The 249,180-nt window shown below is 37.7% G+C and overlaps 11 protein-coding genes, 8 non-coding genes and 2 pseudogenes across 25 annotated transcripts in view; 16 read left to right on the forward strand and 5 right to left on the reverse strand.

Moving 5' to 3' along the window:
• Nucleotides 1–11,836: 11,836 nt before the first annotated feature.
• LOC113061450 (snRNA-activating protein complex subunit 5-like) lies at nucleotides 11,837–14,243 on the forward strand. The gene is made up of 4 exons (XM_026230571.1): nucleotides 11,837–11,968; nucleotides 12,455–12,570; nucleotides 12,649–12,723; nucleotides 13,259–14,243. The coding sequence occupies exons 2-4, from the start codon at nucleotides 12,481–12,483 to the stop codon at nucleotides 13,436–13,438; spliced, it is 345 nt and encodes a 114-aa protein (XP_026086356.1). The 5' UTR covers nucleotides 11,837–11,968; nucleotides 12,455–12,480; the 3' UTR covers nucleotides 13,439–14,243.
• A 689-nt stretch (nucleotides 14,244–14,932) lies between these two features.
• On the forward strand, nucleotides 14,933–22,144 carry LOC113061252 (lactase-like protein; annotated as a pseudogene).
• Nucleotides 22,145–22,286: 142 nt separating this feature from the next.
• On the reverse strand, nucleotides 22,287–25,198 carry LOC113061213 (protein zwilch homolog; annotated as a pseudogene).
• A 413-nt stretch (nucleotides 25,199–25,611) lies between these two features.
• LOC113061452 (60S ribosomal protein L4-B-like) lies at nucleotides 25,612–31,226 on the forward strand. The gene is made up of 10 exons (XM_026230574.1): nucleotides 25,612–25,764; nucleotides 26,551–26,722; nucleotides 26,906–27,012; nucleotides 27,596–27,734; nucleotides 29,183–29,307; nucleotides 29,403–29,532; nucleotides 30,249–30,405; nucleotides 30,598–30,681; nucleotides 30,868–30,988; nucleotides 31,068–31,226. Exons 1-10 carry the CDS (start codon nucleotides 25,762–25,764, stop codon nucleotides 31,161–31,163), a joined length of 1,134 nt encoding a protein of 377 aa, XP_026086359.1. The 5' UTR covers nucleotides 25,612–25,761; the 3' UTR covers nucleotides 31,164–31,226.
• On the forward strand, nucleotides 26,373–26,471 carry LOC113061917 (small nucleolar RNA SNORD16). The gene has a single exon (XR_003278469.1). It is a non-coding gene; the product is annotated as a small nucleolar RNA SNORD16 (small nucleolar RNA).
• LOC113061913 (small nucleolar RNA SNORD18) lies at nucleotides 26,760–26,828 on the forward strand. The gene has a single exon (XR_003278465.1). It is a non-coding gene; the product is annotated as a small nucleolar RNA SNORD18 (small nucleolar RNA).
• On the forward strand, nucleotides 27,076–27,173 carry LOC113061918 (small nucleolar RNA SNORD16). Its single transcript, XR_003278470.1, has one exon. It is a non-coding gene; the product is annotated as a small nucleolar RNA SNORD16 (small nucleolar RNA).
• Nucleotides 27,826–27,956, forward strand: LOC113061919 (small nucleolar RNA SNORA35). The gene has a single exon (XR_003278471.1). It is a non-coding gene; the product is annotated as a small nucleolar RNA SNORA35 (small nucleolar RNA).
• Nucleotides 29,549–29,616, forward strand: LOC113061914 (small nucleolar RNA SNORD18). The gene has a single exon (XR_003278466.1). It is a non-coding gene; the product is annotated as a small nucleolar RNA SNORD18 (small nucleolar RNA).
• Nucleotides 30,455–30,522, forward strand: LOC113061916 (small nucleolar RNA SNORD18). Its single transcript, XR_003278468.1, has one exon. It is a non-coding gene; the product is annotated as a small nucleolar RNA SNORD18 (small nucleolar RNA).
• LOC113061915 (small nucleolar RNA SNORD18) lies at nucleotides 30,723–30,791 on the forward strand. Its single transcript, XR_003278467.1, has one exon. It is a non-coding gene; the product is annotated as a small nucleolar RNA SNORD18 (small nucleolar RNA).
• On the reverse strand, nucleotides 31,223–42,262 carry LOC113061451 (dual specificity mitogen-activated protein kinase kinase 1-like). Its single transcript, XM_026230572.1, has 11 exons — nucleotides 41,857–42,262; nucleotides 36,374–36,584; nucleotides 35,437–35,583; nucleotides 34,865–34,942; nucleotides 34,689–34,740; nucleotides 34,475–34,599; nucleotides 32,949–33,156; nucleotides 32,753–32,817; nucleotides 32,577–32,635; nucleotides 32,044–32,089; nucleotides 31,223–31,966 (listed from the first exon to the last, which is right to left on the reverse strand). Exons 1-11 carry the CDS (start codon nucleotides 41,937–41,939, stop codon nucleotides 31,853–31,855), a joined length of 1,188 nt encoding a protein of 395 aa, XP_026086357.1. The 5' UTR covers nucleotides 41,940–42,262; the 3' UTR covers nucleotides 31,223–31,852.
• A 2,471-nt stretch (nucleotides 42,263–44,733) lies between these two features.
• Nucleotides 44,734–155,213, forward strand: LOC113061453 (multiple epidermal growth factor-like domains protein 11). Of its 3 annotated transcripts, XM_026230575.1 has the most exons (26): nucleotides 44,734–44,956; nucleotides 64,704–64,836; nucleotides 67,331–67,454; nucleotides 69,920–70,021; nucleotides 70,541–70,641; nucleotides 77,490–77,582; nucleotides 106,223–106,469; nucleotides 107,293–107,413; nucleotides 108,666–108,802; nucleotides 109,772–109,984; nucleotides 111,459–111,633; nucleotides 119,067–119,187; nucleotides 120,231–120,394; nucleotides 120,529–120,631; nucleotides 129,761–129,907; nucleotides 131,786–131,920; nucleotides 135,625–135,753; nucleotides 136,354–136,482; nucleotides 137,217–137,345; nucleotides 137,593–137,721; nucleotides 148,561–148,794; nucleotides 149,261–149,379; nucleotides 150,270–150,324; nucleotides 151,868–151,927; nucleotides 152,522–152,731; nucleotides 153,951–155,213. In XM_026230575.1, exons 3-26 carry the CDS (start codon nucleotides 67,339–67,341, stop codon nucleotides 154,124–154,126), a joined length of 3,345 nt encoding a protein of 1,114 aa, XP_026086360.1. In that variant the 5' UTR covers nucleotides 44,734–44,956; nucleotides 64,704–64,836; nucleotides 67,331–67,338; the 3' UTR covers nucleotides 154,127–155,213. The 3 variants fall into 3 exon arrangements, with proteins under 3 accessions (XP_026086360.1, XP_026086362.1, XP_026086361.1); XM_026230577.1 differs by lacking the exon at nucleotides 137,217–137,345; XM_026230576.1 differs by lacking the exon at nucleotides 136,354–136,482.
• Nucleotides 155,214–156,352: 1,139 nt separating this feature from the next.
• Nucleotides 156,353–162,474, reverse strand: LOC113061454 (ras-related protein Rab-11A). Its single transcript, XM_026230578.1, has 5 exons — nucleotides 162,302–162,474; nucleotides 160,529–160,724; nucleotides 159,701–159,894; nucleotides 159,473–159,553; nucleotides 156,353–159,016 (listed from the first exon to the last, which is right to left on the reverse strand). The coding sequence occupies exons 1-5, from the start codon at nucleotides 162,339–162,341 to the stop codon at nucleotides 158,880–158,882; spliced, it is 648 nt and encodes a 215-aa protein (XP_026086363.1). The 5' UTR covers nucleotides 162,342–162,474; the 3' UTR covers nucleotides 156,353–158,879.
• A 486-nt stretch (nucleotides 162,475–162,960) lies between these two features.
• On the forward strand, nucleotides 162,961–163,032 carry trnaq-cug (transfer RNA glutamine (anticodon CUG)). The gene has a single exon. It is a non-coding gene; the product is annotated as a tRNA-Gln (tRNA).
• A 3,869-nt stretch (nucleotides 163,033–166,901) lies between these two features.
• LOC113061455 (C-myc promoter-binding protein-like) lies at nucleotides 166,902–195,184 on the forward strand. Of its 3 annotated transcripts, XM_026230580.1 has the most exons (32): nucleotides 166,902–167,151; nucleotides 168,202–168,347; nucleotides 171,485–171,829; nucleotides 172,073–172,319; nucleotides 172,748–172,817; nucleotides 173,172–173,341; nucleotides 174,025–174,263; nucleotides 174,361–174,427; nucleotides 174,571–174,629; nucleotides 174,951–175,095; nucleotides 175,230–175,405; nucleotides 175,868–175,968; nucleotides 176,907–177,128; nucleotides 177,716–177,861; nucleotides 178,293–178,319; nucleotides 180,619–180,752; nucleotides 181,195–181,327; nucleotides 181,439–181,645; nucleotides 181,760–181,888; nucleotides 183,154–183,298; nucleotides 184,974–185,096; nucleotides 187,000–187,119; nucleotides 188,047–188,954; nucleotides 189,032–189,251; nucleotides 190,681–190,757; nucleotides 190,851–191,026; nucleotides 191,110–191,215; nucleotides 191,397–191,615; nucleotides 191,750–191,867; nucleotides 192,541–192,694; nucleotides 192,802–192,866; nucleotides 193,246–195,184. In XM_026230580.1, the coding sequence occupies exons 3-32, from the start codon at nucleotides 171,519–171,521 to the stop codon at nucleotides 193,380–193,382; spliced, it is 5,151 nt and encodes a 1,716-aa protein (XP_026086365.1). In that variant the 5' UTR covers nucleotides 166,902–167,151; nucleotides 168,202–168,347; nucleotides 171,485–171,518; the 3' UTR covers nucleotides 193,383–195,184. The 3 variants fall into 3 exon arrangements, with proteins under 3 accessions (XP_026086365.1, XP_026086364.1, XP_026086366.1); XM_026230579.1 differs by lacking the exon at nucleotides 168,202–168,347; XM_026230581.1 differs by lacking the exons at nucleotides 168,202–168,347; nucleotides 178,293–178,319.
• A 338-nt stretch (nucleotides 195,185–195,522) lies between these two features.
• LOC113061457 (sodium/potassium/calcium exchanger 1-like) lies at nucleotides 195,523–212,137 on the reverse strand. The gene is made up of 10 exons (XM_026230582.1): nucleotides 211,923–212,137; nucleotides 209,894–211,085; nucleotides 202,857–202,919; nucleotides 201,109–201,217; nucleotides 199,473–199,556; nucleotides 198,866–198,957; nucleotides 197,964–198,227; nucleotides 197,772–197,861; nucleotides 197,493–197,659; nucleotides 195,523–196,456 (listed from the first exon to the last, which is right to left on the reverse strand). Exons 2-10 carry the CDS (start codon nucleotides 210,926–210,928, stop codon nucleotides 196,207–196,209), a joined length of 2,154 nt encoding a protein of 717 aa, XP_026086367.1. The 5' UTR covers nucleotides 210,929–211,085; nucleotides 211,923–212,137; the 3' UTR covers nucleotides 195,523–196,206.
• A 361-nt stretch (nucleotides 212,138–212,498) lies between these two features.
• LOC113061458 (integrator complex subunit 14-like) lies at nucleotides 212,499–223,355 on the forward strand. Of its 2 annotated transcripts, none has more exons than XM_026230583.1 (12): nucleotides 212,499–212,576; nucleotides 213,060–213,336; nucleotides 213,421–213,528; nucleotides 213,890–214,045; nucleotides 214,748–214,866; nucleotides 214,994–215,136; nucleotides 215,460–215,552; nucleotides 215,860–216,004; nucleotides 216,194–216,327; nucleotides 216,701–216,819; nucleotides 216,912–216,977; nucleotides 222,783–223,355. In XM_026230583.1, the coding sequence occupies exons 2-12, from the start codon at nucleotides 213,115–213,117 to the stop codon at nucleotides 223,035–223,037; spliced, it is 1,560 nt and encodes a 519-aa protein (XP_026086368.1). In that variant the 5' UTR covers nucleotides 212,499–212,576; nucleotides 213,060–213,114; the 3' UTR covers nucleotides 223,038–223,355. The 2 variants fall into 2 exon arrangements, with proteins under 2 accessions (XP_026086368.1, XP_026086369.1); XM_026230584.1 differs by lacking the exon at nucleotides 212,499–212,576 and adding an exon at nucleotides 212,820–212,967 and having other exon boundaries at nucleotides 222,783–223,037.
• On the reverse strand, nucleotides 223,155–229,397 carry LOC113061459 (very-long-chain (3R)-3-hydroxyacyl-CoA dehydratase). Its single transcript, XM_026230585.1, has 11 exons — nucleotides 229,151–229,397; nucleotides 227,944–227,986; nucleotides 227,793–227,866; nucleotides 227,453–227,617; nucleotides 227,301–227,349; nucleotides 227,083–227,193; nucleotides 226,091–226,218; nucleotides 225,889–226,001; nucleotides 224,563–224,669; nucleotides 224,276–224,407; nucleotides 223,155–224,024 (listed from the first exon to the last, which is right to left on the reverse strand). The coding sequence occupies exons 1-11, from the start codon at nucleotides 229,229–229,231 to the stop codon at nucleotides 223,948–223,950; spliced, it is 1,080 nt and encodes a 359-aa protein (XP_026086370.1). The 5' UTR covers nucleotides 229,232–229,397; the 3' UTR covers nucleotides 223,155–223,947.
• Nucleotides 229,398–232,806: 3,409 nt separating this feature from the next.
• On the forward strand, nucleotides 232,807–234,893 carry LOC113061460 (phosphopantothenoylcysteine decarboxylase-like). 2 transcript variants are annotated; one of them, XM_026230587.1, is made up of 5 exons: nucleotides 232,807–233,210; nucleotides 233,824–233,919; nucleotides 234,085–234,213; nucleotides 234,311–234,479; nucleotides 234,768–234,893. In XM_026230587.1, the coding sequence occupies exons 1-5, from the start codon at nucleotides 233,067–233,069 to the stop codon at nucleotides 234,839–234,841; spliced, it is 612 nt and encodes a 203-aa protein (XP_026086372.1). In that variant the 5' UTR covers nucleotides 232,807–233,066; the 3' UTR covers nucleotides 234,842–234,893. The 2 variants fall into 2 exon arrangements, with proteins under 2 accessions (XP_026086372.1, XP_026086373.1); XM_026230588.1 differs by having other exon boundaries at nucleotides 233,180–233,210; nucleotides 234,129–234,213.
• A 10,362-nt stretch (nucleotides 234,894–245,255) lies between these two features.
• The window catches only part of LOC113061461 (uncharacterized), a 9,676-nt gene continuing 5,751 nt past the window's right edge, over nucleotides 245,256–249,180 (forward strand). Inside the window, exons 1-2 of the mRNA XM_026230589.1 lie at nucleotides 245,256–245,437; nucleotides 247,053–249,180. The exon at nucleotides 247,053–249,180 is cut by the window's right edge and continues 776 nt beyond it. Coding sequence (XP_026086374.1) covers nucleotides 247,094–249,180 — 2,087 coding nt within the window. The 5' untranslated portion in view covers nucleotides 245,256–245,437; nucleotides 247,053–247,093. The remainder of the gene's footprint in view (nucleotides 245,438–247,052) is intronic.

A 249,180-nucleotide genomic window follows, 5' to 3' on the forward strand; every position in this document is an offset into this window, starting at 1 on the left:
ACATCCAGTTTTGTTTGAGTGAAATGAAAAGAGACAGAGTACACCCACGGCTCCAGAAATACCTCGGAACTCATTGGAGAGAGGCAGCTGCTGGTTTTGGGATGACTACATGTCATCCGCTGCGCAGCCAGGCATATGAACTTAATTTCTTTTTCCATATTTTTATATTAAATCAATCCATTAGAAAAATCAAAGTCACACAAGTACCAGGGAGGTATGGAGGAAGGGCCACAGCGGATGATGCTGATGAAAATGTCATGAGTGAATGGAAGTTTGCAAATGAGCTGTAAAAGACTCAATCATTTAGAAATCTCATTTGACTTCAGCATGGCTTAGGAAAGTGGTATTTAGTGGCATCCAGCCCAGGCAGGGAAATGGCAGGAAATGACATCAGCTGTTGAGCTGCGCAGGGCTGCGTATGTTTAACGGACTTTGGAAATAAATGGATATTTTACAGGCTTCACACCTACAGTGTATGACTATGCTGCTCACTGGGGCATTTAATGTATGTTGACATTATTGCATACCGTACAACGGTTTTATGGTGCTGTATTTAGGTTTTAAGATGCAAGCATTCCAATAGTGATGACAGATTGGAGTGAAAATGTATTGCATATTGAATTCTGAATGCATCAATGCATAACCACCAGAAAGTAATCATCTGTAACTTATAATGATCTTTCTCTTCGCTATGTCTGCAAGTTTGAAGCTGATCTTGTTTAGTTGTTTAGCAGCTTATCCTCTCATATTGATAGGGTGAATTGGCAAACCAGAATCAGAATTTGCTTTTTAAATGCATGTTTAGTCTTATTGTAAACTGGGGTTTGGTAAAAGTCCAGCAATGACGTGCCTTTTCCATTCCCACTTTCCACTGTCCAATCAAAACAAAACAAGATTTCCTTGCTGAATATCTTACTTCACTCATAAGTATGTCACATTAAAGAAGTTAAAAGGAAATTGGTTGCAAAAAGCAATTTGCACTGATTTTAACTGTGGTCTGTAACTGAGTCAGTTAGATGTTGTCTCTTGGACTTGCTAAAGGTCAGTGTTAACTCAGCACCCCACCCCTCGGGGCTTAACATTAATATTCCAAACTGGATTCCTGTAGCTTCAGAGCTGAGTTCTTCATTGGATCAGTGTTTGCGGTTTGGGAGGAATCCACACGGAACCCAAACGGACCTGCTATAACATACACACCCTGTCGTATGGCAACGGACCCACTGGAATTCCCCTGGCTGATCATTTGTCATGGGTTGAGTTTCGCACGGCTGGAATTTCACAGTTTGTACATGCAGAATATTAGACAAGATGTGTGATGTTTCTGCAGCTCAGGGCTGCCTGTGTGCCGTGCCGATCAAAGTGCGCACACACAGCTGTGTGTTCATCGGGGTTGTACTTGGGCTGCAGGTGCTAGACCTCAGTGTGGAAGTGTTTGTAAATGAATGGTTTTGTCAATGTGTTCACACATTCCCCCTGGGATCTAATGTAAACCATCACCCCTATAGTTACAGTGTACAGACTCAAACCACACAACCAACGCAGGTCTTCTGTCCCTGATACGGAATCTCATTCTATCAGGACGTTAATCAGGTATGACGCACAACACTCAGTAACTCTTTTCCACCTTCAGTAGTTTCCCTCAACCACATCATTTCATTACACAAATCAGTCAGCACTGTAGAATTCACACCTTTCTGTTCTCCTGATTATTTGTCCCTCTGGTCCTAACTTCAATAATGCTTTCCGTTTTACTAGTTCATGACATTGCTGAAGCTTTCATCAATCCTGTGGAACTCTACCGTGAGAAAAGTTCTTTATTTTATCAAATGATTTTTGTCATGAGTCTCAATTACTGATTCAGGATTGAGGCCATGGCCCAGCAAGGAGATGTAACAGATAACAATGGGAAGAGAGAAATAACTAATGGTCCACTCTAAAAAACGTCCATAAAAATAGGGTTCAATATATTGTGTTAATATGATGGAATTTTTTGTATTGATTTTTTTTACATTACCCATTTTGAATTAGGCATTGCATTTAGTTTATGTCTGGAAACTTAAAGGTTAATGTCTTGCCAGAAAAATACTAATATCTTTTCTGTTGTTCTTTAGATTTATTCCTCTCTTTTAATATTTGATTTACTGTAGATTAGAAGTTAAGAGCAGCTATCATTTATAATTGTCAGAGGAAGCAAGATTTTATACACTATTCATTCATTCATTATACAACTAATCGTCATTGCATCAAATCTTTTAAATGAATTATTGGATCTAGTTCCTAAAACTGGTCTGAAGGATTCTTTTACTAAATGGAATGATTTGGTTCTTTAAAACAACTTGGTAACTCAATGATTTGGTTAAAGTGGTTAACAGCAAAAGGAAATGTACTTTTATGCTTAATGGAATAAATAATATCATAACGGTTTCGAGAAACATGAAGATGAACAATGACTCAAAGATTATTATTTTATTTGGACTATTGCTTTTAACAATGCAATGAAAAATCAGTTGTGGAAAAAATCAGCAGTGTTTTTTTTTTTTTTTTTTTTACTATAGATTTGTACATTCTATAGAAAACCTGCAAAGGACCTTTGACTGCCATCTGACATTTAGCTAAATAGACCCTTTCTCACCATTTCCCAAGCTGGGTGGATTTATTTTTTCATAGTTTCCTAATTCCTCCTTTCCACTTATTTGACGTCCAGAAGAAAGAAGAAAAAAATACAGTTAAAATTTCCCTCCAAAAATCTTTCAGTGCTCCACTCAGCCGTGCATAATGCTATCTGGAATTAAAAGGCCTTCACATGAATAGGGGAAGGACTTGTAATGAATTATTGATGTGAGGGAGAAGGAAGAAAGAAAAGAATGACAAAACAGCAAGAATTATGGCTCGTGTGCCATGCGCCGCTGACACTGCCGAGCTATTTAACACGAAATGCCACTGAAGGTGAACTGGTCTGAAACATGTAAACAAGCAGGCAGATGAGGGGAAATGGGCCTGAATGACTGTGCAAGTTAACCACATCAGAGCTCCACAGGGCAAAAGCCACAGAGCCAGTCTGAGAGGAGCTTGGGATTTCACTCACCCCAGCTCCTTTCACCAAACAGGACTCCAAGAGCAAGATTTCTGCATACGGGTGGTCATTTAGTTTAAAAGTTTCAGCTGTGAGCAGAGCAGTACTCCAGTAACTGGAGGCTAGTTTAGGCTCTCTCTCCCTCTAGAACCACATCACATCAACAGCAATCCAAACTTGCACACAAACCACATGCGTGATCTGAGGCATTCCCTTGTCTCTAACATAAAGAATCTCTTTCCATTTAGTCCAGCCTAAATCAACGGACCTTTTTACTGTGGTAGCTCATAGGGACTTATTTCCAGAATATGACCATGCATCATTTGCGCTGCTTTGATTAGTGCTCTCCTCCACGCTAAGTTTGTTTAGTGTAACAGTTTGTCATTGACTTACATTTGAGTGATGCCATCAGAACTCAAAGCTTGTATCAACATCCAATCACATCAAGCCTTTGTTCTCTCATCAATGCCAGCATGCATTCCATTGTAAACGATCACATTTCAAGGGTTGGGAGCATCACTTTATTTCGCTTCCTGAATGTAGAACTCTTATAAGCAGGTGGTTCTTAGTAAATCTCAAACTTACAGCACAGCCAGTGTAGTAAATAGTTTTTTTTTTTTTTTTTTTTGTGAGAGAGTGGAAGCGTCTGCAGATTAATCCAACACACTTACTGAATTTCAAGATATTTCATAATATGACAACATGCATACATAGAAAGATTAAATTGCATTTATGTAACTTCTAAAAACATTAAGGACACATTTTGCCAGAATTCTATTAGATTTATTTCTAGTATGTTGACATGATATGTTGAGGGAAGTGAATTGGATAAGTCATTGATTGATTGATTGATTGATTGATTGATTGAAAATAAGTAATAATTGTTAATGGAACTATTGTGGAACTGGAATTGTTCAGAGGCATTTAAGTGAATTCCTATCCTTACTACTTCCCAAATAAAAGCAATGCATTCCAACATATATTTCTGAAGAAGCTGTCTGTTTATCTTAAGTCATTTGGAGAAAGTAAGCTTGTCTCATCCGCTGGACTCCTGATTTGTACGTACCCTGTCCGAACCCAGTGATGACAGACACAGACCACTCTGTTGGCCAAGTCGCATTTCTGCGGTTGTTCTGATGATGGTCTGAGGCTCTTTTATTAATCATGATCTTTGATGTCATAATAACCCTTTGCGGGAACTCAAAGCAGGTAATTCATTTGGTGTGAAAATTGCAGCGTGCATAAAGAAGCCCACTGTGTTCACACATCCACACTCTGCCAAGTCTGCCGTGGACTGCAGGCAGACACGGACTGCAGCCTTGAGTCTGTGAACTGTGTTTGAACACGGCCGCAGAGGGAACGCAAGAACACACCTTGAAAGTGAAACTGAAAATTGGGGATTTTTTTTATTCCCTCCTAAAAACAGAGATTACTTTGTGGTTTAAAGTAAGCAGTGTTTATTCTGAATTAATGCTCCAATTCAGAACAGCGGCCAATATATGGAGTCTTTTGAGGACAGTTTTGTTCCCATAGTTGTATACGTGCAGAAGTGTATACAGCCGAGACTTGAGATGTGTGCGTGTCTGTATGCACATGAGTCGATATGTGTAAAAGGAAGAGTGAACGGATGGGAAAGGTGAAGGTTGAGACAAAGCTTTGAAAACAAAGAGTCTGAAGTCTTCCCACACACACTTTTCCTTTTCCTTGGAGCACAGGGCTCCTTCCACCATTATGGGCTCAAGGGGTAACATCCTGGACATTATGGTTTTGTTTGTTGGTGCATTTTCATTTATAGAATAGATTTTGTGATAAAAATGTACTCCGGTTATGGTAAACAGCATGTGCAGTCTGATTTTGTATAACAGCATTGTATATATCGTCGGTTCTTCCATACAAATAAACATCTTTTGAATGAGAGAGTATGAAAATGGATTGTTTGACAAGAGTGAGCACATTCTTTGGCACGCTTACCAATTTGATATAAAGAACAATGAAAAGAATGTTAAACTGCTGGAGCCTGGGATACTCAAAAATGCATTTTTTCCCCACTCATTCCTTCTCCTTAATACTTTACCTTCTTATCGTATCGATGTATATATTTCTTAATTCATTGCTTTTTTTCAGCCCTCCATTACTGTTGCTTCGTGAAATTGAGTCATAACTTCCTGACTTGACTGTCCACATGTCAATCCCACTGGTTCAATCTGGCTCCCTTTCCCTTTTGTGAGGCCCCTCAAACAGCACGCCCAGCTCCACATACCTCAGCCATTCAGCACCTTCAAACAGAGCAGCGCTGGGCTCGTAGCGGCCCCCACAGAACTCATCCAGCCTCCTCGAGGACAGGTCTCACTGCAAGAAAATGAAGGCCAGCAGCAACCTGGCCCCTATGATGACAGGGAGAAGGCAACTGGGGGCCCTTAGGGGCAATGATTTGGTATATTCATCACATTAGTCGCCTGAGCCAGAGTCCACAGTTAAGCTCACCATGAGAATGTCCTGAATATCTCACAAAGCCTATCATGAACTGAACTGAACAGAATCTGAGTTACATATTATATTTATCCAATAATCATAAGAAAAAATATATAAATACAAATTTAAATCATTATGATATTTTACAGTGTGACATTATTTTAAGGATAATTAACCATATTTTACATATACACTTCTCAATATAGTATAGTCTTTTCTCTCTATATATATATTTTATCTCATATCTTGTATATATATATATATATAATGATTCTCATTTTCATCATTACCATACATTTTTTTATTATTATATTTTTGAAATATATACTATTTATTGAAAGTTGTACAATACCTTTATATTAAATAAAATAAAAATATCAAATAACAATCGTCATGCTCTGAAATGTAATCTTAATCTTATCATTTTATTTTTGTTTATGCTATTATATATTATATATAAATTATTCTGGTTTGGACATAAAAATAATTTTTTTCAAAATAATGTCTTAATAGGACAATTATTTTTCAGTGTAGAATAATAAGACATGAAAAATAATTGTCCTATAAGACATTATTTTAAAAATGTCATTATTTTGTATTTGATTTTAGATTATTAGATTAAACAATCTTTAAATTAAAGTGCTCTTTAAATGTCATCTTAATGTTCTTTTATTTCTATTTATAAAATGAATACTATATAAGATTTATATATTATATTGATTTTATATATTTAAAAACTAATGCTCTTAAATATAATCTTGCATTTTTTATTTTACAATTATTTTAAAAAATATTTAATATTGTATGTTATTTTATATTACTGTAAATGTAATTGTATATATTACTGTTTATACTGTTGTATATTTATATTATTTAAATATATATATATATATATATATATATATATATATATATATATATATATATATATATATATATTACACATGTATTTATTTAAGCAAAGTGGTTTAAGCAAAATAAAACTTATTTATTTACTTTGATTTTAGAGTGAAATATTTTTCTCATCATGTTCCGTGAGAATCACCCACTCACTCGCTGAGTCTCTCTCATGTCTGTAGTTGGAACTGGCAGCTGTGCAAGTCCTGTGCCATTTCCCCTGACCCCAAAAGAGGCAGGCAGCAGCACTATGGGCTCCCCCTGCACTGACGGAGCACTCCAGTTACATCCTTCTGAGCAGTCTGGCATACACACACGAATACAGCATGCAAGCACTAAGCCCTCATTGGAGGTCTGACTGAGAAGAGAGGAGACATGACATTAGAGGTGGGTGAAGTTGGCCAGGTTTGTGTTATAAGAGTCTCAGATGTCTCCAGTGACCATCATCCAAGTGGTGTGCACTCACTGAACCCATTGACCTCACCTGTGGATGGCAGCACCAGGCTGTCTCTCAGCCATAGTCACTGCCTTGGCTTTTGCTTGACCAGAAACAAGTCTATCTGGACATGCTATATCTGCCACAGCATGTCTGCTGGTGCCATGCTCACGTGAGATATATGGAGATTGAAAGCAATGATTCAGGAGCTGATAAAAATCAGGATCAGGGTTTTGCACGAATGAGCTTCACGCAAGCACCTTTTTTGGCAATAACAGTATATACTCATATATCATGTATGAAATAATGTCAGTGATGTAATGAAAAACATTTTGAAATGGAAAAAGCCTTACTTTCTTAAAATGGAGTAATGTTGTAATGCCAGTCTTTGGTGCAGTGCCAACTATATACATTTAAATAATTAAAAAATAGATTTAAAAAAAAAACTTTAAAAATAATCAAAATAAAAAACAATTATGTCTACTCGCATATGCATCAGTGGATGGGTTTATATAATCCAAATAAATAAAATAAATGATAAAAATTTGGAGAATCCCCCCTAAAAATAATAATAATAATAATAATAACACAAACAAACAAACAAACAAACAAAACATGATATGACCATTTTAGCATGATTTAAGTATAAAACACACTGTTCTCTACAGTGTCCAGTGGTTCTGGATGGGTTAAATTATTTACAGAAAAAATGAATATAAATAACTATATTTTAAATCCTTATATAATAATCAGAATGAAAAAATTGAAATATGACAAATTTGCATTATTTATGCCTGAAAGACACAGATATATGTTGCAGACCGGCTTGTTCTCTACAATGTCCAGTGGGGCTCACATGCTGTGTATCAGTGTACACATCTGGATGGGTTTACTCAAGGAATCCTATAAAAGACCCTAATGGGCTCTCCTAACATTTTGAAAGACTGATTAAGAGAGCTTTAAGATGTGCTCCACATTAATGAGTTCCATATGTGATTTATGTGAGTTTACTTTAAATGTTTGGGCACGTGCAAAACCCATACATGTCTTCTAACAGGTTGATGTTTTGAGGTGGTACCTGCAAGTAGCTTTAATACCCAAAAAAGTTTGGATGAGTTTTAGGGCAGACAAATAAGACTTTGAGTTTGTGTTTATATTACAGAGTTTCCTTTTATGTCCTGTAAGTAATTCCAGTCATCTTGACAAAGCATACATTAGAACAGTGCACAATATGTTTTGTATGTGATGCATAAAACAGTCCCAATAAATAATATTCCCGAGAAATATTCTTGGATACCCTTCTGAGCATTCATTGCTTTCAAGCTGACGCTGATGGTTTTATTAGATCAGTCAGTTCTATAAAAGAACAAGAACAATGCCCTCTAATGGTACCATAGACTCTGACAAATGCAGACAATGATAGGATAATGTCAGCTTAGATGTTTAATGTTGTGCAAATCATCTGAGAAGCAGGGTTTATGTTTTGAGTGCTGGACTTGAAACATGCATTACATTTGCAATGAATTAGGCTTCCTGGTGCTGTAAAGTTGACACCTGCCAGTTCAAACATCACCATATGCAGGTGAAGACAGTATAGCACAGCAGGTGATTGGGGGACAGATGTAATCTTTTAACTTTTGCTCTCTCTCTCTCTCTCTCTCTCGCTCTCTTTCTCGATAGGGGTCATCTATCTATAATTTGAAGGCATGAATATGAATAGCATGAATACTGCTTAATATTCCTTAGACTTTGATGGGTCTCCAAACGTTCTTTTATGGTCATGCATTTCCTTGATTTCACCACATGGTGTTGCTACTGCGCTCCGTGCAGAATGTCGTAATCTGTTTTGTGTTTGATTTGCTTATTAAAACCAATTTACAATAATAATAATAATAAACAAATGTAGACATGTAAAATATGAAAATAAAATATATAAAAAATAAAACTATAAAATAATATTTAAAACAATACTAAAAACAGTATATCAAAAATACATTAAAGCTATAACTAAATATAAAACCATAATAATTACTATAACTAGAAAAAAAATATGAAGCAAATAATTAATTAAATACATAATCAATGTTGTTCGTTTAAAAAGCTAACATAATTATAAAAATGCACTTACTTCATTCGTATATTTGTTATATTAGAACTAAATGTAGCTAAACAAAAGGTAACATAAAATTATATATATAGAATATTTATTATTTAAAATAAAAAAATAAAAATGATTTAAAAAACTAGAACTATGTTGTATGTGTGTGTGTGTGTGATATAAAATCTTGTTCTAAATATAAACCTGTTTAGAGTGTAAGAAAGAAAAAAAAGAAAAATTACATTTTTGAAAAATTATATATGCTTATTTTAGGTTATACAACTTCTCCTGTATATATATATATATATATATATTAATGTGTTCTTGGGGCAACATGTAATTAAAAAAATAAGTATAATAATAAGCCAAATTTATATAATAATATCTAATTTTGCGTAGGAATATTGAAATTAATTTCCCTGTTCATTTGTTGTGTCTCCCAAAATGCGTAATAAACATGCTTTTAGTCCTAGTCTCCTCTACAGTGGACATGTATGAAATCGATGTCCTGTTTCGAAACATAACATGGCCGCGGGAAGTGGGGGTGCTGGGGGTGCTGCAGCACCCCCTAGTGACGAGAGGGAGATAAAAAAAATGTGGGCCTATTAAACTATTTTGCACAATTTATAAATTCCTTATGAATATTTTAGAAAATGATTTTGACACACGCAGTCTATTACGTATATTTTGGATTTTAATTTCATATTTTGAGGCCTAATCAACACAGGTTCGGAAGTTACGTTGTCAACGTCAGGCTGGCAGGTTTGGTCGCCGAGTAACGAGGTTTCCCGCTCGTTCCATGCAGAATACATTCATCTTTATTTAATACAGCGCACCTCGTCATTTGTACACCTGTAACCAGGGCACCCCGCCTGCATGTAGCTCAGGTAAGAGCATTGTGCTGCCGCGCTTGTAACATTTATTTTTTTGGCAACGAGTGTGTGATCCGCTTTGACTAGCCAAGCAATTGTAAGTAGTATACTATAGTATTTTTGGAAGGTGGTGGGAATGGAGAGTATTATTTCGTTCGTGTGTTCTTTGCGTAATGGTTGTGGAGAACTGTTAAATAACGTTTAAATAGTTGGAGATTATTTCCTTGTGGTTTGTGTAAAAAGGTTGGAGATGGAGACCAGGGGCGGAGCCAGAAGATGTAAACATTCGGGGCTTAGCCCCATTAGCCACCCCCCGCTCCGCCCCTGTATTGGAGTAGTTTTATTTTGAGTAACTTTTACTTTTACTTCACTACATTCCAAAGCATAAGATCGTACTTTTAACTTCACTACATTTCATAAAACATATCGTTACCTATAATATATCACGTGCTCCGACACGCAGAAGCGGTGTCTGATTCATCATGAACGAACTGAGTCTTTTCAAAATAAACTTTAATCGGATCGCGAATCGCACCAAACGATTCGTTTACGAATTAGAATGATCCGATTGCAGCTGTTCTGCAGTCGACCACTCACTGATTCAAATGAACCGTTAAGTGCGAGTCTACAGAAGTAAGAACCGGCAGATCTTGTGAGCGCGCGTGCGTCTGAAACAAGCGAAGTGATGCGTGATGCTTTACCGTCCGCCACAACGCACAGTAATAGAGCTTTTGTTTCTTTTTTTTGCCGCTCCAGTCTGAGAGACTGAGAGGAAATGAAACAAAGTTTAAGTTATTTTAAAAAAGCTAAAAGATTCGGGGCTTTTGACAAAACATTCGGGGCTTAAGCCCCATTAGCCACCCCCCCGCTCCGCCCCTGAGAGACAGAAAGCTTTATACTGTGCGTGTTTTTTGCGTAATGGATGTGGAGAACGGTTCAATAAACAAATTGCTTAAATAGTCAGAGATTATTTCCTTGTGGTGTGCGTAAAAAGATTTTGGAGTTAATAGAGTTGCGTGTGACATAAACGTGCAGTGACTCAAGCCAGCTGACCAAATCGATTGCATTGTTTTAGCATTATTGTGAAGTTTGATTAATATTATATTTTTTTGTAATATTATTTGTTGTCTCTAAATAAGTTGCATGTATGTATAGGCTATCTGAAATTGTAATGAAAGTAATTATTTCGTTTTCTTTCGATTATTAAACTATTATTTCTGATTCTGCTTCTGCTTCAGATTAATAAGGCATTGCGCATATCTGAGAACTGATGTCTGTGTGTTTCAGACCCTGTGCATTGAAGTGTATATGACAATAAAGTAGTAAATCTCAATGTATTTATTTTTTAAATGTATTTTAAATGGGCCTATAGGCTCATAGGTTTTTTGTCCAAAAAAAAATAAATAAAAAAATTCACAGCACCCCCTGTTCAAAATTACTTCCCGCGGCCCTGAAACATAACGTCATATTTTGATTTTAAACCCCATTAAATTTTACAGAGATGTTGTTTATGACTCACAGTTTTAAAAAAAAATGTCAGATTTAAATGATAATTACAAAATATTGCCATATTTCCAAAACAGTGTTACATTTGATCACTAAATTAATATCAGCTATTTTTAAAGACCAAGTCGAGGTGAAAAGCCCTGAATGTGCTCTGTACATGACATCCAGACTTAAAACTGTGACATGCAAGTTCTCAGAGAAATTCACTAAAATATAATGTCCACAACAGAGGACAAAGTCTATTCGTCCCAAGAGGTTAACATAAAATTATATAGGCTCAAATAAAAATTACATTTATAATATAAAATACATTAAAATAAAATGATTTAAAAAAATTATCTAGAACTGTAGTAAACTATATTAAGAAATATATTATTAATAAATTACTATGTATTATTGTATTTTTATTCATATGATGTAATATAGAAGGAACTATAGCAGAATGATTCTGGACAGTTCAGATCTGCGGCACTTTTCACGAGCTTTAAGCGCATGCGCGCTGAAGTGAGCGTGACTTGTTCTTCAGAATGCTACAACTGTGGATTTGAGAGGAAAATAAATTAACAGGTTATTCGAAATTATGCACTTTCCTCAGTGCGTGTTGAACCAGTAAAGTAAGTCAAGTCCTTTGGTTTATGACGCTAAAAAATAAATGATTGACGCTAAACGAAATAAACTGCTTCTAACTGTATTTATTTCCGCTAGCATGCTTGCTAAAGGAGCTGAGTCTACACAGTAACGTTACATTATTGTAAGATGTGTTCCGACACGGTTTTACATTATGTCAGTAAAATAATCGTTTAGAAGATGCATTATTTATATATCAATCAAAGGTCTGAATAAAACTCGATAACTCATTTAATGTCAACGAAATACAAAAGCAACCTTTAAACTACAGGAGATCTGAAACATGATGTAGGCTACTCATAAACTAAACATCTTCGATTTGATCTTTCTTACTGTAGCCTACAGTTAATTTCCACATTATTTAAAAAGAATTCGCAGTTCATATAAAGCAATAAGTGTTTGTTTCTTAATCCTGAGGCCATGCCATGTAATAGAGTAAACTAAAGACATTTTTTTTCTGTTTTGGTGTGCAGTAATGCTGTAGAAATACTCATCCACTATGCTGAGTCGCCTTCAGGAACTCAAAAAGGAAGAGGAGACTCTTCTGAAAGTTAAAATCATGCTACAAGATCAGCTCAACAGACTTAAGGTAAGAACAATCATATGTAAATATTAAATTGTGGTCTCTATCAATAAAACTGACTAAAACAGTCTTTATGTTCATCAGTTTGAGGAAGGGACTCTGAAGTCAATGATAAATGCTCAGTCTGAAGAAAGCCCAAATGAAGTATCTGCCCCTGAGGTAAATAAACAAAAGGACAACACAAAAACAAGCTATAAAAACCACTATTTTAAACACTGGTGATGCTTATTAAGGAGTAGTACACTTGCAATATTTAATATTACTAATAAGTATATAATATTTTGTGCTCCTATTTTCTGTTAGCATTTCTGTTAACCTGATATTTTTGTTTAATGTATTTTATTTCTTTCATGAAACACTAGGCAGAATTTCCAAGCTTGCCTTTCATACAACAAATGTGATTAGTGATTTATATAGCAAGACTCCATAATGGAAAAAAGCATCATAAATTCACATTTGTGGTCAAGCACGTTAAAACTCGCTGCATCATGACACAATCAGGTCAGAACAAAACAAAATTAAATTATGATAAAGTTTTCTGATTTACTGTACACTACCATTCAAAACTTTGAGATCAGTTAGGTTCAGTTATGGTTCTTTAACACCCAGTTACAAGACAATTAAGATGACAAATGACCAATTATGAAATAATTTATGTGTAATATATATATATATATATATTTGTTGTGCACAGGTGGAAGTCAACCTAGACGATGAGACTGAGATCAACCAGACCAAACTAATATTAGGTGCGCAAACAGACTATGACATGGAAGAAGAAGAGGAGGAGGAAGAGGATGATGACGAGGACGAGGATGCAGATGGCGACCTCGATATGGTGCTAGAAGATGAGGAAGACGACGATGACTACTGACTGTGCCTGCAAAGACAGCGTTATCATTTACTCCTTGTTTAAGTGTGTAGTCTGCACATTTGGCATGCTGATAGAGACTACAACTGTCTATCTGTCTTAGATTGGTGTTGCTTTAGATAAACTGTTGGTTCACCCATCTGTAAAATACTCCAGAAGTATGTGTAGCACAAATACAACTCCTTCTATTACTGTGCTGTTGGCCAAGCCTGCACTTTATGTATTTTTTAAATACATATAAATGAAAGATTGCACCAATTCTATTTCATGGTGTTCACCGAGAGATGCTGTACCATATAGGCTTTATTTAATATTCTATTGTATTGCTTTCATATTGAATTCATTATTATTATGATGCTGATGATAAGTATTGTGTAAGTTCATTTTGTGAAGTAGCAGAGGTATTTTTTCCTATTTGGATGAGTGTGTGGAATAGGTTGTGTATGTATGGGCATGACAATTGTTCTAGCTGAGCCAGTGTTATAACTTTTTGTACTTCAGGTTCAGCGTTGTTAATGTACAGAGAGTTAGAGAAAAGCATCTTTTCTGCTGATTTTGAAAGAAGGTGCTTAGCGTAATTGCATTTAAAAACACTTAAACTTAGCACTGTTTCTTTAACAGAGTGATGTGGTTTGTTTGGTTGGTTGGGTGTTTTGGTGTTGCCTTGATGTAAGTGTATGACGTGTGAATGATTTTTTACATTACACCTAATAAAGGTACATGCTAATAAAGGCAAGTGTGATGATCAGGCAGCCGCATTTCCTCTGTTGGCCAGTATTATTAATATAATAAAGTACAGTTTCTGTGACAGTAGACTTCTTCCCCCTTCGCATACATAACATGAACCTGCAATGCAGTAAAAACACTTACAGCATTCGCCATTTTCTAATAAGAGGTTAACAATGTACTACACTTAACAAAAAGACTAGAAAAATGAAGCCACAATAATAGATACAAATATATGTAAATTCTTATAACCGTCAGAATGTTTAATATTTGTATATTCTTAAGGTGCAGAATGGATTGTTTTAGAAATATGTGTGTGTGTGTGTGTGTATATATATATATACATATATATATATATATAATTAATGTGCCACAACAGTAGATACATATATATTATTATAGCTTTAAGAATGTTTAATAATTAAAATTTATATATTCTTAATTAATTAATATATGTGCAAAAGAGTGCTAAAATATTTTAGAACTAATTAAATATGTATGTATATGCTCTTATATATAATGCAAAATAAATGTACAAAGATTTTTATATGTATTTTTTATTATTATTGAATATTACTATATTATATAAAGTTAGCATAGTTTGTGGACACATCTCTTTTTTTATTATTTGTAATTCAACTTTAACAATGTTTAACAAAGGAATCAATCCAAATTCTGTGAGACGTATCTTCAAATCAAAAGTATGAGTGCAAATTTTTTATTTTTTTTCGGATGTTGGAAAATTATGTTTTGGTAATTCATTACTGGGCAGATGGCATTGTTTCAGCAACTGAAGAATTGAATCATGTCTAGTGATTGAGTAACTCTCAGATCAGAAGAGCGTGGTGCTGATGAGAGTCACTGAACTGGAGCTGAGATCTGGAATATGATGCTGTCACACCGTGTTGGACGAGCATGTCATGTGCTTGTGCTGGTGTTGTGTCTGTCTGAGGCTGAGGATTTCGACTGGTCAGCAAACAGCCACGACTCCTTCTATTATGCCACTTTTCCAAATGGTATGAGCCCACCATTACCACACGGATTCTTTTCTCAGCCACTATGGCCTTTGGGATATTAATTGATCTGCATGGATATCAATGATAAAAGTTAAATAATAATACTTCAATTTAGACTTCACATGAAATAATTTTTAAAAGGGTCATAATCTGCCTTTTTTATTATTATTTTGTACTGTTCTCTGAGGTCCACTCATAATGTTATAAGCATTTTGTATTTGGCAGATTGGTTTTAATATAAACTGTTTTTAGACTAATAAGAAGGTTTTGAGTTCTGAGACTAACCGGATGTTTTTATAGTACAATGACCTTTTATTTGTCGAAAGATCAAGGGAATTTTGATTTCTCAGTTCCTCACCCCCTTTCACTGGTCAGGATTTTCGTGGGGCGCCGGTAGTTCAGCCTATCGAGCAGAAGGAGCCTGGGACAAAAATGCTTCATTTTCTTGTATAGGATAATATTTCATTGATGAAAGAGCTGAATCTGAATCACTATCGGTTCTCCATCTCCTGGCCCAGGATCATGCCAACTGGAATCAGGTGTAAGTGTCTGTACTGCTGGCTCTACATCAGACATCTGTAATTAATAATTCCCATTATATTTGAACTCCACTTCTGTGCATTTACAGCTGACCATGTGAATGAAAAAGGAGTAAATTACTATGGACTAAATTACTTATTGATGAGCTGCTTGAACACAATATCACTCCCATTGCGACCCTTTATCATTGGGACCTGCCACAGGTGTGTATTCCTGCATACATCCAATAGGCCTATTAATAGCTTTATTTAATATGTTCTGATTAATTAAACCTCTCTTAGAAGGTTTTAATGAATAGATCTAAAATGTCATATTTAACTTGAATTAAAACAAGGATGTGAGGCAGCAGACTCTTCAGTTGGGCTCTGTTTTATTTGTTTAGATAACGCAACGTTGAGTAATAATAATAATAATAATTCCACGTTACAAAAACAGGTGAAAAACAAGACATTTTTTGTTTTATCCAGCTGTATTATACTAGTTGCACTGAGTAGAATATTGAGTTTAAAATATTGCTTATTACTTATAAAGCCCTGAATGGTTTAGCACCTCAGTATTTGAATGAGCTCCTTTTACATTATACTCCTCTACGTCCGCTACATTCTCAAAACTCAGGCAATTTGATAATACCTAGAATATCAAAATCAACTGCGGGCGGCAGATCCTTTTCCTATTTGGCGCCTAAACTCTGGAATAACCTACCTAACATTGTTCGGGAGGCAGACACACTCTTGCAGTTTAAATCTAGATTAAAGACCCATCTCTTTAACCTGGCATACACATAACATACTAATATGCTTTTAATATCCAAATCCGTTAAAGGATTTTTAGGCTGCATTAATTAGGTAAACCGGAACCGGAAACACTTCACATAACACCGTACTTTCTACATCATTAGAAGAATGGCATCTACGCTAATATTTGTCTGTTTCTCTCTTGTTCCGAGGTCACCGTGGCAACGAGATCCAGTCTGTGTCCAGATCAGAGGGTCACTGCAGTCACCCGGATCCAGTACGTATCCAGACCAGATGGTGGATCAGCACCTAGAAAGGACCTCTACTGCCCTGAAAGACAGCGGAGACCAGGACAACTAGAGCCCAGATACAGATCCCCTGTAAAGACCTTGTCTCAGAGGAGCACCAGGACAAGACCACAGGAAACAGATGATTCTTCTGCACAATCTGACTTTGCTGCCGCCTGGAATTGAACTACTGGTTTCGTCTGGTCAGAGGAGAACTGGCCCCCCAACTGAGCCTGGTTTCTCCCAAGGTTTTTTTCTCCATTCTGTCACCGATGGAGTTTCGGTTCCTTGCCGCTGTTGCCTCTGGCTTGCTTAGTTGGGGTCACTTCATCTACAGCGATATCATTGACTTGATTGCAAATAAAAACAGACACTATTTCAACTTAACAGAGATGACATAACTGAATTCAATGATGAACTGCCTTTAACTATCATTTTGCATTATTGAGACACTGTTTTCCAAATGAATGTTGTTCAGTGCTTTGACGCAATGTATTTTGTTTAAAGCACTATATAAATAAAGGTGATTGATTGATTGAGTAGATACAGCTGGATAAAACAAAAACTGCAAAGCAACAAAGCGCAAATAATTTTAAAGGAGGATGATTCTTTTCTATACTCAATGTATCTCTCTACATCTAATAGATCCCAACATACCAACAATAATAGTTTTGCTAATGCGACTCTTAGAATAAAGAACAGACTGCTTGTCCGTCCCGTGTCCCTCACAGCCTCCTTTTCATTTTCTAGGTAAAGAAAGCCAATTCGATTCATTTTACATTTACTTGACCCTCTCTTAACAATGACTTTCAACAATATCTGTCAAGATTTGACAAGTAGAAAGATGAATACACATTTAATTCATCCACTGTATTAACTGCAGTAATAATGGATTAGTCTGTAACCTTTTTAGGAAAGTTTTATCCTTTATCATCATGTCTGTACATTCTGGAGAGGTTTTACTAGAGAAATGTGGTGGATGGCAGAACATCAGCATGATTATTTCAATGACTTTGCCAGTCTTTGCTTTGAACACTATGGGTACCGTGTCAAATACTGGATAACTTTTAACAACCCTTGGGTATGCTCACTCTATTCATCTCTAGCTAATATCAGCAAAATTGTGTGTCAGTCAGTGGCAGTGGAAGGATATGAAACTGGAGAACATGCTCCAGGACTCAAGCTCAAGGGCACTGGGGCCTACAGAGCAGTTCACCACATCATTAAGGTGATATATCACTGCCTTGACACAATATTGTACCATGGTATTTCAGAATGGAGTTATTATAAAACACTGTTTCTGTTGGTTTACTAACAAGCACATGCTAAGGTTTGGCACACTTACGATACTCAGTGGCGAAACAAGCCTAGAGGTATGAGCTTACCAATATCGTTAAAGTTTATTAACAATGACACACTCTGAACCCTCTGGCTGCTTTCTTCTCTAGGTATGGTGGGCATTTCACTGTCCGGGGACTAGGGAGAGCCTGTGGACATCACTAACCAGAAGGAAATTGAGGCTGCAGAGAGATATGTCCAGTTTTACATAGGCTGGTTTGCTACACCCATCTTTCATGGAGATTATCCTCGAGTGATGAAGGACTTCATAGGTACTGTTGCATTGCAAGTAAATGTTGAGTATGTGAGGTCAAGAATGGCACAATCCAGCATATTAATGAGAATTTTGTATCCAAGGGAGATACAAAAAAGCGCACAGCAGGGTTTGGGAACGTCTCACCTTCCCACCTTTTCTTCTCAAGAGAAGAGTTTCATCAAAGGCACCTCTGATTTCCTAGGTGTGGGGCACTACACCACACGCTGCATCACCCAAAAGAGCTTCTCTTCCAACCGTGGCTCCACCTACTTCTCAGATCGGGACATAGCAGAGTTGGTTGACCCACGTTGGCCTGATCCTGGGTCGGAGTGGCTCTACTCGGTTCCTTGGGGCTTCCGCCGTCTGCTCAGCTTTATAAAGGTGCACAAATGCTTTTATTGTCTAAAAGGCACATATTTTTCATATAATTTCCTCACGCTGAATGTTTCATTAATTATATATATCTTTATTAGTAATTTCTTTGCATCATGTCAGGAATTGACAACTCTTGAATTATGCTCTTTGACCTTCTAAAGACTCATTATGGGAACCCCATGAGCTACATCATTGAGAACGGGGTCTCAGAGAAGATGATGTGCACAGAACTGTGTGATGACTGGAGGATTCATGACAGTATTACAAGGCTTACATCAACGAGTACATTGACCAAAAATTTGTCAAGGGATGGGTCACCCAAAAAATGGAAAACCTGTCATCATTTACTCGTGACTTTCTTTCTTCTGAGGAACACGAAAGAAGATCTTTTGAAGAATGTGTAAACTGTTTTTGTCCATATAATGGAATTCAATGGGGTACAAAAAAATATTGGACCCCATTAATCATTGTATGGACAAGAAAAATAAAAGAGAAATTTTTCAAAACATCTTTTGTGATCTACAGAAGAAAGTCATACAAATTTGGGATGGAACGGCATAATGATGGTGATTAAATGATGACAGAATTGTCATAAATGATGATGTATTTTATGTGTAGTCTTCCTGCAGCTATCAGGAATGGAGTGAATGTGAAGGGCTACACTGCTTGGTCCCTTCTGGACAAGTCTGAGTGGGACGAGGGCTATTCAGGGAGGTTCAGCCTGTATTATGTGGACTTCAGGAACAAAAATAAGCCTTGCTACCCCAAGGCCTCTGTTCAGTTCTACAAACGCATCATTAAGTCCAATGGATTTCCCAATCAGAGAGAGGTATCTATTTTGTTGCATAGTCATAATCACCTAGTCCTAGAGATATATAAAAAAGTAGCAGTTTAATTTACTTATGTTTTCTGTTTTATATATTACAAGGACTCAAGCTAAATCATAAGTCAATCTCATAATTCAATCTGTATAATATACATCTATGTATAAATACAATACTCAATAGACTACAAACCTGTGGAGGGAACCAAAACAATTACATAATAAAGAGCTTTTATTTTTATTTTTTTAGGAAAGTGCCGTTTGCTCGCTGATTAACATTTTGAATGAACCGATTCTGCTCCAGATTGTTTGACAGCCGTCTTGTGGTATTATTTGGATTAGAGCATCTGTTTTGTTGTTGAAACATGCTACAGTGTATAAAGTCAATGAAACGTTTGCGGAGAACATTTCCATTAAATGTAAATACACCATTTGGTTATCTACCAACGAAACGTCTTGGAGAACCCCCAAGATTAGGATGTAATTAACATATAAATGGTATTTTCTCATTATTTTTCTGTCGTCTTATATTGAACAAACTCCAATTGCCTTGGACATGTTCCAAATGTTTATTTTCAAATGATACAAAACCATTTTATATATAACTGTTTATATAAACTATGTATTAAAAGGTGGCGTAATTAACTGAATTCAAGTTAAATACCACATAAAAAGTGCGATTACGGAATAGAATCCTGAACGGAGTGTCCATCTGTGCAAGCCTCTATCTGTAAGAGAACATTGTGTATAAATGAGACAATGACTGTATGCTTTGAATCATCATCATCGGCAGGTTGAGAACTGGAAAAGGAAAGCTACAGAGACTTGCTTTACCAGCAATCAGCTCCTGGCTGCAGGTCAGTGGATCATTGAGTCGAACCTAGTTGAAGAACTGGGCCAAACAAGGAAAAATTCCATTTGTTGATCATAGACTAAAATAAACAATCGTATAGCCTTTAATCAAGAACAAATTCAATGGGAACAAATTCCTCTTGAACAGTGCATGAGAACATTCCTTGTCTTCATCTGGATCTCTGTTGTTTTATAATGCTAACCGCATTTGTGGTTTGACTAGGTTTCTACTTCGCCATTAGTGTCCATTGGGACTCGGTATGCTTACCATGAGAATGGATTGACAGTACTGTTGGGGAGGTCTGAAACAGAGACATTTTTCTTTGTTTACCCCTCCAGCTAGGAGAACATCCAAGGAAAATAAAGATCGTGTAGAGATGCCAATGTTTAGACGGTGCATTAAGCGAGTTTAGTTAGATAACTAGGGTACATATAGAAGTAAGTCGTTCTTTTTGGCTTGGCAAACTTCCAACAAAATCTTCAAAACATCAAAACGATTGTGTGGTGTAGGAGAAAAAAAGAACATTAAGCCAGTTAACTCCAGTTCTGGCCTACTCTGATCCTAGGAAGCTGTCTTCAGAGGCCATATTCTACAAGCTTCAGTGAATGATGTTAAAATGGCTCTGTGGTACATATATTATTTCATCAGGACGAACTATAACAGAGTGCAACAGTGCTCGCTAACTTTTTAATGGCATTGCTTCTGGAAGAATGTTTCCCATTTATTATTTTTTCCCCTTTTTTGCAGAGTCATAGGTAATGTAATTTTCACCAGAAAGGATTAGTTAACATAATAATAATAATAATAATAATAATAATAATAATAATAATAATAATAATAATAATAATAATAATAATGTGGGCTGATGGCTTCAACAAAAGAATATATCATCACTGAATTTGTTTCTTTTTTTTAAATCAATGGGAGTTTGGTACTTGTGCAACCCTACTGTTGCACTCTATTATTATTATAAATTACATACTATGTTGTCAAGTATTCATCACAAGCAAATGCATAAGCCACAATGACATATTGCTTATGGAATGGCGAGCAGAAATTCAGTCAACATAAACTTGTTGAACTATCTGCCTCTTTAATGACAGCTTGCTTTGCTGAAGTTTTGATTATCAGCAAATAATCATCTGATTCTTTCAAAATCTTCTCAACCCTAACCTGAAAATGTTGCTATTGCTAATACTCTAATAGAATTTTTAATGAATCACACTGAAATGTTTTCCATCAAAAAGAACAGCTTTATATTGTATGTGCTGTATAATACTCAAACAAACAATGGAAGTGTATAAACAACAACAACAACAAAAAAAAACTTGATGTGGATGGCATGCTGCCCTTTTGTTTATAACCCAGTTAACTGAATTGTGCTGCTTTATTGTGAGCTTGCACGGTGGCCCTCAAAGGGTTAATGTGTCCTGCTGCTGTCCTAAGATTATTTCGCTCTTCATTAGAGAAACAGCGGAATACAGCTGCCAATATTCAAAGGCTTATTCATGGTAAGCCATCACACCCACACACAACAGCTGGAAGAGAACTATAGTAACCCTTTGAGTTCTCTGTTATCCAAAAGCAGTTTGAAACTGGGCTATGCTGTAATGTTTCGGCTGATAATCACGTTTGTGTGTGTACATTTCAGATCCTTTAACCAGCCACATGGAGATGGTGACTGAGGTTGTGGTTCCCACTGTGTAAACCTTCTGCATTTTGATCAGTGCTGTCTTTCTCGTGTTCCTACTCCGCAAATGAAACTAACTCACAATTTTAAAGGAAACAAACAACACAAAAACTGGATTTGGCACTGTTGTTTCTTGGTTAATACTATTTTTTGCATAGGTTAAAGATACTATGCTGAAATCATATAGGCAAATAGTCATCTGGTTTTGGAAATTTATATGTGGACTAAACTAGCTGCCTTAAACCCAGTTGAAACCTTAGACATCTGCCAACTGAAGTGGCTATCCAGTACAAAACTGACGTGGTCTACTAGGGCCCTGTCATTGAGATACAGTGCTGTCTTAACTTCCTTTGACCCCTGTCCACTCGACACCTCCATTGCCCAAAGAGAATGGCTGCTCCCTGAGAGAATAACATAAAACAATATTAATTCACACTTATAGATGTAATTCGCTGTTTAGTACATCTTACATCAACTGGAAAAATTATAGATCGAATATAGCAGCTTATGAAAAAATGTAGCCCCTTCTCACTTCTCATAAAATTAGCTAATGAATGCAGGCTTAATTTGCAGCAGGAAGACATGGCTCTCATCATAGTTGGATGTTTTGTAGTATTGCAAACAGGACCTGATATTACAATTAGGACACGTTATTCTCTTGCAATGCAGCATTAAGGGATATGCAGTGCTCTCTGATAAAAAAAAAAGCCCTCTAAATCATAAATCACAATTTTTTTTTTTTTTTTTTTTTTTTTTTTGTGTGTTAAAAAAAATATAACTTACTGAGTGAACAGGAAGAGGCGATCATGAGGAAGACTGAGGAAAGTGCTGCAGGTCCCCATGATCTCCAGCAGGTGGTGCAGTTTCCTCACTCTTATCACCTGCTCCTGCAGGTCCACCTCTGTGTCCAAGCAGTAAATTACAGATAAAATGTATAAACCACCCCAGTACATGCTAGTATTCACCTAAATAAAAAATAAAATTAAAAAATAAGTGTTTCCAACCAAATAGTTGAGAGTTGTAAGTTCCTTTCCTAGAAAAATAATAAGGAGAATTAACTCTTAATTCGTTATTTAGTAGATTACTCAAATAAAAAGCTTAAAAAATACCGGATCAGACATCAGCTCCTTGTTCTGTTCTATTCCGCTATCATCGAGTCCATCATTACATCATCAATAACAGTATGGTATGGTAGCACAGACAGCCAAACAAAGCATCCAAGATCATGGGGAAACCACAGCCTTCAGTCGATTCCCTCTATACATATCGGACTGTAAAGCGGGCAAAGAAAATCATCTCTGACCCCTCACATCCAGCGAACCACCTTTTTCAGCTCCTTCCCTCGGGGAGGCGCTACAAGGTCACTCTCTACCAAGACCAAACAGCTTTTTCCCCATAGTCATCAGGACAATATAATATAGTGTTAAACATTTCTCTATCTAGAATAAATGTATTGTTTTATAATAGGAGTCAATTATTTGTTTATTACAGGAAAACCATTGTTATTGTTAACTATTTAAAATACAATTCATTCATTGAAATAAAGCTGAAACAACATAACATATACTTATTAGATGACAGACTTAAACTTAAAATGCTTGAATGAAGAGACTTCAAATAAGCTGAAATACTAAAATGACAACAACTAAAATTATTAACAAATAACAAAATTACTAAAACCTTAAACTAAAATTAAAAGACACCTAAAAATATAAAAACAAAATCTAATTCACATAAATTGTATTAGAACACTGAAATTGCACTGTATAGGAAACACAATTTATTTCAAACACTCACCAGAAGGAACTCCATCTCTCTGTAGGTCTGATACAATAGACTCCTTACGCCTCCAACTGTTACTTTAATATTCTGTAAATAGCATTAGCAAAAAAAAAAAAAAAAAAAAAAAAAGCAGACAAGGGAGGACACTCCAAGACTTTCTACACATTGTTCCACGTGAGACTCGCTATCACACTGCTCTGGGACTCAAACATAATGCTCACCTCTTTTAAGGGGCAAAACAGGTTGTACTGTGCATAGCCTTTGGTTGCCACCTGAAAGAAAAAAATATATAAGTATCTTAACAGACACTTAACATTGAGAAACCTATAGGAGCTAAATGACAAAAAATGATTACTGTAGAAGGACGATGTCTTTTCTCGTGCTCTTGTTTTAGCTCATCCAATGTGGACCTGAAATGCATAGTCTCTGTTTACAAAGAGTAATCTTTTTATGGGTACTTATCTCTTTAAGTAATGAATTAGTAAGAAATGAGGACTGCTACCTTTGCAGCTGACTGTATACAGTTTGACACCGCTGGTTTTGCTCCCACTTTAGACAGTTTTAGCAGAGTCCCTGGGGCTTCTACCCAGAGCATGTTGGGGTTATGAGCCATGGTGTACCACGACAACAGCTGCCTAGTTAAAGAAAGGGAGTAAAAATAATTATTTATTATTGTGCTCAGCCTTCGTAAGGGAAAAATAATTCTCCAATCATACTAAGAAGCAGCTTCTTTCAGATTGCTTTCATGACAGAGAGAGGCTGAGGTCCTAAATATTGCTCCACTTTAAAGAGTTTCAGCTGTAGTTTATGTAGCTTCAGGTTCACACTTCGGCTGCTTTTCATTGAATAGGTTCACAAGTTATGTAATGTTTATTGTTAATAAGAATAGCACATGATGGAGGGCATCACAAATTGACTTACTGCTTTCTCACAGACAAAGATAGGCTGGTTTCCACTGACTATGTCTTGCAAAAGCTTTTCCTTCTCCACCAGTAGTACTGAAATATCATCCTGAAATAAATAAATACATTTTAACACGCATGACTAAACATATTTTCTATTAATGTTCTATTAATCTTTTATATTGCTTCCATATTAGTTTTACCATATACGTGCAGTTATCTTTATTTTCATCTTGACGCAACCTAAACAAGCAAGGGAAGAAAACTTAATAATAACATATCAATTACACATTCGTGTACACATATATACTGTAAGCAGCAAAACATGAAAGATCTGCTAGTTATTCGAGTTCAGTCAATCGTTATAGAAAATAAAGTTTCAATAACTCACTTCAGAAATTTAACAAATGCGTTGGTGTCCGAAACTATTTTGGATCCCATTCCCCCCATTTAAAAAAAAAAAAAGGATGTAAGTAATAAATTATTTCCGTTTGAATTAAAACCTGACAGGATTTGCGCCTACAGTGAGCCTAATGTAAGTTACGTCATGAGGGTTATCTCGCAAACGTCCTTTTGTCACACATTTCTTTAAAAAAACATCTAAACTTTATTACAGTATAATTTAAAATAATTATTAATTTAATGAAATGCTGAAAAAAATATTTGAATAAATTACTTGAAAGTAGATCCATATGACCCATCCGCCAGCTTCCACTGCTTAAATAGTGCCTAAACATGCTGCCACGTGTATTATTTAATCGCATGTCTCTTGTTGCAATTCATTGTCATTAAAATAATAAATGATGCAAACTAATCTTATAACTTAATCAAGATCATATTTATAAAAGTAAGATTTTGACTTAAATAAAGCACAGACTTGGGCGGAAATGACATATGTCGGATGGATATGCAAGTGACGGTGGAGTGTTTTATTCTTCCTTTTCTTCCGTGGCCGCCATCGAGTTAGGAGCGTGGTTCCTGGCGAGCCGTGAAAATTTATTATAATGGTGAGCGCAGTGAATGTTTTTTTCACCGCCTTAGGTGCGTTTTTAATAAAGCTTTTTCGTTACATTGTTTTACGTTCATGTTAGTCATCACTTGGTAGTTTTTCGATGAAAATATCACCGCTTAGCCACTATGCTCGCACTATAGCGGCTACAGGAGCCATTTTGAGAACGGAGTGTATACACGTGTAGTCATGATTTGGCAGATAACTCCGTTTAGGGGTTATTACCTCGAAATTCAGTTGCTTTTGTAAATTATTACTACCGTATTCAGTTATTTTATAAAACCTGATGTGTTACCTAAACAGAAATTAACAGCTTTGCGATTATATGTAAGGACATGTCAGCTTATGTCTTATGGCCTAGTTATACGAATGAACGGAGGCCCTTCAGTTTAGGTGTGCAATAGACAAGGTTTGAAGTGATTTTAGTCTTTAATTCATTTTCATGAAAGTAAAAAGAAAATTTAGAAACAAAGGAAGACATAAAAGTTACAGCAACCATAGGATAAGTAAATGATATCACAGTTAAAAAAATTTCACTAATGGGCAGCAGTGTCCTACTTCTAGCTAAATTATTTACATTTTTTATTTATTTTTATCTGGTACTCTTGCTATGATGGTGTAATTTGCGTCCTACTCTGTGTTCAGTGACAGTTGCCTGCTGTCTCATGCTGGCACAGATGGTTGAAGAAAAACAGAGACTGAGCAAGATTAAGTGTTGTAATTGATGAATAAACTAAGTAAGTGTAGATATGAGTAATTCATATTTCTGTTTCTGTTGTTTTAGGCTTGTGCCCGACCATTAATCTCGGTGTACTCTGAGAAAGGGGAGACATCCGGCAAAAATGTGGTTCTGCCTGCAGTGTTCAGGGCTCCCATCCGCCCTGATGTTGTGAACTTTGTGCATACCAACATGCGCAAGAACAAGCGCCAGCCCTACGCTGTCAGTGAACTGGCTGGTGAGTGTTGATTGAAATCCCCATTGTTGAAATGTAATTTCAGTGATGATATTCCACTTCGAGGTCCGTGTTTCTGACAACTGATTATGCTGGAAGTTCTGAGAGGCATTTGTCTGTCCGTCATATATTTTATACTATGGTATGACATGATCAAATATAACTTGAAGATATGTGTTGTTTCAGGTCACCAGACCAGTGCCGAGTCGTGGGGCACAGGAAGAGCCGTTGCCCGTATCCCTCGTGTGCGCGGTGGTGGCACCCATCGCTCCGGACAGGGTGCTTTCGGAAATGTATCCTGAACTATCGCAATATTTACTTGAAAAACTTGTCAAATCTTCATTATACGCATCCTTTGCCATGATGGTGTAATTTGCGTCCTACTCTACGCACAGCGACAGTTGCCTGCTGTCTCATGCTGGTGTGGAAGGCTGACGAAAATCAAGTCTGAGCCGGTTCACAGATGTGTACTTAAAAATTAAGTCCTGTTCACACAAACAGAAATGTTCAGTATAAAAACTTTTTTTTTTTTTTTTTTTAGTAAACATCAATAGGTAAATACAGTGCTTATCTCAGTTACTACGTTAAGATACTACCTGTTTTCAAACAGCTGCTCAGAATTTTTTTTTCCGCTATGGTATTCATCAAATATCTCCTAAAAGAAGAGCACAGAGACATGAGGCATGTGACGGAGCAAATCAATGGCTAGTTTTCTTTGCAGTGTATTGGAAAAGAGATTAGAACCCCTTTCTATGAAGAGAAAGTCAGTTGCTGATTCAAATCAAGATGCTTATTGCATCAAGATTTTTGCACTGAATATTTACCTTTGTGTGAACAGGCCTTTCGTGTGAAATATTAACCTTGACTCCACAGTAGATGTGTCGTGGTGGCCGCATGTTTGCCCCCACAAAGACCTGGCGCCGTTGGCACCGCAGGGTTAACGTTAACCAGAAGCGTTATGCCATCTGCTCTGCCCTGGCTGCCTCTGCTCTGCCCGCTCTCGTCATGGCCAAAGGTGAGTGAATACATTGTGTCCAGAGCTTCATAATCCTTTCATTTTCTACTAGTTGGGGTCTCCCTGGAGCCCTTATAAGGACAGTGCCTGTCTGCACTGTATATATGATGTGGGTTGCCACCTATTGGCATTCTGCTGTCAATTCAGTGCAAAAGAAACCTCAGTTTGCAGAAGGGGTGAACCAAACAGTTGGTTTTTCCCTTTCGAAGGCTGGGCACAGCATTAAATATAGAATATTTGAGGTTACATTTAAAAAAAATTGTTGTCTTCCTGACTTGTAACTAGGGTTGGGTACTGACCGAATTGAGTAAGTACTACAGAGTGCCATTTCACATTAAATCAATCAGTGTTCGATTTCGGTACCTGAGAAGGCGTCTGGGCGCATGCGCTGCAGAGAGAGAGAGAGACATGTCACCCCGCTACTCGTTTAAACAGCACACAGGGCATGCCCAAATGTTCTGAAGTGTGGTTCCATTTCTAGGACCGAATGGTGGTTTCTGCAAAAATGTGGACAGGATCATGGAGTCAATTTTTTTTAAATGGAATTTACTCATAATTCTTATGGACGAAAGAAAGGTCTTCCACTTAAAAAAATAGTCTGTTAAAATTAAAATGTAAAAAGATGGTTTAAATATGAATCCTGCGTGTTCTGCTTGCCTCTGTATGTATGAATGGCAGAAACGCGGTTTTGTTTGCTAGACAAATACTCAAGCACGTGTGATGCTCGTGATAATTTTCAGCTTCTGCGTCTCACTTTATAACGGCATGAACACAAACTTAATCTCCAGAGCTGCTGTGAGCGTCACTTTGAGAATTTGAACGCTTTGAGAAAAATAGCATCATCATATTGTGTACACACAGAAACTTTCTGGAAACCTGTCAAAATAAAAGTACAGTTTAACTTGAAACAGAAATGTATTACTCTTGTATTACTCGTTACATTACATTACTAAGTAAGGACATGTCAGCTTGCATGTTATGACCTAGTTTTACGAATGAACATAGGCCATTCAGTTTAGTGTGTGATAGACAAGGTTTGAAGTGATTTTAGTCTTTAATTCATTCTCATGAAAGTAAAAAGAAATTAGAAACAAAGGAAGTCATAAAAGTTAGAGCAACCAAAGGATAAGAAATTTATTACTCTTGTAGTACTTTTGTACTGTAATGTATATCTTTTAAATATTTCATTTTCTATCAAATTTAAATACAATTAAATTTTAAAAAAGTATAAATTAACACCATTATTATGTTTTATTAATCACTTAATTGTAGGGGGGGGTTGTAGAGCCCTATAATTCAAAATGTTGAAATTGAGTCTTTTGGACTTATTTTTTCACTGAAATGGTTTTGTAATTACACCGAGTAAAGTACCGAAAAAAGGTACTGTGTGGGCACCAAAATTCAGGTATCGATTAAAATGTAAACCGTACCCAACCCTACTGTTTCAGGTCACCGCATTGAGGAGATTCCTGAGGTCCCACTTGTTGTTGATGATAAAGTTGAGGGATACAAGAAGACTAAGGAGGCTGTGCTTTTGTTGAAGAAGCTTAAGGCATGGAACGACATCAAAAAGGTGAGCTACTGTCAAACTGACTGAAAATGTTTTTACGTCTTTTACATCAAAAGTTTTACCAACAAAACTCTTTGATGCATATTTCTGGTCTCTAGGTTTATGCTTCTCAGCGTATGCGTGCTGGTAAAGGTAAGATGAGGAACCGAAGGCGTATCCAGCGTAAGGGACCATGCATCATCTACAACGAAGACAACGGTGTGACACGAGCTTTCAGAAATATCCCTGGTACGAGCTTCGCATGAACACATGATGATATCCACTTCTGGTCCGTGTTAATGAATCCTGTGTTTCAGTGGAAGTTCTGATCCCTAACTGTAGGGATGTAACGATTAACCTTGAGCAGGTTGGAAATAATTGAAAGTGTATGTTTTCATATCGGTTGGGATGCCAAACAAATCACAATACAATTGGAGTAGGAGTTTATATGAATGTATCTCTTTTGAGGGGAACTGATTGTCTTTAGAAAAGTTTACATGGTATTTTTTCATCTTACCTCTGAACAGTGCATATTAAAGTATTGTTCCTAAGCACAGCTCTGCTTTGTTTACAGCGTTAACCCAGGAAACACTATCATTGCTGTTCATAAGTGACACCTGTTGTCAGAGAGTGAATTTGCGTCTCATTCTGCTCGTCTGCCGTTTCGTTCCTAAAACTAATGCAAGATGATTGTTTTTGCTTCAGATTTCAAAATTATACAATCTAATTTAGATTAAAAGCTGCTCATGCTGCATGTATGCAGCATCTTTGTTTGGATCCTGATTAAAATGCAGTGGTTGCCCCTTTATTTTAAATGGAAAGGGCACAGACAAAAATTGTGAGAAAATGGAATAGTGAAATCAAAATCATGAGTTGAGTGTAAATCGTTACATCCCTACCTGATAAAACAAAAATTGTTAATCTAGGTGGTTGCAAAATTATTAACCACATGTTCTCTTTTCCAGGCATCACACTGCAGTCCGTGAGCAGACTGGACCTGTTGAAGATTGCTCCAGGTGGACACCTTGGACGATTTTGCATTTGGACTGAGGGTGCATTCCGCAAACTGGATGACCTCTATGGCACTTGGCGCAAAGCCTCCTCCCTTAAAGTTGACTACAAGTAAGTTCCCTTACCCTTCGTTCTTGAGTTTGTCTGCTTGTGCTTTAAACAACAGTGATGAGCTTATACTTTGTCCGTGTTTATGAACACAATGATAATATAAGAAGTTCTGAGGGCAAAATAGTGTTCTGAAACCCCACTTGTTCAGATGCACACAAATATTGACCATTAACTTACTGCCTTATGTTTCAGCTTGCCCATGCACAAAATGAACAATACAGATCTGCACAGAATCCTGAAGAGCGAGGAGGTCCAGAAGGCACTTCGTCCTGCTAAGTAAGTTTTTGTTACTTTGATCTCCTATATTGCCATCATAATTGAAGTGATGAGATTCCTACTTCAGGTCCGTGTTTCTGACTAATGATTGTAATGGAAGTTCTGAGCCGTCTTGCTTAAAAATTCCAACTTATTTTTTAGTCTACAGTACAAGTAGAGTAACAAGATTTGATTATACAATTGCAGACACAAGATTCATCGCAGAGTGCTCAAGAAGAACCCTCTGAAGAACCTGAGAGTGATGATAAAGCTCAACCCCTATGCCAAGACAGCCCGTCGCCGTGCTATCCTGGCACACAACCCTGAAGTAAGTACCCTCCTGACCCACAAGTGTCATAAGTGGGATTACATGCTAAGCAATTTCTAAATCTTTGCATTTTGTGCAGATCAAGGCCAAGATGCTGAAATCCAAGAAGAAAAGGGTTGTGAAGAAAACCAAGGCCAAGAAGCCTGCAGCTGCACCTGCTCCAGCTCAAGCTTAGAGCTACTGAACAGACTATGGAGTTCACAAATAATTTTCAAATAAAACAGCTGTTGAAAATTCAGATAAATCTGTCCTTTTTAATCAACTGAATAACACTGCCACATTCAATCAGTTGTCATGTTAAATAAATCTTTTATTATAATATACAAGTTTGTATAAGTTATGACAGAGTTTCTCTCACTGAGTGAAAAGCTGTAAATTCACCATTAAAATAAAGCAAAATATTACAATGAAATATAACCACTTCAGGGGTAGCTGAGTGCAGTCATAAACCTTTAAATTAAGAGTTTAGAAAGTATAATAACATCATGATCATCGCAAGTTGGCATTTAGGAGGATCCCTAGCATTTAAGTTTTTGCGGTGTTATTTCAGCCTTTGATAACTTTTGCAATCAACATTAAAATTAGATTTTGTAGTACAAAAAAGTTTTTTTTTAATAGGTCTTATGGATGTTATCAAATCATTAACCACCAATATTTGGCAGAACAGATTTCAAGCGACCCCCGGAGGTGTGATGCATCGTTAATTACAGCAGTGTTCTTAATACTCAAAACAACATCTAAAATAAGAAGGGGTGTATTCTGGAGGCAATGGTTTGCTGTTGTCCTCTGGACTGACAGGCAGGGTGGATCTGGAGATGGTGAAGATGAAGCACTAATGGTTGGCTTAAAAAAAGATGGCTGCTCTCACACTCCCACACTGTGAGTTGGAGTGGCTGGCTGGTTTAGCCCAATGGTGCTACATAACCAACTAGCAAAGTCAACTTCCTCTGCCTCTGAGTTCTTTATGAAGGGATGGACCTGAAAAAATTACAAGATATATGAAGTGTTTTCGTAGGAAAAATATATTTATAAGGACAGAACATAATTTTTCCTACCGTCAGTTGCTTGAGGTCTGCTCTTTCTGCTGGATTTTTGATTAAACTGTGCAAAACACGGACAATCAGTGAGCCACAGAATTAAAAATGTCAATATAATGGTCTGTCTAGAATAGAGACACTAAGAGGACACGGTGATGAAAAAAAATATTAGATGAGACTACTTTTTTTTTTTTTTTAATCTCTTGCAGTTTTGCATTTCACTGAGAAACCGAATTCTCTTGCAAAAGTTATATGAGCAAATGCAAAGTTTCCCCAAGAAAGCATCACAAAATGTAATTTTTGAGAAAATTTTGGAGCAACCATTAACTCTTTCAGAGGAATGTGATACTTTTGTGAGAAAACAGCCATCACAATGTCCAATTAGGGTCTCTACAGTACAGCAACAGTTTTCAAACTGGTTTTAGTTCAACCACAAGATGGGGCAGCAAGCACCACTGCAGAAGAATCTGTCCAAAGTTTCTTTAACTTCACTCTGCATTTTTATCAGTATGCCTCTTGCCTAGGTGAAATACAGTGCAGTTTTTGCTTACCATTTGTTAACAAAGTCTTGAAATTCTGCACCAAATATGCTTGGTAGCTTGGGAGGTGGCTAAAAAAGAGAAACGGTTCCATTACGTTTAAATGAAGCAGCCAATAAATCCTCACTTTAATTAATTCACTGCCATAAAATAGTTCAGTAATCCTTTAAGTACCACAGAAAGCTTACTTCATTGACAATATAGTCAAGCAGCTCAAATATAGCCATGGGTGGTCTGCTGTCTGGACCGTTTGCTGATAAGACAAACACAAAAAAACTATTATGTAATGGTTATTATATATTTTCAGAAACAACTCTAAAATAACGTCATTAGTTTCTCCAAGCGTTCCCACGTTCTTGCCCACAGGATAACAAAGACACTCACAGCTGCCGGGTCGACCAGGGGGCCTGGGTTTAGGAGAGGCGTCGCTGGCCGAGGGGTCACCCTCAAGGGGCTGACCAAAAATTTGCTCCAGCTCTTTGGCATCAGGTGGTGGGATAGGGAAGCGTCCGATGGCCATCTCCACCAGAGAGAGACCCATGCTCCATATGTCAGACTGGACAGAGTAGTGAGTCCCTTGAAGGCGTTCGGGCTAGGACGAGGATCATAGAAAGAGGAAATTAACATTTTATACAGGAAACAATGTGATGAAAAACAGGAGCCTGAACAAACAAGTAACCGCCCAGAGATACTCCAAATCAAACATCCAAGGAATCAAGAACTGGCTGAAAAGGTCCTGGACACCTTGTTCAGATATATGGCATTGTGGATTCTATCAAATACCAATATATATATATCGTCACTGAGCACAAAATGAAGCTTCTGCCATGGCAATCCCAGTTCTCAGACCTGAACCCTGTAGAAAAAGAACTGGGTGAAATGAAGAGGAGAGGCACCTCTGCATTTGAAAGATCAGCAGTGATTCTGTATGAAGGAATGGTCTCTGATCTCTTGTCAGGTTTTCTCCAACCTCATCATGCATTATAGGAGTAGACTCAAAGCTGTTATCTTGCCAAATTGGAGGGTGCAAAATGTATTAAATAAAAGGGGGCCAATAATTGTGGCAAGCGTGTATTGGAGAAAAACATTTATTTTATAATGAGATTTTCCAGTTTTCAATTGTTTCACTTTAATGGAAGGTTAGCCATTTGTGATAAAAAATAAAAAAAAATGAAACATCAAAAGGATGAACAATGCAGATTTATTTTCACAGCCAATAATCTAATAATTCTGATTATAAAACTGTGTATGTCGTTAAAGCTGCAGTTGGTAATTTTTGACGCTCTAGCGGTTAATACACAGAACTGCTTGCGTCTTGCGGAAGAACATCGTAGCCGGAACTACTTCTCTCTGTTTATGTCTATGAAGAATCACAAAGGTACTGGGTTACTCCGCGGCGGTATCCCCGAAGCAATTTAAAATAGTCCGAATATAAACACTTATTATAGGTGCACCCTAGTGATTCAGGACAAGCTAAAAACACGGTTTGGAAAATGGATTCATGGTGTACTCGCTTATTATATACATTTTTCTACATTTTGAACACAAACAAAGTTACGGACCGCAGCTCTGATTGGTTGTTTCTTAACGGGAGCGATGGAGTTTCTGCAAATGGCAATAGGACCACTGGGAGGAGCCAGAGGAGCTTGATTTCTTCACAGATTATCTGTCTCATATTCTACTGTCAGGACATAATGACAATTTTAACAAATATGTAAAAAATATATTTTTACAAAAGTTACCTACTGCAGCTTTAATTATATATATTATATGAATTTAACATGGATCATTTTCAAATATATTAACAAATATATTATATTACAATGGTTCACTTTTTAAAAGATAATTTAATGGGATTTCAGTGAGACGATTTGCTAGTACTGGTATTTTTGTTGGGAATGTAAACTTACAGACATGTAGGACCTGGTGCCCACGAATGAATTGGCCATGGAGTCAATGAGCTGTCCACTCACACCAAAGTCACACAGCTTGATCTCACCACGCGAGTTCACCAGTATATTAGATGGCTTTACATCTGCAAGACAAGGACAAGGTCTTCCCTTCAGTAAATACAGTGTCAACAGAACAAGTAAAAGAGTTTGCGATAACATGCACACCATTCACCTCTGTGCATAATCTTGTGCTTCTCCCGCAGGTAGGACAGGCCTTTTATCACCTGCATGAATGGAAAGGAAACAGGTCCATAAACATTAAGCGCTGTGCTTTACCATCGCCTTCTAGAAACTGTCTATTAAAGACCATTGGGGATATTGTTGTGAAAGTTTTGCAGAGATACCAACCGCAATGCTAACTTTGCCCAGTATTTGTTCTGGGATCTTGCCTGCTTTTTTCAGGCACTGGTCCAGGGAGCCACCATCCTACAGTAAAAGATTTTGATGGAGAAATATTCAGCAATACCTATATAGCACTTATAAAAGCAAAGTCAAGTGTTTTTAAGGATACTGGAATGCTAAAATGAAATACATACATATTTTTGAAAGAAGTATCTTATGTTCACCAATGCTGTATTTATTTGATTAAAAATAAATTAGTTTTTTTTTTTTTTTTTTTACTTTTTCATGATTATTTGATGAATAGAAAGTTCAAAAGAACAGCATTAATTTTACATAGAAATCTAAACATTTTACATACCCTTACTGTCAATTTAATTAATCCTTGCTGATTCATTTATTTAAAAACAAAATGACTGACCTCAAATTATCAAACAGTAGTGTAGAATATATTATATATGTATGTATATAAATACCAGTACATAAACAATATATATATATATATATATAGAGAGAGAGAGAGAAATAGGTAAACACACATTTTCTTCTGTTTTATGTTTGACCCTTAGAGAGGACAGTACCATGTTCTCCATACAGATGCTGATCTCTCCATCACTGTAGAAAGCGCCGTAGAAGCCCACTATGTAGGGAGAGTTACACTCATGCAGCACCTGCAGCTCTCTGATGATCTGATTCCTTATCGCTGGCTTGATCTCTAGGTGGATCAACTGCATGAAAATAAGAAAAATAGGACTATATTACAAGAAGAAAAAAGTGGAAATCTATTACTTTTAATTAAAAAAAATTATACAATTAAGAAACTTCTGCTTATTTTTCTTCATATTGATGTTTTTACATTCAAACTTATGTTTACCTTGTTTTGATTTTGTCTTTATAAGTGCAGTGCAAAGCATAATGCTAAAGCCTTCATCTGGTTCTCTCGGTACCAGGCAGCGCTTCTCTCTGTAATTGCCAGGGTGGCTGCATTTTATAGTTAACTGACAAGGAGTTGCTTCTCTGCATGCAAACTATCAATTCTTTGTTGCATGTATGCTGTAAATGAGCTGTTTGGAGCTTGTGTGTTGATCTTGGATCTTAGGTGGTCTTGTATAAAAGGATAATATGTTTCATCGCCCTATAGTGAACTAGTGATATTTTTGGCTCAAAAGAAGATTTCTTTCTTGTGCAAGGTTGCCAGGAAAAGTGTCATTTGACTCTAAAGGAAGAACTATTGAGTCAAGTGCAATTAGCCTCAATACAAGTATTACATGTGCAATAAATGTCACAGGATCCATTCTGCATGCTAAGAACAGAATGGCATGCCTTATTGCTGTAATGTCTAACTTCTTCCGATCTATATTGTAGAGGCAGTACTAGATCTGAGGCAGCTCTAAAACTGCATCTGATTGATTGAAGGCTTGTAATGACAATAAATGGACTTCAATGACCTTTCTTGCAAGCTTGAAGCTGAAACTAACATCATCCCTGGATGTAGCACATTGCTTTATCATAACTTACCTTCCTGGCCATGATGAAGCCTGAGGGTCTGTGTAAGACCTTGAAGACCACTCCTCCATTGCCTGCACCCAACTCACAAATCTTCTCAAAGTCATCATCTTTTAACTCTCCGACCTTCTGCTTCTGGGTGAGGAAAGCCTCCAGGCGTTTCTTCTGCTGCTCATCCAGCTCCAGTTCTTCCAGTTTCTTTTGCAGAGCTTCCAGATTGGTTCTAACACAAACACAGACAGAAAATTAATACATTTTGTGAAACTAAACGGATCGATCTATACTTCAACACAGCCAAGACGGTCTACAGGGCTCCTCTCTGTTTTAATAATCAGTGAAGCAATTTTTTAAATATATATTTTTTCTTAAGAGATAATTATGCTAAATGATCAAAAAGTCTTATAAAAGGCATTTTTAAATAGGACAAAAATACAGTCACTATCACTTTGTCATTTTTGAAACTACAGTCCTGTGTTGTTATTGTTTTGTTAACTGAAATTCTTTGAAAAGCTGAAATGAAAAGTAAGTGGTGGGAAGGTTTTATAACACCTTCTTCCTAAAGCTCTGTCTGAGGAAACAGGGAGTTCCTCTAAGCATACGAGCCTTTCCCATGGCCCTGGTGTCATGGTGATGTATTTCCTTAGCTTTCCGCTGGAAGAGCAAACTTCCATGATCCTCGGCTCTCCATCCTCTCTGCATCTCCTCCAACACTCCTCCGTTCTTTACTGTTGCATAACTGCATTTACCAAGTGGAATCTTCTTCAGGAATCAAATGAATCTTCTTGTGTGCTCGAATGAACCTATTAAAAGCTTTATGATTCAGATACTGATACTATTTAGGAATTATTTATCCCTGATGTTGGGTTTTTCTGCAGCTTGTGTTCCAGCCGAAAGAAATACCCAAAGCTTTGGTGTCACACTTGCTGCAAACATCTCATGCTGTATCTCCAAATGAATGTTTCAGGATGATCGGACACCATGAGCCTCAAGGGCTTTTAAACACTGAGCCAATTCAGATGTAAAACAGGTTGTCCTGCTCTTGAACAATGTTTCAGTCCACGACGAGTGAGACTCACACATAAATGAACATCTAAGCTTGCTGATCAGTCTGCAAAATATCACAACATGTTTAGCTCCAGGACTGATGCCACGATGCCACGTGGATGAGAAAAGCACTCCAAGATGTCTTTGTGTTATCTATATGCAGAACGAGGAGAAGTGTTTTCATTTTTGACAGCAAGGCCAGATATAACCATGGTTACGAGGCTGCTGTGTGGGTGGAAGTGGGTGGAGTGGGCACGCTGTGGTGGAGACGTGATAATAGTGAAGGACGCAGAAGATGCCAGAGTGGATAAAAATGCTTCACAACTCAAACCTTGTGTTGCATGTAGGAGGCCATATCCAGAGTGATTTCAGTCAGTGTGAAGAGCCACAGTCACAGAGGATATTAAGCTCACAAAAGAGCTCTACTGTTAGCCTGGCCAAACCATTAGTTCAAACCAAAATGATATAATGCAGAACATAAATTACTGATTTATAAATTGCATAACAGCAAACTGGTTTATGAATTTGTAACAGAATGCTGCATTTGAACAAAAATACAGTAAAATCAGAAATACTGTTAGTCACATGATCCTTCAATAACAATCAATTCATCAAAAAATAATTGTAAAAATATTTAAAATATTAAGTTTGCAAGACAAGTATGTTTTTTTCTGATGTTTCCCCCCAAAAAATGTGTCATTACCATAGATAGATTGTATAAAAACAGGTTTTAGCCCATTTTAATTGTTCTGAAATCTGTGTTTTAAAATTAAAATTCAACATCAAGAAGAGCATCTAATAAAATCAATTCATAACATTTTTAAAATGTATTGAAATCTTAATCATTAATTATATATTTTGTAAAATACATATAAACAATAATGCATTATTTTTTTTACAGATCCTAAAAAATGCAAAACAGTGTTCATTCCAAGGGTGTTTTTCGCAACACAGTAATCACAGGGCCTCCAAAAAAAAAAACAACCACAACATATACTCCATCTATTAATGTAGGATGTAATGACAACGCAGCATGCTATGCTACAACAACTTGTATGAAAGTAATAAATAGTTTAATGCTTCTACTACACAGTAAATGATTTAGTCTAAACTTTGATCCACCATTATGTTTACATAAAAAGAGCACATTCTTTCTGAAGAAAGATACAAAAAGTTCATACAAGTGAAAAGTAAAGCTGTTCATAGATTTAGATTCAAACCCAGAAAAGCCTTTGAGGGCCCAAGAACAGTGCCGTATTTTCCGGACTATGAGTTGCACTTTTTTCATTGTTTGGCTGGTCCTGCGACTTATAGTTTGAACCCATAGACAGTAAAAGAAATGGACACAGCGACCCCATTGGAACTCAATTGAGACAAGTGAAGCCCTTGATGACGTCAGCAACCTGTCTGACAGATGTAAATCTGTAATGTAAAGTTATTCGCTGTCAAAGTGACGCCAAAATGAATGGGAGTCAATGGGAATGCTAACGCAAGTGAAGTTCTGCTACAAGATGGCGGCACGCGTCCGATTTCAACTTCCGGTCGACTTCCTTGCCGCCTGTTTGAACCGAGAGAAATGAACCAAGAGAAAACATTACCATCTACAGCCACGAGAGGGCGCTCTATGCTGCTCATTGCTCCTGTAGTCTACCACTGAGCAGCATTAGAACGCCCTCTCGCGGCTGTAGACGGTCATGTTTTCTCTTGGCGCTTGGTTCTAAATAAATGCGACTTATAGTCCAGTGCGACTTATATATGTTTTTTTCCTCGTCATGATGTATTTTTAGACTGATGCGACTTATACTCAGGTGCAACTTATAGTCCGAAAAATACGGTACTTAAAAAAATGACTTCTCTAACTTTTTTTTTTTGTTTGTTTGAAATGTGTGGATACAGTATGATCAAGCACAGGAATTAGGTGATCAGCTTCACATATCATGCACTGAAATGTGGATGTAAACACCAGGGAACACCAGGATCAGCTGAGTTCAGACAGAAGCAAACCATTTTTCTCTGGGGAGGAACACAAAACCAGAGATTATGTTCTGTGGTCAATATTTAACTTCATTTCATAAATCATTCCTGTGAATGATATACATCTGTGTTGTCATCCTGTAAATCCTCAATTTAAACAGATCTCAGACACAAACATATTACAGGCAGAGAATTAGGGAACAGGTATAGGGAATGTCAGGGAATTATCAAGTTCTTCTTGATGCACTCTAGCAGCATTCATACACCCAACAGCACTCTTACGTTAAATGGAGAGCAGCAGATGGTGCCATGGTGTGTGTGTGGTGCGATTGTGTAACACAGTAACACTGTGTGGTTTCCTACTGATAATCTTGAAAAGTGCAGCACAGAGCTCGTGGGAAACAATAATGGCAGATGTACCGCTGCCAACAGAGAGAGATGAAACAATACTGGCAGGTTACAAAATTAGCATTGTCAAGTGCCAAATGCAAGGAAAACTGGCTTTGGTAGGTAAATAAAACAAGGTTACTATTAGTCCTTTGGAGAGCAACCTTTTTATCATCAAAACTTTATAGTTATCGTTCTTGGTGTGAATGGACCTGTAAGCCACCAAAACAAAAATATGAACAAGAAACTCACATCTGGTCTTAAAAAGCTTTTCGTTCATTGCTGTTAAAATAATATTTATGACTTCTGAATCAATACACTCTCTACTGGAGGCAGATAATCTTCCTGCATTACTCCTAATTTTCAAATCGCAAATGCATTAAAGAGGTGATACGTGTGTTTTCCAAGCGGTTAGCAAAAACTTTATATTAACTGCACTATTTGAAACAGGCTTGCCATGACAGATTTAAAGCAATGGCTTCTGGGAATAAAAAAAAAGTGTTGTCACAGTATTTAACATTCCACTGAGCCACTCTCAATAGCACTGACTTCCACAGGATTGAATCACCGCTATACAAACACACACACACACACACACACAACTCACACACACACATTCCAAAGCGAGCTCACCACAGCCTGTCCTGTTTTCTGTTTTACTGTCATTCTCCCAAATACCTCTTCTATCGTACTATAGCACAGCTAATTCTCACTATTTATGACCAAATAATAGCCAGATTCTATATACAAAGCTGCAACTTTATCCTAAACAATTAATAGTTTTTTAATGCCAAATGGAGAGATTAAAAAAGTGACTAAACTCTCAAGTGCCCTCGATTAAACAAGAGGCAATGACATGCACCACTGGCTCGGGCTGTGAGGACTGTCACTGGCCTGCCAAATGTGAAGCAGACAAACAAATTGATACTTTGCCGTCAATGGCATCTATATTTGGTGTTCAGTTAAAGTCTGTAATAATCACATATTGTGGTAAACTGGATGATTATACTTGGGCTCAGCGAATGATAACACATTTATTTACATTTCTGTTTTAGTTTAGGGACAACAAACTCTACCTGGATTCCTGGCCTCTACAAATTGTAAATACACAGACAACTCCAGATACTTTATCTCTCCTGTTCTGCTCCTGTAATACTTTATCCTGGGCCTTTATTTCTGAACAACATACTACAGAGAACAGCAGTGTTGTATTGGCAGCTCTGTCCATATGCAATAAGGCATTCTCTTTTTTCTTATTGGCGGGCACAAACAGCATGCACTTTTACTGTGTCAATTAGATATTTTTAAAAGCACAACCACTTATCACTAATACACACCACTTATTGTTGTGAATTCAATAATACACAATACAATATGGTGAAATATTTTAATAATTTAAAAGATCCATTTTCTATTTTAATATATTTTAAAATGTAATTAATTCTTGTGATGACAAAGTTGAATTTGCAATAGTAATTATTTCAGTCTTTAGTGTCACATGATCCTTCAGAAATCATTCTACTATGCTGATTTGGTGCTCATTTCTTGTTACAATGAAGGTGTTTTGACACACACACACACACACACACATATATACAGGCACAATGGCTTAAACAGATCTCATAGCCATAATCTAACGCATACTACAAGTATACTACATCTTCAGATGGCACAATACAGTTTAATAACACTCAAAGAGATTATTTGATAGGATGTTTAAAATCTGAAGGATATTTACTTTAAAATCACTTTACAAACTTAAAAAGGCACCCATTTCGCACAATGACCAATTTTTGCCATTATGTAAGTCAACTAATAATAATCACCTTCAGCTTACAGTTCATTTGTGGCCTTTATTATTCTGTTGACACTTAGAATCAACACACCCTCAACATGTTTTAAATATCCACACTAATAACAATTTAATGCCCACTCCAAGCAGATCTAGCACTGCCACAAGCAGCCCTGTTAGAGTCAATCCATAATCTGAATGAGCCAAACAATCCGTGAATGAAACGGCTCTGGTTTCATGAAGTCCTCTAACAGCTTGTTTGACATGAAATGACATCGTAAGACTCAAGCCCACTCACTCTGTGGCCCCGGTTCCGTTCACAGCGTTCCCGTCTGGAATTGGGTTCAGCTGAATCGGCTCTGGCTTCCTCCTTTTTTGCATGATGAATCCTAAAAGCTGGCTTCTCCGCAGTAAAAAGTAAAATTCAAACAGGAGCAATCTGATCCGCAGATCACACCAACGCACTCGCCGACAGAGCAGTGATGAATAAGCTATGAATAGCCTATCACACCCTACCAGTCGCTGTTTGCTTTACAATAAATAAATAAATAAAGACAGAATACCGTTAACGACAACCTCGCATGGCCTTCTGACATGTAGAATGAAGGCTGTTTCGAAGGATATAGGTTATTCAGTTGAGAAATTGAGTGTTTCTAGAGGTGGACGACAAGTAGAAGATGGGTACAGAGATTGTCTCTTACGTCATGAAAATATTTACATCTGTCTTCCGGACAGCATGAGCGCTTACGAACAATGACCCCATCTGCTGGTGGAAGTGCGCAATTGCGCAATTGCGCCGCATTGTTTTTATTAGGAAAGAAATATTAAGACATTACAACAATAATTGATCAGCATCCAGCCTTTTTATGTCTTTATGTATTAGAATACAGAACTTCTGTATATTACATTGCACGTTTTCAATTTCTATAGAGCCAGACCACCGATATAAAAAGCTTGTGTTGTTTTAATAGAAATGTAGTTGCCTGTGCTTGTGGTGAAGCGTGGTGATAGTAATCACATAACCAACACAATGTATTCTGCATTAGGCTATATATTGGTCAATCGTCTTACATCATTATCTCCTTAAAATAATGGTTGACTTGCTTTTTGTAGCTATAAGGAACATATGATTTCACATAAAACTTGTAACATACAATTTAACCAGTTTAGAATTATATAGATAACACATCATATCTGTTTAGAAAAGTTGTAAACATGTTCACATTGCAATCTCAGTGTCTTGGGTCATTTTATTATGCAAGATGGACCAGTAACCCAATGATGCCATTAATACAATACAATACTATCCCGACGAGGAAAAATAAATATCTATTACAAAAAGTACACTTATTTAGACCACATTTCGCAGGAAGGGCAACCAGCCCCATTTGGAGATTAAACATAAATTTATACAAATCTTCTCTACACTCCTCAAGGACATAAATCTGTCTGCAGCTTAGTAAACAGATGCATCTCCTATTCTCCTTCCAAATGGTTTCTTTCTCAGCATTTATCTATGTTTATGCCGGAACCAGACCAGTTATTGTGCTTTGTGGATTTAGCCTAATTACTTATCTCTGCTCATGCCATCCTTTCATCTGCTGTTTTTAGTGCCATTGTGGTTGATTTTATTCCTATATATCTTTTCCTATACTAATAATTACCATCTGTCCTCTGATGGAGAATGTCAGATGGAGAATTAATTACTCTAAGCTCAATCGTGCATTAGATAGGCCTAGAAAAATGTTTAGCCAACATTTCTGAATAAGACTGTAACTTCATCTATCTTGACTCTCAACAAATCGGCCTTGACAGAGAGATTGTGATGCAGTGTAAAGAGTCAACTATAGCCTTTTCTAACTGTATAATCATAATTTATCAGTAACTTACTCAACAATTTAGTGCAACAGGCAGATTTGCTCTGTCAGCTATTCTGATAGGCTCCCCTCTGTGATTTTATAAAAAGCAGATATGGATAATTACAGAATTTGCATTATGCAAGAAATCATGTCCTCTTAGGAACATCAGATAGGCTACTATTAAAATTGAAGAGCTGTCAAATTAATGATGCATAACAGTAAAAAACAGTAAGCAAAAACAGAAAATGATATTTATTAGCTGAAACTGATTCACTGTAATGAATTGTCTTGTAAGCAATTTTTATTCAAGACATGTTTGGGATCTTTGAATGACTTTATTTCCACAGAAAATCTAAGATATTTTATTGTCTGCATTATCCTGTCTTGTGGAGTTAGTAATGGCATATTATAAAGTTATCATGAAGGATCTGTTAAAGCATGGACCTAGAATACAGGCTAGCACTCTGCTCCTAAATTTTGGCTTTTATTTACTCACTGCAAACAGATGGATGATTGAAAAGAATCAATAAACGTAATAAAAAGTGCTAATATTATGTTAAAAGGATGGTGAAAAATGACCAGCCTAATCAACTCAATAACCTTAGTAAACTAGATTTATTTGATCATTTTATGCCACATTAAAGATATTGTGTAAAATAAAATTCATTGTAAAAAATAATTAAATGATCAAATGTTAAATTGATAAAAAACTGAGATTTTGTTATATTAATTAACATCTTTTTACCCACAGCTGTTTCTCTGCATTCAGTGTGAATTAAAAGTCAGTATAACACACTAATTTGCATCCCATATTTACTTCTGTAATATGTCAGGTTTTACACCATGGGGAATTGATTGGATGGCTAAAATGCACCACTCACATTGCAGAAATACCACAGAATGGCATATAATAGTCAATAAGTACGCAAATTGGGACGCACCTTATGTGACAGCTGGGTAAATGGGAGGGGTTGCGAAAAAAGAAGTGGATTTCGTAACTTCGGTCGGTTCAAAGGCTGCAAAAGATATTCAAAAATAAATACTGATGAAAAATCCAGACGAGAACAACAGGGGTTTGTAAACAGTGAGATTTGATTTTATGTTAACTTTTTATTATTATTATTTTTCATTGTATTTACTAACATTGTGGTTTTGCTTTAAGTGTGACACTGAAGTAAAAGTTCACCGAGAATTGTATTTTCTCCAAATAAAGGTAAATGTGTTCGCTAAGCGCTTGCAGCTTCAGCACCGTGCTCTCTGACGTCACGTGAGTTTTAAATGAGGCCGCGCGAGAGGCAGAAGCATTCGGCAACAGTGTCGGTTACAGAGGATGAGCCGCTGCGCAACGCTCTGACAGCACTAGCCTGAAAAGGCGAATGTTACAGTGAATTTTATCAAATACTCTCCCGGATTCTTCTTCAAGTAGTCTGCCATAAATTACCTACGAGAATGTGGAGAATTTTATTCTAGAGACGAAGACTATGGACGGACAGCAATCAGCGATTTCAGATCAGGGATAGTAAAACAGATAAGGAAAAGGTAACGTTATGTATTTTGTATTTCGCTCTTATAGCCTATAGTAATAACGTTACACTATAATCTGTAATAAAAATTTATTCAAAATATTGATATAGGCTACGCATTGTGTGGCTGAATCATACAAGCTGTTCAGTTAACTGAATGAGTATATATAGGCTAGCTGAATTTCTATTGCTGGATATAACGTTAGCTTTATTTACAAATGTTAACCTCAGACTGCTTTAAATGCAGTCTTTGAATATTATTATTCGAGAATAATTTCAGGTGATAGTTAAACCGGTCAATAAAGGTTCATATGGACATACAGGTTTCATTAACGATGTCTTAATACTCTTTTGCACTCTATAGCCTACATATAATAAATGTACAGCTGTTTTCATTCTGTAAACTCGCTTATGAAATTAAATGTTTTGGGGATAAAATTAAGTTGTAATTTTTTAATCGATCACTATTCATAGTTTATCATAGGCGATATCATTTTAGCTCAGTTTGGGCTACAAGATCGATTGCGTGAGCTGTCAATACATTGCTGCAGTCTATATTTATTTATACGCGTGATAGATTTTCTGCTATAAAGTTGACATATCGTTTCCAGTAAAATTCTTTAGTCAGAGTCTTCTTTCAGACGAGCTTTTTCTGCCTCTAATCATTTTAGCTAGTTAATGACGTTATGAATAAAACTAAATGCGTTGTCGTAGGCTAGGTTATATGTCAATAAAATTAAATATGCTGTACATAGCCTATTTTATAGAATCTTGCTAACTGAATCTCTTTCTAACGTATTATTATATAATTAATAGTATATAAAATTACGTTATCAACGCACTCGTAATGTTTTGATCTCTGTGAAACTGAGTGGGTCATATATATAGGATATATATATATACATATATATATCAGAGACATAAAGCATTTGAGAGGATACGACGCACTTGTCGCCCGGGATCGTCTTCTTTCCATTCATTACTTTTGATTTAAAGTTTTGGGGCCGCTAGATGGCTATGTTGAGCAATTTGACAGCCTTATTGAGACGTCCAGAGCCCCTGTGCACATAACCAAACAGATGCGGTCCTGTAAATATAGAAATATAGTAGGTTTAGATGATATAGTTGTGTCATTTGTTTTCCAGACAATACAATATCAGGGACAATATTCCTTCATATAGACAAAAAAAGCTCTAAATAACATATAATTGGTTGATTGTACAGTGTTTATTATCATTCATAAGACTGATTACATTGGTCTGTGCTATTTTGTTGGACAACATTTGTTTGGACAGTGTTTATTTTGTAGATTTATTTTTGGATATGTCTTAGCTTTTCAGGTTGTGAATGAGGGAGTTTCTCTTGCTGTTAATAACCAAGTTAATTGTAACATCAGCACTAATGTCTAATAGACGACTGACCAATACCCTTTATGATGTAAGATTGATGAGATTCATATTCCTGTTATTGACATGAAAATCAGACATTATTTGTTCGTGCTCATCTTCAATGTGTGCATGACCTGCATTAAGTTGAGAATATGGAGAAACACGGGTCTTGTTGCATGTGCAGCAAATGTGTCCACAGTTTTGTCTGACTCACATTTGTTTCTCCGTCTGTCTGGCGTATTTAGGGCTGTGTTTGCCTGCGTGTTGGTTAGTTGACTTGCCTAGACTGCATTACAGCCATCTGTCAAAAAGTCATAAATGTACTTTGCCAATACAGTAATGCAGCTTTTGTTTCCAGTCTTCAGCTTTTAGCCTAATTAAACAGCAGCCTTGTTGAGAAGATATTCATTATTTGGCAGCTATTTATTCTGCCCAATTATTCCTTCAAGACAATCTAAAAAAGGCATTGTTATGTTCACTTGTTTTCCCCATGAACATATTTTAATATGTATATTGTAAAATAATGCACAAATAAATTTAAATGCAGCTCAGTTTAGAGTCAATTTATTTGAGCGGCTTCATTTGCTGATAAGTTTAAAAAACTTCGTTCCACCCAATATAATATTTAGTTATTATGTTAATACAGACATATTTGACCAGAGAGTCATTAATAATACAATATTACTGCAACAAAATTATAATTGATGCATGAGATTTATCATTTAGAGCAAATATTAAAATAATGAGAATGTTTGATGATGTTGACTTCTTGTACCTATTACCTCTAGTTTAATATGACCATGGTGTGTTATGTTTTGAGTCCTGGGACGTTGTTGTCAAGCCTAACCTTCTGTGTGACTGAGCATGTGTGAGAGAGAGACAGGAGGCTTAACAATGAGAGACTGAGCGCTGCTTTGTGCAGCACCACTGGCCTGTGAGATCTGATTCGTCCTGACAGCTCTTAATGACAGGGAAGCAGGGGCATTTTTGGTTTAATTTTCTGAGCTGGTTTGCATAGTGAAGCTTGAACCAAGGGCAAAGGCAAATCTTTTGGATCTTTTCCTTGCCATTTCATCACCGGCGAGATTCCAGTTTACAGTCTAGTAAACCCTTTCAGCTGGAAATCCTGATGTTTGCTTCAATCGATAATCTTAATTAGTGCTGATTAATGAAGAAACACTGGTTGTGCATTGCTAATAGTTGAATGAATTCCCAAGGACGATGTGCTTCAGCCTTCTGCTTTGCCTGGCATTTTAAATTTAGAATCAAATTAAAATTTATGACATGCTTTTGTACATTTCTGAAATATTTAGGCCTGATGATTTTCAGATTGCAGATGAGATTGGTTTTAATTTGTTAGGTATTGGTGCTGGTGAAGTGAGGCATATAGGAGTGGTTTCAAATTAAGATTTCATTAGTATTCGGTGGCTATACTCTGACTCCGATCAATGCAGAAAATGAGCTGCATCCTTTTGTTTTAGTATTCAGATTTGAAAGGATTATTTATTTTTATTAAGTCTGGTTAAATGCAATCACAACAACATAAATTTAACATAGTATCACAAGCTGTTTCTCATTTGTATATTTTTTGTCTGTTTCAGCCATTGCATTGTTAGAGTATTTAGATGCTAATATAATGAATCATGGCAAATCCATTTTGAGTTTTAAAGAGTGATGTTTTATGCGTGTGTAAAGGTAATCATCAGTGTTTAGTGAAACTGGATGAAATGCCCTTGTTGTGACCCTCATCGGAGTATCAGTTTAGGTGCCATTATCTTTATATGTGCACCAGTTTGCTCATTTCCATGTCAATTTTTTTTTACCTTAATTATTATAACTGACTCAAACAGGGATATGGAGACTTGAATAGATGAAGTGGCTCAGGCTGTTGGATTGTAGATGTATTACGTATTAGGATGCTCTGATCATGGAAGACTTGAGATTGAATGTTTATGGTTCTGTGTTTGTTTGGATGGGACGTCTCAAATTAAATAAAATCTGCTCTTCAGGTTCATAACTTTCTGTCCTATCATTGCTGATGGGCTCACTTTACAAGAACGATTTGATGGAGCTACATACGACTTTTCCCCAAGAAAATGTTTTACCTTTGCTTAAACAGGATTAACAACTGAAGTAACAGATGTAGAAAACAGGTGCTTTCTAGTTTTCTATTACTGTTACTTATTCTGGTGTATGTTTAAAAAAAAAAAAATTTCCATGATAGATTTCAGTTTGATATTAATTTTAATGCTTTGAAATTGTTTTAAAATCTCATAATCACATATATTAGTATCTTAAACTATTTATACCCTTTGGTAAAATGCTTTTAAAATGGCAAGCCTTATATAAAATTAATAGAAAAAAAGCGGCTCATATAATATTTACTTTTACCATTTGAGGCTGAACATAATTTGGAAGTTAAGCAACTCCTTTCACTTATATTACCATAAAATATGACTTTCAGGTCCTATTTCACCCTATTTGTGAAAAAAGAGATTGTATATGTATGTAAGTGTACCATTAAACAGACTCTCTTTGTAAATCATACAATTATGGGTGAAAAAGCAGCAAATTAGAATGAGAACTAATCATTTTCTAAATTGGAATGGACATATAAAATTGACATATAAAAAAAGTTCACTTGATTATACATTTCTGGTAATATTTTCACAACTATTTTATTTGCTGGTTGTTGTTGTTGTTTTTAAGGGGTCGAAATTAGGAGGAAATCAGTCATCTCTTTTGTAACATGTCATTCAGTATTTCATGTAGTATTCAGTATCTGATTTGATGTGAACAGCTGTTTATTGGTCCGTCAAACTTTGTAACAGAGGACTGACAGTTACAGCGATAGTTTTACTGTGCATAATATAGTAACATTGGATGCTGCAATGGCAATGAAGACTGAACAAAGTGCTCAGTAGAGGAAATCTTTGATGGAATAGTAAGACCTGACCTTTATTCTGCAAATCAAGCTGATTTCTTAATGACCTCCCCAATAGATGTTATTTTATCCGAAGCGTAATGAACATTATACACTGAACAAATACCCTGGGGTCATAGTGGGAGCATTAAGAAATGTTAATGAAAAATATAAAGCCATTAGCTGAACCTTCTTGGGTCAGCTTTTGCTCTGTAACTGAAAACGTTGATGTATGTTTCGCGTTTCCTCTGATGGCATATACAGAAGGTTTCAGATCAGAGGACAGCCAGAGTTTTCTTGATGGGATGGATCTTTCCTCTCCTTTCCTTATCATTGTCTTCTGACCTTAGTCTGTATGTTTTCACTGTGTCTCTCAGTATGGCAAATTATGTTCTTTCAATTAAGATCTTGGTGTCAGTACTTGGTCTCAGTCTCACAGATGTTTTTCTCCATGTTACCCAGAGGTTAGTGTTTACATTTCCACTGGGAGGAAAAATCCCAAATCTAATTTGAAAGAGGCATGCCAAACATGTCTCTAATTACAGAAAAGTATAAAGATAGAGTGCTTGGTAAGCTTTAAGGTTCTATCTAGGGCTGGGCTATATGGCTATATTGATTTTTTCAGAACGATTCTCAATTTTTATGATTTTTAACTAGTCAACTTGAAAATTTAACTACAAAATGATTCAAGTAGCTGCTTGAAAATCTGTGCACCACAAATGAAGTTGTCAACATGATGTAAATGTTGAACAAATCACTTGTTAGGTAAATATCTTTGCAAAAAAAGATGTATGAACTACAACTACATCTTGTACAAACTTGTTTTATACATGCTATGTGTTCAGAAATAATACAAGGAAAATTGTATTGGCACCTAGAGATATTTTTTTACTTAGAGTCTTTCACAGAGCGTGTCACAAGGGAACGGTAAAATTGTGCGCCAACGTGTGGTTGGATCATTCTTTTCTCTTTACTGTTTACATTGGCATATTTTCAAAGTGTCTAATTCTAACATAATAATTCTATTCAAAATCAAGAAATAAACACATTAAATTACAATTAATAAATAACATCTGAAAAATCACCCAGCCCTAATGCTTTCACAAAAAATCCACAGATGAATCATGCACAATAAGACCAACAAAGCTTTTTTGTTAATGACTGGAACAGATTCTTTTCAATAAAGTGGTGTTGTAGTTTTACTTTATTTAACAATGTAAGGGCTTAAGTTGAAACAGAGTAAAAACTTCTTTAGGAAACAGAGCAGCTTGTATTTGTTGTGTTGATTACTCATTAATAATCAAACAATTATTTTGTGCTGTATTTGTCCAACAGAACATTTGAAAGAGGAAGATTGTTTAGACAACTCTCTGAGGACTTTTTTCTGTCCAAAGACATTAGTTACAAATAAAGTCAGCCATTTGCAGTGAGACTATGTGTTACATAGAAGTGGGGGATAGAGGGGCAAACTAACTTCTAAATTATCAAATACTTTATCATTTAAAAATAAATGTAACCAGGCAAAACATGAAAAAGCTTTTGTTTTGAGGATCTGAAAATGATCTTATGAGTCTAGAGTCTGGTGAATGTAGGATTAGAACCTAAAATTTTACAAAATGTGCAAATAAAATGGCAAGCAAGTTAGAGGTTGGTAAAAACTTTTTTAAAAAAATAATAAATAATAAATTAAGACTTGTATTCAACAAGGATGCATTAAAGCAACAGTGAAGACAACTATAATGTTACAAAAAGTGTACATTTAATAAATGCTGTTCTTTTGAACTTCGTATACATCAAAGAATCCTAAAAACATGTATCAAGCTTTGCACCAAAATATTAAAGGCCGTGTTGCAGGGTTAATTTTTCAACGAATTTGTGCAATTTGCTTGTTGGCAATAAACATTTAAACTGTTATCCATTGTATTTTATGTTGTTGGGTATCACAAAACGGAATATAATACGAAAAAGTACGTACTATCTTACAGCGGTCTCCTTTCCCCCACAATGCATTGCATTACGTCACGTTGGGGAGAGAATTTCCCAAAGCCCGCCTTGAGAGCATTGAGAGTGACTAGAGAGAGATGAGTAGTAGACGAGAGTATTCAGATAGCGCAGATTAAAGATAAATAAATAAATACAGAGATATATATAGATAGATAGACTAGATATATAGATAGACAGACAGACAGATAGATATCGACCGACAGCAACCAAAACGCACTACCATGGGACGACACCACCCACATAAGCACCTGCCAAACAGCGACAGACACGCGGTTACGTTTGCAACAACATTTTCAGAGATTAAAGAGATAAACGCTTAGAAACGTTCATATAGCTAGCATGATGCCTTCTATTTCTAGATGACAAAGACAAAGTTTACCAGTACTACGACACAGTGACAAAGGTTACCGGTACTTATCTGAACTAACATCATGATCACTGCCACTAGATGTAAAGAAAACATAGATTTTTCACTCGGTGCTATTCAATGACAGTAAAAAATATATGTGTTGTTATTGTGCACTGCTGCTCGTAGACTAGCTCCAGTGCTCATTGCTGCGTTGCTAAATGATAGCAACTTCACGAGGACACTTCACCAACTCTCCACTCATTCTCCTCGGACCATGCATTTAATTTGATTTGACGCACATCAGTTCTTGGCAATTGATCATTTGCCCTCTTACGTCTGGCTAGTTCGAAATTACACGGCTGCGGGCCATCATACATGTTGGCTCTTGCCCCCTCTTCCTCATCCCAGTCAGTTCTGATGCTGCGTTCCTGGCAGGTTTTTGAGCTCGTAATCACTATTTCATACCACGAATAATGACTTTGTACCATTCTAGTAAAAGTTCACGGGTGGGAAGTCATGGGTTTGACTGCCGTTCCAGTGCACTTTCACGGGTTTAAGATTGGAAAAACATGGGTTACGGGTTGCCCCCAACTTGATGTCATCACCGAGTTTAGTAAAAACTTTTATACCAAAAACGTAAAAAACTGGTCTTTAAGACCATTTTTGAGACATTTTAAAAATGATATACATATCTTGAGTGATTTATGTACCCATTAATCGAATGGCCTTTAAGCAGCATAATTATTTTCAACAAGTTTCTTAAGCACCAAATCAGGATATTAGAATTATTTCTGAAGGATCATGTGACTTTGAAGACTGGAGAAATGGCTGCTGAAAATAGACTTTTTTTCAAAAACATAAAAAAGTCTTTTTAACTGTAGTGTATGTATTTGGCTTTAACAGGCCACCCTCACTGAAAAGTTCCAGTGCTTTAATGTCCAGCCAATCCAAGGTCCTCCACTGACTAGAGAAAATGTCTATTCTTAATATGATGAATGCTAAAGTTTTCACCAGCTAGTAAGGAAACAATTTTTCATATCATACTGAGGTTTTCAGTGCAGATGGCGAATGACAAGTTACACAATTGTAAGTTCAGAGGCAACAAGAATAGAATCAAATAAAGCCGTGAGCATCTTTAAGCAAAGCTAATTAACAAGCACTGATGTGAGCTTGTAGCACGGCTCAATACAACTCATGTCTGATGCCAACTCCACACCTCTTAGCTTCGAATCTGCCGGGTCTTGAATAATGCACTCATCAGGTCTTTTCCTGGCGGTTGTAATGACAAGCAGTTCTCCCTCGAGAATCCTCTGACTTTTTACAAATACTGCTGATGGTCCTGCTTACATCTGCCACTTATCTTAAAGTATTACAATAAAGACCAGCTCTCAAAGATGCACAGCCACCCTGACTTGCTCTTGGAAGATGTCTTCACACCGAACAATCGTCACAATCATGGAAACTTAAACGGCTCTGTTTTGTAATTGAACTGGGTAAGGGTCATCGTTTTTAATGGCGCATATAAATCTTTCCTTATATTGAAAGGTTACATTAATGCAAAATTGAGTAGCTCACAGAAATGGGGCCATCTGCTTGTTGGCTCCACTGGAGCTTTGGAGTTATAGCATCATTTTGGATCTGGATTGAGTTGGTTATTCATTAACATTACGGGCTTTCAGTTACGGCACCCATTATGAGCATTATAGCCCAAGGACTTCATCCAGCCTTTACTGTAAACCAAGAGTGCCCCTGAATTGTATATTATGGGAGTCATAATTTACCAATGCAATCCCAGAGAGTGTGTCCCCCATTAACTTTATGCTTTTTTGCTTCGAGCTATCCCTGTCCCAGCACTCACAATAGAGAGACCTAAACAAGCTCAGTGTGCCATGGACCCGTCTTGTATTGTGAGACATCTTAATGGATGTACAGAGGGTGGTGCTTGGTCTGTTCCTCTCTGTACTTTGTGTTCTGTTCTTTCTAGTCCTCTCACTGATTGTAGCTTGCAGTTAGTTTTTTGAGAGGATTGTGTATAGCCTTTTTTAACCACATTGATAGGTAAGCCTCATGACTGTGTCTGAACTTATCATAATGTTATTTTTTTATCCAGTGTGCTCTCTGCTCAAGTATGGACAGCATGATTGGTAAATTACTATTCGCTGCACAGGCTGTTGAACTTGCAGACATCTCCATCACTCAGGAGAGAGGACATTAGCCATTCTGCGTGAGCCGCTTCACTCCACACCCTGCAGGAAACCTCTTTCTTTATTCTGCTAATATTTTCTCTGTGAAGTAGTAAAAGACTGCACATTGGCTGTTCATTTGACTGGAGTTCTCAAGCAGCGGGACCAGTGTTGAGTTTAATTTCCTCGTCTAAACCCTGCTGGGGCCCTGGGGTGGGATCACCTGGGTGGAAATTGCTTTTGGTGTTTCCTTCTGTCCTGTGCTCAGGAACATCTCAACTGAACTTGTAGCATAGAACAGCTCAGTGTGTTTGATGACATCCAAAGGTCTGAGCAAAAAGGAAAACAGTTCTCCATTATCTCTAATACTGGTGGTGCAACTATCTTTCTTCAACTTTTAATGAAACAAGAGCTTGTTACAAAGGACTGGTGCTAGCTTTAAATATTTCACATACATTATAATGAGCATTCGATACACACAACAAATGTGCATTTGCTGCCAATTAAATCAGCTTTAATGAAAATCTCACATCTGTACTTACACAGTACATACATCCAGGGAAACGCTTTACATTCTTTTCACATGGAAAAAGGTCTCCATGTAAAAGCCTGCACAGCACATTTATGTCTTTATATTTTGAAATGTCAGAGGCAGTTGATTCTGAGAAATGACCTACTGTGACCTTTTATGGTATGTAGTGCCATGGGCATTTTTACTGCTTAGTTTTTTCTTCCCTGCATTGCAATATGTGTATGTATGCATGTGAGTTGACATATCCATTCCCCTACCAATCTCCAGAACATATGACACTGGCATACAAAACCATCTTAAAGGAATATTCCACCCAAAAACGTACATATTGTCATCATTTCCTCGTTCCAAACCTGTATTAAGCTATATTTTAAGTGTTTTTCTGTCAATAAAATGAAAGTCATTGCAGTCTAAAACAAAATTGGACACCTCTGACATTCATTGCATGAAAAACAAAAGAAAGAAAGTTATATAGGTTTGGAACAACACGAGTGATGATAGAAGCATTTTTTTGAGTGAACTCTCCCTTAAGCAGCAAAACATGAGTGTGATGCAGTTCTTTAAATGTGAGGTTTAAAGAAAAGTAATTCTCTCAAGTTTTGGGAAACATTTAGTTCAGAGCCACATTATTATGCATGACTCCAGAGAGTCCAGATGTTTTTTTTTTTATTGAAGCTTTGTATTGTACTCAAATCTGTGCCTCCCGAGTCAGCGGTCATCAGAGGCATGCTGGGATATTAGATTAGCTTCAATCATGCTGAACAGTCCTGTTTAAATGTCATTTATTCTTTGCTCTGTCTTTAACTCTAAACCCAGAGGTACTGTAGGATGCCCCTCCTCCCGACAAGGGGTCTCATGGGCTGTGATGGATCTATAGTGTTATTGGTGTGATGCACCATGTGCCTCTGGTTATTCAGCAGCAGGGTCTTTAGCCTGCAATCAATGGAAGCTGTAGGCAGGACTGTGAACATAGAGCTGTTAAAATCACACATGGGCTTTGGTAATGCAGAAGAGCGGCTGTATCAACAACACCTGCCAGTCATATGAATAATTCAGTGATCTCTGACCAGGCCACTTTTACTCCTATCAGTAGTGCTTATTAGAATGGAGGTGTTGATGAGAGCTACTCATCTGGTAACTGTGGATTGTCCCATCTGTTTATTTGGAGTTAGTGAAGAAGAACAGATTGAGTGAAAGAGTTACTGGGAAGTTATTTGAAGAGAGAATGCATGTGAAACTTGCTTTGAAAAACTTTTTTGGGACTTATCTTTAAATGTAGTGTTTTTAAGGGCCACTTCATGAGGTCCAGTGTTCAGGTATTAAAGTAGGAGTTAATCATTAGCTTTTAAATATTTAACACTACTGCTTTTGTTTCTACTGCAAATTACACCTAGACAAGACACATTTACCCCACATCTAATAATTGCACTTTACCTTGAAATGTTCTTTGTGAGTTTTGACTTTAAACCTTTGAAAATATGTGATTTAATTCACATGAAGGCGCAGAATGGCTTACCTAGGGCAGAGCACATTTAATTATTAATTTTGAACATTATTGTAAATTAATTTTAGAGAGGAAACTAAGAAAGTTCTATCACATTCATGTAATTAGTGTTGTTGGAATTCACACAGTTGGGCTTTAATTGGCAGTGATTGTGAGGAGCAGGGGCTGCATGGGTTGTTTAATTGGAGGCTGAGTGATGGCGGTAATGGCTCATTTGTTTGCCTGTGTGTGGTGAGAGACCCCTTGTAATGACCTGTGCGGATGAAGCCACGGTGGTGGAAGAGGTGCGGGATTAATCGCCCTACCTCACTCTGCATAAGACTGCAATAATGTTCATCAGATGATTCTTCTAAGATGTTCCTTTCTCTGGACTACATTTGTTCCTGATGAATTCTCAAATTTATGTCACTCAGCTACGTTTTTAAGAAGCATTTGTGATAATGCATTCTTGAATTTGTTTGTGTGTGTGTGTGTGTGTGTGTTGTACTCTATTGGCAGAGGTGTCTTCATGTTTAATGGTCAAGGACAGTGTTGGGGGAAAATATGAACAAAATGTTGTGTTATTCATAACAGATGTTGCTAATGTTGCATTGCTACTTTTAATAATGCACTGAGGTACGTTTGTGGCACTTTTTTCACATTGTCAAGTGACAAAGTTGAGACTCTTCGCTGTACTGTAATTTTTTTGTAGATGTAAATAATACAATGTTAATAGAGTGCATTTTCTGAGAAAATATCAATTGCATTTATTCTACTTAAAGGTATATTTTCCAAAAATGAGCCCGTGATTTACTCACCCTCAAGCCATTCTAGATGTATATGACCTTATTCTTTTAGATAAATCCAATCTGAGTTATATATATAAAAAAAAAATGATCCCGGCACTTCCAAGTTTTATAATGGAGGGGCCGGTGGTTCTGTTCAACAGTCCAAAAGAAGTCCAATGAAGCGCATCCATCCATAATAAAAAGTGGCTCACACAGCTCTGGGGGGTTAATAAAGTCCTCCTGTAGCAAATCAATGTGCTTTTGTAAAAAACATATCCATATTTAAAACATTTTTTCTTTACGAATCATCATTTGTACTTCTAATTCGTGAACAGTGTTTTGTTCTGTCCTCTCTGCTTCTGCATTCATCACCTCTCACCAGCGCATGCGCTATGCCTACGTCATCTGCCCAGTGCAGCTTTCACGTAGGACAGTTAGCGCAAGCTACAGAAAAGTGGTTATAATGTTATATTATTTTATATAAAACAAATTTCTGAGTGGAATGAAAGAACCAATCACTAGTAAGCATGTATGTATGACACTTTCTAAAACGGCTGTATCCAATATGGATTATGTAACGTCAATTAATATAAACGTTAGCCCCCCAACGCTGCTCAAGGACTTTAAGGAGGACTTTGCAATGAATTGAGCATGTATATTTAATAATGTGGGTACAGTAGACTGATTGAATATGTCACCTCTCTAAAGCCAGGGCACATCAAGCTTATTCTTAGTCTTTTAAGTACCCCAATCATACTGTCATATTTCACACACTCATATCACGATCATGGGTTTTTACTTCCCTGTCGATGGTGCAGTTTAATAATCCATTTACTCACAGCTTTGACCTTGACATAGTCAAAATTTAAGGAGGTAAGCAATGTAGCAAGCTATTTTTACACAGTAGCTTGTTTTGTAGAATTCATGATGTTTCCAGAAATCCTAGCATTTAAGTCAAATTTTTTATGTTCGGCCTCCATGCTGAGGGACACCATAGATCGCCACCCCTGTTTGTTATTTCTGCTGGACATTTCGATTTAGACCGAATGGATTTATCAGATTTACCTGCGAGGACTAAGTGAAGATGGACAGGGTGGGTTAATTCACCCAAAAATGAAAATTCATTTTTGGGTGAACTAACCCTTTAAATCAAGTTTGAAGCAAATGTGCTGAGGCTGATCTGGGTGTGTATTTTGTGTTCCAAGCTCATTAATAATGATTCGCCGAATGTAGAAGAGAGTCAACCGTAGCCTGGTCTCAGGAAGCTTAATAATGCCTTTTTTCCTCCTCTCTCTGCTCTCTTGTCGGTTTCACACAACACTTATCCAGAGACATTTGGGATGGGCTCCCGATCCATGCCAAGCCATCCTTGGATGTTGACACCAAATAAATGAAGACGCAGAATGGAGTTGGATGTTCAGAGTTGGAAGGCCGACTGCTGAAGTGTGAACCCACTGAGCTGTAAAATTGCCCTGGCAGCCATGCTGTTGTTTCAGCATTTCATGGAGAGCCACTCAGCCTGCTTCCTTACTTCTCTGTATCTTTTCTTTTCACCTTTTCTCTCCACCCATCTCTATACCTTGCCCTACTGTGCTTGTGCGTTTGTATGCACCACTGAAAGGCACTACAACCAGAACCTAAGAGCTTTAATATTACACTATCATTTCTGTCTAAAGGCTGCACCTGAAAATATGAAGGCATTTCGTATACAAACTTAGCGCCGCCTCCTTTGCTGACACGGTGCTAATTTGTTGTAATTTTCTTGATGACATGCACCAGATGCATGTGATCCTATTATTATGTGAGAAGTCACAGGGGAAGTAATTGACTGGGCTGTGGTGAGCTTGTGGAACCTGCTGGGGGTTGGTGAGGAGACAAGGGACCCCTGTTGCTGCCCTCTGACTGGGGCAGCAGGATGCCGGTGTCATGGGTTGAGTGGGTGGGAAGTTTGTGACAGTATGAAGACCGATCAGTAACTTATGTGTTTTTCAGTTTTACAGTATTATCAAACAAACAAATGCATTTGATTGCAGAGAGGCTGTAATTCAATCTAATTGACTTTTTATTCTGCTTAATTAATTTTTTTTCCAGTTTCTTTCAGGCTCATGTAGACATTATGAATCATAACTGTGGAGCCGCACTGAGTTCAGAAAGAAGGGTCTCAGTCACTTGCTCAAAATAAATCTAATTAAGACTGTAAGACTTGGTGTGTTTGACACAAGATAGGGTGTGACAAACTGAAATTGCAAATAATCACAAGGTACATTAACAGGAAGAGAGCTGTTAAATATATCCCTCATTAGTGTTGATCTTCTCTGTTTTTTTTCTTTTTGCCTTCTTTGTTAATACTTCAGCAATGATTATAATCATTGCTTTCTTTCTACACATACTCAAGTGTTGTTGATCTGTTGTTACAGTATATTCTTAGCAGCCTTTCGTTATAATGATGCCCCACTGTTGTCTATTGAAAAAGTAATTTTTTCCACAGGACATTTAAGGCCGAGTTCACACTCAATAAAAATTAGGGATGCACCATTATTAGAAATCTGTCTCATACCAGCAAGCTGATTTTTTTTTAAAATGCTATTCAGATATTCACAAGAATATATATATATATATATATATATATATATATATATATATAGCTATAGCTATATATATGTATGGGATAAAAATGAACTTTTTGTCATTATTTACTCGCACTCATGTCGTTCCAAACCTGTATTACTTCTTTAATTATGGAAAATAAAAAAAACTCTACCTTAAAATTACTCTACCTAGAGTTAGGTGAACTCTACCTTTAAATTAGTCATGTTTATTTTAAATTAAAAATTAAAATGTACATTTTTATTTGATCATTAGATCACAGAAAAGGTCAAATAAATGTAAAAAGGGAGTAAATGAGTATACAACATAAGATATCCAATAAGAGCATATATATATCCAACATGACTGGAGTCCAAAAGCTTTTGTGATGTTTACTTTTTTTAATGTTATTCAATATGCAAAATCAGAGACCGTCCAATCACAAGTGTTCACTGAAGGTCCTTTTTTTAGCTGCATAATAGTCTCAGTTGATGGCTTGAGTTTGGATAGATATTAATACAAAAGATATACATGGTTTAAATTATATTTAGTCTCCTTTAAGCCTGCGGCATCCAATGTGCTGCAACCAGGTGTCCTGAGTTAGAAGGCTGGAGGCCTTTGATAGCCTATGCAGGAGAATAGCACACAGCATGACAGAAGAGATCAAGTTTGCATTGTCCTGTGCATAAACAGGTAAAATAAGATCAGTGTGAAAGACCTGTCCCCTCAAACTCAGTTCTGTCTTGGGATGCAGGCTGCGGATAAGAAAAGGTTGTAGTGATGAAGGATGGCGTTGAGATTAGCAGACTGTAACCAGGCTCAGTGGCGGTGTGAGATGCCACATTTTTTGATTTATGAGGGTCATGATGATCAGTGGTTGCCACATGAATTATCCATGTCCCTAGAATTAAGTGACCTAGAGCATTCACTAAATTTCCCTGCTGTGTTTTTCAGTTCCATGCTGTCGTATCCACACTTACTTCATTCAGGACAGAGTGCTGCTGATCTAGAGATTGGGTAATCTATTGATTCTGTTTGTTTTCCCTTTGCAAAATATTGTATTTTTTGTATGAAAATATTTGCCAGATACAGACCATTGCTTAGAGGTAAAGGAAGCATGAGCAATTAGATCCAAGCAATCACACTGATCATTCAGACAGAAGAAGGAATTACTTGGCTGCTGCAATTTAACAGTCCATGGCATTCTTAATGGTCCATGCTACTAAATTAGACAAGACGAGGCTATCTCAACAGTTAGATCCTTCAGGTCAATCACATGGCTCATGTGAACAAGTCTGTGGCCTTTTGGCTGAAAACAGTCATAAACAGAGTATTGTACTTTATTACTTTGCTTGCCTTGAATTACCAATAATTACAGCGATATGATTGTGAATCCACATTGTTCTTCAGTAGATATTTTTACATGCAGGGCTGAGATGAAATGAAAAGCATAAAAGCACCTCAATTATTATATTTTCTATTTACTCCTTAAATAATCCTTTAGATAAATCATTAATTGGCATGCAGAACTTTGAATCTGACTGGTTTCTACAACTGGATAAAAAAGACCTTATTTTCAGATTATTATGGTTTAAGCAAGATAGAATTTGAGAGAAGCTGCTTCTAAATCCTACATTTGTTAAGTAAAGTAAAAAAAAATGAGGAGAAAGCTTTCTTGGCATAATTTAAGGCAAAGCAGCCAATTATGCACTAGGGTGCCATGCTGAGTTGCCAAAATTCTTTAATCAGCTGAAGCTGTTGCTTTGTGACCGGAACACTGACAGGTCTCACAAGCTTCACAATGCTGTGGTAACACTGACACTAAATATTGCTCTTCATATGTGCAGAAAATTGTGGATGATGCAAATGGATGTAAATATTTTCAGTGGGTCTGCAGGTAGATATAAACAGTATTCAAAATCTGTAATCAGTCTGAATTTAGATTAATTTGGCTTTACAAAATGTAAACGAAGTCAGTGATATAAAAACAAATTATAAATAGTATTGTTCAAAAGACGTTCAGTAAGATTATGCGTATTTTTTAATAAATAAATACTTCTGTTCAGTAAAATATGACGGTAAATAAATTAATGTTGCAATCAGAAGATTGCTATATTTTAAATAAATGCTGTTTTTATGAATAAAATTTCTGTTTTTGAGGACCTTGAAAATAATCTATGACGATTTCCACAAAAATATTAAGCGACAAAATTGTTTTCTACACTTATAATAATAATCTTGAGCATCAAATTAGCATATTATACTTTTTTCTGATCATGTGACACTGAATATTATCTTAAAAGCAGTTTTTAATGAGATATTTGTAATATTACTGTTTTTACATAAGAGAAACTCTGATCTGTTTCTTTATAAAAAAATAATAAAAAAAAAAACAAAATCCAGCACAAACTACATGGAATCTGATCTTTTCAATTCAATCTTGTCTACTTCCATATGTGGTCCTAATTCAAAAACAGCTCTAATGCGACCTCAGTCTGAAAATCATTTCGAGATTCATTCAACTTTCATGTCACTTTAGATTAACATTCATCACAATTCGTAGCAGATGGGAATCAATTCAAATATTTTACATATTGGTAGTTCTTTGGTCACTTGGTTAATATATAAAACAGCTGTGAAGGTATCTTTGGATGAACAATGAGGTGTTACAGCTCAAGTATTACGGTGACCATGTACAAAACCTGAGAAAAAAAAAACTATCTGAGAAAAACATTGCTCTCTTTATCCTCATCCTCCTCTTTGTCCTTCTTATCATCTGTGCACAGATTGACTGGCTTCCACGGCACATCACCTTATAAAAGAACGCGTAAGCAGACTTCAGTGGCCTCCGTGTTTACTTCTACTTGACAGCCTGTTGTGTGCCATCTTTGTTATTGTTCTTTTGCAAATGCGGGTCAGTTGAGGACTGCGACCGGTTCACACACATATCTGATATTGGCGACATTTTGAAAAAAAACTAGAAAATTGAGAATCAGGCTTGGAGTGTAACTGGTGAATTGAGTGTTAACAAAACTAATCTAGTTTTGCATGAAGACAGAAATCACGTGATAGCTGGAAATGTGTAGTACATTAGAACATTGTGCTGTAAATGAAATTAATCATTACTGAAATTCTCACGGAAGTTATCATGTCAGCGGTTCTAATCTGCATCTTCACTCCAACGTCAGCAACCTCTTCAGTTTCTAAATGATTATATGTATATGGTCAGTAGCTTCTCCTAAATGAGGACAGAAATAAATAACCATAGCATGGTGACATGCTGACATAAACTTAAGATGTGGTCGTGACTCCTGTCTGAGTAGATGGGTTGATTTTTCTTTATCGTTGAGAGAGCTGCCAGCAGACCCATAACATTACTCACAGAGGGACTCAGAGGCAGGGGGATCAGGGAATTGGTCGGTTAATTGCATTGAGCTCTAATACGTGCATGTCCTGAATCATGTCAATGTCTTTGGTTGACAAGGTGGGAATACAGAGTTGGTTTGAGTATTTTAAAGGACCCTTTTTCTCTCAAGAGTCTGGACACAGAGCAGTATCGCCTGGCAATTTTCAATATTTACAACCCACAATGTCTATGACGAATACTCCATTGTTGTATCCCAAAGCCAAGAATAATTGCAACAGGATAAATTAAGAAAAAAGCGAGTTTTAGTTTTATGAAAAGGATCTTTAGTGTGTAGAAAAATGTAGAAATGGAGACAATGAAACATGTTGTTCTTATTGTGAATGCCAGGCAGACAACAAATACACATCGTGTCCCATCATATTGATCTGAGTTTTAGTTATTGTTCTATGTGCACACACAGATTCAATAATGAGAAGTAAAATGGCATGCCTTCATATTTCAGTATTACCGTCTTTGGTGAAAAATTTTTAGTTACCCATTTGTCTCATGGATGTCATTACGACCATTGAAATACATGACAGCAGAACAGAGCCTAATGCATTTTGTCATTTCAATAACACTTGTCTGTCTGTCTGAGAGGTTTTATTCAAAGATTCATCTTGAAGTGTGATGTAATGTTTTCAAGAAATACTACCTCACTTATAATAGAGATGCTTGATATAAAAACTTCAGTATCATTCAGCCGATTAATTGTTTTCATGTTATGGCTGATTATGATAAATGGCTGATATGAAAATTTGATACAGTTAAAAATTAAATACTAAAAACTACAAGGCACCAGAACATCAAAATCGAATGTGGGCTGATACGATAAATGAAAAACTTTATCTAATATTGGCTGATATCCTATCATTCAGAAATTTTGGATCATTTAAAAATCAAATCCAGCCATTACACTTATTTAACACTGTGATGCTAAAAATGTAAATCTATGTGAGTGGCTGTTTTCTGATAGCAAGATACAGTCATACTACAATGTTCAGTTTTTCTCTGTTCAATTATTTACAGAGTTGGCTTCTTTCAAATGGAAAATTCCACTTTCAGTTCAATCTAACTCACCTTTCATTCAGTTAGCTTTCAATTACACACTTCATTATGTTCTGTAATGAGTCCGGTGATGTGCCTATACATTCCACCCTGAGGGCCCTATTTTGCACCCTTAGGCTTGTTGCCACTAATAAACAGAAGAATTCAGAGCATCATTTGTTCATAGAAATTCCCCTTAGGATTCTAAGGAATACGTCTTATGTAAATCCAACAGGACATGAGCAGCGATACAGAGTCATGGATAACTGCACCTCCATCACATCTTAGTGATCTGAGTGATGCTCCACAGACTACTTAGACAGACAAACAAGACCCAGTAGCTTTAGAGGCAGACTGCTGAACTTTTCAGCATGTAGACAGAACAGTGGTGGAAGAGGTCACTTCCAGACAGCCTGTCCCCTCCAGTGTGCTTCCAGCTCATCTTTCTGCTCTTGTTCCACTCCGTGTCCTCGCCTGCGGCTTTCTGCCCGGCCTCTTCTGAGTCTGAAGGAGAAAAAGGATAAATAATGAATCTCGATGACAGCGAGGAAGCGGAATCTTTTGTTTGCACCCGCAGTGTTATTTTCCTCATTTTTTCCTGAAGCCGACATAGATGACCCACGGCCCGATGCAGACATAATGAAGATCGGCGTAATGAGGCAGAGGAAAACGAGGCCCCCAGATAGACCCGAGCTGTTGGCACGGCGGTACTTGTCATTGTGTCATTAATGGCCATGAAGAGCTTGTTCTCCTTTGCTATGGTTGAGAATGCTCTTGTGGCACTTGTAGAGCGTTGAGAGGCTTTGACACTCCATGCTCTTAAGGTAATGTAAGCTCTCACCCTTATGTGTTAGCAGGAGGTGGATAAGCTGGAACTGGAGATGCGGTTTAGATTTAATATCGGGGATTTAGCAGCTGTTGCATTGGGGAGCTCCTAATGCTTGAGTCCTTTTCCTGAGTGTCCCTTTTTCCTTTTTTCTCTTTTGTCAATTAGACCTTTTCCCTGCTCTCTTGTGCTCTCTTGTTCTAAAGTTCAACTTTAACTGTTTCTTCTCTCTTTTTCTCAATACCCAGGTGCCCTCTGTTTGCTTTGAGTCTGATTATCGGTTTGTCTGGTCTCCAGCTCTTCTGTGTCTGGTTGTCTGGTTCAGGCAAGCAGTGATCTTCCACAGCAGCCATCTCCAGGGATTGTAGCTCGTGGTCTGAGGTGAGTCCTACCAGGATCCATCGCCTTTGCTCCTGTCTATCCTTGTTCACAGTCACCATTATAGCAGTCGGATCCACAAAGCTTTAATTCTTAGAAATCAGTGTTCATTAGAGTCACCTGCACTTCAAGAGGAAGCACAGAATAATTTGATGTCAGATGCCTCATTATGGTACTCCTACTTTAAAGCCATGACAAAAGTACAATCTTTTTCATGCTCGAAAACCACCGCAAGTCTTTGGGGATAACAGAGAACCGCAGATGCATTTTGATTAAAGGCTAAGTGATCTTGTGGTGCAAATCAGTGATTTATAATACATGGAATTCATTACAGAAAAAGTGATTTGATCATGCCATAAAAATGATTGCTTTTGCCTTCTATGTATGTTTATAGCAGACATTCTACATTTACTTGTCACTTACTGTCAATAACTGTCATGCTTTAAATTTGTCCTGTGTTAAAACGATAGCAGGACAAATCGACAGCTACTCACTGTAAAAATGGTTACCTGCAATTGTTTTTTGCTCCTACTTTAAAGAGCTGTTTCTACCTGATCTTTCCTTTAAATTTAGTTTCCACATACTACTGCTCAAAAGTTTGAGGTCGGTGAGATATTTCATGCAAGTCTCTTTGTGCTCGCAGATGCTGGATTTATCAAAACTACAGTAAAAACAACTATAATATTGTGAAATATTATTGCACTTATAATAAGTGCTTTCTGTTTTAATATATTTAAAATTGTATTTAATTCTTGTAATGGCAATGCAGAATGCACATTTTAAGCAGTCATTACCAGTCTTCAGTGTCAAACATTCCTTCAAATATTCTTCTAATATGCTAATTTGGTGTTTAAAAAAAACATGTCTTATTATTATCACAGTTGAAAACTGCTTAGTATTTTTTTAATGGAAACCATAATAATTTTTTTTTTCAAGATTCATAGATGAACAGAAATGTCAAAAGACCAGAATTTATTATATATATATATATATATATATATATATATATATATATATATATATATGAATTAAATTGACTTTTGATTAATATATATATATATATATACAGACATTTTTTTAGACTTTCCAGAACCAGTGTAACATAGGAGAATAAAAGAATAAATTGCTAATAAAGAGGTCTTAGTTCCTAAAGTTGAAATCAGTTCTGCGGTACCGTTGTAAAGCTTCTATCAATTGTGGTTCTGACCAGTCATCAGAAGATTCATAAAGATTTTACATCTTATACATTATTGTACATTTCAAAGTCTATATAAGCATTCATAAACATCCACCTACCTAGGAATACAAATGAAACCAGTGTGCATCATTTAACTTCCAAACTGTCGTTTTAGTGATTCACTATAGGGAGCATCTGTTTGTACAGCTGAGCAGAACATCATAACAGCTTTACTCTAATAGAGATATATTACAGCTTTAAGGAATGATACGAAGTGTGGAATGATACGTAGCCTTCAAAGGGTGACTGTGTAAATTAACCTTTTTACAGAAATGAACATGACTTCAGTCTCTGCCTCTGAATGGACAATTATATAGTGGAAGTGAAATCAATATTGATTTTCTCTCACGCGAGAATGACCTGTGAAGACTTTTCAAATTGGCAAGTGAGTGAAGCCAGTTTTATATCATGCAAATCATTAACAGCGTTAACAGATCAGCTATAGAGTCCAAACAATGTCACAAACACACTCCCTTACATCTCAATAGGACGTTAGTGGTTGTAATAGTGCTTCTTTTCTGATCGGATACATAAGAGTTTCCTAGAATCAAGCAAATTTGTGTTCTTGTGTCCTTCTGTGATACCCCCTGCCGTTTAACATAATCAGTGCTTTCACGCTTCGCTGGGCCATGCTTGAGCAGTGTGTCATTCACTTGCCCTTCTACATCTGTCTCTGTCATGTCAATTCATCACACACATGCTCATCTCCCATCACGTGTCTAATAAAATAGCTTGACAGTTTAAACAAACAGTTTAACCTGTGTGGTCTTAAAGAGTCTTTCATCACTGTCATGGGACTAATATCCTGTGCTGAGTGTTGCAGAACATACACAGGAACACAAGTATGCTTGAATGTATAGTGCATAAATACCTGTGCATTGACAAGACGAATGAATCACACAATATTTTGTCATTTTGAGATTAATGAGTAAATATTGTGTTAAAAAAAATTGTTTGTGTATATCTCGTTTGTTTTAATAAAATAGTATCAGTCTGTATCACACCATTATCAGCCATCTGCCACCACACTTTGGGTATTCACCCATTTCGATCAACTGATAACAGAGACACACACACACACACACACACACATTGAATTCCTGTTACATTTCTTGATAATTATTCTTAAAAAGTAATCTCTTTTCACTGCACTTCCAAGAATGTTCCAAGGGCTCCAATTTAGAAGAATGATAAAGGACAAAAAGTGTCCTTGTCTCTTTCTCTCTCACTCTCTCTCTCTTTCTCACTCTTTTCTCTCAGGAGGAGTCATGGGGCCGGTTCGGGCCTACCCATTAGCCCTGCCTGTGCTGGCTGTTCTGGGCCTCATTATCAGCGCATGGAGCCTCAACCCGGATGACCCCAATGTCTGCAGTCACTGGGAGAGGTGAGAGAGGGGCGCTCCCGTGTTAAACTCCTTCCGGATTTACCTTCCATTTATCAATTGCAGGATTCACACAGTGTAGTTATTCCTCTCTGACATGCCAGAAGGATGTTTTGGTCAAAAGAGGAATGTACTGTAATTGAATGGGGATCTGGTTTATGTCTGTGTGATTGTTTGCGTTATAATGGGTAGTGCTGTGTTCACAATAAAAATAATAAATGAATTCAATAATTTAGTTATTTATCATACATAAATTGTACATTGTATGGATACTAAATAACAATATTCTTAATATAAAAAGATTTTATCAGATATAAAATGTATATTCTTATAGTCTTAATATAACAACATTCATAAATAATAAAATAATAATATTCCAATTAATTAACAATACCTCAACTTTTACTAATTATAGTAAGTGTTATTAGTATTGTTATAAACCAAAAATGTATAATACAATTTAATAATAATAATCATTATTTTATTTGAATATTTTTTTTTTTTTTTTACAATAGTGCTGTCATTATAACATTATGTATATGACAGTAGTTATTAATGTTCTGCATTTCAATGATCAATAATTAGTGAGATTTAACACAGTTTGTTTGCATGCTTTGTTAAATATTCAAATTCAAAAGCATCGATGTTTTACTATAGAATATGTGATACATTGATCATAATGAATTAATTTATCAGGACTCAAAATTAATCACACAGAAATAAATGTATTTATATTTTATTTATTCATTTTTAACGCTTATGAAAATAGCCTGCTTATTCAGTCGAGTCTGTTTCTGTTTATTTGTAATCACATTTAGAATGAATGATAATATCTCTATTTTTATAAAAGCTCCCGAACATAAAACATTATTATATTTTTATGATAGGCTACGTGGAGCTAAACTCTCAAGACAAGACTTATGACAGATAATATAAGATACTAAATAATTACACGATTTTCATAGAGAATAAGAAGCTGACATCTGATTTCTTCAAGTGGTCTTATTTACCTAGTCTTTAGTCTTTTGCATCATTTATAAATATTTCTGCCTTGTATGGTGATTATAATTCACATCATTTCAAGTTATTGCAAAGACTCCTGCTGACTGAAAGTGAGTTTTGTGCTCAAGTTATATATTAAAAAAAAAGTGTTTATTGCTGGTGTAGTAGCTGTTATCTTTCTGAAATGATCCCCAGCGCAGACTCTTTATTTTTATAAAACCTCCCTAACAAACATTATTAGGATATTATGCTACGTGATAGGCTATGCTACGTGGAGCTAAACTCTCAGACATGACGACAGATAAAATATGTTACTATATAAATACACAATTGTGATAGAGAATAAGTGGTTGCATTTACCATGTTTACTGTGGTAATGTTAATGTTTAGCGTGCATAGTCTTTTACATCAACCTTTTACAAGGTTTTCGTCGGGCCAAAAAACCCTGGCAAGGCACGATCAAGCCGCGGAAGTGACAGTGCAAATACTAGCACGCCCACTTTAAGCCTGACAGGGGAAACACGGCTACTTATGACAAATATGAAGGAGCAATTGCCTCTGCAGAGAGGAGGACAGAGGGCTGCAGAGATGACTCAGTTTTAGCATTGCTTCCCTGAGAGAGAATACTTCTGAGCTTTAATGTCATTTTGTTGGCAACAGTTTGGTAATGTTTTTTCAAGGAAGTTAGAACAAGACATCTTGTTTTTCTAGATTTGCTGGCACTTTGGAAGGGAAATAGTCTTGTTATTATTAGAGATAACAAGTTGTTTTGAACTTCAAGGAAAATAGATGGATACTTTAAGAAAATAGATGAATATTACATTTAAGTATGTTATGGTTTTGTTTCTTGGGATACAGTACCTTCGCGGTAGAGTTAATTACAAGCAGTACCAGCAAATTCTTTGTTTGTCTGCAGCATAATCATGTTTGGGCAATTTCAGGTAGGGGTCCCACACGGCAAGTTGTCACTTTTTACTCTAGTGACTATTTCTTGGGGTAAGTTTATTGCTGCATATGCAAATACGCAAATGGCCTGACTACAAAAAAGCTCAAACTTTGCACCCTTAATGCTCAGGACCAAATATACAGTTCCTTTAACACATTTTGATCAATAGCAGAGAATGTTGCCATGCTATATGGGCTACGTTGTCATAATGGATGCCATTAAACAGGCAATTATAAGTTTTTTTTTCAGCAGTAAAACAATTATGTACTGTATGCATTTAATGCAAGATATCAAGTCATATATTGACATAGTTGAGCTTCTGGGGAGCCTTAGCAAAGTTCCAAGGGGTCCACAGGCTCCCGTATCAATATTTTAATACTGTATTGGACAGTGGGGCCTAAAGTCTAAAGGGTTAAGAACCTATATGTATTTCAGCAAAGTGTAAAAATATATATATAAAAATTATTATTATTATCACTAAGAGAGATTTAAATTTATCCTTGGTCTTTCTCTCTCTCAGCTATGCAGTGACTGTTCAGGAGTCCTATGCTCATCCCTTTGACCAGATCTACTACACCAGGTGCACCGACATCCTCAATTGGTTTAAATGCACCAGACACAGGTGAGCATGACCCTGACCTTTGAACTAAAGTTGTCACGATTCCACTTCATGGCAGCAAGCACCACTCTCCCACTAGACATAAAAACCAAGGTGCCGGTGTGCCATTGTCTTTATTACCAAGTGTTAATGTTACCAGCCATGATTGTAGTGGCCAGAGTCGGGATGGAAATGGCCGTTTAACTGTCATCCGACATTATTACATTGGTTTTAATTGCTGCATTAAAGACTTTATCATCAGTGTCCCGCCTAAAAAGCTGTGGGCTCAATGAGTGCTGCAATGTTGTATTCAGAGGTGAGATGTCCTTCACTGAACACGGAAACTTTCCCTCAACTCACTTTAATTATGTTTATTTCTCCCCTTTCCACCTGTAGGGTGTAGCTTGGATTAGACACAAACAGAAAAGCTAACGGTAGCCAGGTGCATAATGTCCTTGTGTCTCTGCCCTTGTGGAGTTCACCTTCCAGGTTATTGATGTTCATGCTTTCGCTCATGTGTATGTGTTTGTGTTTCCATCTCAGGACCAGCTACAAGACAGCTTATCGGCGTGGGGTGAGGACCATGTACCGTCGACGTTCTCAATGCTGCCCTGGCTACTTCGAGAGCGGAGACTTGTGTGTCCGTGAGTGGTTTTCATATTTCACTTGCCTATTTCCCCTTAAATCAGCACAGTTCAATTTCTCTTTCTTGCAAGTGGTTATGAGCACAATACAAGCATTCATCTGCTTGAGTGATGTCCTCTTAAGCCTTGGACCCCGCTCCTTTATCTGGAGGCATTCATCAAAATCTCAGCCATCTTTGAGGCATTTTTGCAACTGCATATTTCAGGCATAATTTGTGCCTTTCATTACTAGTCGTGCTCATATTGGGTTTGCTCATATTTTCAGTTTTACACTGCCAGTACGCCATTACAATGGCGTTAATAGCATTCTTTTATCGCTCATTTTTAGAAAAAAGAATCTTGAGTGATTCACTGCAAATACATTGTCCCAATTCCTCCCTTTTTAGAGATAATATGCTAATTAAAGAAATAACAACTTTCCCTTGCTGTGGTCTGAATGATAGATTTTAGTGATTATTTCATGAGCAATAAATGTCAAAAATTTAATTTGCCAAGACTGTTAATGTGTGTTTTGTTTCTCAGGATTGGTTATTGTGTAGGCCAGACTGATTATTCTTCAGTGTGATTTTAATCAAGAGTGAGCGAATCCTGTCAGTCAGCTCAGACCTTTGGCTCGCACAGTTCAGCAGTTATTTGACAATATGCAAAACTCTCTGCGTGAGAGGACCTCACACAGGACCATGTCAAGGTGATGAGGTAAATGACAGTCTTACCGAGCTCCAGGGAGAGGATAAAAATCAGCACACGTAGCTTAAGAGCAAATGGGATTTGATGCCCTCACAGCTACTCGACACTATTAACAAGAAGGAAGGACGGGATTTCTGATGGATGGCTAACTATGGAAAACTATGTCGCCATAAGAGCTAATTAAATTAATAATGGTGGTCATGTTTTTAGACATTGCATATGTAAGGTTATGATAAATGTCTTATGTCCCAACTCAGTATCCACTCCTAAAGCATCTAGATGTTAATAAGCATAATGTTATGTCATTCTTCAGCCTGTGCGTTTTAAATGGACTCCTGTGAGAATGAAAGAAATTAACAGCCTAAATTAATTCATGATATGGGCCACTGTGCTGTTCAGCTCTGCAGGAATCATAAAACTTGACTTCAGTTCAGTGTTATGAAAAGATGAGGATAAGCCGTGTGGATGATAGAAATGCTGATTGCTAACCTGCGATGCTGTTAAATGAAGTCACACCAATTCATAATTAATCTTCATTTTAATTTCACCATATCAAAGAGAATTTTACACTTTACCATGGAACAAGCCATGAGACCCAGCAGATGTTTTGCTGTCATTGTGTCACAGGGACCTAACCAGCATTATCAGTCTTCGTAGTTTGATTTAAAAGCCTAGTAATTTCCATATGCCACAGAAAACTGTTTTTATGATCCAAGGACATTTTTAATTTTATGGTTTCACACCTTGCTCTCATGACAGCAGGCACTGGGAAATTTAATATTTCAAGCAGCTATTTAATTGATATATTTGCTCATGCTGTTTCTCCTTATAGATTTAAAAAAGGATTAATTAATCCAAAAATTAAAAACTATTTATTTTAAACCTGTTTATTTCTTTGATGGAACATATTCAATGTCCAACTATGAAAGTTGAAACTTTTTTTCTTTTTTCCATACTATTTGTTTTTCTACCATTATTTTTCTACCTTTAGAACATAACATGTTTTAAATGTTAGATGCCCCATCCACTTAAATTGTATGGAATTGCATGATTAAATGTTGATGTACTTTTTATTTTGGGGTTACCTATTCCTCTTACAATTAAACTAATTTACCAATTGACCAAATCATCTTGAATTTCTTTTGGTTCCCATCGAATGAAATTTAGAATATTGTACAATAGGAGACAAAAGAGAGAAATACATGGATTGCAACCCTCTTGTAAATCAACAGCTTGTTCACCAGATGTTGTTCTTTTGTTACTAAAGGTCATTTGTAGAAAGGAGAAGGTTTCAACAATGACCTTAGTAACAGGATTTTTTTATGGCTGGATGCGAGTGACCATGTTCTGTTGAAGATAAAGTTGATCTCATGTTTCTGTCCTTATTGAGTGGGATTGTGTCCAGCTCTGTAGCCCGAAGGCACGGCTAACAACCACGGGATTAGGTGCAGCTGGGATAGGGATCAGTTTTGACATTGTCTGGTGGTCCGAGTGAAAGAAGGAAATGACAATAATCAATAATGTTCCCATTACCACACAATAGCTGCGACAATTTCATGTGAACAGTTGCTGCTGTAATGGAGCCACACCATCTGTGAAGAAGATTGTGGGCATAATTCTTTTTTTTTTTTCTCAGTGACATCATGGTATGTTTATTGCCTCTGTGCTCATAGAGGTGACAAAATATGCTTTATAAAATGAGTAGTTCTAACTCTGATTGGTAAAATAGGTAAAATCAGTTGTTTGTGCACTAAGATGCTACCAAGCATGCAACCATGAGCAGTCTATTGTAGATTAAGCTTAGTTATGTGGCGGAAGAATTTTCATTGTGAATATTAATAAAAGCATTTATTCAATGAGCATTTTCTTGTTGCTCTACTTTGCATTTTATAAAGGCTGTATGTAACAGCTATTTTATTCCCCTTAACCACAGTTTGCTGTTTTTAATAGATTTTGCCAACCTGATTTTGGCATTGATTTAATTAACATAATTAATTAATTTATTGAATGTATTTGTGGACTTTTGCCTATTTGTTAGATGTTTAGTAAATAGAGCACAGGCCAGACTGGGTGGCAAACCTGTGTTACCTGCACAACCTAAAGAGACACCAACTTCACAAACCAAGTCTCCAACAAATGTGAATTGTTAAAAGTATTTTTTGTTCAGACTTCATTTGATTTCCAGGTATAATTTGACCATTGCATGTTAGGTGCCAGCAAGAAGTCGTCTAATAAGGATTTTTTTGTGCTATGGTGTGGTCACCTTAGAGAGGTCTGTGGGGTTTCAGAGTTTTTTTCTTTTCTTTTTTTTTTTGTATCTGCTCTTTGAATAATCCTACTGCTCTCAATGGCAGGATTAAGAGCTTTGTAGAACTACAGTAGCTATGTTCACTTCTTCGGGATGAGAAGGCATTAAAGCCATTTTCATTACATATGTGTGGATCTTATCTTTTCTTCTCAATCTGAACACCTCAGGGTTTAACCTCTCATATGTGCCTTGTATGAGCTGCTTTCCTAGAATCAAACCTTTGCACATTAGCTGAAAAGTGAAATGTCTGTGGGTGTCCACAGGGAAGTCAATCAATTTTTTCTGTTGTATGTTCCCAAATCATGTGACATTAACCTACATGCAATATTACTATAAATCCCAAACTATCAGTGGCTCTTCTGTAGTAACTGTAGGTTGTGATTCTATTCCTATCATAACACCAGCACTGTTTTTCCAAGTGTGGATTGTACATTTAATGTGGGGAAGGCAATCTTTCTCATACTGAGCTAAAATGACTTTTTGGAGCCAAAGCAGTTTTAAACCATCTGGTCAGAAGAGTCTCAAATAGTTAGTGATGAAGTATTAATGATGCTATGTGCATGCTGCAGCTTCTTGCTGGAGAATTCGATGATCTAATAAATGCACCATCGCAAAGTAGATTTTACATCTTAGTTTTAATGATGGATTAGGTGTGATCTTTTTTTTTTGTCTATGTTTGATTCAAAATCCTGTTTTAGGTTTGTTATTAAAAAGTTAATGCATATTACTGGAATATATAACAGATCATTTATGGTAGATGCATAAAGTAACAACCTTGGATTATTTAATAAGTTGATTGACTGACTGATTGTCAAACTGTATGTTTAAATCTTTGGCCTGATGAGTATTCGGTGTAATAATGCATGACAATTACAATTAGCTCTATTGTTACACAGTATGATAACGCCAGTGTGTAATGAGATTATCCTTAGCCTTTTATCGAAATGAAAGATGTAATTTTTCACCACAGTCTGCAGACATAGACCTGTTCTGTGTAGAAGGAAGACGATTCATTGAATTTTAATTAAAATGCAGGACTTATTTTCTGAAGTATTATAGACACGTAGATCAAGTCAGCTCTCAGGAGAAGGGGTGATTTATCCTTTCACCTGCATTACATAAATTCCTTTTAATTTGCTGAAAAGATGTGACAAATAAAAATTTTGTCTCTGTTGTCTGATCAGAAATTGCTGATTGTAACAAAAATCAATCATTTCATCATCAGAGTTTTTTTAAACCTCGCTTGTGAGCACGTTGTTTGGCTTCATTGATTTCAGGAAGTCAAATTGATGTCTTTGTCAGCACAAAATGCTAAGGGTTTTTCTTTTTCTTAAGCTGGGGGAGAACTGGCATGTTTGAATATCAGGTTTTCAGTGCTGTGTAAATCCATACTGCATTATTTGCCAGTGGCAGGCTTAGCATTTTCTGTGTGTGGAGCATTTCTGCTCCAAGCACCATCCTCTGGGTATTTGGGATTCTCCCTCTCACCCATCCCCTTCCTGTGCTTATGTCCAATACTGAGGGCCCAGGTGAAGGCTGCAAGAGCGATAATCTATAGCCATGCTGGCCAGGAACGAGGGCAAGTCCTGCCTCATCCTTTACCTTTATGCAGCCAGCTTTAGTGTGTGCCAGCATCAAAACCTGCACACACATTAATTCACTCTTATGACCGTGATTTATTTACATGCACAAAAATGTTTATATTCATTCTGAGAGGCTCGTCTCAAAAGGCAATTTACTATGTCTGCATAAAAACAGCTTCTGGAACTTTTATGGAGTTGACTCTTCTTTCTTTTTGATATGTGAAGGTCACATGTACTGTGAGGTATAGACTTTTTTATACCAGAATCGAATTTTTATTGCATATTTTATCTGTGATTCCCATCCACTTACATTATAAGAGTGATAGACTGCAACGGTTTGACTTAAAAATCTTTGTTTGTATTGTGCTGAAGAAACTAAGTCACCTACATCTTGGATGCTCTGGGGGTAAGCAGATCAACATCAAATTTCAATTTTTGGGTGAAAAAAATTCCCTATCCCTTTAACCAGCAAGGCATTAAAGCACATGCAAATAATGTACTTTTGTGATTTTGAAGGGCGGTGTCCGTGAGTCTAACTTTACAGCTGAGTTAACCTTTGATGTGAATTTATGTCTTGCTGTACAATATAGAGAGAGAGGCGCCAGCACCGCAACTGATAGGCTGTGCACTGTACCACAATACTAAATTTTTTCAAAAAAGATGGTGATATCGCATAACTCAAAAAATTAATAAATAAATATATTATATATATATAATATATATATATATCATTAAGTCATTTTTTGTTACTTAATGATATAAGAAATCTGCAGCCCTTCCCCTTTGTATAAAAATGTATAGTTATATTTCAAACCATTTCAGTGGTAAAAAGCAGATTATCATAAGAACCACAAAATGTGTGGGCAGCTTTTGCCAAAATAATTCACTATTCCCAAAGTGTTGACATTTAAGATTTGTGTCATACTTCGGGGCTCCTGTGAACGTGACAAAACTTGAAATATAGCTCCTCACTGAGTGGCTCTTGTGTGGGTTGAAGGAACACATTGGAGTAGAAGGGGGGAAAGCAGCCCCAGTACCAATCCCTTAGTTTACTATGAATTGATTTATTAAGATTAACACCTAACCCACTGTATTGCAATATAACACTTCATGAGAACATGAATTCATTATCTTTGAGTTCATGTTTAGGTAAGAGAAGGTTAAGAAAGACTTCTTTGTATCATAATATGCGTATTAAACGGACAAGATAAATGCCGGTCATCACATTGTTTATCAGGTTTCTTTCAAGGAAATGCATGACCGGCTACATTAACTTTACGTTATTTATAGAACCAACCTTCACATTTTTCATGGTCAAAGATAAGAACATATCATAGCACCTGACACTTTTTTGTTACCTTCTTCATGCTAAAATCTCTAGAAGCACGTGCTCTCTTCTGCCTTTACTTGGAGAGTCACTGCTGATTCCAGTCAAAGTGGATTGTTCCAGAAGCTTTGGGGGTTGACTGTTTCCTGGCTCTGATAAGAGCCTGTCGGTCTGAGTCTTGCTAACCAGGTGACCTTCACACCCTTAAGCATTATTCATGCTTAATGCCCATATATATAGGTCATTTTATTACTTGTCCGAATCCAGATATCTGACCGAATTTGAGTGCCCGGGCAGGAATACTAATGCAAGAGACAATCAATTCGATGCTGTTTTGTTCAATGGGAATGATCAAGAAAACTCCACACTTCGTAAACAGCATGAAGGCAGGCTGGCGCAGCATTAGAGTATTGTGGCAAAGTGCAGGCTGATCAAATTTGGAGGGATTTACAGCTTTTTTTCTTGCGGCTGTGGCTGCTTACGTTGGCTCGTTTTGCATGGAACAACTGGTTCATGTGATAAACAGACATGTTGACCAATGACTCGGTCTCTTAAGAAATCGTTTAGCATGTGGTCACAGTGAGCATTTTAAACATGCGACAGTAAGAAGGGCTTTGCGATGTGTTCGACAGCTCTAGCGAGGAGGCATCAGTGCAGCCATCTTTGGAAAATGGCCAGTGTAGTCATTATCCTCCATATCGGCACATCAGCAGACATTTGCGGGCAGCTAAATTATGTCTTGCGGGAGGCTCAGACCTAGAATGTCTAGATAGCATTCTGTGCTAATTCACATTCCTGTCTTATGCATGATACATCCAAAAACTTATTTGTGTTTGGATCTCAAACTCCAGTTATTATCTGCAAAGAGTTTAACAGAATATTTGTTATATTTCTGGTATGTTTAAAGTGTTTATTTGTCTTCCTGTTCTTCTTTCTCTGATAGCACAATGTACCGAGGAGTGTGCCCATGGCCGGTGTGTGTCTCCTGATACATGTCAGTGTGAGCCAGGCTGGGGAGGACTGGACTGCTCTAGTGGTGAGTTCACTCTCTCATTAACTCTGAGAGCACAGTTCACTTCATTAAGGCCCTCTCACTCTCACATAGTTAATGGCTGCACCAGTCCCCAGACGCCACTGCAAAGCTACCATGTTTCTCACTTACTCGCTCCCCTCTCTTCTTTTGCCAGCTGTATTAAAAAGTAAAGCTGGAAATCACAGAGGACGAATGAGTTGTGTAATCATGCAGTTGCATTAACAAGTTACTTTTTTATGCTAAAGCTCTGGGAGGAAAAAACACTATGATTATGGAATATTTTTCAGTTTAGCCATGTTTTGCCAATTTCTAATTGTAACCAAAACACTGTGCCCAAAAAAATGTGTACAACATATAATGCAGATGTGTAAATAAATAATTCAGAATTTTTAAATCACACACACACACACACACACACACATACACACAATCTAATTTTAATATGTAAGGGATAATGTACTTCCAGCCGGTTGTTATCTCAGAAGTATCTTGCATCACCCTGAATAGGTTTGTGTGTGATGTACGCTATCCTGCTTGTAATACGGTTACTTGCCAGATAATTAATTAGACACAAAATGTTCATTTGAGTTGAAATATTTCATTAGCTTTTTAATCACAAAGACTTCACAAAGATAAATGATTCCTACCAAATGACTTTGAGCCTAGAAAGTTTAGACAATATGTAAATTTATGGCATGATATACATTCGTATCACTAAATACACAGCTCTTCAACACATAAAAAAGATGAGGACTTAAATTGTTATTTGAGAAAAATTGTATATATAATTAATTAATTAAAATAAAATAAATAAATTGTATATATAATATGGGTATTTATGCCCATTAAAATAATATATTTTTTTATTTCTAAAAGTTGTTATTTATTAATTTATATTTTTATTTGAATAATTAAATCCATCAACTTATCAATCCAGCAATCAACCCATCTATTCATCCATCCATCCATCCATCCACCCATCCACCCATCCAAAGTGCACACACACAGAGCAGTGAACACACACACACACTGTAAACACACACCCGGAGCAGTGGGCATCCATTTTTTATGCTGCAGCGCCCGAGGAGCAGTTGGGGGTTCAATGCCTTGCTCAAGGGCACCTAAGTCGTGGTATTGAGGGTGGAGAGAGCACTGTACATGCACTCCCCCCACCCACAATTCCTGCCGGCCCGAGACTTGAACTCACAACCCTTTGATTGCGAGTCCGACTCTTTAACCATTAGGTCATGACTTCCCTCTAGGCAGGGTGATTGATGATGGACAAATGAATGGAAGAGTCGATGGATGGATGGATGGATGGATAGATAGATGGGTTGATTGCTGGATTGATAAGTTGATAGATGTAGGATGGATGGATGGGATGGGTGGATAGGTGAATTGATAGATGAATTAGACAAAGCTGGCTTGTTTTATTGCCCCAGTACTTGGCGAAATGGTCTTCATCATAATTAAAATGATAAGTAGTGCACAGGGTGGAATCAATCTGCATGTGAAAAACAAACAGACTGTCATTGGATCCTCAAGATTAATTGGTTAACAGGCCTTTACCTCTATGGCTGAAACATTGCAGGACAAAATAGGAAGCCATCGACATTCACTCTCTAATCAGCTAAATGATGAAAAAGCAGGTGGTAGGAGAGATTAGAGGTTGAGATATATAGAGATATTGACTTAAGTATTTAGACTTTATGTGTTGAAAGAAAGGAGGGACAACAAACTGAAGCTCTTTCATGTTAAGAACAGCAGGGCCGCAAACTTCTTGACCTTGGTGACCTGTGCTGAAGTAGGTATGTCCTTAGTACTTTCTGTCCAACATCATTAACTGATGTACAGCTCTCATCAATGTACATGACGCCAGATTTGCTAATTTTCTCATTCAAGACGCATTTTGACCTGATTCGTTAATTTCGGCTTGGTTGTGGCTCACTTACTGCCCACATTTACCAATAAATGATGGTTACACAAGGCTCTGTATGGATCTATGGGCATTTTCATTAACAAAGGAGCCATTTCATGATTACCAACAGTCTGTAAATCATCAGCTTTCTTTCCGAGGCACTGGCCACAGCGAAGGAGGTAAAGACACGAGCGGCACTAATGACCTAGACCGTTTTTCTAAATCATAATTCACTTGTGGGTTTTAACAGAGGAAAGGAACCCACCTCTGAAGCTCAAGATCATCCCCTGGGTATATGTTTCTGAGGACCACGCATTCTTCTGAGCATGTGCTGTTCTGTCATAATCCACCTTATTAAAACAGACCTGGCGATTCAGACAGAAGCATTATTCATAACTTTTATATTTCCATACTGGGCGTTAGGCCAGGCTTTTTCATTTATGAGCTTTCATCTGTAGAAATGAGGAATGCGAGCCAATTTTTTAATTAGATCTAACCTCTTTTTTCACTCGTACATAAATGGTGCATCTTTTTTTGATATTCAAGGTAAAGGTCTCTTCTCCCTTTCTCTCTCATGTGTGGATGAGTGCTGGGAACCTCACCTTTCCCAGGGTGGATTCTGTCATCATATTTGAGGATCCTGCGAGAGAACAGAGACAAATAGTCATAGATCGTCGTTAATCACAACCAGGGCTTTGGGTCACCAGCAGAAATGCCTGCTGGTGGAGTCAATGAGAAGGTATGAGAGCGATAAAGCTGAGTATTATGTGCATGCTGAATGAATGGAGGATAATGCTAAGCAATAGGGATGATATGGTTATGAAAAACAGAGCTGCTTTTGGGCAACTGGAGAGCCTGAGAGTAGAAGTGACTAGCTTTGCGCTAATGCTCTGGAGCAGCATCAAAGAGGCTGGCCAGCAATACTGGAGCAGCACCCACTAGGAGCCTTCTATTTGGGTCAGAAATGAAAACTGAAAGGTGGAGCTTATCAACAGGATGAAGGGATAAAAATGAAATTTAATGAAAGAGATGAGAAAGAGCGGGAGGTCGGTGAATAGAAGGGGACTGCCATTTCTCTCCTGCTGAGGTCAATCTGCCATTGCCTAAAGACAATGAAGCTGTTATGTTTGTCAGACTGCAAATGCGAGCTATAACCTTGGACTGTCCCTGAAAGCTTCAGGTGCTTAAAGTCACTGTAAAGTCATCAGTGACATAAAGGCTTTTACACAAATATGAATTATGCTCTTACAGTGAAATACTCATCTCGTGGAGTCTATTTAAGATTCTTGTCTTAAATTTATTTCTGCTGCTTTGGCAACAGGGTTTCATTCTATTTGATAACTTGTTCAAAGTGTAAGAATTAGTGGTGGATTGGAGGACCAAAGAGAATGCTGAGTTTGGGGAGTTTTTCCAGAATGCATCTACAGTTTCTCTATTTCATATTGATTAGCCAGGGGGGAGGATGGAGGTTGTGTAACACCGTATCTACACCAGACGCGAGCGATGCGACTCGACACAACAAAATACTATACAACCCATTATAATCAGTGATGCTGTCTACACTGGATGTAGTGCAGCGCGACATGAGATGACACAACGAAACCCAGACAGTAAACTGATTCCTTGTTCTGTTTATGATGTACTAACACAAATTTCTAATGATTTTCAAAGGTTGCTTGTCGTGTCTAGTGTAGACAGCCTCAAGCATATGCGGCACAATGCAACAACTGTAGACATGGTGTAATAGATTTTGATACAGTATCTCAGCAGCTGTGGTCTTAATGATGGCTACATCTTCAGCAGTCTCTGGATTGTCATTATGGCCTGAAACACGCATGCCAGTTTGGCGCAAAGGTTTTATCAAATATGATTTAACATGAAAATATGTGCTACGCCCACATCAACATACATACAGTATATAATTTATTGCTTAGCTGTTTGTTGATTCTGGTTTTGCTCAGTCAATTAAATCGGTCTGTTCAGGACATGGGACAGCGTTTTGTAGCAGTGTCATGCAGTGAAAGTCTGAAATGGCTCTATACTTTACAGTAGGTGTTTGTTTTCCAATATAGTTGTATGTTCCAGTGATACTTGATGTTTGCAGTCTCCTGGTCAATGGGACTGTCAACAAGCAACCGACACTATAATATTTTGTTTAACTGTGGACAGCCAAAGCTGCATTTATTTGATAAAAATACAGTAAAAATAGTAATAATGTGCAATATTATTAGAATTAGAAAAAAAATCTAAATTTTATATATTTCAAAATGTAATTTATTTATGTGATGCCAAAACTGAATTTAGCAACCATTACTTCAGTCTTCGGTCCCATAGGATTCTTCAGAAATGATTCCAATGTTCAGATTTTCTCACATTTGTAGATATTTGGCATCAAAAGGTTTGAAAAAACATGTTGCAGGCTGTTTATTTTTTCATTTCACTTTATGTTCACTTTAAAAAAAAATGACAAATGTATTTTGATTTTATATATCGCTTGCTTAATTTTTTAATGTATATATATATATATATATATATATATATATATATATATATATATATATATATCAGGGCTCCAGACTAACTTTTTACACTAGGAGCACAGTGGCCCCCAACTGAAAATTTTAGGGGCACAACCAGAAAATTTAGGGGCGCACACCGTAAATCAACATGCTAACCAAATCTACTAATTTCCACTGTATTACTAATAAATACTTTAATAATAGATGCAGAAATTACAATGTGCCGTTTCAAATTCAGTGTCACATTTTATTCTGCACTTTTGAAGATGCAACAAGGTAAACTGACAGCACCATCGCTGTCATGACAGTACAAATAGTAAACAAAATTCCATACACTCAGAATAAAAAATGTGCATAGTAAAAAAGTTTGTGTGCATGCTTTATCGTTGTTGTATGTTTCGTTAAGTTTTAAGCCATTCTTCCTTTGAAGGTCGAGCTGGCTTTTGTATTCGGTGAAAAGTAGTTCTAATAATTATAGTACCTCAGCCATCTGAATTCTTACAGCCAGTCTTCTCGAAAATGGTGAGTGTGGACCAGGGCCGGCCCTGACCAATTTGCAAGATTTTACCTGGCGCCTCATGCATATATATATATATATATATATATATATATATATATATACACACACACACACACACACACATTACAGCAGAACTGTTTCCAACACTCATAATAAATCATCATATTAGAATGATTTCTAAAGGATCATGTGATAGACTGGATGTCACATGTGACACTGAAGAATGGAGTAATGATGCTGAAAATTCAGCTTTGCATCACAGAAATAAATGATAATTTAAAGTATAATAAATTGAAAACAAATTATTTTAAGTTGTAATAATATAACACAATATTACATTTTATCTGTATTTTTGATCAAATAAATGCAGGCTTGATGAGCAGAAGAAACTTCTTTCAAAAACATTAAAAATAGTAATGTTTCCAAACTTTTCGCCTGTACTGTATCCCCCCAAAACTGCACAACTGTAGAGTAAAAAAAAAAAAAAAACAAAACAAAAAGTGATAATAAAAAATGCGTCTTAAAACTGATTGTACAAAATCACAGTCTGGGGACTCAGATCTCAGAACAACTGCTAACATTAAGTTTAAGGTAAAAATAACTGCCATGAAATTATAGTATCTTCTTACTCCTATGCAATAAATTGCTATTTCACTACATCTCTTTACCTCTGTCTTTATCCTCTTCTCTTCTTTTTGGCACTGTATCTATCGCAGACTATGCTCATTTATAATGTGTCATGTAAATTCGGCCTTCCGTCACAATCAGGAAACTTTCACCGTGTCTAGAACTGGCGCGAGCTGCCAGGCCCGTTTCTACGAGCTGTGTGTTAACAAAAGCAGTGCTGTATACATTGGATGCGGCGTCGGGCACGCTACACAACAAATTACCAACAACTGATCGTGCGCGCACTCTGTTTCTGACACACTTCAAGCACTCGATGGGCGGGGGAAGATTGAAGAGCCGGATTTTTTTTTTTTTTTTTTGCTTTATTTGGAAGTGTTTTGAATTAATGGTTTTTAAATAGTAGCCTATTATAAAAAAAAATATGTAAAAAAAAAAAAAAAAAAAATCACTCGTTCACTCATTCTGGCGCCCCATGGATGAGTGGCGCCCTTAGCATTTGCCTATACCACGGGCCGGCCCTGGTGCGGACTTTTTTAGCCACACCAACCTCTGACTCTGAATCATCATCTGACGGTGACACTGTAGACTCTGGCACTGGTACACTAGCCGCAGGTCGGAAGAACGAATCAATAGTTCGCTTGCTCATAGCTCAGACGCACGCACATATCAGGTTGTGATGATATTTGTCTCGGTTTCCTTCCCACAGATGTTTACGCCCGCTCAATTATCTCTAGGCCCCTCCCCCTCCACACATTTTAGCCACTAACAGTGGCCATTCCCTATTCTTCTCACACGCATTTGCCGCCTCACAGACAGGCATCACTCAATGAGACGCGAGTGTGTGCAAGTGTGTGTGTGTGTTTGCGTGCGTGCGTGTGCAAATCTACTGGTCGCACATGTGCGACTGGATGTAAAATTCAGTCGCACACTCTCAAAATTTGGTCGCAAAATGCGACCATTTGGTCGCAGTCTGGAGCCCTGTATATATATATATATATATATATATATACATATATACATATATATATAATATTTTTTTCCATTTGTTTCATCCTCATCTGACAGAATGCTCAGATTCAAGGTCCTTTCCAGTAAAATTAATTCTGTCAAATGCTAATTATTACATTTGTTTGTAGATTAAATGCTTGTAAATGTTATCTTAGATTTTTTTTTTTTGAAGTTCTAATGAGATTCTCTGTGAAGTTGCACAATATATCATGAAATTATTTTTTCCCCCAAATTGCCCAGTCAGGGTGTAGAGTGGGACACGGATACATTTGCATTGCAGAATATTATTTTCAGGTTCTGTGGCAGCTTGACTGCTATGGCAACAAACAGCAGGACCTGTTGGCAACTAAGAAAACATTATTTCATTTTAGGTGAAAATAAGTGTTTTAAGAGGGACAGATCACGTTTGATCAGTGTTCATGTACGAATCATAGCAACCAGTCCTTATTTTTAACTCTACAGTTCTCTTTTTGTCATCTATAATTTTAATCAGATTATTCATTTCAGATGAGAATGTACCTACTGTGATGCAGCCCCTTGGATTGACTGTTTGGCTGAGCCCGATTGTGATGGTATAGTTATGCAGCACACTCTCAGACTTCTAATGGCAGTTGTCTTGGGAAGTGTTTAGAAGCCAGTTTTTCCACATTAGTTCAGGTTGTGACGATGTGAAAAAAAATGGTTTAAAGCAAGGAGAAATAGAAGGGAAGGGGTCGCAGGGGGCCTTGGGGCTCACCTGCTCAAGACACCTCATTTATCAACAGAGGCCCTCAAACAGATGGTGCCATTCCAGATCCGCACAAGTATGTTGACATGATACGCCGTCAAAGGAGAGAGAGCGAATTGAACGTACCTGAACTGAACTTTGAATTTAACTGAATTGAATTAAAAGCGACAGATGGATGGTCTGATTAGAGTGGGGGGGGGGGGGATGAAATTTACATAAAAGGAGCAAACGCCACAAAGAAATGGAAGACCTATTCAATGTTCAAGAGAGGGAAAGTTGGCAGGAAAGAAGGACGCGCTCTCTCCGACTCTCGTCTGTCATCTACAAAGCAGTTAAATAAATCATTCTCTCATTCCCTATTCTCTCATCCCTCTCTTTGCCTCCTTTAATCTCGCAGCAGTGCTGCTGCTGTGCTCTCAAAATCTCCAAATACAGATACTCCGCACCAGGAAGTGCTCTCAGCTGACATTCATAAGAGCTTTATTGGCTTTGTTTTATGTATACCGGTGAGGCTCTATGTATGTAAGAGAGTAAGGAAAGGAGACGTGAAGCTATTTTATGTTTGATGTAAATATGTATGTGTGTGTGCAACTCTGTGTGTTTTCATATACATTAAATGGTGGCCAAAAAGTATGTGTAATCCTGCTTCTAATTAAGGTTTTTTTTTTTTTTTTTTTGCCATTTGCTATTAGTAGAGTACCTTTCTTTTCCAGCATGACTGGCAGTTCCCCTTGCACAAAATAAGGTGCAAAAATAAATGGTTCACAGAGTGTGGTGTGAAAGAACTTGACTGGTGACCTGAACCTTACTGTACACCTTTGGGATAATTGAAAAAGGTAACTGCAGTGCACCTGACACAGCCATTTATTGATATCCCCCTGCTAAATTAATTGTTGTTGTTATATATATATATATATTTATAGATGTTATGATTTTATTATGAATTAATGGATTGATGAGTTTTATTTTGGTATCAGCTGTATATCAGCTTGTTTTTTTATACCTTTTCAACCTCATTCAAAGGTTTTTTTTACATTTTACACTTATTTAAATAAGCATATTTTAGTTTTGCTTACTACAGCTTTTGTTTTGTGGATAATTTTTGGAGTTTGTATGTGGAGTGAAAAATCTAAATCTTTTGCACCTACTTGGTAGTTTAATTTGAATTTAAATTCAATTTAAAGGCATAATTTAAAAAAAAACATCAGTAACATTCAATAACATAGTAGGCATTTTGGAAATGCATTGATCTTACTGTGAATGATTTATCCCAAGTATGTTTTTTTTTTTTTTTTTTTTTTTTTTTTATGTTTTGACCTTGTAATGTGTAACGAACCTTATGATGAAATGGCAGACTTCACTCTGGTCACATATGTATGGACGTCTCCTCACAATTCAAAAGAAAAGATCTTTTGCTGCTTCTTTCGTTTCATCATTCCATGTCATAGCTAATCTTCCATTGACATATTCTGTACTTCTCAGAAGATTTAGTCAACTTAAATCCTGCACCCTTTTTACATAATAAAACATAATTAAGTAGAAATAGGCTATTTTCTATCCTGTTTTTCACCCTCTCTTTGAAACATGCTGTTTTGCATATTAAAGTAATAGGTAGATTCTGCTGTGATGTACGTTCATATTAAACAATTTGTCAAAGCAATAGTGGCACAATCTGTCAAAACAAAGCATTAGTGACACATGGTAAAAACGTTACTCAGACTTGTGTATTTTGAAATTACTGTCAGATCCAATCTAGTCAGTACTGCATCTCTTTTAGTTTCAGCTTTCTGAAAAGTGTGCTTTGGAATGTGTCTTGTTTAAAAACGACCACAGTACAATGAACAAATATCAGTGACTTACTGACAGTCTGGAATGTATTTACTCCTACTACATGCGTGAATCGGTGAGTGAGCTAAAGAGGTAATGATCTAGAAGTAGGCGTTAATCTTCCTCTGCAGAGACCCTCTTTTATCGTACTATGACGTCATATTGAGATTAAATATGAAACTGGTCATTTGGAAGCTTGGTTTCAATGAAAGCTGCTTTTGGACAAACAAGGAAGTTTTGAGTTCTGAAACATGCAGGACTAACTGATGGAAATTAGATTTTGCAATTCATGAGCCCTTTACATTCAAATAATTGTCACAGACTTTTTTTTAACACATGTTTTTGTTTTGTACTTGCTTAAAATGAAAACATTTTTACCCCAAAAAATCTTCTGAAATGCACCATTAAAAGAAAAGCCCCTTCAGCCATGTTCTTAAATCTATTGGAAAGCTTCCAAGATGAGTGGAATCTAGCTTAAAAGGCAATACCAACTCTATTAATTCTCATGCTTTTGAAATTAAATGCCCACCGATCATATACTGTACATACAGGTTTGTTGTTCAGATGTCCACACACTTTTGGCCTTTCAGTGTGTGTCCTTATCCGGGTCTAGTGGCATGCATGCAAAGTGAAAAAAAAAAGGTGACAGAAAAGTCCAGAACCTGATCACTCACAGTAATTGTGCATTCCAAACCCTGTGACAACTCATCTGTCTCATCTGTAAGCAGAAATCATTTATACTGTGCTGGAGGAAAAACAAAACTTAATCAGTGGGATACCTCATTATATAGCTGAATGAATGTGATCACTCGCTACGCACAGGGTTTCCTTAAAAAGCCCAACAGCATCTCTTTCTCATGATCCAGACCTGCAGCTTTTGGAGAATTATCACAGATACAGATTTTTCTCTGACTTTGAAGAATCAAAGCATGCTGTGAGAGGTGGCGAGGGTAGCGAGTTTCACTCTGTGACCTCCCTCCCTCCCTCCGTCATTGGATCAACACTGCCCAGGTGTTTGTGTGTGTGTATATGTGTCTGCAGTCACAAAGTACAGCCCCTCGGGCCTCGCAGCCTGCTCAGTTATGAGCCGGTGCTGCATCTCTGTTGTCAAAAGCGAGAGACTGGGGGATGCTGTTTGTGACTGACCCCAAAACATTCTGGATGAGGATGGAATAATTTATTATTTGTACTTTAAATCAGACCGAGAAACGGTTGAAACTCATTGAAAAGAGTCTGCTTCAATCCTTCAGGGTGTGTGAGAGTGTGTGTGATTAGAGCATTAATAGATAATGTTTTTATATAAATTGGTTGTATAAAACACTTTAGTAGTGTTTTTAATGGCTATCGGTGGATCTAAGAGAGCCATGTGACTGTTCCCTAAAGTTCGCACTTATTAATTGACCAGCTGTAATGGGCCAAACCCTGTGCCCTCTTTATAGGCCACTATCTCTCATACACACAGAAACTCCCAAAACTTGCCCAATGGTATTGTTTAGCTCAGCCCTAAATGCATTTTTGCTATCCCGCCAAGAAAGTAGTTCTTTCATCAGCCTTTTGTTGTATTCAAGCACAATTAATTTGAGAGTAATGTCCCATACGGCCTATTGTAGCTCTCATATTTCTCTGCCGTGATTATTTCCTTATTGTGTGTTGTTGATAACACAAATATCATCTCTGAACAAAGCAGGCGGCTTTCTCGAATGAAGGATTTTTAGAAAAGGTCCAGCTATTTTGATGAGTGTCAGAGATGATAGCAGTGCCTGTGATTGCGCAGGCATCATTTATGCCTCCCTTCACTAAGTATAACCATCAAATAGATGTCCACAAAGGTTGTTAAGCCAGATTCTAGAATGTTGTCTGTAGTCTAAACAGCCTTTAGGTTGCATAATTGAAAAAGGACAATATAAAGCTCTATCACTTCTTTGTGGGGTCTAAAATAGCTAAAATGTTGTGATGACAGTGCAACCACAAGCTGCTGGCAGCATACTAATGCAGAACCAGGCTCAGTTGTGGTCATTTCATAGTCTGAATCACACTTGATTTTGGGGTTGATTTACATGTTTATGAAGTTTAGCGCTACAGGATTCAATTTATTTCATTGATCATTACATTTGATGATCTCTTTACTCGTCGTGATGTTAATTCTCCAGCCTCTGAGCAGAAATTGCTCTTGGCATTAGAGGTCATGTCGTGATGAGGTGAAGGCAGGAAAAGGGAACTGGATTCTCTCACAAACTACTTGATGGAGCTATGGAGTGCATGCCACCGCACAAAACTCGAAGGCCTTGATTTGAAGTGTACCGGGAGTCATCTTAGGTATTCTTTATGTGTATTATTGTTGTCTCATTCCTGGAGTAAAATGGTTTACCAGATTTTCAGAAATATGTTCTTAATTAGCTTCAGGCACTTTTTTATTTATTCCACAATGTGGAACCTAACAGGATGCAAATAAAGAGCTACTGTAAAGTTCCCCCCATTTGTCCTTGATTTGTCAACTTGAAGTTCATTTTGATATTTTTGGTAATATATGGAATTCTCTAAATTCATCAAACATAATGGGTTGGTTTTAAATTAAACAAACCAATTCATCAGAATTGGTTTCCTACCCAAATTTCCTTTATATATTTCTATTTAACTTTTTTTGTTTTAGTAATTTAAGTACATAAACATTTCATTTAGTTTACGATGGAAAATTTGTCTTATTTTTTCATCTAATAATTTTAACGATTTTTATTAGTTGTAGTTTTATTTTTGGTAACAATAGTTAACAATAACAACAATATACAGTATAATTTTTTTTTTTATGAACAAAAGACAGAAGTCATGGTCTTTAGTGGTAGTGGCACTTCTGTGACCCCGTTGGTTGATCTGGGTTCATTAGCACAGTATCACAAGCAAATTAATACTAATCTAGGGTTAAAGGTGGACACTGACCTTAAATTTGACAACCAGATTAAAGCCGTAGGGAAGTCCAGCTTTTTCCAGTTAAGGCAGCTGGCAAAAAAAAAAAAAAAATTAAACCAGTCTTTGAGAAACAGCACTTTGAGACAGTAATTCATGCCTTTGTGACCACTCGGCTGGACTACTGCAATGCACTTTATTTGGGGGTTTATGGGTCCTCCATTGCCCGTCTGCAACTGGTTCAAAATGCTGCTGCTCGTCTTTTAACTGGCACAAGAAAGTATGAGCACATTTCACCTCTTTTAGCTTCACTCCACTGGCTGCCTGTGCATTTTAGGATTCAATTTAAACTACTCTTTGCTTTTAAACCTTGATTGGCTTTGCCCCACCGTATCTCGCCGAGTTGCTGCACCCCTACATTCCCAGCCGCTCTCTCAGGTCAGCTGACCGGCTGCTCCTGACAGTGCCTAGAACTACTGTAGGCTAAAACTCAGAGGAGAAAGAGCTTTTGCTGTTGCAGCTCCAAAACTATAGGATGTATTGCCATTACACATCAGACAAGTCTCCTCACTGTTTCATTTTAAATCTCTGCTTAAAAGCCATCTCTTTACTCTGGCTTTTAACACCAGGTGATCACGATTAATGTGATTTAAATGTGTTGTGTGTGAAGTGCATTTTATTTATTTATTTGATTTTATTGTATTTCTATAATTTCATGTTTTTTTATCTTATTCGATTACTTTAATTTTATTGTGTTTATCTTTTATACTATTGTGTCTTTTATTGTTGTGGTGTACAGCACTTTGGAAACCTTGTGTTATTTAAATTGTGCTATATAAATAAAGCGGATTGGATTGGATTGGATATACTTGTATTTTATTTATAAATTTGACCAATATTTTGCATTTACATCAAGGGAAGTGTCAGAATTATGGATCTGTCTAGTGTCTATGTGTGTTTATGCTTCACATAAAATTCACATACTACACATATACTACGAGAGTCTTGATATGTTAGACTGTTCATAGTAGTGTGAAGTACAATAAATGGCGATATTGCTTGTTTCTTCTTGGGGCAGTACCCCATGATGTTTTGCCTCTGCAGTGTCCTTGAGTGTGCTTGGCTGATTATGTTGTTGAGGTATTGGTGGGAATGGGGGTTATAGTATTAGTGGTAGGCCTCAGATCCTCCTGCACCTGCAGTCTCCTGATGTTTAACCCTGCACTCCATGGTAGTGTTGCACTGATTACTGGCCGTCCTGTGGGACATTGATTGTCCTGTTCCTCTCTGGCAAACCCCACACAATGCTGACGAATGAACTCCTGGCCCTGCCAAGTCCAATTAAATGTCAGTGCTGCATCGACGCGCCCCCTCGTAACTAAGGAGAGGGAAGAAAAACAAACTTTTAATCAAATTGTGCTTCGGGCCCCAAGGTAACTGGGGTTTTATTCTGAATTCTGCTCCATTCTTCTTTGTCGGCTGTTACACACTTTTCTCGAGAAGGTTGTTGAGAGAACAGTTTGTTTTTGCATGATTAGGGACAAGGAACAACAGCCTTCACATTTTAATGATAGTTTCCAACTAGCTGTAATATATAAGCTATATATTTAACATACGTATCTGTTTAGCTTCCCGAAACCTAGTTGGCTCCCGATGGAGACAGCTTTTTAAAGCATAAGCAGGCTTCTGACATGAAGGCTGATTTAAACGATAAACAAATTTGGTTTCCTCTAAAATACTTGGTGTTTGCCAAACTGTAAAGTAGAGTCACATCCCAGAATGCATTGCAAGATATTTAATGAAAAAAATATAATTAAACAGTTTTTTTAACACTAAAAAAATATGGACACAAAATCATTCAGTTTAATTAAAAACAGATTATTAAGCAGTATTTCTGTGCTCTGAACATTTATGCTTCTTCAGTTATCACAAAGTTAGCTTGTTAACATCTTTTGAACCATCTGTCTTCTAGGTTATGGATAAAAGCTGTAATTTTCAGTTAGTAGAAAACTTGCAACACCTTTGAGAAGACTTGATATGTTTTTAATGTTTACTGTGGCATTATAACCTTGAAGTAACAGATGCTCTATTTATGTTTTCTTTTTTTTTCTTTTTTTCTGTTTTTTACATAACCCTTCAGTTTAGAAACAGAATCTTTGCTTGAGGAAAGATGTGGACCAAAATTTCTTCATTATGACTTCTGATTGACTGAGTTTCAAAATCTCACATCCCTATGCAATACTTTTTGGGTTGTGCTTTTTTTTAAGCACAGGAATGAACTTGGCCTCCCAAGGTCACGATAAACAACTCCAGACTGGCTTGCTTTGATTATCCTGATGCAGACATTAAAAGCTCTGAAATTCAATTAAATTCCTTCCTTTTGCCTCAGAGCAAAAGGGAAGAGGCATAGGGAAAGAGAAAGGCCGGTGTGCATTGGCAAGGCTTAATAAGAGGAGCAAAGGGATGGGGTTTGTGATCTGTGTGTCTGTGAAATGACATCTAGACGTAGACGATAAGGTTCAAAGAAGAGTTTTAAAGAACATTTAGTTTCTTCAGTAATTTCACATTTGTGCTCCTCTTTTGAATTCAAGGTTACTGTCAGGGTTGTAATAAAATTGCTACGGACTGCCTCAAATTCATTGGTTTTGAATGAAAGTTAGAATAACTGAAGACTACATGGAAACTATTTGCTATTAATAAAGAAATCACTGGAAAAAAAACCCCTCTTAATCAGTTTTGTCTTGTCTTCTGGTAATTCATAATTATATATATATAAAATCATATTTATTATATATTTTTAAATATATTTAAAAAATGTCAAATCTATTCTACTGTACGCTATGTTGTTTCCAGAATAAATTAGTTTTAAGGATGTCTAGATATTTTTAATAGAAAAGTAGACATAAATACTGACTAATAAATTATTTTTTCACAGTATTGATGTTGACTACTTAGTTGAGAAATGTTGTACAGTAGGAAGATTATTTTGAAATATCTTAAGCAGCATTGATTCTTTTTTTCTCCAGTTGCACATCCTCAAGAGTAAATACCAGCTATTGAGAGCCTAATATTAAGAGAGACTTATATTAAGTCTGATTTAGAAAATATCATTTGCTTTTGTTCTTCAGGGGAATAAAAAGGATTTTTCCTTCAACAGATCAATACGGCAGCCTGTCTCTAGTAAACTTAAACAAAGAATGAATGAATCAGGGGTTTTTTACATTCTATTTGTCTTCTCATCAGACATCTGCAACTCTGTCATGAGAAAAGTAACAAATAACTGCATTGGGAGTCTTGTGATTGCCAGTTTTATTTCCATTCAAGAGATCATGACTAATAATCCATTAACTCGCACTAAAACTCCCCAGCAACAAATCTATTTTTGACTGTCAGTTAGAGAAAGAGAAACACAATTGATTTCTCAGGGAGTCACTGATGTGTACCTTTGACTTCACTGTGACTTTGAGAATCCACAGGAATAATTGATGGGCCCCGGTGAGATCCCAAAGATGAAAAGAAGAAAACTGCATTCAGAAATCTAGTCGCTCATTCCAGATAATTCTGCGCCTCTGAACCTGCCAACTTTTTCCGGAGAGGCAGATACTCTCCTGAGGGTTCTTCATGTGACTGCTAAGTGGATGAGAGAGGAGAGGGACAGCTGTGATTGACACACATTGGCCACTTCACAGGACCCTCAGACCCTCAGAGCCCCAACCACAGAAGCAGTCTCTTCATTCCAAAGCCTTCTTCGTCCACTAAGGCTGTTCCCTTACCTCCACTTTCGCTGCTGCAGTCACTCTGCTAATGAAGCTTTAATGTGGTCCTTGCAGAAGTGGGCAGCGCTCTGATGGAGCTCAAGTGGCAATTTCCTATAAACCCAGTATTTCTCAAAACACCTCAGTTCTCAGCATTTAAAGTTTAAATGGCTGTTTGCATAGGTTATGGATGAATTAAAACAACCCACTTGTGTAATCCAACGATGACAACATTTCATGTTTACAAATGCAACAGAAACGTCTCTTCTAATTTCAGTCTATAATGCTGATGATGTAAACACATGAAGTCATTGTTGCAAAGATGATCTGCTTTCCCACGCAAACTGATTCCCACTGCAAATGATGCACTCTGACCCTCGATGATGGAGCACATCATTGTTGTTCTCCTGAGTCTGTCCTCCATGTTTAATCTCTATGGCTCTGGTGGGCAGGCGGCCACCTGCCGAGAATCGTAAACCCCTTGCAAAGATTTATCTCCTTACAATGAACATTAGCATAATGTCAGATCATTAAAAGCCAATTATACTGATCTGTGTGTGTGTGTGTACGTGTGGTGAAAAGTGTTGAGAAAGTTTCTTGGAAGGAAAATGTTCACGTTTTTTTCACTGTAGCTTTGCTGTACTGATGTGGTGGTATATCCATGGGCACTCGCTGGATCTTAATTCATGGTGCGGAGAAGAATGCCCCCAAAGACCACCCATCATTTCCAGCGTATTCACACAAGCTTAATGGTTATGAGAAACAATGAATCGTGCACTTGCATGTTGATTGTTGAATTGGTGTAGGAGGTGGAGATGTTTTTCTGGTAAAGAGATATTTCAAATAGATTTCTCATCTCAAAGAGACATTCCATGAAAACCATCAAGTTGCAGGTCATACTGTCCACTGTACACCGTTCACAACACAAACCACACCCTCTACACAAATGATGTATCATTACAGGATTTAATAATAATATAAATTATTATAATTAATATAATTTTAGAAAATCAAAACAAGGCTTATTTTTAATAATTATTTATTAAAAAAATGTATTTATTTGTTTTCGTTTCGTCCACACACCAACTTGAAAGCTAGGGTAGAACCCAGTTCCACAATGACATTCTGGATTCTGAAATGTAATTTCAGTGCAGGTTGGTTTAGTTTTGAATTGATTGACATGGCAGTTGGATAATTATTTAAATGTGGATAAGGATGTAATGAATTTTTTATTTTTTTTTAACTACATAATGAAATATTACATCCTAATATTCCTAATTCAATTAGTATTCTTCATATGACACCTTACTCTTTATTTTTTTTTATAAATATTTTAGAAGTTTTTTTTTATTGTGCATGCAGTCAGCTTTTCCCATTCCTCTTGTAGTTCTGCTTAGTGAAGGTCCTAGAACATTCCCACAGCTGCAATCGGAAGCAGCAGGCAGTGGATTGAGAGAGATAATTCCACCATGAATTGTCTATCACTAGCACTTGTATTTGCCTGTAGGCATATGCGAAAGTGAAGTGACATTCAGCCAAGTATGGTGACCCATACTCAGAATTTGTGCTCTGCATTTAACCCATCCGAAATATATATATATATATATATATACATACACACATACACACACACACACACACACACACAGCCCGAGACTAGAACTCACAACCCTTCGATTGGGAGTCCAACCCTCTAACCATTAGGCCACAACTTCCCCTTAAATATACATGCACAAAAATGCTTGCGGTCATGGGAAGGCTTTGCTGTAGCCTTACACGCCATCCATTTATGAAAATATTTGCTCTTTCGCACACTGCATAGTTCAATTAAAGTTTATATGCATAGTGATTTTCACAATACATACAGTATTTTTTAAAGAAGCTTGGCAGAAAATGCATGTTTAAATGCTACAGTCGAGTATTGTATTATCAGTCAGAGATGAGTGTTTCAAAAGTAATGCCCATATGGCAGTACTAACCTAGTAGTAAGTAAATATCATATTTTCAGTTAAACAGACACAATGAACATGGTAGGACGTTACAGCTATAACTACCATCCTTCTCAACATGCCAGTGCATTGTTATTCTGAATCGGTTTAAAAGGAAGCACCAGCATGTTTTGCAGTGATAGCTTGCTATTTCAACTCACTCTTCTGTGCATGCTCTATATAAGGCTTTTGTATGAGATACTTTCTTTTCACACAATATGCAGTATACTGTTGCCAGCACCTGCAGAATGACTTCATGCTCAATAAACTAGCAGCAAACCCGAGGAAAGATATATAACATAACCTCATTTCTGTCCTCCCCCCTTACCAGTTTTCAGCAGGTGCAGATGCCATGGAAACCCGTAATGCATTGGCAGTGTAGGTCAGGAGAGATCTTCATGCTACATTACTCTGTCATTGTCCCTGTCCACACATGAGTTTTAATTGCCTTATTCTGGGTCTTCATTTCTGTTTATTTGCTTTGGCATAATGGTCAAGTGGTTCTAGTAATGGATTCATAACGAGCAGTCTTCTGATTTACAAAACCAACTGAAAATTTCCCAGTATTAGAAGGCATGGCGGTTTGCTTCTTGCTGCTGCATAACAACCAGCATAACAAAAAATGTTTTTGAACCAAATCACCTACCCTGCCTTTAATGAAATATATGGTTCTAAGTTGTAAAATATACACACATCCTGTAAAATTGGAAACACTGTCACAGTATTTTAAGGTGACCCGTTTTTTACCATCAATTTAATTGGATATTTTTTATCAACTATGCAAGTCTGGTGCAATGGGCGGCCATGTTTTTGATGAATGCATTGTGGATTATTGATAATGCATCATGGCTGTTGTTTAGTTTTTAACACTAGCTGGAGGAGCGGGGGTAACCGTCCCCACATTGTAGCAACTTCATAATTAAACAAACATTCTGTACGTCAGACAATTGGCGGGCAAACAACCTTCTCTGCATATTGACCTGTGCTTGAACTATGTGGTATACTTCCACCCGGTGAAAGAGTTTCACGCTTTTAGAGGCTCAGATCAGGATATATGATCATATAAAATAATGATGTTTGTTGGGTTAAATCACTAAATCTATGTATATCATTATCAAAAATCCAGCACTGTCATAGTCATAGTCTGTCCTGTATGTGGATCACTCGCCTACATCTGCCGTGCCTCTCCATCATCGACCCTCGGCCACGGCCCGTGGCACCATCTACTTCATCCTAATTAGAATTAATAATTGAAAATAGGAAATCGATGGGTGCAAATTAAGCTCAGCACGAGTGGGCTTTATTGGGTTGACATTGTCTCAAGAGTAAGCGGTTGTTGGTCACTGCTGATCTCACATTTGTCTCATGCATCTCATATTTATTACGAGTCAATCCTTTCTTGGTAGAACATTGTAAAAGATCCTCTTTTCGTTCTTGTTGGCCTTGTGGCTTAGAGAATAGCTTGTGTTTTTCCCAAGGGAGGAGACGAGAATAGAATTATTAATTTGGTAAATCAACGGCCTGTGTAACAATCTGCTGAGGAGGACACTTCTGACTTTTGTTGAATAAGCTACTGGTTTGCTGCACTAGGTCATGGCTTTTCTAGAATTATTCAGGAGCACAATAATGACCCGACTTGTGCCTGCATGATTCACTTCAAAGATCTCCTCACCCTCCACAAAAGATGCTGCAATTGGATAGTTCTCTGTGAAAAATAGAAGGTGACTTCTCAAGGCTAATATTGATGTGAGTTCATATCCTAGATATATCTTGAACAAATGACCTTGTTGTATCCACAGGGGAATATCTTTTCTAGACAGTGAATAGTCAGTGTTTGATTTGAGATGTCTCTAAACAACCTTCTGTGAATACAAGGTGTTCAAGCAAGAGAAAGAGTTTAGCGGCCACTAGGTTAGGTGATATGTCTTGGGTTTGAAAACATAATTCAAAGTTAACAATGGTTGTAGCAAGAATAACATTTCTTAAAATCTAAATGTTACTTTATACATACATTTAAATATTCAATCCAGAACTAAAATTCATGTGGCACAGGACAACATTTATTATAGGTACTTTAATCAGTTTCTAATGTTGATTTAATGCCAAGAAATTATATATATATATAGATATATATATATATATCTATATATATATATCTATATATATATATTAAAACCTTGATGAATTAATTCAAAGAATAGTATTTAGTCAAACAAATAAAAATAAATCGTGTAACATTATAAATGTTTTTACCGTCACTTTTGTTTAATTTGATCAATGTTTTCTTGCTGTTAAAGTAAAGTTAATAATGTAAGAACTGCCCCCCCCAGACATTTTTGTTGTATTTTATAAACCAATGTTATTGTTATTTATTTTTTATATACATTTTTTTTTTTTGACAATTCTATGGGCAACCATATATGTGCACTCAGTATTTCCATGTTCAACTGAAGAGCAATCAAAGTCCAAATGTAAATCACTCTCATGGTCTACAAACATTTTGCATCTGAGAAGATTTTGCATGAAGGGTAATGAATCAAAATATGTGTAGTGATCATTCATTGTGTCTGTTGTTGAAAGTAGCTGCTGGAATCTGTTCTTAAGGTGATTCAGGAGGATTTCTTTTTAGTTTTTCTGGCATGCAAACTGATCCCATTGTTTATTTAAATGTCTGCCATCATTCAAGATGGAAAAGTTTACCACCTTTAGTGTCTTTCCTTGATGGCAGCCCTGTCACTGCTAAACCAGAAATTAAATCTGTTAACACACAAGTTTGTTGACAGAATGTTAATTTACTGCAGATACTGTAATACATCAAAACAGTACAGTAAAAGTCTTTATATGTGAACCATGACACAGCATGAGTCATAGCTTGAAAAGATACAACATCAGCACATCCTTATGCTACGAGTCTCCCCTGAGGCTTTGGCTGACAGGTCCCATGCTGTTATTCTCTTCTGGGGAAAAGGAAACATGTAGCAGGGGCTTGTCTGAGATAAATTAGAGTAGGAGGGACGCCCTGGTCCGTCGATTCTGCCTGGCAGATGCAGTGCAAGCGCTCCCCCCTCTGTTATTACAACTCAGCACTATCCACCCCACATGACTATTGGCAGTTCCTTCTGTATCTTTAGAGTAGCATCCATCAGCTCTCCACCCCCTCATGATATATCCCAAATTCCCTAATGTATCCCTAATTCATTCTTTAGCAGTCGGCTCTTTCAGCGCACAAATAAATAACATAGTGATAAGTGTCAGTGGAGCTCTAGACGGCCCAGTGGGCCATTTCACAGTGAGAGTATTGGCAGCTTTTACAACTATACGTTTAACAGCATGTCCAGGAGACATTTATCATCCTAGTGTACAATACAATCGGCACTTTTGTCCAAAAAAGAGCTGTATTTGTAAATGTAAATCAAAGCACTATAGGCAACTACAGGACCAAGACAAATGTGGGAAATTTAAATGAAGAATGATAGCTAGGTAAAGACAAAAGAGTATGTTTGTTTTTAATTTGAGCTGTAAAGTCAATGAAAGTGATGTTCGCCCCTTTTGAACTTCTGCCAGTGGAACTGAGCTTTTGGTTCCATCAGTGGGGCTCATTTGGCAGATGTGGATGAAATATTGCACTAAAATACTTACAGAGTTTGATGCACCATGGTTTAAATGTGTGTCAACACGACTACTGAATCTAGAGCAGGAAACATGCTATCAGAGAAGTTTGATTACTGAACAATTGGTTCTTGAACTATGAACTATGAACCGGTTCTTTTTAGTCAATTAAAAACATGCACTATATGTGCTTGTTTCACAAAACGGCAGTGCAGTCCAATGATCCTTATGAGCCCATTTATTTTCGTGAATCAGAAACATAAAGGACCATTGTGGTCCAAAATCTTGAATGAATTACATGTAAGAGCCAGTTTATTGAAGTGAATCAGAAACATACTGTACAGTGCAAGCTGTTTATTCTAATTCCCAAACAAATGACTTTAAGTGCAAATGAGCTGCATATTCCCGGCCCGTCTTCAGAAGAGGGCGTAGTGTATACATCTCTGCTTTGCACACCTACATCAACACAACAGCCGGTAGAAGCAGCATACTTGTAGAGTTTTCATAGAGTTTTCAATGATGGATGAGAAACACACAAAAACACAAATAGCCTACTTCGATAACGTTTGCTATGCACTTTAATAAAATGACACAGGCACACAAATATGATTAAAATGTTAGCTAAGCACAATAACGACATGATTTTGAGGCACATGACCTTCAAAATAAAAATAATCCACTGCGTCCTCAGTGGCTCAGATGCTGGGAGAAAATGAAAATTCTCATGTTCAGTCTTACAACTAAACACAGAACACTGGGATTGCTTACGAGACATTGTTGATGTTACAAATGCTAGTGCACAGAGAAAATGGAGGGCACCATACAACCAAACCCAACTCGCTGAGGGAAAAAACTATGGTTATGCAAGACTGTCAGTCAGTGGACGTGGACAGGGCCTAAACAATGTGATGGCACATTGCTCAAAGAATCAAAACGGCATGCCTAATGAGACTGATTTAGTTTAATGGGCATTCAAAAATAAGGAGTGGGTGGATTTTTATCATTGTAAGGTGGTTGTGTTCACACACTGCCAACACATTTATCTCTAAACACCATTTCAAAATATTTGCATAGTAGGTGCCCTTTAATACACATAATGAGTTTTTGGTAGCACTTTATTTTACAGTCCTGTTCCTCATGTACATACTATGTACTTATTATAGTAGTTACAATAACTATGTAATAACTAGATACTAACCCTGAACCTACCCCTAAACCTAACACTACCCCATGTAGTTACTTCGTATTACCAGAACTTTCCTAGATAAATACACTGTAAGTACACTATAAGTACATGTTAGTACACGTACTGTAAAATAAAGTGCAACCGAGTTTTTAATAAATGAATGAGTGAAATATGTTACCAGATTTGCTAATTTAATGTTGTTGTAACTTGTAATGAAGACAATGGATAGCATTTATTGAATCTCTAAAAAGTCTGTTGATAAAAGATCTGTGTGAACAAGAAGTTTAAAAAATCATGTATTATTGAAATTATCTAATTTGGCGATCCTTCTTCTCCCTCCTCCCTAATTAGGACCTTTAATTGTTTCCAATTCTAATCCTAAATCTAATCAGCCAAGGTTTCCGAGTGTATAAATCTTAACTTATTTCTCGCAGGATAGTTTCTTTTATCAGATCACGTTTGGATCTCCTGTTTGCTGTATATTTTTATGGCACTTTGCCCATAAACTTCCATTTACTTTTCCCTTCTTTGAAGCTGCACACTGTTTAACATTCAGTGTAACCTGTGCTCTGAAGGACACACTCACCTGGCACAAAACAGATCTCAATCTAAAAGTCATTGGGTGCCAAGTCGGACTCGAGTCACTTGGCACACGGTGCTGTGACATTGCTCAGTAATTAAGACTCTGTCATGTAGACACAAACTCCCATACTGTATTCATCATGGCATAGCAGAGATGAACCCAAACACAAGAGTTCAGCTGCCAAGCTTTGGGATCTTCATTTATCTGCAGATTTAATTGTCTGGATGCACTTCCTCCAGTCATTAACCACAAAAGCTAAAACTTGGGTGTAAGGGGTTGACTGGAGTCTTCCTCTCCACTGCTGGACCTTTAATTAAAGGAGTGGAATGAATGGGCTGGAGTGGGAGCAAGAATATAGTAATTGGCCCTGGAGGCATTGTGTGCTGTGATAGAGACAGTGTAATCACACATTTGTACACTGCTTCCTATTACACTATCTGATTCAGAAACCCTTGGCCCTGTTAAAAACAACTACTGTAGATGGCTGCTGTCCATCTATTGGATGATAAAAGGACAAATGGAAGATTGGCAAAAGATTGATATATTCATTTAAAACTAGTCACAAAGTGGTATATGCAAAATGTCATACTAGACCTACGCATGTTCTTTTATTGAAAAATCTGATAGTGATTTGTTTTTCAGAATGTTCTGTAAAGAATGTGTTTAGAAGTACACAAAAATATTAAATAGGTTTTATCTTTCTGTAAATACATTCATATTTGTTATAAAATATATTTTTGGGGCATTTTGACTTTAAAAATGTCATGTTGAGGACAGAAAGGGAATGCTAGAAGAGGAGAAATGCAAAGTTTATTAAATTTACCCCTTTTTTAATGGATTTTACTCTGATTTTGCCATTAAAATATTGCCTTACATGCTGACTTGGCATAAAATAAACAAGTAATAAAATAAACAAAATAGTTTACTTTAAAATATTAGATTTTATTATTATATGGAGATATCTCGGACAGATATCGCCCCCCTCCCGGAAGGCGTATACCTAACATCGGGGAGGGGAAGGTGGGCACCCTGGAGGCTGGTGGAGAACAGGAACAGGGTGGAGACAAGGAGAGCCTCCAGGGCAGATCATGGAGCTCTGGGAGCCATGAAGGAGCAGGCCGTTCATCTTGCCATGGTGGAGCTGGAGACTCAGGAGGCCACGGCAGATCAACAACAACAACAACAATTGGGGAAAATCTATGAATCCTGGGGGGGAGGGGTCACTCAGGAGGAGCGGGCTCTGGTGGGCACTCTGGAGGAGCAGGGCTGGCTAACACAGGGTGCTCATGAGACGAAGGAGGGCTGGACAGAACCAGCGGAGGGGAAGGAGACTCAAGAGATGAAGGAGGCTCTGGAAAGTGTCCTAGAGTGGATTCTGGGGTGAGGATGGGTGCCGAGAACCCTGGGGGTAGAGTCTTGTCCATTATTGCCAAGAGACACGCTGGAACAGACTTTGAAGTGAGCTCTCAGGACTGGAGCTGACACAGGGCTTAACTGGGGATCAGGAGCCCATCCTGGGCTTAATTTGGGAATGGCTGGCGGGCGAGCTGGTTCTGGATCGGGACTGTACACTCTCCAGACACTGGAGGATTTCTTCCCTTCAGCTCAAAACTATGGTGACTGGGAGGTCCACGGAGTGATGGCAGTTGGCCCGATCCTGAACAACAAGTTGAGCATTGCATCGTCAAGCCCCGTCCACACGGTGAGCCCACAGAACTCTCGCACAAACTCCACTAGTTACTGGGAGATCTCAGCAGGCCAGATCGGCGATGCGTGCAGCGATTTCCTTTAATCTGTTGCGGTCCGATCTTCTGATACGGAATGTGACTCACACAGAGGTTTAGAAAAACACAAGTGTAGTTAGTTAACAGTAAGTGAAGCAAATGGTACTGGCAGATGAGTATTCAAGTCAATATATCAGTCTTTAAGGAAGGTGAGGGCAGTAATAACATAGTGGGTATTCATGAGATTGTGGAAGGGAGACAGAAGACTGCACACACCTCAGACAATGAACCAACTGGGAATCCACGGGGCTGATGAATAGGACAGACACAGGAAAACACAATGGCGAAAACACAGGAGGTAAGTTCAGTAGTAAGGAAAGCCTTTCAACGAATCTCACAGATAGCACAGAGAGAGAGTACACTGGACCCTGGAGTGGTGTAAGGTGTGTGCTTCTGAACAGGAGTTGGGAGTGAATAATGATCCGTGACAGGTGCATGTGATCAGATCTCAGGTGCAGGTGCTCTATGATTGGGAGGTAATTGAGCCTGACCGATCCTTGTTACTGTTTTTGAAAATTAGTATAGATTTGTTTTTAATCTTTTACTTTTTTACTGATTTCAACCTGACTTTTGTCACAATTGTTTTTCAATGAAAATCACCTTAGATTTTGATTTGGCATAAAACAAATGATAAAATAAAAATATTTGTATTTTTATTTTAAATTGATTTTATTATTTAATTTTTTTAGGTAATATTTTAAAGGCAATATTTGCCTTTCATTTGACAGTTTGAGAAGAAATAGGCAGTGATAGAAGAGGAGAGATATGACATGCAGTTGCGCAATATGTAGGTGCTCTACCCTGAAGGCTATGACTCCGACACAAAACATATTTTTAATAAAAACAGACAGCGTACGCAGGGCTTCTATGTTCCACTGGCCTGAGATATTTTGTCTTTATAGAAAATACAACAGTTTAAACTCTGGAATTCTCCCTAATTATCCTTTTATGATGTTCATGTTTATTTAGCTGTGCACACATCTCTAGGCAAAACGTAGCACCAAAATACATACAGTATTTTTCTTGTCAGCCTTAATAATTTTTACATCAGGCCTGCAGCTTAAAGGATTTCACTTGTTTTGTAATAAGGCTTGCCACGCTTATGAGAGAACTTCAAGTCGCTGCATTAGGGATTGGATTTTCACAGGATTGTGTTTGCCTGCCCCGCACTGAGACTTTCTCAACTATTTGATCAAATCAGGCTGTTACATTTTTCTGCTAATCAAAGTACAGTACACAAACGCACGCTCACTACTCAGTACTGATGCCTCAAGGTGCAAGTTTGTTGTGCAGAGGAGCATCGGTTGTCTTCCCAAACGCACCCTTTGATCAGCTGTTTGTTCAGTGCGGAGCGCTTTTAATAGGGGTTGCGTTGCAGGTCGGCCATTTGGTGTACTTTCCATTGAATCTCTGCCGACACTGCCCACTATATCCATTGCCCCAACGGGCCCCTCATCCACTCTTCCTTCATCTCTTCTCCAATTAGACTCATCCTTATGGAAGCTTTCCTTTAGATACTTTAAGCACAGAGAAATAGGAATAAGACTGTGTGTTTTACAGCCTTGCCCATGGCACCAAATGATCTCTGACTCTTTAATCACAGCTAAATGCTGTCAGAGGGCCTGCAGTGAGAGACTGTCTGCGGTGAATCTGAAACGAAACGCAGAAGGGACGGGCTGAGATAATGGGCTTTAGGAGGAAATGTGCTGAGGCGTCTTGCTGTGGGGGGAAAAGAGGCTTTGAGTCTTCAATGGCAACATTTTGTGCTGCTTCTGAGCACCAGAGAAAAAGACTTCTGCAAATTAAGCTCTGTCTAGATTTCCACTTTATTTTTCCTCCTCCGCAATGATTCAGAATGGCTGCAGATGAAGAGGCCGGCGGACTCGAAGCCAACGGCGAGTGGATTTGCCGTGCTGAATGGGAGAGAAATGGTTTGCGTCCCAGTATGAGGCTTCTTTGAGAGTGAAGTGCTCATTTTGGGGCTGATGGGGAGATGACGAGATCCGGGGGCCAGTGAAGTGAGGCAAACGGTGCATGTGTTGTGTTTTTCTGCTCTTTTTCTCTCATCAGCGTGGGAGAGCTGAGAGATGTGTGATGAGTGCTGATTGACTGCGAGTGGAGCAGACGATGAGCGGCTCATCCATCTTCGCTGACCTCCCGCAGGTTTCCTGCCTTTAATGTGCCGTGGTCATTTGTGTGGTGTGAGAGCTCAACCGACAGGAGAACTCATCCGCAGCAGATTTACTCAAATCAATAACGTGCCTCCTGCCCTCCTTGAGCTACTTAACGCGGCCTACGTCGCACCTCCTGGGAAAGACTCGATCCAGCATCAGGATGTTCCTTGACCCCCCTCTATGCCAAGCTGTCTTCATCCAAGTGCTGATCGTCCACCTTGTGTTTGTCTGGTGTCTAGCAGCATGCAGTCTAAATTAGGGCTTTATCCACTTTCAAAAAAGCCCTTCTGAGCTTACTCGAGCATCTGGCACTTTAGTGGTTAAATAGTTTCTGTGGTTGTTTAAATCATACAAAAAGTTTAACATGTGTTGTATGTCGCTTTAGATGAATCTTAATGACAGACTGATGAAATACATGTACATTCAAAAGCATGGGATCTATAAGAATTTGAAATAATGTTGTTGAAAAAAGTCATTTATGCTCACTAAGACTGCATTCATTTGATTAAAAATTATATTAAAAATATTATTATTATTAATATTAAAAGTTGTTTTCTATTTAAAATTTTAATTTATTCATTTGATGGCAAAGCTGAATTTTTTGCAGCAGCCATTATTCCATGCTTAGTCACATGATCCTTCAGAAATCATTATAATATGACGATTTTGTGACCAAGAAACATGATATTTGAATTATTACAATATTAAATATGATTTTGTTTCCTTTGACGAAAAGAACAGTTACATATTTAGTAATATTTTAAACGTCTTGATTGTAGTTTTGATGACTGTATTGCATCCTTGCTGAATAAAAGCATTCTTTTTTACTGACTCCAAACATTTGAGCAGTAGTGTACAGAATATCAGAAATGATGCAGAAATATCCACTAAGTTTGCATGAGTTATGAGGTGAGGGAAACCACAATTGCTCTTAGAATCAAATCAAATATCCCTTGATGCATGCTATAAAATGCAAGCATGTTAACAAATGTAAAAGAAAAAATTTACAAAATGTCTGTCTATGGTGGTTATGGGACTATTTATGCAAGCTAATACCAGGTAAACACAAGAATGACTGTCAGACTTTTATAGCATCTTTGGACCACTTTAGTTGCATTTGCAAGATTAGCTCCTTGCAGTTTCACCCATTTTATTGACAGCATTTGCTTTCAGCATGGTATTAACCTGTGGATAATTTAAAGAGAATATATGAGAGGTTGTAAATAATCTATGCTTCAGCTAATCCCCACTCACTGTGGGATTCACTTGTATTGACTAAACACTGTACAAACTTGTATATGTCAGCATATGTTCTGTCATAAAATTCTATGACTTCACAAATCGTGTGTCTTGGCAATTTCTGGATACCAGGACACCGTTCTACAACCTTTTGCTTGCAGTGTAATACAACCGAGTCATACTAATATGCAAGAGTTTTTGTCCTCAGCTCTGAATAGAATTTGGCATTTTATTTGGCTGGTGTAGAAAAGCATCCTTTCTTCTTCTCTGTGTATCAGGTTGTGAAAGTGGCCACTGGGGACCCCACTGCAGCAACCGCTGTCAGTGCAAGAATGGGGCCCTGTGTAACCCTATCACAGGAGCCTGTGTCTGCACAGACGGCTACCAAGGATGGCGCTGTGAAGATCAATGTGAGCCAGGCTACTATGGCAAGGGCTGCCAGCTGCAATGTCAGTGCCTCAACGGGGCCACCTGCCACCACGAGACGGGGGGATGCATATGTGCACCAGGATACATGGGCCCCATGTGAGTACCAGAGATGAAACTGGTTTGCAATATAGAGATATATTAATATGTCTTTGCTGAAATATATTCTTTATATAGAGGAGAAAGTGAAAAGGGTAGGTTTATTTGTGAAAGACAATTTCTGTATAGGCACACGCCTCTTGACTACAAAAAAGCTACTCAACCTTTCCACCACCTTTGCAAAGGAGCCACATACACCTTTTGTGACCTTCTGTGTTGTCACAATGAGAACCTGTCATGAAATAGTAAAAAAAAAAATTCAGTTAAATTAAAAAAGTAATGTTTTGTGCTTGATGAAATATAGGAAAATTCGTTCAAAAATTTGGGGTCAATATGATTTTAGTTCTTTGAATATTAAAAAATTATAAATTATGATATTATTTATATCTTTAAAAAAAAAAAGTTTTCTTGGGCCAGAAATTTTATTTGAGATTTATTTTAATTATTACATAAAAAAAACATGAGAGCATGCTTCAATAAATGATGTAAAAAATAACAGCAATCCCTTGCTAGAATGTATGCTACTGTAGTTACTGTAGAATGCCATTCGAACAATGTGTTTGAAAACAAAAAGGGAAATCAGTGTCGCAGATTTTTATCCTAGCCCCAGTCTCCCATACTAGTCTACATACTATGTACTTACTCTTTGTCTATGTTAGCATAGTGAAACACTCTGAAGTTCTTGTGAGGGTACTTAAAAATATATAGTTGTATTTTTTTTTTAACCATTTGTTCCAAAGTCTTTGAACGTTCTTATGTTTTATGTTGCAATCATTTGCAATGTCTGCCTGAGTTTCAAGTGTTTGCTCTTGTGATTCGGCAGCTGTGGAGAGCGATGTCCCTCTGGAAGTCATGGGCCACAGTGTGAGCAGCGCTGCCCCTGTCAGAACGGAGGAACCTGCCATCACATCACTGGAGAATGCTCATGCCCTGCTGGATGGACGGTAAGAAGCTGCACACAGGGGGAGCAAAGTGGAGAAGTTGGGGGAAAAATGGGAAGTGACAGAGAGAATAAAGGACAGAAAAGAAACTGAGAGGAATAAAGATGAGGAGACAGGATTGAGGGGCAGAAAGTGAAGGAGAGTTAAAGAGCAAGATACTGAAACGACAGAAGAGGTGAGTCATGCTTAAAAGGAAGTAAGGAAGGAAAAGAGAGTTATTAAAAGGAGGAAGAGAGAGTTAAGGAATTGAGGGAAGGTGAAAGAGTTTGAGAGGTAAATGAAGGAAGGGTGGAGGAGAATCTGAATGTAGATACTTACACAGAAACCTAAGTGGGGAAGAAATTACACTGATCTGAGTCTAGCAGAGCAGCTGAAGTTATTTTTTGGAAGCAAATTGTGTGAAGTTTGCTGAGCCTCATTATTACTCCTTTTGCATCATCTCAAACTTGTAAAGAGGACATATCAAAAACACAAATTTCCTTTCTTTTCCGAAAAGAGCTTAATGTGCTACAATGTGTAGACATACTCTAATATCCACAAAGCAATGCTCCAATTTCCGTTCACCGTTTATTAAAACTAAACTGCAAAAATGGGTCACTTAGATATTGTAATAGTATTGACCTCATAACTGTGAGTACTGTACTGAATCATATGAGCTGTATACATTCAAGGCCTATCCGGTGATCTTCTTTGTACTGTATGTTCACCTAAAATCATTTATTCCCTCATGTTGTTTCAAACTTTTATTATTACTTTTATTCATTATTCAGTGAAAAATTCCCATTAATTGTCTCTGTCTTTTTATATTGCATCTGTTTAACATCACAGGACTGATCACACATAGTGAATTTTAATGTGCGGCAAAGAGAATAAGAGTTCACACCAAGGATGATGACTATAACTATAATGTTTTAATAATTGTTCTAATTCTGTGATAATAAGATGTCCACACCTCAGCTACAACAAAAACCACTGATAGCTAATCAGAATCTACCCTACTTTAAAAAGCTGGAGCATTTGAAGTGGCAAACAACATCACTGTGGCACACTTGTTATAACATAAAGCCAATATAGTTATTGCTATACAGTAGTTGTGAACAGGCCTTTAGAGTGTTCATATGGGTTTAAAATGGGGAGTAAATGCTGACAGAATTTTTTTTTTTTAAGGGAATTGTTCTATAAATCAGTGGAGCTTTAATGATTGTGAATGACTTTCATTTGATTTTCAAATTTTCTCTGCCCTCTTTCTGGACAGGGGTCTGTGTGTGCCCAGCCATGCCCATTCGGCAAATATGGGATCAATTGCAGCAAGGAATGCTCGTGCCGCAATGGAGGACTGTGTGACCACATTACAGGACAGTGTCAGTGTATTGCAGGATACAGTGGCCACAGGTATAATAAATACCCAGTTCTGAACTTATTTAGGTTATTGTTCCTCTGTGTCTTTAAAGAACTACCACAAAGGCAGTTTGTTAACAAGCCTGCAAAATTGGTTGCTGAATAATTGATTATGTTTTTTTTTTTTTTTTTACTGCTCTGTTTACATTCCTTGTGTCCACTGATCCCACTCCAAGAACCGTACTGCTCTGTTAAGTTTCTGCCCATTAATTACCAGTAATGGAGTTTTATTAGGATCTGATTGAAATTGCTCAGTGCCTATATTTCCCCGTGTCTTCTGCAGCAGGTTAGGGTTTATTAGCGCAGTAAAGTGATTGTCTGCAGAATGAAAAAACTTTCAGGACAGACACTTCTTATCCTCTAATATATAATAGAATTGCACTCATTTATTTGGTCTGTGACAGGTGAATTAGCCCAGTAGGAATAATCTCAGATTGCGTTAGTACCCGCTCCTCCCTTCTTCTAAGTTCCTCTCACACCCGTCTCAACTGATACAAACGATGCTGGTGTAATTTCAACATGAAACATACCTAGTCCATTTTATAATTTAATTGAGCTATTTATCTGTCTCTTAATGGCTTCTTTGGACAGTCAAGATTGATGTTCTGCCAGGATTGTATATTGAAGATCTTGTAGAAGTCGTCGTTCTTTAAGCCACTTTGCTATTCAACAGAGAGAATGAGCCTGGCTTTAATTGTATTCACAGTAATTAATGACTGCAGTCTTAGTTTGCTGTCGCCCCAGGTGAAGCCAAGTGGCTGATGAACCTAAGGTACCAAAGAAGTTGCCCAGAGCATTGACCCTTGACCCTTAGATTAGAATAACACTGTAGTCTACTAATTCTGCTTGTGTTATTCTGACAGGCTCCTTTTTCTTGCAGAGCTGCTCTGAATAATGAATAATCTATACAAAATGTTGCTTTGGGGTTTTCTTCCTTCTGTAAACTGTTTGAAATGTCCCCAGGTGCCAGGAAGAGTGTCCGGTCGGTACATACGGACCACATTGTGCCCTTCACTGTGACTGTCAGAACGGGGCCAAGTGTTACCACATCAACGGAGCGTGTTTGTGTGATACAGGATTCAAAGGGCCTCACTGCCAGGACAGGTTCTGTCCACCAGGCCTCTACGGCCTCATCTGTGACAAATACTGCCCATGTAACGCCACCAACACATTTAGGTAAGACATGCTACCACATGCAAATGCACCAACTAGAATGATAACCTTGGAATTGACAAGAATCAATAGACTAGGAATGCATATTGGTAGCTTAATGTTTACCAGATAGTATTACAGATTTTTTTTTATTTTTTTTATGATTAGCAAACATTGGATATTTAATTCTGCATGCCCATATGTCATATTTTTACAGTTAGATCATCTTTATTATCATTTAATGCTCAATATAATTTAACAATTTAATATTTAATACTATTAAATGTAATCTTCAGCAATCTAAAAATTAATATCCATTTTTCCATGTCATCCATGTTGTATGTAAAAATGTAGTGAACTTTAAATTGATTTGTAGCATTTAAATCAATTGTAGTATTTTTTTTATTTAGTTATTTAATTCGTTTATTAGTTTAGTTTAAAGAAAATAGTAAATCATTTTAATGTTGGCCATAATGTGAAAATAATTTTGTGTTAGAATTATGCAGTAATTTAATTACTGCAATATCAGTGCATTTCTACAATGCACTTTATTTCCTTGCAAAGGAATTTATATGTCTAAAACTAGTATAAACCAGTTTTCTAAAACCAGTATATTACTGGATGCATTGTATCTACGGCTGTCAATTGACTAAACATTAATTGAATTATTACATCAATTACATAATATTCTTATTAATCAAATTAACTGTATATATATTAATATTTGCTGAGAAAAGCCACCAAATTAAGACAACATTATGGCAGACAAATAAATCATGTAATAAACAGTGCAAAAAAATACTTTACCAGTCAAATTACTGTTTGTTTTGTTTTGTTTCCATATCATTTGTTCTTTTCTGTATATACAATGCAAAGGTATGACTCGTGAAGAAATGGTTCAATGTCATTAATTATACTAAATTACAACACCAATTAGGTCATAATTGAATAACTTCACACTTTGAAGATAACAATTCAGCGAAGTTATTTCAATCAAACAATAAATCTTTGTGGAGTCCCCTATGATTAATCTGAACTTTCAGTCCTACAATCATCACTTTTCTAGCCAATTCTTCTCGAGTTAACCTCTGGAGCCATGGGTGAGTAAAGAGCTCCATTTGAGTCCATTTGACTTCATTTGACTTGCAAGTAAAAATTTGAACACCTTTCAACAGTAGCATAGCACTTGCTCTTTATCGTGACCTGTGCTTCATTCATTATTTCTTAGCCACATTCCTGGCTAATGCAATGTTAATGCCTGGTGTGGGTAGATTAGGCCCTGAGACACTTGGGCTCATTACTACGAAGGAGAGAAAGGACACCCCATTTATCTGAGTTGAGCTCACAGACACAAGGATGGATGGACTCAAATGGTTTTAGACCTCAGATTTGGCTCCCTCGTTCTGGAAGCCAAAGTATTTCTGTTCTGTTTGTCATATACACAACGTATCTTTAGGCATATTTGTATCTAAATGTCAATATGTCTTCTCTTTTTCAGCTGCCACCCGCTGACAGGCGAATGCTTGTGTACAGCAGGATGGACGGGTCTATACTGCAATGAGACCTGTCCCCCTGGTTACTATGGAGAAGGATGTAGTGTGCCGTGCCAGTGTACTAATGGAGCAGACTGCCACAGTCTCACTGGGGCCTGTATCTGTGCCCCAGGCTACACTGTGAGTCCATGTTTACCATTTATCATTGTCTACATTCATTAAATACTAGTTAATCCTGCCATTCTGAAATACTGCCACATGAAATTGACTGCTGAGCATTGATGATTATAGCTGCTAATGTTCAGATCTAAAGGTTGGTCTTTTTTCATATGCCCTGACATATAGGCCCCCTATACACCTGGCATTAACATCACTCAAACCTCTCATTTGTAGCGTAAACACAGATACATCCTAGACAACAGTTATAGACCCCCTACCAACCAGTCTATAAAGCACTGCATCAAGAAAAAGGATTGTAATTGTCGACTACATATGGCTTTACAATATCAGCCAGATCTGAAAATGTTTGTACCTATACATTTTTGGGCTGTTAATAATTTAAACTGCTTAATCAAATTAATTCAATTATATACTAGGTGATGGTGCATGAAAATCCCAGTAGATCAGCAGTTTTTGAAATACTGAGACCCTTTCTTCCCAATTCTGATGCTCCGTTTATACTTCAGCAAGTCATCTTCAGCACATCTAGATGCCTAAATGCATTGAGTTGCTGCCATGCAATTGGCTGATTAGCAATTTGTGTTACCAATCAATTGAACAGGTGCACCTTATGTATGTCAATGTAAAATATGTTTATGTATTTTATTTTGCACTTTTAACACCATGTATTAACATGCAGTTGTCACACGTTTGGCTGTAGTAAGGAATTGCATGAAGGAATGCATAAAGGAATCAACTTTTATAGACACCTCACGTGAAACTGTATAGAAATAACCAAACAGAAAATGTCAACTTAAGCAAGGCTCACATTACAGGAGTTTTAAAATCCTAACCACACACATAAGATTTGAAAATCATGGCGCATCACACACCAGAAGATATAATTAAGATTGTCATGCCAGAGGGAGCTCCTCACGTGATCTCATGCATCAGATCATCACCAATACTTCAGTGATGTTTCCATATGTTCACTAGTGTGCTAGCAGCACTCAGTGCTTCTCTTTCTCCTTGAGGTTGTGATACATTTTCGACACACTATACAAACTAAAAAACTTCAAGAAGCAGTTTCTTCCATCTCCACTGTCCAGCGGAGCCATACAGCAGCTTTTTTGCGGTCATGCATTGGCTATTGTGAAAGTACTGACATAATCATATACTGTAGCCTTCATCATCCCGATTTAACACACAACACACCGACAAACAAGTTTGATATTAATCGGGGCAGCCTTGATTAGTGTGCGAGCAGATCAGGAGTCAAGCTTTAGACTAGATCAGGACTTGAAGGAACTAAGGATATTTAAAAACTGGGATTATTAAGATAAATAACAAGATAACAGGTGAGCAGAATTAACTAATCAGAACATGTTATAGGCTTTATGACATTAGTCAGACTGTGCTTTAGCAACACGCATTGCAGATGAGCAGCTGAGCATCTCTTCAGCAAGCCCATTCACTGAAACTAAAGGTGGGCATACACTGTGCGACTTCTGTGCGATTTCGCCAAGGTACCAACTCACACTGTACGGTCAGATCGCATGCGATGTAAAGCCAAAGTTCACGATTTTTGTGCGCTCACTGTACGGTCCGATTGCCGAGTTGCGATTTGACTGCTCACACTATATGTGGGGAATCAACCGAATCAACATGTAGGATCCCTCAGAACCCGGATGTTTGTGGCTGTTTCAGAATAAACATGCTTTCCCGGGATAAACGCACTGCTTTGGTGATGTGCGCAATTCTGTGTGCTGAAACGTCCAAAAAAAAAAAAAAAAGGCGTTGGTGTATCTAGACGCGCAGGTGGCTGCATGGGAAGACGTGGCCAATATGGTCAATCCATTTTGCAACGCGAACAGGAGGTAAGTAGGCATTTTTTCCCCTCTTTTATTTTTCTTTGCCATAACCCCTCAAGTTTTCCCTCCATCACTTCAGTCCACACTACACGCCGTATCACCATGGTTTCGTTTCAACTACTGAAACCATGGTTTCGTTTCAAGCATGCGCAGTGAGGGAAACGCGGAAAATGGGTTCGTAGCCCTGCTTCAATAGTGCGATACCTCACGAGAGGCGACCAAAATTTCTGACATGTCAGAAATCCATCCAACCAATCGATTGCCGGTCGGGAGAGGCTTATCGCCCCTCGTTACCCCTTGTACACTGCACGAACACTGCACGACAAAACGACGCACGAAAATGCTGAAATTTGGCCCGACCCGAAAAAGAGTCGCACAAGTCAGAATTCGTCTCAAAATCGGATGAAAATCGCACAGTGTATGCCCAGCTTAACTGAAAGTAAGACGCAGATGTTCAACACACAATCATCTTCTTTAAAAGTAGTAAGACTTATCCCTCCAGTGCTGATGTCGCAAGCTCTACTATTGCAGTCTTGAATCTTGAAATGAGCTGATAATTAATACAATGCAGTTTATGAAATGACCAGGTATAAACAGGCCCAAAAAGACCATAGATGCTCCAGCAGTAAGTGAGAAATGTAGTAAGTTTATACTCACTGAATTAGTAACCCTCCCATCAAAATTTGATCACAGTTGGTCACAGGAGGCACATTTGTGACACAGGTGCAAACAGCAACCTTGTCTAACTGTTTGTGGTCGGATGACCTTAGATAGAAAATGCCTAGTCTAAACAGGGCCATTGATGGGACATATGAAGGTGGCAGAATTCATAATTACATAATAAAGGTGTAAAATTTTGGATTTTAATTGAAAACTGAAAGCATCTTTCAAAGAACATTTCTAGTCAGCACTTCCCTTGATCTTTCTGTGAAAAGTTTTTGTGTCCTCTACTTAAAGCAGAAGTGTCAGCGAATACTGTTTTTTGCTTTGAAAATGATCTCTATAGTGCTTTGACACACACACACACACACACATAAACACATCACCTCCTGCATGGAGGCTGGGAACAAGGTGAGAGTTTCTTCAGTGAGTTCAGTAATGCTGCTTTCACAATGCTTGTGTCTTTACACAGCAGGTTTAGACTTAACACAAATACCCTGCCAAACAGAAAAAAAACCTAGATACAAAGACTCCAAAATAGATTGTGATTTCAAGACTCTATGACATTAATAACAAATTAACATGAAAAATGACATAAAAACGTTTTGCTATCCAGTTGGTTACCCATGGCACACAGTCTACCTGGCTTCTTGTTCTGTGAATGAACAAAGGGGATGTTAAAATGAAAGTGATAAGATGCAAGGAAAGAGCATTAGAAAGACAGAGAGATGATAATATCAGTAATCAGGATTTATTTTAGAGAGATGTTAAAAAAGATGGATGACTCGTTCTTTTGCTCCACTGAATGCGTCATAGTTTCGCTTACAGTCCTGTTCATCTTGTTCGTCCTCAGAAACAAATATACTTTCCTTTAGAGCTAGTAGACTGAAAATTGGAAAACTAAGAGAACCTAAAATAATTGTTTGGGAGTAACTAAAATTAAAAGTGGCACTAGCAACTTTACTCAGTTAAAGGAATAGTGATTTCACTCCTGCATTAAGTAACAGCGGAAATATCGCAAAGCATATAAAATAAGAAGGGCCGCAGGTAAAGACTAGAACGGCAGTGATGATTAAGACAAGTCCAGTATCAGAAGCTATAGCCAACTCCTGTCTTGGCTGTAAATGTCCTGTGGCAGAGCTACTACAGCAATTTGAACTAGCAGGTGGAGGCACAGACTGTCTTAATTTTCGCCACCTGCTCTTTGTGTTGGCTTTGAGGAGCCTGCTGCCAGTTCTTTTAAAGACTGTTCGAGGAGCTATGGCCAAGGAGTCTGACCGAGATGCAATGGAACTGGGGCACAATGCTCGATTTCCAGGCTAGCTCTTTCATTTGGACCTACAGAACAACAAAGGTTAACAATTTGACCACAGTCTGGTCGAAAATAAGAGGGGTAATGGCCACCCAAACTCTCATCTGTAGAGTTCTGAGAGAAAGGATATTTATAGGGGTGTGAAAGGAACAAATACAATATATGCTTGTGCTGCTGGTACTGGAGAGAGCACAGGTGGTTAGATGAGGGATGTGCTGGTAGTACCACGTTGAAAGCACACATGCCACATTCATGTGTGCTTTCATGACAATTCACTTTGATACACAGATGTAGTAGTAGGAATTTCAATGCTTTAAAATAAGGTTAATTACCAAAACACTTGTAGATACTGTATGAATGACCACAAAAGAATGACCACTAATTCAGCATTTTTCTAAATTATAAAAATTTAATATTATTATGGTAACACTTCACAATAAGGTTTCATTAATGTTAGTTAATGGAAATACAGTAATTCATCGTCGGTCCATGTTAATTCACAGTGCATTAACTAATGTTAACAAGCACAACTTTTGATTTTAACAATACATTAATAAATGCTGAAATTAACATTAACTAAGATTAATAAATTCTGTAGAAGTATTGTTCATTCTTATTTCATGTTACTTAAAGTAGTTAACTAATATTAACTAATCAACCTTATTGTAAAGTTTTACCATTATTATAATATTTAGTATTATTTATTTCAACTTTTTTTTTTCAACAGTAAAAAATTACTGGAATATAAGAATGTTTTGTCATGTTGTTTCCAGTATGATTTAAGAATTATCCATAGAGCATCTTGTGCTTCAGTGGCCAGGAAAACTTCACGATTAGTGTATTAAATTTGCTTATTAATATTAATTATAGTATTTTTTTCTTGTTGTTATTGTTTTCTCCTGAAACTATTTTAAACCTATTAAAATAAATTGAATAAATTTATGCATTTAGCAGACGCTTTTATCCAAAGCGACTTACAGTGCATTCAGGCTATCAGTTTTTATCTTTTTTCATATTTATTTTACTGAATCCCAGATTTTCAATGTTTGTTTTTTTGTACCTTACTTTATGTGAAATGTACTATTCAAAGCTTGAAGACATTTCTAGCTCTTTGAATGTACTAAACATTTGTGTTAATGTTATTAAAAAGTGAATATTTAAGGATATTAATTTGTTTCCAGCATGCTGTGAGAATTATCCACAGGGCATTTTGTGCTTCAATAGAAAATAAAATGGAATTTTTGTACAAAGAAGCTTACATGATCCATGTAATAAATTAGCTTATCAATATTAATTAGAATAAAAAAAAAATTGTGTTTCTTTTTTGTTTCTTTTTATTCCTACAACTGATTATTTTAAGAGTTAAAAACAAATTCTGAATCCCATATTTAAATTTTTCAGACCTCACTGAATATGAAAATGTCATTTGACGCTTGAAAACATTTCAAAGTTGTTGAATGTACTAATGATTTGTGCTAATTTTATAATGAAGCAAATCTTTAAGAAAATTTAGCCTCTAAACATAAGTCTTACTTTAACCTGCTTTTAAAAGAGTTTAGTCACCCAGTTGAATGAGTGCTCTCAGGCCCGTGTCAGTGTAATCTGGAGCATTCACGTGTCTCACTAAATCCCTGTGGTCATTTGTGAGCCAGAGACTCTTTTACCTCCTCCAACCCATTCACCAGTAAATTGCAGGTCTTCTGAAAAGTCGAACAAACTAACTTTCTTGCCCCATATTCGGCTGCCTGCACCGATAGTATTAAGTATTTTTCCGTAGAACAGAACTGCCATTGTTAGCAGTCTGCTTGCTGTCACTTTTGAGTGGAACAAAGATAACTGCACGATGAAAAATTAATCCACAGATGGAAGTTTATCATGTGAGTAGTGGATGGACGAGCAAAGCAGATGGAGAGTTAGAATATTTGAAATGGGGAATACAATGGGGAAATGTGGGAGAGAGAGAATGAAAAGAAAGAGAGCATAAAATAAAGAAAAGAGTGGGAGTAAGATTTTTCTTAGTTGATTGTATCAAAGTGAGCGAGCAAGATAAATGATGGCAGATTGAAAGAAGGAAATATAGGGGTGAAACAAAAAATATATAGCGAGAGAGCGAGAATCTCAGTGCCCATGGCATCCTGACTTCCACTCAGACCTAGTTCCAGATGATAATTAGAGAGCGGGTCCTTTGCTGCTCAATCCCAGCAGCGGGAGACGGAGGCAGGAGGCATGCAGCACACTGCCATTACCCCACTAATTGGGAGTCTAAATCATTTTGTCAGCTGTCAGTCAGAGCCAGAGATGAGGCAAAAAGACACCAGTGGCCGGCTCTGGGATACAGGTTGTTTGGCTGGGGAACAGGGTTTAAGAACACAGTGTCTGTCAGTCATCAGCTATGGTTTTCTGGGGGAAGGACGGAAGTACCGAAGGCCAGGGGTTGTCAAATCATTAATGCAGCTGGGGAAAGCGGGCATTTAGTTTTGAGTATCCACTACCACACTTGGTGTGATTGCAACAAGGACACAAGCTACACACGGACTTCAGGTTTGTTGCTTTGCAGATGTGCTCTCCACCACTCTACTTGCTTGAAACTGTTTCTAACTCATGTGCTGCCCTGTTGCAGAGAATATTTTGACGGAAATTTCCTGTTGAAGTTTCACAGAATCCTCAGATGGGATTTAGAGTCACACTTCACAGCACAGTGCTCATTTTACAGTGTGAAATTATATAAGTAAGTAGAGAAAAATTCTGATAACTTAAATCTTATATTTTCTGAAAGAATTGTGTGCCTGCCTGAGCAAATCCATGCTCCTACAATGCTAGAGTGTTGTCAGTGGGTGCCATGGTGTGGCTAAAATGTTCTGGGTTGTTTTGCATAATGCTGTAGGCTGTCGAGTGATTTAGGTGGTTGCTAAGGTGCTATTCTATTGCTAAGCTATTTTGGGTGGTTGCTGGGGTGTTGCCATGCAGTTGCTAAAATATGGTTGCGAGGATTTTTTGGGTAGGTTTAAGCATAATGCTGTTCTGTTGCTAGGTTATGCTGGGTGCGGTTACCAGGGTTTTGCTATGTGGCTACTGGATATAAGTTGCTCTGGATGATTTAACAAATTGCTCTGTAATTGCTATATTGTTGTAGGTGGTTGCCAGGAAGTAGAGAAAAATTCTAATAAGTAAAATCTTTTATTTTCTGGAAGAAATGTGTGTCTGCTTGAGTAAAACTCACTCCTACCATACTACGGTGTTGCATTGTTATAGGGTGTTTTGGGTGGTTGATGAGGTGTTATGGGTGGTTTTAGCACATTTTTAGGGTGTAGGGTGTTTTAGATGGTTGCCATTCTATTGCGAGGCTATCATGGGTGGTTGCCAGAGTGTTGCTATGTAGTTGTTCAAATGTTCTGGGTGGTTTAGCACAGTGTTATATGGTTGCTGAATTGTTCTGTCTGGTTGCCAAGGTGTTATGTGTGGTTTTATTACATTGCTATACTTTTGCTATGCTACTGTGTGTGGTTGCCAGTGTGTTGCTACAGTTGATAACAGTTGATATATTGTTGTAGGTAGTTGCCAGGGAAAAATTGGTTCAATGTATATTCTCAGTTAATCTGTGTGTTTTTCAGAGTGACGACTGTTCCCAAACCTGCAAACCTGGACTATACGGTACTAACTGCACTTCCACCTGCCACTGCCACAACCAGGCATCCTGCTCACCAATCGATGGCTCCTGCATCTGTAAAGAAGGTACGGCATAATGTGGTCTCCTTATTCTTTTTATCTTTATTCCCCCATTTTCCTTATAGACATGAATAGTGAGCGAGCCATGAGAGACTGAAGGTTTACAGCCCACAAAATTATAGCTTGTCTTGTACAAATAAATCAACAAGCAATCAATGCATGCAATAATATTCTAAGGAAACATCATAATCTTTACAATCAATTACTCAGCGACTAATTAATCATTTTCTAATTCCCTTTAAAACAGAAGTCAATGTTTAGAGAATTAACCCTGTCTTTAAATTGAAATTCGGAATGCCTAACAAGACACTACACAATAAAAACACTTTCTGGACATCAGAAAATAGTATATAATATCCCCATCTGTTCTCCATATATCCATTTCTGTCATTATGAGAAAACTGGTGTTTCAATATCAAAGGATCCAAAGTCTCTTCAGGTCACTTTCAAAGGATACATAACCACTTAGTACTTACATGCACATATGGCCTTTTTAGGCTGTAAAAGCATTAAAAAAATGCAGCATGAATCCACAAGAGCCCTGTGAGTGCTCAGCTTTGGCTGACCGCAGCTAACCATACCTGTGGGATGGCCCTTATTGTTGCATAAACATGGACTCGTCCTTAAAGGCCTGCACCAGCAGAGTATTCATTCAGGTCCCATCAGTTTGGAAGGAAGCTCATTAGAGACAGTACCTTTAAAATCCTCATCCCATTCATAATGCAGAACCCCAGTGTGCTACACAACTTCTCTGCCTATCCCACTCTGCTCTTATGTTGACCTCAAACCATGCATATATTCAACTCATTGGCTGCTTTGCGGTATGAGCTGAGGGAGACCAGAATCCTCTGGCTTCTGTCAAGATATGACCTCACTTCCCCCTCTTCCCACTCTATTAATTGAACACTGTTATGAACTAGAGAAGGTTTGGCTAGAACTCAAAAAGAGAATGTTAAACCCTCAGTTTTTTAACAGATAAACAACTGAAGGAACCAGTGGTCAAGTAGACAGATATATTAAAGTCTGTACCATCTCCTTGTGCTTTACAGGTTGGCAGGGAGTAGACTGCTCAATCCTGTGCTCCAGTGGGACTTGGGGATTGAGCTGTAACCAGACTTGTTTATGTGCCAATAGTGCGGCTTGTGACCCAATCGACGGCTCTTGTACCTGTACCTCAGGCTGGAGAGGGGAACGCTGCCAGCAGCCCTGCCTCGTGAGTATCTTTCTGGGACTGGCTCCATTGTCTCTTTGCTAGAGGCTAACAGGATTGGCCATTTGATTTATTAATATTTATCATGACAGGGCAGTTTAAGCTTAGCATGATGGTTTGTGTATGTGGTTATTTAGGATGGCACATATGGGCTGGAGTGTCATGAGCGTTGTGACTGTAACCATGCTGATGGATGCGACCCTGTGAGTGGATTCTGTCGCTGTTTGCCAGGATGGACAGGTGAGTGTAAGACCAGTGACATAATCACATCAATATCTTCAAACAGGATTTTATGAAGCAACGTAAATACTGGAGCGAATTGCTCACCCATTGTTGAAAGAAAAATCAATGCAATTAAAACACGCAGTGACAGGCACGTAGAATGCATTAAATTGATCAAAATTGACAGTAAAGACTTTACACATTGTATTAATTCATCAAAGAATCTAAATTATCAAAAGTATCAAGGTTTCCAAAACAAATTTTGCAGCACGTCTGTTTTTAACATTCATAATAATAATACATGTTTCCTGAGCACCAAACCAGCATTTTAGAATGATTTCTGAAGAATCATGTGACACTGACGACAGGAGCAATGACTGCTGAAAATTCAGCTTTGCCCTCACAGGAATATATTACATTTTAAAATATATTAAATTAGTAAACCATTATTTTGAATTATAATAATATTTCACCATTTTTACTATATTTTTTAATTCATTTATTGAATTAATGCAGGCTTAGTGGTTAGTGTAAAGTGCTGATTTCAAACATTAAAAATATTACCAACCCCAAACATTGAATTTTTAGAAGCGCTGCTACACCTCAGCGTCAGGGGCGAGTCAAACGAGCACGGAAAAGCTACAGCAGCCAAATGAGCTTCAGTAGAACAACTGTGAACTGCAGTCTGATGAGATATTGTTAGACTATTTGTCAGTAAAACACACTTCCCTGTCTTATCAGCCATTTTACTGTGCTCACTGCGCACACTCTTCAACAGTACGCAGATATGTGGTGCACGCTCTATATCACTTCATCATAATAAATAAGCCACACAAGAAACTTTTAGCATAGGCTATATACCTCGTTCTGTCATCAGCTAAGTCATGAAATCACCAAAAAGGTGTTTAAAACTGCAATCTGCATGTACACAGCGCACAAGAACAACTCTCAAATACATGTACTAAAATATATTCTGTAATTCGAGATTACCATATAAAGCACCAGATGATATGTATTTTTTATTTGTAATTTAATACACAAATAAATGTGAGCACAGTGCACTTATACTAGAAAATTAAATATGTGAAAATGAAAACATTTAAATGCATAAAATAACTCATTTTGTATTCTGGCATTTATGACTGTTGACTCTGGCCTTTTTCAAATTTTTATCACTACGCATTCCTCATCCAGGAGTATGCAATGTTGGAGAGCAAGCATTTAGGAGTTTCTACAAGCTGAATAAACAATGAAGCTATAGTGAGCCCCTTTATTAAAATACCTGGAGGTAAGAAATAATAAAAAAAAACTGTCATATTCAGTATTACTTGATCTAATTTATAAATATCTCAATAACAGTTAAATAGAAATAAATTGTACTCAGTTGTGTTTTAGGCACTAAAACAGTCCAGTACATTATAATCAAACATATTTTTATATTGAAATAATGAAGATAATGGTACCACCCCAGACTGGTTGCTGGCCCCTCCCTAGCCACCCCTATGAAAAACATCCTGGCTCTGCTGTGTTAAACATCATAAACACGTCTTTTTTGGCAAGAACCAGACATGGGTGTCATGTAGGGTAAATCTTTTTTTTTTTTTTATGGGACATAATTTGTATTTAACAAATTACAGTTTAATAATAATGTCAGAAATGTATAATTATATCATGTTTCCTTTCCACGATTATTCAAACAGTGATTAAAGCTGCAGTAGGTAACTTTTGTAAAAATTTATTTTTTACATATTTGTTAAACCTGTCATTATGTCCTGACAGTAGAATATGAGACAGATAATCTGTGAAAAAAATCAAGCTCCTCTGGCTCCTCCCAGTGGTCCTATTGCCATTTGCAGGAATACATCGCTCCCTGTAAGAAACAACCAATCAGAGCTGCGGTCTGTAACTTTTTTTTATTTGTTCAAAATTTACAAAATGTATATAATAAGTGAGTACACCATGAATCCATTTTCCAAACCATGTTTTTAGCCTGTCCTGAATCACTAGGGTACACCTATAATAAGTGTTTATATTCAGACTATTTTAGTCGCGGCGGAGTAACCCAGTACCTTTGTGATTCTTCATAGACATAAACAGAGAGAAGTAGCTCCGGCTACAATGTTCTTCCGCAAGACGCAAGCAGTTCTGTTTGTTAACTGCTAGAGCGTCAAAAGTTCCCGACTGCAGCTTTAAATTATATATAGAGACTGACATTTTCACTAACATTGATCTATCGCAAGTTTAAGCACTCTCAAGATTCAAGTTATTCCTATAGTTATATATAAAAAAAAAACTATCGTTATAATCACTAAAGCTGTATAAACTGTGAAATGAATCTCTTACTTTGTACATACATCTGCGCTTTGTTGTTTAAGATGAGGTAATTCTCAAGAGCCCGGTATTCAGTCAACGAACGCACACACGCTCACCAAAACAGATGAGTTTCAGCAAGGACTCATCTGAACGCTTCTGTATTGCAATTGCATTCTTAAACTCGACAGATTTGTGTTTGATTGGTTAAAATGCACAACACTGTAAAAACGGCTAAAATAAAATACGGTGCAAATTGAGAAGATCTTAATTTAACAACGCATTCGACACTGTCTATTCATATTCACTTTGTTAGCAACAGACGTAATAGTCCCCATACTCTCCGCCTATCCACTCAGTATACTAACGTTTTGTTGCTTCGCAAGTAGCTTCCCATTTAATGGTGTCCCACAATTGTGTGTGAAACTCGTTATACTTTTTTGTAACTGGTGCATTATCGGAGCTGCATCCGAAAACTCAAAAAATTTGCCTTCAGACGCAACATTCCAAGGCAGGAAAGCATCAAGGCACATTCGAATCCAAATTCTGCTTTACTTCCTGTCTCCGGAGGTACCTTCTTCTGATCGAAATTTTGAAGGCAGCATAGATGTATACTTAGCTGCTTTTGATAAATTAGTATTATAGTAATTAAATATTATTTTTGGTTATCACAAAAACTCGTTCTATTTTGTTGTAGATCATTAAACTGTTATTCTGCCACAGAAATCTGTCCGAAACGTTTCTGCGGGTTGAAGCGAACCCAATAATGTGATATTTAGCCACGGAAATGTGAATTTTACTGGAGGATACCCGGCGAAAAATGTGTATTTTACACACTGGAATTACATTTTTACTGGGGAACCCCCCTCAAAACGCGATTGGGCTAGTTTTGAATAGCAATTGGGCAGGTTTTGTTGTGAAAACCTGGCAACCCCGACATACCAGGATATTCTAACCGGACCCATCGATCGTACAAGTCAGGCAGACCTCCCCCACGCAGTTTTTAAATTACAGCAAACTGCTAAAAGCAATACTCCAAAAGTGTGAAGCCGTGCTACGCAATGCATCCGAACAGCACTGATGAATGTGCTCTCGGCTTCCGCCACATTTAAAGTGTTAAACAGAGCAAATCGCTTGATTATTCTTTTTTAAAGGGATAGTTTACCCAAAAAAATTACAATTCAAACCTCTAGCTATGAATTTCTGGTAACACTTTAGAATAAGGTTCCATTAGTTAATGTTAGTTAACTACTTTCGTTAACATGAACTAAGCAAGAACAATCCTTCTACAGCATTTATAAGTCTTTGTTCATGTTAATTTCAAAATTTACTAATGCAATATTTAAATCAAAAGTTGTGCTTGTTAACATTAGTTAATGCACTGTGAATTACCATGAATTAACAATGAATAACTGTATTTTCATTAACTAACATTAACAAAGATTAATAAATACAGTAATAAATGTATTATTAATTGTTTGTTCATGTTAATTAATACATTAACTAACATTAACTAATGGAACCTTATTCTAAAGTGTTACCGAATTTCTTTCTATTGTGAAGCATAAAAAAGAAATAATTTGAGAAATTCAATACAATAATTTTTTTGTTCATGCAGTAGACATTGGTAACATTCTACAAAATATATTTTGTTCCACAGAAGAAAGTCATACGGATTTGGAACGACATGAGGTTGAGAAAATAATGACAGAATTTATTAGCAGTAAATTTTCTGCATTCTTGCTCAGAATCATTGTTTCACTGTACAGTGCATTTCTATGTGACAAAAATGCATTAAGTTTGTTGCATTCAGCAATTCTGAATTCAGCAATATCTGTCAATATTTGTTTCTGTCCTGTTTTATTTATTCATTTATTTACTCCAATTGAAGGCCTTAGAACCCAGCAAAACATTCATCGGGGAACTCGTGGGCCGGATACGTCTAGGGCCAAATTTTAACCCAGTCCAACCCTGCCTACACACAATGCAAAATATTCTTGTAGGAAGTATAATTCACAAATATTAAAATCAGCTATGTTTTTACATGTATAAAATTCCACTAATGCTGTGAGATGGAATCATAAGTATAAATATTAATTATTTTTTAAGTTAATTTAATTAATTTAATTAAATTACTGAAGCCAAAGCAAATTTAAGAAAAATATGTGTATATGGAAACAAATATAAATTTCATATTAAGTAATTTTTTCTACCCACTTGCATAAAATAAAACATTAAATTCAGATGCTGCTGGCTCAAGCTGTGTGAAACAGACTTACTGCTAGTAGTAATATTACTTCTAATCATTATAAGAATCAGCTGGTGGAATTTTGAAGATTTTGTGGTATCGCAAGACAGTTCTCTTCATGAGACATAATATACAGTATAATATCCACCCAGAAGCATCTGCTGTGGTTTATTGTTAGAATGTAATGGATTTTCCAATAAAATATTGCAGTATTAATTTTTAAAGTAATCCCGAAATAATAAAACCAGTGTTTGTTAATCTTTTGGCTGCCTTCATCTAGAAGGAAAATTCATTATTTATTATAATAATTATGAAATATTATTATGAAAACATATGAAATCATATTTTATTTCAATAGCGAAGCAATAACACATTTTTATTGCAGATCCTGCTTATGTTGTATGTTAAATTAAACTGATTCTACATTCGTGTGTTTACATTGTTCAGATTATTCTACACGGGACGACCATGCCTCTAAAAGATGTTATCATAGGACACATAGCCGGCAGGCAGATTAATATGAGATCTCTGAAAGCATGAAGCATTTATAATAACTGTTGCTGAACATGTTACCTAATTAAACTGCACTGACCCCGAATGAATCAATCGTTCTGCAGTTTGCATATATGGCTTTCACACTGCGCTAACACCTTCTGTTGCAGCAGTCCCAGCACTGTGTGTCCAAGAAAGAGATATGAGAGGCAGTGGACATGTTTGAATATCACAGAAGGGCTGTGTTTACAAGTTCTTCAGCATTTGAACATGTTATACAAGAAGCGAAATGGAGCAGGTTGAGAAGGAAGATGTGGCTTTGCCTGCAGGCCCTCCATAACTCTCTCCATTCAGGTCTTTAAATTCTGACCATGTGTACTGGAAAATGATGTGGCTTTCATTATCTGCAAGAAGGAGCCAACTACGCAGAAATCTCACGCTCTGTATCCTGCCCAGGTCTCCGCCATCTGCCAGGCCTAATGGAGTCACTAGGGTGCAAATAGGCCTCCAAGACTGCGAGCATCTGAACAAAGAGACTATGCGGAGCAGTGATTTATTGAAGCTACTGAGAGAGCTAGACGTACATAGTGCACGTGTGAGAAAATAGTGTCTGGTCTAAGACTAGAGAATGAGCTAGACATGACATGGAGAGAAAGATTGCATAAGAATGTATGATAAGGAAACTCACGTGGCATATACAGAAGGCTTAATAGAAAAGCAGCAAAAATAAATAAGATAATTCCCATGTTCATAATTATGAACTCAGTAACGTAAGAAAGCAAACGGACTTTCTTTGAAGAGCAATAGTGGGACGATTTCTGTGATAAAAATGAAAAGTGTTAATAAAGAACACAGGAGTACAACACACAAAAAGATATTCCCATGGACATACAAGCTGAGAGTGTGTTTTATCAAAAGAGAAAAAGAGAGGGATGTGTGAGATGGGAATTAAACGATCACTTTTAATAAAACTATGCATACATGTCTAATTGTGGGAGGAAGAGAAAGACAAAATAACTGACAGACTACCTGTCCTCCAACCAATACGCTTGTATAGGTCATTTGTCCAAATCCCTGAAATACGACCCATCAGAGCGTATACTACAATTGCGCCCCTAACGGCAAAAGGTCGTTTTCATATTAATGTTTTGTACTCTTTTATTTGCCCTCTGGTTTGCGTTTCGTGTAGCTCAGTTAGTAGATTATTGCGTTATACCTTGATATGTAATCATGCTATCATGGGTTCGATCCCAGGGAACAGATGTGCACGAAAATGTATATGCTCAATAAATCATAATTTAGCATGATTTCTGTGAGGGTTAGGTTTAGGGGTGGGGTTAGGTGTGGTCATTCGAACGAATAAGCCACCTAGTAAAATATGTAGGAAATACTGTGAGATCGGTGTAAAACGCCCACACATTGCATTTAAATAAACGTGCGTTTTGATTGGTAATGACGTTATGCGTCAATTCATGACCACAGACGCAACACGACGCTGTCATTATTTTTACGCCCGCTAGAGTGCGCTTAACTTTAAAATGTAAATATAGGTCGTAATAAATGCTTGCACAAATGACCTATATGCTCGTGTTTTGTTGGAGGACAGGCTCCCGAGAGAGTGAGTGAGAAAGCAAAGAAATGGACGTGCGATATTAGGTGCTCCATGGGCTCTAAACTGAAGGATCATGGGTATAACAGAGAGTGTCCTGCAGAGACCTTTGCATTACGTGTGCAGGCATGTGCGCTTCTGTGTCCACTTAACGTGTAAAGTGCAATGGAAAGTGATGGTGTATGATGGTTCACTCTTCACTCATTAATTGGCTGCCGGTCCCTCTGGCAGTTTGCTTCTAGAAAAGTCTCATATGCAGACAGTCACTTCTCCTCTTTCTTCACCCTCAAAAGCCCCTCTGTTTGTCACCATTAGGCTTTCAGGGCACTCTTCTATTCTCATTCATTGCTGACAATAAAGGAAGTGCAGGACTTTTTTTCTGCCCAGCCCAGCAGAAGCTCAAACAGGCTCGCCTCTGCTTTGATATACGGTGGCTGGGCTTGTCTTAACTGCACATCGCTGTTGCTTCACCATCCTGTCTGTTTTGCCACAGAGGTGAAACAGGTATGATGCCTGTCCCTGAAGTTTAGACCCGGTCTAATTCAAAGCCCTGGGACTAATGCCATTTTAATGGGTCGTACCACTCGCTCAGAAAGTCTCTGTCAAAGGAAATTGTAAATGAAGTTCCTGAGCTGCAGCTTGAAAGGATGTGTGTGAGAATATGTTTGCACATCATTTCTCCCTTCTATGCCATCTTGCTTATGGAGTGTGAAATATATAGATGATCATTTATTTAAGTTGTATTATAAAAGCAGTAAGCACTCGAGGATGAATATTACACTGGTTTTTCCAAAGGTAAATGGTGTACTTAGGCATAACTGTGGTCAGTTCACTGTATTTCATAGCTCCAAGTATTTTTTTTCTTGCCAGTTAAACCTTCACTAAGCCTCTAATGAGATACTATTCTTACATGAGCAGAAATAAATTGTGACATTGTTGAAATACATTGTAAAATGATTAAAAACTGTGGCAATTTGACACTTACACTTACCTGCATAAATATGCAAATGAAATTCATATTCATAATGTATAGAATATATATATAGAATGTGTGTGTGTGTGTGTGTGTGTGTGTGTGTACATAAACACACACACACACACACACACACAAACTCACACACTGATGTTCAGTCAATAGATTCATATTACAAACACATACAGTATATAAAATCATCTATCTAATATAATATATCTATCTATCATGGTAGAAATTCCTACGCACCTGACTTAAGTTAAACTGGGTATTTCCAGACACCAAAAATTTTCCTCAGATTACTTTTCTGATCGCTAATCATGATATCTCTGACCACTGGGTAACCAGGCCTAAGAAAATTCAGTTAACAATTACAGCCACCCAACAACATCACACCCTTTATGAACACTATCACTTGGGACTAAGATCTTTAGTTTTCCACTACACCTGCTGTACAGCAGAAACCAGACAAATCCAGACAATGCCTTTGAATATGCTTTAATCACAGCTGAGTGGAACTCATACCAATCAAAGAGAATCCCTCCGACAAAAAGAATACAACAGTTTATAAAACATAGGTGCATGGCAACGATGACGTGATTTCTGTAATTTTTCTCAAATGTAATTGTTTCTTCATAAGTGAAATAACTCTGTTGCTGACAAAACAAATTTGCTTTTAGATTACTTCAGCTCATTACTCAAGTCATGGGTTGTTATGGTTATTTTTATATTCACACAGGCATCTAGCCATCTTATTCATATGCATCTGTTATCGCAGCACACTAACTAAAAATGTTGGTACATTTTGTTCTCAAAAGTATTCAAACGTTAGGACTACAAGGAAAAGACTACTGTTAAGCCCACAAGGAAGAGGAATGTTAGTTATGATTAATTTAAAATGATTAATTAAAAAATTCCCTATCTTTCTATCTATATTTTTATCTGTCTGTCAATCTACATGATATGATAGACACTTTAAAACAATATAGTAGGTCTCTTCCTTATATATTTTGTGTATGTGTGGGTACTTGAGCTTGCCCCTAGTGTCCCTAGTCTACACACAAACCATCTGAAAGAGAATGGGAGAGGAGGCTCAAGCACTCGAGGGACTTGGCCCTGTTAATCAACACTCTGCACTGGCAGGGAGGCCCAGTCTGATCAAAAATACATACAGAGCACAGCACAGAGCGGCCCAGTGCTGCGGCCAAGAGATGCATGAACCTACACACACCCCACGCTTTTGAAACCAGGACTTGTGCTTTCAGAGAAGGCTGCTTGGTACTCTGCTACTATCCCAACAGAAAATGTGATACTAGCTTACTATAAAAGCCATGCCCTTAAGGTTCAGGCATCACCCACCGCACATTTCTCTTTTCCAAGCAAGCATCTGATTTATTTTGCTTTTGTTTGTTTCGCTTTCCTGCATCTATTCCCACTTCTGTTTTCTGCTATAGTAGTAAATATGGATGCACATGGAGAACATACAGTGATGCTTCCCTCATTTGTTTTTAACAGGCATTCACTGTGACAGTATCTGCCCTCAAGGCTTCTGGGGGCCTAACTGCTCCATGACCTGCTCATGCATGAACGGAGGCTCCTGCTCTCCTGAAGACGGGACCTGCGTGTGCGCTCCCGGCTACCGCGGGACTTCCTGCAAGAGAAGTATGCTTCCTGTCAACTTCCTTTCTCCTTCCAGTGACACTCTTTACACAATGTCACCTTCTCAAAGCCTGTCACATAAGTGGTTTATTTGAACACACTTCAACCAAGATGATAAACAGCTGGTGGGAATGAGAGGGGGGGTGGGTCATGACTGTTACATAATAAGAATAATACAAAATAACAGAAATAATAGTATTATTGCACTTTATTTAGTTGTTTAAATAAATAATAAACAAAATAAAGTTTGATAATAATATTATAATTGAAAATAAAATGTGAGTATTAAATAAAAAATAGCCTACGTTTTATTTTTTCAAAGCTATAGTCAGCAAGCTTTTTTCTTTTCTTTTTGGTGGGTTGCCGGCAAGTATATGCGCTGTCGATTTTAGCATGTCAATAAATGAAATGTCACAGTTTTATGCTTTGCTCTGAAACCTGCAACACATAGCATGGATTTATGCTTTTAGTTTTAATGGAAATCTTATATAGTATTACAGTTAGTCGATCTAAAAGAGTGACTCTACATTAACACCTGTCAACCATCATTTTTATTTTAGTGTTAAGTTTAACTGTATTACTATAACTGTATAACTGTTTTACTGTATTATTATAAAGGCAGTACAGTATGTACTCAATGCACAGTGTAAATACTTCTAAATAGCTAAATACAATTGAAATGATGTATTATTTTTCTTTTGTTTTCACTTTACAGTAATGAGAAATGGGATTTTGAGCATTAAAGTGTATAGAATTTTGGGTGTCACGATTTCTTTAAGCAAAATATAATTATTTATTCATCTTTTTTCGCTTAAAATATGTTCCGGACATGTGTCATGAGATTCACCCGATAAGGAGACATGTGTGCAGACGTGTGTTCAAAGAGAAGCGACAGCGAGAGAGGAAAGGAAAGGGAATGTGATTAATCTTCACCACACTGTTCGTTGTTGTACAATTATCTTAATTACAAAGGCCCACCACCCATGGTGGAAAGGTCAGCACACGCTACTCTCCTGCATTACACAAAGCTACAGCAATTAAAGCGAATTAAGTCTTTAATGAAGAAAAATGACCCACAGAATCTCCTGTCTCAGACAGAGCTGAGTGACAGAGACACACTGGGCTCTCATGCACTGTGAAACAATGAGCCTGACCATGAAGATGACAAAACCCCCTCATTATTTCTGCCTATATTAGTTGAACAGGTGACAGTGGCTCCGTGGTTTATAGGGTTAGTTAAATGCTAGTTTCTGGAAGAATGTTTCAAACCTCAAGTGGCCATAGATTGTTCCATTACTGTAATGGGTTCAGAACTGTTAAAGTGTTAAAGTATTTTTATATTCATTGGCATTCAAAACGTTGGAGTCGGAAAGATTTCCTAATGTTTTTGAAAGACGGCTCATAAAGGCTGTATTAGAATTTAAAATAACAGTTTTCTATTTTAATATATTTAAAAATTAAACTTATTCCCATGATTAAAAAAAAGCTGAATTTGAAAAATAAATATTTTGTAACATTATAAACTACTGTCACTTATTATAAGTTGAATGCCTCCTTTCTGAATAAAAGTTTATAGTAATTAATTAAAAATATTTTAAGATTTCATTTTACTGAATAACAGGACAAAAATATTGATGTTTCTAAATGTTATGCATGAATGTGAACTGCTTTGTACAAACATTTTATAACCATAGTTGCCTGTATGTTTTCTAAATCATTCTATGGAATAATACAAATTTGTATTAATATTTTCCATTTATTAATTGTCTTAACTCTAATTTGTCATTCCTTGCTTTCCCACTTTATTTTTTCCTTCCATATTTCTGTTGTACTTTCTGTTTTGTTCTTCTTCTCTCCTTGGTGACCTTTGCCCCGGGACAGTTTGCCCTCCTGGTTTCTATGGGCACCGCTGCAGCCAGTCATGCCCACGGTGTGTGCACAGCACAGGGCCGTGCCACCATGTCACGGGTCACTGCGAGTGCCTGGCCGGCTTCTTCGGCTCACTTTGCAACCAAGGCAAGTAGCTCTGTTTCTCCGCTTTCTACCCCACAGATCCTTGGAGGCTAGTTCTGCTTGGAGGGAGAGACGAGAGAAGTATGGTCACATCACTGTCCAAGTACCTTTACTATAATTACAGTATTTTTCAAATGGAAACACACTATGGCTGAATCAATTCACTAAGGCATCCATTTCTCATGATAATGTGCCAGAAATACGCAGTTTTTGCCAAACTGTTGACACATTCTTGTTGGTAACCCACAATTTGCAGTTCTGGTGAACTTTTTTGCTTTTTGCACAACTCTCAGGGGCCCGTGTGAAAATGTTTCGGGCCAGCTGATGGAAATGTTGCTGTCATAATTATAATGCCTTGAAAACTTTTGTTGTGTTGAACAATGTTGTTGCAAATTCTGCTCGTTTAAACTTTGTCTAACTGGCTGACATAGATTAACACAAGTTTTGTCGAGACTTATAGTGGTAGTCTTGGAAGCAGCAGTAAAAAGTCTACAAACAACAAAACTACAAACTAGTTATTGTTTTGCAGCAACAGTGTGATAACAAATAATAGCTGTTGTGGCGTTTCCTTTTAGCTGTGTAATATTTACCTTTTTTTATAATAATAATATTTTTTTACTGAAATTTCTAAACTGAAAACATTATATTTATAATTTTTCATTTTTCAATATTTAGCATTATTAAAAGAAAACATACTGGCAAATTAAAAAATGTATATAAAAATAAATGTCCTTTAGTATCATTGTGTGGTTTGGGCTTTTTTTCCCTTACATTCTAAAAACCCATAGAAGCAGGTAACACTAAGACTGGAAGCAATTCACACAAACTGTGATGACATTAAAGGTCTTTCCTTCTAATTGCTACTTCCCCTCCTGATGCACCAGAGTGAACTAGAGTCAATTGTTATGTAGATGAAAATTATGAAATTATGCGGCTGGATTGTGCACTCTTTAGGAGGCATAAATAGATAGACACTGCCATTTATTATTGACATCTATTTTGATTCGTTATGTAATAATGATATTGCGGTTCAGTTGGAGATTATATACATAACTCATGCACATAAATAGCAGTTTATCCCTCTCAACCTACTCGTCACTAAAATGAGCTGTACTCGACCCGCATGGCATGTAATTCTGTGTGTGTGTGTGCGTGCTCTCCTGGCAACATGCCCATCCGCAGAACGCCACGCTGACTCTGCGGCCCTGTCGCACTGAAATAATTGGCATTATTACTGACACTCTGACAAATAACCTTCAGAGGAAATCTGAATATTGCTGAGCTCATTCTTCCAAGCGAGACGAACACTGAAGAGTCAGGTCGATATCACCGCTTTCCATTTTTGTTGAGCCTCCTGTGGAAAACCAGAGACAATAATTTGTTAATTTCCACTAATATACTTCATGCTTCAAGATTTACGTCTAGGGGGTCTATAATACCAGGAGAGCGCTATCTGTTAACATTCCCATTCATCATTCCCATTCAGCTGTGCTGCTTATGGATAACCCCCTCCCTGAGAAGAGCGCAGTTTGAAATCTGCAATCTTTGGCTGATGGCAAAACATCTACTGTAATATAATGACATATATGTTGCTTGAAAAACTAATTTATTTCGTCAGAAAGCATGGCAACTTTCGAATGGCTGTTAATGAAGAAATATGCAATGAAAGTGTCATAGTTATGACTTTCTACAAGCAGGTTTTGACCAGAATAAACCATGCATCCCTGATATACTTTATTTTTTTAAGGGATTGCTTCTCTACTGTGTTTTTCACTTTTTTAAAATTTATTCAAATGAAGCTCCTCAATGCCCAAAAGGAGCACTGTCAATATTGACTCCATGTTAGCTGTTATAAGTTTCAGGTCAATGAGGCAGATTTTCAACTCAAACTAATAAACCCTAACACCCACTTTCCACTCCACAGCACCCAACTGAGAGGTCCAGATGAAATATAGATAGACCATCTCATAATAATTAACCAGTCTTTTCATGAATTAAGGAACGGCAGCATGAATATATAGAATTCACTTTCATTGCTTTCAGAGCTGTCGCGTGAATAAATATTTAATATGTTAGGAGAAGGTTCGAGAAAAGGCTTGTTTTAATTTGTCCAGATCATAATTACTGGAAGAAAGGCAGGCCTCGAGGGGATCGTGGCTAGCCCACATACCTACTTTTTTGTAGTTCGGTCTATGTTGGCATCCTCCGATGTCTTGAGCCCGCGTTCACCCATCTCAGATCGAGCTAATGAACTTCAGCTAGTCACAGCTGGAATGAAACAGAGCCCGTGACATGCGGAGGCCACTAGCTAATAAGAGGAAGATTTGAGTTAGTTCAAAGAGTTTCCACAAAATGAGAAGAGTGTGGAAATATAATTATAAAAATGCAGTGCCACAAAGATTTAGCTTCAGCTTCTCCTCAATGGACGAACCATCTGATTGGAACATATGACTCTGTTGTATGGCATGTGTTTCAACTCTCATGAGAAGCTGAAGACATTTATGTTATCTTCCACAAGGGTGATAATGGGGAAGCATGTCATTTTATGTACCTTGCTGTAAACTCACCGAAACTAGAAGAGAGAGGGGTGGAAAACATGATAGGCTTTAAACTAAACCCAAATTTCTAAATGAGGCAAGTGTCAGAGCATGGTGAAATATTAATTTTATTAAAAATGTACACAAGGTCTATTTTTAATTTCGTAGTACATCAGTCGACCCTATTCTTGACGGTGCTGAGCGAAGCTGGAAAAGATGGATAATTGGACAGTGTGACAGAAGCACATGTTTGAAGGGGGATTCAGCTTTGACTTAAAATCACTCCTGCAAGTGGCACACTGGTTTATTATCAGTTACTACTCCTGCAGAACTATCAGAGAACTTACTGTCACACATTATGATCTATAAAAAGTTTTAAAGGTGAATTGCAAGATGTTACAATAAAGTTCAGAAACTATAATTACATTATTACATTAACCTAAAATTGCTTCATATGGTTATATCTAAATTATTTAAGTCAGAAATATTATCTACCATCACTGCATCAACAGTTCAAAAGTCTGTGGTCAGTAAGATTTTTTTTATTTTATTTTTTTGAAAGACATCAATACTTTGATATTCAGCAAGGACGCATTCAGTGACAGTAAAGTCATTTATAATTTTACGAAAGTTTTAGTTTTTTTTTATAAATAGTGTTCTTTCAAACTTTTTCTTCAATCAAAAAAATCCTGAAAGAAATGTTGGTGACACTGTTGATAATAAGAAATGTTCCTTAAACACCAGAATCTGAAAATGATTTCTGAAGGATCGTTTAAAGACTGGGGCAATGACAGTTGAAAATCAAGCTTTTTTGCTTTTCACAGGTATAAATTTATGAAATATATCAAATATGTGAAATGTATTTAAAAAAATATTAAATTAAATAGAAAACAGTTCAAGTTGCAACAATAATTTACATTATTACTGTTTGCACTGTATTGTTTAGTGCCAATGCTGACACACTTCACCTTCATTTCACTGAAAGCCAAAGCTATTTCAGAAGGATATTTAATTAAAAACACAATAACTTTACAGTGAAGTAAGATTAGTGCTAGAAGTAAATTCATTGTTCGCATCCTACACATATGCTGTGATTACCATTCAAATAATGACTCACAGGATTAAATGCTGTGCTTTGTGTCTGTGTTATGTCTGTTTTTGTCCCGTCAGTGTGTCCCAGTGGCAAATATGGGAAAGCCTGTGCTGAGATCTGCGTGTGCACTAACAATGGCACCTGCAACCCCATTGATGGCTCTTGCCAATGTTTCCCAGGTTGGACAGGAGACGACTGTTCGCAGAGTATGAACCAATTTGTCCTCTTTGTCTACGTTTTCAATTTCTCCTTCTTTTATTTTTCCCACTCTTAGTGTTTTATCCTACTACTCTTTCCCATCCATTTTCACCCCATTTCTTTCATGGACATCTCATGTCATAGTCCCGTGTAAATCATGACCATGTCCATTTTTCTTTAGCTGATGGGAGACCAAAAATTTCTTTGACAAATTACTTGATAGCATACTCTCAGTAATTTACACCGCACAAGAGAGAGACAATGTGAAATAGAGATGAGAGTAACAATGTCCCAGACAATTACATCCCCCTCCGCTCTCACGCTGTTAATCTAATTATTAATTCCTAACAGTGACATTTTCGGCTTAAATTTGACTAAATTAAAACATTTATACTGTAGCTATGGCCCTCATTTCAATGTGATTTCCTCTTTATTTTGGCTGTACCACATTTCATTTGCAAAACATGCTAATTTTACATCAAATTCAACATTTTGTGTACATGTTATGTCAATCAGGGGCCTGTAAATGTCCGTTTAGATGCGTGTTTTATATTAAAACACAATACATGTGTATTAGTCTTCATTTGACGGTGTCTCTGGCTCCGCAGTTTGTCCCATAGGCCAGTGGGGACCTGACTGCTTGAACTCATGTAACTGTCACAATGGAGCCCAATGTAGTGCCTACGACGGAGAGTGCAGGTGCAGCCTGGGCTGGACCGGCCTCTACTGCACACAGCGTGAGTCTCTCTCACACACAAATACACACACACACACACACACTCACAGTTATTAAATGTACAAACAAGCCTCTATTATACACATGCAAACACTCTCATCCACACACACATAATAACAGTAAAGTGACACAGTGACATCTGTTGGCAGTTTTTCAGAACTGCACCAGGGAGTTGTGATGTGTTGTGGTCCTTATTAATAAATGCACGTTTTTTTCATGTCATTTAACTCATCATATGACCTTGCACAAGGCTGAAATCAAAAGCCATCAGCATCACGCCTGCAAAAAATCTGAATCCATCTTTCATTCATTACGTCAATCATTTCTTGATCCCTCCTCTGCTGCCACTCTCTTTGAAACTTTTTTTTTATGTTGGCAGTGATATAAACTCTTCCTTGATGAGTGATGAAATCAGTTTGTGTTTTGGTGCAATGTTTGCTCCAGTAGGCTTGTTATCTTTAGTGACCAGACTGTCTTTGCGTGTTTGTGAATTTTAGATACTGTGTATGTGTTTGTCTATGATTTGCTTTTAGTGTACAAGGCTGTCGTGAAGGGGCAACAACGCCATTCTAATATAGTTCAATAGGTAGATGTTACAAGAAATTCTAGTAATTTGTTGAATTCGAATGTTGCGGCCTCTCTTTCACTCTGGGTTTCCTGTTCCTGGGGTCATCAGCGTACAGCAACTGTGTGTTGTAGGTTAATGTTATGCAGCAGAATATCTCTTTCCTTCAGGCTGTCCCTCAGGGTTTTATGGGCGAGACTGTGCAGAGGTGTGCCACTGTCAAAATGGAGCTGACTGTGATCATATCACTGGCCAGTGTGCCTGTCGGACTGGCTTTATTGGGACCAACTGTGAACAGAGTGAGTGTTGTAGCCTCTTTAATGTGTTCTTGTGTTAGGGGGTTGTGAGAATGTCAATTTGAAAGGGACGTTTAGCAGCCCTGATCATGATGATGATGATGGTGGTGACTGATGATCTGTGTCTGTGACTGTGTTCCCCATCCACCATCCCAGGCAGTCGATCATAATGTGTGTTTAAGTGTTTGTTTTACATGGTGTGGATCTAGAATGTTTGGTTAATTGTGTATGTGTATGTGTTTTTATACAGAGTGTCCTCCTGGGACATTTGGCTATGGCTGTCAGCAGCTGTGTGAATGTATGAACAATGCCACCTGCGACTACGTGACCGGAACGTGCTACTGCAGCCCAGGATACAAAGGAATCCGCTGTGACCAGGGTAACACTCTCTTTCTTTATGTCCTTTTTCATCTGGTGTGAAAAAAACTATGGAAAAATCCCATAGCCTTAGCAACTACAAAGCAACACATTATAACCTTATAAACCCTTGGCAACTATATAGCAGCACATTAACAACCACTTAGACTCTTAGGAACCAAATAGCAGCACACTAACAATCACTCAGACTCTTGCCAACCAAAAAACAAGACACGCTAACAATCACTCAGACTCTTAGCAACCAAAAAGCAGCACACTAACAACCACTCAGACTCTTGGCAACCAAAAAGCAGAACACTAACAATCACTCAGACTCTTGGCAACCAAAAAGCAGCACACTAACAATCACTCAGACTCTTGGCAACCAAATAGCAGCAAACTAACAATCACTCAGACTCTTAGCAACCAAATAGCAGCACACTAACAATCACTCAGACTCTAGGCAACCAAATAGCAGCTCACTAACAACCACTCAGACTCTTGGCAACCAAAAAGCAGCACACTAACAATCACTCAGACTCTTAGCAACCATATAGCAGCTCACTAACAATCACTCAGACTCTTGGCAACCAAATAGCAGCAAACTAACAATCACTCAGACTCTTAGCAACCATATAGCAGCTCACTAACAATCACTCAGACTCTAGGCAACCAAATAGCAGCTCACTAACAACCACTCAGACTCTTGGCAACCAAAAAGCAGCACACTAACAATCACTCAGACTCTTAGCAACCATATAGCAGCTCACTAACAATCACTCAGACTCTAGGCAACCAAATAGCAGCTCACTAACAACCACTCAGACTCTTGGCAACCAAATAGCAGCTCACTAACAATCACTCAGACTCTAGGCAACCAAATAGCAGCTCACTAACAATCACTCAGACTCTAGGCAACCAAATAGCAGCTCACTAACAACCACTCAGACTCTTGGCAACCAAAAAGCAGTACACTAACAATCACTCAGACTCTAGGCAACCAAATAGCAGCTCACTAACAATCACTCAGACTCTTGGCAACCAAATAGCAGCTCACTAACAATCACTCAGACTCTTAGCAACCAAATAGCAGCTCACTAACAATCACTCAGACTCTAGGCAACCAAATAGCAGCTCACTAACAATCACTCAGACTCTAGGCAACCAAATAGCAGCACACTAACAATCACTCAGACTCTTAGCAACCATATAGCAGCACACTAACAATCACTCAGAGTCTTAGCAACCAAATAGCAGCACACTAACAATTACTCAAAGCAGCACACTAACAACCACTCAGACACTTGGCAACCAAAAAGCAGCACACTAACAACCACTCAGACTCTTAGCAACCAAAAACGGCACACTAACAACCACTCAGACTCGTAGCAAACCCTAGCAACTAGATACCAACACCCAAACAACTGCTCAGAACCTTTGCAACTACAAAGGAACACATTAACAGCCATATGGAACCATAGTAACTACATAGCAATACATTAATAACTGTTCAGACCCTTAGCAACTACAAAGCAACACATTTAACAACCTTATAAACGCTTGGCAACTATATAGCAGCACATTAAAAAACGTCTAAGGTTACGTATGTAACCCTGGTTCCTCGAAGGAACGAGACGCTGCGTCGAGAACGATTGGGGAACGCGTCCAGCGTGACGTCTCTGAATAATATGTATAATCAGTCCAAAGGAAGGGCGAGACGTCATAGGCGGGTGATGTCAGAGACCAGGAAGCATAAAAGCAGGAGAGGCACAGCCGGCCCCAGCCTCAAAGGATGAAGCAAGCGCCAGCCAGAGATGCCGGAAGTGTGGCACTGCGACGCAGCGTCTCGTTCCTTCGAGGAACCAGGGTTACATACGTAACCTTAGACGTTCCTCTTCAGGAACTCGAGCTGCGTCGAGAACGATTGGGGAACGAGAATGCCCACGCCGCCAGACTTACAAATCTCTGCCAGTGTGGGAAACTGCACAGCTAGGACGAGAGAACAGAGGGGCCTGGAGCGGCTCGTAAATCTAGTCCGTAAAATCTTACGAAGGTCAAGGGCGTGGACCACCCCGAAGCCTCGCAGATGTCACGCATAGAGACACCTGCTAGGAAGGCCTTGGAGGCCGCCACACTTCTAGTGGAGTGAGCCTTGACCCCCAGGAGAGGGGAGATCAGAGGACTCGAGGCTTAGGACAGCATCCTGATCACAGCTTAGCATAAGCTTCTTCTGGTCGGAGGCCTCAGCCTCAGCGCACCATGGAGGAAACATGTAACCAGAGGGTTTCTGCTCACTGATTGGCCACCGAGAGAGGCGTGGTAGGCCACCATGGCCGCCACGTAGACCTTCAAGGTGGAGTGGGTCAACCCTGCGGAGAGCCTGCAGGAACTCCAGCACTGTGCCATCCGGGCAGTTAACTGGGTCGAGCTGGCGGTCTCCGCACCAAGAAGTGAAAAGCTTCCACTTCAAGGCATACAGTTTCCTCATTGAGGGAGCTCTGGATTGGAGAACGGTCATACAACCTTGGTTGCGAGACCGGAAGCTAAGAGTCGTGCTTCCTCAGAGACAACACCTACAGCCTCTAAGCTCCATGCGGGGGCGCACCCTCCGCCTGCGAGAGGAGATCTCTCCTGACGGGAACCTCCCATGGAGTGCCATCAAAAAGAGAAATCAGGCCCAGGAACCATACCCGGCCCGTCCAGAACGGGGCTACTAACAGCAGCCGGACTCCGTCCCGGCACACTCTCTCCAGAACTCCCGAGAGCAGAGCAATCGGGGGAAAATGTACAGATGAAGCCTCGGCCATGTCGTGTACCATGGCGTCCAGCCCCAGTGGAGCTGGATGAGTCAGAGGAAGCCAGAGGGGACAGTGCGATGTCTCTCGAGTCGCAAACAGATCCACCCGAGTCTGGCCAACATTTCCAACTCTGCTTCATCACCTCAGTGTGAAGCCGCCATTCCCCGGGCCTCGGCCCCTGCTCAACAGGATGTCTGCTCCCATATTAAGATGCCCAGGAATGTGAACTGCTCTGAGCAAGAGGAATTCGTCCTGGGCCCACACAAGGATCTGGTACACTAGTTGTATAAACGGGGTGAGTGCAGACCTCCTTGGTGGTTGATGTAAGAGACCATTGCTGTGTGGTCGGTGCGCACCAACACATGGTGATCTCTTAGGTCTGGGAGAAATTAACGAAGTGCACGAAGCACGGCCAGCATCTCCAGGCAGTTGATGTGCCATGTCAGATGGCGACCACTCCACAGACCACGGGCAGGGTGGCCACTCATGACCACACCCCAGCGGGTGAGGGACGCATCCGTCGCTAGCATCACGCGGCGACAAGGAGCTCCCAGCACCAGGCCCTGGGACAAGAACCAAGGATTCCTCCACATTTCCAAGGCACGTAGGCAGCGCCGCGTGACCTTTAGCATGCGAAGTTGGTTTCCCCTCAGGGAGAACCCCTTGGTCTTGAGCCACCACTGTAGGGGTCTCATGTACAGCAGGCCAATAGTATTCAAGTTGGACGCAGCTGCCATCAGACCCAGCAATCTCTGTGACTGCTTGACAGTGAGTGACCGGCCTTCTCACACTCTCGCGACTGCAGTGAGGATCGACTCGATCCGAGCAGGTGACATACGTGCCTGCATCGTGGTCAAATCCCACACCATGCCAAGATAAGTGGTTCTCTGAACTGGAGAAAGCACACTTTCCTTGGCGTTAAGTTTTAACCCCAGCTCTTTCATGTGTGCGAGAACGACACCTCGGTGCCGAACCGTCATCTGCTCAAATTGAGCTGATATCAACCAATCGTCAATGTGGTTGAGTCGTGAAAGTGTGGGGTGAGAGTGCAAGGCCAGTGGAAGATCCTTATTGGTAGGCTTTTGCCCCCAAAAGCAAACCTCAGGAACTTCCGATGAAGAAGGATGGAGATAAGTGCATCTTTGATAGATCGTGACACACGAGTCCTCGGACTTGGCCTGTGCAGGCGTGCTAAACTTCAGTCCCCTGACTGAGAGGTTCAAAGCACAGATCTAGAAAAGGACACAACACCTCATCCTTCCTCGGAACAGTGAAGTACCGGCTGTAGGATCCGGACTCTGCAACCCAAGGAGGGACCACCTTGATGGTCTCCATCCTCAGAGAGAGTCTACTTCTGTTCCATTACCAGAGCCTGCTTGGGGCCCACCAGAACTGGATTCTGTGGCCTCTCACTACAGTGTGCAGGACCCACTGAGACACATTTGGCAGTAGTTTTCACACTGCAATATAGTCTACTAAGGGAATCAGCCTCTCAAGACTGATCTCTGGTTGCATCAGAGCAATTAGCTCGGTGCCCTGAAGCGGCGCACCGGCAGGAGACGGCCGAACTAGCTGCTCTGGAAACCTCCCAGGAGGTCGCAAGCCTCTTAGCACCGCTACGTTTCCGGGCGGTAACTGAGAGAAGCGCTCGCTGGAGACCGCTGCGCCCTGGAACACCGGCAGGGTTGGCAGATCGATCTCCCGAGGGCACTGAGGAGAGACGGGCACCGTGTAATGCGGTGTACACCGCTCTTCCCCAGAGGGGCCTGCCCTCCGAGGTCCTGAGCTACAGCATCAGGACTATCATAGCTGAAGTCTCCTAAAAACGACGGTCCTCAGACTCATATCGTCTGTCAGGAAGACTAGACCAGAGCCTGCTCGGGGCAGGACCCCGTGAAGTACACTTGGCAGGGGCTCCCACACCGCCATGTGACCTCCTAAGGGAACCAGTCTCGCGAGACTGGCCTCTGGTGCGCCTAGAGCCACTAGCTCGGTGCCTTGAAGCCGTGGACCGGCAGGGGATGACCGTACTAGCTGCTCTAGAGACCTCCGTAGAGGTAGCGAGCCTCTCAGCACCGCTACGTTTCCGGGCGGTAACTGAGAGAAGCGCTCGCCGGAGATCGCTGCGCCCTGGAACAACGGCAGGGTTGGCAGAATGATCTCCTGAGGGCACTGAGGAGAGACGGGCACCGTGTAATGCGGTGTACACCACTCTTCCCCAGAGGGAGCTGGCCCTCAAAACGTCCTAGGCGTCAGGACGTTATGATGAAGGCTATCCAGCGAAAACAACAGTCCGTAGAACTGCTTTCCACTAGAAGCCTTCGGCCTGGGAGCGCCACTTTGACTCTAGCGTCTGCGGAGTACAAAAGTGACACCCCCGGCACGTGGGGCTGGAACACTTTGGGACTGCTCTGCCCAGCAGCCCCTGACCGCCTCAACCTCCTCAGAGGGAGAGCGGTACACACGTGTTCTCACAAAAGAAATCACATCCCTAGAGCCCCTGTACATCTAACTTCACATAGTCAGATAAATATGTCATTTTATTCCTTAGAATTAAATGTAGTCAGCAACCAGACTAGTCAACGCGATCTGGTGTAGAAAAAATCACATAAAAATGAAACCATGTCTTTTTTTTTTATATATATATATATATATATATATATATATATATATATATATATATATATATATATATATATATATATATTAGGGGTGTAACGGTTCACAAAATTCACGGTTCGGTTCGATACGATACACTGATGTCACGGTTCGGTTCGGTTCGATACGTTTTAGATACAGCAAAATGTAAAAACATCTCAACTTTTCAGAATGCCGCAAGCGCACCGCGGGTCATGTGACAAGAACTAACCAATCAGCTTCATCCTTTCCCGTAACAACGTTGAGAGCTCAGCCAAGATGAAGGATCAGCTGATCATAGTTGTATATGGATTGCAATTTTGAAATAAATTTAGTAGCAGAGCTACTGCAAGCGATTTTTAGAGCTGCAAATCCATTAATCCTTCGCTGAAATTTCCGCGTCTCATGGAGAGAGCACGTCATTGTTGCTTAGCAAAGACAGACGCCTCATGAGCGCTTCTGCCCAAGCGCTTTGGAAAGGAGGAGAAAGACGCGCTTAGCGTTTTCCATGCGTTTTTAGGCACGATATGTGAACGGCCCCTAAGGCGCTCGCTCACTCAGCACGCGCTGAAGGCTCGTTGCAAAATGTCGAATGCCTTTAACAGACCAGAAATATAAGATCCTAAAATAACCAACAGGTCTGGTGTTTGGGTTGGATTCCCTGTAAGCTATAGTTTCTAAATGCTGCAGGGATAGTTTGCTGCGTGCATGTTTCTCCTTTTTTTCGTCTTTTCCCAGATAGTACTGACGCATATATCCCAGATATTCCCGCTGGTGTTTTTTTTTTTTTTTTTTTATTCCCGCTGGTGTACCCTGTCATGTTGCAGATGCGACATACCGTTGTTTTTTTATACACCACTCTCTTGCCATCACCATTATAGCTTAAAGGGAATCCAAAGTGCACCCAAACACCAGACCTGTTGGTTATTGGAGGATCTTCTCATTTCTAGTCTGTTAAACGCATTGGCTATTTTGCAACGAGCCTTCAGCGCGTACTGAGTGAGCGAGCGCCTGCTGAGTAGCCTAACATAAACATATAAGATGGTGTTTTTTTCTTCTTCGGGAGTGTCAGGGGCGTTGCCTGTTACGTTGTTTGGGTTATTGGGCTACCTTGTTGAACGCATATCATTATATTTCTCTCTCTCTCTTTTATTTTTTTTTTCAAATATAATTAATTACTCCAACGAACCGTTCGGTATACATAATGCGTACCGCGTACCGAACCGAAAGCGTCGTACCGAACGGTTCAATACGAATACGCGTATCGTTACACCCCTAATATATATATATATATATATATATATATATATATATATATATATATATATTATTTTATGCTACTCAGTCACACAAATAACATAAATCTCCTCAGAGAAATATGGATGCTGCAGCGAGCTGTCTCAGAGGGTGAAGAAACTGCAGCGCTGGTTTCCAAGCCTCGAGAATGAGCTCTAGATCTAGTGAACACGGGTGGAAATAGGACGAGCCGTCTCCAACCCGTTCGCCAGATCATTTGCGATTCCTGCTATCGCGGTCGCCGCCGTGCATCAGCCACAGCGAGACTGCGACCGCAAGATCGCATGCATGGACACACTCCTCAGAGCGTGTCCGGCGAGAGAGCATGCAGCAGCAGCAGCGAGCTGTCTCAGAGGGCGAAAGAACCGCAGCGCTGGTTTCCAGGCCTCGAGCACGAGCTCTAGATCTAGTGAACACGGGCGGAGATAGGACGAACCGTCTCCAACCCGTTCGCCAGATCATGTGCGATTCCTGCTATTGCGGTAGCCGGTCCTCAGAGCGTGCCCGACGAGAGCGGAGCGCTTAACAGTGAGAAAAAGCCCCCCGAGAGCTGACTGCGCGAGCTCCACTCTTCATTAAGGCTGCTTATGTTAATATTAGGCATAACATGCTTGTGTAACTGGTGCTTGTGTGACTGGCGAGCTCATCGGCGCCTATCCACATCAATCTCCTCAGAGAAAGACAGGCAGCGCCGTCGCGCCCTCTCGGGGAGAAGTACCGCAAACGCGGGCTTCCGACCACCGAGAGCGGGCGCCGGATCTGGTGGCTAAGAAAGAAGATAGGGGCTTGCCCGTCTTACATTCCTTCAAGCAGATCCGAAAGCGAGTCCCGCGAGCACAACCACCGTTTTGCCTCGGCGAAAACGGGACTGGGACCGCGAGAAACGCCAGTGAAAGCTCTCTCCTCAAAGAGAGCCTTCTGAGAGTAAAGCAAAGGCTCGCATCGCAGCCGTCAACTCCCTCGAGAGCTGACACTGCACGCTTCACTCTCAAGCAGACAACACACGAGCTGCGTGTGTCCCTACCCTTTTTTTTTTTTTTTTTGGCAGGGAAAAACACACAGCCTGAGCGCTGCCTGCTCTCGCCCAAAACTTCTCTTGATTGAAGCTTTGACAATGGAGTTTATCAGTGGACAAACGACACTAAATAAGACTCACAAACAAATAGCGGCTGACACACACACAGAGCGCTTGCTGAAGACACAAGGCTGGGGCCGGCTGTGCCTCTCCTGCTTTTATGCTTCCTGGTCCCTGACGTCACCCGCCTATGACGTCTCGCCCTTCCTTTGGACTGATTATACATATTATTCAGCAGAGATGGGACCAAGTCACACATGTGCAAGTCTCAAGTAAGTCTCAAGTCTTAACCTTCAAGTCTCAAGTAAGTCCCAAGTATTTTTTTCTTGGGCAAGTCAAGTCAAGTCAAGTCACAAGCTATGTCAAGTCAAGTCCAAGTCAAGTCACCTTAATATTGTTATTTTACCTGCAGAATCTGATCTTAATAAAGTTAAAAGACAAGATATAAGTAACTGTCAGTAAATTTAAATAATTTGGATTTGCATTGTAAATACTCATGTTCAGTAAAATACATCATGGAATCAAACAAAATTGTAAGTTCCTAAAATTATTTATTTTTCACTTCTGCCAACAGTGTTTGAAATGTTTTTCATTTTCAACATTGAGTCCATAAAACTAAACATCCAACAGACTCCTCTCTGAACACCTCTCTCTCTCTCTCTCTCTCTCTCTCTCTCTCTCTCAAACACAGTTTACATACAACATTAAACTGTTACATTTCTCCTCTCTCTCTCTCTCTCTCTCTCTCACACACACACACACACACACACACTCTCTCTCTCTCTCAGAGTATAGAATATAAATATGACGTATTTTCAGTTGTTTCATACTTTTTTGTTATGTACAGTACAGACCAAAAGTTTGGACACACCTTCTCATTCAAAGAGTTTTTTTTATTTTCATGACTATGAAAATTGTAGATTCACACTGAAGGCATCAAAACTATGAATTAACAAATGTGGAATTATATATGGAATTATATACATAACAAAAAAGTGTGAAACAACCGAAAATATGTAATATTCTTGGTTCTTCAAAGTAGCCACTTTTTGTTTTGATTACTTCTTTGCACACTCTTGGCATTCTCTTGATGAGCTTCAAGAGGTCGTCACCTGAAATGCTCTTCCAACAGTCTTGAAGGAGTTCCCCGAGAGATGCTTAGCACTTGTTGGATCTTTTGCCTTCTGTCTGCGGTCCAGCTTACCCCTAAACCATCTGGATTGGGTTCAGGTCCGGTGACTGTGGAGGCCAGATCATCTGGAGCAGCACCCCATCACTCTCCTTCTTGGTCAAATAGCCCTTGATTCCTTCAGTGTGACTCTACAATTTTCATAGTCATGAAAATAAAGAAAACTCTTTGAATGAGAAGGTGTGTCCAAACTTTTGGTCTGTACTGTACATAACAAAAAAATGTAATATGCACTTGTCATGATTGGGTAATCGCGGCAGCTACATTTGTTTTTCTGATTAATTGTTTTGCTCTATGAGAAAGACAAGGTAACAAAATATTCGGGGCTTATGCCCCCTTAGCCCAACCCTAGCGCCGTCCCTGGAATGCGTTTTTTTGACAGCCTGCTAGCGGATCATTAGGGGCTGTTCACATCACGTCTTTTGTGCGCGCAAGTTCGTTATTTCCAATGTGGAAGCAACGCCCTCAACATCTAAACTTTTCAGAATGCCGCAAGCGCACCGCAGGTCATGTGACAATAACTAACCAATCAGCTTCATCCTTTCTCGTATCAACGTTGAAAGCTCAGCTAAGATGAAGGAACAGCTGTTCATAGCTGTATATGGATTGCCATTTTGAAATGAATTTAGTAGCAGAGCTACTGCGAGCGATTTTTAGTGCTGCAAATCCATTTATCCTTTGCTGAAATTTCCGCGTTTTCATTGAGAGAGAGTGTGTCATGGATGCTTAGCAACGACAGACGCCCCAGGAGCACTTCTGCCCGAGCGCTTTGGAAAGAAGTAGAAAGCGGCGCGACTAGCGTTTTCCACGCGTTTTTAGTCGCGAACTATTGAAGACAATAGCGATGACCCTCGGTACCTCTCAGGCTGACATGTTGATGTGGTGTGATATCTGATTTAAGTGGGCGTGGTGTGTGTAAGGTAGAGAGGACATGACTGATGATAGTGTCCTGATCCAGTCACGACGCTATTCTCAGCCTGCGCTCCAGCTGAGTAATCAACTTTATTTTAAAAAATAATTTATATATTTTATATTCAAACTGAAAACATGATGTAATTAACACTCAAGTCATTCAAGTCATCGTGTCTCAAGTCAAGTCAAGTCCCGAGTCTTTAACTTCCAAGTCCGAGTCAAGTCTCAAGTCCTAAAAATAGCGACTCGAGTCGACTCGAGTCCAAGTCACCAAGTCACAAGTCCCCATGTCTGTTATTCAGAGACGTCACGCTGGACGCGTTCCCCAATCGTTCTCGACGCAGCTCGAGTTCCTGAAGAGGAACACTCAGACTCTAAGCAACCAAATAGCAGCACACTAACAGCCAATCAGACTCTTACCAACTTATAGCACCTAAATAAAAGCTCGCTAACAACCACTCACACCCTTAGCAACCCAAATACTGTAGTAGCACACTAACAACTGCTTAGACCCTTAGCAGCACACTGACAACCGCTCAAATCCTTACCAACACACTAACAAACACTCAGACCCTTAGCAACTACATGGCAACATGGTAACAACCAGTCAGACCCTTAGCAACCAAATAGTAGCACATAGAATTCACATTAACAACCACTTAGACCCTTGGCAACCACATAGAAGACTCTAGGAACTACATAGCTACACATTATGAACTACTCAGACCCTTAGAAACTGCATAGTAATGCCCTGGCAACCATCCAGGCTACTACATGATGTGCCACTCACATTTTCTTCATAAGTCTTGATTATTTTGGAGTTTTTGTTTCTGTTATCATACATGCAACAAGAGATTAGCATTCATAAGAGTTCTATTGTACCTGTACTTTTGTGAATTAAGTTGCCTGATCTACTCCACGTTGATTTCAGTATAATCATATTCTGTGTCTCAGCGGCTCTAGTGATGGAGGAGCTGAACCCCTACACTAAGATCAGTCCTTCTCTGGGTTCAGAGCGCCAGTCCGCAGGTGCTGTCATGGGCATCATCTTCCTGCTACTGATCATCATGGCCATGCTCAGCTTGTTTATTTGGTTCAGGCAGAGACAGAGAGACAAAGGCCAGGAAATGCCCAGTGTCTCATACACCCCAGCCCTGCGTGTCAACAACACTGACTACTCCCTCTCTGGTGAGAACCTCCTTTGAGACTAATCAGCAAACATTGAATAAGCTGTTATCAACAAATTCAGATTCTCCATGAATGTTTTTAGGTATTTTGAACGGTGTGTAGCGACATTTTAGTCCGTTCAGTAAAAGCAACAGTTTTAGCACTATATTATGGTTATCACAGTGCTACCACCCTTTCATAAACTGATAACCTTCACTTAAGTGTTCAATTAATATTTTAATTATGTGAAAATACGCATATTCATGGTCATTTTTTATGCCAGCTGCATGGGCTAGTTTTGATGATGTGGCTATAAATTGCTTGACCAATTCCATTAAGTATCATGAATTTCGGTCCATTAAACTGCCCTCTTCTACTCTGTTATTGCAGGAACAGGATGCCATGCATTATCAGACAGGAGTTTTATAAACTTGTACACTGGGGTTTGTAGAAGTTTTTAACACTTCTCTCTTGTTCTCTCCCTTAGAAACATCTCAGAGCAGCAGCGGTGGCCAGTGCTTCTCCAATCCCAGCTACCACACTGTGGCACAGTGCAACATCTCATCCTCCACCACAGACAACCTGAATGGCACTATCGCTCTTAAGGTGAGGACATAATGTAGACACATTTGATTACAGCAAAAGTTCGCATCCTACTTCATGATGGTTCAACAGACCATGCTTATGCTTAGAATATTACATAAAAACATGCTACGACATGGCCCCTTTTTTAATTAATTAATTGCTTTTTCAACAGGGATGCATTAAATTCAGTTTCACATGGTAATTTTTAAATATATTAAAATAGAAAACAGCTATTTAAAATTGTTATAATATTTCACAATATTATTGTTGCTGTTTTGTTTATTAATGCCACCTTGGTGAGCATAAAAGACTTTCAAAAACATAAAAAATTCTTACTGAACACAAATTTTCAAACAGTAGTGTACATTAGACAGGATTAGTACCAATAAAGGCTGACCAAACAATGTGTGGTAGCACTTTATTTTACAGTCCTGTTCCTCATGTACATACTATGTACTTATTATAGTAATTACAATAACTATGTAATAACTAGGTACTAACCCTGAACCTAACCCTAAACCTTACCCTACCCCATGTAGTTACCTTGTATTACCAGAACTTTCTTAGATAAATACACTGTAAGTATACCATAAGTACATGTTAGTACACGTACTGTAAAATAAAGTGCAACCCAATGTGTTATAGTTACGACAGTGTCAATAACAGTAAAATTGACTTATAAAATATGTTGTTCTTTAAAAAAGTATTTTCTAGTTAGGTAATTATGCTTGTGAGATAGATTTTATAGCTTAATTCGGACTTGATTCAATTGGAGTGTGACATTGCAAGAACTTTAGAACATAAAAAAATGGATCGTGGACCAAAAAAGGTCAAGAATCCCTTACACTGTTTCATCAAGATTATCAGGGCAATGATCTTTTACACTCTTTGATGTCTTTTTTCCCTTTTAGAAAGGAGACAGGAACAGTTCAGAATGGAGAGCATACTGCAATCTCAATGACCTGGGTCAGTGTCCTCACTTAATTTCTTATCTCACCCCTATTTAAACCATCTTCTATCTGTTCCAGTCAGACAATGCCTGAAAAGTACTCATGCGATTTGAAATGGATGAGATATATCATTCTTTTCTCTGCTCAACCTATTCCGCTGAACAAATAGGACATTTGTTTTTCATTGAATCACCAGAGAATTAAACTACTTACTCATTCCTGGGGGTTTCGACGAACACCAGACGGTGCTTCTGGCACCGGAGCAAGACTGCTGCGTTTCTAATAAGCCCGTACTTTAGGTGGCACTATGCCTGTATTATCCAAGGTCACTCAGACTAGTGGGGAGAGAGTCCATTACCTCTCTGGCTTCCCACCCCAAGCCACCTCACCCCATTATGTCTACCTGCAGGTCTGCTGATAAGGCTTCAGCAGAGCATACAAGGCCTCTGAGACTCTGGTTGGAGGGTGGGTGTTTTAATCATGTTCTGTTGCAAGCCAATAGAGGAAGTGAAATAGGGCCAGTGGCCACAAGTTCAAAGTGGGACAGTGATTTCATCTTTTTATAGGAAGTTTTCCTGATTTCTGATTGCATTGTTGTATGTTAACTTGTAGATGACAACCTGTTTATAAATGGAAAGTTATTTTAAAGCCTGGGCCAGACGTTGTTACATTCTGATGAAGATTACAAAGACATTGTCTTCTTGGTGAATCCTTCACTATAGGAATCTGTGTTAAATGCGTGAAAGAGAACCATCAAGTTGAAACAAGTGAAAGTACAAACTGTCCTGTTCTTTAACAGACTAAACTACATAACATTTGTATCGAGGAAACCCCCAGCTGAACACTGTAACTCTACAGCTGTCATGCCACCATGGAGACTATTCACAGAGACAATCCAAATTAATATCGCACTGGCTTTATCAGTGTGGGGTGGGTGTTCTGTTTAAGCATTTTCATTTATAGATCTTGACGTCACCCTAAAGGCATGTCAGTATCTCTGGGTAGTCAGCTGAGAAACGTGATTTAGAGATGTGATTTGGTTAAAGGTTAACTCAGAATACTCATTAGTGTTAAAGTTGGGTATTGCCTAAGAAACTGACTTTGCTTTTATATGTATATGTGCAGGCCTTCCTGTGTTGTTCTTTTTACCTTGCTTACCTGCCTTTCTATCTGTGTTTTTTGTTAGTGATAATTTTGTTGGTGCTTTAGATTAACCATTAAGCCTAAAAATCCATCCATTCGATACCAGTAAAGTGTCGTCCACAGAGTTGTTCATAGTAGACTCTAATTTTAGTTGGAGACAACATGAGGAAATGTTGGCATTTGTTCTTGAAAATTTACTATCAGTATATTGAAAAATATATATATTAAAATTACATTTATCAAGAGACTATATACTGCATATAGTATAGTATTTTACAACATGCTAGCTATGTGATCAATACATCATTATAATGACGTTTCTCTGGAGATTTCCCATAAGTGATTTCTATCATTGGCTATTTATACTGTTGTTGAATCATGAATTACTCAGAATGTGTGTTCACGTGCCTCATTAGGAGTATCAAGAGGAGGTACACTTACACTGAGGGACAACAAAACCACTCGAATGGCCAAAGGTAATAATTATGATGGACATTTGCTCTTGTAATAAGAATATACCAAACTATACACCCCTCTTCCTCTTCCTTTTCCATCTTTTTCTATTGTGCCTAAACAAGGATCACTGCATTCTCTAAGTAAATAAAAAATGACTTTTGAAGACATATAGTGATCATACTGATCATACTTTACATTTCAACCGTGTAACTGGTTTGTAAATAGTCTGTTGTGTCATCACTTTTAATTTCTTCCTCTATATTTCCGGATGATGTATAAAAGTAATACATCCCGCAAATCTTTTAATCTCTCTCTCCACAATCTCTTCTTCAGCTACATTAGATCTTAGCTTCGTAACGAGATTTTCCAGTGCCGTCTAACTGAATTTCACTACCCTGGGATGCTCTTCCTAAACTGTAAATCATGGAAAAGTGCTAATTTAGCACCTTTGCATAGAGATTGTCTGGAACGTAACTTAATTTTTTCATATAGTTCTTTGTACAAATAATAACATTTATTACATTTTTGTCTCCCCCGTGTCTGTTCTCTCCCAGAAGGTGATGTGAAATGAATATGTGAATATGTGAGTAATATCTCTTCTGTAATGTGTGTAGATTACATAAAGGCCACCATGTGTAGCTCCAGCTCGTGCTCCCTAAATAGTGAGAACCCGTACGCCACCATCCGAGATCCGCCCAGCCTGGCCTGCAAGCACACTGAGAGCAGCTATGTGGAGATGAAGTCACCTGCTCACAGAGACCTGAGCTTCTGCTCCAGCACTAGCACAACCCTGACCACTGCCAGCAGGAACGTCTATGACGTGGGTGAGTCATGTATGCAGATGGATACTTACTATTTCCATGAAGTTTGCATCTCTCTCGCTTTTGTCTTTTTAACATTGTTATTGAAACAGTGTTGTTAGTATGATGTTTCTCTCTAATGAGAAAAATATTGCTTTGTAATCCCTAAAGTAAAAGACATATTGTGGGATTTTGCTTTTTTTTTTTTTTTTTTGCACAATTTTTAATAAGTACAATATATATGATGCCATGTGTCACTCATAAATTAATTAAAAAAGAGAAATTAGATTTATTTATTCATAGATTATGCTTTTTATTTCTTGATATAATTAGGAATTCAATATTCAGGTGTGTTTCATTGTTATTTGATTTATAAATACATTTTGTTTGCATGTAAATATGTTTTAGATGGATGCTATTATATTATTTTAAAATCGTTTATTTGAAGTGGAATGAACAAAAGAAAGAAAGTATACATTTTACCATATTCCATATATAGAACAAATAAAATAATGAATACATAAATGTATTTATATATCTATTCTTATTTTTACATGTTTATATTTATATATGAGTGTTATTATGTATTATTTAGATGTTATAATAGTATTTATTAATATTCTGAATTAGCCTTCATTTTTATATTTTAAGTTTTCATATTTTTGAATTTCCAGTTTTATTTATTTTATTTTAGATTTAATTTTTTCGATATAGCTTTTATTTATTTTTATTACAATTTTAGTTTTTGTAATATTATAACTTCGATTTATTTATTTCAGGTAGTTGCCAAGGCAACATTTATAATTTTCATTTAAGTTTATGTTTTTATTCTAATATTTTAATTTTATTTCAGCTTTATTTCAATTGCCAAAAGTTTTAATTACTTTAGTTTTAGTTAACAACAACGATACTGCTGTATATATGAAATAACATAAATACATACTTTTTTAATAGCTTTTGTATGGTTTATATTTATATAATTGTTTGTGCATTTTTGATTATACTACAAGTTTGCAGTATTGTGTTACAATATGGCAATATTCAATTTCACTATTTTACCCAAAATTTGTAAAAAATATCAAATGGAAAAATATTTAAATATTCATTACGTTCTAAAGATTCTTTATAAAATCTTTAGAACAAAATGTACTGTATACCTCAGAGAGAGCTACAGTACGTGTTGAAGGTTCAGAGAGAGTTTGAGAAATTGAGCTACTCACCCCTCTCCACCTTTCTTCCTCAGAACCGACAGTGAGTGTTCTTCAGGGACCCAACGGCCTAGCAACCGGATTCTCCCAGAGTCCTTATGACCTCCCGCGGAACAGCCACATTCCCAGCCACTACGACATCCTGCCAATGCGCCACAGCCCAACACACACCCCACCCCCTCCCGAAAGCCCCCCGAGCTCCCTGCTGTAGAGCCCAGTCCGGATACACAGACGCAAGACCGGGCGGCTCCGGGACCTCGTTTTTTAAAATCTCAGTCTGTCTCACTCCTCATCTCTCTTTCTCTCCAACACTCATTCAAGTACAGATGCATGACACTGGAGGAGATCGTATTCCTCTTTGTGTCGAGTAAATGAGGATTGTGGGAAATGGAAACACACTCAACGATATGTTGATTCTTAAAAACTAGAGCTCCACACACTGGAACACATAATCAATGCGACTCGATGATCCAGAACTTTTCATTTGGAGTCGGCATCATTTCATTCGGATCTTGCAGCCGAGAGCCAAGGGGGACCATGAGGGAGAAATCCTCTTTTTTTTCACCCTTCCCCAATAATAAGACTTGTTAATGTGTAAAGATGGTTACCATGATAGTATGAGATGAGTGAGAACCGATCAGAACTTTATAATACTGTACATTTATCTACCACTTATAAACCTACACAGAAATATTTCTAAAAGTTTATGAGGAGAGCCTGGGTCAACATGAGTGACGCTGCTCATTTGTGTAACAACCTGGTGCTTTCTACTGTATATAGGAGTTCATGACTGTTGCTATCATTTATGAACGTGGGAATAAGTTGGGTGACACTTTTCAAAGCTATCATGTTTCTTCTTCTTATGTTTACATTTTTAAAAACGTCTGTTAGCAGGGTTTTTAATTTGTGGTTATGTATTTATGATGTTTATTTATACCTCGTCTGTGCAAGTGATGTTTTTCTTTATAGTGTTAAAGGTAAACATATTTAAAAGGGAAAAAAGTAGCATGTACAAATGATGATACCCATATTGACCAATTATTTTCATGTGATTGTGCTATTTGTGCACAGTATTAATATATAAAGTCAACATTATATGTTAGCTCTTATGTCATGATAGACTCCATGACAGGACGAGACCTCATACATGTCTTAAAAAGTACAGTATAAATAGATTTGGGAGTGTGCCATTCCTTGTTTCGGTTGGTTTGATGACTACAGCTTTGCGGCTTTGATTTGAGTTTTGTTCTGTGGCTGCATTACCATAACATAGTGACAATCGTTCATAAATAAAAGGAAAAAATGCATTTCATCAATCCTACTACTTTTCAGGATTGTCCCAGAATGTTTTTTTTTTTTTTTTTTTTTTTACCGTTTAATTGCTGCTTGATTTTTTTCTGTTAAAAATATATTTAGTCCCAAGGGGTGTAGCCGTAAGTACCTCGGTTTTGACTTCATCATTGGGTAAGGTTTCGGTACAGTAGGAGAAAAACTAAACAAAATTGCTTTTTTATTCTTAAAACGGGATTACTTTACAAATAAATTCAATTATTAATTACAATTTTCTGGATAAAAAAATCTACCTCAGCTTATGCTCTAAATAGGGAGTGCTTTTATATTACTATAAAGTTACAATTAACAAGAGAGTCCACATTTATATGAAAAACTATTAAATAAACTATGCAAACATGTAAATTGCACATGATGCATTTTTTAAATTAACTTCTAAATATATAACTTATATATTCAAATATATTCATTTCCACAGTGGCTGTCATCACTTGTTTCATAAGATTTATTTAAACATACATCACAAACAGGTAAAGTAAAATATGAGTAAGTATAAATAAGTATATTAGTCTAATATAATATACTTTTTCTTTACGAATACATTTACTGTTACACCCCTAATAGTCCTAATATATATATATATATATATATATATATATATATATATCCTAATTTTAAGCTTACAATAAGGACATTACACATACTTCAACCGCTAACCATTATGATAATAGTCATCGCTTATCTGTTACATTATATAACTGCTTCCTTCTGAATAAACCAAACAATTTTTCTAACTTAAAAAAAATTTGGATATAGTAGCCATGCCTCAAAGAACTTAAATAAAATATTTAAAAAACAACAAATAATGTAACAACACATGACAGCAGTAGTTAATGAGGTTAAAACGAAAATCTAAAATTAAAGGAATAGTTCACCCTCATTTTATTTTATTAAAACATATTTGAAGAAATTTAGCATTACATCACTTGTTCACCAATGGATCCTCTGCAGTGAATGGGTGCCGTCAGAATGAGAGTCCAGACAGCTGATGAAAACATCACAATAACCCACACACACTCAAGTTTATCAATTAATATATTGTGAAGTGAAAAGTTGCTTGTCTATAAGAAACAAATCCATCAAAACATTTTCACCTTCAAAACCATTTATTTCAGCTGAAATATGAGACATCTATAATATTGCTTTCTCCAGTGATATCTCTCATCTCATCTGAATCAGAAGAGAAATATTCACAGATCTAGCATGTGTTATGAGCTCAAACAGTCCAAAACAGTTCTAAACTAGTATGTTGGTGGCTTTTGATGTGAGAGGACAACAGGGAATTAACTTTTTCATTGGAGGAAGCATCATTATGGATTATGGACGTTATTATGTATTTCGGCCAGATGAGATTTAATGCTAAGTAACAAACTCATCTACTTCTTGGATGGCCTGAGGGTACGTTTTCGTCTTTGTGTAAACTATTACTTTAAACACAAAGAACAGTAGAAGCCCAAATTTGAATTAACTACATATTTTATTTGCTCTTTTTAATTGGAATTACAGTGGACAGAGTAATAGTATAATCATAACAATACAAAATAAAATCACAGTACAGTGCAGACAAAAGAAACAAAAAGAAAGTAAATTCTCGAGGCAATCCATGAAAGATCTGACAGTCAGAAAAGTAATATCCGGGTAATCTTACTAGGACACACCAGCTATATGCAGTGCATGGGCAGGTCATAGTTGTGCCATCTGTACCCTCACATCATTGGCACTGGCCCCTGTTAGCACCAGAGACCCCTGCCTCTAAAGAATAGTCATACAATCAGAGTCAGGGTCCTAAAACACAAACAGACCCTAACGCGTGTATAATCACAAGGTCTTTTCCTTTGTTTTACCTTATAAGATACAGGATACTAAAAACAGTAAAATGACTCACATGCACTTATGCGGTAATGTCGGTTCGTTCGGTTCAGTCTGATTCACTTATTACATTGCAGCCTTTAAGGGCCTTCAGTTCCACTTGGAATGTGTTCTGATACTGCTGAGGAGGATCGTAGCAAACTATGTTGCTTTACCTAGTGCTGGGGTAATTAAAGTCGAAGGGATCGATAACGAAAGTGAAATTTCCAGCAAATAAATGACTTCAGGCTTGCAGACTAAGATGCTGAGATCTACAGTATTCTTCCACCTGTGGTGACCATTATACAACATGCATTATTAGTTCAGTCTTTACTGATATTTTATGTCACACGGAGTATGTTTTATTAGACAGCCATTAAGCAAAGACGAGCATCACAGCTTGTGGTAGTTTCTCCATCTGCTGGACTCGAGACAAAGACTTTTTTTGTAGGCTAAAACACGTAATACATTCATAAATTATCACACTGTGTCTCAACATCTAAACGTCTCACCATTTCGCCACGAAGATTAAAGGCTAACAACTCGATTTTAATGACTACCACGGAATAAATACAAGTTACAGGTCTTAAGATCATAAACTGTAGTGGCGCAAGTCAAACCGGGAGAGATAGTTTACATTCAGTGCAAAGACAAAAAGAGAAAGTATCCAGTCTATTCCCTAGAGTGCTCTCATGTGATGCGGCCGTCAGCTGGCCAGTATTCACTGCTGCGTGCTTTTCCTGTTCCGACTTTAACGACAAAGCAAAAGTACAATGGGTTTACGTTACATTTAGAGGAAGTCTCTAATCTACTCCCTCGTTTCATACTGAATAGGTCTGTGGTAGTGTTTCAAAGGGAACTTGTGCCTGTTTGCTAAACTACTTTCCCCTCTTTTTGCATTATGACATCAATTACTGTTTATACAAATTGAACTTTTGATGTTCGAGGACAATAACGAGAAAAAAAAAAGTAAAAAAAAAGAAAAGAAAGTTCTAGTGTGTGATGAAGGCCTAGCTGCGCTGGCACGGGTAGCTAAAGAGGTGCAGCGTTTTAAGCACATATGTGAAGGCGTCCATGTGACGCTCCATAAAAAAAAAAAAAGGCACTAAAACCACTATTCTACCTCGAAGCACGTGATGGTGAAGAGAAAACGGCGTGGCAGCTATAAGGCCTCTTCCACTGGCCTGATGGGGAAATCATGAATGCGATGTAACCCATGCCAAGTGAGTGAAGGAAATGTACATGCAATGTAAACCATACTTGGAAGATGGCTGAAAGGTGAAGACTGTGGTCTCTGGGCTCTAATGGTTATCTAACATCTATCAGGTACACCATCTCTCTACAATCACAACATTAAATATAGCAAAACCTCCAATACTGCACGTTTCTCCCCTCCACCCCAGTGACAAGGGGGCTGCTACTGAAGACATACATGAGCGAGCCTCAAACGCTTGCGGATGAAATCATATATTAAGACATTTCAGTAAAGATCGACACAGATGATTATTAAAATCCTGCAATATAAAAGCCTACCATGGCAGGAAGGAGGAAAACCAACTAAAAAAAAAAACAAACAAAAAACAACAAGCTTAGTCCAGACTGCAGGTGGTGACCCTTTGAGATTCCAGCTTTTGGAACCAGCCTCTGTGCTCAAGCCTAGTTGTGCAGCTGCATCTCAGACCCAAAGCAGTCTTGAAGAGGAGGGGAGGAGGGGGGGTGTCGCAGGTGGGTGGTTGGAGGAGGGCTTCGGGACTGGACCGGTGCTGCTAGATATTCTGGCAGCACTGCATCTTTGGTTTATTCTCAGTAGGTTGCACCTGGATGGACACCACATTGTTGCTTGGTGACATGTCATTGTCTCGGCGGTCAGACATCTGCTTTTGGGATACGATCCGGTATATTTCTGAAGAACAGAAAGAGATATTGATTCTAAGACAATGTGTGGTGCCAACAATCCAAGAACTGGTAATGAATGCGGACTTTGTGTTGCCATAAAAGCCTGTAAACCCTACAGTTATTACTGGATGTCAGGGACGAATGCAATTATAGCAACATTTTAAACATTTATTATTTGTTCCTCCTCTGCAGATGCCAGGAACCAAACAGAGGAGCAAAAGAAGATGGAAACTCTCTATTGCAGTCACGTCAGGCAAGAGAAACCAAAGCAGGGCTTTTGATGAGTCATTCATAAGGATATGGCCTTCAGCCAATCATTTACAATCTTTCTTTTCCTTTTAGACAAACCCACCGTTGTTTTATCAGGCCTGTTTAATGTGCATTTCCTTATTCACGCATTCCGCATTAAAAAAAATTTAAGTTTAGCAACCTTTAAACTTGCACTTTTTCAAAACATACTCACCAGTCAGGATGGTCTGAAAAGCGGTCTCTACGTTAGTGGAATCCAAAGCTGAGGTCTCCAAGAAGGACAGACCATTTTTCTCTGCAAACATGAGTGAACATTACATTAACAGTTATGGTAACAATTAACAAAGCATGCGAAGAAACTACAGAAGCCCTGGCTATACACACTTCCTGTAAATCATCAAGAGTTAAAAGTCTACTTCTAAGTGTTTATTGTGGATCTAACCTGCAAAAGCACGCGCTTCATCAGTGGGCACGGCCCGAAGGTGACGCAAGTCACTTTTATTGCCCACGAGCATGATGACTATGTTACTGTCTGCGTGGTCTCTGAGCTCCTTAAGCCAGCGCTCCACATTTTCATAGGTCAGGTGCTTGGCGATGTCATACACTAGAAGGGCCCCAACAGCTCCTCGGTAATACCTGCAGACCAACATGAAGAATTAATCAAAAGTAGATGATAAATTGAAGCGCATGTTCAATTAGTAAACTTAAAAGTCAACATGAAATCAAAATGCACACTCCTTGGTTCTAATGTGAATAATTCAGTGTTTATTCCAAATATAATACAAATATTTATCTTCGTTTGATGAACTATAAAAATGTCACAAACCCCTCCATAATGTAGAAATACATCAGATTATGCTAATATGGGCTGTGAAAGCCATTTCACATTGACTTTTAACTGAATAAAGAGTTAACAACTTCTATAAAAATAACTGTAATGTTAACTATATTACGTTCACTTCAACTCACAATACCTTTATCTCATTTGCCATATTAAATGCTTGACCTCTTTAAAGACAGGTGGATTCTGACCATCTCATTCTTCAACTGGACAAAAATTGTTCTGAAAGTGATTCTACTATATATGTTTTTTTTGTGATCATTACTGTTTGGACTTCTCTAATCTAAGAATTAGGATGATTATTAAAACTTAGTTATACTTAACGTCCTTGGCATGATTTGATTTAATCAAACAGAAAAATAAATCAAGAAATGTCAACTGGTATCTGCTATAAGAGGAATGACACTTTTGACATTTGAAGAACCTTACGCTGAAGTGATGGCCCGGTAGCGTTCCTGTCCAGCTGTGTCCCAGATCTGAGCTTTCACCGTCTTTCCGTCCACTTGAATGCTACGTGTAGCAAACTCTACTCCAATGGTGCTTTTGCTCTCAAGGTTGAATTCATTACGGGTGAAACGAGACAGCAGGTTACTCTTCCCCACACCAGAGTCTCCAATCAGGACCACTTCAAAATAAAACAAATCAGGGCTTTATATCAACAGCAAGGTCTTTTAGAATGGTTAGTTGACCTAAAAATGTATATCATGTCATATTTCCAAACCGATAAGAATTTTTTTGCATCTTCAAAACACAAATCCAGATATTTTAATGATATCCATCCCTCCATTGAAAGTTAATTTCATCAAAACATTGACAGTTCAAAAAAAAAAAATCTTCCGTTTACCATATTTGATGTAATTCATGCACATGCATTAATCACTGTCCAGATATGAATAAAATCCTAAATTAAATATGTTCATCACATAAAGCAATTGTGTCTTTTCAGAAGACTTGGTGTCTTGTTTTTGAACCGTCAAAGTTTTGGTTACATGGACTTTTAATGGATTTTGAATGGCTGAGTAAATTACAATTTTAATTTTTGTGAACTATCCCTTTAAATAGCAATATGAGTGACACTTCTGTCTAAAATTAAATAAAGGAACAAACCTCTTCACATTTGGAAACTGAGTGCTTATGTCACAACCATACACCACAGCCTAATTTGAAAGTGAAGTGAATTGATAAAAAATGACCATTTTTGGTAACATTGTAGTGACTCGAACTTGGTGAAGAATCTGGGCTTGCAGAAATATTCTATTCTTATTTAAAGACATGTACACTGAACAACACTAAACTGCAAGATTAGAGAGGTAGTTTACTACGAATCACGTGTTAGCACGTCGTTTCCTAATTGATGACACAACATGTCTCACAGGAGTGAAACATCAAGCTGCTAGAACAATGCAAAGATCACTAAATGGGAAAACACAACTTGTTTCAGGGATTTTTTACCAAAAAGACATTTAATATTCTTTCATGAAGGAAAAACAACGATAAACATACGTTCGCATAGAGAAGCCGCGTCACCTGACATCTCATATTTACTTAAAAGACCATAACAATAAGCTCACACAAACAATTATACATTTTTCCAAGACAGTTCGTCAAAAACATGTAAATTCCATCATTATTCATGCTGTTCCAAACCCGTATTACTTTATGTTTGTCGGTAAAATGACAACTGGATGTCAGGGCGAACCTGAATGGAAGGACAAACCTCACTCATCGTCCACTTTTAAGGTACTGAAGAATATATAATGAAAGTGAATAGAGGTTTACGTTGTCCCAGATATGTCCTATAATGTTATCCACAGTAGAAATTCATACATGCTTGGAAAAACAATCAGGAAAACAGGCCGTTTCCAGTTTCCGCCTGCTCCGTTAAACTCCTCCAGCTATAGTCTCGGTTATCTTCAGCTAGCGCTCCAAGGTGTGGTCCGATCTACATAAACTGAGTTGATGTGATAACCATCACCCATATGGACAATGTGTGCAGTCGCTCAGTAATATTTCACATAAACCGACGAGCACTAAAATAATACTATTTCATTCGAGGAGCAGGAGTTTGTTTGGGCTGTTCGAAATCAGCTAGCCGGTTAGCTGGCCTTTAGTGTTTAATATAAAACCACACTAACTAACAATAACCGCGATTACAGAGCCGTTTTAACTTATACACTCGAGACAAATATAGTCTGTGCTCACCTTTAAACAAGTAGTCATATTCGTCGTCTCGCGTCCCCATCTCGATTAAAACAAAAGCGCAAACAATGGAAGAATGTGAAGGAAAAGTGGAACAGATCCGAGCCTGTCCTCTCCGCTGCTGCACTGCAGTGTGTTTGTGATTAGGCAGTAGCCATGCTAACAAGTTAGCAAGTAACCGAGCCAGTGAGCGTCTCCCGAAGTGTTCCGGGTTAGAGCTTTTACACGCTGTCAAAATAAAACCCTTTTTTTTATTTTATTTGGCAGTTTTTTAAAACGAAAGAATTCCAGAAAGTTGAAAATACCAATGTGTAAAATATTGTGTATGTTACCTTGTTGTTGATCATGTATATCTTAACGTCCTGTATTAATTTGTGTTCAGTGTGGTATTTTTGTTGATGCAGTACAGTGTTATTGTCTACAGTAGCTGATAATGCAACCAAATTTGCGACCTATCGTATTATAAACAGCTATAATAATGGTTGTGTGGCCGTGGTTTCATGTCGTGTTTTCATTTATTTTTTCAAAGGGAAACATAGCAAAAGAAAGAGACATATCATATGTTCGTTTTTGACCTGCAGTGATATATATGTGGCACCTATCTAGCCACCTATATGACGGCTAGTCATCAAAACCTGTAGATTTCAATTCGCATGGAGGGCGGTTCCATGGTGTAATGGTTAGCACTCTGGACTCTGAATCCAGCGATCCGAGTTCAAATCTCGGTGGAACCTAGCTTTTAATATTTTTGGTAGGAAATATTAGAATCTGACTTTACCACTAATAGGTAACAAGAGCATGAAACGTCTGTTCATAAAACTACAATAATTAGTGCAAACACCGTAAACACAAACCATTGTAAAAAACACATTTTTAATGAAAGTTTAAGATAACAATTGTTTTTTTTTTTTAAAGGTGTTTAATTTTTTTTTTTTCTGTTTTTTTTTATTCAATTTACGAATTGTCTAAACTGCACTCCGTTACGCGTTTTCTAACATTAGGTTTATTCGTAATAAATTGAAGCTTTACGTATGACCACTAGGGTGCAGTATTGTGCTTGTTTTAGGCCACACAAAATAAATAATGGTTGAAATATACTGAACCTGTGAATGCATAGACATAAACAAGGGGCTTCTTAATCCTTGCATTTGGTTATCTAAAACATACAGTTGTACCTTCTTTAGGTAGAAGAAAGGTAAAGGAATTTCAGTGGTGGTGGGAAAGTCCCCATAGCTCACACTTGAGTCACAGTGTACAGTAAGAGGAATATTTCAGATTTGAAATGATGCACACTCATCTCATATTTAGCCGCGTATATTTCATTTATTTCGAGTGGAAAGTGTGGAAATGACAAGGACAGTGATGACACCAAAGATATTTAGTCATTCTGTAATTCTTAAAACTATAAAATTTCCTACTTGGTTGCTCAATCATAGCAACAAAGCCTGTGACTCATAACAGACAAACTGCATTTCCTGGCAATGCATACCAGACATATGTTACTGCCAGTTATATGGAATACTCTGTTGAATACAGATTAATTTTTTTGTTTTATTTTCTTTGAGAACTTTACAGGTTTTTTTTTTTTTTTTTTTTGCACAAAAATAAATGGTTTACAACTATAAGACTGTTTTGTTCTTGTCATACTCTAGTTCAGAGAGCTGAATAAAGCAGCATCCAAACATTCCTTGACAATTCCAACATATTTAACAAATAAAGTTGTGTGATTTAAAGTATGGCTACACCCGGTTTGTCTTATTTTCTCTCATTACATCACCCAGACTCATCCAGGAAGACTTGGTCCAGAAGTTCAATGGTGCTTTGCAGCAAACTTTACAGCACTGTAACCAGGGCTGCATTTTTTATGTATATTCTGTACATCTGCCAGTAATGTTCTCTTGTTGCTGACTCATCTTCGAAAAGAATCTCCTGCTGGACAGTTGGGGGGTTTCCTTCACTGCAGACTGTGTTCTTATACCAACCAATGGGCAATGTAATGTCTTTCATTTTTGCCACTATTAAATAATATTTTAGGTGTTTTCCTCTTAGAAAAGTATGAGTTGAAAATAAATGAGTAAATACATACATGCTAGAAATAAAAAGCATACTAGAAGAAGTTTTTTTTAATGTAGAATGGAGGGTTGTTACCATTTTTTGAGCTTACAGTTGGATACTTTGTGTGAAAGTGCTAGTTTTGGAAGCGACAGGTCACTGGATGGTTTACATTTTAGAATATCTGAAATGGAAAATAGAGACATTTCCTAGTTCACTTGTCAAAATATAATTGAAATCTCACTTGTTATTATCTATGAATTACAAAAAAATGTTTTAGTACACATTTTTGTATATTTTAGATTTTTAATTGTTGTGGTTCCATATACTAATATTATAATTAGTGTCATTTAAAATGTTTACAATTATTTGCGGTTCAAACGGTTTAAATGCAATTCAATAAAATGTAATATAATACTAACCATTGTAAGACACAGGGCACCGAAATATGGGGACGTCTGGTCATCCTAATTTAGAATTCTCTAAAAAGCTTAATAAGTTTTGAAGTGCTTGTTTGCTATATGTTGCATTCATTTAACCAAACAGTGTCATCCACCTGAATTACAATTTCAAGTTTGGGTTTATGAGTTATTATATCATACAGAAGCACAAAGTGAAAGATAATAACATTACATTACTAGGCCCACAGGGAAATTAATTTTAGAGACACTGAGGTAGACGAAAACAAAGACACATTTCCAACACATAATTTTTGTGCAGCACGGTCGAATAAAAAGTAGGTAGAGTCATCATAAGTTTTGCCATCATTTTGCATCAATCATCATCAGTTTTACTTCTCAGACCTTTAATAACCCTTAGCTGTTTACCCTGGCCCGTATACAGGATGCCTTCATTTACTTCACTATATTACAATTAAATCTAATCTAATCTTGACAAACTATATCGTTGGAAAGGTCTAAGACTCCCAAATATTTATTTTACCAATGTTTTTTGTTACAAATGATGTAGGAAAAGTAATAGATTAATTTATGACAATAGTGCACTCTCAAAAATCTACATTATAAAAGGAGTTTTGACCTTTGTTTAAAAAAAAAGACTTCTTCGTTGCCTTATTCTGTATCACATTTTAGAAATCATCAGAAATTATTTATCAACTGAAAACTGAAAATCTCAAAATTCATCCTTTGAAACCCATTTGAAATTCAAACATCGCATTACCATGTAAATGGTACATCAAAATCATGTAACAAAATGTTTTCAGTCATGAATTATAAAAATGTAGGTTTGCATCATGCACATTCAAGTCTATCTTCAAAAATGCAAGTGACAGTTACATCAAAATGACATATCTATGGCGAACTGGAATACTACCACAAGTGGGCTGTGTATAAATTCAATCCCAATTTGTAACATAGCAAACATAATTGCTACATTGAAACAAATTTGAGAATCCTGTGAAGTTGCTGGAGTTGAATCTCAAGCAATGATTCTGGCAGACCCCAGAGGACATCATCAAACTCTTTTTTTTTTTTTTTTACAGAAATCAAAAACTGCAGAAATGCAAAAGGTTGTACTCCACAGCAGACTAGACTCACAAGGCAGACAGTGAAGTTCCTTACCCAAAAGGCCATACTAGGTTGACTGTTGACGTCTGAAATTCTAGCCCTGCCATTTGGGTGGCCGACGTGTGGCCTTTGGAACCACTATAGGACTATATCACACAGGGCTGTTGGATGTCCTAGTTCTTCTGATGTTTATGGCTTTGTACAGCCAGCTGGGAGGACAGCCAGCATTGAGAGCAAAGCACTTGAACTGCTTTATTAAATCATTCATCTGGTTTTAAGTGGTTTTGAAGTGGTTTTGAAGTATTCTGGGTGACTTCTTGATGAAGAAACCTGAAGCACTTTGAAGGCTAGCTTTCAGTAGTTGTATACTCTCTCAGGGGCTTTGCTACATTGAAATCAAATGAAATATACAGTATAATATATTATATTTCAGCCATGTAATATATACCTGCATAATATAATATAACATTTTATTTCAGCCAAGGAATCAATTATTTATTTAGCTGATGCAATTAATTACTGTTACTAAAAATGAATACAAATACATTTTAAAAACAGAAAGATAAAAATAACAAAAACACAACAAAATCACTAAATTGGCATTCAAAATGAATATGAAAAAGAAAAGTATAAAAATAAAAGCTAATTCAAACTAATTATTAAACTGTGATAGTAACTCAAAGACACTATAATAACACTACCACTGTTCATTTAGATTTACAGGAAAAACATCTGCTGATCTAGTCTACTCTAGTCTATTACGAAAAAAAAAAAACAATAACCAAACACTGCACAGTTTAGCACCAGTGAGGGTGGAGAATTACCTACTTTAGTTATTAGTTTGTACCTCTCATAAAAACCCAAGGCTTTTTGTGCTTGTGCTCTTTCAAACACATTCTGTCAATGACATTCAGCACCACAGTCTTTATATGGACTACCTTTCGGGACGCCCCCACACAAATCAACAACGACTGTCCCCAATAATCCCCGGAATGTTCAACTGACGTCACGGGTTGCTGGGAGTCACGTGCCCCGGTGGCAGGTTTTCATAAGCGCTTGCGCGAGTCTCGAGCTGAGCGCATCTCTGAAAGCGTAGAGAAGATGAGGCACAGTCCTCCCAGAGGGGCTGTTTATACGCGATAGAGGAATTTATTTATTTTTGTCTGATGAAAATGGATGGAAATACATAAGGCCCTTCTTCAGTCCTGTGATTAATGATCAGAAAAGCGGTGCATGTTTCAATGAGTGTGTCCTAATCGTCGTCCTACTGAAACAGTGAGTGTGCTATGCTCATATCTATTTATTGGTTACGGGCATTAATTTGCCTTCTGTTAGAAATAGAATACGTTTAATTTTGAAATAAACTATACATTTGAAGCATTTTAAATCAACATATTTGATAAATATGTAAGTCTGAGCGGCGATAGAGTGACTGCTGTCATCACGCGTCGGTAATTGTGCACTTGTTTTGATTCTGATCGTGTATTTACACACTATGTGATGATAGTCATCACTTACACCATTAAGCTTGTTAGAAACATGTTTCTATTTAATCCTATATAATTCAGGATTTTGTGCTTCGGGTGTTAAATACCATGGGCATTATTATTTATGAGTTATTGTAAGACTGACCCAGCCCAACTGTCTGGATGCAGTATCATCTCCCTATTTATTTCACCATATTTTTTAATGTTTGTTTATTAGTACAGCTTAGCATGCGATGTTATATCTTTACTGCCAACTAAAAAAGATCTATAATGAAACTGTCAGTACTGATGTGATATGGTCTGCAGGGCCAAAACAAAGGGAATGTGTGCTATCAGTATATGGATTAGTGGTTGACTAATTTTTTTATTATTATTATTATTTTAATGAAATTGCAATGCGTCATGAAATTACAGTAATGTTACATTAAAAGAAAATGCCTGTTGAAACAAATTTGCTAATAAGTCTCTCTTTTTTTTGTTCATCTTCCCATCCATTTGGAAAGCCTGCATGGGCAGAAATTGTTTTGAAACTCCGGATGTTTGCCAGAATTTGTCTTTTGACAAATACATTGCTTTCTAAGTGTCTTTAAATGTTACCGTAGATGAAGTTTGAGTTGACTTGAAAGAGAAAATAATTCCTGCATGTCCGATACCTTGGTAAAGTCTCCTGACAAAACATTTCCACATTTTCCTGCCTCCTCCTATCCAAAGTATGCAGATGTCTGCTTGTTTCCCGGCATGGTGCAAAGGAATCAAATGTCCGCCCTGTGTCTTAAGCAGGACCAGATGCTCGGCCAAATGTGCAGCATTAGTTCCCCCTTCTTGTGTTTTCTTCCAGGCCTCCCTGCTGTCCCAGAGCTGTGCAGTATCAGGATCCTGTTGGTCCATGGAGCCCTTACTCAGGGCCACAGCTGGATAAGATCATGCTCCTTTTTATGAGCAGGCTGTTAAATTGGCTTATCCTGTGGCTCCTACACGCCACAGGTTGGTGAAAGAAGAGCAAGGCTTATCATGTCAACAGACCTTAGCATGCTTCCTACAGCAGTACTAAGATAAAATTATACTGTAAAACAAAATATTTTAGTTTTCCCTGTATAATTAATTTTGCACTTCAAATGTCCATAAAAATTATCGGATAGTGTCCTGGAAGAAAACTCAGTACACAAGTTTATTTTAAAATATTATCATTTTTAAATGATTAATTTTATTATTTATTCACAGTGCATGCTCTTTTGGCGTTTATGAAGTCCTTTATGCAGCTTTAATTATACATATTTGGATAAAACAAAAAAACAAACAATATTTAAAAAGTAAATGGCTTGAATTATTGTTTATCATTTGATAAATAATACATTTATAGTTTTTTAATCATTTAAGTGTCTTTGGTTTTGCAGTTTTTTTCTGAAATGTATTTGTATGTATCATAAATTACTTTATTATTTTATTTTATTTTTTAATGGCTCAGTACTTTGAGTGCTATCCTACACCACCTCGTGAATACACTCACAGCCTGCTTCAACTCTTAGATTTATGTCCATTATGTGAGGTTGTTTTCCTGTTCTGTGGCCTCATTCTGTTGTGTTGTGCTTTCTGCACTGTGTGTACTGGAACTGTCCAGTCATTTACACTGGAAAAGGGAACCATCGATTTCTTACTCCAGTTCTTTTGAATGACAAGTTAAGAAGTCGGTCAGCGATCAGGGAAGTAAACGAGTTCCTTATTTCTCTCGCAGAAGTCTGATGGGATGGCTCAGACATTAAGTGTCATTTTCTTACATGTATTGTTTTTTCCATGCCAGGATTTCCGCTGTTGATTTGTCAAATGAAAAAGCAATTTCCACGCACTTCCGGGTGTTTTTGAGTCTCTCTTTGACATAACTATGGTGTTTCTCAATGAGAGCGTGACTTCCTATAAGTTGTCTGAAAAGTGTTGTGTCAGTGCAAGACACTCTATAATTGCATCACATAACAATGAAATCTGCCTCAGGGCTTTCCAGTGTGCCGTGTGCCCTATTATAATATAATAATGATATAATTATCTGCAAGTTTATCCATATTTGCCTCGAATTTCTCTATAATCTGTGGGGTTATGCTGTTATGTTTTTATTGAACTGTTGATGTGTGATTGTGAGGTCCTCATTATTGCATCATTATCTCATCTCATTATCTAAATCTGTGACTCATTATTGTTTATGTAACTATTTTCTCTCCTCCTTGCAATTTTAAGGTGAATGATAAATATTCGCTGGCTTTTCTTCATGGTTGCCATGGTGAGGATTATAATTTCTCTCTGCTGATGATAGAGAGGGCACAGCCAGCCTCTGCGGATGGCGTGGTTGTTGGACCGAGAGATTACGTCTATATATAATCCTAAATCTCTCACGTAACGTGACACATCTGATACACTTTCTCCTCACTGTGTCTGGTGGACTTTCGGTTGTATCTTTCTAGAACAATGTTGGTGTGACTGGATCTTGAGATGTTTGATTGCTTTTGCAAGCAGATTGATGGATTTATGTTTGCTTTGTGTGACGTTGTTGAGCATAATATGTGAAACTGACTATAGTAGAGACACCTGGAACAAAATGTGCATCAGTGTCTTTGTCTGTGTTGGACAAGGGACAGAGAGAGTGTTCTAGAGACCTCTCCTTCAAAGCCCAAAGGTTTATAAGGATGAGAAGGATTAGAGTTTTAAGGCTTGTATTTATTCTCAGAATCTAACCAGGATCATGAAATCTGCCAGTGACTTGTCACCATTTCCAAAATATTTAGTAGAAACAGCTACTTCCCACTTTACACCATTCAGCATCACTGGTTCCTCATAAGACGAACTTCTTTACCTCAACACTTCGTCACAGCGAAAGAACTAGTCAATAGTTCAGTTTCAATTCCTAAGCTCTTGAGCTGTGTCCTGTGACTTTGTTGGCCATTACTGTAAACCACAGAGAAGCCATTAGCCATAAATCTGCAAGCCACCAAAGACCTGTAGAGTAGGTGTAGAGTAGTTTAAATGTATTAATTTAACAATATTTAGCTCATGATTTTTATTACAGTTCAATATTTGTTCAGGGAAAATAGACTGCTATTTCTCTTTATTAGGTAAAAAAAATTAACATGCAAGGATGCAAGAAAGAACAAATGTTCTTTTGAAATGTCTAGTCATCAAGGAATCCTGAAAAATACTTATTATGGCTGGTTTTCACAGAAATATTATGTTTCATGTTTCTTGAGTACCAAATCAGCATATTATAATTATTTCTAAAGGATCATGTGACATTTGAGACTGGAGTAATGGCTCATGAAAATTCTGATTTTAAACTCAGATTATGCAAATATTATACAGAGAAACATTGCACCCTTAGATGCTTATTAGCCTTTTTAATCAGTGATTGGTGGGACTGTGTGACCCCTACAGAAAGATAATGGTTGACACAGAGTCTACCAGTGGGTGCCAGGCCATTTTTGGTACCACGAAGCCATGTTAGCGTCAGTCACTCATGATGGCTCCAAGTGAGTACATGTGCCAACTTGTGTTGTAAAAGCCGCAGGCCTCTTCTGAAAGAGAAGGGAATCTCTAATTAAGATATCAGTGGTTGTGGTGTTAGTAAGGCTTATGGTGAGAAACCTTACATTAATGCAGCCAGAAGGAATTCCTTTTGTTGTATAACCTTTTTTAAGTACATTTTTTTTCTTCCTTCCTGTGCACTTATTCTGCAGGTACAAACTCTATGACTCATGTTTCAAAAGCATAATAGGACATATTCCTTTATCCCCAGCAGGAACGGGGTAATTGCTTTCGTCTGTCCAGTTTATATTTCTCACAAAGATTGTCATATGAGGTTGTGCTCTGCATCTGTAGATGTGTAATGGTCATATCCTTTTCTAAGCACACAAGGGAGAAAATGTTACAAGAGTAAAAATGTTATTAGTGTTGTAAAAATCACACTGCATGTGCTGAATCTTTTTTTTTTTTTTATTCCTCTGGGTTTAAAGAAGGATGTTTTCTGTTGAGAGGATGTTTAAATCTGAGCACCTGGCATTGTTAAGCAATAGTGTTTACTAGGCAGCAGTTTCACATTTCTTCAAGTGCTCACTCTATTCATATCTCTCTTTTTTCCCTAGCATATACAGTCCCGTTCTATGGGAATGATCGAAAATGGAAGACAAGAGCCTTCGTGTAGCAGACTATTTTGTGGTGGCAGGACTCACCAACTCGTCTAAGCCCTTCGAGGAAGATGTCCACCCTGAGGATGGGGGTCATCGGAGCTCAGCCCAGCTCAAGGCGCCCATTACTGATGTTGCTGTGGTGATTCGCTCCCTAGGTGAGGAAGTACCTCGAGGGTATACCTGCGTTGAATCCACCCCCTCTGGACTTCCTGCCGAACTAAATGGAGGAAGCCTCATGGGGCCGCAGATCTTCCTCTGCTATAGGAGAGGCAGAGACAAACCGCCACTCACAGACCTGGGGTAAGACAATTTTAAGTCATCTCCTGAAGCAAAGGCTGTTCTAAACAGTTGCTTAAAGTTTTGTTCTCTTCTTTGGGACAAACTCAGGGACAAAATGATTGTAGACAAAGATATAAATATACCCAATTCTTTTCAGTATTAGAAAGTATCAAGAAAAAAAGCTAAACCTTGAACCTTTTGTGTTTTCAGTCTTGTTTTGGAGAACATTTACTATCCTTGTGTCCTTTGTTTCATGATTCTTAGTGTCCTCTTTGAGTGGAAGGAGAAACTGAAGCCGGACTGTCAAATTATACAGACCACGCCCTCTGGTCGCCCTGCTAATATCAGTAGCTCCTCCTCCCAAAGGATCTACATCACATATCGGCGTGCCTCTGAGAATCACTCTCACACCACGCTGGCTGTCACAGACATCTGTGTCATTGTTCCCGGCAAGGGAGAGACACCACCACATGCTTTCTGCAAGGTGGACAAGAATCTCAACAGCAGTATGGTGAGCACAACAGTCCTATTCTGTTGAAAAGGCCAGTTTAGATGTTGGATAACTAGTTGATCCTGATGGTTTTTCTAAGATGCTGGTTGTCAATGGAAGTCTTGCTAATCAAGAAACCTTGTTGAAACTCAGCAGCATTCAACTGCATTCAAATCTAGAAATTTTGATTTAAATATGGGTACCAAATTGTAAATCAGTCAATATTAGAGTTTTTTTGTGATATCAGCCAATATTGGTGAGATTTTCAAGAATTATCAGCTTATCAGTATTTTCAAAATTGTAATATTGGTACATCCCTGTTCAAAAGCGTTTTGGGGGAAAGTTTTCCATAAATTATGGAATTATGAGAAATAACATCAGAATCATCCTTTTACATATCTGTATAAAATGTTAAATCAATTTAATTGCTGTTTTTCCTGCATTTACAGTGGGGGTCCTCTGTGTACTTGTGCTACAAAAAATCTTTGGCCAAATCCAACACGCTTGCATTCAAAGCAGGTATTGTATCTCAGCCTTTTTTTTTTTACAGTTTGTGTTTTGTTGTGCATTTTGCAATGAACAGCAGGAGGAAAAGGATGTGTTTGCAAGAGGCACATCAGAATAGTAGGATACGACTGCAGATGAATGAAACCTGATACTCCCATACAGCAAGAACAACATGATGTCATTGTTTAGATTAGTGCTCACAACACCGAAAAGATCTAGGCTTAGCCACTGCCTGCGATTAGCTTGTCTTATGGAAGACTGGGTCAAGTAAATAATTACAAGACAAACAATGCAGTGATCAGTAATAATTGTTGTCTTTGATTGAGCTCTACAGCCTAATTGAGGGTTTGTATGGGATGTATGCAGGTCTTTTGTCCAGATACCCAGAGGAGGATTATGATTCCTTTCCTTTGCCTGAGTCCGTACCCCTGTTTTGCCTGCCGATGGGAGCATCCATTGAGTGCTGGCCTTCTCATACCAAATATTCTCTACCTGTCTTTTCAACATTCGTTCTCACAGGCGCCTCTGGAGAGAAGGTACAGACAGAAAAATTCACGCATGAGCATGCACAAATATACAAACAAACATTTGATTTTCTGCAGGTTTTCTTTGCATTGCAGCACCATCATTCTTTGAGAAAATCAGACTCTAGAAGGTGAATTATCTTTTTTGGTTTAGCAATGTGCAAAGAATTCAAAGCAGCTAGAAACTGCCTCAGGCGGAATATCAAAAACTGCCTGTAAATAATGGGCCTCAGAAAAGAATTGAAAATAAGATGAACGTGTAATTTGCCTGTTTAATAATGCATTGCTAAAGTGCTGTTTGGGTCAGCTCAATTATGTCAAACACATCTGTACACTCAGCTCATTCCCCTCACAGCCGAACAGGTCTCAAGGCTATTTTTGCTGCAGTGTTGTATAATTTATTCATTTAGGTGAGCGGCTTCAAAGAAACATGGCTAAGCTGTGATATTTCTGATCTCAAAGGCTGCAAAAATAAATCTTGCGTATCACTTTCTCACTGGGTAGATTTGAGAAAGCAGTTCTGAAATAGACATTGATGGTGATTGCTTTCAAATAGGCTAAAATAGTTGCCACTGTGCACTTTAGAAATGTAATAACATCATGCGGGTTTCAAGACAGTCTTTTTTGTTCTCTGAAATGTAAATCTAGCCAAATCCTAGAAAGTGTCAATGAATGAGTCTGTCTCGTGCTCTCAGGTTTATGGTGCTGCCATCCAGTTCTATGAGCCCTACCCAGAAGAACATTTGACTGACAAGCAGCGATCTCAGCTGGGCCTGCAGGCTAACGGGCTCAGGCCTGATGGATCAATGACTGTCCACACCAACAAAAGCATCTGCCTTCTCTCTCACTGGCCCTTTTTTGATGCTTTTCGTAACTTCCTGACCTTCCTCTACAGATACTCCATCTCAGGTCCACACACTCTGCCCATCGAGAAGTGAGTTCTGAGGACAACTTTGAAGGTTGCTAGGCTAGAGCATTTTGCGGCGACTAGAAAGTAATGTTTTTTTTTTTTTTTTTTTTTTTTTTCTTAGGCATATTTCCCATTTCATGCACAAGGTTCCTTTCCCTTCCTCACAAAGGCCACGTATCCTGGTGCAGGTGAGTTTTGTGCACATGGTGGCTTTCTCTGAACACTGTGCTCCTTGAATGTGTCAAAACAAATAACATAGTGTGGTCAGTTAGCTGCCAACACTGGCCCTCATCTCACTGTGACTTGTGTTTTGTGTACTTGTTTTTCACAGTTGTCTCCACATGATAGCCTGATGCTGAGCCAGCCTGTTTCCTCTCCACTCCCTCTGAGGTAAATCAGACACAAGATACACTGACCATGTCAGATGAATGCTGATCAAAGCATGAAGTGTGCAAGTGATACTTCAGCAGGACCTGGTTAAGCGTGATATCTTTCTAGCATGTTTAAAGTGGGTTGAGACTCCTCTTGCAGTATTTTGCAATTGCCTGAATAAAGCTGCAGATGATCATTCATGTCTAAATTTACCATTTGTTTTAGATTAGTGTGTGTGTGTGGTTATGTTTTGCTTTGTGTTTTCTTTGGACGTTTTATTTTTTGGTTTGGTTTTTGGTGAGCAAGTGTTGTTTACACGCCTGTTTCCTCTGTCCACAGTGGTGGAAGGCTGTCTACACTGCTGTGGAACCTAGGCCCCAAAAATGCAGTGACTCTGCTGGTGTTGGCTGTGACTGAACACAAGATCCTAGTGCACTCCTTACGTCCAGCAGTTCTTACCAGCGTTACCGAGGCCCTGGTGTCGGTGAGTGGAAGACTATTCATTTTCACTCATGCCTTTCCCATTCCTATTTTAAAAGTCTTACAGTTTCAGTTCCTTTTGCTTGTTCTCCCACTTTTGGTTTTGTCTTTTCTCAACTTGTTTTACATGTCCCACAGATGATTTTTCCCTTCCACTGGCCGTGCCCGTACATTCCTCTCTGCCCGCTGGCCCTGGCAGATGTGCTCAGTGCTCCATGCCCTTTCATTGTAGGGGTGGACTCGCGGTACTTTGACTTCTATGAGCCACCGATGGACATAAGCTGTGTGGACCTGGACACTAACACTATAACACAGTGAGTGACCTTTTCACCTCTACATAGTTCTGAGTTCCCATGAGAGCCTCTTCTGACTTTTTGGACCTACGGTGTTGAGATAAAGTCATCTTTTACTGCATAAATTCACAAAATAATTTCCCATTGTAGGATTTGATTGGTGTCTTTTGTGATCTTCATAGTGTTTTTGTACTTCATTCTAAGCAGTAGCAAACACTTTTTAAGTGAAATTCCGATTAATTACAATCTTTATCTTCATGCAGATGATTAAAAGATCAGGATGGAGATTTATGAGCAGTGAGGAATGTTGTAGTAAAGACAGGACCCTCAGTATTGAACACATGCTACTTTGTTGTTTATCTGCCCGTATGCACTTTAAAGATTACAGACATTGTAAAAGTTACATTGAAACTATAGTGCAGCCCTCAGTTCTCCTTTTGCTGTTTACTCTCTCAAATGATGAACATGTGTGGCCTATTTCAGCAAAGAAGAGCGCAGATCCCTGACCTGGAAGATCCTGCCAAGAAAAGCCTGTAAACATCTGATTAACACCCTGAGCAATCTCCACCAGCAACTGGATGAGGGTTAGTGAGGGCGGGTCACTGTGGGGTCAGCAAAGCAATGATTTAACTGATTTTCTGTCCTTTTCAAGGTAATATTAGTTCACTTCACTGCACAAGAGTTGCAACTCTTACTGGCCTTCTACTGTCCTTTTTGGGCTCTGACAGTATCATTTTTATTACCTAACAATGTTTTATGATTGCTCGACCGAGTAAGAGCAAAACCAGTCATCCTTGAGATGTGATGAGATTTAGAGATGGGGGCAATTGGCTGGTTAGAGGCAGAGTAAGGTACAAAGTCTTTTTTTTAAATCCTGTAATACTGTCTGATACATGAGAGCTGATTGATGCTTCAGTCTCTGAACCAGACTTTGAACCCAATTATTCAGTGTGTTTTTGGTTCTCGAGAATGTTCTGTATGGAATGTATCAACTCATAGAACTGGGCTTAACAGTGAGATTATTTATAGGTAAACTATAATAAAATTGATGTATCTTTCTGTGCTAAGTGACTGTGTTCCCATATGTTTTATGGAGAACATTATGTGTCCATTGATGTGGATGTATAATAACAGCCTGTGATCTTTTTGCTGACCTTTCTGAAGTGACGTGAAAGGAGCTTATGTAATGCGCCCATATTTCAAATTGAGCCTACTATATCCTCATTATTGAGATTTGCTACATATATGACCTAGAGATTATCAATACATTTCTACTTGTGTATGAATTTTGCCTTGTGTACTCTACCGTTGAAAAAATTGGTGTACGTTTTTGATGTATTTGCTCACTACGGCTGAATTTATTTAATCAAAAGTATAGTAAAAACAACAATTATGTTAAATATAACTACAATTTACATGAATTCTTTCTGTTTTAATATATTTTAAAGTGTAATTAAATAAAAATACGAAACTTTTGAATGCTAGTTAAAAAAATAGTAGTTTAAGCATACATTTTCCACAGGTTATCAGATGAGCCGTGAGGAAGGACACATGGAGGCCTTTATGAGTGAGCGGGAACCTGGCAGTGGTGGGAAGAGTCTGGAAACCTTGGAGCTGGAGATCCAGGAGGCTTTTCTGCGCTTCATGGCGGCCATCTTGAAGGGCTACCGTTCATACCTGTTGCCCATCACACAGGCACCTTCTGAGAAAGCAACTGACGCCAGTTCACTCTTCGATCTGCAAGGTGAGCAGCCAAGATGGATGTAATGCTTGAATAAGCTTTCTCCTGTTGTTGTTTGTGAACATTAGGAACAGCTGTGATAAAGTTGCTTCATCAGCATCAAAACGGAAATTGGACCCAGCCACATGCAGAGTCCACTGTAGTACAATGAAGCTCAGCAGCTGCTCAGATTGCTCAAATCTGGCCCTGTGCCTGTGGAATCTTAAATCATGCTTGAAATTATTGTGGCGATTTTGATAAAGCCCCATTGGAAATTAGACATGCCTGATAGGTCCAACAAAATGCAATGATTAATAGATTGTCTGTGAACACATCTGCCGCCTCTTATGTAATCACTAAATAAAAGTATATTGCATCTTTCACACAGTGTACAATCAACAGCTTTCTCAATGACGACAATCTAGCGACTAACACGTAATACATGATGCACCCTCCTAAATTTGACCGATTAAAGGTTTAATCACAATTGACAACTGTGGCTGTGAATTATAGTAATCAAATAATGAATGTGATCACCTTTTCTTATTGTAATGGCATCTCTCTGACTCTCCACTTGATGTCCCTGACTTTGAATATGGCTTTTTTTGCAGGCTTTTTGAAGAGTCGTGATCGATCCCATCAAAAGTTTTATTCCCTCATGACCAAGACACAGATGTTCATTCGTTTCATCGAAGAGTGCTCTTTCGTCAGCGATAAGGATGCAAGCCTTGCTTTCTTTGATGACTGTGTTGACAAGGTATGAAACCCTGGGCTATATACATATTTAGTTCTTGCTAAGAAATACATCTCATTGCTTTATCCAGAATACAGCCACCTCTAATTCGATTCAACATGAACTGCTTCTACAATGCTCGCAAAGAGTTACCATTTTACAACTGTACTCCAGGCTTTTAGGAAAGAGCGTGTTAAAAAAGCAAAGAGTTCAAGGAAGTGTACATAGCATGATTTCTGAGAACACTGAGAGGAAATGTTGTCGTTATTAGCTGTGCTGTTGTGATCCCTTGGGCTTACTTATGTCAGGTAATTAATTTTCTGTGAGCATTGTTCTCTCGTTTGTTATTTTCGACTTTCTGGCTTTTCATCTAAGCAGGCTGCCCTATTATTTTCCCTTTTCTCACTGCTTTCTTTTCTCCTTAAATTGTTGTCTTTACTTGCTTTCTTGGAAAGCTGTTCGGTACAGAGAAAGGAGGAAAGGTAAGTTGCCTAATTCAGTGTCTTTTAACTTCTGGAGAAGTTGAAGTTGTGTAGAAGTGAAAACAGCCAGTAGAATCCTTTACCCTGGTTACAAAAATGGCATTTAATGGTCCTCAGAAATATTTTATTTTTCTTTACTTTGTAATCTAAAAACATCATTATTACTGTTCAAGAAAAAGAAATGCTCACCCTAGATTTTTGACCTCAGTTTACAGACATGACCTGTTTTGTTTTGTGGTTTCTCCATGGGTATGGTGATTCATAGCTGGTATTATGAATCCTGGCTTCATAATTAAAAAACATTTCTGATTAGATCAGTCTCTGCAGAACTAAGATCCTGCATGCATAATTCATTTGTATGTGCCTTACGCCACTTTGCATTTTCTTATATTCACAACCCTTTCTCAGTATGATCCAGTCTGCACATGGATCTGAAGCTGTATTTTCAGCCAACTGCTGCATGTTGTCTCCTTTTTAAAGTGCAGGCAAACATATTCCCAGATGGTTGTTTTGTGCCTTTGTAGTACATTTATATCTGTCTCAACAGGAGCACACAATTTATTCTTGTTTAGAGGAACAGGAGTCATCTCTCACCTGTCCTCCCCACAAGGTTTTAGTGCTCTAGTAAAGACGAATATGCAGCTCTTTGTCTTACACTTTCAGTTACGCTGCCATCAGTGAAAGTCACACTTATCCTGCTCTGGCCTGTCCTTCCCTTTTACGAGGACCTTGCAGGACAGTTCTTTAGCACTGTGGTGGTAATGAAAATGACAGTTTGAGTTGATTTAAACTGACATGGTTTTGTGGGTTGTGTTCGCAGAGGACATTTATAATGGAATCAGGGAGGTAAAAGACAAACCATGTACAGCTGTAGCCTGAAAGCATTTACTTATTGTGTGAAACCCAATTTTAAAGTTCATCATAATTGAATAATATATAACCATCTTGTACCCACTTTCTGAATTTCCGAGTGAAACTTTTGATTCTGGTGCTCCCTCTGTGATTGGTTACTAGCAATAAAGCACACATAGACGTGTGTTCAAAACTCTCAATGTTGAATCCAGTGTACATTTGAGTGTTTTCTGCAGCACAATGTAGAATTATTACACGGGTCTATGGAATACTTCACAATAGGTTGCTAATATTGCAATCGGGCTGTTAATATTTCATTTACTTTGACCATTTGAGCATTTTTTAAAGGCCAGGCACCTGTTTTTACTGAGTATTTGTTGAAAATAGACTTTGACTTTTTTGTACTGTATTCGTGGAAAGTGCCTTTCGGCATCCTGATGCATTACAGAAAGCTCTTATTGACCCCACAGTCATCGATGCTGTTTTTCTCCGGTGAAAAAGAGCCACTGATTGATCTAAACCTTCTCAGGGAAACTCATTTTGCAACTCCAGGGAGAACTCGATTCTGCCCCGTTGCTCTTATTTTCTGTCTAATGATTTTGTAACAATACGATCCAAAACACTTTTGCTGAGAATGCTTAACAGAGACAGATATTCCCTCTATCAATAGATATAAAGTCATTCTTTATTCAATAGCTTTCCTTGTTTCCAATGTAGTACAGTTGCATGAGATTTGTAAAATGAATTTATGGTCCATTTACAGGGCTTGTAGGCAGAATTTGTCTGAAGGCTAAATGTACAGTGGCTCCTCAAAGCCTTGCCTAGCCTATAAATTGCACTGGAATGGTTTCACACCCCTCGAGCAATATAACATTAAGCGTTAAGTTCAGGTCAGTACACTTGTAGTGCGTCTGTGGCAGATGGGAAGGATTAGATGAAGACCAGGAGGAACAGAGCTTCTTGGTACAGATGTGAGATTAGCAATGTGGGAGATTATCAGGATCATTTACACTAAAACCAGCGCTCCATCTGATTTGAGGTCAGATCATCTGCACTTTGAGTCTCCTGGCTAACTGCAGCATGTCCAGACAGTGGAAAATCCCTTGGCATGGTAGTATGGCAGTATGTTTGTCTGGTTCAAGATTCAGTTCCTAATTCTGATCCAAAATACCGCTTGGAATTCTTGGTGATGAATCCGTTTAACAAAATAGTAAGTTAACAAAAAAAAAAACGTATTTTAATCCTTTCAGTTGCCATAAATATTCTATCCAGTTCCTCTTTCTGCTTTTTAGTTTAATCTTCAAGACCTCAATGACCAGTGTTGGCAAACATATATCCTCTTAACTACAACCTACTCTTTTCTCAGTCATGGGTCATTGCTTCTTCTATGTGTTTTTGTAGCAACAGAAGACAGTTTGTATCAAATAAAGTGTGTGTTTTACTCTAGGTGGACAGTGAAAAGCCAGAAGACACAAGGCTTATTGAACTTGACAAATCCCACCGCAGCGAGCACACGGTCTACATCACACCTCCGGAGCTGCCAGCTCTTCCAGAAGGAGAAGAGGCTCCTATGGTTTACAGGTACAACAGATGCTTCTCCCATCCACAATACTACACTGTGCACATAAACAGTACACCACACAACAGATAGCACTGTAGCAACAGTGTAATCCCCTTTCAAACCTCTCCCAGGGAGCAGCGTGTAGAATAAACCCCTCTAAGGATCCTGTGTCTGCAGAAACTCTCACTAAAGCAATAATAACCACTCCTCAGAAAATGCAAAAGCAAACAACTTAGATATTATATCATATATACTATTTTTACATTTTTAAAAATCTGCAATCCTATCTTTATTTGTATCTTCTCTAAAACTACAGAAACTACATCGTATTGCCTGCAGTTAGTGTTGCAGGCTGCAGCATTGTGCTTTTGATAAATAAACTTTGACGTGGCTAGACAATAACAATCAATACGAGATTAACATGTGAGGAAGAACAGTGTTTATGCTTTTGATGTCTTGCAGCTACAGTGGGTTCCCAGTACTGAACACACAACTCTGTGAGCTTCAGGATGGTCCCAGAGTCCCTGAAGCAACATCAGCCTTGAGACAAATCAGTCCCATCAGCCCAGCTGCCATTTTCAGGCGCTCCCAACAGGTTGGTATTTCAAACGGTAATCGCATCCAAACTACACCCCATGATGCCGCTTGTCAAACCTCTCCCCCTCCTCTCTAATTCCCCATCCTCTCTCTGATCCTTCCTCTGTAGGAGATCAAATCAGCCCAGAGGATGGCTAAGACATACTCCTCAATCCCACAGATGTGGTCCAAGTGTCTGCTGAGGCATTGTCACGGCCTGTGGTTCATCTGCCTGCCCGCGTATGTCAGCGCCTGCCACTCTAAAGTGCGGGCACTGCATACTGCTTACGACGTGCTGCGAAACATGCAGGACAAAAAGTTGCAGCCTCCTGATGAGGTAGAGTCGCCTAACAGTGTCCATTGATTGGTTTTGCCAGTACAGTTTGTGCTGCACCTAGACAGCGGAAATTTGTGGTTTTGTTAGTAATGGTTAATTTCTGCTCCAATGGAGGTGTGTTACCGGGTCCTGATGCAGCTGTGTGGGCAGTATGGACAGCCTGTTCTTGCTGTCCGGGTTCTTTTTGAAATGAAGAAAGCCGGGGTGCAGCCAAATGCCATTACCTATGGGTACTACAACAGGGTGAGAACAGTTTTTGTGCTACATGGATACACATTTAAATCTAAATAATACTTAATAAATATATATAAATTATCGGTAGCACGTTATTTTACAGTCCTGTTCCTCATGTACATAATACACTTTAAGTACACTATTAGTACATGTTAGTACACATACTGTAAAATAAATTTCAACCAATTATCTATTCTAAGACACTTTTGGTTTTGTGGTAGACCACATGATACAATATTTCAGAATTGTATTGCTATTTCTTGATTATATACATACAGTGACCCTTAAAATGTTTTTCTAAATGTATGAATTTTATTGCATTAAAAATAGATATCAAATAATTAAGTTTTTCCTTGTAAGTGAGTATGTCCTCTGGGTGGTGCTTCCTTTACTTTTTGGAGTTTTGCTCATGGTTTTTGGGGATTAAAAAATGTCTTGCAAACTGTGTTGCATAGTCTTATTCGATTAGCTTTTACAAAGTAAAAGATTAATTTGTACTGAAATACCAAACCTTTTGAGTGGACAAATAACAAAAAATCAACTATAAAAGATATACAATTTTTTTCTCTTAGTTTTAGAAGTATAATACATAAATAGAAGCATATTTATTTTGTAATCAAAGCTGTGCACAATTATATGGTTTGTTGCAATTATGTTTTAAGCATTTTCCTACTAGCCACAACTAGAACAGATAAAATCATGACAGATCTGCAAGCCATTTATGAGTCCCAACCCAACCACTGATCTGGCATAATTGGTTTGCAAATGCCACCTGGTTTGACATTTTGTTATCTAATGAAATGGCATCATTTCATTTTAGGTGTTTAACTGTGCAGGTACATTTTGGAGCCACTTTAGATTTCATAAAAAGGTGACCAATGACAGATTTGTGAAATTTCTTTTTGTAAAATCAGATTTATCCTGTGTAGGTGTGCTATGTTGATGCTCAAGAGCCTTCGAGCTGGCAGCAGATTTGGCTTGTGACTTTGTTTCTCATGCCTGTTATCATTAGACAAAAGCTTAGACTAGCAATCATCTCTCTGGGGACCAGTTTTTGTGTGTGCTTTCCAAAATACCAAGATGACACACTCACAGAGACATAAGTCTGGGCAGCTGAGTGTTGTTCCAATTCTATCAGATTAATTACAGCTAGTCCTTCAGAGAGAACACAATCTACTTAAGATAATGAGAAGCGTTGCACTGTAGAATTGTTTAGTTAATCTGTATGTGTGTGTGTGTGTGTGTGTCTCACTGTGGTGTTCTTCTCTCCCCAGGCTGTTCTGGAGAGCACATGGCCCTCCTCCACCAGAGGGGGATACTTCCTGTGGGGAAAGCTGAGAAATGTGGTTCGGGGTGTGGTGCTGTTCAAACAAGTATGGAGGAGGCAGACCACCCACCCAAAAGACACCCATCTTTCTGGTAAAACCCCCAACTCCATTTCACACATTCCACAGAAGTGGACACACTCTTTAAATTTCCTGTCAAAACAAAGCCAGATCCAATCTAGAAACATTACACCTTATTACGCTTCCTTCTAATACTGGCAAAATTTTCAAAATGATTGACAGTCTCTTAATGCACTGTAAAAGCTCCAAAAACAACACAAAATGATTTACAAAATATCTAAATGCCTAAATATAAAAATTACACAAATTACCCATTTTACTCAACTATGACTATTCTAACACAATATATGTAATAAAATATATTATAAAATATGAGTATTTTACCCAATGTATGTTAGCTTAGTAACACACTAATGGTAAAGGTTGGAATGACCTTTGAAAATCCCTTCCAATTTGGCCACTTTTGAGATTCCATTTTGGTTAGAAAGCTGTTGAAAACACTTGAAAAAAAACTATATATGCTGGTTAGGTGTGTTTTGGAGCATTGTAGCTTGTTTGAGCTGGTTTAAGCTGGTCCAGAGCTGGTCCTAAGCAACTAGTTCCTGCTCAGGACCAGCTTAAACCAGCTTATGAACAACTAAAGACCAGCTCAAACCAGCTACCATGCTTCAAAACATACAACAGGGACGGCAGCTCATTAGATTTTGGAACAGAATCGATTATCGGGTAACGGCCATAGATTTTGTCCAGTTCATCAATAGCTGCATTCATTGCTTCTCCAAAGTAATAATCATTGTGAATCGGTTCCACACCAGGACTTACAATTTCTGTTCAAAACAGTTAGTTATAACATCAGAGTTGTTTCAGAATAAATATATCTAGCCTAGTCTACAGGGGAGCATGGACTCAATATCATTTCCCACTGTCAGAAAATCTTTCCTTCATTTCACACAAAGACAGGGTTACTTGAGTTTTGTGCCTGAGGAGGTACCATCTCTCAGCAGTCTTCCCCCTCTGCACTCGGGCGAGATCCAGTCTGCCTACTGAACCAAAAAGACTTTAATGGGTCCAATTAAGATAGGAGTTGATAGCCACCTCCTCTGTAACTAAAGTTCACATTCTGTGCCTGATTTGATCTCCTTTCTCACACAGCCCCCTGTAAACAGCATATTAGAGAAGGGCTTTCATAATTAAAACAAGCTGCATTAACCAACCACCCCCTCAAAAAACGGCAGCTTTCTCATGCAGATTGAATGTATCTCACACTAAACGGCTGATTGTCTGAATTTACTTTTCAATATATTCAGTCTAAGTTATTAAAAGCAATACTTTTATTGAGCAATGATACAAAAAAAAATACATTTTAAATTAGCAGTGCTGAAAAGAAAATCTATTTTGAACCATGAACCATAAATTATTTTGCATCTTTTTAAATATTTTAAGGCATAGACCTGAAAAATCTATTTTGTTAAATTTTGCTTAAAATTGTTACATGTGTTTGAGAGAGATTCTCAATTTGAAAGCCCTCAGCAACTTTCTCACCATGTGGGTGGCTTTATTTTTCCTTTTTGGATTGGAAAAGACTCTACACATGTTCTTTGATTACTACTTTTTGTCTTCATTTGCCGCTTTGAAATATGATGCAATCTTTGGCCAGAGAGCTTTTCACGTTGCAGGCTGTTGTGTTTTAAAAGATGTTACTTGTTAGTTCTCCCACTAACTGTCTTTCGTACTCTTCTTCTGAGCAGATGCCAGTGATCTCGACAGTGTCAGCCATGGCAGTCTGGACAGCTCTAACGATTTGGCGGAGCGAGTTTCTATTGATACAGACTTCACTAAAATGGATTCCAGTGATGACAGATCCAGCACAGGTACCCGGTCTGCTATCAGTCTGTCTGTGTTCTCGTTCCATCATCAGTTCTCTGCTGCTCTCAGCACAACAGGACGTGCTTCTCTCTCTTTCAAACTCGTCAGAAGTCTGTAGGAGAGTCGTTATTTTTCACTGTGGGAGTGAAAAGACATCTCTCCCTCTTTTTTTATTGCTTTTAGTCTTTTCTCGTAGTATAACACATTTGGTGCAGTGAACAAAAACATTACGCCAATTCACATGCCCCCTCAGATGATCCAAATGAATTTTGAATGCAACTTCCAAAACAAAACAAAATCAAGTTAAATGCAAAAAATAAAAATTGAATACAGTGAATAGTTTCATGATGTAATACACTACTGTTTAAAGTTTGGGGTTTGTACTTTTTGTCACAGCTGCATTTATTTGATAAAAAAAATACAGTTAAAATAGTCATTTCTATTTCGGTGTGTTTAAAAATTTATTTTGTTTAGTCATTAAATATGCCAATAAATCATTATAATATGCTGATTTGGTAATCAAGATACATTTCCAATTGTTCTCAATGTTAAAAACAGTTGTTGTTTACATTTTTTTTTTTTTTTTTTGTGGAAACCATTATAAAAAAGAAAATTCTGGACACTTTGCTGAATGGAAAGAACAGCATTTAAAAACAAATATTTGGTCAAATAAAAGTATGGTCCCACTTTATATTAGGTGGCCTTAACTAAGTACAATGTACTTATTGTGTTCATATTGTATTGTAAAACAATTTTGCTGCAATTGAGGTGGGATAGGGGTAAGGTTAGGGTGGGTTAAGGTGTAAAGTATGGGTCAACAGTGTAATAATAAATGTAATTACAGAAATTAAATACAGATGTAATTACATGTAGTTTTTTTAACTATAAGTATAATGTAAAAACATGTATGTACACAATAAGTACATTGTACTAAATTATTAATTAAAATGTAAGTACATAGTAGTTAAGGCCACTTAATATAAAGTGGGTCCAAAAGTATTAAATTATATATATTTTTTAATCTTACTGACCCCAAAATATTTAAACAGGTTTTTGCAGTATCTTTAAACCTGAGATGGGTCTAGCAATCATCTCCATACCCTCATGCCAATTATAAGAGTTATAAAAGGATACACATTTTTTGTTGTTGTATTTGTCCATAGAATGAAAGTCAATGTGGTTCAGAACATAATTACCGGTAGACCCCATTAATGTTCATTACATGACTAAAAATATAAAGTATTCCACATAAGAAGGAAAGTAATGAATGGAAAATAAATGAGCGGGACTGCAGTAGGTGCCCGACACCCATGTCTGAGAATATGTTAAAAGACACAGAAGAAAGGCTATATTCCTCTATATTTTCGAACAGCTTTTTGAAGTATTCTAAAGCTACAGGCAGTGATGCCCACGGAGGAGATCTGAGAGATGCATGGTTTGACAGAAGAGACTCGCAGATACTGAGCACTCGTAGCAGGAGTCTGACTGAAGAGGCGAGAAAGGAAAGAAGGAATGACTAATGGTGTTATTCTAGCTCACCTCTGGAGGCAGTATGCTCCATCAGAAGCAGTGTCTGTCAGTGTGTTTCTGCCCTGCTATGGTATATGAGAGAGTAAATCAGTGCTCCTTTTTGATGTTATGTTATCATGAGTTATGATGTGCTATGCTAAAATAACTTGTTTGAAGCCGTTCTCTTAAGAGTCTCTCTATCCAGCTGCATCAAATCACCCAAAATCCCTAAAGTAATACTGAAACTATGCAACACAGATTTGTGAGGCATGAAAACGACCTTATTACCACTGCAAAACATCACTCTAATATTACTATTTTATGAGGATTTTTTTTTGTGCACACTGTTCTGTTTTGCACAGTTTTTTAGGGGTGTTTCTATGTATTGTTTGATTCCAGGTGGTCAGTCTGATCAGGGCTATGATTCTCTGTCTAAAGAGGAGGTGAGGTTAGGAGGAGGTGAGGAGCAGAACTCCTCTCCAGACATGAAGGAGAAGAAGGACAGAAACTCTTGCCCATGTGAGTAACACAGAAGGACTTTGTCCTTAAACATAAACAGGATATGTTCACTGTGGCGTACTGCTATATTGCTCATTCTACAGAATTGGAGTAAAATCATAAACATTTGTTTTTATTTAATAATAGTTGACAAATGCAGAATAGGGATAGTAACATTGTAAATGAATTCTTGTTCGTTTGAACTCTCTATTCATCATTTTTTCAGAGAAAAAAAAAACTATATTATGGTTTCCACAAAACTATTAAACAGCACAACAGCGCTTTTTTTTTTTTTAAACACTGGTAACACAAATACATTATTCATGAAACCAAATGAACATATTAGAATGGTTTTTGAAGGAACATGTGAAACTAAAGGTGGCACTTGAAAATTCAGCTTCATCATCATCACTGTAATAAATTACATTTTAATAGTTATAGTTATTTTAATAATTTTAATAACAATTGTAATAACTTTTTGACAGTATTACTGTTTTTGATAAAATAAATGCAGATTTTGTTAACATAAGATTTCTTTTTTTTTTTTTTACAAAAAAAAAAAACTTTTCAACAGTATGCTATTACATTTATAACATTTCAAGATATATAAATTAACATTAACACATAAATTAACAATTATTAACAAATGTGAATTGGCAATGGACAATTGTATTCTTATAGATTAGATTAATTAAAACTGTAAAACATGTTGTTCATGGTCATTTTGTGATACTATTAACTAATGTTTGGAATAAAATCGTATTGTTAAGTGTTGCCCTCCCTATATAGCATTTCCTGCATGGTATTTGATTATAAACACGAGTTGCACTGAACACCTCTGTGCTTCCACCTAGTGTTAAAGTGTGTCACTACAGGTTATTAAACAGTTTTTTGATACGCTTCATTTTAACAAGTGTCTCCTTGTTTTCATCTTATTTTAATGTTCAGTATCCCAGACCATACTCTCAGAGAAAGAGCATTCATCTCTTGCGGTTGGAATCCCTCCATCTGCAGCCAATGGGGAAATCAGTAACGTGTTCTCTGAAGCCCTTCCACAGACAAAAAGGCCAAACTCCCTGGATATTTTCGGAGGCAAGCCCATAAGGCCAAGCACACTGGATCTAACCCCGGATAAGACAGTAGGAGTACTCCGCGAAGAATCTGTTCCAGCACTGATAGAAACGGAAGCAGTGGGGGGCGTCGTGAGCCCACCTAAAGTTGCAGTGGAGAGGACTACTAGCTGCACAGTTGCCATGGAGAAGAGAGTTGCCATGGAGAGGGAGCATCTCGGCGTGGAGAGGAGCGCGAGCTGCAGCAGTGCTCTTGGCCGAGTGGTTAAGAGGACAGGCATCGAAGCAGGTTTTGATCCCCTGTCCCTCATGGCAGCTGAGACTCAAGCCCACAGTGAGGGCGATAATGCAGACACCCCAACCGCTCGCCGAGACTTGGCTGAAGAGATTCATCACTACATGAACAACCTGAGCAGCCCATTGAGCCAGCGGTCTCTCAGTGTGGACCTAAAGGGGCATCAGACCCCTTCCCCTCACAGCTCTCCCCGCATGTCTACAGCACTCAGCTCCCCAAGCACCTCCAATCTCCAACCTCAGCCACGAACAAGACTCTTCTCGTCGCCCTCCCTCCCTCAGGGCCGCGTACGCAGGGTCAGGGAGCAGCGGCCCACCTCCCTGGCTTCACCTTCCTCACCTTCTCCCTCCTCTTCTTCTTTCTCCATGGACTCCTTGCTCACCCCGACCCTGGACGTGTTCAAGAGCAGCTTTCTCTTTGCTGGGAAGGGCGTCGCTGAGAAAGCCAGCCGACTGTATTCACGACTTTCCTCTCAGACGTCCATTGCACAGGTATGTGTGACGTTTCGGTGATTCTTACTTTCTGGTAATGAAGGCCTCTCTTCACCTTTGTTTCTCATCCTCACCAGGACTTAAACTCTGACCAGGTCAGTGTGTCCTCTCTAGGGTCAGGTGACCCTGATTGCTCCTCTCTGGTTGAGAGTGATTGCTGTGTAGACCCCGATGGGTTCTCTTCCCCACAACGGGATGCCTCTCAGCCTGTCACACGTCCCAAAAGGAGCCCTTACCGGAGCAACCACTGCCTAGAAAGCCCATCTGCACCTCCTCGACTTTATCAGCAGTCTTCTGGTACGTCTGCAGGATTCACTGTTATTATCTAAATCCCTTACGAAAGGAAAACATATTTACCAATATATTTCTTAAAATATATTGTGATATATTGTAATATATTATTTTCCCTTTTTATTTTCTAATATTTTATATATTTGAATACATTTAATAATATATTGATGATACATATATTGTATATTGCAATGATTGCCGCTTTCAATATATTGCAATATATTGGAAAAAATAAATATATATAAGAATATATGCCTAATATATTACATGATATTTTCCAATATACTGCAATATATTTTTGTTTCATAAGGGATTCCAGACACTCATGCTAATTTTTAATGCTTTGCATCGTTCATATTGACGTATCCCGACACTGTGCTTTGCATTAATTAATTGGAATTAGTTTTTTTAAATACCACTGATAAAATATTTCTCTCACAGAAATTAAAGTTTGTCTTGAAACAAAGTGAAAATAAAATAAATAAAAGCAGAAAATAAAATATAAACAATTTAACACCTATGAACATTTTTTTAAGTACAATAATACAATTCTTTTGTTGCAGTATATTACTGATTCATTTTGCTTCCTGAAGACTAGTTTGAAATTATGACATTTTGTTATATTAACAGTTCTAGATATTAATCACAATAAATTGTTTATCTATATAAAGTTTTATGAAAAATTAACAGTGATCCACATTTGTTTTTTAGTTCTGGGTTTTCTAGACAGTGAATTGAGAAAATGAGGTTGAAGTGAGCAAACTTAGTAAAGTGGCAAAAATGACATACCACATCTTTAATATTGATAAATAATGTGCATTTTAAATGGCTCCCTCTCTTTGAGGTTTCTCCTGAATAACATAGGCTAAAATTAGACAGCGTGCTAGAAAATCTTCGTTATTTTCTGGTCTTTTGTTAAGATTGCAATGTTGTACAATTAGTGAACCAAAGAAAGAGAAGGAGCTATGTTTAAATGTTTGTATAGGAGTGATAATTCTAATTGTGAAGAATTCTATTGTAAAGAGCCATTATGCATGTTGCTTTGGGTGAGTGATTAAGCATGTTTTTGCATATGGAGTGCCGTGTGTGGTTCATGAGGCTGGTCATTGTTTCTGCTCCAGCAGCTGCAGAAGTAGGCCAGTAGACAGGGCTGTGAGTGTGTCTGGCTCTGCAGTAATGGCGTCTGAAAGGGGCTCTTTAATCAGGCTGATGGGGGTTGTGTTGGAGTGCTCCCCAATCACTCACATCCGCATACACACTCTTCTCCCAGACTTCTGTAGAGCCTCTCTTCTCATTCAGCGCCATCAGAATCAGCACTCATAACCCCTGCAGCCAGTCACTTTGAAATGTGACTTGTTTTTGGAGAAGATTGCTCTCTGATGAAAAAACGTCATTTTTTTCAAAGCTCCTTTTGTTTTGTCTTTTGTCCTGTCAGTAATGAAAGCTCTGCAGACCCCAGACGCGTGTTCTGATTCCAGCCTTTCTCAGTCCATGCAGAACTACGCTGTTGAAGTGAGTTTTTCTTACTTTGAATGACGGATATGTTGAAGTATAGTATACTCCTGTAGCTGGAGTTATTGTGGCTAACTTTGTTTGATTTTCCAGATGCGTATGTCCAGTTGCTCGCGCTGTAACACCTGTGAGAGTTTGGTGTATGATGAAGAGATCATGGCTGGATGGAGAGCTGACGATTCTAACCTCAATAGCACGTGCCCCTTTTGTGGCTCCCCGTTTCTGCCTCTGCTCAATGTGGACATCAGAAACCTGGGTGACCAGGAAAGGTAGTTTGGTCTGCAAACCACAAAATAGACATTTCTGTTGAGATATTCACCATTTCAAACAGTTTTAATTTGTCTTTTATCAGATCTCCCTCTCAAGATGCACATACTTGCCAGACAGACACTGCAGATGAACTACCACAAGTTTATGATGCCACTAACAATCTATCCAGCGGTGGCAAAAAACACCCTGTAAGAATGGTTTTAAATCTACAATTCACTACATTTCAGTGTTTCAGAATCATATTTTGTATGCATCACATCTTTATTATGGTATTTATAATGATATGTAATGTAATGTACCATATTTTCTGGAATATGAATACATTATTCTTAAGCGGCTTATATAATGCATGCAATTTCTGTGCTGCAGGAGCCAGTTACCGTGCCCTACCTGAGTCCTCTGGTACTTTGGAAGGAACTGGAAAGCTTGCTGGAGAACGAGGGGGACCAGGCCATCTCTTCTGCAGCCATTGTGGATCACCACCCTATTGTGTTCTGGAATCTGGTGTGGTTTTTCCGTAGGCTGGACCTGCCCAGCAGCCTGGCGGGCCTCTATTTGAGCTCCAAACACTACTGCAGAGATTCTCAGGTGGGTGTCAAGAATTCCCACATGATGTACCTCTTCCTGTTTGAGTTTGAATTTAAGGAGAATTATAAATGCATTGCTGTATTTCTCATTAACAGCTTGCATAAATATTATAGATTTTTTTTCCCCCCTTGCAGGCTCTGCAAAGTTGTGCATCAGAGGACAGTAAAAATGTCTTGGTCCAGATCCTGTGGGACAATCCCAGACTGCATCAGGACCACATCAAGCCTTGCTACTTGCTCTGGAAATCATATTGTAAGAATATGATACATATACATATATGTGTGGGATAAAATCATTTAGCCCTACTATGGTGAAGGAATCAGAGATATATTTAATTGTCAGAATATCAGAAAGTGGGCTCTTTTCACTTTCGCTTTTCGCTGTGTTATTTTGGTATTATTTATGTTATTGTTTATGTTCTATCATAGCAGATTTATATTTTAAATTCTAGTATTTTATTAAAAGCATTTGCCATTTTTATTTATTTAATTAATATTTATCTTTATTTCAGGTATACATTTTTATAACTGTAGTACTTCAATTTTAAACATATTTATTTAGTTGACAGGGAAACAGCTAACTGTTTTTTTAATTTTTATTTAAGTGTTGTTGTTTCATTTCATGTGATTAATCGCATCCAGAATAAAAGTTTGTGTTTACATAATATATGTGTATACATAATAAATATGCAGAGTACACACACATATATTATGTAAACACAAACTTTTATTTTGGATGCTATTAATTGTTTTAACAGCCCTACTTTTTTATCTAATATATATATATAAAATATTATTTGAGCTTTATTTAAATTATTTAAAAATATTGAATAGTTTTCCTTAACCACTCATAACACACTTTCAACTGCATTGAAAGTTAAATGTACCAGCCATTTACTGCATATTGGGATCGTGTTTTTTACCAGGTGCAAATCCTGCAGTATCTGAGGAGGAGGAGCAGGCTGTGAGCTTAGAGCTGCTGCAGAGTGTGGTGAAGAGCATCCAGAGGAACGATGTCTACCAGCCCATGAGTCAGATACTGCAGCTACTGGGCACCAGACTGGGCTTCGTCCGGCAACGGTAGGAGAACATTGTGATGGCTTTAAATGAAACACAGAAACAGTTTTAATAAACATTTTGACAAGCTAATATGAATTACTTATATATTTTTATTTTGTCACATGCAGGAGCTTATATAGAGATATCCTATTCCTGTCTTTGGTGGCTTTGGGCAAGAATAGCATAAATATCGGTGAGCTGTCATGTTTGATAATGTGTTTGGGTTCAGTACGTTTTTTTTTTTTAATACTTCAAACTTTTTATATTCTTATTCAACAAGAACTAATTGAACACATGACATTGTGTGCAAAATATTTTTTTTTTAAATAAATGCTGTTCTTTTCATAAATTTTGAATTAACATCACAGGAATCAATGCAATTTTAAAATATATTAATATAGACAACTGTTCTTTTAAGCTGTAAAAATATTTCACAATATTACCATTTTTATGCAGTCTTGGTGAGCATAAGAGACGTACCGACCCTAAACTTATAAACTGTAATGTACGTCTATGAAACCACTGAATGTGAGCACTAGCATCATTACTAACATCTTCGTTTATTCTCGCAGATTCATTTGACCGTGAATACAAAATGGCATATGACCGTTTGACACCTAGCCAGGTCAAGATGACCCACAATTGTGACCGGCCACCCAGCGCTGGAGTCATGGAGTGCAGGAGAACCTTTGGGGAACCCAGTCTCTGATTCGCCTCCTCTCATTCCTCCCTCTTTCCTCGCATCCATCACACAGATCAACAAGTCTCATCCAAAGAAGGAACGCTTTCATTCATGTGATCCTGAACATTCATTGTAACCAAAGCTACCTCTGGCTCCCATGAGGTCTCTTTCAAATCAAATCCTGTCTGTAATGTGACTGTGTGTTCTTCTTCGTACACTTCTTGTGAATATGCCACTTTATATAGTCTGTGATCATGTCTTTAACCCCTCAAGTTTGCTCTTATCCATCTGCCTAATGTCTTGACCCTCAACCCCTTTCAGATACTTGGGATCACATTAGATAAGATTAGGAGCAATACCATTGTGCTCAGGTCATTCCAGTGAATCATGGAGTGGATTCGGGACCAGTAGCTATAGAACAATCAAATCAATCTCGTTTAGGATGTGTAGAAGCACAATGAGCAACCCCAACACACACAGTCTGCTTTTGGCTATCTAGGGCCATTTGTATATTTCACATACAGAGAGACTTTGTGTACATAGTCTTATTATTTTGCAGATTTGTACTTATACAGTTATATTTTAAGACTGGAATTTGTTATAACTGACGTGTCTCCATTTGTAAAGACTATGCTGTTCCTAGTATACAAGCATAGGTTTCTCTTTTGAACGTGTGCTGTTTGTCGTCCTGGTCCTGGAGACCAGTCGTATGGTGACCGTCTGAAGTCTTGAGGTACAGAACTGGACCAAATATAAAATCTTGACTCACAGTTGAAATGCCTTACCTTGGGGCGAAGAACAGTACGGAGACAAATTTACAACAGGGTATAAACAGAAATGTTGCGAGTATAAAATAAAATGAACTGTTAATGAAAACGTGAAGTCAGCATTTTACACCCACTCACACAATCCGGTGTGTTTGCCATGAAGGTACATAATTATTTATATATATATATTTTAAGCATTGCTTTATTTTGTGCAGTGTTTGCATAACCATGGGTTTCATTTGTCGAGATACATAAAACAAAAGTGTCTGAAGCATAGAAGCACTTATTTACTCTTACTAACTCTTTACAAATTAGACAAGCGGTAACTGGAACTGTTATATTTTAATACTGTTCATTTTTTTATCGTTATGTTAATGAAGATGCACTTTGAGTCTGTGTGGTTGGGAAGAGGATTGCTGAAGTTTAAATGTATAAAATGGATTATGGAAAAGATAATAATACATGTAATTATGCACAATAATACATTGATGTTTAATGCCTCAAGTGAAAAGAAAACAACAACAACAAAAAGAGATAATACTGCTTTAAAAATTCTGGAATGAAAAAAAAAGCTTTGTTTATTGACCTGATGCTGTGTAAAAAAAAAACAAAAAAAAATATACAATTTACACTGCTGTTAATATTTAGCAGTTTTTCTATCACCTGCTTTTTACGTCCATATGGCATGGTAGTGAAACAAACTGACCTATTTCATGGAAACGGTTTATTTAAAGCTGTTAATGTGTAAGTTTGATTCTTTTTTAATCGTTTTGTTAGGGCAATGTGCTTTACATATCACTCCTTTTGTTACTTCTATTTATATTTGTGTATATATTTTAGTCAGATCTGAGCCAGGTCTATAAAATTGTTTAGAATTGTAAATAAACACTTAAATCGACTCCAGTGTGTTTGTGTTGGTGTCACTGGTTAGTTTTCAATGAAACAGAGGGAGGAAAAGTCACATTTGAAACCCCATTTAATTTTGCAATGAAGCAACAAATGAATATTTACAATGAGCAATTCTCTAGAGAGAAATCAACACACTGTGTGATGTAAAAAAAATCCTTGGCTCCATTCAGTAGTGAATTCAACAGCAGTGTGACATTTGTATGGAAATTCACCACTGTTTTTATCAGAATCATACTGATTACATTCGACTTTGTAATGATGTTTTGTTACATGCTTGAGATTCTACTTTTATGCTGGAAAAAAAAATCAAATCTTACATAAAGTACAAGATCTAAAACGTTTGCTAATGACATTTTTCCAAGTTACAAAAAAAATTCCATGGCAGAATGATTCAGTTGCATCATTAACAATAAACTCACAATTTCTCCCAATGTAGTCCAACAGCTATCTGAAAACCCACAACATCAAATGATACAATCACAATAAAAAAATAAATAAAAAAATTGGAAACATTTTATTTGTTGTGAAATGCAAACATTTCGACTTCACCGTATTATAATCTTTGTGATTTTGTGTGTGTGATTTTGGGTATCATCACAATAGAACTAAATGGTTGTATTGCATCAAAAATCATTAAGTGAGAATTTGAGGAAAAAAAAGATTTTACATATTTCGTACACTGTGGTCCTGTCCCAAATGGCACACTTGATGTGGCCTTTAATTATGCAATCTGAATCAATATTGTGTTTACCAATGTGTTTGCCTTATTTGTCATTTTATAGTTCAAAAGGGTGCTCAAGAGTGCCTCTTTATGTGGCCTCAATGATTATGCCCTTTTGCAAAGCTCACACTGGTGGGCGAACACAGCAGTACACCCAGCAATCCTTACGCCATTACATCACCAAAGTGTGGATACCACAAATGGAGACTATTTGGGACAGGGCCTGTGACTCTTCTGTCATTACTGCATTCATTTTAATGTAACAAGACAAAAAAGGAGACTCAAGTGTCTGTAACAGTTAACAGAGTTTGGAGATTTTGGCCAGTTACTGCATCCCTTCACAAAAGAACTTGTGTAATACAGAAAAAGTCAACAGTGAGTCCAGAGATGCTTGAAATATACATTATGTGTGAAGTTACAGTTTCAAATGACAGGACTGTATCCACAGGTTTGCTCAGATGGACACGGGACATATAATAATTCGATCCTCTAGCATGACACTGAGCACCAGGAACACAAAGTAGAGGATGAACATGATGAATCCCAAAACTTTATTCATCCTCCACTTACAGGCAGCGATGGAGATAATGACGAAGAGGAGCATGAGGAAGAGCAGCACAATGGCACAGAACAGCCCATTACTGCTCACGGGCACCGGTGCCAGGGAATGACAGAATGAGTACATCAGCCAGGGCACGGGCAGCCTGTAAACATCAGAGGGGATCAGATTCATCTGAAAACAAGTGATTTGGGATGTAGCCTAATCATACCAACAATATGATCGTGAGTGTGATATTGCTAAATAAACAGCAGTTTAAAAACAAGTTATTATTCAGTAACTTACATATAAGACACAATATTGCCAGCTACTCGGTCTACTTTTGCCATTTCAGTTCAGTAATTGTATACTCTCTGCGAAGGTGCTTCTTTTAAGTAAGTAAATACTTTGCTGCTGCTAAAATATAGTGTGGGGATAGCGAAGTATCCACTGGATGCGCACTTCCGAATTTCACTGTAAGTAGCAAGTCATACAGGTCCTTTTCACATACTGTTTTGTTAAGACTGTGTTAAGACTGTGAATTCGAACATACTACTACCGTATTTTCCGGACTATAAGTCGCACTTTTTTTTTTGGCTGGTCCTGCGTAGTCATGTGCGACTTAATTATCAAAATTAATTTGACAAGAACCGAGAGAAATGAACCAAGAGAAAACATTACCGTCTACAGCCTATAGACGGTAATGTTTTCTCTTGGTTCTTGGTTCTAAATAAATACGACTTATAGTCCGGTGCGACTTACATATGTTTCTTTCCTCATAACGTATTTTTGGACTGATGCAACTTATACTCAAGTGTGACTTATAGTCCAAAAAATACGGTACTCTTTTCACACAAAGTTCTTCACCTGCTATAAAGTAGGAAAGTATGTTATTTTGGATGCAGCTAGTAACTTAATTAGAATCAGAGTTGTTGAACAAATCGGTTGAGCGAATGATGCAATGACTCACTTAAAAAAATCTCACTTAATTTGTTCCTGAACAAATTAGTGTTGTTATACGAATCGGTTTAGTTCTAGAGCTAAACTCTTGTTGCCGACTACTGGTGAAACTATTTAACCTCCAGAAGGATTGACTGAAAAATCGCTACCACTACACAAACTGACAGTTCTGTATATGTACATTTCATTTCCAGCTACCGAACACCTGATTCTCGAAATATTTAAAGTTTCTGTTGTCTTACCCCATGGTAATGTCAAATATATTGCTGCCTACAGAGCTCGAGACAGCCATGTCTCCCAAGCCTTTTCGAGCCACAATCACGCTGGTGATCAGATCAGGAATGGATGTTCCTGCAGCCAGAATGGTGAGACCCATGATTTCCTCAGAGATGCCGATGGTCTCACCCACCTAGGAGAGAAACTCTTTATGAATATGTTATTTGCTAGTGTAATGGCAATTAAGTGTGTCTTAAGCATCCAAATACTTTTAAAACCACTGAAATATTAGTTTCTACACTGACCTGATGTGCCCACCACACCATAAGATAGGAAAATATAGCAATCCATACAATTGAGCCAAGGAAAGTAATAACAAAGAACTTTTTGGAAGCCTGTTAAGCACAATACAAAATAATATGTATGTCAGTTCTATCAGAAGTGAAAGAAATATAAAAGAATTGATTAATAATGTGATGTTTTGTTCTGGTTCTCACATGGTTTCTGACATCTGGAACTGTCAGCCACAGTGGAAAGACAATGGGCAACAGAAACAGATATGTGGCCTGTTTACGTCTGGTCTCTGGCCACTCTAAGGACAGAGGTTCATCATTTTCTCCCTCCTCCCAAGCCTCGTCCTCATCATCTTCATCACTGGCTTCATCGCTGTCTTCATCACTGTCATCTTCATCATCATCATCCCCTGAATCATCTGAACCTCCTGGTTTCTCTGAGCCTCCTCCTGCTGCAGTGTCTCCTTCCTTAAGACAGAGCAAGAAAGAGACAATTAAAAACATACGGTATCCCCTCACTGATTAAAAGGAGAACAAAAAAGCAATAGATTATCCAAAAATAAAAGTTTTAGTATGATTTACTCACACTCAGTTCCCAAACCTACACGAATTTCGGAAGACCTATTTTTTTCCATTCAATTATAATGAATGGGGACTGTAGCTTTCGTGCATCAAAAAGTAAGCTGTAAAAGCACTATATATACCAATATATAGCTTAATTCATTGATATATAATCTTTGTTTCCAGACGAAACTGTTAAGAGATGAACTCGAGTACAGTCTGAATTGTGATTGAATCATTCAGAATTGAATGAAGCAATTAATTGTTACTTCTCTCATGAACACATCATGGAGAATAACAATTATCATTATAATAACACTCCAGTACATTCTTCAACAATTGTTTTGAGTTCCATAGAAGTAAGTCATGACATGAGGGTGAGTAAATGATGATAGACTATGTAAATGTGAATCACATACTATGTATGACAAATCACCTCAGTCAGCTTTGCAACAAGGTAAAGAATTGATAAGTTCATTAAAAGCACACAAGTGTCTCAGAGCTCCTCCTTCTTCCCCAGTTTTTTCGAGAAGCAATAGGCCCACCTTTTGCGCCTCGGGCTTTTGACTAGCGTCTTCTTCTTTGGCTCCTGGAGCAGCATCTTTGGAATCCTTGGACTGCTCCATTTGATCCTCACCTTATTTAAACCACGATGATAAAATATCATTCAAGTTTGCAACTGCTTCCTAAATGTAGCAATAATACTGTACAAGCTCCTCTCAGATGTGGAGTGAAGATTTCTTCAATAGTTGTGAGTAATGTTGCTATTTATTTTGGTGGCAATTTCAAACACAATGGTTGTAACCCAAGATAATCCACACTGATTCTAAGCCACTCATGCTTAATTCATGAGATGGAGCTTGGTCATTATGTCAGCTAATGTGTAAAGCCACTCTCAAGTAGAAACAAAGGTGAGAATATGTAATGTGGGATGCTGCGTAGAGAGCAAAACGGGCAAACTCCTGGCAGCATGCCCTCTCTTTGTACCATTCATCCAGCACACAGCTGGTGCGTTACCACTTGTGGAAATGCAACATTACTAAACATTTTGAATATGCAACAGAGCTCATCTGTGAGGTAGGACAATGCACCAACCTGTCTACAAAGCACTGTGCAATACTAACAGAATAGACTAAGATTATAAAATCTCACCTTCACCAGATTTTTCCTCCTTTTTGTTCTCTACTTTCCCCCGGACCATGTCGTTCAAAATTTGAGCCTTGTCTTTAAATTTCACTGCAAACCAGGAAAGGAAGAATATAGCTTGAATGTAGACTTTCACTGACAATGTCAGGGTCAACAATAGTACCACAAATGACAAACACCCTAATTTGACAGACGTAAAACAAAATGTAATTTCCTCACATCTCACAGGCTACTGCAAGGCAATCACATCACAAGAATAACAGCACAACGCCCATTACCTTTACATTCATAAAGGGCTTCTAGCCTTTGCATCTCCATTAAACACTGACTCTTAGTCAGAAGATTCATATACAACAAATACCATGGTGGGTGTCACAAATGCATTTCCTAATGACCTTTTAAACTACTCACGTCTTCTGACTTGCATGCCAACAAGTGAACATGTATAGAAAAAAAAAGAAAAATACTTTGGACAGGTCAAGATATAAATGCATCAAAATAAAAAAAGTCTTATAATCAATAGGCATTGCATACATTTTTAAATCGGAAACATGACCCTGACATTTCTTTGTTAGATGCAAAAGACTGACAACCAGGGTATACAGAGTATATTAAGGCGTTTATTTATTTATTTATTTTTTTCACTGAATCTGAATCAAATTTGTCTCATTGAGTATGGCTTGTAAATAAGCAGGGACCCAATCACCATAACAGGATTGAGCTGCTGGAGACTGGCTCTCATCCAGCTTTTATGAGCTCAATCAAAAGCAGCTTAATGATGGAGCAGCACAGTGCTAGGAGGTTTTTGTGAGGACCCTCAGAGTGCAGGTGCTGCACAGCCTTCTGAGGACAGGCTGAAGTTCAAGGGGAATAACCCCAGCCATCAAACCACTGACTCACAGAGACCTCAATCAGGGAAATAGAGCAAGCCATGTGGTGGGCCTTCTCTCACTACTGTGAATCACTCTCCACTCCATAGACGGAGAAAGAGTTATTTATCTTCTTAGTATCAATCTGGACTTAGTGCTGTCATCATATGGAACCCGCTTTGCTAATCCATATGTACTGGGAGAAGGACAAAGGGACTCTCCTGCTTCAATTGTGAACATCTTACAGCTCTTGCCTAAGGGAATATAGGCCTATTGGTGTTTTGATCTTTCATACAATTTGTGTTTATGTACAAAACAGTTCAGTAAGGTGTAACAATTTAAAAAATCTGAAGCAAATATTGCATCTACTGAATGTCTCTAAACCAGGGGTTTAAATTAACAGTCGCTGAACATCAAATATGGCACTACATCCTTAGCATATACTTGCTTATTTTATGTTAATATTTACTCAAACATTAATTTGTAAACCTTGTGATACAGCTTTCACAAACATATCTGAAAGGTACAATCGTCTTCTCATCCCAAAACTGTATGCCTTTCTTTCTTCTTTATTTCATCTTTTGGAGATGTTCAACAGAAGAAATAAAGTCACACAGGTTTAGAACAACATGAGGATGAGTAAATGATGACAGAATGGTAATTTCTGGGTGGATTATCCCTTTAAACCACCAGAATTGAAATTTGTAACGCTTTGTGCAATGTTGGCTTAATGAGTTATCATTATGAGGGTTCAGACACTGAAGGGCTCTTACCCTCACCAAGAGGATCCAGTGTGTGAATCATCAGCTGGAAGATAGTGTTCCTCATGGTGCTGTTGTGCAGAGAGGCAGAACTGCCCCCGCGCTGCAGTGTGGGCTTCAGCTACATAAGAGATATAGAGAAATAATCTGACAAATGCTCACGCTAAACAATCATATCGAAAGAATTCATATCTGAACTAGGAATGCAACAATGTATTTAGCCCACGTTACAATATATACCTTATGTGGTTTTTTAACCACAGTGTTCCGTTCGGTTTGGTTCTGATGGCTTTGTACATCAGTTTATTTGAATTTATTTTTTATTTATTTAAATTTTTTTTAAAACCACTTCTGTACACTGAAGAAGAACATGGATTAATATACAGTACAGACCAAAAGTTTGGACACACCTTCTCATTCAAAGAGTTTTCTTTATTTTCATGACTATGAAAATTGTAGATTCACACTGAAGGCATCAAGGGCTATTTGACCAAGAAGGAGAGTGATGGGGTGCTGCGCCAGATGACCTGGCCTCCACAGTCACCGGACCTGAACCCAATCGAGTTGGTTTAGGGGTGAGCTGGACCGCAGACTGAAGGCAAAAGGTCCAACAAGTGCTAAGCATCTCTCTGGGGACTCCTTCAAGACTGTTGGAAGACCATTTCAGGTGACTACCTCTTGAAGCTCATCAAGAGAATGCCAAGAGTGTGCAAAGCAGTAATCAAAGCAAAAGGTGGCTACTTTGAAGAACCTAGAATATGACATATTTTCAGTTGTTTCACACTTTTTTGTTATGTATATAATTCCATATATATTTTGACATGTGTTAATACATAGTTGTGATGCCTTCAGTGTGACTCCACAATTTTCATAGTCATGAAAATAAAGAAAACTCTTTGAATGAGAAGATGTGTCCAAACTTTTGGTCTGTACTGTATGTCTACTTTTAATTAAAATTAAATCTATGCATTTAGCAGACGCTTTTATCCAAAGTGACTTACAGCGCATTCAGGTTATCAATTTCTTACATATCATGTGTTCCCGGGGAATCAAACCCCCAACCTTGCGCTTGATAGCGCAGTGCTCTACCAGTTGAGCAACAGGAACACTGAAAATGAAATTAGAAAATAAAATGTAAAATGTAATATGTAATGTAATTCATACTGGCGGGGGGGCGGGGGGAGTTGATGAATGCATCACAGAAGAAATAGAACCAAACACGTTTAAGGAAATCCCTAATATAGACAAATTCATCCAGCTTTCAGTATAACTGAATACAAATTAGACTGAAATGCTTTAACTGATTAAACATGAAGACAGTAAACACTTCAATGAAACAATGTATAATTTATCAGGCTCCATCAAGCCATCTAAGGTATTTTCATAATAATTCTTATTCTAAAAGCGATATCAGATCACAAAAGGAAGGTATTTCAAACATTTGACAGATGTTGTGGAGTAAAAACATGTTACAATCAATGTTCTCTTTTGTTGGATAACAGTTTTAGAAATGCTTCTCATTGCAAGTCATTATTAGGGAAAATGTTTGCAGAGTTACTGCTTTTTTAAATGTACATTATCAGTGGGGAGGTGTTTCCTCATCTCACACAGAGACAATTCAGAGATAAATATAACACACAGGAATTAGGTTAAAGTAAAAATTGAATGCCTATTGCTCTGTCCAGGTCAACACAGCAACATTATCTCAACCAGCTGTGTGATCTATTTACATACTTTATATTTTCAAATGATTTGATTACCTTTAATCGATTCTTGTCTTCTGGTTCAGGTGGCCTGTTATCTTCCCCTGAGGTCCCATTGTCCTGTGTGCAACAAAAGTTTGAAACATTACAGAGTATTTAAGGCACTGACCTTTGACTTTCACTTCTCATTCTACTGTTAAATCATAAAGGTGACTAAACTGTTGCAAACTTGAGAAAGGATTCATACACTGACCCTCATCAAACGAAAATTAAATTATTTATTCCAAATGGAGAAAAATCTGTAACATAGGATGTAGAATAACAAACCAGTATCATTTGTATACTATTATAGTAATTATTAATATTTTCAATTAATCTTTATTTTTATATTGTAAATTATTGTAAGTGCTTTCGGCTTTGCTACCGTTCGGATGTTCTAGCTTACTGCTCTGTGCTTTGCTTCTTATTTCTGTACTTTTCTCTGGTTTTTCTAAGATTTTTACTTCAGCAGATCAGCACAGTGCTCAAACAACAGATTTTTGGCACAAACGCTAAAACTAAAAACATTGGGACTGGAATAATACTATAAAAAGAAGACTTTGTCTCCCACTGCTAACAGCTTAAATTCCTGTGACGGGATAACAACTGCCTACATTCAAACAGAAGAGAGAGAAAATGCCTCCTTTTGGATCTACTTGTTGCATGAACTGCTGCAAACTTCTACAAAGGATTGTGATTCTAGAAACAAAGTTACTTTCTGGACTTCCAAAACAGACGGAACACTCAGCAGACCGTCATCATGGACCCCCTCAGCAAACAGCCGGTGAGTCCCATGAATCTTCTGAATCTCAATAGTTTATACCAAGTGTAGAGGAACAAGCCGAAACTGATCGACACACTAATCGATGGCACAAACAGGGAGCGAGACCCAAAGGAACACGAGACATCAGATTGTCACGAGTTTCTCGTATTGCTGCCATTGCTTCCTCTACCCTAGATTCGACTATGACAAGGCTTGTAAATACTGGTATTCTACCACCCCCTATACATCTGGAGAACAGATTTAAAGCACTAATAAATGTGGGTGAGGAATCCCCAAATGTATTTAAACAGCAGCTAACACCGCTACTAATAGGCGCTCAAGGACGAGCAGACAGCGGCTTTCAGCTCAGAGCGCAGCCGAGCCAAGGACTCTGATAGTGGGTGACTCTGTTATCAGAAACATCCGTAGCAGGACTACAACAACATGCTGCCTTCCTCAAGCAACGGTCTCTGATGTGAACAAGGAACTTCAGAACATTCTGATGAAGCACAAGACTGCAAATCAAATCACCATCCATGTGGGAAACAATAATATTCGGAAAGAGCAGTCAGAAGGACTTCATTGAACCCTTTGAAACACTTCAAAGACTCAAAGTTCAGTCATTCATCAGTGGACCACTCCCAGCAAGGGGAACAAATATGTTTTCACGGTTGCTTGGGCTCAACACATGGCTACAAAGATCTTGTAATACAAAAGGAGTCAATTTCATCGACAACTTCAATCTTTTCTGGGGCCATAGACAATTGTTTAAACCGGATGGCCTCCACCCAAACAAACTTGGTGCAAGAGTGTTTAAGGACAATATCTACTTCTCCCTTCGTCATCCTTCACCAGAGTGTGTCAATCCATTCAGCACACACACACACCGGGTCCGAGTCATCATGTGATTGACATATCCAACAAGGACACTGATAACACCACGCAGCCAAAACAATCACTGCTGATAGACACTATCCCTGCTGAGCCCTGCCCACAGAGCTACTCACAGACTGTCTGTGATGTATCAAAACAGCTACAAGATTCACCACCCAATGACGACTCTGGAAAACAGTCAGGGAAGCCAGGACAACACATCACAGCCACCGGAAACACCAGAGACACAGCCCATCTCACCAGACACATTATCCCTCTCTCCAGCATCTCCACTTCTGTGCTTCTCACAGAAAATGGAGGAATTGGTGTATGTTGGGACTAAACTCTCCCACTCATTCGCTGCTAGCCCGCAGATATCAACAAAAAAACGGCGGGCCCCCCAACCACCAAAACCTCTGGGCCCTGTTCCTATGAGAGCTCTCCGACCACTGCCACAACTCCAGGGCCCAAACCCTCTATCTGCTGAAGGTGAACCAAAAACAACTTATAGCAGCTCTCAGTGATATGTGTCAGGTCCCCGCTATAATAGCAGCAACATTCACAATTGCTTACAGACCAAGCGGGAACCCAGTGTGCCTGTAGCTTTCTCTATTTCAGTTTTATCACGTGATAGAAAGTCTAAGGCCTTCTCAAGCCGAAGGGCAAACTCATCTAATCTGCGTCCTATTATGCATCAAACTAAGATTGATATAAAGACACCAAGCACTGCCATCAAGTTAGCACTTTTAAACATTCGCTCACTAAAAAATAAATCATTTCTAATCAATGACTTTATAACCACAAACAATCTGGATTTTATGTTTCTAAATGAAACATGGCTAGAAGACAGCTGCAGTGCAACAGTCCTCAATGAAGCAGCCCCTCCTAACTTCACTTACATGAGTGTTTGCAGGACTGTTAGGAGAGGTGGGGGTGTAGCTGCTCTATTTAAAGATGTCTATCAATGCAAGCAAGTGTCATTTGGTCAGTACTTGTCTTTCGAATATCTAGGGATTGTGCTGAAAGGTGCCCCACGCATTCTGTTTATTATTATTTACAGGCCTCCAAAATACTCTCCAGCCTTTGTTGAAGAGGTCACAGAAATGTTATCAATAATTTTCTCAGAGTTTGACTGTTTTGCAATTGCAGGGGATTTTATTATTCACATAGATAATGCAGAAAACAAAACTACAAAATAAATGATAACGGTTCTGAACACTTTTGACCTGATTCAGCATGTGCATGGACCCACACACAAAGGTGGACACACTCTGGATCTAATCATCAGTAGGGGTCTAAACATTTCATCCATTGTTACTAAGGACATAGCACTATCTGATCACTTCTGTATTTTCTTTGAAATATTGATCTCTGCTACCACTGAATCTAGATCTGTCTCTGTCAGAAAGAGATGCATAAACGAGAACACAAGTGTACTATTTATGGAGGCTATATCTTTAACACCAAGCATTTCTGCAGACTCTGTTGATATTCTCCTTGATTCCTTCAACTCAAAAGTTAAGAATTTTATTGATGATATTGCTCCAATAATAGTCAGTAAGAAAACAAACAGACAGAAATCAGTTTGGAGAAGATCAACAGCAGTTCAGACTATGAAAAGACAATGCAAAAAAGCAGAGTGAATGTGGAGGAAGACGAAACTTGAAATTCACAATAGCATCTACAAAGAGAGCCTTCATGCTTTTAATGTGAAACTAGCCACAGCTAGACAGAATTTCTTCTCAAACCTTATAAACATTAACTTAAATAACACTCGAACTCTTTTTTGCCACTGTTGAGAGACTGACAAACCCCCCAAGTCAGGTTCCAAGTGAAATGCTCTCAGACCGCAAATGCAATGAGTTTGCTTCTTTCTTTTCTGAGAAGATCATAAATATCAGGAAGGCGATTAGCACATCCTCAACTAATGCAGAAGTCAGACAGATTCGGCCAAAATATCAAAATGATACTATGTCTATTTTTGAAACAATAGATAGCAAAATTCTGGAAGACATAGTGCAGCAACTAAAATCTCAACCTGTTGTCTTGACACACTTCCCACATCTTTTTTCAAAAGTGTGCTTGACTGCTTAAAAGCAGAACTCTTAGAAGTGGTGAATGCCTCACTTCTTTCTGGGACATTTCCAAACTCCCTAAAAACTGCAGTTGTTAAGCCCCTCCTGAAAAAGACCAATCTTGATAACACAATTTTGAGCAATTTTAAACCAATATCTAATCTTCCTTTTATAGGCAAAATTATAGAAAAGGTAGTTTTTAATCAGCTGAACAAATACTTAAACTCAAATGGATACCTGGACAATTTTCAATCTGGTTTCCGACCGCATCACAGCACAGAGACAGCACTCATTAAGATAATAAATGATATTCGCTTAAATTGTGACTCTGGCAAAATATCGGTGCTGGTATTGCTAGATCTCAGTGCTGCGTTTGACACTGTCGATCATAACATACTACTAGAGAGACTGGAAAACTGGGTCGGGCTTTCTGGGATGGTACTCAAATCATACTTAAGGGGAAGTCGTGGCCTAATGGTTAGAGGGTTGGACTCCCAATCGAAGGGTTGTGAGTTCTAGTCTCAGCCGGACAGAATTGTGGGTGGGGGGAGTGCATGAACAGTTCTCTCTCCACCTTCAATACCACGACTTAGGTGCCCTTGAGCAAGGCATCGAACCCCCAACTGCTCCCCGGGCATAAATGGCTGCCCACTGCTCCGGGTGTGTGTTCACAGTGTGTGTGTGTGTTCACTGCTCTGTGTGTGTGCGCATTTCGGATGGGTTAAATGCAGAGCACAAATTCTGAGTATGGGTCACCATACTTGGCTGAATGTCACTTCTATCTATCTATCTATCTTAGAAGGGAGAGGCTATTATGTGAGTATAGGAGAGCATAAGTCTAAGTGCACGTCCATGACATGCGGAGTCCCACAAGGCTCAATTCTTGCACCGCTCTTGTTTAGCCTGGATATGCTTCCACTAAGTCAAATAATGAGAAATAACCAAATTGCCTATCACAGCTATGCTGATGATACCCAGATTTACCTAGCCTTATCTCCAAAATGACTACAGCCCCATTGACTCCCTCTGCCAATGCATTGATGAAATTAATAGTTGGATCTGCCAAGACTATCTTCAGTTAAATAAGGAAAAAACTGAAGTCATTGCATTTGGAAACAAAGATGAAGTGTTCAAGGTGAATACATACCTTGACTCTAGGGGTTAAACAACTAAAAAACAAGTCAGGAATCTTGGTGTGATTCTGGAGACAGACCTTAGTTTCAGTAGTCATGTCAAAGCAGTAACTAAATCAGCATACTATCATTTAAAAAACATTGCAAGAATTAGATGTTTTGTTTCCAGCCAAGACTTGGAGAAACTTGTTCATGCCTTTATCACCAGTAGGGTGGACTATTGTAATGGGCTCCTCACCGGCCTTCCCAAAAAGACCATCAGACAGCTGCAGCTCATCCAGGACGCTGCTGCCAGGATTTTGACTAGAACCAGAAAATCTGAGCATATCACACCAGTCCTCATGTCCTTACACTGGCTTCCAGTTACATTTAGGATTGATTTTAAAGTACTTTTACTCGTAAATAAGTCACTAAATGACCTAGGACCGAAATATATTGCAGATATGTTCACTGAATATAAACCTAACAAGAGCACTCAGATCACTAGGATCAAGTCAGTTAGAAATACCAAGGGTTCACACAAAACAAGGGGAGTCCGCTTTTAGTTACTATGCTGCTCGCAGTTGGAATCAGCTTCCAGAAGAGATCAGATGTGCTAAAACACTAGTCACATTTAAATCTAGACTCAAAACCCATCTGTTTGGCTGTGCATTTATTGAATGAGCACTATGCAATGTCCGAACAGATTGCACTATATTTTCACTGTTTTATTTTATTTATATTTTTTAATGTAAATTCATTTTCTAACTGTTTTTAAATGTTTTAATCATTTTAAAAGTTTTAAAATTGCTTGTTTTATTTTTGTTATTTTTTTCTTAATTATTATTTTACTTTCTTTTATGTAAAGCACTTTGAATTACCATTGTGTACGAAATCTGCTATATAAATAAACTTGCCTTGCCTTGCCTTTTTAGTATTAGTATTATGGGGCATACATGCCAAACGAGGGGCATCTCATCTGATTCATAGTCTGATCGCGCCTTTGCATTGACTTTGTATGAAACATTACTCATTAAGAGAATAGGGACAACCCGTTTAGACCATGCGGCTGGGCACGCCAACCATTTTTCCGTCGTTAAAATAGCTAAAGTGGATTTGGACATGCCCTGAGTGCACCTGCGCCGTGCACTTTACACTTTGCATTTAGGTTGTTAAAATAGGGCCCAATGACTATAATCCATCCATTGGTTGTCACTGCAGTTTAAGTTCTCCCTCTCAGTTAGTGTAAACACAGAGATGTTATGACAGATTATCAAGTGTTGATCTCTCTAAACCTCCCTCTCACCACAGCATCTAAGCTGAAGGATGTTCAGGATGAAGAAAGGAACTTGTGAAAATGACCACACAATTTTATTATGTGACAATATAGTGTCTCTAATGCAAATGGGGCTGTCACAGTGAGTCAAATGCACCTTCTCAAAATACCTCGCCTGCTACAAGACAACTCATTAACAATGTCTGGCCCCAGCAGACACAAGAGACTTTCTTTTCATTTCTGTTAATCAAAGGAAAACGTAACCCATGAGTATCTGCTCAATGAATAAACATAAGCGACTCACATTCACTTGAGTGGGATGCTATTATATCTCTAATCGCGGTGATGAACAGATATTATAGCAGAATAAATGTTCCTCATCACTAGAACGGCAAAAACCATCAACACTATCAATACCAAAATGAATGTTTCTGTGGTAAATATGATTAAAATGCTATTCAAATTGCTAATTGCTAACATGCGATCCTTGTTCTTGACAGCATGACACTAATGATGCAAGGTTTTGGGTTTGAATCCCAATACTGGTAAAATGTGTTTATTAAATCCACATGTGGCTTTGAATAAAAGTATCTGTTTAGTGAATAAATGTTAGTACAATTTATAAATACAGTAAATACACCTATTTATAAAAACACTTGAATATATTTTTCATTTCTGTACTAAGATTAATTTTGATTTGGTGCATGAAGTCAAGGTTATACAACTGTATACAAAAATGCAGAAAACACCTCTTAAAAAGAATCTTTGGCATAATCTTTTATTATTTATTAATTTAAATGTCAGAAAATTTGGCCCTTTTATAACAAGTCACTTTTAGTTTAGGTTGTGAAATGTGAAGTGATTCAACAAAACACTAATTATTTGCCAATGACTAAAATATCTCATCCAATGACTTTATAATTCTGAATATTAAAGTCATAAATAATGAGGCGTACCTTCTCAGGTTCTTCGACCGCGAAAACTTTGACAATGTTCTTGTGTTTCCTGAGTTGATACTTGAAGGCTTTCTCTATCTGAACATTGTACTTCATGAAGACAACATAGGTAGCATAACCGCACACCAGCATCATACTCTCCCACCACATAATGGTACTGTCCAAGAAGAAGATGATGAGCATGATGAGATCGAGGATATAGAACGACACATCCCGAAAGAGAGGCCACCAGGTGAGGTGAAGCATCTCCCGGGAAAACAGCGCACACATTCCGATCACAAATAAGATGTTGAAGACAGCCGAGCCAACGATGGTTCCAATGCCCACATTGCTATGAGAAATGAAAACTCCAATCAAGGAAGTGAAGAGTTCAGGAGCAGAGCCTCCAGCAGCCATGAACGTTGCCCCGGCCACATCATCCGAGATCTGCAGTTTGTCTGTGATAACCCCTAATGTAGGAACGAAAAACTCATCGCAGACGATGGCTAAAGAAACAAACATGTATACCATCCCAAAGATGTGAAGAATGACCCAGCCTTTGCGTCGCTCCTCAATGGTGAAGATGTCCTCTGGGTACTCGCCCTTCATGTGTGGTGCCTCTCCAGGTCTGGACGCTGTAGTGTTGGGCACTGAAGTGGTCGTATCTGTTGCCGGAGTAGGAACTGGGGTGGGCTTTGGAAGGTCTGGATTAACGTAGATGCAATGGATGATTTTCCTGTTTGTGGTTGTAGGTGTCTCTGTTATAGATATTGTTGGGATGGGTACATTTGTCGCTGTCTCTGATGACTGGACCCCATCTGTGTGGTTGGAGCTCTTTGGCTCAGCAGTGGTCAAATTAATAAAAACCTCTGTTATCTCCAACAGTCCAGAGCCAAGTTCAGAGCCATCCTCAGTTCTTCCTGCTGTCTGGGGCTCAGGCCAGGGTTCTGGTAGACTGGCTCTGATAGTGAGTTGATATAAAGAACAAAGGAAAACACCAGACAGAAGAAATATAATCCGGCTAAGATGAAGTCTCTTTCTTCGAGTAAGCAACATTTTCTAGTATGCTTCCTAAAGGGCACCAAGTTGTTTTTAAGGGCAATGGCACCCAGAACATCCAGAATCTCCCCCCAAAAGATGCAGGGGTATGCAGCACTCACTCTCAGACTGACTCATCTCATTTTCTCTGTGGTGCGGGTTTCCTCTCACAGACCTAACAGAGGATAAAAGGACGAATACTGAGTGCAACAGTTGTACAGGAAACACTGAATGCAGGATCAGCATATTACAGTGGCCATTACACTACAACCCATTGCATTGAATTAAATGGAAAGAAAATGTATATATATATATATATATATATATATATATATATATATATATATATATATATATATATATATATATATTAACATTTCTAGCTTATTGTAAATTGCATTGTTAAAAGCATGCAAATAGTTTCAAATGTGAAATAAATGTATGATGGTGGTCAGAAATTGAGGGAAAAATGAGCTTGGGACAAAAAAATGCAGTTGAAAGTAATAAAATGTCCCTAAGCCATCAGTTATTTAGCCTTTCATTCGTTTCATTTTATCTATCTAAATATGTATCTGTCTGTCTGTTAAGTTTTTTATTTAAATGATAATCACCATAATAAAGATAAAAAATAAATAAAATTTGCCCTTAAATAATAATAATAATAAACATTTTGACATTGCTTCTGCATGAATAAATTATTAAGAAAAGCCTTCCTTGAAGCATTTATTTCATTTGCGACTAACGTAGCATGGAAAAACATCCGTCTCAAGTTTTTGTCAACCCTTAACATATGTTAATAATAGCATTGTGTCATTATAAGAAGCTCCACAAACAAACAAAAAAAAACAAAAAAATTGTAAACACAGTAGCATGAACCCGAAAATGTGTGACCAACTTGGCGGCAGGTATTTCTACCTCACCCATAAATTAGCCATATTAACAAAGAAGTGTATAATAAAACTTTATTTGCTCTCATGCATGAAATAATTCAGAACACGCCAAAGAAACCTACCGGTTGAGAGTCGATGTCCGCGGCGGTGTGGAGCGCAGGGCTTCGGGGAAAGCGCTGATGCTGTGAGCTCTGCTTCAGGTCAAGCAGGACGCACCACGGGACAGCTCTTCAGCGTGGATCAGCACAATACCTAATACCTGAAGTCTTTTAAGAGGATCATTAGATTTACTCTCTCCTCACACTCTTATTACCTCTTGAACCATTTATCCCAATTATTCTGCTCATATACGTTTCATTCATAATTATAGAAAGTGAGTACACGCGTAAACTTGCTTATTAAAAATACGTAATATGTATAATATTTAATATTTAAATAAACTTTTAAATAGTAGTTTGTTACTATTACATAAGTATGGTTATGGTGGATTACAGATTATTGAATTGTCCCACGATGAGAATTTCTACAGACTCTAGCCGTTTTTGTTCACAGCATTATCCTACATATGGACGTTTCTGTTTAAGCCATCTCTTGTTTTTTTATTTTATTTATTTATTTATTTTTTTTAAGAAATAATTTATGTTAGGACAGAACTTTTGAAATAAAAATTTATCTCGCTCGTTGTCTACTAGGAACTAGTTGACAGGTTTCTTTTGTTTCCAAACGGTCAACTTGACGGTGCACACCTGGTTAAGAAGAACGGATTTCAGCGATGGGTAAACTTTTAACGTTTTGTTGAAATATGCAAAAGCTGCTGTGCATATCTACGAATTGTATTCGCAAATAGGAAGTAATACTTAATTTAAAACGTATATGATAATTCCCCATTCAATTTTACATTGCGAACGTTTGGCAGTACATTCATGATTCATATTTCGGTTGTTCTGTAACATGAAACATGTAAAAACAAATAAATAAACTATGGATTTGGTGGTCTCCCGCAATTCTGGTCAGGAATCTCAGTCGGGCGGTTTCAGAGGGGAAAGACCAGCTGGACAGGACTAGTCAGACCAGTTTAAGCCAGCAAATACCAGCAAACCATCTTAGACTGGTTTAAGCTTCGTGTGTGTTTCTTCAGTTGAGTGCAGCAAAATCAAGTGAATTATTGTATGTGTGTTTTTAGTTAGCCAAACATGGTTGTGATGTCCACTGCAGAAGTCTATGTGGTCACACTGTCATATGCTCCTGTTTTTACACAGATATCTCAAGCTTTCATGAATAATTTTTAAAGTGTAAAGAGAAAAGCTTGCAAGCATGCCCACTGTAGTTCTTCTGGACTCGTCGCTGTCCATGACACGACCCGTGTCAGTGGAGGGCAGTGAAGAGTTTCAGAGAAAGAACCTGGCGGTTCATGGACTGACCATGCTGTTTGAACACATGGCCACAAACTACAGACTGGAGTTCACTTCACTTGTCGCCTTCTCCTCCCTCTGGGAGCTTTTGGTGCCCTTCAGCAGAGACTACAATACTCTGCAGGTAAAAACATGCCAGTTGTCATTCTGTCTAAATATAAGAGGTTGTCTGGGGTTGTATTGTTATCTCTCATTCAATGTTTTGCAGGAAGCTTTGAATAACCTCGAAGACTATGATAAAACCTGCCTAGAGGCTGCATTGCAAGGTGTTAGTAATGTAGTACAGCAGGAATGGGGAACCTCTTGTCCATGTCAGGTAAAAATAAAAATCTAATTATTGAAAATACATTGTATTATGGAATATACAATGTGCATAAACAATGAAATAACCAGATATAAATTAACCGTACATTTCAAATAGCTGGCAATGTGCTGTTTGATCGGTTAAGTAAATGGTAACGAATGCTGATTTATACTGGTTACCACTTTAACAGGGTGTCTAAATAATACACATTGATTTTATTTTTTTTAAGTACAATTGAGGTACAGTCCGATTGTATTTTCTACAGATAATTATATATATATATATATATATATATATATCACGCTAAATGTGTTGATTTGAGTGCCTTTTCGTTTTTCATCAGTGTTTTTGTTGTTCTTATGGTGGCCTGTAGGTGGTGCTGGTTACTGACGGTTCACTGGGCATTGGTCGTGGATCTTTGCGTCACTCCCTGCAAACAGTGAAACAACGTTTGGAGGACAAGAAGTTCCCACTGCCTTTCCCATTCCCTTCCAAACTCTATGTCATGTGCATTGCAAATGCAGAGGAGGTACTTTAGTTTGTTTTCATTGTGTCTGTATTTTTGAGTATGATTGAGATACCAAACTTTATTTTGAATGAGTTTTAATTGTTTATTTCAGGTTAAGCTATCTTAGTACATATGAAATGCTGCTTTGCTGACTACCTTAAAATATTTAAAGTAAAAAAAAACATTTATTATTATAAAATGGATAGTTCCGGTCCTTGATTCTGATTGGCTGTTTGAAGGTGTTGCAAATTACTCTACAAACATACACCTTTGTTTGTATTTGTGTGTTGCTTGATTCTGAGGAACGACATTGTTTGGTGGAAGGATACTGTTTTTATTCATGTCAATACACTTTATTTTCTGTTTTATTTTGTGAAACCTTAATACGTATATGGAATAACCGTTTTATAAAAGCAATAAGCCCTGTGAAGCCGTGGTTTACAGTGAATTTATAATTGCTAAGGGGCGCTTTTAGGCACGACACAGAGTTTATTAATCTTGGGGCTTATTGCTTTATTTTAATCTGTTTTATTTTTATTTTTTAGTTACCTGAAATAAACATGGTCCTTAACTTTGGTTTTCCATTACAGTGAACATACTTAAGTTACACATGCATCTTGCAATATAATTAAAACTAATTTAATTTAAGAATTTCTCATAATGTTTCCTTTTATTTTATGTTTTATCCCTTTATTTAATCTGTTATTTTGATGTCCCCTGAAGCTCCAAGCTACGGATAGCATGGATAATTTAGAGCAGCTGATTAATCTGAATGGTGGGGAGGGTCAAATATACACTATGGAGGGACCCCTTTGTCTTAAAAGTGTCCAGTCTATGTTTGGGTGAGTGATCATGTTACATTGTGTAAAAATACTATTAAATACTCTGTTCTTTTATTTTATTGAATATTTAGTTGCACATTTTTGTTTATGCAACATTTGACCTGAGTTTTGTGTTGGCACTTGGCAGTAAGCTGATTGACCAAGCATACTCTCCCTTCCACGCTGTGCTGCGCTGTGGGAACCTGACCTCTGATGTGCAGGTCTTTCCCAGGCCAGAGCCAGTGACGATAGATGACGAAGTGGATCCCATCCCCAAAACAGTGCAAACAGGTATGAGCAAAGAAGCTAGTGAAATGATCATGTCCTTAATTATACCCTCTTGTTGTTCTAACACAAGCATTAAACTATTCAAGTTTTGTGTTTTTAAGTTAAACGTTCTCATTATTAATAATATATAAATAAGGAATTTTGTGTGAGCAGGTTTATATAATAAATCTATTAAATATAAATAATTATTAGATTTAAGGGCTTTAATCAGACTGTAAATGTAAATAAATGTTTTCATTTTTTCCTAATCATGTTAGATTCTACAAGAGGAAATTGGAGCAAAGTGCACTTGATAGATATGTTACCTTGTTGTGTTGTGTATATAGACTTGGCGATTGTGGGTTTTATTGAGATTGGCGATATCTCCAGCCCTCCGGTTTTATCCAGGCACTTGGTTCTGCCCATTGCTGTGAACAAAGGTCAGTATTTTGCTTCTTATTTCCTAGGCCATCCTATCCACATCCTTATTTATTTACTGGTAATTCTGTTGTAATGACAAAGCTGCTCATTTTCAAACTTGTTTATTTGCAACTTTTTTTAACCAATTAATTTAAATGACTTTTCTAGTTGTTCATGTTTATTTTAATTATTGTAGTAAAATATATTTTTTTAAATAGACTAATCATAAATGTGTGTGTGTGTGCATACTTTAACTTTAATATAGTGTGAATTTATTAACCTTGCCCGGTTGGCTAGGGCTCACAGGCATGTTCTTTTGCTTAACAGAGGGGGATGAGATCGGTACAGGGGCCACTGATGACACAGAGGAAGAGACTTCCACAAATCAGATGGCTGGAAAGAGCCCAAACTTCTGTGTTCTTCTACATGGCAGCCTGAAGGTGGAGGGCATGGTGGCACTTGTACAACTAGGGTAAGGATCAAACATGCATCTGGCTATTCATAAGCATTCAAAATGTTGGAAATATATATATTTTTTTAAATGTGCCTTTAAAGGATTGTGTCAGATGAGAAGGATTTGTTTTCATCACCAACATATTTGAGATTAATTACCTAGTTACTCTGATATAAAAGTTTTCACTATCCATGTTTCCTCTGACAGGCCAGAATGGTTCGGGATGCTTTATTCCCAGGCAGACAGTAAGAAGAAGTCTAATCTAATGATGTCCCTCTTTGAGCCCGGCTCAGAGCCTCTGCCCTGGTTGGGCAGAATGTCACAGCTTGGCCCTGCATCAGGTAACACGGTTTCAATATTTTTCTGGAACAGCCACACTTTAAATGCCTGTTAAATTAAATTCAAATAAAGTAAAAAATAAACTGTTGTATTGCATTATGCAGTATGTTCAAGTAGTTAATAATTAATACACTGAAACAAAAGTAACCTTGATGGTTCACAGAGTTCAGTTAGGAAACCTGTAAGTAAACACACCAGGGTCAGGCATAACAGTAGTAGAACCACAAATTTGCATTTATTTCCCTCATGCTTTGGTTCCTTCTGAGACTAGAGACATAGACACAAAAACATTTGCTCATTGTTTGCATAAGGCTTTGCTTACTGGCCAAAGGTATAAATATTGGTTTACTATGATTCTGTTTGCTTGACATACAGATGCAGCTGAAAATCCCTATGGCGAAGATGACAGTAAAAGTCCTTTTCCCATACAGCCAAAACACAAACGAAGCTACGCTCAGAATGTTACTGTCTGGATTAAAGCCAGTGGACTGCAGGTATACACCTTAAAACTACACTACATGTAATATATCTGACAGACCACTGAGTAAAAGTCATTTTAACTGAATGGTTCTAACCACACTTTCAGACAGATGTACAGAAAATTATCCGTAATGCAAGGAAACTGCCAGAAAAAACACAAACCTTCTATAAGGTGGGTAATTATATGTATTAAATTATTATATTTCTCTCTCTCTCTCTCTCTCTCTCTCTCTCTCTCTCTCTCTCTCTCACACGCTCTCTCTCTCTCACACTTCCGGTGTGACTGTTGCGCGAGGGTGTGGGTGCGAGGAGCAGAGCGGTTTGCGTGAGAAAATTGTGGAAGGAGCCGTTTGTTGGGAGTGAAAGTGTCTCCTTGGTTGAGTGAGATTTCTTTATTTCTTTATTTATTTTCTTCTTTTCATTTATTTATAGGTATTAGGGTTAGGTTAGTTTTTTTTTTTATTTTATTTATTTTTTTTTCTCCCCCTGACTTCGGTCAGAGAGGGAGGATTGTGGGGTCAGATATGGCGGATCTCTCACAGTTAACCATCAAACATGGTTGCAAGTGTATGCCTGAGGCCGCGGTGTCAGTGGAGGATTGTCTGATAGCTGTGAGTGCGGCGATCGGTGGCGCAAATATCAAATCTGCCTCCCGTATGAACAAAGCAATTGTGTTTTTTCTCAGTGAAAGCCACATGGTGAACGATTTGGTTGAAACAGGGTTGATAATCAAAGACATCTTTGTGCCTGTTTTGCCTTTGTCAAGCCCAGCCAAGAAGGTTATTTTATCAAACGTACCACCGTTTGTAAAAAATGAAAAACTAGAGCAAATACTCCAGAGGTATGGAAAGATAGTAAGTCCAATTAAAATGATTCCTCTTGGATGTAAAAGTCCGGAGATTAGACACGTCATGTCGTTTTGACGTCAGGCTTTAATGATTCTGAATTCTCAGAGTGATCCATTAAATCTGTCAGCGAAGTTGAGTATTGAGGGAAAGGATTACACTGTATTTATAAGTTCAGAGTCAATGAAGTGTTTTTTTTGCGGTGATTTTGGACATGTCAGACAAACTTGCCCGAAGCGAGATAAACCGGTTCCGGCTCTGGAGAACATTGAGAGGGCGGCCGGCGCGGATGATGCTGCGACCGCTGGGGCGTCAGAACCGCAGCCTGACGGAGCGATCTCTGCGCCCGGTGATCTGCCCGAGGGGACTGGGGTGCTGGAGGCCTCTGGAGACGGCCCGAAGGAGGCTGTTGAGGAGGAAGCCGGTCCGAGTCATGCTCCCGCCGAAACGCAGCCGGAGACGAGCTCGGGACAGGTGGGTTTGCAGCCCATGCCCGAAACTGATTTGGTTTGCGATGGAGGACAGGCGCAGCCTGATAAAATGGAGAGTGATACTACTACTGAGGAATTGTTTAAACAGGGTAAAGATGACTTTTCATCTCAGGCCTCGTTGGATTTAGTGGATGACTCTGAAAATGAGCATGATGATACGGATTTAATGAGTAATTATGGGGAGGATTCGGAGCTCATCTCTGGAGGTAAGATCAAACTTTATTCACTTCAACAGATTAATCACTTTTTGGATACTACAAAAGGACTACGTAAACCGAGAATTGATTCATTTTTCCCTGATGTAAAATTGTTTTTATTGTCCGGCTCCTTGGCCATGAAGAAGGCTTCTTTGGATGAGCTTGATAAACCAAAACGGTACCGTCTCAAGAAACTGCTTAGCAACGTTAGAAGTTCTTTGAAATTGCAAAGTAAAAAATGAATATAGTTTGGTTGTCAAATAATCCCTGTGGAGTCTTTTTATTGTGTGGTTATCTTTTACTCTATTTCATGGCACCTTTGAAATTTAGCTCAGTAAATATAAATGGGTGTCGTGAGGCTTTGAAGAGGACTAGTCTTTTTGATTATATTTTTATGAAAAAGAGTAGTGTTGTTTTTCTACAGGAAACTCACACGGATGTTAAAAATCAAATCCAGTGGCAGAGTGGGTGGAATGGACAGGTTGTTTTGAGTCATGGTTCAAGTAACAGTGCAGGAGTGGCTATTCTTCTTGGAGCTGACTTTAAGGAACAAAATGTGAGCGTTTTTGATGTTCTACCAGGTAGAATGCAGAGAGTAGATGTTGCATTACATGGGCTCGATTTTTCACTTTTTAATGTATATGCCCCCAATATTGGGACGGAACGTATACTTTTTTTTGAAAAACTTCATACAGCATTAAACAGTGTCCCACAGGGTAGGATTATTGTTTTGGCTGGAGATTTTAACTGCACTTTAGATCACACAGTGGACAGAAATCATGAAGAACCTCATAGGCCGTCAGCAGAAGTTTTTAGAAAATTGGTAATTTATCATGATCTCATGGATGTTTGGAGGGAAGCTTTTCCTGATGTAAAACAATATACGTGGACAAAAGTAAATTCAAATAGGGTTTCTGCAGCCAGACTTGACAGAATTTATGTTCAAAGAAGTTTTTGTGAAAAGTTTATTGATAGTTCTATTATTCCTACTCCTTTCTCAGACCATCATTATGTGTCTGTCAGTATCACTTCTGCACAGAGCACATTTAAATGCCCCTACTGGCGCTTTAGCAATAGGTTTTTGCAGGATGAAAATTTTGTGCACTCTTTTTCACTTTTCTGGGAGAGGTGGAGAGAGAGTAAGTCTCAGTATAAATCCCTAAGTCAGTGGTGGGATATTAGTAAAGTTCAAGTTAAGATGTTTTGCCAGAAATATACTGCACATAATAAGAATACTCTTGGAAGCAAAATGAGACAATTTGAACAGGACATTTTGCAGCTGAACATTGAACAATATGATGGAAGTGCTGTTGAGGTGTTGGAAACTAGGAAAATTCTTCTCCACAATCTCCTGGAAGAGAAAGCTAAAGAGACTCTGGTTCGGGCAAGGTTTACATCCTTTAATTGCATGGATGCCCCAACATCTTTTTTTTTCAATTTGGAGAAGAAAGTTGTTGATAAAAAAGCTTTAAGTCGTCTGAAACTGCCTGAAGGAGGTGAAACGACTGATGAACATGAGATAATTGCTCAAGCACTGCTTTTTTATGAAAACCTTTACAAAGCAGAGCCATGTGATGGAGAAATAGCAGAAACACTTCTCCAGCATTTACCTCATCTGATGGAGAGTGATAAGGCCAAGCTTGATCAGACTTTGCACTTAAGTGAATTGACTGCTGCTATTACAGACATGTCTGCTGGAAAGGCTCCAGGATTGGATGGCTTAACGGCAGAATTTTATAAACGGTTTTGGTCAGTGATTGGAGAAGACTTGTTCTCAGTTTTTTTAGAGTGCTTTGAAAGAGGCACCTTACCGCTGAGTTTACGAAGAGCACTTATCACCTTGCTACCCAAGAAGGGTGATCTGGCGGATATAAGAAACTGGCGTCCAGTGTCTTTGCTTGGAGTGGATTATAAGATTCTGTCAAAAGCATTAACTAATAGATTAAAACTCCATATATCGACAATAATTCACGCAGACCAGTCATTTTGTATTCCAAAACGCACAATATTTGATAATTTGTTTCTGCTTCGTGATTTGATCTCATGTGCCAGAGACAATAATGTTAATGTGGGTTTTTTATCTTTAGATCAGGAGAAAGCTTTTGATCGTGTGGATCATGAGTTTCTTTTTAAATGTTTTGAAGCTTTCGGTTTTGGTTCTGTTTTTAGTTCTTATGTTAAATTATTGTACACTGATATTTATAGTTTCTTAAAAATAAGTGGTTCACTTACAAGACCTTTTTCAGTTGGCAGAGGCATACGGCAGGGTTGCAGTATGTCAGGTATTTTATATGCCATAGCCATTGAACCGTTGCTAACTGTACTGAGGCGTCAACTTTGTGGAGTTTCAACGGCGGGCCGTTTTGAATCAGAGATGGTACCCGTTAAACTCAGTGCTTATGCTGACGATGTCACTGTCATAATAAGATCCAATGAAGATGTGTGCAAGCTGGAAGTGGCTCTTGACATGTATCAAAAAGCCTCCTCAGCTCGAGTTAACTGGGGAAAAAGTGCATCGTTGTTAATAGGCCAATGGGAGGAAGAAGGTAGGCCTGTTCCTAAACTTCCTCAGCACTGCCCCTGGAGTTCAGAGGGGTTTAAAGTGCTGGGGGTCTTTCTTGGAACAGAGCAATACATGCAGAAAAACTGGGAAGGCGTTTATGAAAAGGTGGCTGGTCGTTTACAGAAATGGAGATGGATTCTCCCACAATTGTCATACAGAGGAAGGGTTCTTGTTGTTAACAATCTAGCAGCATCTATGCTGTGGCATCGCTTGACTGTTATCGACCCCCCAAAAGAACTACTACAAAAGCTACAGAAGGACTTTGTGGATTTTTTTTGGGATGGTTTTCACTGGCTTCCTTCAGGAATCCTATATTTGCCAGTAAATGAAGGAGGTCAAGGGCTGATTGAATTATCAGCTAAAATCAGAGCCATGAGACTACAATCTGCACAAAAGCTGCTTTTTTCTAGAGATTTTATTCCTTGGGTGTCTTTTGGACTAACTTTACTAAGATCCCTTTGTAGTAGTGATCTTGATAAGCAACTGTTTTTGATGTCACCGTTTATTGAAAATGTCACATTTGGTGCAAATTTTTATGCATCGGTTTTGAAATCTTGGGAAATGTTTAAGCTGCATAGGTCTGAAAATGATCATTATGGTTTGAATGAACCACTGTTTTTTAATCCTTTTTTAGGAAATGTTTGCGTGGCTAATAGTATAGTTAAGTTATGCATGAAGAAAGGTTTTACCAAAGTGGGGCACTTGATTAATGTAGAATCAAAAGAGTGGAGGTCAGCAGAAGATATTGCCAGTCAGGTTGATTTGAGGTCTGTGAGGGTGGTAGAGCGGCTGATTTCAGGGATGAAAGCTGCTCTTCCGTTCCCTCTTTTGCAGTTTGTAGAGCTTTCTCTAGAGGGTGGGCCTACACATCTTGATTTTCCTGATTTAGGTGTGTGCCCTGGAGTTTGTCCTGAAACCAGCCAGGTTGGAAAGCTGCTAAATTTTGAGAGATTAAAAGGGTTACTTTTTCATTCTGTGGGGAAAAAAGACATGTATCAGGCCTGTGTAAAAACTGCGTATTTTAAGGATCTTCATGACAGAATTGATACAAAATGGAGAGAAAAGCTCACAGTTGCAGATGATATTTCTCCTTCTTGGAGACTCTTTTATAAAAGTCCCCTTCCAAAGCGTTCAGGGGATTTGCAATGGAGAATAGTACACTGTGTGATAGCCACTAATGCTTTTGTGTCCAAACTCAACTTGAATGTTCTGCCCTTGTGTCATGCCTGTAATAGTCATGAAACGGTTTTTCATGTTTTTATTGAATGTCCAAGGTTAGTGCCACTTTTGGCATTGCTGGAAAGAATTATTGATGGGCTGGGTTTTGAGTTTAACAAAGTACTTTTTATTTTTGGCTGTAGGTATTCTAAAGTGAACAAGGATCGCTGTACTGTTGCTAATTTTATTCTTGGGCAAGCAAAATTGGCTATGTGGAAGACTTGCAGACTTGCTCTGGAAGGAAGAATTGTTAAAGTTTTGACTCTGTTTACAGCACTTGTTGAATCAAGAATAAGGGCAGAATATATATTTTTTAAAACTACCGGGAATATGGGCGAATTTATGAACAAATGGTGTGTAAATAGCGGTTTGTTTGTGTTTTGTGAAGAAAACTGTTTATCATTTGTTTGGTGAATACTTTTGAACATATATTGTATTAATGTTGAGTGTGTAATGTAATTTTTGATTGAGTAAAGAATTTTAAACGTCTCTCTCTCTCTCTCTCTCTCTCTATATATATATATATATATATATATATATATATATATATATTTAAAAATGAATGTTTAGTATGTAGATATGATATCATATGCTAAAATATGATCCTTTTGATTAGAGTTAAAATACTTTTTTGGTGTGAAATTTATATTTTCTTCACTGTAGGAACTAAACCGCCTGCGAAAGGCCGCTCTCGCCTTTGGTTTCTGGGAGCTTCTTAAGAGTGTGGCTGAACTTTTGGAGAGGGAGTGTACACTGCTGCCTAACTCTGCTCATCCTGATGCTGCCTTCCAGCTCTCACATGCTGCCCAGCAGCTTAAACTGGCTAGTAGTGGAGACTCCAAGTATGCGGCCTTTGACCAAAACATTACCCCCATGCTCACTGATTTCTCAGGGGGAGGAGGAGCAGACAGAATATAGAGGAACAACGCTCAATGGACAACTACCAGATCAGTAATAGATGAATGAACCTTTATTTAAAAACTTGTTACTGCAGCAGAATCAGATAAATGTGACATTTTCCATGTTTTAGTAGTGCCACAAATGTTTGGTGATAGAGATAAAATGAGAGAAAACCTTTGTGACATACATTATGATACTGAACACTCAATTTGAGGAAAGAAAAACATTCAGCAGTTTCCCAAGAAAATGCTTTTTTTTTTGGAGACTTTGAAATCTGTTTATAACTTTTTCTAATAATTACCAATAAAAATTAAACCGCCTGTGGTTTATACTTAATGGTAGTCGTCTGAAAATGTTTTGTTTCATTGAAATTTAATGAAATATTTAACGGTTACATTTATGTCCAGATTCCACAGCCAACAACATTGAATTGTCTGTACTCATGTTACTTGAATGCTTCATGATGTTTTCCCTGAGGTTCAAGGTCTATGTTGTTGTCAGTGCACTGTCAACTACTACAATACATCTCAGGGAATGACAGGAGAATAAAATGTTGCTTCTGTAAGTCAGTCACACAGCTAATCTACAACATCAAACAGGCAAACATACTGCATATAGATAGAATGATACAACATATAAATACCTTCATGGTCCTGGGTTAGAATCATTTGATAAGATATACTTTTTTCTAGTGTTTTCCATTAGTCATCTAAATCCTCTACAACTCAGTCATGGTCCTGAAGTATTTGAGTATGTAAAAAGTAATCGAATTTGACTTGGTGTTTAAAAGAGAAATGGTTTTCCATAAATAATGACTTCTCTGTGACAGAGGGCAAATTTAAAGAAAGAAAATGGAGGTGGCAAATTAAATCGAAGAAGAAAAAAAGAGACGCGCATGGAGAACGAAGCATGTGGCTTCACCTTCCCCTCAGTTGGCTTTCCTCTTTTTTGTGCGAAACCGTCTGCTCCTCTGTTTGAAGAGGTGGCGGAAGTTGATGAAGAGGCCTGCAATTCGAAAATGCATTTATATTGCATAACAGTTACACTGTTTTACAGGGTTCCCCACAGACATTGAGAACCAGGAAATATTAGGGAATTGAACAATTTATGAAATATTAAAATGTCATGGAACTGTAATGGCAATTTATGCTTAGTTCTAAAATATTTAATTGGTTAGACAATGTTTAAAATCTCTATAAGACAAACATTGTGGGAACCCTGGTTTTACATGTTTGCGTGTATTTTATAGACCTTACCCAGGAACATGATCACCAAGTAGACCTGCAGGATGTAGGAGAAGCTGATAGAGAGGCCAATGGCTTTAGGCAGAGGGATACTGAGGAGTTTGGTTTCATTGAAGATGGGGATGGACTGGATCACTGCTACAGCTGATCATAATATAAGAGAGCGTAAGAAAGGCTGTCGGTTAGACATGTATATTCTACATGAATGTCTCACCTTCTCATGGACAGCCAATCATGATTTTTCCTGTGGTGGGGGCTAGTCTAAAGATTACGAGATTATGGATTATGAGAACACATACCTTCAGATAGCACTCCAAGAGGGTACAGGGGTATCCATATTGTGTATCTCAACCATGTCAACAACTTCCATTCCGTATCAATGCAGGCCAACATGTAGAAAGGATACCTATGGTTCATTTTTACAATTGTAGGATTAGATTTGTATTTAATCAACAAAAATTTTCCTTTTAGGATCAGGCTCTAAGGCTCAGATGATTACAGTTACAACAATGATTTTTTAATCAAAATGGAAAAATACACACTACCATTTAAAAGTTTGGGGTTATTAAGTTTTTGAGTCTCTTTTGATATATTTTTTAAGTCTCTTATGCTCACCAAGAATGTATTTATGTGATAAAGTATATATAATTTATTCCTGCAATGCAAAGCTGAATTTTCAGTAGTCATTACTCCAGTCTTCAGTGTCACATGATCCTTGATTTGGTTGGAAACATTTCTGATTATTACCAATGTTGAATGAAGTTGTGCTGCTTAATATTTTTTGTGGGAACCATGATTAAAAAAAATCAGGATTCTTTATTGAATACAAAGTTCAAAAGAACAGCATTTATTTCAAATATTAATCTTTTGTAATTGTATAAATGCCTTTAATGCCACTTTTGATAAATGTAATGCATCCTTGCTGAATAAAATAGATTAAAAAAAAACTTAGTGGCCCACAACTTTTGAAGTTAGTATTGGTAGATGTATATTCATTTTAATATAAGAAAAAAAAAATACATTTACAAAAATAAAACATTCAAAACTTGCAGATATTTATTCTCATTTACATATTGTCATGTAAAACTAATGAAATGGCTTTCAGCCCTAGTTTTGAGGTAATGACTGCCATTTTACTATTTGTACACGGATATGTGTCCCCTAGTGATAAATGTGTGAGCTCACAGGAAAGGAAGGATAGTGGAAGAGTTGTGGGTGAACTATGCCTGTACAGAAACCACATCACTAATGAAAGAGCAAAGAACATTAAAACTGCCTAAAATCTAATTCATAGACATACCAAGCTCAAAAAGATATAGGTGTAAACATCTTTCCAATGTATGTATTCTGTCAATGTAATTCCAATTTAAGTTCTAATTTTCATTATATTTAGGAAAAGAGAAAATGCATTTAATTTAACAAACTAACGACTGCATATAGGAAGTAGAATTTTTTGCATCTGACACAGAACAAACAGAAGAGGATATCCTGCAGATAAAGAAATGCGTACCACCCAATGAAACAAACTCCTACGTTTCCTCACCATTAGCAGAAACTTTGCTCTTAATAAATATGCAATATGATCACACATGTAACATACTATTATAAATAATTCACACAATTACCTGAATATCTCAATCATACTCCACAGATAGAAGACAAAGAAGACCACTGGCTTGTTCTGCATATCATCTAAAGTACCAAATATGACAAAAAGGATGAAGTTCCTCCCCATCACCTTTAAAACAAGAGAAATGTATTATTCAAAACAGTAAACAATGAAGTGCACTTAATGGGTTGCTAAAGCTTGGGGCGCACCAGACATACCTGAATGAAAGCAGGCGTGACTCCAGTCTTAACCAATCCAACAGCAGGATTAATAACCTCCATTATTGCCAGCATCTGACAGAAGTACATCACGTCTGCAATGGTATGAAATGTGTCGTAGAAAGAATCTGTTGGGTTGAGAAAAACAGTAAGGACCATGTCTCTGAGATATAGACTTTGTTAAAACACTTAACACGATCTAATGAAAGGAGCTTTTCACAATTGAAATCGTGAACACTGGGTCTTTCTAAATCCTGGGGAAACAGTATTACGGATCTTGCTTCATATTTCACAATGTTCATAATTCATCCTGGGTTAACAATGAATCTTGGGTATTTGTTCAGTATTCTGACAATTCCCAGTACATTCCTAGTCCCTGGGTTAAATATTCTTATTTGCATATTTGTGGTGTCAGTGTCACTGATTGGACGAATGCAGCACACAACTTGTTTACATAAAGGCTGTAGTATTTTGCATCCTTTGGACATTGTTTCCCTTAAAATGCTGAAACGCATGTTTAGCTTTTTTTAACTTAAGTTTTCTGTAATAGTCCAAAGCACAAGAATATAAGGCAAACAACTGGGGTGTCTGATATGCATCTCGTCATAATGTTCTTCACACTCTACAAGTCTGGCAATGCAATGAGGTGTTAACAATGTTTCTGAGCGGGGTTTCTTAACCACTGGGTAAAAAGTGGTGCAAACTTTGTGTTAAAATTCCCAGTCAGAATTGTTTTATAAGTTTATAAATGAGATTCAGAAGCTCTAAAGTGAATTCTGTGAAAATGCACTAGAGATGCTCTCTCTCTCTCTCTCTCTCTCTCTCTCTCTCTCTCTCTCTCTCTCTATAAATATGAAAATTTGCATAACAGACCCACAGGCCTTCTGAAAAAAAAATTCAAATGAGATGCATTTCCTCACAATGACAACAGCTAAAAAGCAGAAATGTATCTTTAAGTTGCTTACAAAATAAAACTGAAAAACTCGACTAACCTTGCCCAAGTATGAACAGACGTACAGTCATGTTGACAAATATCCAGGAATAACCGAGGAACTGGACCAAATTGTACATAAAGAGAAAACCTTTTTTCAAGCCAAGAAAAGCTGCAAACACAATAACATAAAAAAAGAGTAATGAAACCATGGTTATTATTTGATAAGCTGACCCAATGTGTTGACTTTATACTTGAAAAAATTAAATATATACTCACGGTCCTTACGAACCCTTGACTCAATGCTGACTTTGTTTATTTTCTCTTCCTGTGTACAGAAAACAGTTGAACACATCAGACAGGGACCTACTGCCAAGCTCCTCAAGTATAATAAATAATTCATGTTTTCGGTTATGAGTAAACCTCTTTACCTTCTCTCTGAGCTCCATCTCTGCATCTGACTCATCCAGCCAGCGGTCAAAATCAGGTGCTAAAAACAGAGGCTTCTTCTCTTGCTTAGTGAGCCGGTCCCACCAGACGTGCTCCTGCTTCTTTACTGTGATATTCACCTGCCGCTGGGTGGATTTGTGTTTAACCTGTGGACACAAACATTTTCATGTTCCTCCAACATTATTGAACAGAAAGAAGCACCAAACTTGAAGTTATTCTGTTTTCGACGAGGCAAATGTTCACTGCACTTCATTGTGCAACCTAACTTAGATGTATTTTTTTGCAATTTTTCAGAAAAGAGTACATGAAGATGGCTGTTACCTCAGGTTTAACCGGTTTTAGGAATTCCAGGCTGAATTCATATTCATTTTCTCCTTTCGCTCCATGCCCTTGACCTTGAAAAGAGCAAAATTACCAAAAGTCACACAGCTGAAGAGAAAGAGAGTCCTGCTGTTGGTTGGATGTGACGTACCTTTGAAGCGAAGGGTGTTCTCTTCTACACCAATACTGAGATTCTGTGCGATAGAGACCAAGCGAGAAAAAAAGAAATGTGAAGTTTCAAGCTCCTCCTCCCACTGCCTGTTTTATCAGTACAATGCCTTTGAATGTGCCATGCATCTAACAGATATTATAATATGCTGTTATAAAATAATGACGCATCAGTAATGAATGGATTGCATGATAAAACAACACATTCACTGAGTCGTGCTTTCTGACTATTGATATTTCATGTTTTAAAAATCATTTTAACATGTTTTCAAGTATAAATTGTGGTATATATATATATATATATATATATATATATACCACACTTTATACTTGTGCAAATGTGTAAAACATAATGACATCAGTTTTGATAGCACACTTTTTAATTGCCAAAACTATCAACATAAGCAATTGTTTGGTATTTACTGTTTAAGAATATATATATATATATATATATATATATATATATATATATATATATATATATATACACACACACTATATATATATATATATATTAAGAATCACTGGTTTTTGGAGCTTATGTTGATAGTTTTGGCAATTAAAAAGTGTGCTGTCAAACCTGATGTCATTATGTTTTGACCTATGCATGCTAAAAGTTTAATTTTTATTTTGCAGTTCAGACTTATTGCAGACATACTATGGAAAACAATGTAACATATTTTTACATAACATTTATTTGCATAAAGGGACATCATAGTAACCCTATTAATATAACACAGCAAAACCTCTTTTGTTTCAGAGCTCTCAGTGGCAGAAGGATATTCTATCTCTTCCCCTTATTTAGAGGACTGGTCAAACCCATTTAACCTGCCCTGAGAAAGCAATGAGGGGAAAAAGTGCAGATGCTCCTCATATGTCAGAAACTGGATTGTAAATAAAACATGCCCTGCCATTGTAACTGGGCCAGATGGTTAATGGGTCCAGCAGGATCAAGTCCCTTTCGGTAGTCTTCATTTTTATTTTCTGTGATCTGGGCTTGTCGCAAGCTCTGTCAACAAACCTACAGAGCTTGTTGTTATTCAACATAATATTAACCTTACACCATTTAGTTTTAAAGTACAGTAACCTACAGTCTGTAATTGTACATGTATAATGAATGCAACAAATGCGAAAAGAAACCAGAATAATGACTATTATAAAATAATTGCCCCAAAGCAAGTTTTTCTTACCTGTGCATCACTGATCTCCACTCGCAGATATATCTCGCCATGCCGCTGTGCCCAGTACACGTGAGGTGTAAGAACCTGCATTGCAAATATTCACATGAAATAACGCTAAGATTCAAAAATGAATGACAGGCGACGTAAATCTTGTAGCAAACAGCCGGAAGACGTTTCCAAGGATTCTGTCATTTGCTCAGCCTATGTTCCTCGAAAGCGCATGCGTACGTTTGTCGTGAACGCATCACACGCGGCGCCCACTTTTTGACGTTCCAGAAGTATCCCATTCATTTTCTATATAACTCAAAAGAGAAACGTTTTAAGCCTTGAATTAAACCACTCAGGGCTGAGACAAATCACAACATTCAAACATTGATTTAAAAAAAAAAAAAAAAAACAGAAATCGGACTAAAAGCAGCAGGGGTTCAGATAAAAAATCGGCAGCTGGCAGCAGGAAGTGGCTGCCATTGACAGCCGGAAGGCAGTAACTGACAGCCGGAAGGCAGTAACTGTCAGCCGGATGGTAGGCGGGACCTGCCATTCGGTGGGAGCCAATCAGTATCAACCAACGTGGGCGCAACCAATCAGATATAACTGCACCCAAACGCTTCAGTAATGGTTGCGATTGATCAAACGGTAAGTTCAGAAATTGGTCATCGGAGTAATTAATGTTTTTTTGCGTTGTAAGTTTGATTTTAATTGGTATCTTGGTGAACGACTTGGTAGACTTGGTGTCTACTTTGGTTTAATTGTTCAATGAAATCTAATTAGTGGTAGCAACGTTGTTTGTGTACCTTGTTAGGGGCCTACCATTAACTTCAAATTACGTTTGACGTACCATTAAATATTAACGTTTGTTAGCGTGTTAACAGTCTATTGAATAATATAAAAGAATGTTGTTTGACTGGAATGATAGAAGATACATTTGCAACACTAACCATATATTTTTGCATGTTAAGTCTTTCAGGAGATTGTGTGATATTCATTAACTTAAGAGTTCTTAAAATAAGTTTTTTTTTTTTTTTTTGCACTATTGAGGTGTGTTTTCTCTAATACTATGCATGTGCAGAACTGTTCTGTGTACCAGTTGAAGTTGTAAGCATGTGAATGCAAAACTATTATTATTATTATTTTTTTTTTTATTGTTATCTATACAAAATATAATGGACCGGTTCATAATTCCTTATAACTTTTAGGTCTAGTTTCAAAGACAGGGCTTGGATTAAGCCAGGATTAGGCTGTAGTTAAATTTAGAACATTGAAGTAGCTTTTGTAAACATGCATTTAGAAAGAGAAAAAAAAAACACATTACTGATGTGCATCTTGAGACAAAACCATGGCACTGACACCTTTTTATTATTATTTTTTTGTAATACCCAATAGTTGCCAGATGCTGTCCTGTTGAAAATTCTTCTTTACGTGATCCTGGAGGAGGGGTGATGCTACATTACTAAGTCCGTCTTTGGTTTGTTCCAAATTCAGAAGTCTGCTGTACTGTATACAGACTCCTTTCGAAAGAGGGCACAATCCAGCTGGCTTGACTGAGTATCTTCTTTTACAGATTTGATTAGAGGTTTAAAAAGGTGCCATAACATTACATTTCTCAGTTGCCATGTCTGAATGTTTATCTTTGTAATAATGCTGTTTTCATGCTCCTCATCTCAATATACAGGTGAAACAAAATGGAGAACAAGTCTAAGCCATGTCAGGAATTCAACAAAATGTACACCCTGCAGACACTGCGACGAGGTTTACAACAACTGCTTACCAGGTGTGCAAATTATGCATGAAAATGTAATCACTGCTCTGTACATGATGACAAGATGCAATGGGAATAATCATTAATATGGCTGTGCATGCATGTCTACTGTTAATAAAGCAATTTAGGTATTAAAGTCACCATTTTCTTATGAATAGTAAAATGCAGCAGCTAGAGTTCTTCCTAGAATCAAGAAGTATGACCGGATTAGCCCAGTTCTGTAAACACTGCACTGGCTCCCTATCAAACATCGTATAGATATTAACATCTTCAATTATATTAATCTGTTTCTTTCTTATTCGAAGGTCACTGCAGTCACCCGGATCCAGTACGTATCCAGACCAGATGGTGGATCGCACCTAGAAAGGACCTCTACAGCCCTGAAAGACAGCGGAGACCAGGACAACTAGAGCCCCAGATACAGATCCCCTGTAAAGACCTTGTTTTTTCTCCATTTTGTCACCGGTGGAGTTTTGGTTCCTTGTCGCCTCTGGCTTGCTTTGTTGTGGTCCCTTCATTTACAGTGATATCATTGACATGATTGCAAATGATTCCACAGATACGATTTAAACTGAACCGAGCTCAAGGATGACATCACTGAACTGAATGATAAACTGCCTTTTAAACTGACTACAAACTGAGTTTACTAATGTCCTTCTGCATTATTGACTGACACACTATTTTCCTATTTAATACTGTAAAGTTGCTTTGCTTTGAGCTGTATTATTAAAAGCACTATATAAATAAACGATGCTTGACTTGACCATGTTGCAAGAGGAAAATGAGGGGAGATGCACATCCACCCTGGGTTTTACAGTGATTGGTGCAAGATGCTGGAGAAGTAACTCTGTATACCTCATCAGTTCTGATCTAAGAGTCTTGAAAATACCTCCGGATTGTTGTTAGTGATTCTGATTGATATTTTAGTCTGCTTGCTTGCTGGATATATTTTATACGGTTTACATTGTAAAGCACTGACTTTGACAACTTACTAACCCAGTTACAAATTTAACAGCTACTTTATAATATATATATAGTTGTTTCTTGAAATACTACAAATATAACCGCAAATTATGATTTTAAATAAAGGTCTCTGAGAGACTTCTCTCTTTTCAGTCATTTGTGTATATAGCCTATAATAAACATACAACATACACCCAGTAAGTGCCACTCTCGTATATAAATATAAATTGTTTTATTTCACACAAACAATGATACATGCATAAACATTCAGCTGGAAATTAACGTTTAGCAAAATGATCTTATTTTTTTGTTTATATTTGATCAATATTTTAAATCAAATAATATACAATACTGACCTTTTATACTTATTTAAAAAAGTATTAAACATAATCATAAGTGTATATAATTATTTATTTGTCTTGTTGCCGCCGGCAGCCTCCTCCAATTTCCGGGTATTAGCGACAGCTGCCATCCGGTTTTATTGGCAGCCACTTCCTGCTGCCAGTGACAGCCACTTCCTGCTGACAGCTGCCGATTTTTCGCTGAACCCCCTCTCACTAAAAGACAAAGGACGTTACGTCTTTACAAACCAAGGAACTACGCTTCCCATGAAGCACTGCGGATCACATAACCGAAAGAAAGAACGACGATAATATAAAAATTATGCAAAATTAATGAATTAAAATACAACGTGCAATATAAAATACAATTTGCAATATAAAACTGTCAATTTGTTATTTATAATTTATAATTATAATATAAGGATGAAGCTGCCCTCAGGATTATAGGTAGTGTATTTCGTCACTGGGAATTACTTTTTTAAACGAAGTTCAAATTATATTTTATTTTGATAAATAAAGGCGTACATCATCTTGCTTCATGTGTCATTTTACTCGGTACTTCCAGCCAGTGACGGCGCTGTGACGACGTTTGCAACTACTCCAATGTTTACGGAAGTAGAAAACATCTGAAGAATGAGACACTACTAACATGCACGGACTTTTCTTTTACTGTCTATGCTTTAGACTCACTGATCTTTAAATGTGCTGTTTAAATAACAAAATAAAAATTATCATCCCGAAACACGTGATACAAATACTATACCTTTCAAGAGATTCACTTAAGACAGTGGAAATTAACCAAATATAAAAAGTCCTGTATAGTAAAATAAGAGGATTAAGGTTTTTATTTATTTTGTTTGTAATGCAGCAGCATTCTGAATCTGATCAAATACAACTAGACTTGCAAGCAAATAGTTCAATATTTCATGTTCTGGTTGGTTTGACTGGCAGTGTAGCTGCACTCAAGGCGCCTTTGTTGGCAACAAAACTACTTGAGATTCCAGGGGTAAGTGCATGATGTGCATTAATACAGTTTATGCATGATTCCACAGAGCCACTGCTCGCCAATGTCATTTAATATATTTATCCACTAGAGAGTGCTATGTTACAACATCGAATGATCGAAAGTTATTCTAATGACTATATATCTTAGTTTATAGAATACAAAAAAAAAGTTTTTAAAGATGGAAATTAAGTTTTCGTTTATCACAATTAAGTTACAATAGAGGTGAATCTTAGAACATTTTAATAATTTTAAATAATTTATTTTGGTTTAAGTGGCTGTTGCATTTTGCCTTTCAGAATTAATAAAATAGAGGATATAAAAAAAGTAATAGTTTTTTTTTTCTTGTGAACATTTATTTATTTGATTTACAAATAAATAAGTAAATGAATAAAGAAATTAATAAATTTATAAGTTTAATAAAAGAAAATGCATATTTAATTCATTTTCATATATTTATTTTTACCTTAAGCTTTTAGTCCTGTTTATTTGTTATTGTGAATTTGTTTATTATTTTAAATGGGATTCAAATATGTGTCAAGGTTAAAAGATATGTTTACATTTTTTAGGGTTTTTTGGGGGGTGAACACATCAATTTTTCTGTTCTGTTCATTAGGTTGAAGTCCGTGTGGTCACCACAGACCATGCCACTCATTTTTACGATATCAATGAAGTCCCTGTCCGTGTGTACACAGATAAGGATGAGTGGGAGGTGAGTACAGCCTTTGAAGAGGAAGAGTTGCATTTTCACTATTCAGAGAACAACATAATATTGTTTCCTGCTGTGACATTACATCAGCAGCCAGACTGGCCTGATAAAAAAAATATATAATAACCATAGTAGATATGAATGGCTTTCTTTATATTTCTATGCTAGATGTGGACAATGCGCTCTGACCCTGTGCTTCATATTGAACTTAGATGTTGGGCAGATCTTTTATTGATTGCTCCACTGGATGCCAACACACTTGGTAAAATTGCCAGCGGAATATGTGACAACCTCCTGGTAGGTCAAGTGTTTATTACATTGTTGTGGCATTTTGTATGGATTTGTTTTGATACATCATTATCTGAATATGTTTACTCCTTTTTGTTGATGACAGACATGTGTGGTGAGGGCCTGGGACACCAGCCGTCCTCTGCTTTTTTGTCCTGCTATGAACACAGCCATGTGGCAGCACCCTATCACCGCACAGCAAGTGGCCACACTTAAAAGCTTTGGCTATGTTGAGATACCATGCATTGCCAAAAAACTGATCTGTGGAGATGAAGGTATCTTCTAAGAAAGTGTATGGGTTTCATGATGCAATTGCAGTGATAAGGGAAAAAAGAACAGATCACAAAATTCTCATTAATGTGTGAAATCATTGAAGCCATCAATGCATTATTTGTTTAATGAAGATAACCTGATGTAAGTAACATGCAACATGTAGCATGTAATGTTACAGATGTAACCTGGCAGGCTTTGAGTAGCAGGCTCTTTGATCGGAGGAGGACTTAATGAAGTAATGTTTCTTGTGTTTCGGCTCGTCTTACATTCCAGTTTTGGTGTTTTCACAGGTGAAGGTGCCATGGCTGAGGTTTCAACTATTGTTGATACTGTCAAACAGTACATCCAGAAACATCCTGAATGACCTCCAACTAAACAAACCAGTGGTCAAAAAAAAAAAAAGAAAAAACTTTCTAGAATGAAATAATAATAAAGAGAATTGTGAATTTTTTCTCACAATTATGAGTTTATATCTCACACTTGTGACTTTTCTTCCAATTACAATTCTTAGAAGAAAAGTCTAAATTATGAAATTGTAAATTCACAATTGCAGGAACAAGGTCTGATTTCTGAGAAAATTCTGAATTTATATATCTCTATTCTTTTTTTTCTTTCTTAGAATTGCTAGTTCACAAACTGCAAGTCTGTGTTTACATCTCACTATTGTGACTTTTTCCTTATAAGTGTAATAAAGTCTGAATTATGAGATGAAAAGTCACAATTACCTTTTTTAATTATTTGTTTTGGAAGAAACTGGCTTACATATTTATCTTCACACTCAATAAAAGCAATTTCAAGTGTTTATGACATGTAAAAAGTTTAATTTAGTTGTTTTAAATTATATGTTTCAATGTTGAGAAACAAACACATTTTCTAAATGAATGTTTCTTTTTAATGGTTGTATTCTTTGCATAGTAATTTCAAATAAATGATTCTCTTTGTTAAGTGTCATATCATCTTAGTTGAATGTCATTATTGTTTAGTCTTTGGATCCCTTGTACTCTGGCAGCTAATCCTTATTTTGAAACTAATTATGATAAATGATCAGAAGACTGACAGTCTGTTATTACTTAATGGCATCAGATTAATACAATAGATTAAAGCAAAAGTCATTTGATGCTTATGTGAAATGAGACAAATAGGATATAACAGTACAATATTTATGTTTACGTATTTATTTTTACCTGATAATTTAACTGCATTAAATGTTAAAAGTCTCAATCCTGACATGAATGTGACCTCATGTTCTCTCTGTGACTTGACACTTGTAAGCGAGGGCCTCAGAGATCAGTTGAGGGGCCTCTAACTGCAACAGCAGTGAGAGATATTTATGAAAATAGTCTGAGGTTGTACTAAGAGATACTAATGCGCTTTAGGTACATATCCTGTTTGCAGTTTACCGTTAGAAATGCGTTCCATCTGCAAATCTTATGTGGTTAACCCTCTGATTCTCATTTGGCTAAGTAAGATACACCAAGAGCACAAGAATAGATACAATTACCTTTTATTCTTCTTTATTTTCTTTGTTTTTAGCACTTTTCAACTACTGAAAAGTATCACCAAAGTTTTCCAGAATCATCTTTAAGCATAATTTGACACTTATAAAAAGGTTTTAACTACTACAATTTAGATGTTTAAATGAAGAGGGATGTTTAATCTGAAGAGTATGTGTGGTTATTTTAAATTAAAGGATGTTGTGGCAATACTGTTTAATTCTGTCTTTAATTTTTTTCTCCTTATTTCTGAAAGTGTCGAAATGTTACATTTGCTAAAATATACTATTTTGGGGACTGTCATCTGCCCAGACATTTTAAGTTCCCCTCTGTAATAAAATTAAAGGAGAAATACTATTTTGCACTTCCTAAAACTTTCGTGTTTGTGTGTGTGTGTGTGTTCTTGTTTTTGTGACATATCAGGACACAACTCTGTATAATGACATGGGTATGACACAGGTATTACAAGGAGAGGGTGACTTATGAGGACATAACCCATGTCCCCATTTCTCCCCAGTGTACAATTTTTTTTATAACAAAGAGTCACTGTCCCCATGCAGCATTTCTTCTATTAACCTCATGCCAGCATTTTATGGAGCTTCAGAGAAAAGAAGGAAAAACTAAAGGTGGAAATGAGTGTCAGGGGAAGCACAACAAATGGCTATTAAGTACTCTTGCGTCTTTTCCTCAAACGTAGATTTATAAAATGTCTATTCAACACACACAGGACAAAGGGTGTATCTGTCACTGTGGTTTAAAATGATAGATAACATCCTGCTAATGTGTGTGTAGGGATAAACAGCTTATGTGAACATTATACGATCCGTGAAACTGTTTCTAAGAGACACAATGCTCAAAAACAACTTTTTTTTGGACAAAGTGTCATGCTGGGTGTTGAAATAAATGATATTACAACATACGAACACATAAATATGATCAATTTGTACATAATATTCTCAAATGATGGCTGTGTCAATTTTGTTTCCTACACGTACAACTGCAGAATATATTGTTCATGCTACTAGTGGTTCCCTGTTTGTTAAAAGCAAATTTAGAGAAAAAAAAAAGTTTCCTTTGCGACAATGTATGCCTTAATATATCCCACCATTTGGAAATGTTGTAGCAAAAGGCCAAAATGGGGCAAATGAAAAAAAAAATATATATATATATTTATTTTTCTAAATATAGAAATCGACTTTGTTGCTTTATGCTGATCATGTCAAATGAAATAATCAGTGACTGTGTGTAAGTCAAACAGACATAATCGGAGATGATGCATACACTGGCACATTCAATTTTAACATTTAATCAAAACACGTGTGCATCCTTATTTGTTTAACAAAGCAGCTGAGGTGTTGTCATCAGATGTAGTCAAAGTGCTGCTTTACACCGAGTCCCCAGACTGATGTGGTGTCCTCTTGTCATTGGCTGCCAGGCCAGACTTTAAAAACAGGAACTCCAGCACGAGGGGAAATGTTCATCAAGCAGGAGCTGGAAGAGAGTGAAATCAGCTGAGTGTAATGTGGACGGTCTCTTATCTCTTGGCATGCCAAATGAGAGTAAAATATTCTTATTCACGTGTAGTTTGTAGACGGCATTAATCTGTGTTAGTCAAGGTCGGTTTACAGAAATGTTCTTTTCTGGAGAAGTGACAGGAAACTACATGGGAAATAAATTGCGAAACATCAAAAACCAAATCATTGCACAATTATGGTGCAATTATGTGCACCTCTTTTGAGGACTTAGAGCATCAAAAAATGTAATCTAATTAATAGTTTTTGGCCATGCGGGAATCTTATGTTTTATTATCATAGAAAATCTAATTTATGATATTAAACTGAACACACAAAGGACATGCATGCACACACGGGGCTCAGGTGTACCCCGACAGATTGCTTGATGTTGGAGGTATCACTAAGGTTGAGTAAACACTTGTCAAATTTCCTGTTTGTAGTCCTTTGGGGATGTTGACAGGCCCTCTGTGCTTCTTCCCCAGGTACTAAAAGGTAATACAGACATGGCTGATGTAACTCTACAGCTGAGTGAACTCATGTCTCCTGAGCTGGCACGGTTTCATCACTCATACTAAACATATCACATGCTAATATCGCAAGTAAACACATGCAACCTTGCAAAATTGTGCTGCTGCAGCTTAAAAGGCTGTACACCAACAGCAGGAAACATTTGAGAATCAAATGGTTGCATGTGTTAGGTATCATAAACCAAAAATTAACCATTTTTTTTAAACAGCATTAATAAATATCACGTTACTTATAAACATACTGCTGTTCATATTACATTAACTCAGGTGTGTCATAAATTATTCCTTAACTTGATGTTAAAAATGTGTTACAGAATGAAGAAACTGACCAACTTTACATAAAAGTATTGTTTACTATTAGTTCATGTCTTAAAGTAATATTTCACTCAAACAATAAAAATTTCCCTACCATCGTGCCATCAAAGGAATAGATGAATTTGTTTCAGAAGATCCATTGGTGAGTATAGTGATCAGTTCTGAAGAACCGACTAACTCATTTTTGGGTGAACTATCCCTTTAAGACGTGCCTGATCAAAGTTTCAGTCACTGAACTTCACTAACTACCTTCTAACTATAACTATTTTCTGTTGTTTTCTTCCTTATCCAGAGATGATTATTTGCTGACTTCCAAGATAAGTCGATACATTTCTAACTGTAACTGCAAGAACACATTACAGCTTAGATTTCAGTGAAATGAAAACTGTATTAAGGCATCAAACATGACAGCTTCCAAAGGGTCACGTGTAGAACATCAGGGTTACTGTGCATACTTTTTTGAGAATAAAATGTAAAAAAAAATAAAATAATAATAATTTGTCACAACCACCACATTAGCTGGAAGCACTCATGCTTTAGCTTCCTTTTTACTTTACTTTATCTACCCTAATTAATTCATAACCTTTGTTCTCCCTCTGAATATTGTTCACTCCCTGAACTGTTTGGACTGTTTAGATAAAATGGCAAACAGTTATGGCTTCTGCATAAGAAACTTGAACTCATGAAGCTTTACATTATGCAAAAAAAAAAGAAAAAAAAAAGAAAAGTGTTTTTTTTAATACTTTATGACAATGAGAACACAAAAACTAATAGAGAATATTCTCACTTTGGCTGACAAGGTTCTCTCAAAGTTAAAAACAACTGTTCTTCCATTCACATTTCCAGCCTTCAATAACGTTAATAAACTTATCTGGTCTGTAATAATGTTCTAAAAACATTAGCACAAAAACATTCTTTATACATCATTCATTGAATGTTTTCCTGAAACATTTTAGTTAAACATTTGTCTATTGTTTTTCAAATAGTACTACTTTTTCAGAACATTCAGAGAACCTTCAAAAGTACCATTCCCATAATGTGTGCAAAATAATAATAATAATAATAATTTTCCCTTAACGTTTGGATAAAAGGAAGAAATAAAAAATAAAAAAACATTTCAATACTGAATGTTTTGAATGTTCAGAGAACATTCAGAAATTACATTTTGATAGCTCACCTGGACTGTTAGCAAAACATTCTTAGAACATATTTTTGTTAGCTGGGAACTGACTCGGATGATCTAACAGCATTATTTTCATCTTCTCTTACAGGGTTTTACATAAAGCACTCCTGGTGCCATCTGTTGATCACCATAAATGCATAACACCATGGAAACTGGAAGCACAAGACATTGTAGGAAATCCTGAAGAGACTCTGCTCCTGAGGAAAGACCATTCATCTGGGAACAGTCTTACAGGACATCAACGTGTCTAGACTATGTAGATGCAATCTATTCTGGCAAACAATAAGAGACAGTTATTAACAGACTTACTCTACTTATTATGCTGTATTCTTCATATATAATATTGTAGGTCCACAACTTACTCAGTGATTATACAGTACATGCATCACTTTCACTCATTCTCTCTTTAATTGCATTTTTTCAGGCATCTTGGCTTTGTTGCCTCAACAAATAAAGTCACATTTTTAAGAGAATGACTTTCTACAACACTAGAAATAACAATATATAAAGAAAGTCATGGACAACAATGTGTAGAAAAAAGCTAATTTGTTTTTCATTTTCTGTTCACCAGCCATGTTCTCTCTACAAAAACAAAACAAAAAAATTATATCATAAAAAGACCTACTTTAATTTCATTCACTCCAGATATCAATTGTTATTAAATAAACACATGATATAGGTTTTGATAATAAATGACCTAGTTCTGGCCTTCTACACCAATTATGTCCAACCATTAACTCAAGCAGGATGACAGGGTTCAATAAACAACAGACAGCTGGAGTACTTTATATCTGCCATCTGTGTTGTGTCAAACCTGAAACACAGAGATTCCTTACAAAAATCCTCTAGATTAGCCTTGTATCATATTGTTTTATTATAGTCTAAAACTAGAGCTAGGGTTTCTTAAAGGGATAGCTTTCTTTTCTCAGTTTTCTTTCTAACATAGAATTATAATCAGTGGGGACCAATTTTGTTTTGGACTTCACTGATTCCTATTATAATGAAACAGATTAAAAATACTTCACAATATCTATTGTGTTCCACAGAAGAAATTAAGTCATACAAGTTTGGAATGACACAATTGTGAGTAAATGATGACAGGAAATATATATTTTTTAAGTGAACTATCCTATTATTTTTGAAGAGGGTTTGTAAATCATTTGTATTCATCTATTATTGCAACAGTGTCTGCTCTGTAGTAAAAGGTCTCGTGCGATAGCACATAGCTGAAGTAAATGGATAACTGATGTGCCTTATTTGTGTGTGAGGTGATGAATTAAAGCAACTTTGTCCTTCCAAGCAATATTTACTTTTGCTTATCTGGGTCAGATACATTGGACATCATTCTATGACTACAGAGAGCAATTTTCATAATGGTTTCTATAATTAGAGGATGAGATGCATGGCCATGCATGTTTGCCCTCAACCATTTATTATACAAGATGATGCAATATCTTTGATACTAGCACGCATATTGACAGCAAAGCTCTTGACCTTTGCAAGGAAAATGTTCCTTCCATGTCAGCTCTAACAATCACTGAAGATATTACATTTTATACACTTATTCTTTATTTTTAAAAGATGTAAATTCTGTACATTAAAGGTGCTGTAGGGAACTTTTGAAAAAAAAAATATTTTTTACATATTTATTAAACCTGTCATTATTTCCTGACAGTAGAATATGAGACAGATAATCTGTGAAAAAAATCAAGCTCCTCTTGCTCCTCCCAGTGGTCCTATTGCCATTTGCAGAAACTCCATCGCTCCCGTTAAGAAACAACCAATCAGAGCTGTGGTCCGTAACTTTGTTTGCTTTCAAAATGTAGAAAAATGTATATAATAAGTGAGTACACCATGAATCCATTTTCCAAACCGTGTTTTTAGCTTGTCCTGAATCACTAGGGTGCACCTATAATAAGTGTTTATATTCGGACTATTTTAGATTGCTTCGGGGGTACCGCGGCGGAGTAACCCAGTACCTTTGTGATTCTTCATAGACATAAACAGAGAGAAGTAGCTCCGGCTACAATGTTCTTCCGCAAGATGCAAGCAGTTCTGTTTATTAACCGCTAGAGCGTCAAAAGTTCCCTACTGCAGCTTTAATTAATTTTTTAAATAGCAGGAATCTTTGTGTGCATCGAGTATTTCCAGCAGATCTCTTGCAAGTCTTGATGGACTGGAAGTGCATAAACATTATAATTTCATGCTATATCCAGAAAACATTTTGCACTCATAAGAAACAAGTACTGTATACTTACAATGAAAGTCAAAACTTCATCCAACCCCATTACCTTTCATTGAAAGACATTTTTTCAGTATCTTAAATTGTGTTCTACAGAAGAAAGAAGGTCATAAAAGTCTGTGAAGATGAGGGTAAGTAAATGAAGACTGAAATTTAATTTTGCTTTAGGTGATCTTTCCCTTTAAGGGATGATACTTGTTGGATTGTAGTCAAAAATAAGGTTACACTCTCAAAAAAAAGGTACAAAAGCCGTCACTGGGGCGGCACCCTTTCAGAAGCTAAACATTTGTACCTTATTTACCCCAAAAGGGTGCATATTATTACCTCTTGACAGCTATTGTACAAAATATTTTAAGCCTATATTTAAGAAAAAAAATGATGCTCAAAGCACAAAACAAAAGCAGTATTATAAAATCAATATGACAATGCAGTTTCACAATTTTCTGCATTCCTCTAACCACATTTAAGTAGAATATTATGTGTTCTTTTAATACAATGAATTAATGAATTTTTACTATTAGATTTCATACTCCAATCAATCTGACTAGCTGAACCAACTTCCCGATAAGTGAGAACCCTTCAGTGTAAACACTGAAATGGAATTATCATTCCCTCTGGCAATGTTTGGACTAGCTATCAGCACTGTTGAGTCCTGACAGCGGGTGATGGGGCAGGTTACAACTCAGTAACTTTGGGAAGGAAAACATGAGCAGTAAGCCTCTGCAGTTAGTTACGACTTCTCTAATTTATGGTGATACATAAGTGTCCGACTCTTGAACTTTTTGGGTGGGTCAGTTTGAAGACTGCTCATTCCTGGTCTTGGGAGAATCATGATGACTGATTTCCTGTTTCATCTTCTTTTTAGGTCAACATGATCTATTGTTCTGAAATTTTGTCAGGATAAGCATGGTGACTGGAAACATCTGTGTCTCAGGACTGATAAAAAGGGAAGTATTCAAAATGTGGAAGGATGCCAGTGTTCAGAAGGGTATAAATGTTTTTCTAGATCGTCTAGATAGACATGTAGACTTGTTAGTTAGAAAGAGTTGCATCATCTGCTTTCCTCTTCCATTAAAGTATCCCTCTGCATTTTTCCTTTTCTCCTCAATATTGACTTGTGCACCAACAGTAGTTTATTGAACAAACATAAATCCAGCAGAGAAGATAAAAAAATCAGATATAATGTCATGAGGTTAGCCACCATTCCATACAAGTCTCAGAGTAAACTTTATGCATATCTGCATTACCAGTTTGATTAATGAGGCTTAGTAAACTTGAGTATGTTACATACCGTAAATCAAACAGCTGCCTTTAACTGAATTGCATACAAACAAACACACCTCTTCAAACTAATCATAATCCCACACAATGAATAGATTACTCATATGGTGTGTTTTTATTATTACTCATGTATAACATTGTAGAGCCAGTGTAGGCCAAACAAGGACATTGTAAGTCCACTATTTACTAAATGTTTATCAGTGTTTGTACATGTTCCAGCCTCTTATGACATGAAGGCATTATACAAGTATATTCCATGTATTCCCATTTCTGCATCTGTTGTAGGAACTGCTAAACATATAAGAAACAATCATTTGTAGAAGTAGTCTCTGGGTATTATGAAAACCAGAAACATTATCAAGGCTGCTTGACTGTATATAAAGTTTAGAGTCCCAATGAAAAGCCTGAGAGCTGTATGTTGCAAGAAAATGATTATTAAACCATCTCATTGGTTGATATGAAATGAACATCTCTCTGGGGAATGTGACATTTTATTTTTAAAAACAGACCAACTGGCAGAATTCCACAATTGGAAAAAAGCTAAGAGGGTGGATGATTGATTGTGGAAAATGAGAGAAGTGTAAGAGATTGAAAAAAAAAGACTACCACTGATAACAGAAATGTCAAAATAAAAATGAAAGGTTAGAAATGAGGCGATTCAGATGAACAGCTGACTGTTTGATTGTTGCTTTTTATCAATAAAATGTCACATTAATTTCTGGATCTCTGTTTTTTTTTATTATTATTATTTTGCAAAGAATAATAAATAAAATGTCATGGTCAGAGATGTTGGTCAGTGTCTATGTCAATCCCAAGTATTGACTGGTACTTCTACATCTTCCATGAGTGACACACTGGCTTAGAGAAGCTTGACAATGGAGTCCAGTCTGTCTAAGTACATTTCGTTTTTCAGTTAAGCAACCTAGCCCAAATTTTGCTATCACAAGGTTTTCATGCCAGTTTAAACATAGAGTTGGAGATATTTCCATGCAGAGATGGGTGAATGGGCTTTTCAAACATCACAAGACACATCACATATGCTGTAGGCCTACAGGATATGCTTATTCTAGCTCATAGCTGATAGCAGCAACACCTTTTTTTTTTAATGAGTACATTGTTTCCTGTTAAAACCAATGTTAAAATATACCGTTTTAGTGACTGTAAATCACTAAAAAGCAATAAATCTGCAGCACTTTTACAACATTTCCCAGTGAAGTAAGAAATATGCTGCAGGCAGGGACAGACACTCAGATGTATTTGCTCCCAGTGAAGCACAAGGTGCTCTTCGGTTCATTCTCAGATCGTGCTGGAGAACAGCGTCATTAGGTTTGTCACAAACATGTGATGTTGTGTTAAAAGCAAGTTCTTACTCTTTTTCTTCTGTCTCGCTCCCTCCTCCCTTCTGCATTCTTTCTCTCTTTCTCAATGTATACACTCATGCGCACACATGTATATTTCCTCATGAGTTCAGATGTTCAGACCAGGACGGGGCTATAGGCCCTGAGTTTATTGAGTTCCGTCTGTCCTTTTGCTCAGAGTTGAGGTATCCTTGGCCAAGTGTTCTCCTAATATGTCCAGAACTTCCGGGCCATAGCTACTTCCATTTTATATAGCGTATATTTCTTGGCTTGTGTACCACACATATGTAATCCATATCTCATTGGAGAAACTAAAACACCACCCCTTGCAATGCAACTATATAATGTGTGAATGCAATAATGAACTTTTAAGAAGTTTGTGAGCAGACTAAAAGGCTTACTTCTTTCCATGAGCTCATGCAAGGACTGAGAATGGTCGGACGTCATCGAAAGATAAAGACAAAGAAATGTGTTAGTTAACAGTTGTCTAAAACTTAGCTTCTTTTATTCAGTGCGCACTGGGGGAAAAAACTATATCTAACAATCACACTTCCAACTCTCTCTTCGACCTGTATAACCAATTAGCGTACAGTGATGTATTTGAAACATACAGTATAAATCATAAAGGCCTGAAGCAAAGCCTAAATAAGACCAATTTCCTGATTTCATTCATACTGTTTCCAGGTTATTCTACATAATGAAAATGTGCTATTTAATTAAAAGTATATACCATACGGATTAAAACGTTCTTTTAAGTTAAAATGTTCATGTAACAGATATACCCCACGCTTGGTTTAACTGCTACCGCCTGTGCACTGAAGCCCCGCCTTCTTTTCATTGTCGCCCACCGATTGGCTGAACGTGCTAGCTCCGACATACTTCGACTGGCAATGCGAAATAACCTTTCGCAAAATAAGCAGCGGCGTTAAAGCATGTCTCTACTTTCTGGTACAATACTTCATCCGCTTCCAAACTGTTTGGGTTATACTTTAGGGTGTTTCAGTTGCCATGGATTGGTGCGATCGGATAGGAATCTCAGCGGATGAGGTGAGCATTGAGGCATTCACAAAAGTTGTTTTAGGGATGATTAGAACTTAAACTTGTTGTCGAAGATTGGCGAAGAGATACGAACATGGTCAATACAAAGATTAAAGTTGATAACTGTATTCGGCACAGATATAAAGTTTGTCTTTGGAGTATGAGACCACGTTTCAGCTTGATATTATGATAGTAATCACTACTATACGAAGTAACAACTCTGTAGTTTTTTTTAATATAGATCATGTGTTAAAGCATGTTAGATCATATGTTAAAAAGCATAGTTATATTTATGCTGAGTTATGATAAATAGTCTACATATCTAGGGTTCAGGAGGCTTTGTCACTTTCGTTTCAGAGTATATAGACGTGTTTAATAAAACTAGGTTAATGTTGACGGAAGTTTTCTAAAATACTCAAAACGTCCCCCAAATGGTCTCTTTTTCTTAAGGCGGATTTGCATTAGTAAATTTGCATGTTCGCATCGTGCACACAATAGAGTATTGTCCTAAATGTATCATAGTGCAATAACGCTGTGTAATGTTAATGTATATTTTTTAATAACACGTGATAACTGTTTAGAATTGTTAAGACGCATCTGTTGCACGTGCAGCATATTTGGGTGTGTTCCAAATGTTGCACGACTCTATAATGCTCACAAGTGCTGACTAGAGGGGCTGCTCACTAGGTTTTGAGACGCGGCCACAGTTCTGCTGAAACTTGTTGGGGGTTGTTTCATCATTTTTAGACCTCTGGGTCGCCTCATCTGGGGACTGACTGTCTTCACCAATGATAAACCACTTAAATCCCCTTTCACTGCCACTGTCAAGCCTCTGAGCTTCATTATGCCCTCTTTGCTCATCAGGGAACATCACCAGAGCGAAAGAGTAAACCTCCCCTCTACCTTTAAAATGGTGTCGATTGAGTTTTATAAAAAAATATACAATTAATAAGCTTTATTTTATATAACTTTTTATATTATAAAAAAATATAATAATGCAGAGAGAAAATAGATGTACATATATATATACAATATTATTAATAGTAAATGTCCGGTGAGAGTAATTTATATATATACAATATTATTAATAGTAAATGTCCGGTGAGAGTAATTGATAAAAAAAAAACATATTAAAATGTATGTGAGTGTGTGTATACATATTCATGCATCAATTATATAATTATTTTATTATCTTTTCTTCTGTCCTCACTAAATTGTAAATGCATGTGACAATAGGAACATTTGTACATATTCACATCTGATTAACTTTGATGTAATATGCCAAACTGCAAGATGCTCTTGCAAGCAAAGGAAGTATGGTGCACCCACTGTTATGCTTCTAGTTGTTGTGGTTACCGCTCACACATTTCTTCCTAATGTTAGAAGGAACCTGTCACATGGCATTTGTGGAAATAGAATGCACTGTAAAGACAGGAAACTGTGTTTTGACAAAACCACAGAAAGGAAGGTATTGCCAAGTAGATAAATAAACCACAAGAGGTGAAGCTGGGTAACTGTTTGTATAAAGATTTCATTCAAATGATTGTACAGCATTGAGAACTCCTGTTTCCTTAACATATAATCTCAAAAAGTGTTTTTGTTCTTTTGTTCTTTTGTTGTATAGCTATGATTTAGCTGGGTCAAGCCAGAGCCCAGGAGTCTAAGATGAGCAGTAAGCAGGGACGGAGCTGCATTCACCCTCTTGTTCAAAGTAATATGGAAGGTGCCACTCGGCTCCCTAAAGCTGACAGCCTAACACACTATTCCCATGACAAACCTCTACCAGTCAGCAGAGCTTATTTCCCATACTCTCTTGGTGGACAAGACACACTTGACTTTCCTTCTCCATGGGACCCTTCAAAAACCTGTGTGAGAAATGGACCAAGCCCGGGGATCCACTCATCGGTCACTGAAGGGTCAATTACAGTTCCAACCATTCACAGGCCTGATAAAGAGTCTTTTCCTGTGGATGTTGATGGTGGACGCTGTGCTGTACCTCAAGAGTTTGCAGTGAAACAGAGATTGGCCTATTATCCCAGACGGCACAGTCCCAGGGCAGCTGGGGTCATCTCACCAGTGGCAGATCCCAAGGGTCACATTGGAAGATCAGATGCAGAAAGCTGTGTTGGGTTGGCTATTCCAAAACCGGTGTATGTTCATAGTCCCTGCTGCACTGAGCGTGGATGCACTGCAGGGCATAATTACGGTGTGGAACGTGGACCACAAAGGATGTCCCCTCACATATATGGTGATGAATGGGCTGCTCATTTTAGCCGCATGGCCTATCTGCATAGAAAGGGCCAGGAAGCATTGGTGCAACAGAGGATTTTGCAGTTAGAGTATGGCGCGGATGGAATAATGGACGGAAAGGCTGAGAGTTACCATGGTTTCCGATTAAACGAGCCCAGAAGGTCACTTTCTTTAATGGAACCAAGTTATACTTACAACACTGCACATCCATTTATTGGTTCCACACCAGAGTACTGCCAACGTGCCCCAATTCCAGCACCGATATACAAGGGTCTTCCCCATACTTATGACCCAAGGACATTGGCACACCGTGGAGTTCCTTCAAAAGTATATCAGGATCATCCTCACATATCAAAATACACATCAATTGCTCCATGTCCCAGGGTCTATTACTCTCAGAGTCACCATGAGGCTTACCGAGCAGATCCCAATGTTATCACAGACGAGCATGGTCGGCATCATCACATGGGCCAGTTCCATTCACCTCGATCTGACTTGATGTCACCATCCTGCTCTGTTGCCCCCCCACACGGTCTGATGATACCAAAATATCCTTCTTATCCTCCATATGGGGTACATTTTAGGAGTAACCAAGCACCTATGCACGATCGGCCACCTCCACATTTCCCAGTGCATCAATCAGAGCGACCACTTGATTTCTCTGTACGAAGGGTTCAGACACCAGACTCCCCTCTGGAACTTTATAGACAGTCTGGAATTTCTGAGACTTTCCATCCTACTCTGGACCACTACAGACATTCCAGTAACACCACTACCCTTGAACACTCAGAGATGTCTGAAACTGGCTTTCTTGTAGGCAGCTCCAAAGAATTTCCCACAATGTCCCGTGAAGATGAACTTAAGATAAGACATTGTGTTTCAGAGCCATCTGACAAAGATGTATTAACTAAAAGGCCCAGAGAGGAACTTGAAACAGACATGGCCAGTAAAAAGCAAAAGATTGACTCAACCCATGCTTTGTCAGATAATGAGCCTGAGTCACCGTCCTCCCCACCCATGCCAGTTATTAATAAAGTTTTTAGCTTGGCTCCTTATAGAGTCTATTTCGAATCTACAGGCATGTTGGCTTCACTAAGGAATTCAAAAAGTCTACAGCCACAGCCTGAGGCGACACAGCTTAAACAAGAGCCGGAAATTCAAAACTGTGATCTAGATTCAAATTCAGGTGAAAGTGACCTCAGCTTGAAACAAGACACCCAAATGTCACCAGCTAACAGTGAAGCTCCAATTGAAATGCCAGATACTGTAAAGATAAAAAAAGAAAAATTGGATCCAGATGAAGTGACTTGTCAGTCGGAAATGAAAGTGAGCATTGCTGAGGAGATGAATCATCAGACGAACAATTCTGAGGTCAAAAAAGAGCAAGGGGAGCCAGACACAAGTATATCTGACTCTCGTCCTTGTCATGTTTTAGTAAAGAGTGACTTTGAAGAAAAAAGCGATCCTTTCTTATTAGAAAAGTGTGAATCTTCAGCCACATG

Source organism: Carassius auratus, chromosome 43 (assembly GCF_003368295.1).
Source record: "Carassius auratus strain Wakin chromosome 43, ASM336829v1, whole genome shotgun sequence".
In the NCBI taxonomy this organism is placed as follows: Eukaryota; Metazoa; Chordata; class Actinopteri; order Cypriniformes; family Cyprinidae; genus Carassius; species Carassius auratus.

What these genes read in the sequence shown, in the direction of transcription:
- LOC113061455 (XM_026230580.1), top strand. Translation starts at nt 171,519, where the DNA reads ATGGAAGACAAGAGCCTTCGTGTAGCAGACTATTTTGTGGTGGCAGGA. An exon ending in CCGCCACTCACAGACCTGGG is followed by an intron (nt 171,830 to 172,072) that starts GTAAGACAATTT and finishes CATGATTCTTAG; the next exon opens with TGTCCTCTTTGAGTGGAAGG. An exon ending in CAAGAATAGCATAAATATCG is followed by an intron (nt 192,867 to 193,245) that starts GTGAGCTGTCAT and finishes TTATTCTCGCAG; the next exon opens with ATTCATTTGACCGTGAATAC.
- LOC113061460 (XM_026230587.1), top strand. Translation starts at nt 233,067, where the DNA reads ATGCAGCAGCATTCTGAATCTGATCAAATACAACTAGACTTGCAAGCA. An exon ending in GAATATGTGACAACCTCCTG is followed by an intron (nt 234,214 to 234,310) that starts GTAGGTCAAGTG and finishes TGTTGATGACAG; the next exon opens with ACATGTGTGGTGAGGGCCTG. An exon ending in ACTGATCTGTGGAGATGAAG is followed by an intron (nt 234,480 to 234,767) that starts GTATCTTCTAAG and finishes GTGTTTTCACAG; the next exon opens with GTGAAGGTGCCATGGCTGAG.
- LOC113061459 (XM_026230585.1), bottom strand. Translation starts at nt 229,231, where the DNA reads ATGCAGGTTCTTACACCTCACGTGTACTGGGCACAGCGGCATGGCGAG. An exon ending in TCACGCCTGCTTTCATTCAG is followed by an intron (nt 226,002 to 226,090) that starts GTATGTCTGGTG and finishes CTTGTTTTAAAG; the next exon opens with GTGATGGGGAGGAACTTCAT. An exon ending in CTTGGTGATCATGTTCCTGG is followed by an intron (nt 224,025 to 224,275) that starts GTAAGGTCTATA and finishes TTCGAATTGCAG; the next exon opens with GCCTCTTCATCAACTTCCGC.
- LOC113061452 (XM_026230574.1), top strand. An exon ending in GACAGGGTGCTTTCGGAAAT is followed by an intron (nt 27,013 to 27,595) that starts GTATCCTGAACT and finishes ACTCCACAGTAG; the next exon opens with ATGTGTCGTGGTGGCCGCAT. An exon ending in AGCTTTCAGAAATATCCCTG is followed by an intron (nt 29,533 to 30,248) that starts GTACGAGCTTCG and finishes TCTCTTTTCCAG; the next exon opens with GCATCACACTGCAGTCCGTG.
- LOC113061453 (XM_026230575.1), top strand. Translation starts at nt 67,339, where the DNA reads ATGGGGCCGGTTCGGGCCTACCCATTAGCCCTGCCTGTGCTGGCTGTT. An exon ending in CGGCTCACTTTGCAACCAAG is followed by an intron (nt 131,921 to 135,624) that starts GCAAGTAGCTCT and finishes TTGTCCCGTCAG; the next exon opens with TGTGTCCCAGTGGCAAATAT. An exon ending in ATGGCACTATCGCTCTTAAG is followed by an intron (nt 149,380 to 150,269) that starts GTGAGGACATAA and finishes TTTCCCTTTTAG; the next exon opens with AAAGGAGACAGGAACAGTTC.
- LOC113061454 (XM_026230578.1), bottom strand. Translation starts at nt 162,341, where the DNA reads ATGGGGACGCGAGACGACGAATATGACTACTTGTTTAAAG. An exon ending in ATATGACTACTTGTTTAAAG is followed by an intron (nt 160,725 to 162,301) that starts GTGAGCACAGAC and finishes TTTATTTTGAAG; the next exon opens with TGGTCCTGATTGGAGACTCT. An exon ending in TACCGGGCCATCACTTCAGC is followed by an intron (nt 159,895 to 160,528) that starts GTAAGGTTCTTC and finishes GTTGGTCTGCAG; the next exon opens with GTATTACCGAGGAGCTGTTG.
- LOC113061457 (XM_026230582.1), bottom strand. Translation starts at nt 210,928, where the DNA reads ATGTTGCTTACTCGAAGAAAGAGACTTCATCTTAGCCGGATTATATTT. An exon ending in AAGACAAGAATCGATTAAAG is followed by an intron (nt 201,218 to 202,856) that starts GTAATCAAATCA and finishes TCTCTTATGTAG; the next exon opens with CTGAAGCCCACACTGCAGCG. An exon ending in TTCCAGATGTCAGAAACCAT is followed by an intron (nt 197,862 to 197,963) that starts GTGAGAACCAGA and finishes TGTGCTTAACAG; the next exon opens with GCTTCCAAAAAGTTCTTTGT.
- LOC113061451 (XM_026230572.1), bottom strand. Translation starts at nt 41,939, where the DNA reads ATGCAAAAAAGGAGGAAGCCAGAGCCGATTCAGCTGAACCCAATTCCA. An exon ending in GCACCAGGTCCTACATGTCT is followed by an intron (nt 33,157 to 34,474) that starts GTAAGTTTACAT and finishes TCCTCGTCCTAG; the next exon opens with CCCGAACGCCTTCAAGGGAC. An exon ending in TTGACTATATTGTCAATGAA is followed by an intron (nt 32,636 to 32,752) that starts GTAAGCTTTCTG and finishes TCTCTTTTTTAG; the next exon opens with CCACCTCCCAAGCTACCAAG.
- LOC113061450 (XM_026230571.1), top strand. Translation starts at nt 12,481, where the DNA reads ATGCTGAGTCGCCTTCAGGAACTCAAAAAGGAAGAGGAGACTCTTCTG. An exon ending in ATCAGCTCAACAGACTTAAG is followed by an intron (nt 12,571 to 12,648) that starts GTAAGAACAATC and finishes TATGTTCATCAG; the next exon opens with TTTGAGGAAGGGACTCTGAA. An exon ending in ATGAAGTATCTGCCCCTGAG is followed by an intron (nt 12,724 to 13,258) that starts GTAAATAAACAA and finishes TGTTGTGCACAG; the next exon opens with GTGGAAGTCAACCTAGACGA.
- LOC113061458 (XM_026230583.1), top strand. Translation starts at nt 213,115, where the DNA reads ATGCCCACTGTAGTTCTTCTGGACTCGTCGCTGTCCATGACACGACCC. An exon ending in GAGACTACAATACTCTGCAG is followed by an intron (nt 213,337 to 213,420) that starts GTAAAAACATGC and finishes AATGTTTTGCAG; the next exon opens with GAAGCTTTGAATAACCTCGA. An exon ending in AGTGTCCAGTCTATGTTTGG is followed by an intron (nt 214,867 to 214,993) that starts GTGAGTGATCAT and finishes GGCACTTGGCAG; the next exon opens with TAAGCTGATTGACCAAGCAT.